This window comes from Choloepus didactylus, chromosome 14 (genome assembly GCF_015220235.1).
Source record: "Choloepus didactylus isolate mChoDid1 chromosome 14, mChoDid1.pri, whole genome shotgun sequence".
NCBI lineage: Eukaryota > Metazoa > Chordata > Mammalia > Pilosa > Megalonychidae > Choloepus > Choloepus didactylus.
In genome coordinates this window covers 7812555-8100912 of record NC_051320.1, presented here as the reverse complement: position 1 = coordinate 8100912, position 288358 = coordinate 7812555, and positions in this window count along the sequence as shown.

The window sequence follows — 288358 nt, the reverse complement described above, 5'->3', positions numbered from 1 at the left end:
GCATAGCTGTGCATTCATCACCCCAATAAATTTTTGAACATTTTCCTACTCCCAAATAAATAAATAAATAAAAAGAATAAGAACACCTAAAACAATCCACCCCCCATCCCACCCTATTTTTCGTTTAGTTTTTGTACCCATTTTTCTACTTATCTGTCCATTCTCCTTTCTCTTCTGATGCAGTTGATTACCAGCTTATGATTTCTCCAGTGTCTTTTTCTCTATGAAATGTCCCATAATAAGATTAAGATCCCTCCTGATTCTGTTGGCCACATCTCAACTAAAAATGACATCTTCAAGAGGTCCTATTTACAATGGGGTCACACACACGGGAATGCAGACTAAGACCATGTGTGTTCTTGGGGAGGCATAATTCAGTCCACCACAGGATGTCTTTAATTTCTATTTGGGATCCCCAGAAAAGATTAAATTCCATGAATTAGGACATGAATATGCGATATGGAATTTGTATTGTGATCCTACTTGGTGAATCCATTTGCAGTGACAAAAACCTGCCTACCCAGGGCTTAAGCACATGGTGTGTGCATGCTTTTCTAATTGTGTGCCTCAGGTACCTCAGGAGCAGTGTGTGCAGAGCTGCACTTTAGCACATTTATCGAATGGCATCTTTGTTCTCTGCAATCATCTGCATATTGGACTCTTTATTTTCCTCATAATTGTCACCCATTGGCCACAGGTGCCTCCTTAACCCAAACTCAGGCCTGAATTCCAGGCAGGAAAGAGATGACAGAGCAATGACTCATTAGACCTTGTTTTTTTAGTTGGGAGGAGATGCCCAGTGATCTGTGCATACATCTCATTGTTGGAACTCTGTCACATGGATGCACCAAACTGCAAGGGAATCTGAAAAGTGAGCATCTTTAAATGGGAACATTTAGGCCCTTAAAAAGGAATAGGATAACTTTGCTTCATTTCAGTTGGCTAAAGCAGCCAGAATGCAATATAACAGAAATGGGTTGGCTTTCACAATGGGGATTTATTGATTTACAAATTTACAGTTCTAAGGCTATGAAAATGTCGCAGTTAAGGCATCAACAGGATGACACCTTCTCTGAAGAAAGGCTGCTGGCATCCAAGGTTCCTCTGTCCCATGGGAAGGCACATGGCTGGCAATTGCTGCTCCTTTACTCCCGAGTTTCATTGCTTTCAGCCCCTTTTATCTCTAAGCTCTCTGGGTGTTTCTCTCTTTTATCTTCATAAAGGACTCTAGTAAAAAGATTAAGACCCACCTTGAATGGACTGGGTCACATCTCAATTGAAATAAGCTAACCAAAATGTCCCACCCACAATAGGTCTATACCCACAGGGATGGATTAAAAGAACATGATGTTTACTGGGGTACATAACAGCTTTAAACTAGCACAGTCTACCATATAGGATGGCGTCATGCAAGCAGCCTTTAAAAAATTATGCAATTGCCTCAAATCTAGATGGAATTTATTTGGATTTAATTATTTGAGAACTTAATGTGTACATATTTGTATATATTTTAGTACGAAGAAATTTTGCAGATGACAATAATGTTAAAGCCACAATGCAGAATATATAAAACTTCCTAACTTTCTGTAGGCTGTATTTTGTTTGGTTTCCCAATCCACCCTTAGCCAAGCCTAGTTTTCTAATCCAGCTGCAGGGCACAAGGCTTTAATTAGCACCTGCACAATTCTGGAACGTATGGCCAAATGCCACCCTCACCTTCATATTACTTGGACCAGGGGCAATAGGAGTGCCCTGGATGGAGCAAGGCATGGGGCTACTTCCAGGGGAATTTTCATGCAGAAAATCACACTGCAGGATCACAGCTGATTTACTTGTCACAGCGACAGTAATCAAGGCTCTGTTCAAGCAAAAGGAAATGTAATTCTACAAGGTATGTGGAGCAGAAGGTCATGATTGAAATGTTCATGCTGCCATGCCCAGAGAATTGATTTTCAACTTAGAAAAAGCAGCCATGTAAATCAGTGGAGAGATATTTTTATTTGCCATTTATGCTTTGACAAAATAGAATTTTCAAAACTAATCTGCTCCAACTTAAACTAGGATTCATTTTTTCACTTCGGTCTTGATCTAGATGCCAGAATCAACCCTGATCCACAAAAGAGATGAAGTCATTAATCTGACAGTAAACTGTCAAAAGACATTTGTGCTTCAGAATACTTTGCAGATGTGGGAAAGACGTTTCAGACCCACAAGTGAGAGGCTGTGCCCTACGTTCTTAGACATTTACCACATTGTCTATGCAACAGAGCTTGAGAATAGGCTGAAGGCTTTCACAAGCAGCCTGGGCTGGTAACAAAAGCAATAGCACAACTATTGTAAACAGAGGAAATAATTGATATCCATGGGCAGCCAATCACGTTGAAAAGAGCGTGCCACGCTTCATTGTTCTTTGTGTTGAATCCAGGGCCAGCCCGTTCCTTGCTGTCGTTGTGTGGGTGTTTAAACACACAGCCCTTCTTGTAGATGTAGTAAACACAGAGTTTCAGTGTTATCACAGAGTGAGGCCAAAAGTCCTGTTCTATCCAGAACAGTGTTTTCATCAGCTGACAACACAGCAGTAATGTACAATTATCCATTTTAAGGACTTCCTGGAGCCATAAACACTTTCAGTGAGTTAAGAACTTTTATTCTTTCACCTAGCACATTTGCATGGGTTGTGATATGGGAACCTGAAAGATAAAGAAAAGAAAATGTTCAGAAATATGGAACTGACAGGCCTGGTTCAGGACTGGCACTGGGGCAACTTTAGGGCAGAGAACTGGGGCTGCTTCAGGCAGCAGTGCTGGGCCCCAGAAAGCAGAGCAATCCATCTGTCATAGGTTTTTAGCATTTGGTCAGTGATTCCTGGATAGAACTGTTTAGTATCAACTCTTTAGTAGCAGTAGATCAACAATTCTTGTTTTAATGGATGTGTCTGAGGATAAAAAATGCTTTTTTTTCCCCTAGAAATGTTAATATTTTGAAAAACATTCTTGATGCTTTAATGAGAAGGTACAGAAATGAAAATTTTTCCTTGAAGTAATTGGTAACTCCTGGAGTAAATTATTTTTAAAGAACCCAAACATTATTTTTAGACTTCCAATGTGTAGGGATTGAAAAATGCCTTTGAAGAAATTGTGTGTTGTTTTTGTTTTGGTTGCATTATTTTATTTTCAATGTCTTTGCTTTTTACTTTTTTTTTTAGCATGTTGTGTTTTTCTTTTTAGTTTTTAATCAAATATTTGCATTTTAATGATCTCCTTGACTTCATAGTGTGCTAGCTATTTTTTCCCCTCCATTTCTTGCACTTAGAACCTACTCCTATTTGTTCATCTGCATCAGTTGATGTTTGAGTAAATTCTGATAATGCTTTTGGTCCTGTTTTTCACACTACACATGGTAGTGATATCTTTTTGCCTGTTTGTTCTAAAACACCATCTGCTTGTCTGTTTCACTGGGTACTGTGTGCATCCATCACTTTGGGATCCCCATGTTGAGATTTTTAATCAACCTTGATATGTTCCATTCATCACTCATGGTGTTTATTAAAGATGTACCTTTTACCTGCTTAGGATACAGTAGATTAGCTATTTTAGGTTGCTCACCTTATGTGTTAGTTTACCAGATATCCTATTAATTTTCTTTAGTGTCTTTAATATCCATTTAAGCCAAGATCATAATTATCTATGGATAAACTTCCTTACCTAGATCAGCTGAAGCAAATGATAAATGAAATGGAAGAAAATAAAAGGAAATGAAAGGTGTGATTCACATACTGGCTGCTTGCATGATGACCACGGTCTTTACCACGTAAGTCAAAATGCTTCTATATGAGCCACCAGGGCCAAGAGGAGCCCAAGGTCCCTCCCCTGATGGATTTTAATAAAATAGCGAAACACTATCTGTGTGCGTGCTATTTTAGCCTTGGAGGTGGGGCTCCCACGGCCACAGTTTTGAAATGAAGTCCCAGAATTCTCAGAGTCCTCATTCCCCTCTAACTGCTCCAGTCTGCACCTTCCACTTTTGTATGTGAGATCCCTCATCTTTGGTGACAAAGTAGATGGGTCAATGTGTTCCAGGAATAAGCCTCATCTTACTGTGAGCAGAACTTGTATGTGACTGCACATATGCAAACATGCCAAACTGTAACACAATGGCCACTGGCCTGTCGGGCAGTGAAAGACAAAGCATGTGATGTAAAAGGAAGTTCAAAGTATCTGAAGGGGAAGAGAGGGAGATCAAAATCTCCCCTGCAATCTAAGTTTCTCCATTTATTGTATTAATGGTTGCTGATATCTGCCCACTCTCTTCACTTCCAAATTTGAGTAAATTACAAAACTCTGCACTAACTGAAGCTGATCTTAAGAACAGGAGCTGAGTCAGATTTGGGAAGATGTGGCAGCCTGGGTTCCTCAGGGTTGGGTGGAGGCTGAAAACTCCAACACAGGGAAGAACCAGACATGTCCCGTGCCAGCTGTTTGTACAGGACACCCTGAATCTGAACAAGGCTGAGAGCAGGGGGAGTGGAGGGGACACTTCCACCAGGCAGGCAGCTGCTGGCTCAGGGTTTGGGGCTTGGAATACAGAGAGTGGACACATAGTAGTAACCTAGTATGTGCCTGGTGCTACGGTAAGATGATTATATTCTGTTGTGGACTGAATCTTGCCCCCCACAAAGACTGTTCAAGTCCTAAGCCCTTGTCCTGTGGGTGTGAGTCCCCTTGCAAAGAGGACCTTTGAGGATCATATTAGTTAAAGTAAGGCCAAGTAAATCAGGGGGAGCCTCAATCCAATATGACTGGAGTCTGTACAAGCAGAGGACATTTGGACATAGCAGGAGGAGTGAGGATGGGACAGAAAGATACAAGTTGCCATGTGAGAGAGGCAGAGATTTATGAGTTATGGATTGCCTGCAAACCACCACCAAAATGCTACAAGGAAAGCACAGTCTACTGGCACCTTCATTTTGGACTGCTAGCCTCCAAAGCTGTGAGAAAATGCATTCCTATTGTTTAAGGCCACCAGCAGTGGTATTTGTTGTAGAAGCCCTGGCAATCTAAGACATATGAACATATGTGTGTATATGTGTGTGAAAGTATGTGTGTGTAATTTCATTTAATTCTCAAACAGGACAATTTAACTGGCAGATGCCATTATTCCATAATTTTTTGGATCAGGAGATGAGGGCTGGAGGATTTAAGTAACTTTCTCAAGGTCACTAACTGGTAAGAGGACAGCAGGGATTTGCACCACAGGGATTTGCACCCAGGCTGCCTGACTCCAAAGCCCTGTTTTCAATCATTAGGTTTACAGTGACTTTTGGTTGCTCCTGAAAGATGGATCCTATGCAGGGAATCTAGTTCCTGGGAGGATCTGGAGGCACAAAGCAGAAACCCAGACATGGAGAAAATGAGATGAATGCAAGCACTGGTGCAGGGAATAAAGCAGAGACTAGAAGATTAGAAACCTGATGGCATTCAGGTCAGTTCAGGGCAACAGCAGGATCCACTCAAGGCTTAGCCACGGAGATTGTCCTTGAGCTCCTTCAGTTTTCTGTCTTGAAAATGTCTGGGTCTAAATGCATAGAAACAGAGATTCACACATACATGCAAGCACACACATATATGAGTATGTATCTGTATATGTATGTTCAGTTAATGAAGTTTAAAGGGCTATAAATCCATACACTAATCAATTAGACAAGTATTTATTAATTACCTGTGGTGTCTATATGCTAGCAGTACCAACTGCTTGCTATAAAATGGTTAGACAAAACATGGTACAATTAATATGGGAGAAAGTGAACCCTCAAATATTTACAAATAAATGTACTGTGAACGCAGTCTTATAAAGGGAAAGTGCATGGTGAAACTGGAAGTCATAGCAGGTCAGAGAGGCTTTCCCTGTGCAGTGACTCAGGAGCCCCAGTCTGAATGGTGTTTAGGAGCAAGTGGTGAGAATTTGGGGTTCGTGTGAGTGAACCAATGGGGAGTGAGGAATCAGAGAGCATGTTTATCTAGGGAAATGTAAGAAGGTTCCTGGGACAGGAATAAGGGGAGTGTGGAGTGGAGGAGCTGAGGCTGCAGAAGGCATGGGCTGGACCCAGCACATGCCTCACTCATACACATATTAAGAATTTAAGTTTTTATTCTAAGAGTAATACAGAGCCTTTGCAAGCAGAGGAATGTCATAATCAGACTGGGTTTGAAATTTTCCTTCTAAATGCAGTAAGTAAAACTCAGAGGGCTAACATAAAAGGGGGGAGCACATAGGAAGCAAGAGGGGTGACTCCTTGGTGGTTGAGTTTTCTAGCTGCTAAAGATTGGCTTAAGTAGTGGGAATTTATAGGCTCATGGTGTTGAGGCTAGGAGAAGATCAAAATCAAGGCATCATCAAGGAGATGCTTTCGTTCACAAGACTGTGGCATTCTGGAGCTGGCTGCCAGCAACCCTTGGTCCTTGGCTCCTCTGTCACATGACAAGGCACGTGGCGGCCTCTTCTGGCTTCTCCTTTCTCTTCCAGTTTCCACTGACTTTCAGTTTCTGGCTGCCCCCTGTGGCTTTCTCTCTCTCAGTGACCTTCCCTTATGAAGCCTTTATGAATAGGTTTAAGACCCATCCTGATTCAGTTGGGCCACACCCTAACTGAAGTAGCCTCATCAATAGCTCACATCCACAGGAACAGATTGTGCCAGAACATGTTTTTCTGGGGTTCACAGCTCCAAGCCACCACACTTGGCATGAAGGCATTGGAGGCTTGCAATGTTGGGGAGGGACCTTCACAGTACACCCTTACATCAAGGGTTTCCTTTAACACAGAGCTCAACCCCTTTCCAGGAAAATGGTGGAGTTCTTGCTCTCTGCTCTTTGGCCACACAAATATCATCAGCTACTTTCTTTCACTTTGCAGGATGGAGGCTCCCTCAGGAAGGCCAGCATCAGGTTCTCTCCTCTGGTAACTTTGAGAATCACCCACACGGCATGGCATGATCAAGGCCAATAGGAATGCCAAGCAGCCAGTCCATCGGGGTGCAAAGGGTGTCTGTCCAGCTGGAAGTACAACCAAAAGGTAATGCCTGCTGTTTGTATTTTCACAGCACACTCAGCAGGGACCTCACTGTTTAGGTATTTTTTCTTTTGTAGGAGCTAACAAATTGCAAATTTGACACCATCTTCTTCTGATCAGTCTTTTGCATAACTTTACTTTTGAATTGATTTCTATTAATATTTATTATCATCTTTTCTTACAAAATACCATTTCATATTTTCTTATAAATTTCTTACAAAGCTATTTTCTACTAATTGGTTACCATCAACTGTAGACTACCCCAAAAGATACAGTTTCTCAAGCCTGATATGTTGAATCTTGCTCTTATACTGATGCATCTTTTATACTCAAGGATATTTGGAATATAGAGAAGGCGTGAATTCAGACTTACCATGTAAAACACAGTACTTTGTTATAAATAGTACATACTCTAGAAGGAGATTGTGATAATTCTGTGTAAGTTATTCCCAACTGATAAGTAAAGTACACAAACATAAAAATAATAGTTTCAAGGTTTAAAATTTTAAAGGTAATTCCAATATAAGAATGAAAAATGGAAAAATGGCTGTTATTAAGTACCATTGAAATTTTTTCTTTGTTCCAGACTTATGTTGAAATGAAAGAACTTACAATATTTATAGCACCTAAATTTCATTTTCAGCACTGCTTTGCATTTAAATGTAATTTATTGTTTCTCATTAATATGCTATCATTTGTGTTGATGTAGTAGACCCACATTCGTAGGTAACACGTTTAGATAATAGCATGTGAGAAAGAAAAATACAGTCTGCCATATGTAGTAATATAAGGGTGAGAAGAAATATTAGTAATGCTCTAGTGTTCAGGGTTCTGGGACTCTGGCATAAGACAGTACCGAGGAAATATCTGTGTACAATGTTTATGAATTCCTTTCTCACTGTATTTTGGACATATCCAATGCTTATATGTGTTGATGGAAGTTGAGGTTCTATGAAGGGATAATGAATCTTTAGAAGAGAGGATATGCAGATAGCAACTCAGATACATGGTGTTTTACTTTCCTTGGCTGCTCAAGCAAATACCATGCAATGGGTTGGCTTAAACAGTGGGGATTTATTGCCTCATGGTTTTGAGGCTAATAGACAGTCCAAATCAAGGCGTCAGCAAGACAATGTTTTCTTCCTGAAGGCTTGTGTTCTGGGGCTGGCTACTGGCCATCCTTGGTCTTTAGTTCCTCTGTCACATGGCAACGGACATGGCAGCCATTTCTGGCCTCACCCTTCTCCTCTGGGTTCTACTGACCTTCAGCATCTTGCTTCCATGGCTTTGTCTCTCTCAGTGTGAATTTCATTCTGCTCATAAAGGACTCCAGTAACAGGATTCAGACCCATCCTGACTGAGGTGGGTCATACCTTAACCGAAGTAACCTCCTTAAAAGATACTACTTACAATGGGTTCTTACCCACAGGAATGGATTAAGTTTAATAACATGTTTTTTTTGGACATGCATATAGCTCCAAACCACCATACAAGGGGAGATTAAAAATACAACTGTAGAAAGATAAAGGGATATGATACAACCTCGGAGACCCCTATTTCTTTGGGATGTTCTAATAAGAAATGATGAAGGCTGATCTGAGGAATGTTTAAAACTACTTTTGAATTAATAATTGTCAACATCTAAAAAACAATAGTTTTTAACATTAACATCTTTTTTAAAAAATAGGAAAATAATAAACCACAAATATTATCAAACAAGGTTATGACTTGAAGGTGCTAAAGTTACGGCCTTGATTTTGTCCCACTGTTGCATCTTTTTACCTTTCTGGCTCCTGCTGAACTTCCTGTTTAGAAACCACCTCATTTCCCTTAGGGGGACATTGTGAGAGACCCTTACTAGGTGTTGTCCCTGTTGTAGCAATCACTGTGCCTCTACTTTAGAGCATCTCTCATCATTGTGTAGAATCTTTAGACCAAAAGCCATATTCTAAACCTTAGTCTACCCAAAGCATGGAACCCAATATCTAGTCCAGCAAGGGCTATATTTATTAATTTGTTGTTTGAGTTAATAAATAGGTAAATAAATAAACAAATAAATGATCTTCCACTGGAGCTATGTAAAATAAATCTAGCCCTTTCTCTGCCAATAACTTTCTATGTATTTGGAAATACATGTCCTCTCTAAATTTTGCATTCTATATAACATTTCTCACAAGTTTTTTTTTTTCTGTAGTTCATTCATGCAACAAATAAATTTTAAGTGTCTCATATGGATCTTTCATCTAATGGGAAGATACAAGATAATTAGTTCATGGCCTCAGTGCTTGTAGAATTAAAATGAAGTGATTTAATATACGGCAGAACGTGATTGTACTCCACAATGAAGAAACAAAGAAAGTGTCATAGGGTTCAGAGGAAATATCAGTCATCTATTGTTGGTGAGAAAATATAAAATATAATGAAATTAGTTTTAGAATATACTGTTTAATCCAATAGTTGATAAATGTAGAGGAATTTAATAAATCTGTCAAATATTCATAGGTAAGAAAATATCATTTGCAATAGGTGTGAATAGGAACATACAGACATCTGGCCAGTGCTGGCCTCAGGCCCATCACCTCACCTGCAGGTATCCCTTCTGGGTCTTCTCTACTTTTGGTATCCCTTCCATTAATATTCTTTTTAGCTCCTTACGTATTTTTGCTGAATACTGCAGTCCATTTCTGTTTCTTGTTCCCAAGTTCCTTTGGATGATTTTTAGCAGGGAGAAGGGAAATGCTGCTGTTTCCCTCCCTCTTCCAACCACAGGCTCCAACTTTTCATCTTAACTTTTGATGCAGGCCCAGTTCTCTTCATACCATCCTCCCAGGGCAGGCTGGAGCTGTGACTCCAGTAGCATGGGGTATCTGTGTAAATGTAGCGAGGGGAAAAGGGAAAAGCTTGGTTTGCTCTTTGTGCACTTCTGTTTTTTCTTCATCTTTTAATTCTTCCTTCCTACTGGTGGTACCAAGGGAGAAGGTGAGAGGACCTGCCTGCTGATGGGATGGACAGTGTGCAGGAGGCCACCTCCTTTCATTGCTCGAGAACCTGCGTGGCCTCCAACGTGGCCTGCATGGCTAGCTCTCCTCCAGGGCTCATGTGTGTTACTCAGAGGCAATATGGAGGTCTTGCTACTGCTCAGTTCCCTGATCTAGAGGCCCTGCTCCAGCTTTGGGCCTTTTGGCCAAGCTTATCTCTTCTTCCTGCTGGTCTATCCCACCTCTCCACTGATGGTGTTTCCTTCCTCAGCAGCCTGATGTCTCAGGGGCTGCACCTGCAAGATGCCGTAAGTCCCTGCTTTCTGTGGCTGCCACCTAACCCTCAGGAAAATGAGTTGTCTGTGCACCATAAATGCTTCAATGACACTCTGCTTTTCAGCTCTGCCATTACTTGCCAGTTCTCTTCACGACTGTTCAAATAGATCAGATAATCACGTCTACTGGTTCAGTAGACATCTCACTACTCTCCCCTTCCTGAAGACATTTTCGATTTTATGGGGTGGGGCAAGGCCCCTCTCATCCTCCAAGAGAATGGAAAGCCCCACCCAATAGGCACACACTGTGCCCCCCTCAAGGAGGACACAGGCCTCTCTCTCCCACACTCCATATTACATTGACTCAGAGCCAGGTGGTGGTGGGACAGGCTCTGGGGCCACTCAGTAAGTCCTGCAGGGGACAAGCTGCCCCAACAACTGGGGATTCTCTGCACTTAGCACCTGGGGTACATCTTGCCTTTCTTCTCTTGCTATAGGCATTATCAGAAATACTGGGATGGTGGGAAAAATACCCTTGACATCCTGCTACCCATGTTTTCAGACCCTCTGTGGTTTCAGGTCTTTCTTTATGACCCTGTTCTGACTCAAAAAAAAAAAAAAATGTAGCTCCCTTTCTATGCCTAAGAACTCAATACACATGTGATGGATAATTTTTGTGTCAACTTAGCTAAGGTAGGCTGTCCCATTGTTTGGTCAAACCCTGGCCTCATTGTTGCTGTGGAGGTATTTTGTAGATGGGATAAGCAAACAAAGGAGATGAATCTCAGCAATGTGGCAGGGCCTCATCCAATCAGAACTGAGGGTGTCATGAATCAGAAGGAATTTTGCCTCCAGTCTACACCCTCTCCTCCTCCATGGCCTTCCCTAAAGACTCAGACTAATACTTAAACATAATCCATCCAGAATTCTCATTCTCTGACCTACCATAGGAAATTTGGACTTGTCAACCCACACAATCACATGAGCCAATACCTTACAAAAAATATAATCTGTTGGTTCTTGTTCTCTGGAGAACCCTGGGTGATAGAATACATTTAATTTTAATTTTAAAATATGTATCAGAAAATAACATTGAACAAATGTGCAGGATTAGTAAGAGCTTGGGATACCTGGAAATGTAAGGTAACATTACTGAAAGTTGTGGGCTCATTCATGATATTTTCTGCATAATATTTCCAAAGGTCAATGCCACAAGAATTTTTATTTGTTCAGGTTAACCTCATCCTCTACTTGTACAAATCATTTTGTGTACTCTCAATACAAAGCTTATATTTATCTTTTTAAAATTTTAACTTGCTTATTTTAAGCCAACTTACCAGACTGCAAAGATAGCTTTCTGCACATGACTGTGTCATCTAGAGTAATTATTTGCTCTTCCAAATATATTACATCCAAAAAATTGATAAAATTTGTTTGTCTGTTCTTGTTCATGTCTTTGATAAAAATGTGAAAAGTACAGAGCTCTCTTTCATGCTAACATTGATCCATTAATCAAAATTTCTGATTACAATTGTTCAATATTTATAAATCCTTCCTAAAATTTTCTTTTTTTTTTGTCTTCCTTTCCTTTTCCTTGTTTTTGTAAAGAAGTTTTATTGAGATATATTCACATACCATACAATCTATCCAATATGTACGGACGATGGCTTTTAGTATAATCAGGAGTTGTGCATTCATCACCACGGTCAATTTTATAACATTTTCATTACTCCAAAAAGCTAAAACCTCAAACCCCTTAGCAATCACCTCTCAATCCCTCCATCCATCCCCAGGCCTACATAATAAATAATATAACTCTGTGTCTATAGATTTATTTATATTTACATTTTATACTAATAGAATCATACAGTATGTAGTACTTTGTGTTTATTTTTTTCACTTAGCAAAATGTCTTTTTAAATCATTATTTATTTTAATTAGAGAACTTTTTGGTTTACATACAAGTCATATAAAGACTATAATGTTCCTATATACTTCCCTACTGTTGAACTTTTTATTCTTGTGGGACTTTTTTATAATTTATGAAAGAATATTAAAACATTATTGTTAACTATAGTTCGTAGTTTACATTAGGTATCTTTTTCCCATATACCACCTTATTCTTATAATAGTGATGTAGATTTGGTCTAGTTCATGCAAGAACATCCTTATATTTGAACTATTAACCACGGTCATCACCCACAACAGGGTTCACTGTGATACATGGTCCCGTGTTTTATCTTCTAACATTTCTAATAACATACATGACCTAAAAGTTCCCCTTTCAACCACATTCACAAATATAATTCAGTGCTGTTAATTATACTCGCCATAATGTGCTACCATAACCACTATCCATTTCCAAATATTTACAGTCAACCTAAATAGAAATTCTGCACAAATTAAGCATCACTTCCCCATTCTCTATCTGTATTCTATCCCTGGTAACCTATGTTCTAGATTCTAATTCTGAGTTTGCTTATTATAATTAGTTTATATCCATGAGATCATATAATATTTGTCTTTTTGTGTGTGGCTTATTTCAATCAACATAATGTCCTCAGGGTTCACCCATGTTGTCACAGGCATCAGGACTTCCTCCCTTCTTACAGCTGAATGATAGTCCATCATATGTATAAACCACATTTTGTTTTTCCATTCATCGGCTGATGGACATTTGAGTTGCTTCCATCTTTTGATAATTATGAATAATGCCACCATGAACATCAACGTGCAAATGTCTGTTTGAGTCCCTGCTTTCAGTTCTTCTGGGTATATACCCAGCAGCTGCATTGCCGGATCATATGGTGAGTCTATGCTTAGCTTCCTGAGGAACCACCAAACTGTCTTTTATAGCAGTTGCACCATTTTACATTCCCACCAGCAGTGAATGAGTGTTCCCAATTCTCCACATTCTCTCCAGCACATATAGTTTTCTGTTTTGTTAATAGTGGCCATTCTAGTAGGTGTGAAATGATAGCTCATTGTGGTTTTCATTCCCTAATAGGCAGTGATGTTGAGCATCTTTTTATGAGCTTTATAGCCATTTGTATTTCCTCTTTGAAAAAATGTCTATTGAAGTCTCCTGCCCATTTTTTAATTTGGTTGTTTATCCTCTTATTGTTGAGATGTAGGATGTATTTATATTTTTGGATAGTAAAACCTTATTTGATATGTGGTTTCCAAATATTTTCTCCCATTGAGGAGGCTGTCTTTTCACATTCTTGACAAGTTCTTTGAAGCACAAAAGTTTTTAGTTTTGAGGAGTCCCAATTATCTATTTATTCTTTCATTTGTTCTGTGTTGGGTGTAAAGTCTAAGAAACCATTGCTTGTTATAAGACCTTGAGGAGATACTTCCCACATTTTCTTCTAGGAGTGTTATGGTTCTGTCTCTTAGATTAAGGTCTTTGATCCATTTTGAATTAATTTTTGTAGAAGGTGTGAGATAGGGATCCTCTTTCATTTTTTGAATATGGATGTCCAGTTCTCCAGAACCATTTTTTGAACAGTCAATTCTGTTCCTCTTGGGTGGACTTGGCAGTCTTTTCAAATATCAGTTGGCCAGTGATGTGAGGGTCTATTTCTGAACACTCAATTTGATTCCAATGGTTAATATATCTATCCTTAAAGAGGAGACAATTATGTCCTATACTCCCCACATCTGGCATTTGTCTTATTTTCTTTTGTTTGGGTTTTGGATTTGGAATTAGTGTTCTGAACAGGTCTGTAAGTAGCAGGTTGTATTTTTATGATACAAAGAGGAATGGCATGTGACTCTGAGCTTCTAAAATGAAGCTGAAACTAAAGGAATATGAAAAGTATGACCCTGAAACAGGGCCTTTATTGTCTTGTCAGTAGTACCTTATTTTGCCATATAGCAAACAAAACAAAAAATTCAGCAGTTTTGGCATGCTGGCATGAATACACAGCTTTGTAGATTGCATTGTACTAAAACTCCTGGGGTTGTGGGGAGTGTGCTGGTTGGAAACTGTCATGAACTCCAGGAGAGGTCATGTTCTTTTTTTTTTTTTTTTTTTTTAATTAAATTCAGTTTTATTGAAATACATTCACACACCATACAATCATCCATGATATATAATCCACTGTCCACAGTATGATAACATAGTTATGCGTTCATCACCACAATCTATCTCTGAACATTTTCCTTACATCAGAAAGAACCAGAACAAGAATAAAAAATAAAAGTGAAAAAAAACACCCAAATCATCCCCCCATCCCACCCCATTTGTCCTTTAGTTTTTATCCCCATTCCTCCACTCATCCACACACTAGATAAAGGGGGTGTGATCCACAAGGTCTTCAGAATCACACTGTCCCCCCTTGTAATCTACATTATTATATAATTGTCTTCAGGAGTCCAGACTGCTGGGTTGGAGTTTGGTAGCTTCAGGTATTTACTTCTAGCTATTCCAATACATTAAAGCCTAAGAGGTGTTATCTATATAGTGCATAAGAATGTCCACCAGAGTGACCTCTCGACTCCATTTGGAATCTCTCAGCCACTGAAACTATTTCATCTCATTTTGCATCCCCCTTTTGGTCAAGAAGATACTCTCAGTCCCACGATGCCGGGTCCACACTCATCCCCGGGAGTCATACTCTGCGTTGCCAGGGAGATCCACAACCCTGGGAGTTGGGTCCCACGTAGGGGGGAGGGCAGCGAGTCCACCTGTCGAGATGGCTCAGTTAGAGAGAGAGAGGGCCACATCTGAGCAACAAAGAAACACTCAGGGGGAGACTCTCAGGCACCATTACATACAACTTTAGACTTTCCTTTGTGGTAATGAGCTTCATAAGGGCAAGTCCCATGCTTGAGGGCTCAGCACATCAAACCGCCAGTCCCAGTGTCTGTGACAACATATGCTAGGGGATCAGCATCTTAAAGTTTAGAGATAGGCCTACAATTCAGGGATAGAGTTAACTGCTGTAAGAGCTTACAATCTAGGGACTATTACAGTTATTGTGTCCAAGTTAGGCTATGTTCTAAGATTCAATTCTGAGTTTACTCATTGTAGTTAGTCCATATTAGTGAGGCATCATCCCTCTCACCATGTTTTCTCCAACACTTTTACTCCTATATATATATTTTCCTACAATTTTATAGAGTTATATTCACATACCATACATTTATCCACAGTGTACAATCAGTTGTTCATGATATCATCATAAAGTTGTACATTTATCACCACAATCAGCATTTGAACATACTGATTACTACAAGAAAATTTTTTTTTTTTTTTTTTTTTTTTTTTTTTTTTTTTTTTAGCAATAAGAAAAAATGATAAAAAGAAAAATAACATGTCATACAATACAATATACTACTAAGGACAGCAAATAACACCACTACCAAGAATCCCATATTACTCCCCTATATCCCCTTCTCATATACATTTAGCATTGGCGTATTGCCTTTGTTACATTTAATGGAGGTATATTACAATGTTACTGTTGACCATAGACTCCAGTTTGCTTTGATTATGTTTTTTCCTGAATACCATCCCTTTTTCAAATTTCTACATGGTTGACATTCATTTGCTTTCCCACATGCAAAAACATTTTTATATTTGTATATTTAGTAACAGTCATTGGCCACTCCAGTTTTTGCCACGTTATACAGTCCCAGTCTTTATCATCTATCTTTACCTCTGGTGTCATACATTCTCCTATCCCACCTCTTTCAGCTTTTCTCACAGACATCTTTGTTCAGTGTACTTACAATACTGTGCTATCATCACACAGTATTATGCTATCTATTTCTGGATCTATGCAATCAATCCTAAACATTCTGTAGTCCTTCAGCATCAAATGGCTGATCTCTGCCCTCTTTCTATCTCCTGGTCGCCTGTGTTGTCAGCTTTTAACTCCCAAAGTTTGTTCATTAATGTCTGTTCATATTAGTGAGACCATACAGAATCTGTCCTTTTGTTTCTGGCTAACTTCACTCAACATAATGTCCTCAAGGTTCATCCACATTATTACATGATCCATGTCTTTGTTCTGTCTTACAGCTGCATAATATTCCATCATGTGTATATACCACAGTTTGTTTATCTACTCGTCCTTTGATGGACATTTGGGCTGTTTCCATCTCTTGGCAATTGTGAATAATGCTGCAATAAACATTGGTTTACAAATGTCTGTTTGTGTCTTAAATTTCAGTTCCTCTGAGTATATACCCAGCAATGGAATAGCTGGGTCATATGGCAAATCTATATTTAGCTTCCTGAGGAACCTCCATACTGTCTTCCAGAGTGGTTGCACCATTCTACATTACCACCAACAATGAATAAGTGTGCCTCTTTCTCCACATCCTCTCCAGCACTTGTCATTTTCTGTTTTTTGGATAATGGCCATTCTGGTAGGTGTGAGATGATATCTCATTGTGGTTTTGATTTGCATTTCCTTAATAGCCAGTGAAGTTGAGCATTTTTTCATATGCTTTTGAGCCATTTGTATTTCCTCTTCAGAAAAATGTCTGTTCATGTCTTTTGCCCATTTTTTAATTGGATTGTTTGTCTTTCTGTTATTGAGATGCAGGATTCCTTTATATATTCGGGATGTTAACCCTTATCTGATATGTGGTTTCCAAATATCATCTCCCATTGTGTAGGTTGCCTTTTGACTTTTCTGACAAAGTCCTTTGATGTACAAAAGTGTTTAATTTTGAGGAGATCCCATTTGTCTATTTGTTCTTTGGTTGCTTGTGCCTTGGGTGTGAGGTCTAAGAAACCACCTCCTTTCACAAGATCTTTAAGATATTGCCCTACATTTTCTTCTAAGAGTTTTATGGTCTTGGTGCTAATGTTTAGGTCTTTGATCCACTTTGAGTTAATTTTGGTATAAGGTGTGAGATGGACATCCTCTTTCATTCTTTTGGAAATGGATATCCAGTTCTCCAAACACCATTTATTGAACAGGCTGCTCTTTCCCAGTTGCTTCAGCTTCACTGCCTTATCAAAGATCAGTTGTCCATAGATGTGAGGGTCTACTTCTGAACACTCAATTCGATTCCATTGATCAGTATATCTGTCCTTATGCCAGTACCATGCTGTTTTGAGCACTGTAGCTTTGTAATATGCTTCAAAGTCAGGTAGTGTGAGACCTCCCACTTCACTCCTCTTTCTCAAGACATTTTTGGCTATTCAGGGCACCTTACCCTTCCAAATAAATTTAGTTATTGGTTTTTCTATTTCTGTAAAGTAAGTTGTTGGGATTTGAATTGGTATTGCATTGAATCTGTAAATCAGTTTAGGTAAAATTGCCATCTTAACTATATTTAGTCTTCCAATCCATGAACATGGTATGTTCTTCCATTTTTTCAGGTCTTGTTCAATTTCTTTTAGCAGTTTCTTATAGTTTTCTATGTAAAGGTCTTTTGTGTCCTTGGTTAAGTTCATTCCTAAATACTTGATTCTTTTGGTTGCTATTGTAAATGGGATTTTTTTCTTGATTTCCTCCTCTTGCTGCACATTACTTGTGTATAGGAACACTACAGATTTTTGCGTGTTGATCTTGTAGCCTGCTACTTTGCTGTATTCATTGACTAGATCTAGTAGCTTTGCTGTAGATTTTTCTGGATTTCCTATGTATAGAATCATGTCATCTGCAAATAGTGAAAGTTTTACTTCTTCCTCTCCAATTTGGATGCCTTTTATTTCTTTTTCTTGCCTAATTGCTCTAGCTAGAACTTCCAGCACAATGTTGAATAGCAATGGTGATAGTGGGCATCCCTGTCTTTTTCCTGATCTTAGAGGAAAAGCTTTCAGTCTCTCCCCATTGACTGTGATGTTAGCTGTGGGTTTTTCATATATTGTCTTTACCATATTGAAAAAGTTCCCTTCTATTCCTATCCTTTGAAGTGTTTTCATCAGGAAAGGATGTTGAATTTTGTCAAATGCCTTTTCTGCATCAATCGAGATGATCATGTGGTTCTTCTGCTTTGATTTATTGATGTGGAGTATTACGTTAATTGATTTTCTTGTGTTGAACCAGCCTTTCATACCTGGAATAAATCCCACCTGGTAGTGGTGTATAATTCTTTTAATGTGCTGCTGGATTCGATTTGCGAGTATTTTGTTTAGGATTTTGCATCTATATTCATTAAAGAAATTGGTCTATAATTTTCTTTTTTTGTAGTATCTTTGCCTGGTTTTGGTATTAGGGTGATGATGGCTTCATGGAAAGAGTTAGGTAGCTTTCCCTCTTCTTCAATTTTTTTGAAGAGATTGAGCAGGATTGGTACTAATTCGTTCTTGAATGCTTGGTAGAATTCACATGTGAAACCATCTGGTCCTGGGCTTTTCCTTTTTGGGAGCTTTTTGATGACTGACTCAATCTCTTTACTTGTGATTGGTTTGTTGAGGTCATCTATTTCTTCTTGAGTTAATGTTGGTTGTTTATGCTTTTCTAGGAAGTTGTCCGTTTCATTTAAGTTGTCTAGTTTATTAGCATATAGTTGCTCATAGTATCTTGTCATTATCTCCTTAATTTCTGCAGGGTCGGTAGTTATATTTCCTTTCCCATTTCTGATTGCATTTATTTGCATCTGCTCTCTCTTTTTTTTGTTAGCCTAGCCAGTGGTCCATCGATTTTATTGATTTTCTCAAAGAACCAACTTCTGGTTTTGTTGATTCTCTATTGTTTTCCTGTTCTCAATTGTATTTCTTTCTGCTCTAATCTTTGTTATTTCTTCCCTTCTGCTTGCTTTGGGGTTAGTTTGCTGTTTCTCTAATTCCTCCAGGTGAGCAGTTAACTCTTCAATTTTTGCTCTCTCTTCTCTTTTAATATAGGCATTTAGGGCAATAAATTTCCCTCTCAGCACCGCCTTTGCTGCATCCCATAAGTTTTGATAAGTTGTGTTTTCATTGTCATTTGCCTCGAGGTATTTACTAATTTCTCTTGTAATTTCTTCCTTTACCCACTGGTTTTCTAAGAGGGTGTTGTTTAGCCTCCATATGTTTGTGAATTTTCTGACCTTCTGCCTTTTATTTATTTCCAACTTCATTCCATTGTGGTCTGAGAAAGTGTTTTGTATAGTATCAATATTTTTAAATTTGTTGAGACTTGCTTTGTGACCCAACATGTGGTCTATCCTAGAGAATGTTCCATGAGCACTTGAGAAAAAAGTGTATCCTGCTGTTGTTGGATGTAGTGTTCTATAAATGTCTGTCAAGTCTAGTTCATTTATCATACAATTCAACATCTCTGTTTCTTTAGTGATCCTCTGTCTAGATGTTCTATCCATTGATGAGAGTGGTGTATTGAAGGCTCCAACTATTATTGTAGAGGTATCTATTTCTCCTTTCAGTGATCGCAGTGTTTGCCTCATGAATTTTGGGGCATTCTGGTTTGGTGCATAAATATTTATGACTGTTATGTTTTCTTGATGAATTGACCCTTTTATTAATATATAGTGTCCTTCTTTGTCTCTTTTAATTGTTTCACTTTTGAAGTCTAACTTGTCTGATATTAATATAGCTACTCCCACTTTTTTCTGGTTGTTGTTTGCATGAAATATCTTTTTCCAACCTTTCACTTTCAGTCTATGTTTGTCCTTGTGTCTAAAGTGAGTTTCTTGTAGACAGCATATAGATGGGTCCTGTTTTTTAATCCATTCTGCCAGTCTGTGTCTTTTTATTGGGGAGTTTAATCCATTTACATTTAGTGTTATTACTGTAAGGGCAGTACTTTCTACTACCATTTTGTTTTTTGGAATTTATATGTCATATCTTATTTTTTCCTCTCCTTTTACCTTTCCTGATAATCTTCATTTCTGCACTCTTCTCCAACTCTCTCTCTCCTGTCTTTTCCTATCAGCCTGTAGCACTCCCTTTAGTATTTCTTGTAGTGCCGGTCTCTTATTCACAAACTCTCTCAGTGTCTGTTTGTCTGAAAATGTTTTAATCTCTCCCTCATTTTTGAAGGAAAGTTTTGCTGGATATAGAATTCTTGGTTGGCAGTTTTTCTCTTTCAGTATCTTAAATATATCATGCCACTGTCTTCTTGCCTCCATGGTTTCTGCAGAGAAATCTGTACATAGTCTTATTGACTTTCCCTTGTACGTGATGGATTGCTTTTCTCTTGCTGCTTTCAGAATCCTCTCTTTGACATTGGACAATCTGACCAGTAAGTGTCTTGGAGTAGGTCTATTGGGATCTATTCTATTTGGGGTACGTTGTACTTCTTGAATCTCTAATTTTCTGCCTTTTATAAGAGTTGGGAAATTTTCAGTGAATATGTCTTCTATTACTCTTTCTGCCCCTTTTCCCCTCTCTTCTCCTTCTGGGATACCCATAACACGTATATTTGTGCATTTCATGTTGTCACTCAGCTCCCTAAGACCCTGCTCATATTTTTCCATTTTTTTCACCATCTGTTCTTTTGTGTGTATGAATTCGAATGACCTGTCTTCCAGTTCACTGATCCTTTCTTCTGCCTGTTCAAATCTACTGTTGTGTCCCTCCATTGTGTTTTTCATCTCCTCCATTGTGGCCTTCATTCCCATGAGTTCTGCCATTTGTTTTTTTAAGTTTATGAATTCTTCTTTATGGTCAGCCAGTGTCTTCTTTATATCCTTCAGCTCTTTTGCTATATCTTCCTTCATTTCATCAAATTTATTTAGCATTAGTTGCCTCCACTCCTGTGTCTCAGCTGAGCTATTAGTTTGTTCCTTTGGCTGGTCCATGTTTTCGTGTTTCCTGGTATGGCTCATTATCTTAAGTTGTCTAGGCATCTGATTCTCTTGATTAGTTTATTTTGGAGCTTGTTTTCTGTCTTTTACTTAGTGGTTTTCTTGTTGGTTGGCTTTGTTTTCTGGCCTCTGTTATTCAGTTCAACTTATTCTAGACCTCTAACTTAGGTTCTATTTAGTTGATCGGAATTTTTCCCCTCTTGTTTTTTCTGTTTCTTGCTCTGCTTCTATGTAACCTTTTTGTGAGAGGGTCTCCTCAGATATGGTCGACCCTAGTCAGATTTTCCCAGTCTAGTGAGGCCCAGGTCTCATTGGGAGGGTATGGAGTTTTCCTGAGAATGAGACCCTCCTATGAGGCCTTTAGAATTGGTGCTTTTCCTCTCCTGTCCAGCAGGTGGCGCTGGCCAGCCTGCAGCTCCCCCACCGGTGTAAGGAGTTATGGAGCCTTTAGTTCTCCTGGTGATTCTGATCCTGTCAGGGGCATGGCTGACTGAAGCTGGAATCTGAATTCCAGCCCCTGGGGTCTGTATTCCCAGAAGGAGGACTGCCAGTTGAGCTGGGCCTCCCTCCACTCTCCCAATCCTCAGAACTCCAGTTGTCTCTCAGGGGCACTATTCCCTTCTCCTCTCTCCTCTTTGGGGCCTCTCCAGGTAGATTCCTTGGTCAGCCTGAGTTGCCAATTAAAGACGGGGGTGGAGGCCTTCAGTAGTGAATACGGAATTCAAAGACACTGTAGGTACTCTGTCTCCCCTCAAGCCCAGCCTAGTCCCTCAACCTGGGCTTTCCGATAGAAAATAACCACATATATTACTTTTAGATTTAAAAAAAAAAAAAAAAAAAAAGTGGAAAAGAAATCAAGAAAAAGAAAAAAGGAAAAAAAAAAAAAAAAGAGTCTCTTTTAAACGTTTTTCCCCAGCCTGGAAGTTTTGTCAGTGTCAGAATAGAGCATTTAAGGATATGCTTTGGGCTATTGTCTGATAATTACTCTCCAACCTCTTCAGTTCCACCCCTGCCGGGGGCTATTGAAATGCAAAAAGATAAGGGATCAGCGAGAAGCCAGAAGGGACAAAATGTAAGGGAAAAAAAAATGGCCTTTTTGGAGTCTGGGAATGGGTGCCCGCTTTTACGTGCCCCCACTTCTTGGAGCCCAGCCCTTGTTTAGCACCCCAGCTCCCAAAGTTAGTTAATTAATTTGTTAATTAATTCTGCAGTTGAGGCTGGTTTGAGCCTCCCTTCTCGCCCTCAGCAGATTGCTGTTTTTTGGTTTTTTTTTTCCCCCCTTTCAGGGAGCCGGCAGCAAGACAGTCTGTGAGGTCTGGGTGGGGAGGGGTGCCAGACCCCTGGTCTGGGAAACTTACAATGTTCGCCGCGATCTCCACTTTTCCTCCAATTCCAAACTTGTGTCCAATGTGTGACTGGTTACTGGAGATCCCGAAAACAGTTTCATATAGTTCTTGGGTAACTGCCAGCTGCTCTACGGGAGAGACGAAATTCTGCTCCTCACCACTCCACCATCTTGCCCCGCCTACCCCGGTCATGTTCTTTTAATCCAGTCTGGTGGATATGCACTTATTGTAGGTGGGACCTTTTGATTAGGATGTTTCCATGTTGATGTGACCCACCCAACTGTGGGTGAGACCTTTCAATTAGATTATTTCCATGGAGGTGTGACTCTGCCCATTCAGGGTGGGTCTTAATTAAATCACCAGAGTCCTTAAGAGAGCTGAGAGCTGATACAGACCCAGATGCTTGGAGATAGTTGGAGATGCAGACAGAAAGACGTTTGGAGATGCTTAAACTAAGAGATGAAGCCCAGAGTTTGCCCCAGAGGAGCTAAGAGAGGATCCCCAGATACTTAGATAGAAATGCCCTGGAGAACAAGCAAGGATGCACAGAGGCTGAGAGACAGAGGCTAAGAGAGACAGAAGCTGAGAGACATTTTGGAGAAAGCCATTTTGAAACCAGAACCCAGGAGCAAAGGACCAGCAGATGCCAGCCATGTGCCTTCCCAGCTGACAGAGGTCTTCTGGATGCCATCAGCCTTTCTTCAGTGAAGGTATCCTCTTGTTGATGCCTTAGTTTGGACACTTTTACAGCCTTAGTGCTGTAAATTTCTAACCTAATAAACCCCCTTTATAAAAGCCAATCCATTTATGGTATTTTGCATAGTGGCATCTTTAGCAAACCAGAGTAGGGAGGGACTGATTTAGGGAAGCCTTTGCTTGTTTGCCAGTGACAGCAGTTTGGGAGGGGGGGAGCAGTGCAGACACTGGCAGGTATTCAGGTTTTCCATGAAGGCTCCACTTTAAGGTATGGGATCCGGAACTTAAATTTCTTTGAGGTTGTTCTTAGAATTATTATATTGAGTTGAGCCCATGAACTGTAGCCCTTTCCATGGCTGCAGTTGCCCAGACTGCCAGAGAAGGTTGGTGCTGCTAACACTGGTTCCACAGTCTCAGCATCTGCGATGCTCTCAAGCAAGGAAATGAAATGTCAGGAAACTGGCTAATACATTGATGTGTAATGTTTCAGTGACTGCGGAGAGCCATTAACCAATTTATTGTTAATCATTTACCAATTTGGTGTAAAGCATTTCCCTCTTAGCTAAAAGGGGCTTGCTCTTACAAGCTGGCATGTACAAATGTGAGATAGAGATCTCATTGCTGCACCTGGCAGACCAGAGTTCTGGAACTGCTGTCTTTTCTCTGTTCTCTCTGCTCTCTGTTCTGGAGACTGGTGAAGACAAGCCTCAGTTCAGAGTGGGTCCAGCAGACCTAAAAACGTAGCAACAGCCTCATGAGTACTCTGAATCATTTTCCGTGCTCTGCTATGAGATGGCCCTGGCTCTAGAGGGCTTATATTTTGGTGTTTAAAGCATATTCTGGTGATAGAACCATTCCAACAACCCTTCTTCCATTTCTCTTTAAATCAGTATTCCATCAGGCAGGTAACTGCCATAGTAAAGGATCTTAAGAGGGCTCCTATGACAAAATTGCTGGTCAGTTGGAAAAAATACCATGTTGCTGCAGTCTATGGTTTCCTGAAAAGGGCTTAGCTATCAGCTCTTACTAGGCAGAGAGAGGGCCTGACAGGCCCAGCCCAGGGCTCACCAGTTGGGTGCATGTGTCCATGTCCCTGCACCTGCCCTGCAGCCAGTGAATAGATTCTCCCCTCCCTAGTCAGCTTCTGCACCTGAGACAGGTGTTTGCAGAAGGTGGAATATGTTGCCTGGCACAGACTCTTTTAAGGCCTTTTTAAAGCTTGACACATTTTCATTACAGCATTTGGCTCAGAGTACAAAGAAATGTATGGCCATTTTGGAAAGGAAGTTGTTCTCAGCCTTGGTCTGAGCTGAACAAGAGCACGACACTCCTTGAGTGGCACACTTCAGAGTCCAGAACACCCAATAAACACCCAGAGTCCACAACACCCCATAATTTCATGATGAATCATCTCCATCACTTCAGCTTACGTAATGTCTTCAGGGCTGTCCAGGAGCATCAGAGCCCCAAATAATGTGAGGTTTGATTCTGAAACCTTGGCATGTGCCCAAAGTAATAACTTTGATTTAGAACCTCATCACTTTTTAATCAGGCAGGGAAATTTTCTTTTCACACTAAGTGTGTAAGAAGCAGCACCAGTGCCTCGGCCTGTGTGGATCTGACCCCGAGGAGCTGCCACCTGGCGCAGGTGGGGTTCCCTTTATGTGTATTCACTTCTGCTCCTTACTCCTGTGTGTCACTTGAGAAAATAGTTGTGTGTTAAATTAACTATCTCACTGTGGTTTTTTTAAAGGGCAGTGTCCTTTGATTAGAGTTGACTAAAGGGAAGTTTTGGCTCCAATCAAAGCTCGTTTTTCCTGGGAAGGATGTCTTACATGGGAGTTATATTGTCATCTCTGTGCTGTCTGGAGCCAGCTGATGACACGATGAGGAGGGCGTGTTGACCAGCTGCATTTGGCAACTTTGGTCACCCAGATGAGACACCTGCTGTGCTCCTGGCTGGAAAACTGAAGAGGAAAAAGCAGCTTTGCCTTCCTTGAGCCCAAGCCCCCTTCACAGATGTTTACCACGAGGTGGGCCTGAGCAGAACCACCACTCCAGATACTTTTGCTCATGAGGATAAGAACAGTTACTCTTGAAAAGGGATGATGTGTTTTTGTGCCAGGTGATTATAATTTAATCTTTTAGTATAATGTTCATTAACCTCTAAAATGAGTGAATTCTTGATTGTTTTAACACAGACTCTAAGACTAAGCTTTCTGTGGACACCACTGAGCTCTGCCCCAGACCACACCCTCTGGGGCCAGAGCTCAATGTCCTGGTAACTGCCATCAGCGTGGACGCTGGGCTAGTCATGTATTCTAAAGGAGTCAGATGGTTATCTGCGGGAGGCACAGTGGCCTTGCTTCTGAGATGGCCTTCATGTGTGTTTTTAAATGAGAACAATAACAACACAAAACTCTTTTGACCTGTAACTTAAAGATCATAAACTTCAGGCAATAATATTTTCTGTGTAAGCTTTTAAAATTAGTTTTTGGTATCATAGCTTTTCTTTATTTTTATTTTGAAATAAATTCAAACTTACAGTAACAGTTGCAAAAATAATACAAACCCTATACACTGAACTCCAGCATACCCCAACCCCCCTCCCTGATACCCCAATCTACCAACTTTAATATTTTGTCACTTCACCATTTATTTCTTTCCCTCCCTTCCTGTCTATCATCCATCATCTATTGCTCTGTCTTCTGAACATATAAGAGCAAGTTGCACACATCCTTCAACAAATAATATAATTCACATTTACATTTCCTATGAACAAGAATATTCATTTCTGTAATCACATTAAGTGTAGTTAAGAAGTTCAAGAAATTTAACATTGATATAAAGCTTACATTCTATATTTCATTTTTTTCTTATGTCCCAATTGTGTCCTTTTGAGCCTTTTTTCCTCTATTGTTAGATCTCATCCAGGATCATCTGTGGCATTTAATTGTTATTTTCTATTTAGACCATCTTTTTTTTTTCAATTATGGAAACATATATACAGCATAAATCTTCCCATTCCAAACCCTCCCAAGCATTCCATTTAGTGGGATTAATCACATTCACAATGTTGCAATGCCATCACCTTCCCACTATCCATTACTAGAAATTTCCCTTCACCCTAAACAGAAACCCTCATTTCTTATTAAATCCCCATTGGCCCTTCCCCTACTTCTCATAACACATAGTCTACTTTTCATCTCTATGATCATATTGTCTAATACTTTCTTTGTGTTTACTGTGGGGCTTAAATTTAACATCTTAAGTCTATAATAATCTTGTTTTCTTTGATACCAACTTAACTTCAATAGGACACATAAACTATGTCCCTTTATGCCTCCATTCCCCCACCTTTATGTAGTTCTTGTCAAAAATTACATATTTTACATTGAGTCCAAAACCACTGATTTATCATTACACTTTATGTATTTTAGATCCTGTAGGAAGTAAATAGTGGAGTTACAAATAAAAAATACAGTAGTATTGGTATTTATATTTACCATGTTATCTTTACTGGAAACCTTTATTTCTTCATGTGGTTTCAGTCAATTGTTTAGTGTCCCTTCTTTTCAGCCTGCACAGTTCCCTTTAGCATTTCTTACAGGACTGATCCACTGGTGATGATGTCCCTCAGCTTTTGATTATCTGGGAATGTTTTTATCTCCCCCTCATTTTTAACCTCCAGGTGTTTGCAAATTTTCTAAGTGTCTGATGGTTATTGACTTCTATGTGTATTTCATTGTGGTCAGAGAATATGCTCTGAATAATTTCAAATTTTTAAAATTTATTGAGGCTTGTTTTATGTCCCAGCCTGTGGTCTATTCTGGAGAAAGTTCCATGATCACTAGAGAAGAATGTGTATCCTGGTGATTTGGGATGTAATGTTCTGTATATGTCTGTTAAATTTCTCTATATCTCTCTCTCCTTTCTTTTTTTCTCTATCGGTAGGGCTTCCTTTAGTATCTGAAGTAGGGCAGGTCTTCTATTAGCAAAATCTCTCAGCATTTGTTTGTCTGTGAAAAATTTAAGCTCTCCCTCAAATTTGAAGGAGAGCTTTGCTGGATAAAGTATTCTTGGTTAGAAATTTTTCTCTCTCAGAATTTTAAATATGTCATGACACTGCCTTCTCACCTCCATGGTGGCTGCTGAGTAGTCGCTACTTAGTCTTATGTTGTTTACCTTGTATGTGGTGAATTGTTTTCTCTTGCTGCTTTCAGAACTTGCTCCTTCTCTTCAGTATTTGAGAGTCTGATCAGAATATGTCTTGGAGTTGGTTTATTCGGATTTATTCTACTTGGAGTTTGCTGGGCATTTATGCTTTGTGTATTTATATTGTGTAGAAGGTTTGGGAAGTTTTCCCCAACAATTTCTTTGAATACTCTTTCTAGACCTTTACCCTTTTCTTCCCCTTCTGGGACACCAATGAATCTTATATTTGGATGTTTTATTTTATCTGTCATATCCCTGAGATCCATTTCAATTTTTTCGATTATTTCCCCATTCTTTCTTTTGTTCTTTCATTTTCCATTCTGTGGTTCTTGAGTTCACTGAGTCATTATTCAGCTTCCTCTAGTCTTGTACTATGAGTATCCAGAATCTTTTTAATTTGGTCAACAGTTTCTTTTATTTCCATAGATCATCTATTTTTTTATTTACTCTTGCAATTTCTTTTTTATGCTCTTCTAGGGTCTTCTTCATGTCCTTTATATCCTGTGCCATGCTCTCATTGTTTGTCTGTAGTTCTTTGATTAATTGCTCCAAGTACTGTGTCTCCTCTGATCTTTTGATTTGAGTGTTTGGGTTTGGGTTATCCATATTGTTTGGTTTTGTCATATGCTTTAAAATTTTCTGTTGTTTTTGGCCTCTTGGCATTTGCTTTACTTGATAGGTTCTTTTGGGAGCTGAAGGATTATTCAGACACCAATCTCTAATTTGTCAGATCTACAGCTTGGTGGCATACATTTTCTCTAACCAGCAGATGGCATCTGCGAGTCGCTTATTCCCCTCAAGTCTGTTCTCCCCAACTTTGTCTTTGTGGTGTGTGAGAGTCTGGTTCTTGTGGGGTCCAACTGGTGCACCAAGTTTGGGTGTGTTGTTGGTGCTGTCCACCCAGAATGTGGCATGTGTGTCTGAGCAGTTAGGGAGGCAGGGCAGCTTTAATAATCAAACTTTCCAGATGTTCCTGAAGATTTAAGGCTGTTGCAAGAATTTAAACCTTCATTTCAGTCTTGCCACAGATTGTCTCTGCCACTGACCCACAAGTCCTTGGTATTGGTGTAGTGTCCCTGGGATTTCTGGGTGGGTTCCTCTTCCCAGCCATGCCCTTCCAGGGCCTCTGCTGAGGGAAGGCTGCGCTACATCACAAGTTTGCACCGTCCTTCAAGGGAAGCCCTGGGCAACCGGCCCGTGCAGGGGCGTTCCCAGCCTGCTGTAAAGATGGCTGAATGGGGCGTGTTTATTTCCCCCTTTTCACACAGCCCCCCCTTCCCTGTTCCGGGACAATTAGCTGTGGATGCGTGAGAGGCTATTGTCCATGTCCCATATTGTGGCGTGTGTGCGGTGTTGCCGGAAACATTTCCTGTCCCACTGGGTCCCTTGGTGCAGCTCTGGTCCGTGGCTGTGGCACTGGGCAGAAGTGTTCCCAGCCCACCGGGAAGATGGCTGTAAGGGGTTTGTTTTTTTCCCCCTTTGGCTAACCTCTGCCCTCCTCACTCTGAGACAATGAGCAGTGGGTGCATAAAAGGCTATCTTCCATGCCAGATATTGAGGAGTGCGCATAGCCCTTTCCTGCTGTGCTTCACTGTGTGTTTCTTGCTGCAGTATCTGCAGCTGCTTTTGGGTTTTTTTAAAAAAAGAACTAGTCCACCTCCAAATGCCAACCCATGGTTTTCCCACACTGCAGCATAGCTGCCAGACTTTCAGCAAGCTTACTCACTGGTTTCAGAATGCATACTCCCAGTTTCACCAAGTGCACAGTCCCTGTGGATTTAGCAGACCTTGTCCAGCTGGTGCATCCCTGGAACTGGTGTTCTGGGTCACTTTCTGGCTTTTATCTAGTATTGTTCATGGAGGTGTTTTTTTGCCCTGTCTCTCCTAGCCACCATCTTAGGTTCTCCCAGCTTGTTTTGTTTTATGCTATAAAATTAACATTATTAAGTGACATATTCTTAGAACAAACATTTATTAGGACTTGTTTTGTAACACAACCTGTGGTCTATCCTGGAGAATGATTCACGAGCACTTGAGAAGAATGTATATCCTGCTGTTTGGGGGTTAAGTGTTCTGTATATGTCTGTTAGGTCTAGTTCATTTATAATAAAATTCAAGTACTCTGTTTTTTCATTTATCCTCTGTCCAGATGTTCTATCTATTGATGAGTGTGCTGCTTGAAGTCTCCAATTATTATTGTAGATACCTCTATGACTCTGTTCAGTTTTGCCCATGTTTACCTCATGAGCTTGGGGAATCTTATCTGTTCTGCCTGTTTTTGTTTCACCTCCATAGTCTGATTTTACACTCCTTTCATTGCCTTTAGTTGCCTTTGCCTGGAGGGAAAATTCTGGGAGGAGATGTCAGCCTGGAAAGGACTTTCCAAAGTCAGTATTTCCCAGTCAAAACAGGAACAGAGACCCACAAATGGGCCTTCAGTGAGCCCTGTGGAGAGGGTCAGAAAAGATGCAGAAGACTTTTTGATAACTCTCCAAAGCAGCGCTTTCTGGGCCTGCCCAGCAGATGGCAACTTTCAGCAACCTGTTCCCTGCTGTCCCAAGGGGCACTGTGTCTTAAAACCTCCACTGCCTGCACCTCCATTGTTGAAACAATGGCTGTGGTGGTCCTTAAATGGGGTGGTTAACACATTGGCTCAGAGACAGGACCCAGTGATACAAATTCGCCAATCAAAAGCTGTGATCAGTGCTCATCCATGACCCCTCATTCTTGGAGAAGAGGCCTTTCACATCCCTCTCTGTCCACAGCAGCCAGTCAGGGGTCAGACCCACATCCAGAGAAGAGTGGGGCATGGGTGCCGGCAGCCACAGCAGATTAAGTTACTCACAATTCTCTACTGCAGTTTCTCAGCCCTGCCTTCCACTCTTCTCTGGATGCTTACAGTGCTCCCCTGGCCTCTGGAGCCCCAGAACAGTTATTTCAGACAATTCCTGTGTGTCCAGGGGAGGAGTGAGTCCTGGGCTTCCCACTCTGACATCTTTTCCAGAAGGTTCCCATGTTCCCTAAAACAGTTTTATTCAAACTACATTTTTACCACTTTGTCCTTACAACATGGCAATCTGTAGAATGATTGCTAACATCCAGATACTCCACATCTATGGTACATTATTCTGGCTTATGTTCTAACTGTAACGATTCTGTGCCTCAGTTTCTTCATTTGTAGAAGTGATTAAATTGGGTAATAAATGCAAAGGTCTTTGAAGACTGCCTGCATGGTGAAAGCACTTAATAAATTTAGCCATTGTTATTGCTAGGAAATAGTGTCAATATTACTGCTCTCGACTGTGCAGAGCATCCTGGAATTAATAGTGTCTTAACGTTAGTCTTCTTTAGCCTTTCTATTTTCCAAGATCTCTAATAGATCATTAGCAACAGTTGTGCAGCCATTTCATGCATATTTTTAGATTTAATGTTGATGAACACCAAATATTAGGAAGTGGTGTTTTACTCCTTGGTGACTTCATTTGAACATAAAAGTAATGAAGAAATAAAAATGGCACATGCTAGATGGCAATACGTACCATTAACAAGCAAAGCAAGGCATGAACCAGAAAATGTGTAGGACATGTTATTTAGAGAGTGTGGTGAGAGAAGCTATCTATAAAGAAATTGTATTTGAACAGAGATCTGAATGAAGTGAAATTTGATGGGCTAGCTGGAGGGTGAGTAGGATTTAATCAAGTGATTGTGGAGGCTAGGGGTACAAGGTGAGGGTGGGGGTATCACAGATTAAAGGAAAAAGTGTGCAGTCCCTGAGGTGGGAAAAAGTTTATCATGTGTAAGGAACTAAATAAAAGACATGTCCGTCATTTAGTAAGAGGAGGGACAGATGGCCTCAGATGAGGCAGAAGCTATGGACGAAAGACAGATCATAAAGGGACAGAATCAGATTTGGGATGCTAATCAAAGGGCAGTCGGTTGCCCCTGATGAACTGAAGAAGAAGATAATGTGGCCACTCCATCTTCTGGGCAGATTAATGGATATGGGGTAAAATCAAATGTTTGGTTTTAGACGTATTTGAGATATGATTGTTCTTGGGAGGAGATGTTACATTGGCAGTAAGAAATAAGTCTCTATCTCAAAATAGAGCCCTTGGTTAGAATGTAAATTTGGGGGTTATTGCATGGAAATGATATTTACAGATTAAAGGTAAAGAGCGGTTGGAGGACTGGCCCCTAAGCTGCTCCATGGCTGGGTTGTTTAAGAAAGGAGAGATAGTGGTCACAAGGCACAGAGAGCTAGGCTCATGATGAGGAAGCCAAGAGATACACAGATAATAGTGGACGAAATCCTTTGTGACACAGAGATCATCTGAGAAGTTTGCAAGAATCCAGATTGAATAGTTGTAGTTGATCAAAGGGGGCTGATGGCAGTATAGAGAAATAGAAACTCTGAAAAGTTCTCCTAATGTCAAAACATTTTTTTGGAAAGATGCTACACTAAAATATAATTTGTGTTGCAAAGCTAAGCTAGCAGGATAAAAGTTATTCTCCAAAGCGTGATGATTCCTCCAAATGGGTGATGCGACCAATAAAAAATCAGAGTATTGAGGGGGTATGCACAGGGGGTATGGAGAGGAAACCCTAAAAATGCAAATACCCTATCATTGCTACAATTTTGTAGCAAGATTTGGAGAGTCAGCCAGTGATGGAGGGATTAAAGTGAGACTCCTTTGATAAGTCACAGATCCCAGACAAGATCTAAAGTGCTCCCCAGAGAGCATGCCCCTGGCACACAGCTGCAACAAACACAAACACATTCTGGAGGATGGCATTCTCAGTTTAGATTTAGGCTTCTAGGTTTGCCAAATAGTAGAGTCAATTGAATCAGTCAAAGTTCACTAAACACCCAAGGAAATTTAAACCATCCCTGAAAATATAAGTATGACAAAAGTTAACCACAAGGGTTTTAAGTACTGGGCTTAGAGTATATAAATAATAAAATACTGATGTATGAACTATTTAAATAAATAAAAGTTTTTATCAAAAATTTGATTAGACAACTGGAGACTAACAAATGTAGAAAGGATTTGAAAAATAACCAAGAACAATTTTCCAGATAAAAAACTAAAATTAAAAAAAAAACAAACAACAAAATGCATGTGGAAGCAGTAGATAATACATGCCTGCAGAAAAAAAATAGTGAAATGAAGACAGAACTGTATGGATTATCCAAGAGGCAGGACAGTTAGACAGGGATGTAGGACATGCAAGAGAGGTTCAGACATGTGGAAGGTAGGATTAGAAGTTCTATGTCCCAGGAATGGAGGTGTTGGAAGAGAAATAGTATTAGATAGATATTAGCTAATAGTTAGCCGAAATGAATAAAAGATATGAATTCAACTTAGGATGAAAAAAATACATAGACAGATCTTAAAAGCAGTCAGAGAGTAAAGACAAATCTACAGCAATCGGAGTAACAACAGTTTTCATAACAACAGCGATGGAAGCCAGAAGAGGCAGGAGTCATGTCTTCAAAGTATTTGCAGGAAAAATGCATACACATCAACTCATCCAAGAATAACAGCTAAATAAAGAATTTCATATAAACAAAAAACTAAGAGTTTCCAATAACATTCCTACCTGAAGGAAATTCTGAAGGTTATATTTCTTGAAGAAAGAAAAGATCTTGAATAGGTGACTGAGGTTCAAGAAGGAATGGTTAATTAGTAACTGGGGAACATGTAGGTAATGGTAAAATATTATCTGTATTAAATAGTAATATATAATAATAGCAATAATAATAGTTAATGTGTGGCATTGGATAAAATCACATAATGAAATACTAGCCAACAATGGAATATAAGTTGGGGAAATGGTTGTTGAAAGTAAAGTGATGTAACTGTCTTGCATATCTGAGTTGAAGGGTAGGTTAATCTATTAATTTTAGGCTTTTTAGAGAATGAATTCCAAAGATATCAAGGGTAAATAGCAAAGGAAGAAAATATGGTTAAAAGTTTCAAATCAGTAAGGCAAAAAAAAAATGGAATTAGAACACCAAAAATAAAGGAACCAATTAAATAAAAGGTAGTAGAGGAGTTAAAAAGAAACAAGGAAAGGAATTAATAGAAAGCAAAAATGAAAATTTTACAGATAGGTTTAAATATCTAACTTTTCAGTAATTGTTCTAAATATACATGCATTAAATCCAGCAGGTAATGTACAAAACAATTCTATAAATTCTCCAAGATTAATCAATTCTGTCTCATACAAACTCTTTCAAAGATAGAACAGAGAATATTTTCTGTTAAAGGACATTGTGAGAAAAAAACATTTTAGAGTAATTTCTATACAACATAATGTGGAACAGAATTCAATGTCATTAATAGATTAAAGTAGAACAAATTATCATTTTAATAGAGCAGAGAAAACATTTCTATACAATTATCATCTATTATTAAAGAGACCTTAGCAATATAAAAATAAATCGCTAAAAAGTTTTATTAAAAAGTTATTAAAAAACTATAGGAAATTACATTTTAAAGTGATATGTTAGAAATATTACTTTTGAAATTAGAAAGGAGACTGCACTTGCTCAATGTTAGAGTGGAAGTTCCTGGCTTGTGCAAAAAGACAAGAAATATCATCAAGCGTTACAAGTCTATAAGGAATACATACATTTTTAAAATTTACGTATGATAAGATTTTCCTCCTACACAGTCCAAAAACATCTATAGCTAGACTATAAAGCATAATGGCAGACTATCAAGATGGCAGGATTTGACATTACAAAGCAAAAGCTATTTTCCTTTCTACCTGCCAGCAACAAACAGAATGCCTAATTTTATTTTTTAATACCTCTTACAATGGCAAGAACATGTAAGTTCATTTAAAATAAACCTCACAAAAGATGAGTAAAAACTGTGTATAAAAATTATAGAAAATCATTGAAAGAAACTGAAGAAAACAAAGACATGTATTGCAAAGATGTGGGACTTCTGGTTTCTGGTCTGACAGGTAAAATGCATGGAAGTTGTCACTTTCACCCACACAATAAGAAAAAAATCTGAAAAGCTGAAAATCAACAACTCTTCTTAGATCTTTCAGAGAACTGAGGTCACAGGTCAAACTGCTACCTGGGGAAACTGGAAAGACAGACGGATACGTGAGTCAGTTTATCAGAAGCAGAAACCACTGCTGTGGCTGCTGAGCACTGAAAGGTAACGGACTTATTTGCTGGAGACTGGGCCATGGCGTAGCTTGAGAAATAAAAACTCCTGCAACCTAGCTGTGGGGTTCCCACATTTTCATGAGCTTTGCTTCCAGAAGCCCCACCAGGTTTTCAAGGTGAAGATTGGAGAGAAAGACCCCTGCTACCAGCAGCAGAAGGAGAAAAATTACCATTTTGAAATCCCCTGGGTAGTGTTCTCCTAAACGAATGTCAGTCCTTAAGAGCTGTGCCTGCACGACCTGGAGAAGGGAAATGCCCAGAGTCTGCCCCTTCTAGCTTTCCTCTCACCAAAGGGGAGGGAGAAAGCTGAGCAGAACTTGTGAAGGTCACGGCCCGTGCCCAGGCTCCCTGGAGGACAGACACCTAATCATGAGATTATGAGGCTCCCCTCCCTGACACCTTACCCCCACATCCCTAGGGCTTCTGTAAAATACAAGGGGGTTTCCGCTGAAAGGACGACAAAGCTCAGAAACTGTTTAAAAAGGAATCTTTAGGAAACCCAGAGACAAGGGGAGACAAAAATAAGGTTCACTAAAGGAAATTGCAGACTCTGACTCCTACAGCTACAGCGAACAGTGAACACAGCCTAACTCTTAGTCAGACAAACAAAACCTCACGCTAAAGGGCCTATTTACCTCAGTTTTTTTTATCTGATATATCATATCTGGTTTTCAGCAAAATAACTAGGCATGCTAACAGGCGAGGAAAAAACAGTCTAAAGAGACAAAGCAAACATCAGAACCAGACTGAGTTACATCCCACATGCTGGAATTATCAGACCAGGATGTTAAATGACCATGATTAACATGTTAAGGGCTCTACTGAAAAAATGTAGACAGCATGCATGAACATACGGGTAATGTGAGCAGACAGGTGTGACTTCCAAGAATGAATCAAAAGGAAATGCCAGAAATTGAAAGTACTGTGATAGAAATGAACAGTGCCTTGGAGAGGCTCATCAGCAGACTGGACATGGCCAAGGAAAGAATCAGTGAGCTTGAAGATGGGTCAATAGAAACTTGCCAAACTGAAGAGCAAAAAGAAAAAAAAAATTAAAAACCCAGAACAGGATACCCAAGAACTGTGATAGAATTTAAATGGCCTAACATGAGCATAATGGGAATACAAGAAGAAGAAAGAAAGAAAGGAACAGAAGAAATATTTGGAGTAACAATGGCTGAGAATTTTCCACAATTCACACTATTTTTTTTAATTCATCCCCCACCTCCTCCACCTACAAAATGAGACAGTAAGCCACAGATCCAACTCAGGAACACCAAGCAGGATATCCCCCAAAAATCTTCACCAAAGCACGTCATGTTCAAACTGCAGAAAACTAAACACAAACAGAAAATCTTAAAATCTTAATGCATAGAGGAATAAGGATAAGAATTACATATGGCTTCTCTTCAGAAACTATGCAAGCAGATGAGCAATAAAATAAAGACAAAAACCTACAAATAATGCGGGGCGGGGGGATAAGAGGTATGGGATAGTTTGGGTATTCTGTTTTCTTTTTTTTATATTTTTTTCTTTATTTTGGAGTAATGAAAATGTTCAAAAGTTGACTGTGATGATGAATGCCCAACTATATGATGACACTGTGAGCCACTGATTGCATACTTTGGATGGATTATATTATATGTGAATATATCTCAATAAAATTGCAACAACAACAACAACAAAAAGAAACCATGCATGCAAGAAGAGAGTAGAGTGGAATATTTGAAGTGTGGAAAGGAAAAACAAACAAATATCAACCTAGAATTCTGTATTCAGCAAAACTTTCCTTCAAATGTGAACGAGAAATAAAGACTTTCCCAGAAAAAGAAAAATTGTGGGGATTTATCTCCAATGACCTGCCTTACAAGCAATGTTAAAAGATCTTCAGAGAGAAGGGAAATTACGTAGGTCAGAAACTTCAGATCTATGTAAAGAAAGTGTGTTCAAGAATGAATAAATGAAGATAAAGTAAAATATTTTATTTTTCATGCTCTTCATTGATTTAACAGGTAATGGTTTATTCAAAATAGTAACAGCAACTGCAAATTTTGTGATTATAGCTCATGGAGAAGTGAACTGAATGACAGCAGTGTTACAGGAGCAGTGGAATTGAGAATAATGTGTTATAAGCCACCTACACTATCCATGGAGCAGTAAAGTGTTATTTGAACATGGGCTTAGATTAATTGTAAATGCATATAGCAAACTCTCAGACAACCACTAAAAATTTAATATACTTGATATGCTAAGAAAGGAGAGAAAATTGAATTATATAAAATGCTTGATTTAAACCACAGAAGGCAGGAAAAGAGTGGAATACAAAATGGAAACAAAGAAAAAGTTCAAAAATTAAAAAAAAAAAAACTACAAATCTGGTAGATATTAATCCAGCTGTATCAATAATCACTTTAATTGAAAGTTGTCCAAATATACCAATTAAAATAAAGAGATGGTCAGGGTGGATAAAAATATGACCCAACTTTATGTATCTACAAGAAATGTACTTTAAGTATAATGACACACATAGAGGGATGGAGAAAGATAAAGCAAGCTAATACTCATGAAAAGAAAGCTGGAGTAACTATGTTCATTTCAGACAAAGCATACTTCAGAGCAAGGAAGATATCAGGGATAAAGAGGGCTATTGCTTAATGATAAAGCAGTCAATTCTCCAAGGGGACATACAGTCCTATATATGCTTGTGTCTGAGACAGCATCAAAATAGGCAAGGTAAAATCTAATAAGCTGAAAAATAGACAAATCCACTAATATAGTTGGAGACTTTCACACACCTCTACCAGGAATTTAGAGATAAAGCAGGCAGGAACTCAATATGGGACATAGTTGAACTTAATGGCACAATCAATCAGCCGGCTGTAATTGACATTTTTAATGAATATTTTATCCAACAATAGCAGAACACACATTCCTCTCAAGTTCACATGGACTATTCAGCAAGTTGGACCACACTCAGTGGCATGAAACATACCTTAAGAATTTAAAACAATTGAAACGATACAAAGTATGTTCTCAGACATATCAGTGTCCAATTTCTCCAGCACCATATGTTGAAAAGTCTGTCTTTCCTTTACTAAACTGCTTTTACACATACCTTTGTCAAAAATCAGTCATGTATCTTTATGTGAGTCTACTTTTTGGTTCTCTATTCCATTGATTTATGAGTCTACCCTTTGTCAATACCAGACAGTCTTGATTACTGTGGCTGTATAATAAGTTTTGAAATCTAGTAGATTGATTCCTCTCACTTAACTTTTCTTGGTCAAGATTATTTTAGTTATTCTAGTTCCTTTGCATTTCCACATAAATATTGCAATACTTCTGTCTATATCTATAAAAATCTCACTGGACTTTGATAGGAACTGCATTAAATTTGTAGTATTAACTTGGGGATAATTAACATCTCTACTATGTTGAAAATTCCAATCCATACACATAGGTCTCTCCATTTATTTGGATCTTCTTTGATTTCTTTTGTGGTTTGTAATTTTCAGCAGTTAAGTGCTATACATGTTTTGTTAGATCTATACGTATGTATTTCATTTATTCAAGTGATTGTAAACATCTTGTAGTATTAATTTGGTGTCCCTGTTTCAATTTCTTCCATATACAAATAGTCAATTTTTTATATTTATTTATCTTGTATCCTGAGACTTTGTTGCACTTACTTAAGAGTGTTTTTGCAGACTCACTTTGGAGTATTTGCAATCATGTCATCTGTAAATAGGGACAGGTTTATTTCTTCCTTTCTGATCTGTATGCTTTCTAGATCCCTTTTTTGCCATATTGCACTGGCTAGGATTTCCAGCACTGTGTTAAGAGTGGAGAGAGCTGACATCCTAGCTTTGAGGGGGACATCTCAGTCTTTTAATCATTAAGTATAATGCTCACTGTAAGTTTTTTTTGTAGATGTTCTTTTTCAAGTTGAGTTAGTTCTCCTCTCTTCCCATTTTTCTGAGATTTTATCATGAATTGGTGTTCGAATATAACCAAATGCTTTTTCTGCATCAATGGATAGGAACACGTGATTTTTCTTCTTTAGCCTATTAACATGGTAGATTACCTGGACTGCTTTCCAAATATTGAACCAGTCTTGAATCCCTGGAATAAACCCTACCTGGTCATGGTGTATAATTATTTTTATATTACTGAATCCTATTTGTTAATATTTTGTTAAGGAGTTTTTGCCTATACTCATGAAGGATATTGATCTGCAGGTTTTTTGTTTCTGTTTTTGGTACTGTATTTATCTGGCTTAGATATCAGGGCTAGCCTCCTAAAAAGACCTGGGAATTATTTCTCCTATTTTCTAGAAGAGATTGTACAGAATTGGTATTAATACTGCTTTAAACATTGGGATAAAATTTCCAGAGAAAACACTCAGATGTGGAGACTTCTTTTCTGGAATTTTAAAAAGTATGAATTCAATTCATTTATTAGATATAGTGGTATTTCAATTATCTAGTTCGTATTGAGTGAGTTGTAGTAGTTTGTGTTTGTCATGGAAATAAGATAAGATTCTCACATAAGAACAGAATCTTTTTATCTCATCCAGCAACACATTTTTGATGTTACATTATTTTATATTTTATATTTACAGAAAAGTATCGGGAAAGAAATCATGACAATCCTTGTACTCACTGTTCAGCTGAAGAAATATACATTGCAAGTATGCCCAAAGATGCTGTGTGTCCAGTACTTACCACTGCCATGGGTTTCCCTGCCAGTTCAAGTAATTGATTTTTCAAAACATGTAGTGCTAACCAGAGTAGCATCTAGAGTAATATGGATTGACTTGTCTGGCAAATACTGACCAAGTGATAAGAACATGATGCTATTTGTTTTGTTTCCATGGCTCTCAGTGTTTACTTGGCTACCTCAGGGTACAAGTGTAGAGGTTGGAAAGAATGTAAACATTTCATGTCATGCTCAAGGAGAACCACAGCCCATAATTACTTGGAATAAGGTGAGGTCTCAACTAGAGTGCACTAATATTAAGAACAGTGACAGGTGTATTGACTCACTGAAACAGAACAAATGATTCTTGTATTGATTTATTGCTGCTGCAATTTTTGCTAGCAAGTAATATGTTTTACACTGAAGCAGTTTATTTCCTCCTTTTTTATTTTTTAAAGTGACTATACCTGATTTCGGTCCAGTTCTTTGATAAAGCCTACACTTTCTCATTTGCCTGGTGATAAATGCTTGATGAGCTAATAAATTCTCCTAATGAAAAATTGCTTTTGTCATACATAAATTAAGAGATTTAGTGGCTAGCAAGAAACAATTTTTAAAGTAATAACTCAGAAGTATACTAAAAGTAGACCAATAGTTGAAACATGAGGAGAATGAAGATTGATATTAAAATAAAATGACATGTAAAATGTATTTCTGTAAGTTCAAAACTTGAATGACTTTAAGGAAATAATCTTTATCTATCTTACTCCCTTTAATTCATTCAGCCATATTCTTTCACATAAATACTTCGTTTTTCAATAAAATTAAATAGTCTCAGATTCCAATGCACTTAAAAATCAACAAACCTATATACACTGAAGTGGTAGTTATTAGGGAAAATTTTGACAAAATGCAAACTAGTGAGATGTTTAAATACTGTTTTCAAAAGGCATTTGGCTTAGTTTTGATGTTACCATATAGTCACAAGGCCTTATTTTCTATGGTAGCTGACTTTCTGTATGCAATTACCAAGCAACTATGCTGTTCTCTATAAAGACTAAGTTTGGTAGGCTCATATTCGAGCCTTTAAGTATATGCCTTCTCACATAGTTGGGATATTTCTTATAAATCCTTTTTTTTTTTTGCTTAATATTATATAATTCAAATATATTTTATATTAAAAATATAGGAAATTTAAGAAATAAACATTGTGTTCAGTATCTAAAACCTTATGCATATTCTATTTAACCTTCTACATATAATCATATCTGCAAAATATGCCAATCCAAACAATATTTTATACAAGGTTACTTCTAATCACAAACAAATTGATTGAGTGCATACTATGTGCCAGATATTTTACTTGCACTGTCACATTTTATCTTCATAACAATCCTCTTAAATTTACAAGTTTGGAAAGAGCAAGTAACATAGTTCAAGGTCATCCTTCCAGAGTATGAGTTAAAATACTTTTGCTACAAGCAATAGAAATTTGTATGTGTAATCTGAATAAGCAGATTTATTGGATGGCTATCTGGTAACTAACTCAGAATCTAAGCAAAATTGTAGAACTGTAAACTTAGCCTGGGAGTTCTGCAGGAAGTAAGGAGAAGGATGGGGAAGGGAGCAAATGAAGGATGGAGACGGTCCGGTAGGAATATGGCGGTGTTGGTCCAACAAAAAGGTGTGGAGGTGGGAGTCCTGAAGGCCAGGGTGTCTGTGAACATGGGCACCTCCGTACACCTTCTACTTCTCTGGCCTCTTCCAGTCTGCCCTTCTACTTCCTCCAACTTCCTCCCCACCTTCCATCGCCAGTTACCAGCTACCCATCACCTTGGACTTGGTTTTTTAGCACGAGGCAAAGACAACTATGAGAATCCAAAGAACTATGAAGTAATTTTTCACCCTAAACCCTGATGATTACCCCTGGTCTGTGGACCATCACTAGAATAGGAGTTGTATTTTTAAAAATCCTTCCCATACTGCTTCCTCTCAGTCTTTTGTGGAGGGTCAGAATAAAGACATTTCTGCCCCTATCCCATCCCAACTGCAATCTCATAAGGCCAATATTTTTATAATTTTTGATTAACAAAATAATAGTTAAAGGTACAAAAATTCATACTAATTATTGATGAATGCATTTTTAACATATTCCATCTAAATGTCATCATATTTAACTTTTTAAAATAAAATTTCAATTGGGAAATGGATATACAAAAACTTTGCAACTGAACAAAATTTTTGAGTACATATTAGAAGAAACAGAAAGGAAATTGGAAATATGAAAACATTTTGATACTTTAAAGTGATGGATTTACGAGCATATTCCATCTTTTTCTACTTTGCCCTTCTATTGTTGTTATGATTCTCTTTTAGAAGTAAGCAAGGGAATTAATAAATTGTATATTTTCATTCATTGGAATGATGATTTAAAAATAATCATCATGTTTAAATGTGTTAAACACTTAATCTTTTGGTTATCAAACTTATTTTAACTAGAGTGAGCATCAAACCATACCTCTTGGAATCCACTTTCTCTCTCTTTTTGCTTCCTTTCCCCACTAGATTCATAGTGCCCTATTCAGTGTATGAAACATGATGAGTCTTCAATAATTATCAATTGCATGAATGAAACCATATTGGACAAAATGCAAAGATTTTGTTTATTAATGAACAATGTTTTCTTCCAGTGACAACTCTTTTTTTTTTTCTCCCTAGGCAGATGCTTGGATAGCTGAGAGTGTAAATTCCAGGTCAGTGTGAAAGGCCCTCTAACCATCTATGATGTGGCACACCTGATCAAGAAAGATATGAATGTGTGTGGCTAGGAATATGTTTGGCCATGTTGTAGCCAACGTGTTTCTCACAGTCATTGGTAAGAATTTATAGCTCCTTCCACAAAACCCTAATAAATGTCTTTGAACAGCTTCTATTGCCAGTGTTAATTGATTCACCTCACTATCTAGATGGCTTTGTATGTTCTTTCTGATCAAAACTGTTTATCTTCTATCAAAGCTATTTTCAATTGTCGTCTTAAGCTCTTAAATGCAAGATATATTGATTGATGAGTATCAAAACCCAAAAAAAGACAGTACTAAAAAGAAACAAATAGTAAGGATTTGCAAATGCATATTATGTTTTCTTGAGAATAGAAAATTACAGAATTTGAGATGTATTTATAGCCCAGTAAATGTGGATTGAAGGATTCAGAGTAATGTTGGGATGTTTGGTTTCCAGTCAACCAAGACGGCACCATAAGATATTCCAGGGTGCCATTCCCCCACTGCATCAATGAACAACTGGCAAAAAATGTCAGCGCCATCATCCTCAGGACTCCAGAAAAGGGTTGTAGTAAGTGGTGAGTGTTGAATAAAAAAACAATGCAGCTTCAAAAATGGTAGGGAAATCTCATGGTGCCCTTGCTGGACCCTCCACCAACATCTTGCTAGAGTGTGTGGAACCAGCCTGCATTCCCATGTTGGGTCCCTGAGCCTGTTCTGGACGGGGTGGAGTAACTCGTATGCACGTACTGGGGTGTGTCCGTGCCAGTCTATCTGGTAGGAGCCTAAAGACTGAAGCAGGAAACTCTTCTCAGGTTTGCCCTTCTAGGATTTACCCTACAGCAGAAAAAGCTTGCAGACACCTAAAGTAGTGCAAGGGACAATTAAGTCAAGGCATCCTGAGTAAAAGGATTATCTACTTTAAGAAATACAATTGAACTCCATGGAGGGGAAAAAAACTATTTGATAGAGAGTAGAGGAAGCATTGTAATTCATGTAAATGGTGAACTTCCTAAGGCCATGAGTGAGCACAAGTCCAGGGCAAGATGTAGAATCAGAAAAGATGGAGAGGACTCTACAGTTCACTTTCACATTGGGCTAATATTTTGGACAGGGATGATAAACTCTGAAGGAGAGCACCAGCCAATGTAGAGCAAACTTGTAAACACTGTGAAAGGTTTTTTTTTTTTTTTCCATTAGTTTGTTTTTGTTTGCTCCTTGCACTTAAGGAAATCTCTGTAATAGCTTCAGCTGGATAAAAACTTAAGGAACAGCCAGCTGAGGGCTCAAATCACAGAATAAATACTTTAAAATATTAAAATGTACAGTGTGCAACAAAAGATTACAAGACAAAGAAAAAGAAACAGTATAAAAATCCAGAAACCATCAATGAAGAACAAATATCGGACATACCAGATGAAGAGTTTAAAGGTGACCCTCAATATGCTCAAGGAAATAAAGGATATCAAGAAAACAATGTATCTTCTCTGACCACAATGGAATGAAGCTAGAAATCAGTAACAGAGGGACAACTGGAAAATTCACAAATATGTGGATATTAGAAAACACACTCCTTAACAACTAATAAAACAGAGAACAAATCACAAGAGAAATTAGGAAATATCTTAAGGCAAATGAAGACAAAAACACAACATACCAAAACTTGTGAGATACAGCAAAGACAATGCTGAGAGGAAATTTATAGTTCTAAATGCTTACATTAAAGAAGAAAGATCTCAAATCAAACACGTAAACTGACAACTGAAGGATCTAGAAAAAGAAGCACAAATGAAACCCAAAATGAGCACAAGGAAGGAAGTAACAAAGATTAGAGTGAGGGTAAATGAAATCAAGAATGATAAAACAATGGAGAGAATAAAATACTCAAAAGTTATTTTTAATGTCACTTAAATTGGCAAACTTTTAACTAAACTGATACAGAAAAAGAGAGAGGATGCAAAGAACTAAAATCAGAAATGAAAAGGGGCACATTACTACCTACTCCACATAGATAAAAAAAAAAAGTTTTATAAGAGGATTCTCTGTGCAACTGTATGCCAACAAATTGGAAAGCTTAGATGAAATGGAAAAATTCCTAGAAACACATAAGCTACACGTGGTGACTCAAGGGGAAACAGGAGATCTCAATAGAGTAATAGCAAGTAAAGAGATTGAATCAGTCATCAAAAACCTCCCAACAAAGAAAAGCTCAGGAGCAGATGGCTTTGCTGGTGAATTTTACCAAGAACTCCAAGAAGAGTTAACAGAAGTCCTGCTCAGCCTCTTCTAAAAAACTGAAGCTAATTCATTCTATGAGGCCAATATCACCAAATACCAAAGTCAGAAAAAGATATTTACAGACCAACATGAATATGAATGATGATACAAAGATCTTCAACAATATACTAGCAAACCAAATCCAAAAGCACATCAGAATAATTATATACCATGATCAAGTGGGATTTATCCCAGGTATTTAATGGTGATTAAACATAAGAAAATCTATTAATGTAATATACATTAATGAAGGAAAAATATCACACGATTATATCATTTAATGCAGAAAAGGCATTTGACAAAATCTTGTACCCATTCTTGATAAAAACACTCAGAACTCTAGGAGAAGAAAGGAACTTCTTTAACATGATAGAGGGCAAATATGAAAAAGCCACAGCTGGTATCATGCGCAATGGTGAAAACCCGAAATCTTTCTCTCTAAGATCTGGAACATGATAAGGGTACCTACTATCACTACTTATTCAAAACTATACTGAAAGTTCTAGCCAGAGCAATTAGGCAAGCAATATTAATAAATTCATCCAAATTGGAAAGGGAGAAGTAAAACTTTTCTTATTTCCAGATGACATGACCCTATATATAGAATATTTTGAAAAATCTACAACAAAATTACTAGGTCTAATGACTGATTTCAACCAAGTGGCAGAGTACAAGATCAATATGCAGAAGTCAATAGTGTTCCCATACACTAGTAAGGAACCATCTGAAGGGGAAATCAAGAAAAAGAAATCTGTTTGTGATAGCAACCACAAGAATCAAACATCTAGAAATATATTTATCCTCATATGTAAAGGACTTGTACATGGAAAACTAAAAAACATTGCTGTAAGAAATCAAAGAAGACCTAAATAAACGGAAAGGCATTCTGTGTTCATGTATTGGAAGATAAATATTAATAAGATGTCAATTCTATCCAAAATAATTTACAGAGTCAATGCAGTTCCAACTAAAATTCCAAGCATTCTTTGCAGAAATGGAAAAGCCAATCATCAAATTTATATGTAAGTGTAAGGGCCCCTGAATTGCCAAAACTCTCTTGAAAAAAATAGCAAAGTTTGAGAATAACACATTCCAATTTCAAAACTTATTACAAAGCTACAGTAATTAAAACAGCACGATACTGGCAAAACTACAGTCATATAGACCAATGGAATAGAATTGAGTTCAGAGATCAATCCTTACATCTATGGCCAACTGTATTTTGACAAAGTTGCCAGGTTCACTCAATGGGGAAAGAATAATCTCTTCAACAAATGGTGCTGGGAAAATTGGATATCTATATATGCAAAGCAATGAAAATAGACCCCTGTCTGACACATAAACAAAAATTAACTCAAAATGCATGAAATGATTAAATATAAGAACCAGGACTATTAAACTCCTAGAAGAAAATGTAGGGAATAATATTCAGGACCTTGTTTTAGGTAATGGTTTCTTAGACTTTATACTAAAAGCATGAGCAACAAAAGAATAAATACATGTGGGACTTAATCAAATTAAAAACTTTTATGCATCAAAGGACTTCATAATGAAAGTAAATATACAACCTACAGAAAGGAAGAAAATATTTGGAAACCACATATCTGATAAGGGTTTAATATCTAGAATACATATAGGAATCCTACAACTCAACAACAAAAAGATAAATAACAAAATTAAAAAATTAGTCCAAGCACTTGAATAAACATTTCTTCAACGAAATTATACAAATTGCCAATAGGCTTCTGCAAAGATGCTCAAAATTATTAGCCATGAAAGAAACGCAAATCAAAACCACAATAAGATACCATTTCAAAGCCGCTATAAAGGATACTACAAAAGAAAAAAAAACACATGAAAATAATGGCGAGGATATGGAGAAATAGGAACACTCATTCATTATTGGTGGGAACATAAAATGATTCTATCGCTGTGGAGAACAGTTTGGTGGCTCCTCAGAAAGTAAAGTATAGAATTACCATATGACTTGGCAATCCCACTTTTAAGTCTATACCAAAAAGGACTGAAAGCAGGGACTTGAGCAGATATTTGCATACCAACGCTCATGGTGGCATTATTCACAATTGCCAAAAGATGGAAGCAACCCAAGTGTCCATTAACCAATGAATTGATAAATAAAATGGGGTATATACATACAATGGGATATATTATTCAGCAGTTAAGAAGGAATGAAGTCCTGAAGCATGTGATAACATGGATGAAACTTGAGGACATTATGTTAAGTGAAATAAGCCAGACACAAAAGGACAAATACTTTGTGATCAATCTCACTGATATGAAATAGAGTAAGCAAATTCGTAAAAGCAGATACTAGTATACAGTTTACCAGTTGCCCGAGTGGCTGTAGGGAACAGGGTGTCGGGGTTTAACTGGTACAGAGGTTCTTTTTGGGGTGATGTAAATGTTTTGGTAATGGATATTGCCGATGGCAGTACAACATTGTCAATGTAGTTAATTCCCCTGAATTTTATATTAGAATGTGGTTAAAGGGGAAATTTTAGGTTGTGTATGTGTTACTAGAACAAAATTTCCAAAAACCACAGGATGGTTCAACACAGCGAACCCTAATGTAAACTGTAGACCATAGTTAATAGTACAATTATAGTAGTATTTTTTCATGAATTATAGCAAATTTACCACACAAATGCAAAGTGTTAAGAATATGGAAAGTTTTGTGTGAGGGGGTATTATATGGTAACTACATTTTCTGCATGACTTTTCTGTAAACATACAAGATCTTTAATAAGAAAGGAGAATAATATGGAATTCAACATTTATTAGTTACTCTGGCATAGTCTACCTTTTCCTAGATTTTCCACATGAAAATTAAAAACTATCAATCCTTCAATCAATCAGTCAATCAAGTTTCCAGGTAAGCTGTGCCACAATGAAAACAAATATCTTGATAAAAACACTTAACATGGATCAACATAATTGGCATTTTAAAAATATTTTGTCATTAATTTTGTTGTATACTGTAGTCCTTGGGTAGTTTAAGTAATATGACGACCGATTAAAAAATTGTCATATTTTAATGAAAGATAAAGTCTTTTTTTTTCTGGTGAATCAGTTAATACTGGAAGTAAAAGCATTCATGTAGGCAGATTTGTGTAGACTGAACAGAAACTTCCCACTGGTTATAGAAATTGAGAATGGCTGTGATGGTGGGTTTCTTCTCCGTGGTGGAGAGAGCAATCAAGAAAAGCCCAGCATGTCAGTATGTGTGAGTTGATATCAGAGTTGCTCTTTTACAAATGCGTTATAGGGGTTATTTTTTGCCTTATTGACAATCAGCCGTTGAAACAAGTTAGCTAAAAGCAGCTGGAGTGGTTTCGGCCTTTTCCAGTTTTTCAGTTGCTATAGAAATGGGCAGATTTCATAGACCCAGCTTTGCAGTTTTACTTTTCTCCTTTTAGTTTTGCCAGCCATTATAGGCATCTAAAATATATTGGGTAATTCTTCTTATTGTAAATACCAGCTCAATTAACATAGATGCATTTTAATCAAACCCCATCCTTAAAGATGTCACTATTTTTCAATCACAGAGTACAATAGTTTCATATTCTACCACCTGCTCTTTCTTCTGAGATGCAAAACTTCTGAGTATTCCATTTACCTGGGTGTTTTACATAAAATACATGTTTTCATTAATGACACATCAATCTTCATTCATTTAGTATGATGTGTATGGTAAAAACATATTCTTTATGGAATATTTTTATCAAATTTATGACTATGTAGTTTAGTAACCAGCAACTATTTATCTAATAAGATCAGAAATTCTTAACAAAAGGATTTCTTAATGTTGCAGAATCTTAGTCTTTCTTTGCTCTTCACTGTGTGTTCATGTTTTTCCTGATTTATGATCTATGATGGTAGTGCTTCCTTTTATAAATTTATGGGTTCTCTTTCTACTCTTCATCTATTTATGAGACCCATGGGAAATATCCTTTAGAAATTTTGGAGAAAAGTTATAGAATTTGAATTAATACTTAAAACTTCAGGCAAGGAGTATGCATGTGTCTTTCTATGTGTGTGTGTGTGTGTGTGTGCATTTAAACAACCCAAGATAGCAGAACAGGGGGAAAATCTGGCAATATAAAATAACAAATTTATAATGTTCTGTGACTTAGGCCCTTTCATTCACCAAATCATAGTAATTAAAGGGAAAATTCCATGCATCATAGGATTTTCCAATCTTGCTCCCCACACTTAGCAGTCATATATATTGTAACTCCATTCATAATATGATAAATAATGTAAAAAGGATCATGATCATACCTTCAATTTTTTAATCCCACATTGGGAAATATAACCATAGGGATTAATGCAAAGTAATAGAAAAACACAAAATAACAATCTGCACAAAAGCTGAGTATTACACATAAAATATGCATTTTGTTGATTGATGTTCATAGAAGGATAATTAAAATTGCAAAAGAAAAAAGTGTTTCCCACAAGTTGTAATTTTTCAGGAAGTTCACTTTTGTCAGCTCTCAGATGCATGTATTCTAATAGATTTAAAGAACCCTTAAGACTGAGAGAGTACTTATTGGAAGTCCATCCTTTTGTTCAAGGTGTCCCCAGTGCATTTTATATTGGCATATATTACTTGCATCTACCCACTTTTTTCTGTTTGTCTAGATGACATTTGGCATCTGAATGCTCTACATTTTCCTTTAAACTAAAGAAAAATCTTATTTTTTGTTAAAGAATGCATTTTATTTTAGCACTTCTCTCTCTCTCTCTCTCTTTCTCTCTCTCTCTCTCTCTCTATATATTCCATGCTGTAAAGTGCTGTGAATTTTAAGACCCATTTCTTGTTTATGAAAATTGTTCAATCAAATCTAATTAAGGGCACAAGATGTCTGTATGGAACAATAGAAATATGAGATAGTGAAAAGAACCCTCATTTAAGGCATAAGACCTACCTGTGTTAATGTCAGGAGGTTTGACAAGTTTACTTACCCATAACTGGAATTAGTTTTCTTATTTCTAAAAATGATGGCACTGGCCACTCTAACAAATCTTCTAGACATGGAATTTCTATGCTTCTGTGATGGAATTCAAATGTAACAAACTGTCATTGATGAAACAGTTTATGTCATATCTGTGTGATAGAATACTTACCACTGAAACATTTAAATAATATGTGGACTAGGTGAAAATGCAAAGATGAAATAGAACTTATTAAAGAAAAATTTTGCAGCACAAATAATATGCACACACAGACTTTAATTGTAGAAAAATAGATCTAAATAATTCTGTACTGCCTGAAATTCTGAGTTGAATATCTGATTGTCTGTTGAACATTTTCTTTTGGTCTTCCCATGGTCCTTTCCATTGCACATGTTAAAAACTAATCTTGAATGTAATCTAAGCAGAATTCATCCTTTTCTGCTCAAGGCCTTATAGCCTCATAGCATTCCTTTCATTTCATCAATATTCATAGAACAAGAAGCCCAAGCCCCTCCTGATTTCTTCTCTCTTGATTTCTTCTCTCCCTCATTCCCCTCTCCCCAACTGCCATGTATACCAGTTTTGCTCCCAAAGTATTGCTAGTTTTCCACTTTCACTTTTTTCAGTTCTCAGATGCATATGTATTGATAGATTTGAGCAGCCCATAAGGCTGAGAGAGTACTTACTGCAAACCCATCCTTATGTTCAGGGTGTCCCCAGTGCATTTTATATTGGCATATATATGCATATATAACTCTTCCATAGTCCATTCATTCATTGTTTTCAATTTAGGCTCTTGCGATTGATTCCTAAGTGGTCTTCTCATGTACAATAGTCTCTTCTTCAACTATAGCCTCTACATGATAAATTATTTTTGAACTGAGCTGAATGAGGATTTAAGATTACATTAGTTGACGTTGAATTAGTAAGGTCTTTTGTGTAATGTAAATAAATAGCCTATATTAAACTAATACTATTATTACTAATAAAAAGAATATTTAACATTTATTGGGAATTTACCACATGTTCCAAGTGCCATAAATCAATTAACTAATTTCTTTTGACATCAAGTTATGTTCAAAATTATGAATGAATAAGTCACTGATTTTTTGATGTTTTAATCCATTGTGAAGACAAAACGCCTATCTCTAAGCCACTGAAGTTGTACAATTTTGGCTGAACTCTGAGGTACTGTAATCTAGTAATTATATTTACTCAAACATATTAATGAAGTGCAATTGATAACTGAGTAGTTTTAAATTGCTTTTTCACTATATTTAATTTACTATGAATAAGACATAAATTAGTTTGCATATCAATTAATAGATACATAACCATCTTTGTCAACCTGACCATACTTCAATAATACAAGGAATGGTGAAAATTTCAGTAAACAATAGCATATACACAATAATACACACACATGTATTTATAATACCTTTAACTATTTAAATATATTTCCCATCCATTTATACATAGAATCTTTGGTCAATACACACTTCTATCTTGAGAAAATCCACAAGATTTCAAAACCGTTAGCATTAAATTTCAAGAATTGTAAGTAGCATTTCCAGAGTTTTGATCGTATGGTATTTGTATATTTTAAAAAGTCTAAAGAAACAAAATAAAAATAAAAGTCATAACTCAAATAACAAAACCTTAAAAAAATTGATAATGCCTTTTATTTTTCAGTCTCTTAAAAAAAAAAAAAAATGGAGCCCTCCATGGCATTGAACCCATTTGCATGTTTAATGCTGCAAATTGATGAGTAAGGCAGGAATTACTGTTGAAAGAAAATGGTACCTAGAAGGCATTAAAGTCGATCTGCACTCTGTGGGGGGTCCCTTCAAAAGTCACTCTTACTCAGTGCCACTACTCTACGGGAAGACTAAATGTGAGAAGATATATTTAACCACCATAGTTGTATCATCTAGCTTGTTTCTTCTTGAGGGAGGCAAGCAGGGAAGATAAATCATACTCAAAATTCCTTTACTGAAGCCTAGGAATTTTGTGATCAGAGCTGCAGCAGGACCTGTTGCTTTATCCCAGCTTATTTCCTCTGGGTTTTGTCCCCATAGCTGGAGCCATAGTGGTGGGTAGGACACTAGCCTAAGCTTTGAGTTCCCGAATAGCTTCAAATTTAATCTTTTGCCTTTATCTTCCATGGAGATGTTAGGATCTCCTGGACACATGGACAGAATTGAAAGTAGATATTTGTCAGATGACTTCAAAAATGTATTTATTTCCCATCCCTTCTAGGCCTTTCTTCCTTTTCTTTTTAACCTGGAGACTTAACAAGGAAAATGATCAAATTCTCAGCCTGCTTTTGTAAAACTTTGCATAGAAAGATAGGGAATATGCTCAGAATTTTCTGGCCATTCTATAATTTATGCCAGTTTTTGATGTGGTTGTTTGACACAAATAAGATAATAACAATACCATTTGATTCTAATGTGTCCTGTTAAACTGAATTTGCTATGTATAATATTGAGCTATTTTGAAGAAATTTATGGAAATATTTTTTCCATCTGTACAAAATGAAATAAAAATAACTTTGAAACCAAATGAACAATAAGAAGGTTAGTTTTGTTTTATTCTAAAAGTATATGAAACTTTGAAACATTCATAATTAAAATTACATTAAAGAGAAAATGTTTCCATGAATATTTGCTGGGGAACACATTACATTTTTAAATGTACTTTTAAGAATCTGTGGACAGCAACTTGTATGTGTTTTATATTTGTGCATTTAAGAATCTAATTTTTTCAAAGAATATTTATGTATTATGCTACATTTCACTGCTACACACTAATCAATGTTTCATTAATACAAAGAAATAGAAATAAAGTAGAAGGCTTTGACGTGGCAACACTTTCTCAATTGACAAATGTGTGAGGATATAGATTATCTATCTGTTTTAGATCACAGTAATCATTTAAACCACCTTATATTTGCATTGTAACATGTCGTTTTCAAAGAATCTCATGTGCCTTTCTTACATCTGATAATCACATTTGATAATCACCTATCAGTCATGGTCATGAGCTAAACGCTGAGGAAGTATTATCTTCACTCAGTGGACTGAGTCACAAGATGCAGTTGTTGTAAAATTCCGTTGACTGTCAATCTTACATGACTATAATACCCAAACTATTTTACAAATAGAATACAAGCAAAATTATCAAACAAACAAAATTCTGGTTAACCTACTCAATGATGTGTTCCTGAGATTCAAATGTCTCTTCCCAAGTTCTGTCTGCAACAGTGAATGGACTTTTGAGTTTGGGTGTCTGTGTGATTGTCAATCCCAGTGCACAACTTTCCTGCCAACACCAAATAAATCTCTGCTAGCGTATTATGCTCACAGGTGCAGGGGGCCACTGACAGTATTTGTCATGCATTGAAGTGTACAACTAATGCCCTTTTCTATACTCAGGTCCCAAAGTGCAAGAGTAAAAGGGAAACAGAGGAAGGGCTAACACCTTAATTAAATCAATGAACTCAGCCAATGTGCCAGCATAGATTGATTTGATTGGTCCTGGTTGATTGGTTTCCAAGCAACAAATGTAAGTAGGCTCATTCTTACTGAAGGATTTTTAATATACAGCAACTAGACTTGTATAGCTGTTTTGAGAATATTTGGGCTTTCTCATAATCATTGTAATTATCTTGATTGATTAATCAGTTGATTCATTTATTCTTTCCCTTTTCTCTCCATGTCCCACTCCCTTTAAGCTACCTTTCTATATAACATCATAAGGCATTCAACTATTACATATTTTAAGTAAAAATTTATTTTATGTAACCTCTGCTTTTTATTTGTTTAATTAAATACTCTTTTCTGCATCTATGCACATGGCTATGGGTGCTTTCCATCAATGATTCTAACTACTGCACAACATCATGTTGTTTACCCACCACATCTGTCCGGCCCACATTTCCATTAATGGACAGTGGAGTTTTCCCGATTCTGTCCCACACAAAGTTGCATGAATATTCTCATGGTTCTATATGAGAATTCCCTGGATATATCTCTGGGAGTGAAATTGCTGAGTCAGGAGGTATGCATGTATTTAATTTTACTAAATAAAAACAAAACAAAGCAAAGAAATCACTAAATAAAATTTCCAAAATGGAGGCATCAGTTCTACGTTCCCATCAGCCTGCCTGAGGATTTCTTTGTCCACTTAACCCTGCCAAAACCTATCATTAACCATTTTATTGTTTTTGCCCAAGTAAGCATAAAATGGTGGTTCATAGATACTTAAATTTTTATTTATGAGGTTACAAGTGATTTTGAAGATCTGTGATACACTTATTAGCTTCTGGGATTTTCTCTTTTGTTACCAACCTGCATATATTTTTCTTATTGCATTTCAAAAGCTGCTTGTATGACGTAGGATATTAATTCCATGACAACTTAGATATTGTCAGTTTTCTCCTAGAATGGAAATCCTTAAGTTTTGTATCATCACACCGATCAACTTTTGCCTTAGTTTTCTTTCAATTATCCACAGCTAATATACGGTCAATCCAATGTGCTGTTTGGACTATAAAAGACAATGCAGATCTTCTGGAGATGCAATGTTGTGTTCTTCATAAAGACTGAAATTTCTGATAGTGTAATCACCAACTCACTGTGGTTCAACGGAATATGTTCTAGTTTACCAAGAGGGACTACCAGCAGAGTCTTTTGATTTTGTTGTCTTTCCTTACAATATTTCCATACCATCATTAATACTTTTTTTGAATTTTTTTTTATATTCTAGTAGTCTTTGCAGGACAATAAACCAATATAGCATATGTATTATCATAATGTTAAGGAATTCTCTTATAATGTCCCGAGATGGTATGCTATTTGCACCTGTCTATTACAGTATATATAGAACTAAAATAAATATAAATATATATGTGGCAGATTTGGCTCTTTCTGATAAGGTATAAAACACACTCCATCCTTTTGCTATTTAAGTTTTTCATCTCTTCTACTTCTCTTTAAAAACTGTATTTTTAAACTCAACTTTCGAAGCTATACTTACTTTTTGTTTTCAATATTTGACAATGACATAAAATTATTGTTTTACTTGTCTATATCATACATTTTAGCATAATTTTAATATTCTAGAAAAGGAACTAAATTATATAGAATACCTGATCATTTCTACTATATGAATTTTAAATTTTTATTCATAATTTTTTTAGTATTTGTTCTTTTAAGGTTCAACTTCTTAAATCACTGTCTGGAGAACATTTAATATATCAGAGATTATTAACTTTATTTTGAGTGAATAACTTCCTTTGTCTATACTATTCAAATTTGTCAAATTCTCACACATTGAAGAGCTACAGAAACAGCATGAAATTATAGTTCACTGAAATCTTACTCAGAGTTCAATTCTTGCTTTAAGAAATCTCTATAGCAAAGTTATAACATTTATTTTGTTTCAATGTTTAACATTAAAGCAAGGTGTCTGAAGAGAGGGATTTCCTACTTTTCCCAATTACAAATTTGCGACAAACTTGGACCCCATTTGAATCAGTTTTGTTAAAAAGGAGATATTTCACATACATATTAAATTTTGGAATGCTCTAATTTCCTAAATAATTATCCTATTGTTAATGGAAGCTTTGCTTCAGGGCAATCCTCTAAGTCTCTGCAATGACAGCATTATTTAGATATGTCATAATATTTTTCTTGTCTTAAAAATTTTGAATTACAATGGAATGCCATGTCATTCCTAACTTCAAGATTTGCTTGATTTTTTAAATCATGAAGTTGATTTTCAAAGCTGTACAGGGTAGTCCAGCCGCTGATGACTTTGATGAAGCTTCCACCCTGATGCCATTCAGAGGTTTGACAGTGCAATTAACTCCACAAGAAGAAACTGGTTTTCACTGTAAGAATTTATTTTATTTTGATTACAAAATTGTTTTGATTTCTGTCCTACTTAGTTTTTATAATCTCAGTGAATCACAGCAGTGGTAGGACCTGAGATCACCAAGATGTGTTTTCTTTCTTTCTGGTATGCGTACTACTCTCTGGTTGAGCCAATGTCATCAGTTCACCTCAGAGAGGAGGAAACCTGTTCCCCATGAAACGTAAACATCCCCCTTTTACCCCTCAGGTTTGTGCTGTGCAGTCCAGCCGCAGAGACCAGACACTGGGCATGTTTTATGTCAGCAGCTCCAGGACAGCGGTCAGACCCAGTGCCTCCATCACTCGGTGGTGAAGAGTGGCCGCATGAGGACACACCTGTCCATAATTGATAGCTCCCAGGGGAAATGTTGTCTCGGACCTGCAGCACTTTGCTTGGTTTTATTTAGAATCAGAACGCCTTTGTACTGTAAAGCCTTTCCAATTGCAAAAACTCCCACCAGTCCAGATGGGAGGCCCCTGGAAGGCTTTGTGTCACACATGAGCCCAGCAAAGAAGAGACGCTCGTTAACTGTTTTCTCCCTTCCTGGTCAAATAAAATATATACTCTGCCTTAGCAGTTGTTGATCACAAGGGCAACTTAGAAACCATAATCAAACATGGCTCGGCTTGCTGCCTGTTCACAAACAGGGCTGTCTGGTGATTATGGTCTGGTGTCTGTTCCCACTTAGTCTGTATCAGTACCCGGCTCCCTCACTCCATTGCTTTTCATCTGGGTCACCCTGGGGAGGTAACCCTTTGTGTTTTCCCCTGTAAAACTGAATGACCTTAGGTGCTACTTCGTGGTACTTGTTATGAGGGTTGGGTAAGGTAAAACAAGTGACGTGCTTCAAATAGTGCCTGGTGCATAGAAAGTGCTTAATTAATGTGAGTCATTGCTATTATTATTCCATGATCTAAAGTTGTTGTAATTTAAGACAGAGGATACACCACAGTTGACCAAAATCTCTGAACAGTTGCCCATTCTCAAGCCTTTTCAATATCCTTGTTCATTTTAATTATTTCTACAAATGTTCATGAACCATCATTGCATGCTGGCTTTTGGGCCTGTACTTGGGGTACAAAGATGCAAAGGGCATTGTTTCATCCTTAACATAGTTCTTTTTAGTAAATGAGACAAGATGTAAGCAATTTAAACACATCTTGCTGCATTTGTGACAGATGTAAATAAAGATACCTAAGAGGCATAGAGGATGGAGGGATTAGCTTGTCAGAACCAACAAGGAGACTTCACAGGCAGAGCAATCCTTAAGGAGGAAATTGACATTTGAGAGGGAATTTTCTTCAGGCAGATTTATAGCAGGAGAAAGAGCTTTGTCTGCAGAGAAAACAGGAAGTGCCAAGACCCACAAACTCAATGTTTGGTTCTATTTCAGAGAGTTTACTGAGTGCTATAGAACCCATTCAGGGATCCACAAAGTTTAGAATCCCTGCCGGATGTTGTTTCAACAGAAAACTGTTGTTTAAATCATTAATTCATTAGGAAATATATTTGCTGAGCTCAGAACTGTTGCTGATATCTGGGATACACTTGTCAATAAAACAGGAGGGAATATCTCATATCTCCCCTATGGAAGTTACATGCTAGTGGTGGAGATTTCATTCTTCTCACTCCAAATTTTGGAGAATGTATTCTCAGATGTGCAGCATGTGTATGAGTCACAGATTCTGCAGTGATGCCTTGCAAATAAAGATGTCTTTTCTCACTGGCAGAAAACCTCACACCCCTAGGGATCTGCCGGCTCCGTGTGACTACCCACATGACCCATTTGTCATGGAGACAGAGTGAGCTGGAGAGTTCTTTGAGTACAACCTGCAGCTGTTACAGGAACATGTGAACAGGAGTATCATGCAGATATGGAAGGCAGGGGTCAGCCCTGGAGGCTTTCTGCTTGAGATGTGCCACCCTTAGCAGTGAAGACTGCATGCCTAATCTCCAAAGTGTCCTCTCATTTAGAAATTCTTTTGCTCACTACTTTACCAAATATATGCAGATATGTTTGAAAGGAATTTTCATTTGAAAGTCAAGATCAGGAGGCAGGGCAGATGGTGGAGTGGTGAGGTGTGGGTTTTAGTTACTCCTCTGGGGCAGTTGGTAGATAGCCAGGAACTGTGTGGACCAGACACCGCAGAGGAATTTGAGTTTGGACATACTTCATACAATACTCACGGACATGTGGAGAAGCTGAGATCAGCAAACCCTTTAAATTTTGGGGGCCAGGGGCCCCATGTCCCTCCCTGCCAGGCACAATCCCAAGGCAGAAGGGGCCATCAGAGTTGGAAACCAGGAGGGAGAACTGCAGTTGCAGCACTGATTAACAAACTCAGACTGCTGAACAAAATCTCCCACCATAGATAAACTGAGACCAGACAGACACCAGAGAATCTGGGAGCAGTCAGCCTGATGGAGAGGAGATAGGGCTAGCAAAAACAGCAAAAAAAAGAACAAAAATAAAAAACAGAGACTTTTGGAGTAGGGAGAAGGTCAAATAGAATCAGGCACATATGTAAATCCAGGGGACCAGGGCCTTCTCTGAAAAGCCTGTCTCTCTGGTTTCTTGATTGTTCCTTAATCACCCTCAACTCCTTGTCTTTTAGCATTTCAATAGCCCATTAGATTTTCAAGGACTGTAAATAGTCCATACTGGACCATCTTTTTCTTAATTCTTTTGTTTCTTTTCTTTTTTTCTTTTTAATAACGATTCTAAGAAGCCCATTTCAGAAGCCTCAAAGACTTGCAATTTTGACCCAGGCAGGAGCAGAGCTAAGATAGCTCTGAGAGACAAAGCAATATGTCTAGTAGAGGAGAAAATTCACTAAACACCGTAAGTTCCCAAGAAAAGGGGGGCGTGGCCCAGCTCCAGTAGCAGCCCTCCTTTGGGGAATCAGACCCCAGGGGCTGGAATTCAGAAACCAGCTTCAGTCAGCCATGCCCCTGACAGGGTCAGGGTCAAAATCATAAATATATACCCAAACTTTTCTCAGCTTTTGCAAGTTACATATGTTGCGCAAATGTAAGTTCAGCTTATGTGGGCTATCTTTTCAAATCCATAAGATCTTACTGCTTCCTATAGAGAAATGCTGTATTCCAAGGCTCCTGTTCCTCCACTTAGCATCATAATCACACAGATCTTCCACTGTCTTCTTGTATTCTCTTCCATAACTCATAGCATTTGCACATCACCCCCCCCACCCCCACCCCGCATCGTGTTTTAGGGTTTTGCTATATTCAAGTTCTGGTGTATTTCTTTCCATACACAGACATCTATTTAGGAAATGTCAATGAGACTGATAAAGTATTTAGATTTTCTAAACCTTTCTCTTCAGAATGAAAGAAATCAATGTGATCCTTTGCTATGTGCTATTTTTGCTGTCAGTGCAACAACAGCTTCTTTAGGTTTACCATTTCTTGTGTTGTTCCCCTCCAGAAAATAAACTGAGCTATGGTGTGGAAGTCTGCATTGATGCATTTGCCCAGCCCGTAGCTGCTCAATACAATTACTCAAAACACACCTGTGGTCCCCTGGCAGTCCATTATGTCTTGAGTTTTCAGAGCTTTCTTAACTAAAAATGAAAGTGAATATTTCATTTGATTAATATCAATACTAAGTGTAGCTTACTATTAATATGGCTTTGTATCATAATCTTCTAAGAAAGTCACTAAAAATAATCCAGTCTTTTACCATGCCATAGTATATCTGCAACTTTGGGGAAGGTCCCTGGGTGATTCTGATATAGAGCCAAGTTCATGATATTGTGAAAGAGAGTAGGATATGGGGGTAAGGGAATGGTGGGCTCGTTGCAAAACTGATTTTCTATTCTGCATAATTTTCAGCTTTGTACTCCTGGATATTTTCTCAAAATGTTGACTGTATGGCTCTCTGAAAGTTTGCATCACGTTAGCTAAAATCCAGTAAATAAACTTCATTTCCAGGAAGTCTAGAAAGAAATTCTAGAAATACTAAATCAGGAGGGAACCAATATTTACTATGCATCTACCATGTACTGAATATTTATGCATGCTATTTCATTTACTTCTTATACTAGCCCTATGAGGTGACTAGTTTTTAAACTAATTTTACAGATTTAAAGAAACAAAAACAAAAAAATCCCAGCAGGAATCAGAGAATGGTAGTGACTTGCCCAGGGTTCACAACTGCAAGCTGAAGTATCTGAGATTCGAACTCAGGTCTTTCACTCTTAAGTACTTGGGTTAACATTTCTGGAAAGATCATTTGCAAACTTCAACTTTGGGGAGGTCTCAGCAATTAATTTTCAAGAATCACAAATTCAATATTTGGATAGGTCTTTGGTGCTAAAACCAGTTCCTCTGATGTAAAGTGCTTGGTGGCTGTGCAATTATAAGCAGGGTTATTTTTCTATGGAACCAGCGTTATTTACATGTGGGTCCATTTCCCTGCTGACATTTAGAATCTCATTATTTTAAGTGGTCCTTAGTGAGGCTGTTTTTTTGGTTTGTTTGTTTTGTTTTTTTTTTTTTTCTTCCCCCATTGTTCTACTCATCTATCCATAAACTAGACAAAGGAGAGTATGGTCCATATGGCTTTCCCAATCACATTGTCACCCCTCATAAGCTACATTTTTATACAATCATCTTCAGGATTCATGGGTTCTGGGATGTAGTTTGATAGTTTCAGGTATTTACTGCTAGCTATTCCAATTCATTAGAACCTAAAAAGGGTTGTCTATATTGTGCGTAAGAGTGCCCACCAGAGTGACCTCTCGGCTCCTTTTGGAATCTCTCTGCCACTGAAACTTCTTTCATTTCCTTTCACATCCCCCTTTTGGTCAGGAAGATGTTCTCCAACCCATGATGCTGGGTCTAAATTCCTACCTGGGAGTCATATAGTGAGGCTGTTTTGAACAGTGGTGAAGGGTGCAGTCGGGGAAGCCAGAATTCCTGGGTTCACATTCAAGCACCTTTTTTTTTTTTTCTATTTTTGTTATCTGAGTGACCTTGAGCAAGTTACTTGATCTGTGTGAAGCTCTATTCTCTCATACATAAAAGGAAGAGATAGTCCTTACCTTGTGGAGGTGTGAGTATGCAGTGTGTTCATACTGGTAAAGCACTTAAGAACAATGACTGGTATATAACAAGGGCTGTGTATAAATACTTCTTAACTAACTTCATGGGATGTCAGAAGGAAAAGCATCCCAACAGAAAAATGAACCTTGCAAATTCATGTTTTTTCACAAAGGCTCTTTACCCAACCTGACACCAGAATCTCAGCTCAAGAAGTCCACCCAGTTTAAGTAGGAAGAGAAGCAACAGGACTCTACATCAAAGAATTTATAAAAACTACAGAGGTTGTGAGGGGAATAAATGAGGCTACCTTGAGAAAGAGCTATGACTACCCTGCCATGTTATATTGTAGACTCGTGGTAGCCACAATATCAGGCCACTTACTCCTTTTATTATATGTACGTATATACATATGTGTATATATATATACACATACACACACATACATATATATATATAAACATATTTAACTTTTTATTGAAGTAACATACATGCAACTCAAATTTCCATTTTAACCACTTACAATTGTACAATTCAGTAGTATTAATTACATTCACAGTATCGTGCTACCATCACCAATATCCATTATCCCAATTGTTTCATCACCTAAAACCGAAACTCTGCACCCGTTAAGCAATAGCTTCTTCTTTCCCTGGCTCCTGGTAACCTGCAATCCACTATTTGTCTCTGTGAAATTTTTTTCTTGTAGGCGTTTCATAAAAGCAAGCTCATACAATAATTGTCTTTTTGTGTCTGGCTTATTTCATGTGACATAATGTCTTCAAGTTTCAGCCATGTTGTAGCATGTATCAGAATTTTATTCCCTTTAATGGCTGAATAATATTCCATTGTATAAATATACCCCATTTGGTGTGTCCATTCATCTGTTGATGGACATGGTTGCTTCCACCTTTTGGCAATTGTGAATAATGCTGCTATAAACATTATTCACTGACACTGGTGTACAAGTGTCAGTTCAAGTCCCTGTGTCATTTCGGAAGCTCCTTTGGTTGAATAAAAGTAGATTTTACCAGGTTTCTCTCCCTAGATAGATCAGGTATCCCTGTGAATCCCTGTTCACTTGGTTGTCTATCACAGTCTTGGCCCACAGCCTTACGTCACTCTTCTACTCGCCCCAGTGTCCACCACCTGCTCCCATACTGGTTGCCTCCTGCCATCCAGGGGACACTTCCCCCAGGTCCCTGCTATTCTCTGCAGCACCACTGTATCTCCATAAAGATTATCTGAAAAATCAGATGTCAACTGCCAAAGAATTTCACTGATGTTTTGACAATGTTAGAAGGAAGATAAAGCAGTGACTTATTGCTAATAGAAGGAGCTGCTTTCCAAGCCCCTACGGCCAGAATCAGAGCCTTCGTGAGGAAGTCTCCAAGGTTCTCCTGAAGATCTACAGGGCAGGGTGTCCTCAAGCACATCTCCCTGACCATTGGAGACTTAGCTCTCCCCTGGGGCCAAGAGAGACACACATTTCCTCCTTCCGGGTCTCTACTATGTCTTTCAATTCCTTAACAAAGAATTGATCCTTCCCCATGATGACTGCCAGCAGGAGTGCTCATTACCTCAGGGAACCCACGCTCCCTCCACACCTTTTGATTGAGTTCTCCTTCTTCGTCATTATGTCCGTTCCATCAGAACACCGTACAGCATAGTAGGGTTTTAATTAAACTTCTGGCTATTTTATTGGAATCACAGCAGGTATGCAATAGCCCCAGCCAGGCCTGTGAAGTGCCCAGTTCTACTTCTTTCCTCCAACTCCAGGGGAAGGTCAGGCCCACAGGACTTTCTGGAAGTCTTTGAGTTCCCCAGTCCTGATTTCTTGTTGCCAAATATCAAAAGGATATTTGATATCCTACATCTCTACTAGAAAAATAAATAAAATTCAGAAATAACTTAATTAAAAAAGTTTCACTAGAAAATAAAAATCAATAAATAGCTAGAGATTTAGCTTTGCATCCAATATTCATTACTAGACCAAATCTGTCTAATCAAAAACATTCAAAAACTTTAATGATTTTTTTCCCCAAGGAAAACCCAAACAGAAAAGTATGCTAGTATACCTCTCTTTATTTTTCAAATTAAAGGCCTATTTTCCCAGAAGTGAGTTCTATATCCATCGCTTAGTATAGAGATTCTTGTATCTATCCAAGATTTCAAAAAATCTCAGTGTTGGACCAAGGACAGGCTGATCATGATATCATTATCCAGATTCTGATGATTAAAATACATATGATAACTTAGCAATATGATTCAATGAAGTCTATTATTGGGATAATGCTGGAGTTTCAAAGCTCTGTTAAAAAGTGTGGCTCTAAGGCACCTCCTGTGTGGCACGTTCCCAGGAAATGACAGTTTCTGTAGTTTTGGAATTCACTGCTGGATCCCTTCATGTCCACATCTTATGGGTTAATATTCACATGAGCATAACTTGACACATCTTGTATCTTGTCCTCTATGAATATGCAATGTAAAAGAGGAATTCTGAGATGCAATTGAAGAAACAGTCACCATAATGAGGATTATGTCCTTACTTATCTAAATTATATATATTAAAGTCATGGAAACTAAGAGTTAGATGGACACTGGAATAGGTTTCTTTTTCTATTTAATCCATTCTCATGGTCAGTAACTGTTCATAAGCTAGAAATCACTAAGTAATTCAACTATCTTTTGGAAACATCTTTTAATTATATAATTTCTCCTTTATTTTAACTAGAAATGTTAGCTTTGACAATTAAAAGATAGGATTTGTTGGAAGTTAGAAGGGTCTCTGTATACCCAGATGGGCCTATTTCCCACAAACTGTCCTACAGTGCCATAAAGTTTGAGGCATCTTTCAATTATGCCTCCTTTTCTCTCTTCATGGCTTTCACTGTTCTGTTTCAGAATTCCACCACAACGACCTGGTGTCCCCACACATCCTCGGCCTCATCACCACCTTATCTGGACATACATCCCACTGGCATGTGCCCAACTGCTCCGACATGTGCTTCCATCAAAAGTACAGAACCCACCATGGGACGTGTAACAGCCTGCTGCACCCACGTGGGGTGCTTCACTGACTGCCTCTGCACCTCTTGAAACCACTGACAGGAACCACCCACACCCCTACTCCAGCCAACGTCCCCTTCAACCCCCCAGGCTGGACTCCACAGCACTGGTGGACACGGAGACCATCACCCCGGATGGCAGGTACACACACATGCTCATGCAGTGGGGCCAGTTTTTGGACCTTGATTTGGACCAGATGGGCGCCGGGCAGCTCTGTGAGCACAAATGCCTCTCCGTGCTTCCTCATCCTCATTCCCTGACAGACCCGCGAGGGAAACACTCACCCTGCATGGTCGTTGCTCGCTTTAGCCCCGTGTGGCAATGGCACGACCTCCTAGGTGATGAAATGGTTCTATGCACGAGAAGAGATGAACCAGCTTACAGCTTACGTGCAAGCCTTCCAGTTTACGGGAGCTCCGAGTGGGACTCCCAAGCTCTCTGAGAGCCCTGAGGACTCCTCAGGAAAGGCTTGCCTTCCTTGGGTTCCAGAAAGCCCCTTCCACCCTGCTCTGCGGGCCCCCAAGTGCAAGGGAGAAAACCATGGGGGCCAGAACCCGTTTCCAGGCAGAGGAACACGTGGCCAATGAATATCCCACCCTCACGGCCTTGCACACCCTGTGCCCAGGAGCACGACAGGGTGGTCACGGAGCTGTCCATCCAGAACCTGCCCTGGGACAGAGACACCCATGAGGACTGACAGTCAAGCAGAGGAGGCAGAGAGCTGCTGCAATTCATTGTGAAAAGGGCTGGGAGAGGAATGGGAATAAATGTGACAGGTGCAGATAGCTGAGAAATGGAAGACACCTGGAAAGCTCCTGATAAAAGATGGCATTTCATCTGGGACTTAGAATTTTCCAATTATAAAAAGTTGCATAATGTGAAAACAGAGGGAAGAGGGAATAAAAGCAGGGAGATTATAGAGTTGAATGGCAGGAGTAGGGAATAGAAAGCGAAGAGGGGGACAGATTTTTGAAGTCTTGTGTGCCATGCAAAGGAATTTGATGTTCATCCTTCTTAAGCAGGAGAGTGACATGAGGAGACATTTTTCCACGTCAGGCTAACAGGCAGCAATTCGGAAGATGTGTGAGGAAGTGGAGAGGCCAGTGGCAAGGAATTATGAAGGAAGTTGTAAGGAATACTTCAAATAGTCCAGGTGTCATGGTTTGCTTGTGCTGCTGTAACAGAATACCAAAAACTGCATAGCTTAACACAACAGAAAGTTATTTTCTCAGGGTTCTGGAGTCTGCAAATCTGTAATCAAGGTGTCGGTGGGGCCATACGGCTTCTAAAGACTGTAGGGAAGATTCTGTTCTTCACTTCTCTCCTGGTTTATGGTGTTTCCAGCAATCCTTGGGCTTCCTTGGCTGGTAGCTGCAGCTCTGTCTCCATCTCCACATGGCCTTCTTTCTTATCTCCATCTTCACGTGGCTGTCTCCTCTCCCCTTTTGTAAGGACAGCAGCCCAACAGTCAGGGCCCACCCCAATCCAGTTTGGCCTCATCTTAACTAATGACATCTTCAAAGACTCTGTTTCCAAATAAGGTCCCATTCATAGAACCAGGGTTAGACTTGAACATGTCATTCTGGGGGACATAGTTCAACTCATAACACCAGGTAAAAGAGGACAGCAGTTTAGACAGGGCTTATCTAAACTGCCCCCACAAGGCTGGGGGCAAATCTTGCGTTGCAATTCATTGGAGTCCCACTTCTCAACTCACAACTAACTTGTAAATTTGCCACAAATTAGACAGAACCAGAAACCCTTCCTCTTAACCTCTTCTTGACACAAGTCCTTCCTAAATCCTCATGCTTTTAATAGGAATGTAGTCATCTGATAGCTTTGCCACAGGCTGTGTCAAGATGGGTTAGACATGGTGTCCTCAAACATAAGACTGTGGCCCTCCCCAGGCAGGCATGAAGTGAATCTGCCCTTCAGCTGGACACTGGCCCCATAAACTGGAGAGTGGGGCCCTAACACTGCTGGCTTCTGCTTCCTCCTTTAACGCATTTGGAATCTTAACACTGAAAGTTTTTGGAACCTAAGCATTAAGTCCTTATACTTGCTCTGAGGAACTCTGCACAGCTGGTGTTTGGCATTGCTGGGGGAAAACACTCTGACAAGTAGCAAATGGGCTGTGGGAATGAACACAGGAGGTCAGCAGGTGGGAGCTGACCTCCCATTCTCGTAGGTTGTCCTGAGTGTCTCACCTTCACCTTTTACTCACAGAGCACTTGAACTATCTACCAGAGACTCATTCAACTGTGAGCGCAAAAGCTCATTCTTAAAATCAATTAGTGTATTTTTACAATTCCTATATTCAAATCTGTAGCATTATAGTTTATCAGGAGCTGATTAATGTTAGTGAAGATAGCTTGGCTTTAGATATGCTAACTTAGTATAACTTTATTTTCTCCCATTACTTTGCATGTGTGTATTTCACCTCTGTGGTTTTAGGGATTTGATTTTATGAACTCCTTTTATCTGTTCTGGAAGCAATTAGAGCATCTATTGATAAAACAACAAAAGAAATACCAAGACATAAAGTAAAAAAAGCCTTCATATTCCATATGATTAGGACACATTTTGATGAAAAGTTGGCTAATGTAAGAAATTATAAAATATAGTTTCTGTACATATTATTTATTTTAACTTCAAACATATAAGTTCCTATGAAGTTCTGTAACTAGAGGTATGGGAAGGACAAAGTCTGTTTTTTTGTTTGTCTTTGTTTTCATTTGTGCCTTTTTTGTGAGTGTTTTGATTTGCTAAAGCTGCCAGAATGCAATATACCAGAAATGGACTGGCTTTTTTTCAATGGGATTTTATTAGGTTACAAATTTACAGTTCTAAGTCCATGGGAATGTCCAAATTAAGGCATCAAGAGGAAGATACCTTCTCTGAGGAAAGGCTGATGGCATCTGGGGTTCCCCTGTCACATGGGAAGGCACATGGCAATGTCTGCCAGTCCTTCTCTCCTGGTTCTGGTTACAATGGCTGTCTTCAATGTCTCCATATTTCATCTCTTAGTTTTTCTGAGCTCTCTGAGTTCCATTTGTTTTTTTATCCTCTCATAAAGGACTCCAACAAGGGGATTGAGATCTACCTTGAATGGGCGGGGTCATATCTCAATAGAAACAACCTAACCAAAAGGTCCCACCCACAATAGGCCTGCACCCACAAGAGTGGATTAAAAGAATATGGCCTTTCCTGGGGTACATAACAGCTCCAAAGTACCACAGGGGGGTATTTTAAAGATTATCTGTTTTGACTTGAACTGTGCCTCATAGTGAATATTTTATGATTATAGGTTTGTTCTGAAAGGAGAATAAAAATTTGCCATGTAAACAATGATAGAAGTGTAGATTCCTTCTATATTTTTGTAAAATTCCCCAGTTGTTTGCTGTTGTATGATGTGCAAATAATTGGCAGCAATTTTTTACTTTCTATTTGACAAGTCTTCCCAAAACATTGAATTTCATTTTCACAGAAATAAGAACACTCCTCTTATACAGAGACTTCATTATATTACACATGTTGTAACTAAATTATGTAATTAAAATCACAAGTTCAACTGTGGCAAGCATATTGTAAGTGCCCCACCCCACCAGGTGGCAGCCCAGGTCAGGGGTTGGGGTTCTACACCCCTGAGGCTGTAACATGGTATCAGCAGGCATTTAGAAAGGGAGCAGAGAGAATTGGTAAAGTAGAATTGATAGTTTAAAAGAAGCTTTTAAAAATAGCTGTCCAGAAAAGAAATGGCAGAGTAGAAAGTTTTACAAATCGTTCCCTCCACTAGAAAAATGAAAAAGCTGGAAAAAGTGAATGGAATTTACTAGGTGGTAATCCTGGAGTGTCAGAGGAAGCGAGAGGCAGCTGAGAATTCACCTTTTGGAAGTGGAAGCATAAATTGGTGACCAGCCCTGAGTGGTCAGCCCCTAGCAGTGGCTGCAGTAGAAGCAGCAGCCATGGAAAGGGGTGTAGCTGCTGCAAAGGGGCCCAGAGTGGATGGCTGGGAGCAGGGGTGGCAGAGGAAACCACACTTTTAAAGTTGGTTTGAGGGTCGAGGTTGATTGTGAGGTCCCTGTGGGTCTAGTGTGGAAACTGGCCAAGGTTTCAGACTCTGCAGAGCAGACCTTCCAGCCTTCACTTCTGCCGTGGGCATATCAAGTTCTGGCAGATCCCGGGGGCTCCAGGTGCACCTCTGCTTCTCTCAGAAGCAGCATCTTCTTGCCTGACACCAGTTTCAGCAGGGACTTTAAGAGCCAGGGCACCTCTTTTTCTTTCTCTTTTTTTAATTAACTCAAAATGGATCAAGGACCTAAATGTAAGATCTACAACTATAAAATTTTTCAAAGATAACCAAGGAGGCAAATATTCATGACTTGGGATTTGGCAAGATATCCTTAGGTATGACACTAAAGCCAAGCAACAAAAGAAACAATAGATAAATTTGACTACATAAAAATGAAAAATTTTTGCATATGTAAGAAATTATTAAGAAAATGAAAAGATAACCTACATGTGGGAGAAGATTGTTTCAAAACATACATTGGATAAGGGTTTAATACCTAGAATATATAGAGAACAACAAAAAAATTTAAAAACCCAATTATAAAATGGGCAAATGACTTGAATAGGCATTTCTCCAAGAAGATATACAAATGACCAATAGACACATAAAAGATGCTCAACATCATTAGCTATTAGGAGAGTACAAATCAAAACCACAATGAGGTGCCATTTCACAGCCACTTGAATGGCCACTATTAAAAAAGTGGAAAATACCAAGTGTTGGAGAGAATGTGGAAAAATAGTGTGCTGGTTTGAATGTATTACGTCCCCCAGAAAAAGCCATATTCTTTGATGCAATCTTGTGGGGCAGACATTTTAATGCTGATTAGATTGGAATTCTTTGAGTGTTTCCATGGAGATGTGCCCCACCCAAGTGTAGATGATAACTCTGATGAGATAATTTCCATGGAGTTGTGGCCCTGCCCATTCAGTGTGGGACTCGATTACTGGAGCAGTATATAAGCTGAGACAGCAGGAGCAAGTTGATACAGCCAAGAGGGACACTTTGAAGAAAGCACAGGAAGTAGATGAGAGACAGTTTGAAGATGGCCATTGAAAGCAGACTCTTGCTCTGGAGAAGCTAAGAGAGGACAAATACCCCAAGTGCAACTGAGAGTGACATTTTTGAGGAACTGCAGCCTGGAGAGGAACATCCTGGGAGAAAGCCATTTTGAAACCAGAACTTTGGAGCAGACGCCAGCCACGTGCCTTCCCAACTAACAGAGGTTTTCCAGACACCACTGGCCATCCACCAGTGAAGGTGCCCGATTACTGATGTGTTACCTTGAACACTTTATGGCCTTAAGACTGTAACTGTGTAACCAAATAAACCCCCTTTTATAAAAGCCAATCCTCTCTGGTGTTTTGCATCTGACAGCATTAGCAAACTAGAACAAATAGGAGCGCTCATTCATAGTTGGTGGGATGTAAAATGGTGAGCCACTCTGGAAAGCATTATGGCAGTTCCTCAAAAGCTAAATATAGAATTGCCATTTGACCTGGTAACCCCACTCCTAGATATATGCCCAAAGAGAGAGAAAACAGGGTCACAAACAGACACTTATACATCAATATTCATAGCAGCTTTATGCAGAACAGCCAAAAGCTGGAAACAAACTAAATGTCCATCAACAAATGAATGGATAAACAAAATGTGGTTCATTCACATAACAGAATATTATTTGGCCATAGGAAAAAAATAAATTATGAGACATGCTGCAACACAGAAGAAACTTGAAAACATCATTCTCGGTGACATAAGCAAGACATAGAAGGACAAAAATTATATGAAATCTCTTATGAGAGATGACTAGAAATAGCAAATTCACAGAGACAGAAGGCAGATTAGAGGTTACAGGGAATGGGGGAAGAGAGAGTGTTTGTGTAAAACAATAGCTGTACAAATTTGTATACTGAACAAATTTTGTGACAATTAAAAACATCTGAAATAACGAGAAGGGCTACTTCTAAGATTATAAAATTAATCCATAGTGTAGTGTGGGGTACCAGCTAGAACAGTAGATGTGGAGTCAGGAGACAAGAATTCTTTCTCTGTACAGACAAATTGAGTCACATGATTTTGGATGACTTATGAATATCTGTTTTCTCATCTCTAAATTGGGGATGTTTCACTAAAAATCCTTGAGGTATTTCTGAAACTAAGAATACAGGATTTTTCATGTAACTACGAAATGATGGGTTAAAATAATAGCTAGAATATGTTATTTTAAAATTTTATGAAATCATTAGTTGTAATCCACAACTTATAATGTCTTCATACTTAGAAATATTTTCTGTTGTTTTCAAATGCCATCAGGTCTGCAAATCTAATCATTTTCCATTCACTTAAGTTAATTTTGAAGGTTTTTCTCAGTTTACCACCCTAAAGTAAAATCAGTTTTTCCTTGTTGTCTATTATTAATGCCTTCACTTTGGATATTTTAGGTAGCTTAAAATAAACCAGAACAGCATATTGAAGTCTCTGCTAAGACTTTAATCTCTGATTTTCCACATGAACGATTAATGGATTGTTGAATGCCCTGACATTTTTGGCACAAACAGGTCTTAGTCCATCACAGGGAACCACATACAAGCAATTTTTAGTTGTCTTTCAGTTCACTTCAGTGAGATTGGCTAACCACCAGGGATTCCACAGGAGCTTGCATCCTAGGAGGGGGTGACTCAGAATCCACACAGCTGGGTTCGGAGGACATGGTAAATGTCTTAGTTTACCAGAGCTACTATGACAAATACCATACAGTGGGTTAGCTTACACAACACATAATTATTGTCTCACAGTTTTGAAGACTAGAAGTCCAAAACCAGCATGTCAGCAAGGCTATGCTTTCCCCCGAGGTAGGTTAATGCCCTGGTGATTGCTGTCTTCCATCTCATGGCAGTGTCCTTGGTTTCCTTTGCTTTTCTCTGACATCTGACTTCTCTGACTGCATCCAAATTTCCTCCCATAATAAAGTCTCTAGTATATAGATTAAGACCACCCTTATTTGGTTTCGCCACACCTAATAGGATCTTTGAAGATTCTATTCACAAATGGGTCCACACCCGGATTCACCTTAATACATTCAAACATTCTCTTTACAAATGGGTTCGCACCCACAGGAACACAGAGTAAAACTTGAATGTGTCTTTTGTGGGGGGTTGTGATTCAATTCCCAGCAAAGGACCACGGGGAGCATCACGGAGACCAGGAAGCGGTTCCCCCAGAAGAAGATGTTGAACTCCATCCTAAAAGGGGAATTAAGGATTGAATCATGTCCCTACAAAGACATGGTCAAGTCCTAATCCCTGTGCCTGTGAGTGTGAACCTACTGGTAAACTGAAACTTTGAAGATTTTGTTAATTATGGTGAGACCAGACTGAATCAAGGTGGCCTTAATCCAATATGATTGAAGTTTTTATAAGCAAAGGAAATTGGACACAAAAAGGAGGAACCAGAGAAAGAGAGAGAGAACACCATTTGACAGCAAAAGAGATGCGTTTACAAGCCAAGGAACCCCACGGATTGCAACACACCAGTGCCAGAACCCTACAGACTCTTGATTTGGGACTTCTGGCCTCCAAACTGTGAGCCCATAAATTCTTGTTATTTAAGTCAACTGGTGTGTGGTATTTGTCACATATATAAAAATATAGGGGCCAAGGCTTGGAACCAGAGCCAGAAGAATAAGCTTGAGAAGCTAAAAGCTCTCAGTCCTGCAGACTTGTAAAGTACACTGCATCATGGATCACCTAGAATTAGCATCAGATTCATCCAGTCCAAAGATATTAAGATGTACAGCTGAGGGGAACTGACACTTCCTTCTTATGTAGGAAATTGTATATGGAACTCTGGCACATAAAGGAGAAAATAGAGAAAATATTAGAGCTGTTTTGGAAGAAATAGGTGAGACAGGTGCCAGACCATCTGATCCTACTCTCCTCCTTTCACCTCTCCAGGAAACAAAGACCCACAGCAATTGCTAGAAGGATTTGTTAAATGTATGGACCCCCTACTGCCCTGATTTCCAAAAGCTGCAGGGAGGTTTTCGTTTTGTTTTGTTTGGGTCAGAAATATTTTATTTTTAAAAGTGCTTGTTTCAGTCAAAGCCCATAAGAAAATTAATTACCTTCTCTTTACAGGATTATTATCACTCTCAAAAATCACTCTGGTATTTCTTTGTATTCTTTCTACAGTGTGAATTAACAGGACATGAAAATTAATTATACATTGAGTGATGAACATAAATGAATAAACAGATAGGGGGACATTTTCAAGGTATTTTTTAATCCTCTCTTGAAAATATAATTTGATTTTTTGTGGGTATGGTTACTCTTGCTTTTGAGTAGCAAACGTGTATTTGTCATTAATTATCAGAGGTGTATGTATCTGCTCATCTCTTTTAAAGAACAGCTCACCACATTCCAAGTAAGTAATTTATATTCAGTATATACACCTATCTTATTGTCACTTCCTTGTTAATATTAATAAAAACAAACTAGTTCTCATGTCTTTCTAACCTTGAGAGCCAGATCAAGTTCTGCAATTATTCCTTTTTGAAAACTTGTATCTCTGTCTCTGTCTTTGGGGGATCCAGGGAAAGTTGGTTCATTTCCTGTGGGCTTGGTCACTTTTTTTTTTTACAGGATTTCTGACTGTCCTCTTAAATTTACCTTGACTTCCATAGTCATACTTGCCTTAGATGACCTTTCATCAACATCATCCCTTCACTTTTATTTAATGTTTAATATGTGCAAAAGCAATTTAATTGCTATAAATCAGTTATTCTTAACCATTTCATGCAAGACTTGTTGTTCGGAGGCTGTATGTACCCCAGAAAGGATCATGTTCTTTTAACCAATTCCTGTGGGTGTAGACCTACTGTGGGTGGGACCTATTGATTAGGTTATTTCAATTGAGATGTGACTCACCTCATTAAAGGTAAGTCTTAATCCTCTTACTAGAGTCATTTATAAGAGGATAAAACACATACAGAAGCTAAGAGATGAAATTAAGAGACACTCACAGAGAAAATCCCCAGAGAAGCTGAGAGAGAACCCACAGAAAGCAGAGCAAGCCCCTGGAACCTGGAGCTGAAAACAACAAAACCCAGGAGTGAAGGACCAGCAGATGCCAGCCATGTGCCTTCCCAGGTGACAGAGGTGTCCTAGATGACAGCAGCCTGTCTTCAGAGTCCAGGTATCATCCTGAAGATGCCTTGTTAGACATTTTCATGGCCTAAGAACTGTTAATTGCAAGTTAATAAATCTCCATTGTAAAAGCCAACCCATTTCTGATATATTGCATTTTGGCAGCTTTAGCAAACCAGAACAAAGACCATTTTGCAAATCTAAAAAAAAAAAAACATTATGAATCTTCCTTTGTAGAAAAATACCACAAAACTATGCACCCTGAATCTTGCATGCATTTTCAGAGGTCTCAGATTCCTTGCAGGCACTGTCAGTTTGCCATGCTGCTACTACAAATACCACACAGTGGGTTAACTTAAACAAAAGCGTTTACTGGCTCATAGTTGTGAGGCTAGAAGTCCCACATCAAGATATTGGCAAGTTTGCTTTCTCCTGGAGTCTACAGAGCTCTGGTGCTAGCTTTTGGCAATCCTTGGGGTTCCTTGACTTGTATCCCTTCCTCCAGTCACATGACAATATCCTGTCCTATCTGCTCTTCCAGTTTTCACTGACTTCTGGCTTCTCCATGTGGCCGTCTCATGTTTTTCTCTTTATGAGGCCTCCAGTAATGTGGATTAAGACCACCTTCATTTAGTTGGACCAAACCTTACCTAAAACTAACACCTGGAAGAAGTCCTGTTTATAATGGGTTCACATCCATGGGAATGCAGATTCAGATTAAGAACATATTGACATTGGGGTGTAGAATTCAGTCTATCACAGGCACCCATGAATACTGTTCGGTTGATTAGCAAATATTTATTTAGCACCTACGCTAACCCACTTTCCTCCCCTGGGATTATCGGGTAATGAAGTGGGCCTCCTTCATCATGTGATGTTCCCTTAGCCAAAGACCAGGCCCCAAATTTGTAGTTATCATCTGTTCCTGGTCCTGGAATTGTCCTTTTCTATCTCTGTTGTTGGCAGTGATTTGGTTCTTTAAATTAGAGAAGGTACTGAGTGTTTAGATACAACATGCTTCAAGAGGATCAGCCTTATGTGTCCATCCATTACCTCAGTTTCTTTCCTTTCAGGTATTCTGAAGATGGGCTCCTCCCACAGCTCTTAAGTTCATACACAGACATTCATGGCAAAACCAAGACAAGAATTCTGAGTATTCTATTTTCTCTGAACAATAATTTTGTAAGTATTGCATACTATACAATTACATCAAGCCCTACTGCTTGACTCTAAATACCATTTTTAGAGCCTGCCCACCCACAGCCATATTCATTCCACTGCATTTATTTCTGCCTTTCTAGAGAACCTGTTAATTTAATGGCAAGTTTCCAAAACTACGTCTGTCTTGGGTGAAGATAAAATGTCTAATTTATCTTTGTATCCCCAGAGATTAATGCAGGGCCCAGCACAATGCATGAAATTGATGAACATTAGGTATTTCTTGGAATGTGGCCAGCCTGGGAAAGGCTTACATTTACTCCTGCAGACACCCTTGATTTCAAATGCTGCTTTCTCAGGTGAACATTGAAATTTACGCTTATCCATATGAATTTATTTTTTCAGAAAATGTTTAGTGGCTGTATTAGTTAGGGTTCTCTAGGGAAACAGAATGAACAAGAGATGTCTACAAATACAAGATTTTATAAGTGTCTCACGCTACTGTGGGTATACATGAGTCCAAATTCCATAGGGCAGGCAGCAAACTGGCAACTCCAATGAAGGCGCTTAGTGAACTCCTCAGGAAACACTTTGATGGCTAGCTGAAGAAGAAGTGAAGGTCCTCTATCTTTCTTGCGTAAAAGTCTTCAACTGATTGGATAAAGTCCCGCTGATTGAATTCTCTCATTGTGGAAGACACTTCCTTTGTTGATTTAATCAGTCACAGGTGCAGCCAATTGACTGATGATTAAATAAACCAGCCTTTTGGCTTATTAACCAGCCACAACTATCCTTGCAGTAATGGTTAGGCCAGCACTTGCTTGATCAAACACCTGGACACCATCACCTGGCCAAGTTGACACATGAATCCAACCATCACAGTCCACCCCTTGTCAACTTGGCAGTTTTACACAAACTGTACTATATTTCTAAGTAAAGGGCAATAACAGACATATATTTCACGTAACAATACTCAGCTATCCTGTGTACAACCAGAAACACACTAAATCTCTCCAGAATAGGGTGGAAGTTGTTGTGTGACATTAAACTCTTAAACTTGATTTCCTTTAACTTAAAAACTGCAAAATGAACAATATAACTTATGTCATATGATAAGGGGATAAGATAGAGAAGAAAACAAAGATATTTGTTTTACAAACATGGTTGTTCTGGTTTTCTAATGCTGCCAGAAGGCAAAACACCAGAAATGGAATGGCTTTTATAAAAGGGGATTTATTTGGTTACACAGTTATAGTCTTAAGGCCATAAAATGTCCATCAACAAAGGGTAACTTCACTGGAGAAAGGTCATTGGCATCCAGAAAACCTCTGTTAGCTGGGAAGGCACGTGGCTGGCGTCTGCTTGCTCCTAGGTTGCATTTCAAAATGGCATTCTCCAAAATGTCTGCATCAGTTCCAATGGCCATCTTCAAGATGTCTGTCTCAGCTCCAGCTCACTGTGAGCTTATATAGTGCACCAGTAAACTAAACAAGGCCCACACTGAATGGGCAGGGCCATGCATCCATGGAAATTATCCAGAGTTATCACCTACTGTTGGGTGGGTCACATCTCCATGGACACCGGACCAATAGGTTCCAACCCATTCCACACTAATACGTCTGCCCCCACAAGAATGCATTAAAGAATATGGCTTTTTCTGGGGGACATAATATATACAAAACAGCAGAATGGTCATAACAAAACTAAGAGGATATATTCATGCCATCATAGTTCTCCTTGTTTCTGCAACTGGTCATGTGGTCATAGTTCCTATTTATTACTACCTTCTTCCACTACCCATTCCATGTTCCCTTGACCCTCAGCAAGCACTTCAGCTGGCCATGGTTCTCTGCCTGGTTGGGTGACCCAAACCTTCATTCCTGAAGTTTCTGGGCCATTGGTATTCCTGCCTGGATTGGGTTGTTGCAGTTTTCTGTTGACTTTAATCACAGGGCATGGTAGTACTAAGAGATGCCCTAGGAGGACCTCCTGTATGCCAGGAAAACTATTTACCTCCATTGTGTAGTTGCAGTGCTACTTCACTGATATTCAGAATCAATCACCCCAGCCACTACAGTAATGTCCTTCCTTGCCTGTTGATTCAGAGGCATAAGAGCCCAAAGTGGCCAGGTGGCAGTCTTAACTTCCAGTTCAATGGAAATTATTGTGTTTCCTGGTGGAAGCACTCTTCCTTTCGGAACTAAGACTTGTAGGCCAACAGAGCTTAAGCTTGAAGGGGCAAGAAGCAAAAATTTTCCTAGTGTTTCACTAGGCGTGATAGTGAGTGGTGCCACTCCTGTTTCCACCCTTTGATTCCTGGACTCATGAATCCTGGCTATGAGAGAAACAGCGCCATAGAATTGATGCTGATTCAGAGCATACACAGCCTCCTGGATAACATTGCCCCAACCCTGCAAGGTATTGCCACCTAGTTGGCACCATAATTGAGTCTTTAGCAAGCCATTCCACCATTCTATCAACCCAGCTGCCACTGGATGAATTCCAAGAGCATGTGCCCATTCCCTCACTTCATTTGCTGTGAAGTGGTTTCCTTGGTCAGAAGCAATGCTGTGTGGAATACCATGGTGGTGGATAAGGCATTTTGTAAGTACAAAGATGGTAATTTTGGCAGAAGCATTGCATCCAGGGAAGGCAAACCCATATTCAGAGTATGTGTCTATTTCAGTGAGAAAAATTGCTGCCTCTTCTGTGATGGAAGTGGACCAATGTAATCAACCTGCCACCAAACTGCAGGCTGCTCATCTCAGGGAATGGTGCCATATTGGGTACTGAGTGTGGGTCTCTGCTGCTGGCAGATTGGGCACTCAGCACTGGGTGTGGTCAGGTCAGCTTTGGTGAGTGGAAGTCCACTTTGCTGAGCCCATGCATAACCTCCATTCCTACCACCATGACCACTTTCTTCATGAGCCCATTGGGCAATGACAGAAGTGGCTGGGGAAAGAGGCTGATTGGTATCCACCAAATGGGGCATCTTATCCACTTGATTATTAAAATCTTCTGCTGAAGTCACCCTCTGGTGAGCATTCACATGGACACAAATATGTTCATGTTTTTGCCCACTCAGAAAGGTCTATCCACATACCTCTTCCCCAGACTTCTTTTTTACCAATTTTCCAATTATGTTCCTTCCAAGTCCCTGAGCATCCAACCTAACCATTATCAACAGCCCATTAATCAGTATATAAACGCACTTCTGGCCAGTTCCCCTTCCAAGTAAAGTGAACAACCAGCTGCATTGCTCAAAGTTACACCCAGTGGGAGGATTTCCCCTCACCACTGTCCTTCAGGGACATCCCAGAAAGGGCCTGCCATGCTATAGCTGTCCACTTTCAGGTGGTGCCTGCATATCTTGCAGAACCACCTGTAAACCAGGCCCAAGTTTTCTCTTCCTCAGTCAACTGATTGTAAGGAACTCCCCAAGATGCCAAAGCTGTGGGCTGGGAAAGAGAAGGTAAGGTGGAAGGACTGGGGGGCATGGGCATTTGGGCCACTTCCTCATGTAACTTACTTGTGCCTTCAGGACCCATTCGAGCTCTATCTAGTATATACCATTTCCATTTTATGATGGAGTGCTGCTGGGCACACCCAACTTTATGGTGTGGCAGGTTGGTCAACACCCAGCTCATGCTAGGTAACTTAAGTCTCATGGTAACTTGGTGGCCCGTGGTTAAGCATTCTGTCTCTACTAAGGCCCAATAGCAGGCCAAAAGCTGTTTCTCAAATGGAGAGTAGTTATCTGCAGAGGATGGTAAGGCTTTACTCCAAAATCCTAAGGGCCTGCATTGTGATTCTCCTATAGAAGCCTGCCAAAGGCTCCAAACAGCATCTCTATTTGCCACTGACACTTCCTGCACCATTGGATCAGCTGGATGATATGGTCCAAGTGGCAGAGCAGCTTGCACAGCAGCCTGGACCTGTCTCAGAGCCTCATCTTGTTCCCATCCCCACTCAAAACTAGAGCTTTTCTGGTCTCTCGGTAAATTGGCTGGAGTATCACACCCAAATGAGGAATATGTTGTTCCCCAAATCCAAAGAGTCCAACTAAGCATTATGTCTCTTTTTTTCTGTCATAAGAAGGGCCAGATGCAGCAGCTTATCTTTCACCTTAGAAGGGATATCTCAACATGCCCCACACCACTGGACACCTAGAAATTTTACTAATATGGAAGATCCCTGTATTTTTGTTGGATTTATCTCCCATCCTCTGACACACAAATACCTTACCAACAAATCTATAATAGTTGCTACTTCTTGTTCACTAGGTCCAATCAACATACCATCAATATAATGGACCAGTATGTCTTGTGGGAGGGAAAAATGATCAAGATCCCTGTGGGAAATATTATGACAGGGCTGGAGAGTTGATATACCCCTGAGGTAGCACAGTGAATGTATACTGCTGGCCTTGCCAGCTGAATGCAAACTGTTTCTGGTGGGCCTCACTAATAGCCATTGAGAAAAAAGCATTTGCCAGAACAATAGCTGCATATCAGGTACCAGAGGATGTGCTGATTTGCTCAAGCAATGATACCACCTCTAGAACAGAGGCTGCAATTGGAGTCACCACCTGGTTAAGCTTATGATAATCTACAGTCGTCCTCCAAGACCCATCTGTTTTCTGCACAGTCCAAATAGGAGGGTTGAATGGGGATGCGGTGGGAATCACCACCCCTGAATCCATCAAGTCCTTAAGAGTGACATTAATCTCTGCAATCCCTCCAGGAATCCAGTATTGCTTCTGGTTTATCATTTTGCTAGGGCAGGGGCAGTTCTAGCAGCTTCCACTTACCCTTTCCCACCATAATAGCCCTCACTCCATGAGTTAGGGAACCAACATGAGGATTCTGTCAGTTGCTGAGTATGACTATTCCAATTATGCATTCTAGGACTGGGAAAATAACTACAGAATGGGTCCAGGGACCCACTGGACCCACTATGAGATGGACCTGAGCTAAAACTCCATTGATCACCTGACCTCCATAAGCCCCAACTCTGACTGATGGACCAAAGTGATATTTTGGGTCTCTTGGAATTAATGTCCCTTCTGAACCAGTGTCTAATATTCCCCCAAATATCTGATCATTTCCTTTTCCCCAATTCATTTATCTTGATAAAAGGCTGCAGGTCCCCCTGGGGAAGGCTGAGAGGAAGATTAACAATATAAATTTTTGACAGTGTAACAGGGTCCTTCCACAAGGGTACCTGGCCTTCCCCTCATTCATTGGGCTCTGGATCTGTAAACTGTCTCAAGTCTGGGAATTGATTAAGGGGCTGTGACTCTTTGTTTTTGTAAGTCCTGCATTGTCAGTAGGGACTTAAAGTATGAATGAATTAAAATCGCCAGTCAAAAGGCAGAGATTGACAGAATGGTTCAAAAATCATGACCCAACTAATTGCTGTCTGCAAGATATTCACCTTAAAGTTGAAGATATAAGTAGGCTGAAGATGACAGGATGGAAAAAATGTGGTGTGCAATCAGTAACTGAAAGATAGCTGGGGTTTTAACATGCCATTCTCAACAATGGACAATTTAGCCAGAAGATCAATAAGGAAGTACAGGACTTGAATGATACGCTAAACAAATTACACATAACAGACATATATAGAATACTATACCCAGTGAAAACAGAATACATACTCTTCTCAAGGACACATGTGTTATTCTCTGGGATAGATCATATGTTGGGTCACAGAACAAATATGAATAAATTCAAAAATATTGAAATTTATATCATGTGTATTGCCCAAACACAATGGAGTGAAGATAGACATTGATAACAGAGAGAGAAAGGGAAAATTCACAAATGTGTGGAAATTAAACAACATTCTCTTAAATGACCAATGAGTTAAAGAGGAAATTAGAAGTAAAATTAAGAAATATCTCGAGGTGAATGAAAATAAAAAGACAAGAAACCATATGAGATGCAGCAAAGTCAGTGGTGAGAGGGAAATTTATAGCTTTAAATGCTTACATTAAAAAAGAAGCAACACTTCAATTCTGAGACTTAACCTAAAAACTGGAAGAACTAGAAAAAAATCAAACTAAACCCATGGTGTTCATAAGGGAGGAAATAAAGATTAGAGCAGAGATACATGAATTAGAAAACAAAAATGAAAGAATCAAGAAAACCATAAGTTGGTCCTTTGAAAAGAGCAATACAGTCAATAAATCTTAACTAGAGTGACAAAAGAAAAAGAGAGAGGATACAAAGATGAAAATCAGAAATGAAAAGGGGGACTTTACCACTCACCCCACTGAAATAAAAAGGATTATAAGTGGACACTATGAATAACATCATGCCAATAATAAAATAGCTAATCAAGGTGAAATGGAAAATTTCTTAGAAACATACAAATAATCTACATTGACTCAGGAAGAAATAGCAGATCTCAACAACCAAATTATCAGTAAAGGGATTGAATCAGTAATCTAAAACCTCCCAACAAAGACAAACCCAGGTCCAGGTGGCTTCACAAGGGAATTCTATCATACATTCCAAGAAGACTCAATTCCAATTCTGCTTAAACTCTTCTGAAAAATTGAAGAGGGAGTACTGTATAACTCATTCTACAAAGACAACATCACCCTCCTACCAAAGATGGATAAAGATAACACAAGGAAAGGAAACTACAGACCCATTTCTCTTATGACTGTAGATACAAAAATCCTCAACAAAATACTAGCAAACAGAATCCAGAAACACATTAAAATAATTATACACCATGATTAAGTGAGATTTATCCTTTATATGCAAGGTTTGTTCAACATAAGAAAATCAGTTAATGTAATAAATCACATTAACTGAATGAATGAAGAAGAAAACCCCACATTTTCATCTAAATTGATACATAAAAGGAATTTGACAAAAGCTAGCAGCCTTCTTGATAAAAGCACTTAGAATATTAGGAATAGAAGGAAGTTTCTTCAACAAGATAAAGGGCATTTACTAAAACCCACAGCTAACAACCTGTTTAATGGAGAAAGACTGAAAGGTTTCCCCAAAGAAATAATACAAGAATGCTCACTCTCACCATGGTTATTTAACATTCTGTTGGAAGTTCTTTCCAGAGCAATTAGGCAATACAAAGAAATAAAAAGTATCCAAATTGGAATGGAAGAAGTAAAACTTTCACTACTTGCAGATCACATGATCCTATATATAGAAAATCCTGAAAAATTCCCAACAAAGCTCCTATAGCTAATAAATGAATTCATCAGAGTGGTGGGGTACAAGATTAACATGCAAAAATCAGTAGTGTCTCTTGCACAAGCAATGAACAATCGGGAGGAGAAATCAAGAAAAAAATTCCATTCATAATAGCTACTGAAAGAATCAAATATCTGGCAATAAATCTAACCAGGGATGTAAAGGACTTGTACACAGAACACTGCTAAGAGAAAAACTGTTAAAATAAATTAAAGACCTAAATAACTGAAAGGATGTTCTGGCTTGGAAGACTAAATATCATTAAGATGTCAATATTACCCAAAGCAATTTATAGATTCAATGGAATCCCTATCAAAACTCCAATAACCTTCTTTGCAGAAATGGAAAAGCCAATAATCAAATGTATATGGAAGGGTTATAATATCTAAAGTCATATTGAAAAAGAAGAATAAATGGGAAGACTCATATTTCCTGACTTTAAATTTACTACAAAGTCATAGTAATCAAAACGGCATGGTACTGGCACAAATACAGAATTGAGAGCTCAGAAATCAACCTCACATTATGGTCAGTGAATTTTTGACAAGGTGGCAAAGATTACTCATTTTTGAAAGCATTGTCTCCTCAGCAAATGGTGCTGCAAAAACTGGATCTTCACTTGCAAAATCAAGAAAGAGGATCCCTACTTCACACAACTCAAAATGCATCAAAGACCTAAATATAAGAGCTAGAACTATGAAACTTCTAGAAGAAAACATAGGGAAGCATCTTCTGGCCCTTGTGTTAGGCAATGGTTTCTTTGACCCAAAAGACAAGCAACAAAGGAAAAACAGGTAAGTGGGACATCATCAAAATAAAAAATTTTGTTCCCTAAAGGACTTCATCCTGAAATAAAGAGACAACCTACCCAGTAGGTGAAAATACTTGGAAACCACATATCCAATAAAAGATTAATATCCAGAATATATAAAGAAATCCTCTTACTTATCTACAAAAGGCAAACAACCCAATTTAAAAAGTGCATAAACACTTGAACAGAGACCCCTCCAAAGAAGATATATGAATGGCCAGAAAGCACACAAAAAGATGCTCAACATCATCAGTCATCAAAGAAATGCAAATCAAAACCCCAATGAGATACCATTTCACACCCATTAGAATGGCTGTTACTAAACAAACAAACAAACAAACAAAAAACAGAAAATAAGTGTTGGAAAGGAACACTCATTCATTGCTGGTGGAAATGTAAAATGGTGCAGCAGTTTGACGACTCCTCAGAAAGCTAAGTATAGAACTACCATATGACCCCACAATCCCACTAAGAATTGAAAGCAGGGACTTAAAAAGATACTTGGACACTGATGTTCATAGCAGCATTATTCACAACTGCCAGAAGATGGAAGTTACCCAAGTGTCCATTAACCTATGAATGGATAAATAAATGTGGTATACACTTACAATGGAATATATTCAGCACTAAAAAGAAACAAAGTCCTGCTGCATTTGACAACACGGATGAATCTTGAAGACATCATGTTGAGTGAAATAAGCCAGACACAAAAGGACAAATATTGTACAAACTCACTGATTTGATGCAGTTAGTATAAGCAAACTCATAGAGCCAGAAATTAGAATGTAGGATACCAGGGGATGAGGTGGGGTAGGGAATGGAAAGTTAAGGCTTAAGATATACCCAGTTCCTATTTGGCATGATAGAAATATTTTGGTAACGGATGGTGGTGATGGGAGCACAACATTGTAAGTGTAATTAACAGCACTGAAATATATATCTGTATATAATTAAAAGGAGAAATGTTAGATTGTATATATAGTAACAGAATAAATTTTTTAAAAAATCCATAGAACTATACTACACAGTGAATCCTAGGTTAAATCACGGATTTAAATTAATAGTGCAATTATAAAAATATGCTTTCATTAATTGTAACAGATGTTCCATCACAATGCAAGGTGTTGGTGGTGGGGAGATCTATGGAAATCCCGTATTATATGCATGACTGTTCTCTAAACCCACAACTTGTCTAACAAGGAAAAAATCAGTGGGTTTTCTGTTACTAATTAGATGAAAAAGTATCATGATTGGGGCCATCTTACTTCAGACTCTGGCTGTAGTCTAAATTTTCAGTCATGTTCTTGCCATTTTCCAATCCAAACTCAGTTTCCTACACTTTAACTATATTCATATTTACTTTTTTCTTTTCATTGAGAAAGGTATGCTCTTTCTGACCTTCATGCCTTGACCACTTTCAGGTTCGGTAATTTGTTACGAGGACTCCCAGAACTCATAAGAGCCGTTATACTCAGGGGCATAGTTTTTACAGCAACATGACACAGATTACAAACAGCAAAGGGAAGGCAAATAGGGAGAGTCCAGGAGACACCAGGTGGAAGCTTCCAGTCATCCTCTCCAGTTGTAGTCATGTGGATGACACTTCTTTCGTCAATGTGGTGTGGCACCCAAGCATTGGGTCCAGAGTTTTATTGTGGGTCATCACATAAGAATGGCTGGCTGCCCATGTGGCTAACCTTTGTCTCCTGTCCTTCCCACACACCTTTGTCCAGATGTCAAGCTGATAGGACACAGACAAAACCCTACCCTAAACCACAGTATTAACATAGACACTTGGGCATGGCCCAAGATGCCCAGATCAACTCAGACACCCTCACAAGGAAGGTGGTCCAAGGGGGTAAAGTTTACATACCAGGAGCCATCAAAGTCAAACCTTTAATATGCAGGGTGTGGACAACTCAGGCTGTCTGAGTCAATCCTTCACCACACAGGCCACCCCCTGGCCCATGACCTGGGCTCTCTTACAGCAAAATGATCTTGTGTCTGTGTATAAACATTAAGGATTGCATTTATATAACAGATACAGCAGTAGAAGAATGAATAGGATAAACATTTGGGAAGGGCCACCTTGGGGGTAATGACAGATTTAAAGAAAAATCCCAATTCATCCTATAAAGCCACTACATTTTCATATTTTTGTGCTAATTTGATTACTTGCTTCCCTTCTTGATATACTGCTATTTGTAACAGATGACAAGCTTGAGTGGAACTCTTTAGCAGAGGAATTCCTAATGGTTTTCTAAACCCCATTCCTCCTTAGGACGGTCATTTCCCATTGGTATGACATCCTGAGGGCTTTACTCAGTCTCTCAGTACATTTGATGGTCAATATCAGTATTGTCACAGGACATTTCCATTTTATTACGCAACTCTTTTGAGAACTGCCTTGCTTATGAAAGTTTCTCCAACATCATCCAAGATGCTGCTTATGAAAGTTTCTCCAACATCATCCAAGATGTTATGCATATTATGTCTTTCAATCACAGAGGCAGTATCTTTTAAGTAAGCTAGTAATTGTCTCAAATAGCATGTATCGAACCTCAGTGTCTGGACATTTTCTGGTCTGAAATCCCAGCAGTCACTGCTGGGTGGGCTCATTGGATTTTCTCATGAGCCCCAGTCTGTGGTCCAAACAGGTCGTCTGTAGAAGCATGTGTTTGCACCAGCACTGCAGCTTCCAATGTGGCATTCATGTTAAACTCTTTTTGTCCACCAGGAATTCTATACAGTTTCAACTTAATAACCCGTGGGCTCATGCAGTTCTATTGTTTACCATTTAGAATAGACAATTAATACTGACTCAACAGTGAATTTATATGCCTTCTGTTTTACAATACTAGGAGGGGCAAGTGCTCCATAGTCAAATACAGTTTCCATCTCAATAAAACACTGAAGTGGAGAGGACACCATGAATTCACATAAAGTATTTTCAAACATTCCAATTTTCATCCAAATTTTCACCTTAATCCCATCAGCTGTTGCCTTCCCTAATTCTTCCAATCTAAGTGTAACTCCTGTTAGGACTTCGCTACCAGGATTTGGAACCATAGTGCCTTGGGATCCCAGGTCAAGAAGTCTCAGAGGAGATTTTCTGCACCTCTTGACCATTTTACTCAAACATGAACATATGACTTTGGGTCCCCAGCCAAGGATCAGGCCAAGGGACCTCAGGCCTTTCATCAGACTTCATCCTGATTAATTTCCAGGAATATCAAGCCAGGTGAATTGCAGTCAGGTTTCTCATGGTCGTTTCTGCCTTCTAGCTTTTTAAATTCCTCTAACTGGGGTTAATAAAGCAGATTTATTTTGGACCCTTCATTGTAGGGGGGGTTATCAGGCTTTAACCTTTTTTATTTTTCTTGACCCCATCAATGTCTGCTTTATTCATCCCATTTCTTAATAACCATTTAGAGATTTCCCCCCTGTTGAGATAAGTCCCTTCCTCCCTTTGTTTGTCCCCATTATCTTGCAAATTGCTGTGAACTTCCTATCTATCCTTTAGTAGCATTTTAGTTTGCTAAAGTTGCTGAAATGCAATATACCTGAAATGGGCTGGCTTTCAACAATGGGAATTTTATTAGTTTACTAGCTAACAGGTCTGAGGCTGTGAAAATGTCATCATTAAGGCATCAACAGGTGATCGGGAAAGGCACATGGTGGTGTCTGCTGATCCTTCTTTCCTGGGTTTCGTTGCTTTCAGCTTCTGGCTGTCCCATCTGTGGCTTTCTTTCTGGGCTTCTATTCCTGTCTTTCTCTTCTTAGCTTCTGTGCTTTCTCTCTATTTCATGATCTTATAGAGAACTCCAGTAAGAGGATTAAGACCCACCTGGGGCACACTGCGACTGAAATAACTTCATCAAAAGTCCCACCCACACTCTCAGGAATGGATTAGTTTTAAGAACATGATCTTTCCTGGGGTACATGACAGCTTCAAATCATCAAGGTAGTAACCCTGAGGCTAATAGCTTTAGACTGGACCAGCTGAAATCTAAGCTTGGCTCAGCATCAGGATCTCCTCCAACAGTCTCCCTTACTTTCACTACGGCTATTACAGATACCAATAACTAAGGTATTTTATATTTGATTTGCTTATTGTTATTTTTAATTTCTTTACGTGTCCAGAGAACCAACTCTTCATGGTTGGCTCTATCATTTCTAAATTTCATTGGTAACTTTTACCTCCAATCACTAAATACAACACAGTTGCAGTTCCATACTTTGGGAGATAAAGTTGCCACCTAGGAATTAAAAACTATCGAGCCCTCATCTGCTCCTCCTTCCTTTCCCTAAACCGTATCTTCTCCAGATTTCACTGAGTCAGATCATTTTAGAAAATCCTACTCCTAATGCCAGCTGCAGTTTGGTAGGTCCCCAAGATCACTCTCAGTTTCAGTGATTTGCTAGAAGGAATCACAGAGCTCATAAAAACTGTTAAACTCATTATCAGGGTTATTATAGTGAAATACAGATTAAAATCAGCAAAGGGAAGAGGCAAATAGGGAGGGTCCAGGAGATACCAGGCAGAAGCTTCCAGTTTTCCTCTCCAGTTGTGGTCATGTGGACAGCACTTAGGACTTCCCCCAGCAGTGATATGTGACACACACAGGGTATTTCCAGCCAGGGGAGATCATCTGGGCCTTGGTGTCCAGAGTTTTTATTGCGAGTGGGTCATTTAGGCATTACTGACTGCCCATGTGGCTGGCCTTAGTTTCCTGCCCCTTCGGTGGTCAAGGAGACACCGCATGGCCCAAGGCCTCCACCATAGTTAGCACAGTCAACTATGGGCCACGTGAAGCAGCCCAAGGCCTCCACCATAAATCACACAGCTGGAATAGACTCTCAGGCATGGCCAAAGGCCTCCAGGTAAGCAAAAACAAGATGCCAGGCAGGACAGACCAAGGATTTAGAGGTTACCTCCCAGGAGTAGGTCATGGGCCAAAGCGTTAATCTGCACGGTGTGGACACCCAGGCTTGCTGAGTTAATCCTTCATTGTACAACTTCAGACAGAGCATTGTAACTGGGTATGTTATCAGCCTCCCCAGTAAACTCTGAGCATTGTCATTAAACTTCTTATTCTTCATGCCTAACCATGCTTGGTTGTTAATAAATATTTGCCAAAAAGGCAGAAGAGTTAATGAGTGGATTTTATAATTTATTTTGTTTGGTCTGGTTTGGCTTTGAGGTACTTTAATTTCTGTAGCCTTAGATTAGGGATTTGGACTTTCTAATAATGTGAAATTTTAATTTATCTTAACAGGGGACAAGAATTTTAAACAGTAAGTACAAAAAATTCTTTAAAAGTGGAAGTAGAGAGTGTAACATAAATACAAACATTGGAATCTATTTGAAACCCATTTGTAATTAAGGAACTAAAGTCTTAACTTTTTGCAAGCAAGCTGATTTTTTCTTACTTCTTAATAACTTGCTGGACATAAACAATCCCCAATAGATAATCACTTTAAGGACAGTGGTAGCACAGTATGTGTTATGAACTTTTTATTTATTAACTCACATCCCTAATAAAATATTTTGGTTGAAAACCCATGACTAATTCATACATGACAGATCTGTAAATGTCATCACAGAATTGCTTTAACAGAAATCCCCATTAAGAAAATTAAAGAATAAAGTGTGACAAATAGGTTCTCAGGATATAAGTGGAAAAATTGCTGTTCAGAATTTAAAAAACATTATCAAGTCCTTGTCTTTCCTTCTATGGGGAATAAATAGAAAAATCACTTCATCACAATGTCTTGAGGGAAAAGTAGGGCTAATTGGAACTAAATCTTGACCAATATATACATGGTTTAATTTTTTTTTTTTTTTTTTAATTCCTGCTTCATGTTTACAAACAGCCAAAGCTGCTCTGGCCTTTGACCACAAGTGAGCCACGTGGAGACATCAGGCAGGGGAGCCCTGGGGACAGGGGGTCTTTCTGGGCACCCCCTGGCTACACACAGGGTGCAGCTCAGGGCCTCTCAGCTGTCTCAGTAGATGGACAAGCCCCAGCTCGTGGGGAAAAAACCCCCGTGGCTTAGCCATTTTGATCAGAAATCACACATCAAGGAATCCTACATTCAAATTCCCGCTGTCAAATCTCACCTTATTTTCTCAGAACCGTAGGTGGCTGGAGCCTTGATTATTGCCAATCCAGAGAACCCATTTATTTCTCAGCCACGTGGAGCTGAGGTCCATTAGTGTCAGTGCCTGTAGCAAGAGAGGCACATATTGCCATGTTAGCTATCATCTCACATAAACCTCTTTAGAAAACAAAGAAAGGAGCAGTGCAGGGTATCTATCCCATTACCCGTGACATTATGCTGGTGAGTTAAAGAGTGGCAGGCTAATGCTCCAAAAGTAAATAGAAGTAAGTTTGGGCAGTAATGGATTTAAATTTAAATTTAAAAGTTTTTGCAAAACTCCTTTTTCTCTACTAAAAGAAAAAAAAAAGAAATAACATAGCCACTTATTTCTTGTTCTCAAGCATGTTTCTTCCTATTCTTGTCTTCTACCATTCCGGTTTCTTCAGTTATTCTGTCCTTGCTCTCTTCTTTTTGAAACTAAATCACTTCACGCCTTTAAATCCTTCAGGGCCCTCTCATCCACCATTGCACCTTTTATTTTTAATTAAGCATACCTTCTTTGTAAAAAGTTTGGCTGTTCCTCTTGTACCATACTTTTTAAACTTTCTTCTTTTCTGATTCATTCAATCCAGTAACTCCTTTCCTTTTTAAAATTTCCTTCTGGGTTGCCTTAGCTTTTTCTTTGCATTATATGCATTGCTTAGATACATTGCACAAACATTTATTAAGTTACTGTGATAAACCAGGATTTGGGGGAATTAAACACTCTCCCTGCATTTGATGGCTTCTAAAGTGTGAGGATCTAGAACGATTGTAAACAATGTTTTTTTGTTTACAAAAAACCCACCTCGGTCCTCAGGAAAGCTGTTGTGTTCTTGGCTCTTTGGCCAGTGTCTGGAACACTGTTTGCAAATTCAGGAGGATCCAGGATTATGGGGCTTCGGGCTTATATGTATGCAAATTTTATTAACATATGTATGCATATTTTATAAACATATATGGCTGCTTGAACACACTGCAGGCTTTTTCTAGGCTCCTGGGAGGGGCTCTGGTGAGCAGTGCTCTGAAGAGTTATCTTCATGTGCTTCATGGAAAATCTGCCTCTGTGGAAGTTTCCAGTTACTTAAAAATAGACTCGCCCAGCACAGATGGTTTTCCCTGTCCCAGGGAAAACCTTAGGCTTGGTGACTGTGTCTGTGCCACACGTCAGGCAGCGTAGCATGACGACTGTGTCCGTTTGTCTGGCCCAGTCTTGTTGCACACTTACAGTCTCTCCGAGAAGTGGGGGATGTCAGCCCCTTTGGGGATCCCAAGCAGGTCAAGGACTTCCAGGCCCTTGGTGAACACAGGACTAGAGCCATCTATCCAGGATATATTTGAGCATGAACAATGGCACTATAAATGCTGAGATGTCAGAGGTAAGGTCCTTTAAGGTAGATGCCACCACAGCCTGTGGGCTGACCACCTAGGCTTGTAAGTAGTTTTATTGTTACACAGCCACACCCATTCACTTACATGTTGTCTATGACCACTTTCCCACTACGACTGCAGAGTGGAGTAGTTGGAACAAAGTTTGAATGGCCAGAAATGTCCAAAATATTTTACTACCCAACTTTAAAGAAGAAGATTGCAGATCCTTGCTCTAGCAGAATGAAAATGCAAGAGAAGAATATTGCTCTTTTATGATGGATTCTAATTTAACTCAAGACTTGGAAATGATACTGTTCATTTTTGGCATTATAGTTTTCTCACTTCAAAATGAGACACACAGATATCAAAACAGCCCTTAAATAGAAGCTACTTCTTTCTTGTTAATCTGTTAGATTTTACGGATGTGATTGTTTTAACCTAACATTAATAATGTTTCTTCATATTTGGCGGGTTTTAATTGCACAAAAGACTGTATTGTGACACACATCTCTTCTCATTTTGTACGATAACAATTTAATGAATGCAGAGCTGTTTTTTAAAATTCTTCTTTGTGTGCCAAAATGAATAAAAAAATTTTAAGGTAGGTATTTTCTGTGTATGCCATGAACACATACCCACTTTCTAAGAAGTTATGATCTGGTGTTAATTTTCCCAAGAATACGTGGTTGGCAAGTTGAGAATGAAAATTTCAGTCGGGAATCTATCTGATTCTACCTGAATCTATCTGATCTCAAAGTCTATGCATTTAACCATCCTGTTGGTTTCCTGTGACTAATATAACAAACTATCAAAAAGTTGGTGCCTTAAACAATGCAAACTTTTTACTTACAGATACGTAGGTCGAAGTCTGACATGGATGTCACTGGGATAACATCAAGCTGTAAGCAGAGCTGTAGTCTTTTCTGGAAGCTCTAGAGGAGAACCTGTTTCCATGCCTTTTCTAGCTTCTAGAGGCTGTCTACCTTCCTTGGCTTGTGGCCCCCTTCCATCTGCAAACCAGCAGTACCCAGTGAGGTCTTCATATCCTTCAGAATCTCTCTTCTGAGACCATATCTCCCTCTGCCACCTTTTTCCACTTTCAGGGATCCATTCAGATACTCTGACATAACTTCCCCACCTCAGTATTTTTAACTTAATCACATCTGCTATGTTCCTATTGCCATGTGAGGGAATATATTACATTCACAGGTTCTAGGGATTGGGGCACAGACATCTTTGGGGAGCCTTTATTCTGCCAACCACAGCCACTGTGCAGAACTCACCACTGGCCATGTGTTTTAGAAATAACACTGTATGTGGGAATGGAGACTCTGATAACCAACCTTCTGATGCTTGCTCTGTTTCTTTCTCACTGTAGGATCCTCTGTCCCCTTTTCTAGGCTCAGATTTCTCATCTCTAAAATGAGAATCATAATAGAACATATCTCATAAGTTTATTGAGAAGATTAAAATGAGTTAAGGCTTGTCAACCACTTGGCAGAGAGACTGGCACTAAGAAGCTACATGCTAGGTCCACCTTCACATTGGAAGGCCATGCTTAGATATCTCTGCTTTAGCCTTCAATTATTAGTATAGAAAACCATGCTTTAAGTGAAGTTGGAAAAAGTGTCTTTCCGTTGGTGGTGGTTCTTTCCTTTTCCTTTCATAGCAACATGGGATTCATATGCTTCATTGGAGGCACAGAGGTGATTGGTTTTAAACTACGAAGATTCATAGTAGGCTAGGTGAAAACCCAACATTTTATTTCATTCAAGAAATATACAATCCGAATGGCTGTAAATGAAGAGGAAATATCACTTGCACAATCCTTATCTGCCTTTTTATTTAATTTTTTTGAGGACACACTGACATTAGTTTTTTATGACTATCAAACAATTTCTCCTAACCTCACAGTAGAAACCACAGTTTCATCACTGGTGAAAATCTGTGCTTTGTGCCATGTAATCAAGTCAGCTGGTTGACTCACTAAACAAGTAGAAATTTTAGGAGACCTTGAATCCAAATCTTAATTTGTTTGCAGGAATTGAGAAAAGAAGTTGATGTGCTTTTATGTTTTAGAATATGAAGAGAGCAATAATAATCTATCATGCAAAGTTAATAGAATACCCAGAAAACATTTTAAAGTACTTTTAAAATTTAAAGCAATTTGTGAATTAATTTTCATACTTACCTCCCCCTTAACATGAGGAAAGTGGAGAATATGAAAAAAGCACTGGAGTACTAATACAACCTGAATACTTTTACAGATTCACAGTAATTAAATTTGAGAACTTAGGAAAATTGCATGCTCTATCTAGATTTCAAATTCCCTAGGCATGTTATTCATCCGTTAAGATAGTGATAACTATAGAGTGTTCTTAAACGGCTCTAAATTATTCTCCTTTGAAAATACTTATGAGCTTGAGGCAGAAACGTAAACTAGTTTGAATCAGTTTAAAATGTTTTTAAAGATTGAATTAAATCAATAATTACTTTCATTCTGCATAATGCCAGATGTTTTTTGCAACATTTGGATACTTTGGCCCATGTCCTCATTTTCTCATTAACTGTGAATGGGACTTAATTACCTTTTTTAGCTAGAGTAGAAATTTTTGACATGCCTTCTATAGTCAGTGAAGTCATTTGCCTTCTTTCTGTTTTTAATCGTCTGAAGTAATATTTGAAAATTCAGCAAAAATATTTAAACATATTGAGATGTATATAATATTTAAACTTTTTACTTTGTTTTATTACTTATTCTTTTGTTGGAAAAACAGTACATAAAAGCAAATTTAATAAAAATATGATGTGTGTTTTATAAAGCTTTTGGATAACAGCCTACTTTCAGAGACCATTCGAATTTCAGAGAATTTCTTGGGAAATAATTGAGTAAACTAAGTCTCTGTGTTTTACTAAAAATACGTAGAACTATTGAACAAAAAAGTAAAAATGTAAAGAATAGCTTTAACCATAAATAAGTTCAAAAGAAAAGGCAATCTTTACATGCCAGAAAGAGTGAGGAAATAAAAAACGGAGAAGAAATTGGGAGCAAATGCTGTGTAGGCTAGAAATTGTTGAGACTGATATTGGTCCTAGGGATTGAAGTCTCAGGTTTTAAAACCCACAGAGGACAAGGAGACATGGGCTCCAGCCTGAAAAACGCTCATTGGAAAAAAGGCTGCCTCACTGTGTAAGGGACGGAGGGAACTAGAAAAACACGTTTCATTAGGAAAGAAGTAGCAGCAAGATGGTTTCTTAAGTAAACATCAGGGACTGATGCTAGAATAAAACAGGAAGCTTTGTGGAATTTTAGTCCAAGCCTATGTTGCACAGGAGAGAAGTTTGAATTTACTCAAATACCAGAGTGCTGGAGACACAAGCAGATAAATTAAAGTGAAAAACTGTTCTGCCATAAGATCTTGGCAAATGATGTGAAATCACCATGAAGGATACTTCCACCATCCAGAGCTTATAAATAATCACAGAGAAAGAAAAACAAAAATACTTCCAAGAAATTGTCTCTTGCTCTTGCTCTCTCTCTCTCACACACATGCCCACACACAAACACATACACACATACAAATTAAAGACCAGTTGAGTAAATAAATAGCCATTAGTAAGCAATGAGAATAAATGAAATCAGAGTAAATAAAAATCAATAAAATAAAGCAAAACAAACAAAAAGGAATTGATACACTACATCTAGGGATATTAGAAAAACATGGAAGAGATTGCAAAATAAATATGTTTAATAATAATACAAGTAAAAAATGCCTACAAATCCTGGTAAAATAATAAGAAAATATAAAAAAAGAGGCTTGAAAAAATTGAATTTTAAGACATGATATATGGAATTGATATTAAAATTTCAATAGATATATTAAACAGCAAATTGGACACAGCTGAAGAAAGAATTAGTCAACTGGAAGAGAAGTCAGAAGAAATCACTCAATATGTGGTACAGAGAAAAAAAGATTAAATTATGAAATGCTAAGAGACATGGAGAAAAGACTGAGGCTGTCAAATAGTTATATATTAAAAGTTGCAAAAGATAGAAAGCATGAATGTTGGAAACAGTTTGAAGTTTAATTGTGGAAGAATTCCAGAATTGAAGAAAGACGTGAGTCCTCAAATTCAGTGAACATAACCAGTACCAGTGTGCTCATCTACTGACCACTTAACTTAGGAAGCAGAACTACTTATATCTTTAAGATCTGTAACAGTCAAAGTAGGCTAAGTTATGGTAATCAACAATCACAGATCTCGATGGCTGAACATAGCAGGTTTATCTCTCACTCAAGTGTCTACTTCAAGTTGGAAAGAATAAATAAAAAGCAGAAATTAATAGACCAGAAAGTTGAAAACAAGAGTTTTAATATATTATGGTATCTATATGCTTACATTTTTATATTTATATTTATTATAAATTTATATAACATAGTATAATGTCACATAAAATTACATATTTGTATTTATATATCATATATTATAACATTAATATATCCAAGAGCTGAAAGTAACAAAAAAAAAAAAAAAAAAAAAGAAAAGAAAGGAATAGACTTCCTAGGAACTTTCTATTTGTATTTTTGTGGAAATAATTTTGAATAAGTCATTAAATGAATAACTGTTTAATTGATCTTAGGATAAAAAAATCCAATATCAAGGTAGAGCTTATAGAAATTTGAAATAATAAAATCTTTTTTTAAAATAGTGTCTGGGTTCTAAGTAGGCAAATTATTTCAAATTTTAAAGAACACATGGCATTATGGAATATATAAAGAGATGAATATTGACTCAATTTATTAGCTGAACTAGCATGATCTAGGTAAAAAAACTTAAGACAGTACCAATAAAATTCTACCCTAATCTCTATTTTGATAAAGAATAAAATCTCTTTTTTAAGTGCTTATCATTCAATTTGTGAAGAGTAAAAAATAATCCAACAGGATTAAGAGGGGATAATTTCAGGGGATAATCCAACAGGATTAAGAGGTGATAATTTAATGTCATGCTCACATTAAACTTAAACCAATATAATTATGTCAGTGTGTACTGATTTGGTAAAGTGGAACATACATTTCTGATTAAAATAATGATAATAGCAGCAGCAGCAACAATATGACTGTTCCTACACTTGGACTAGAAACATCCTTTTGTAGCATACTATTTATTCATTCAATTATTAATTAAGTTATTTAATGAGAATTTATTGAGGGTCTGCCCTATTCCAGCTGTTTGCCTACTGGGAGGCACACAGTCAATATTGTACTGCATAATAAAGCACGAGTTTAGAACATGCAGATAACTAGCAATTGTGCAACCAGTTCCCTCCTCCCACTTCTGCTACCAGCAGTGCTGAATCCTCACAGGACTCTTCCTCATGAAGGTAGATATGGTCTTGGATCCTTCCTGCCGCAGCCCCCAGGGCAGCCAGCAGTCACTCCCTGTAGGCTGGACATGGTGTCAGCAGCAGGGCACCTCTCTGGCCCAGCACTGGAGCATCGCACTGGAAGCCAAGGAGGGTACTGTAACTGCCATTTAGCACTGGTTCTGCATTTCTGTCCAATGCAAAGTGAGTGAATAGGAGACAGGAAATGGAGACTGCTTGCTTTCATAAGTTGAGAACTTCTATCATTTGAAAATGTTGCCTTGGAGGGAGCATTGTCAGAGGAAGTGAGGATCAAGACAGGTATGTGCTAACACAGTTTGTGGCAGGTGGTTGAGGAGATTCTGACCGTGGGTTTTAGTCTATAGTTTTGAAGAAACAAATAGAATTTATAAATCAAGTGTTTAATTTAGGGATTAAAGAGGGCAATAAAAATCAAATGCTTATCACTTAGCTGGCATGTAGAAAAGACTTTTATCTATCTGCCATTTATCATCTATTTACATTTGTCTGTCTGTCTGTCTATCTATCTGTCTATCTGTCTATCTATCTATCTATCTATATCTGTATCTTATCTATCTTGTTACTACTTCTATCGTGACATATGGGGCATGACTTCAGAGACTTAGAAGAATTCTCCAGACAAATGTCAAAAATTCCAGAATCTCAGCAATGGAGAGTTATCCTGTTGTTTGTTCGTTATGCCCGATTTCTATCAATACTGTGGTATACTTTTAGACACTATAATTTATGTTTTAAACATCTGTGTATACCTCCCAACTAGCTTATGCTTTTGAAAGCACAGTCTGTCGTGTTTTTAATATCAGAGTACTTTCTAGAAAGTTGTAGGACTCATTAAGAATTTGTGGACTGAATGAAAGGGTTACTATTTTATGCCATAATCAGAAATTATTAAAACATGGTTTATTACTGTATTTCCTTAAGTGTGGATGCTTATCACTGGGTTTGTATTAAATACTTTTATGTAGTCTCTGGGCATGACATTCAATGGCATTTTCTCATAGAGTGAAAAATGCTATTTTTCAATCCTTTGGGTTATGATATGGGAAATGTTAACGTTGGGATTGCCTGTATTTAGGGTCTAATACTTGCTAATCACCTTTTCAAGCAAAAAAAAAAAAAAAAAAGTACTTCCTAGGCCCAGAGATTATAAAGGGTTACTATATATAGGTAGAATTTAATAAAATATGTAGTTTTTCATTATAAATATTTCACCTGGACTCTGAAACACACAAAAAGCAAGTTTCTCATTTATATTTAAAATTAGGGTTAAAAAGGGAGAGGGTTAATTGTTAATAGCTGCCATGCTGTAAATGACCAAGTGCTATTTTCATGAAACACTTTTCTCATGAAATCTGTCAGTGTTCAATGAGTGTGAATTTCTTATGGATGTGGAGCTGCCCTTTTTCCTGGTGGAAGTCTGTGCCGGTCCCCACGTCTGTGTGCAAGTTTCTGTCTGACTCTTGGGGTCTCTGCCTTCATTGATTGTATGTGTTTATTCTTCTATCTCTTCATTCCTTTTCTTTTTCCTGTTTTTTTTTTCCTCCATCTCTCTCCTCTTTTCTCCGTCTCTCTCCCTTTTTCTCCAACTGATCACAGGATATAATTTATTTTTATTATACATAAAAATAGAGTTCTATATTCTCGTCTACTTTTGAAAATCTCATGACAATTGCTTTTTTAGTTCTCTATAAAATAAGATGTAAAATGGCTTAGATTATTTCCCTCCTGTAAAACAGTAGTAGAAAGAAAATTCCTCCACCTGTAAAAGTAAAAAATGGATATACATTTATTCAAAAAGAAAAAAAGTGATGACTTGTTTTCCCCATTTGTTTAATTCTCTGTGCTATTTGAGTTACAGAGATAATTTTTCTTAAAGATAGAGCTTTATAGCTCTGTACAAATCATAAAATTTGAAGTATATAATAATTTTTAAAACAACAACAAAAAATACAGTGTTTTTAAAATCTTTTGGGAAAAGTTTAGTCCTGAGATAAGCTTTCAGTAAAAATTACTTTGGGGGATTTTTCCTCAGGGTGAAGATACTGACTCTTCTTTCAGATATTTTTAGTGACAGCAAATTAACCATAAAGCTATATCGTACAGCATTGCTTATCATGCTAATGACGCTGGGGGATAGCATTGTTTTAATTTCTCTGATGTTTATGCCATCTACTTCTTTCTAATCAAAGTGAGCATGCCAAGGCAGAAGATATTTTATTTTGTGTGAGACTACACAAGGGCATTTTGCTTTTTCAAGGACATGTTTTAAATATATTTTCTCTTCAAAATCCACTAAGTCATCATATTTGTTTTGAAAATTCAGAAGTGTCTCAGAAAGCTTTTCCACAAGGACACTTTACCACAAAGCATCATTCCTCAGAGAGTGTGGGAAAGGCTGTTATTTGTTTCATCAGAATCATACAGTGCTGCATTCTCTCTCCCTCTCTGAATCCGGCAAGAATATATAGCCCTGAAAAAATTCAGCACGGAACCTTCTGCCCTCTTGTCTCTGTGAATGATCCAGTTGAATGAAAGTTATTATTACTATCCTTCCTTCTAAAGCAGACTTTAAGTCAAACTGTCATTACAAAATTAGATGGGTATTGACATTGTAGTCTTTACAGCATGAAATAGCTCATTTCAAGGTCTGCAAATCTTTTCTTCAACCCCCTATACATCAAAATAGCAACAAAAGTACCACTTTTAACATAGCTAGTTTTATTTACTTGGTTTGTGGTAATAGAAAAGGTTAGAAGCTAAATTTAAACACAGTTAAATGTTTATGTTCTCAATGCCAGGAGACTTTGTCTGAAGCCTCTTTTAAGACTTGGTTTGTGCAGAGCTCTCTAAAGCTGCACATATTTAGGACAGAGTTATGACTAAAGTACCCTCAAAACCTTCACATTTGCTCCTTACGCTACAAAGGGGGTGGCTGTGCATTGTCATTGTCACTTTCCAGAATAGTGCCAGATTTCACCTTAGATCAGATAGTTCCTTATAGTCAGAAACATGTCACCTTTACATTAGATTACTAGTTTCACATGTAGAATAAATGTTGCATGATAGGTTTTTGGAGGAAATGGAATATTAAATGTTTTAGCATAGAAGCTGCTTTGTATTCTTACTAGTGGTTACTATAACCAAGAAAGAAGAGAGATAATGTCTTCAACTGAAAAATTAAAAAAAAAAAAGTGGAATTGTCATTCTTCTGAGTAATGCAGATGAATAAATAACAAAGGTTTTAGAGAATTCATTGATCTCAGACTTCCTTATAATAGAGTTGGAACTGATTTATCATTTCAAACACAGGCCATACATTATTAATGTGATGATTAGATTAAGTTTAGCTTTCACACAGGGTGGGGGTAGTTCAGGGGTTGGCAGAGGGTTAAGAAGTCACTATGCATTCTGGGAAGATGGAGGCATAGAAAGAAGTGGAAGACTTAGTCTCCCCCAGAACAATTCATAAATGAACAAAAAACCTGTAAATAACCTGGAATGGTAGCAGGGAGACAAACATGACAGTACACTCAACTTCTACCGACATGAATTGGGAGGAATGCCCAAGATCACAGCATAAAATCTGTAAGTAAAATTGTGGACCAGCGCTGAGAGCTGAGAACCTAGAGCTGGGAGCCCCTCCTTCACGGAAGCCACACCGTGCACTTTCTCAGCCCAGCTCCAAGTGAGGTTTTAATAATAACTGCTCAATACAGACAGCGAATCCTCAACAAGTAGACAGAGGCTTTTGGTGACAACTGACCTTGGGAGTATTGGGGGAAATATTCTGACTCTCGCTCTCTCTCTGTGGAGAAAACCTCAGCTGCTCTTAGCCCACAGGGTGTCGCAGTAAAGACAGCCTCACACATTCTGTATTCTGAAACGGGCTGAGAGCCCCGCAGCACAGCCAAGTGGCCCAAGCCTTACCTAGAAGGATGGTGCACACTGATGATGTAGCACGGCATCCCCCTCAGCTGAGGGAAGATCATGGCTGGGAGGGGGGATCCGCTCAGAGAACCCAGGCGTGCTATGCCAAGTCTGGTGGTTTATGGGACACCGAGAGAGAGCTGCCCTTCCTCCCTGGCCACCTGTGCACGCGCCCCACATTCAGGGTGGGCGACTCCAACGGCACACCCAGGCTGAGCTCTCCAACTGAACACACAAGAATCATTTCCCCTCACTACGCGAGAACTGTCTGGAGGGATATAGGTGGCTCACAGATGCCATCTGCTGGTTACTTAGAGAAAGTGTACATCACCAAACTGTGTCTCTGAAAAATTAGATCAATATCCCTTTTTTTTTGATACAACTTGAAAGAACCCTATCAAGCAAAACAAATGCCAAGAGGCCAAAAACAACAGAAAATCTTAATGCATACGATAAAACCAGATGATATGGATAATCCAGCTCCAAACACACACAAGATTTTGGAAGAAATGTTATACCTCACAAATTTAATTAAAGAACTACAATCAAAGAACAAAAACATGGCAAAGGATTTAAAGGACATCAAGACGACCATGGCCCAGGATATAAGCACCATAAAAAAGACCCTAGAAGAGCACAAAGAAGACATTGCAAGAGTAAATAAAAAAATAGAGGATCTTATGGAAATAAAAGAAACTGTTGGCCAAATTAAAAAGACTCTAGATATTCACAATACAAGACTAGAGGAAGCTGAACAACATCTCAGTGTCCTAGAAATCCACAGAACAGAAAATGAAAGAACAAAAGAAAGAATGGGGAAAAAAATCAAAAAGGATCTCAGGGATACGATAGATAAAATATAACTTCCAAATTTAAGACTCATTGGTGTCCCAGAAGGGGAAGAGAAGGGTAAAGGTCTAGAAAGAGTATTCAAAGAAATTGTTGGGGAAAACTTCCCAAATCTTCTACACAATATAAACACACAAAGCATAAATGCCCAGTGAACTCCAAATAGAATAAATCCAAATAAACCCACTCTGAGACATATTCTGATCAAACTCTCAAATACTGAAGAGAAGGAGCAAGTTCTGAAAGCAGCAAGAGAAAAGCAATTCACCACATACAAAGGAAACAATATAAGACTAAGTAGTGACTACTCAGTGGCACTATGGAGGTGAGAAGGCAGTTGCATGACATATTTAAAATTCTGAGAGAGAAAAATTTCCAACCAAGAATACTTTATCCAGCAAAACTCTCCTTCAAATTTGAGGGAGAGCTTAAATTTTTCACAGACAAACAAATGCTGAGAGACTTTGCCAGTAAAAGACCTGCCCTACTTCAGATTCTAAAGGAAGCCCTACCAGCAGAGAGACAAAGAAAGGAGAAAGAGGTATAGAGAATTTTAACAGACATATATAGTACCTTACATCCCAAATCACCAGGACACTCATTTTTCTCTAGTGATCACAGATCTTTCTCCAGAAGGGACCATAAGCTGGGACATAAACAAGCCTCAAGAAATTAAAAAAAAAAATTGAATATACTCAAAGAACATTCTCCAAACACAATGGAATACAAATAGAAGTCAATAATTTTTGAACAATAACTCCACTATTTACTTCCTACATGATAAAAAAACACAAACTCTAAGGACAAATCAGTGGTTTTGAACTCAATGTAAAATATGTAATTTTAAACAACTATATAAAGGTGGGGGAATGAAGGAGTATGGGAACATAGTTTATGTGCCCTACTGAAGTGAAGGTGGTATCAAAGAAAAACAAGATTGATAGGGATTTAAGAGGTTAATTTTAAGCCCCACAGTAAACACAAAGAAATTATCAGAGAATATAACCATAGAGATGAAATTAGAGTTTGTGTTAAGAGAAATGGGGGAAGGGGCAATGGGAAGTTAAGAAAGGAGTGTAGTGTTGCTCTTTGAGGTGAAGGGAAATTTCTAGCAATGGATGGTGGGAAAGAGCATAACATCATTCTAAATGTGATTAATCCCACTAATGGAAGGCTAGGGAGGGGGTGGAATGGGAAGATTTAGGCTGTATATATGTTTCCACAACTGAAAAAAGGAAAAAAAAAAAGTCTAACTAGACGACAATTGAATGCTAAGGATGAACTTGGATGGGATTGGAAGGTGGAGGACAGGTGGCTCGAAAGGACACAGTTGAGACATAAGGAAAAGGAAATATAGAATGTAAGCATTGTATCATTGTTGACTCTCTTATACTTCTTAGCTGTACTTAATGGAATTACATAAAACAATGTTCTTGTTCATGGGAAGTACATACGTGAATTATAGTGTATGTTCAAGGATGTGTGCAGCTAACTCTCATATGTTCAGAAGACAGAGAAATATATGATGGATGATAGATAGGGAGGGAGGGAGGGAAAGAAATAGTGATGTGACAGCATGTTAAAGTTGGTGGATTGAGCTATCGGAGGAGGGGGTCAGGGTATGATGGAATTCTGTGTATGGGGCTAGTATTGTTTTTGCAACTATTCATGTAACTTTGAATTTATTTCAAAATAAAATAAAAAAAAGTCACTATGTAATAGGTGGCCAGTCCTCCTGTTTATCTGCCCACTATCCTTACAAGGTGGAGATGGGCGTAGAGGTTCCTAAAATAGCCTCAGAACTTGTTACTAAACTAGCTCAGTTTGACTCTGCAGTTAAAGAACAAAGGAAAGAAGCCACATATGCATAGAAGTGGTGTCAGTGTCTTATATGGGCATAACAGTTATAGTCAGGGGTGGAGACTTGTTTCAAATGTTTCTTGTTTCAAATGTTTCAAATTCACATGGGAGACTTATTTTGAATGTTTCAGTTTTGCAGGGGCTGAATGTTTCAAATTTGAGCCGGTTAGTTAGGCCTGTCCAATAGGCTGTAACCTCTGAAATATCCAGCCAATGGAGAAACAGGGGAGGGACTTGCCTGTTAGGCTTAGGGCATAAATAGTACTGTGTTCTGTTGTTCTGCATGTCAACCTCCCACATTTTGGTTGTGCCCCATTCTTGCAAGATCACAAATAAATTCTTTTCTTCTCCACAATCAGATGAGCACTTATTCTTTTTAGGTATAGTGCTTGTTTCTCACATTAGTAAGTTATTTAATATGGTACTTATTACTGAGTACCATTTAAAATCTTCAGAAATTTCTTGGTGCTGATGTGGTAAGCTATAGTAAATGCAAAACACAGCAATAGGGATAGATACAGTTAATATTTAGCTGAATTAGTTAAGAGATGAGACATAGCTCAGTGTCAAAGGGTGGAAATTGCCGACACCAAGATTATACTTTCTGGGAAATGTCAATGTTTTGCTTCCAAAACACTCAAACTATCATTTCTTTTCTGGACTTTTACCAATTCATGGAAATGCATTGGACCCTATTTAATTTTCTGATTTTCATTGAATATGTCTATTATTTCTCAAATTCTGTGTAATTTAATTCTAACCATTTGTAGTGCAGCACATCTTCATTTCCTTACTTATATCTCTCCTAATTCCAATAAATCAGTTTAAGTGTATCTTCTAAGATACTTCCAAAATTATATTAATTAAGTGCATAAGAAAAACAGTCCACTGATAAAATTTGGGGAGGAAATGTGTTTTTTTTTAATTAGCAATGAATTTATTATGAAATTATAGGGTTTAATAATTAAGATTTAGTTTTTCTGTAATAAAGTAATTTTTATTTTTTTTTTAAATGGGCAATACAGAGTAGGGCACAGAGAAATAAGAGAGACAAAAATGTTTTGGTGAAATATTCTGGATTGTTTGTTTAAATAGAAAAGGAGCTTTTCAAAATAAATTTTTGACCATTGTTCTTCAAATTAAATCTTGTACTCAATTTATAAAGATTACCTGACCAGTCGCAAAGATCATGCAGTCTTTCAAGGAATAAAAAAAAAAAAATTATCATCTAATTTACTTTGTGAGACCAGTGCAATTTTGATATTAAATTAAATAATGACAGTGTGAGGAAAAATAAGCTTACAAGATAATCTATAAATTTAGATAGAAGAATTCTTAGCAAAGCATTCAAAACCCAAGCCCAGTAATATATGTGACCAAATAGGTTCATTCCAGGAATGTAACTTGTCCAACATTTAAAAAGTGTTGCTATAATTTACCCCATGAACAGATTAAAAATGAAAAAATGATCATCTCAGTGTTTGTAAAAAAAACATTCCAGGTAAAATGCAACATCTCCCTTGATTTTAAGAAAAGATTTTAGCTCTTAGAAAAACAGAACACCCTAGTTTAATAAAGATCATTTCAAAAATATCTATTGCACATTGACTACATGTTAAAAGCATGCCATTTAAAAACATGATAAGACAAAGATGGCGACTATCATGACTTATATTCAAAATTGCACTGAAAGTCACAACCAAGATGGTAAAATAAGAAGGGGATAAGGACTGGTTGTGATAAAATAAAACTATAGTTATTTTTTTCAAACTCTATGTAGTAAACTAAAAATAATAAAATAAAATATAGTAAAATAAAACTAAAATAAAATAAAATAAAATAAAAAAGGTTAAATTGCAATATTGGTGAGAAGAAAGGATAAAGAATGTCAAAAAATATTTTGCAAAATGCTTATGAAGAAAATTATAAAACTGTATACAGATAGTTACTAAAGAACCCCACATACATGGAGACAACATGTCTTGATGTAGAAAGATGTGATAATGCAAATATTTCAAGAGTCCCTCAAAATAATATAGAGATTTACTGACAACCCAATTAGAATCTTAGTAGTGATTTTCTGTGGCTGATTTTAAAGTTAAGTTGGTCGAGCAGAGGGTCAGGAAGACCCTGGTGGGGTGACTTGGTCTTGATGTTCCAGTTAGCAATGGTAATTATCAAGTATTAGTAGTTAAGATACTGTGCTATTGTTTAAAGAGCAGACAAACAGACTGATGGCATAGAATAGACATGTGTAATGGAAATGTGCTCCTATATAAAAACATGGTATTGGAAAGAGCTACAAGGCAAATCAGTGAGAAATATGAACATATTCAATAAGTGGTACACTGGCAATTTTATCCATGGACAGAAATGAATGTGGATTCATCTCACATAATATATGCAAATAAATTCCAGATAGACCAAGGGCTTAAATCTGAGAGACAATTTTTAAGACTTTACCAAAAAAGGGGAGAATATTGTTGTAGAATTGAGATGAAAAGGATGTTTTAAGTAAGACACCAAGAAAAAAATATTAACTATAAAGTCAAAGATTGATAAAACTGATGTTAAAATAATAAAATATTTTCATTAAAATTCAACATATTGAGTGATAAAAAATGCCACAGATTTGATAGACACAGATAAAGTATTGGCTCCCAGAATATATGGGAAACTCCTAATATTAAGGAAAAAAGTTACCCAATGGAAAAATGTAAAATATGTAATAGGCATTTCACAGAAGAAAAGTGAATGGCCAATAAATATGTAGATGTTCAACTGCATAATTAATAAGAAAAACATAAAATCAGAATGAAACATCATTTCACATCCATGCAATTAACAGAAAATCTTAAAAATGGACTTTTTTCTAGGTTGGCACTGGAAAATGATGGTCATTGGATTCCAAATATTTCCACATAGACTCTTCCAAAACTATAAGATAAGCAAAGAGCACACATAAAATGACACCTGACCCACACTTCAGTATCAACAGGAGACAAGGAATGGCATGAATTTAAAATTATTGTAAATTTGAAAGTAGTGACAGAGTTCCAACAAAGCTACATTGGAGCTCCAAGGCCAATGCAAGTCTGTCTGTATAGAGAGAGGGACAGGGAAATCTTAAAAGTCTCTATGCACTAAAGAGAGAGAAGGACAACAGACATGAGTACCTGTGAAGATGAAATCCAAAATTAAGCTCTTAATTGCTAAATGTAGTTCTGGAACCTGAAGACTGAAAGTGATCAGACAGTGCATTGTTTCTGGGAGAAACATGGTTCCCTTTCATATTTGACAGTGATGTGAAAGCAGAAGGTAAGAGGGAAATTACGACTGCTGTAGAAATGAAAGAAAAATAGAAATGCCAATTTCTACTTCTCCCGCTTAACCACCACCATCACTGTCACAGATGCTGTGCTTCACTATAGGGACAGAAAATCATGCTACTGAAGTGGAAATCCATTTCATGATGTCTAGGAAGAGGGAAAATATAGGGACCAATTCCAAATAAAGCTATGTAACAAGAAAAAAGAAATATGCATCAAAACATTTCAGAAAAAAATTTTCCTGGAAAAAAAAAATCATGGAGCAGAAGGAGACTATAATGCAATATTCAAACCTAAATTAATTCAGCCCTCAAACATGTAAACAGGCACTTTGTGATATAAAAAGCTCACATAGCTTCAGAAATTAAGAAATGGGGAAGAAGAACCAGAAAGAGAAGGAGAAGGTGGAGGAAAAGGAGGACGAGGAGAAACACAATGAAAGATGGACAAACTAAAAACAAAAAAATTAAGAATACATTGTAAAGCCCCAAGGAATAAGACATTCAGTGGCAATTTAATAAGGGATGTTTAAGAAAGGCAGGAAAACAATTCAGATGTTGAAAATGAGGTAAATAATAAAAAGCCTCAGAGAAAAAGTGGTTGAAGTGGAAGACTGACAAAGCAATTTTAAAATACGAATATTTGGAGTCACAGAGGAAGAAAAACAAAATAATGGAACAGTCTTAAGTTTAAAATTATAATCCTATAAATCTTTACAGAGATAAAGAGAAAGCTTATATCTATCCTTTGAAAACAACTATCATGACTGTACCAGAGAAAATTGACCCTGGATAATCAATTTCAAATCATGTTCTATTAAAAATATTAGACTTTATTAACAAAGAAGTAAAATTCTAAAATTCCACAGGCAAAGTTAGCCAACTGTTAAGTAATTACAAAGGGAACACAATTAGGCTTATTTCACATATCTTGAGAATTACGTATACAAGGCAATATTGGTACAAAATTTTCAAGAAAATCAAGTACAAAAAAACGCAGTGGAAAATTTTATATCCAGACAAACTGTCCTTCAGGAATCATGGCTATAACCCTAACTTAAACCATGGACTATAGTTAATAGTACAATTGTAAAAATGTGCTTTCATCAATTATAAAAAATGCAAGGTATTAAAAGGGTGGTGTATGGGAATCCTGTATTTTATGCGTGATTGTCCTGTAAACCCACAACTTTTCTAGTTAAAAAATAATGACAGCCATAGAAAATAGGGTAAAAAATTAAAAAAACAGAGGGACTACTGTATCCACAAGTCTACCTAAAGAATTCATCCAATTTAGAGATAACAGGAAATTTTATAAAATTCTGAACTAGAACTAAGACTGAGAGAAGTATTGGAACATGGTTGGAAGCAAGTATGTAAATATTGAATATTATATATTCTAAAAAATTAGGAAGTATGGAACTAAAACTAGAAGGAGAAGAAAGACCCAAATGACAAAGCAGAATGAAAGCAATACTGTTGTATAGGTAATGCATGGGATGTTACTTTTGTAATGTGATAAACCAGATTGTAAGTATTAATTGAAAACCCATTTTAGATAGCAGTTTGGCAATATCTTTTAAAATTGAAGGTAAGCATTTGCAGCCCTAGCACTGGCACACTCTAGAAGAGGAATCTGCAAACTACAGGACAGTAGAAAAATCCAGTCACTGCCCAATTTTGTAAATAAGGTTTTATTGGAACATAGCCACATCCATCTATTAATGTGTTGTGTCTGGCTGCCTTCATGGTACAGTGGCAGAATTGAGTACATGCCATGGAAATCAGGTGGCTGGCAAAGCAAAAATATTTACCATCTGGACTTTTACTGTAAAAATTTGTTGACTGTGTTGGTTTGGATATATTATGTACCCCAGGAAAAGACATATTCTTTTTTTTAATGCAATTTTATTGAGATATATTCACATAACATACAATCATTCAAAGTGTGCCATCATTTGTTTACAGTATCATCATTTAGTTGTGCATTCATTGCCACAATCTTTGAACATTTTCATTACTCCAAAAAATAAAATAAAAATTAAAATAGTTTCCAAAACATCCACTTTCCCTTTTCCCCCATTTTCATTTACTTTTTAAATAGTTTCATTGAGATATATTCACCCACTCTTAAGTCATCCGCAATGTACAATTATTCACAGCATCATCATACATTTATGCATTCATTACCAGAATCAATTTTTGAAAATTTTCCTTACTCCAAGATAAAAATAAAAGCAAAAAAGAACACCAAAAACTTTTCACCCCCTTCATCCCACCCTATTCTTCATCTAATTTTTGTCCCCATTTACCCACTCATCTGTCCATACACTGAATAAAGGGAGTGCGAGGCACAAGGGTTTCACAATCACACAGTCACACTGTGCAAGCGACAAAGTTATATGATCATCTTCAAGAATCAAGGTCACTGGGTTGCAGCTTGACAGCTTTGGGTATTTCCCCTAGGCATTCCAACACACTAAAAACTAAAAGGTGATATCTACATAGTGCATAAGAATACACTCTAGAGTGACCCCTCGACTCCATTTGAAATCTCTCAATGACTGGAATCTTAATTTGTTTCATCTCTCTTTCCCCTTTTGGTAAAGAAGATTCTGTCAATCCCAAAATGCTGGATCCAGGCTCATTTCCAGGAGTCATATTCTGCATTGCCAGAGAGATTTACACCCCCTGGTGCGGTCGCAGTTGGCTCGTCTGGGTGGGGGGGTGGCGGCCGGTTGCTAAATCCTAGGCTCTCAGGACTGCTTGGAGGGCACCGGCGGCGGGGGCTCTTTCCCGGAGGCGAGGGCGAGGCGGGGGACTTGGCCAGGTCCCCGGCGGGGGCGTGCAAAGTATGGAGGGCGGCGAGAAAGGAACAGGCGGGACACGTTTCTTTTAGGATGATGAAAACCAAGAGAGTTTATTAGGGGAGAGTACAAGCTTATATTGGGCCGTTTAGAGGGCGGGGTAGCTGTAGGGGTTAAAGGCTTGGATTGGTTCTGAGAGGGCGCGGAGGTTGATTGAAAAGGGGCGAGAGTTGCTCCCGTAACGGTGTCCGGCAACAATGTATGCGCACCGGTGGTGATGGGAGTTGCGCTGGCAACGGGGAGTGTCCGGGCAAGATAAAGGGGGTGGGGAAAAGGCGGTTCCCTCCGGCAAGCCTCTCCTAACATTTGGTATATTTTGGGTGAGGAAATGGGGCCTGCCTCCGGCCTCACTTTCCCAGGCCCGGGGGGCTGTAGAGGGCGCACTCACCCGTACCCACTACCCTCCCCAGGGGTGGATCCGGTCCCCCAGCCCAGGCCCGCCAAGTTAAAGCGCGTAATCAGTGTCCCGCACCCTGGGTGTCATGTCCCATGTAGGAGGAGGGTAGAGAATTCAGCTGACAAGTGGGCTTAGAGGAGGCCCCATCTGAGCAACACAGAAGCTCTCTGGAGGGGACTCCTAGGCAAAATTGTAAGTAAACTTGGCTTCTCCCTTGCAGCAACTAGCAACTAGAAGATTGAGGGCTCAGCCCACTAAATTGGCCATCCTCAATGTTTGTGGTAAAATCTGCAATATCCCAGGGGAGGAAGTCCAACATTTCCATGTTTTTTCCCAGTTCCTCAGGGGGTCCTGCAAATACATTTTTGCTCTATGCCCAAATCACTCTAGGATGTATCAGGATTTTGCTCCAGCCTGTAAACTCAAGTCCCACTTCCCTTTCACAGTTCCATGCACCTATGGTGTGCAAACAAACTGATCATACAGGTTAAATTATCTAGTGTGCTACAGAAAATATAGATCTTGCAACAAATAAATATCTCCTCCCTTGGTCTCATGCAGAAGTTGTAGTTTTCAAGCCCAGTCAGTACCATCATTTAGCCTTGGATCTGATTTGCCTTAGTCCTAACCATATTGACTTAGTTCATAGCTCTAATTGAAGTCTGAACTGTTGTTCAGCTCTCTCAACAGTTGCCTTATGGGGTGAGATTGACATTCATAGCTGCCAAACTCTTGCTTCCAGTCTCAGATCACACACAGATATCCAAAGTTCCAGAGATTGACCAGGTTATACCCAAAGAACTCAGCATCTCAGGACTTAGAGGTAACCATTATTATGTGACTGCTATAAGAGCTTACAATCTAGGGACCATTAAAATAAGCATTCCCCTGATAAGGTGAGCCCTAAGATTCAGTTACCTCAGTTTACACATTGTCATTATTCCATATTAGTGAGGCATTATAATCTTTGTCCTCTCATGTCTGGCATGCTTCACTCAAAATGCTGTACTCAAGATCCATTCACCTAGCTGCATATCTCACAGCTTCATTCCTTCTTGTAGCTGCTCAATATTCTATTGTATGCATATACCACAGTTCACCATTCTGTTCATCAGTTAGTGTACCCCTAGGCCACCTCCATCCATTGCAAATCATGAATACTGCTGCCATAAACACCAGTGTGCAAATGTCCATTTATGTACCTGCTCTCAGATCTTCCAAGGATATACCCCATAGTGGGGTTGCAGGACCCTGTGACACCCATATACCTAGCTTCTTGTGGAACCACCACACTGTCCTCCAGATAGTCTACACCATTCTACTTCCCCACCAACAGTGAATAAATACATTTCTCTCTCCAAGTTCCGTGCAGCACTTCTGTCCCTTTCTTTATTTTTTCCCTGCATTTTATAAGGATATATTCAAATACCCTACAATTATCCAGAGTGTACAATAAATTGTTTACAGTATCATCATATAGTTCTGCATTCATCACCATAATTAGCACTTACATATATTCATTATTCAGAGAAAGAATTGAAACAAAAACATAATAAAAAGATAAAAGGAAAAGAATTGAAACAAAAGCATAATAAAAAGAATAAAAGGAAAAGTAAAAATGAGATAAAATACAGCCACAAACAAAGAAGAGGCAAAAAAGTAAAAAGACGAAAGAAAAAGAAAGAAAAAAAATGGCAACTGGAAAGCCCCAAAAGAAAAGTTTAAAATAAAATAAAAAAGTCAGGCAATAATGCCAAGAATCACATAACCCTCCCTTATGTCCCCCTCCTATAGATATTCAGCCTTGGTGTATAGCCTTTGTTACAATTAAAGAAAGTATATTGCAATGTTACTGTTAACTATAGACTCTAGTCCACATTGATCATATTTTTCCCCAGTACAACCCTATTTTTAACATCTTGCAAGGCTGGCATTCATTTATTCTTCTGCATGTAAACACATATTTGTACCTTTTATCACAATCATTGAGTACCCTAGGTTTCACTGAGTTATACAGTCCCAGTCTCTATCTTTCCTCTTTCCTTCTGGTGTCCCATATGCTCCTAACCTTCCTCTTTTAACCATACTCACAGTCATCTTTGTTCTGTGTACTTACATTGCTGTGCTACTATCTCCCAAAATTGTGCTCCAAACTTCTCACTCCTGTCTTTTCCTTTCTGTCTGTAGTGCTCCCTTTAGTATTTCCTGCAGAGTAGGTATCTTGTTCACAAACTCTCTCATTGTCTGTTTGTCAGAGAATATTTTAAACTCTCCCTCATAATTAAAGGACAGTTTTGCTGGATATAAAATTCTTGGTTGTTGGTTTTTCTCTTTCAGTATCTTAAATATATCATACCACTGCCTTCTTGCCTCCATGGAGAAATCTGCACATAGTCTTATTGATCTTCCTTTGTGTGTGAGGCACCACTTTTATCTTGCTCCTTCCAGAATTCTATATAATTAGGCTAATATGTTCAATTGGCAATAATTTAAGAATATACGGAATGAATGAGTGAACCAGTTTGGGAGAGTGTCAGCTTCTTGAGTACATTGTCTTCTCCATGAACATGTCAAGAAGTTTTTTTGGTTGTGTCTTATTTACTGTTGCATACCTTACCTGAGACATGTACTTTGCATATAGTACTCAATTTTATTTATTTTTCAATGAATGAATACAAGGATTCACTCTTTTAGTCAGGTTTTAAGCTGCTTCCTTTCATTTAAAATAAAATATGTTTTTATTCCAATTAATCAGTAGATAGAACCAACTAGTATATATTAATAATTAAAAGTCATATATCTCTTTCAGACAAAATATCAATATTAAATTGCTTAAACAATTTCTATGGCCAGTCCATGAGGTTTAAGATTTAAAATGTGTTTTTTTCCTTTGAAAATTTATAGAACTTTACCTTGAACCATTTGTAAAACTTGAGTAGAAATTGATAGTTCAAAAGCATGAGGTTTAATAATGTAATATAAATATTGGTGGCAATTAATGATGTACTTGGTTGGAGAACAAATGTTCTCCTTTCCACGTGCTCCCTGTGGCCAAGTCCTGCTTTGCTCATCATGACAGTGTGACCTGCAGTTAAGTTCTCAGGCCACAGACCTGTGACATGCTGCTTTGCTGACTACCAGGTTGTAGTGTGAAACCCTGGAGTGTTTAGCCCTGCACAAGACAGGCTTCACTGGGCTGTGTGCTTTGTGGCAATAGTGACAACATTCAGCAAGTCCAGATCGATGTCTTCATCAAGGAGAATGCACAGAGTACATGAGCTGCAGGGAGATGCCAGAGATGAATTTGCAAGTGTGGCAGGATTGCTGTGAAAGGTAGTGATGATATACTGACTAGGTCTGGATTTACTGTGTGCATGTGAGTGTGTAGGTGTATGAATGGGTGTGTGTATATGTATGGTCAAGTGCACGAATGCATGTGCTTTTTTGCAGGCATGTGAGTGTGTCTGATAGTGCTGGTCTGTTATATGTGTTCATATGTGTGCACATGAGTGTTCATCTGTGTGCACATATTTGAGTGCATGAATATGTGGGAATGTGTGTGCATGTGAATGCATGCATGTGTGTGTGAAGGTGTGTTCAGGAGTGTGTGAATGTATGTAGATGTATAGTGTGTGCTATATGCACCTGTATGTTAATGTTCAAGTGTGTGCATGTGAGTGCATGAACATGTGTGTGCATGCACGTGTGTTTATATGCATATGAATGTGTGAATGTATGAATGTGTATGCTTGTTTTATTTCAGTATCAAAGATTATTTCTTAAACAAAGATACCCCAAAGAAAACCGAAATGCTTTCTTCTCCCTTTGGAAATCAGGCTGATATTGATAAGGGTGGACAACAGGATGGAAAGAAGTAGCCCTTTTCCATTACCCACTAACTTTGTTTAGAGTATAGAGTGGCTTGCTGATGGAACTGGTCTCTGCATTCTTTATACATTAATGTAAACACAGGTTAATGCACCAAAGATCATACTCCATCATTTGGTGGGGAACATGTCTACTTTGGCATCAGCTGACCAGAGAGAAGAGAAAAATCATTGTAACTGTGGTCAACTTAGACTATCCATTCTTCATAATATGCTGAGGCCATATCTACTGAAAACTGATGGAAGCCTTCATAGAGTCAGATAAAGGACTTTCTTTAGTGGCACAATATAATTTGAAGCATAGACCATATCAGCTATCATGAGCTGAATGCTACCTCAGCTGCTTCATAAATATCTATTTTGTTCTCACAACAACACCAAAGAAATGTGGTTATTTTCCTTTTTACTAGATGAGGAAAATATGGCTCAAAAACATTAAATGACTTGCTCAAGTCCAAATATTTGTAAGTGATGGAACTGGGGCCATGGAAGAAAAGTATTGTCTCCTGACAGCTAGAAATGAACTAAGGAATTGGTGGTTCTGGAGCTGAATTGCTGATGCTTTCACACATATGCATTCATCTGTCATGGGGCAGGAGGCCTTGGCTCCTCCAAATCCCACCACCATGCAAGCCTCCTGCTTCCTGACTACCACAGGAACCTGGGACAGCTCTGGTGTTCTCTAAGAGTGAGATAATGGTTCCTGGCACATAAGGATTCCTAGGGCAGGGAGAGAAAACCGTAAGCCCCCAAATGTCCTAGAGAGTTGCAAAGCAAGTGCCAGAAATGGATTAGAACCTCTAATCAAAAACACATTCCCTGGTTTCTTTTCCTCTCTGGGTGCTTCCTGGGACAGTAATGAATGGATGGTACCTTTTCCCTCACTTTAGGTTCTTGGTGATAGTTACAGGAATAATGAAACATTTCCAACTCCTCAAAACATGGAAAGCAGGGAGGCAAGTAGTACCCTTGTTTTGCTGCTTCTGTGGATGTCCAACAATTTGGCTCTGATCCCCCTTGGATGGGAAACAAAAGTGACTGAGCAGAGGAAGAGAGAAGATGTCACTGAGGACCATGGACCACTGTATAAGAGCTGGGCCCCAGGTGAAGCCACAGCTCCATCCAGGAAGCAGAGGCTATGTTGTCACGATGCCATGGATGCCATTTCTAGCGTTGATACCTGTGGCCCTGGGATAGGTAAATCATGCATTACACCGCCCTCATCTACTTCTCATGAGTCCTTCAAAGGGGGGCTTATTATACCCATATTTCCATATGAGGAAAATGATGTTCCTAGAAGCTAACTGCACACAGCTGGGACTTAAACCCGAGAATGGCTGACCCAAGGCCCTGTTTCTTCTGTTCGCGTGGCCTCCAGATGGCTGCCTTACATGTTCACTCAGCAGTGACGGTGAACAGTGCCTTGGCGATGGGACTCACTCGCCTGCCGCCCTCCCCTTCTTCATTCCCCTTGCTCCTCTGTACTATCAAAGTCAGACATCCCAGGACAGAGAGGAGAGCGCCTCTTATTATTTAAGTTGGAATATATTTGTTATGGCTGATCATTGCTGGAAAATGCAATAGGCATTTATCAGGTATTCCAGTTTGCTAGGGCTGCCATTATGCAAAATACCAGAAAGGGATTGGCTTTTCTAAAGGGGATTTGTTCAGTTACAAATTTAAAGTTTTAAGGCCATAAAAGTGTTCAAACTAAGGCATTAACATGAGGATACCTTCACTGAAGGAAGGCCGATGGTATCTGGAATGCCTGTCAGCTGGGAAGGCATGTGGCTGGCGTCTGCTTGTCCTTTGTTCCCGGGTTGTGTTTCAAAAATGACTTTATCTCTCTCAGCTATTGTGCATCTTTGCTTGTTCTCCCAGGGTGTTTCTCTGTAAGTGTCTGGGGGTCCACTCTTAGCTCCTCCAGGGCAAATTCTGGCCTTAATCTCTTAGCTTAGCATCTCCAAGCTTCCTTCTGTCTGCATCTCCAAGTGTCTCCAAGTGTCAGTTTCTCTGTTGGCTCTTGAGCTTTCTTAAGTAGTCCAGTGAACTAATCAAGACCCACCCTGAATGGGCAGGGTCCACACCTCAATGGAAATAGTTTAATCAAAGGTCTCACCCACAGTTGGGTGAGTCACATCTCCATGGAAACACTCAATCAAAAGGTTCCACCCTAATCAAAGACTAATAAGTCTGCCTTCATAAGACTGCATTAAAGAACATGGCTTTTGTGGGGGACATAATAGATTCAAGTCAGCACATCAGGAAAGTGGGAGGAAGATCTTGAATATGCGAGACATTCTTATTACCAAGAACTTAATTTGTGGTCCCAACCAAGAGTGAGAATATTCTTTCTCTGACAGTGTCTCAAAAATTGTCTGGACTCGAGCCAATAGTAAACATTTACTTATAAGTAGGAGAAAAAAAAAAACCTGTTTGCTTTTGTGACACTCATTCTCAAAACCTTGCTTGGCCACTTTGCAAAACATCCCTTCCTGATAAAACAATGTTCGGAGGTCATTTCAGTAGCAAAATTGCATAGGGCTATAAATATGCCTTATGGGGTTCAAATGGTAACATAAGGAGTCAGAAAATGTTTGTAGTGAGAAGCTTTATTTTCCACATGCTTTTGACTTATAATTGGTGATTAAAAAAGAAATTACAATAAATTACTCAAAAGGAGGTACTTTGAATAAAGGTGATTAGTAACTACTTAAAAGTGAGCCACTGTTCCTTTCACGGACTTTTTTACATCACTGCATGTAAATTAGGGGCCAACTAGCTCATTCAAATCATTGAGGAATTACTTTGTAAATAGTGGCTTTATAGTTTCAGGTCAGTCATAGATTTTTAATGGTTTGAGTAAACACACTCCAGAGCCACGTCCTATCCATCGCTGAGACCTGAAACTGTTACTCTCCAGAGAGCAGAGGGCTTTTTTAAAGGACATTTAAAATATTATCTTTGCTATTCACTATGCTTGTCTTTGCCGTATTTTCATTCACATTGAAGAATTATTCACTCTCCTCTTCTAAACTTAGGCTTAGATTAAAATGAATAAAAGAATTGTGTTTAAATGATTCAATAATTTAAAATTGTCATTATCCTAGAGAAAAATTATAGAGTCCTGTTTGGAACATAAGTGGGTCCTTCAAATAGTTTTTCTACCATTTTATCTCAATGAACTTTTATTTTCTCTTCTTTGAGACGAGACAATTTTAAACCGACATGCTGATTTTTTTTCCTTTTTTCCTTAAATAGTTCCATTATGTCATCAATTTATATTTCCTTCATACCATTTATCAATTTCTCCAAGTCTTTCCATGTATCTATAATTAATTAATTTTAGCTATTGCTTAGCATTTAATGGATATATTTGCATATACAGAATTTCATGCAGGCATTCCTTACTAATATTAGTGCTTATAATTTTATAGGCTAGATTCTTATAGAATCCTAAAAGTAAAATTGCTGACTTAAAGGTTAGGTGATTTTAATTTCAAAATGTCATCTAATATTTCTTAAAAGGCAAATTTTTAAGCAATTGTATGAGTGCCCCACTTCTCCAACAAAAATTGATGTGTTAGTGCCTTTGTTTTCGATGATCCAATGAATGAAAATCGATTATCTAAAGTTTATTTTGCATTTCTCTATCTATTAATGTATTAAGTAACATTTCATATGATTGTTGGTTTGGGAGATTTGCTCCTTTGTGCATTGTCTGTTTATGAGCTTTGTCCTTTCGTCAATTTGCATGAGCTCTCTGCAAATTATAGGTTAGAACAGTGGCGAGACTTGTCATCCCAATCCTGTTAATGAATTGATTTGAAACAATTTTATCATTTTTCCCTGTTGCAACATATTTGCTTTTTTTGGCTTACAAATTTCCTTATATTTAAGTAGGTTTCTTATATTTCTATTGTACTTAACTTTTTAATAGGAATAGCTATAATATTTATATTATTATTATCAAGTCCCACAGGGGCTTCTTTTATTATTATTATTATTATTATTATTATCATTAATAGAACATTTGTAAGTTTATAGAAAAATCATATAGCAAATACAGAGTTCCTGTATATAGCTTTCCCACCCCATCCCCAACACTTTTCCATCACTGCAAACAGAAACTCTGTACCAAGTAAACATTGATTCCCCATTTCCCAACCCATTTGATAACCTGTGTTCTAATTTCTGAATCAATGAATTTGTATATTCTAATTATTTCATATAAGTGAGATAATAAAATATTTGCCATTTTGTGTCTAGCCCATTTCACTCACCATGACGTCTTCACGATTCATCTATATTGTCACATGAATAAGGACTTCATTCCTATTTATAGGTGAATAATATTCCATTGCATGTATATACTACATTTTGTTTATCCATCCATCCATTGATGGACATTGGGTTACCTCTAGCTATTGTCAATTGTGAATAATGCTGCTGTGGACGTTGGTACGCAAGTATCTATTCAAGTCCCTGCTTTCAATTCTTTTGTGTATGTACCTGGTAGAGGGATTGCTGGGTTTTATGGGTATTCTATACCCAGCTTCCTGAGGAACTGCCATACTGTCTTCCACTGCAGCTGCACCCATTTTCATTCCCACCAGCAGTGAATGAGTGTTGCTATTTCTCCACATTTTTTCCGACACTTACTATTTTCCACTTTTTTAATAATAGTCATTCTAGTGGGTGTGGAATGATATCTCGTTGTGGTTTTGATTTCATTTTCCTAATGGCTAATGATATTAAATGATATTAAGGATATTAAACATCTTTTCATGTGCTTATTGGCCATTTGCATATATTCTTTGGAGAAATGTCTATTCAAGTCCTTAGCCCATTTTTTAATCGGGTTGTTTGTCTTATCACTTTCGAGTTATAGCACTTCTGAATAGATTGTGGATATTAAATCATTAGCAGATTTGTGGTTTCCAAATATTTTCTGTAGCGGCTCAATTTTAGCAAAGTTTTCCCTTCACCCTTTGCACTGATCTACTCTCATCTCACAGATAATTTTGCTAATATTAAGACTTCCTTTACCTCTTTTACTGTTATTTACTGTTTTACTGTTATTTAGAGCTTTCCTTGACAGTTTAGCCTTTTTATTTATCTCATTGTATGCAGGTGCATTATATGCATGAACAGATGTAATGTATCGTGTAATCTATGGTCTGACTGCTGGAGGATAGAATGTTTACTGCTCATTATTGTTTTCTCCTTCTTTTCCCTTTTCCTGAAGGTGTCTGTTCTGTTTCACTTCTTGTTTAGTTTTTTGCTCATGTAGTGCTCTCAAATGGAGTGTGGAACATATGCTATGAGTTACTTTTGAATCCTCAAATATAATTTTCTCCCTGAAAAGTGAAAGATATTTACTTTGTATTGGATTCCTAGATTGTAGTCTTTTCTCTCATTATTTGTTCTGCAATCATTTTGTTGCAATTGGAAGGTTGGATGCCAATCTATTTATTCCTATTTATACAGGTTTTCCTAATTCTTTACTACTGGGATCCTGTGAGATCTTTTGTCTTTCTTTCCCCAGAGTTTCATAATTAGGTCACAATATGCCTAAACATAACTTTTCCCATCAACCCAGTCTGAAATTCCATGAAAAATTTCAATTCACAGAACTATATTTCTTTAATATGTAAAATTTTCATATTTCCTTAATTATTGACCGTTCTTCAATTATTTTTTTCCTTTTGTAGCATCCTTTATTTGAGTGTTAGGTCTCCAGGATCTACCATCCAAATCTCATTTCTCTTCCTTTTCTTCATATTTCCATCTGCTTTATGTTTGCTAAACATTGTGGTATATATTTTGCACATTACCTTCAAACTCACTAGGAATAGTCACAACAGGGACCATCCTGTTTTAATTTATATATTTAATTTCTAAGCTCCACAATCATCTTTTTAAGCTGTAGGGAGGCTTTTTCCTGCAGCATCTGTAATGTCTTAAATCCTTGTATTGTTACTATTTTAATCAGATGTTGTGCCAGTTTGAATGTATTATGTATCCCCAAACGCCATTATCTTTGATGTAATCTTGTGTGGGCAGCCGTTATCCCTGTTGATTAGATTGTAATTCTTTGAGTGTTTCTTTGGAAATGGGCCCCACCCAGCTGTGGGTGATGACTCTGACTGGATAATCTCCATGGAGGTGTTGCTCCACCCATTTGGGGTGGGCCTTGATCAGTGGAGCCATATAAATGAGCCGACTCAAAGAGAAGGAACTCAGTGCAGCTGTGAGTGACGTTCTGAAGAGGAGCAAGCTTTAGAGAGGAACATCCTGGGAGAAAGCCATTTTGAAACCAGAACTTTGGAGCAGACACCAGCCACGTGCCTTCCCAGCTAACAGAGGTTTTCTGGACGCCATTGGCCATCCTCCAGTGAAGGTACCTGATTGCTGATGTGTTACCTTGGACACTTTATGGCCTTAAGTCTGTAACTGTGTAGCCAAATAAACCCTTTTTATAAAAGCCAATCCATCTCTGGTGTTTTGCATTCCGCAGCATTAGCAAACCAGAACAGATGTCCTGTCTCCTCGGTCCAATGGGACGCATTTTGACTGCACCACTTCACCCTCCTCTCTTTGTGTGTCTGGGGTCCTTGATTGGACAGTGGCTTTTCCCTTCTTGGATTGTGGGGGCTCAGGTGACATTGTTGAGGTTACTTCATGGTAGAAACCTCGCTGAAGATTCAGGACAAGGAATTCTGGCTCCCGGGGTCTATGCTATGAATGAGTGGATGTGCCACCTGGTCAGCTTGTCTTGAAGGAGGCTCTGGAGTCGGGAGCAAGCTGAAGGACCTTTTGCAGGTTGCTGAGCTACCTGTGCCTGGGCTGTGGTTCCTGGGATGTGCATTTCTACCTGCTGGGACAGGGCAGAGATCCCTCCTGCTCACCTTTGTTCAGATGCATTCTGATCAAGGACTAAGCAATTTGGGGAAAACATGGTACAGGAGATTTTCTGTGTAACAGCATTAACAAGCAGATCTGGTTGTAGAAGTTCATAGAGGTTCCTGTTTGATCATTTCACACACATATTGTGGGAGAGAATGCAAATATAAAAAGAGAAAGCTGGTTTGGACTAGAAGCTAAGGGAGGGGCTGGGATTCACTTTAAAAACACTCACTTCTTTGAGGATGAAAACAGTTCTGAGAGAGAACCTCAGGAGTTACCAAAAGGAAAAAGGAAAACAAGTACTGTTTATTATGCCATCTATCCTCCCTTCTGTCTTCTCCCCTGGGGAGAGAGAAGATGTAAAACCCATGGGCTATGAGACTGTTTTCTAAGAGCCTATTTTATTTTAAGACAAATTATTAGGATTCATTCTTAATATTGTACTAAGATCAAACAAATCTTCATACGTTTCTGTTTGCCCATAATTTTTCCTTGTGGAAAATCTTGGGAGGATTCTAACTTCCTTCTACATGCCATCATATCAATACTTTGAAGACGGTTATTCTTTCTCTAGTAAGTCTTTTTGTTTACAGCTCACAGACATCCCTCAAGCCCTCCTTTTTTTTTCATGATGCATGATTTGGAGTTGCTTCACTGTTCTCTCAGAATACTCCATAACATATGAAGACATTTATTAAAGTGGGACATCCAGAAATGAGCTTAGTTATCAAGGCATGTTGTAGATATTGGACTGATTGTCCAATCTGATTTACTCCCTTCCTATCCAAAGTCCACTGGCCCTGGGTTAAAAAAAATATCCACACAATTAACTTCCAAAAATTCAGGAAACTTCCCTTCTCTAAGTCTCCCATTTGTTCCATTTTGGTATTGCCAACTTCTTTCTTTTGTCTTACAGATTTATTTCTCTGCCCAGCCTCTATATTTTGACGTATAGAATTAAGCTGTCTTCTGTCTCTATATACTGACGTTGATTCTATCGATAGGTGAAAAATACATCTAAAGACAAATTGGATGTGTTCTCCGAGGAAGAACTCCTTCAGGGGCCAGTTCTATATATTCCCTTTATAATGTATAAATTTATCTCTGGGCTACTCAGCAGTGCACTGGAAGTCATTCTGGGATGCCTGTAATTTGCACAGAGTCTATTCCCAGTAGTGCCAAAGAGCACAGAAAAATGGGGAGCACAGCAGAGGATATGGGCAGATGCCTTTGGCAGCTGTGAGGTAAGAACAAACTGGGATACTTGTGATTTGGTCCTTTAATATATTACTTTGGAGTGATGAATACTGATTGTCCATGGGAGGTTTCGTTTTTCTGAGTGGGCGAGAAAATGCTATTCAATTGACAAAGTGTCCACTTTATGTCAAAACAATTTACAAGTTCACTCAAAACTTATATTTAAACATAGACTAGATTGGGGGACATGAATACCAAATGAATCAGTTGCTTTATTTAGATTAATTCTTTTTCTCAGCCAGTAGAAAAGAAATAATTCAATTCTAGCAGCACTGAAAATAGGAAGAAAGGCACAAGGAACAAAGGCGTGCCATGGTTGCTGAAGTTATCTTACAAGTAGCAAGAATTACAAATTTTTTTTATTTGATTTAATTTTAAGGACAAAGAAATGGGAAACTCAAAAAGGAAATGCAAAATTTGTAATTATCAAAAGATCACAGCAATCAAAATTAGTCAACGATGGAATGAATGAATATAAGAGAGCCAAGAGTCTTATTTTACTAGCATGTAACATAAAACTAAAATTTTCAAATTTTCATTGAGATTTATTATTTTAGATTTCTGAACATAACATATGAAAATTCACAAAGTACAAATCATTTCCCATTAAATTCTTAGGCACTTTTCCTCCCCTACTTATTTTAGTTATGGGTTTTCAGTTCTAAAGATGACCTGAGAAATCATTTGATAAAAAACACATTTTAATGTAAGGTAGCAAAAGTTGATAAGGTTTAAGAACTTGTCCTCAGCTAATTATTAGGATAGCTAGGGATGGAACTCAGGCTCTCCAATTCCAAGTCCAATTTTGTTTTGTTTTGTTTTCTTACTGCACCATGTAATCTCACAGAATCTTTCCATTCTCTGCTATTTTTCTGCCCTCATGCTGTGATTTCTGTATTTATCAAAGCTTTATTTCTGATTTATTTCTCAATGCATTTGATATTTATTTATATGTCTGTGAGATATGAGGGAAAAAACAACTTCCAATATTAGAACCAGATATACCATAAGCAAAGTTTCATTAAGTTAAGTTAAGAAAATGCAGTCTTAATGCCAGAATTAGTTTTCCATTAAATATGTACCTTTTAGCATTATTATAAAATTTTTTTTTATTATGGCTTCTAAAATTATTAATATTGTTTAAATGCTGACAATGATAGTAAAATTCAACTTCAAATATGCTTTCATGAAATGTAAAAGTAAACACCTGTCAAAACAGGATTTATGCCCTACAGTTCCCTAAGAGAATAAAAGCCATGATGTGCAAACTAAAGGAAACATCACAAAACCATAAATAAAAATAAAACATGCTAATAAGACTGAGATGTGACTAAAGTTGAAATGCATTAAGAAAATTATTAAGAGGAAAAAATTCTCAAGTGTATCCAAGGGGAAATTTTAACTCTATGTAACTCAAAAGAGACATACATGGCAAATTATTGGAAAAAGATTAAATATATAAGCATAGATAAAGGTAAGTCAGGATCATAAATAGAAAAATGAGTGATGATAGCAATATTAAAGGAAGATATATTTCAGGAAGAAAAACATTAACTAGGACAAGAAGGTCTATTTTCATTTACTAGTGTGTATGTGTCATAATTATAAACCCTCATGTTTGAAATAGCTTATCATGAAGTCAAAGCACTTGCAATGGAAGTGTATTCAAATATAACTGAGATCAATTTATGAGAGATGTATCCAACTGTGTACCCTATTAACTAGAATCAGCTTCAAAAATTCATGGAAAATGTTTTAAAAATTGATCATATCCTAGGTCACAAGGGAAACAAATTTCCAAGAGTAAACTTCATATAAGCCATATTATTTTACCACAGTTCAACAAATACAAACATAAAAGATCAAATTTGAAGCATAAATTATTATTTAGAAAATGTTTATATGATTTTTATTAGGGAATAGAAAAAATAAGAACAATAATGTATAAAATACAGGCTTTCCTTATACCTCCCTATTATTATTAACACCTTGTATTAGTGTGATATATTTGTTACAATTGATAAAAGCAGATTTCTATAATTGTGTTATTAACTATTGTACTTAGAGTTCACGGTTTGTGTTGTTCAGTTCCATGGCTTTTTTAAAAAAATATATTTATTTTAGCACCACATATATAACTTAAATTTCCCCTTATAACCACATTCAAATATCTAATTCTGTGCTGTTAATTACGTTCACAATGTTTTCTACCATTTCCAACATCCATTACCAAAGTTTTCTATCATCTCAAATAGAAACTCTGTACCGTTTAAGACTTAACTCCCTATGCCCTATCCCCTCCCCATCCCCTGCTGCCTTTTATTCTAGATTCCAAGTTTGCTTATTTTAATTATTCATATCAGTGAGATCATGCTGATGTCCTCAAGGTGTATCCATGTAGTAAAGTGTCAGAACTTCAGCCCTTTTTAGGGCTGAATAATATTCCATTGTATATACATACCACATTTTGTTTATCCACTCATCAGTTAATGGGCACTTTGGCTGTGTCCATCTTTTGGCAATTGTGAATAATGCCTCTAGGAACATTGGTGGGCAGATATCAGTTCACGTCCCTGCTTTCAATTCTTCTGGGTATATACCCAGAAGTGGGACTGCTGAATCATATGGTAATTCTCTATATAGCTTCTTGAGCAAGAGCAAAACCATCTTCCACAGCAGCTGCACCATTTTACATTCCCATTAGTAATGAATGAGTGTTCCTACTTCTCTGCATCTTCTCAACACTTGAAATTTTGTTTTTTTTTTCAATAGTAACCATTCTTGTGGGTATGAAATGGATGGTATATAATTGTAGTTTTGATTTGCATTTCCCTAATGGCTAATGATGTTGAGCATAGTGTCATGTGCTTTTTTAGCCATTTGTGTATCTTCTTTGGAAAAAGTCTATGCAAGTCTTTTGCCCATCTTTAAATTGGGTTGTTTGTCTTTTTGTTGGTGAGTTGAAGGATTTCTTGATATTCTTGATATTTTAAATGTTAAACACTTATCAGATATGCAGTTTGCAAATATTTTCTACCATTGTGTAGGTTGTCATTTTACTTTCATGATATAGTCCTTTGAGATGCAGAAGTTTTAAGTTTTGATGAGGCCCCATTAATCCATATTTTCTTTTGTTGCTTGTGTGCTTTGAGTGTAAATTATAAGTAACAATTACCTAACTCAAGGTCCTGAAGAACTTTTCCTATGTTTTCTTCTATGAGTTTTATAGACCCAGTTCTTATATTTAGGTCTTTAATCCATTTTGAGTTGAATTTTGTATACAGCATGTGCTAGGGGTCCATCTTCATTATTTTGCAAATGAAGATTCAGTTCTCCCAGAATCATTTGTTGAAGAGATTATTCTTCCCCAATTGAGTGGTCTTTGCCTCCTTGTCAAAAATCAGTTGGTCATAAATGTGAGGGTTGACGTCTGAGTTCTCAATTTGATTCCATTAGTCAGTATATGTTTCCTTGTTCCAGTATTGCGCTGTTTTGATTACTGTGGCTGTGTAATATGCTTTACGATTGGGAAGTGTGAGTCCTCCAAAACTGTTCTTCTTTATCAAAAGGGCTTTGGCTCTTTGGGGCCCCTCCCATTCCATGTAAATTTGATGATTGGATTTTCCATTTCTCAAAGGAGTTTGTTGGAATTTTGATTGTGATTGTATTGAATCTGTAAATTGCTTTGGGTAAAATTGACATCTTAACAATATTTAGCCTTCCAATCCATGAACATGGAATGTCGTTCCATTTACTTTGGTCTTCTTTGATTTCTTTAATCAATGTTCTATACTTTTCTGTATACAAGTTTTTTACATTCTTGGTAACATTTATTCCTGGATATTTGATTCTTTTAGATGCTATTGTAAATGGATTTTGTCTTGATTTCTTCTTCTGACTGTTCATTGCTAGTATATAAAAACCATATGGATTTTTGAGTGTTGATCTTCTACTCCACCACTTGCTGCATTCAATTATTAACTCTAGAAGCTTTGTTGTATATATTTTTAGGATTTTCTGTATATAACATCATGTCATCTGCAAATAGGGAAAGTTTACTTCTTCCTTTCCAATTTTGTGCCTTTTCTGTCTTTCTCTTGCCCAACTGCTCTCTCTGGCTAGAACTTCCAGTGCTATGCTGAGTAACAGTGCTGACAGTGGGCATCCTTATCTTGTCTACTGATCTCTGGCTCACTCCCCACTCCTTGTTTTTTAATAAGAAATATTAACTCAGAGAAGAGTGGAGAAAATAGCATACAGCACTCCTTGCTGCCAAAACAAGACACAGCCAGAATTATCCCCCCTGAGCCACAGACAGTGGAGGTGGTTGTGGTGGTGGGGAGTACAGCATGGGCATGAGAAGGGGCTGGGCAGGCAATGAGGGAGAGGAAATCCAGGAAACCTAAAGGCAGGAAACAGACCTGGGCAACAGGGTGAAAAATACAGAGAACAAGAAAGGGAAGAGTGAAGGAAAATTGAGAAATAAATAAAAAATAAAACTGCTATAAAGATAGAAATCACAACTTGAAGGCAGAAAAATAGCAGAGAAAGGAAAAGAATGACCTTGGTGTCAGAGAAATGGATGAAGACAGTAAAATATCAAAAGCCATCCTAAAGCTGGGACCCATAAAGATAATAATGGTTATTACAATTTGGAGGGGTACAGGGAAGGGGAATTAACAGGCAAGAAAAACAGGAAAAATCGGAGGTGGCATTGAAAAAATAATCATCATGAAAGAGATCTTGGCTGTGGCTGTTTACAGCAAACCAAATGTGTTCAAAGAAATTGTTTTACAACGGGCTGGGGGAGGAGGACGGGCACCGTCAGCTCCGCTGCTCCCCCTGGTGGCCTTCGCGCATCAGCGAGCTTGGGGGCTGCAGAAGAGCACATTAGAGAAGAGCTGGGACGGTGCCCGCCCTCTCTCTCAGCCCCTTTGAAACCCCTCCACCTCCCACCAGCTCTCACACGCCTCTCCTTTCCCTTTGCACCTCAGTGTCCTCCTGCACCTAGGGCTGCTCGCCGCGTGGGAGAGCGCGCTTTCTTCCAGGTGCAGGAGAAAATAGAAGTTTACATGTCTCTAAATGCTTAAATCATTTGACAAAATAGGTATTTTGTCAAAAATGGAATAACATTAATTTCAACATTACGTATGAAAATTTGTAAGTAGCAACAAGAGCTAAATACAGAAGCAAAATTATAGTCTTTATTATTAAACAGCTTCTCTGTTAATTAGAAACAATAAAAATAAATTATAAATGCAGCTTAAGGTGTTTATTAGACTGGGAACCATGAAGTCCTAATAAAGATATAAACAGACTTAATGAATAAATCTAATACCTGCCTTAAAAAATAGAGGGAGGAGAAATAATAAAATACAGAAGCCCAATAAGAAAAAGAAAGAAATCTCAAGATTAGGAATGAAAAAAAGTACATAACAATTATCTTCAGTGGGGTTAAGAGGGTAAGTTTTATCATCTTTGTACTCTATTGTCTAAGTTTGCTATGAAGAGACTTTGTTAGATTTATTATACTGCCACCTAAATTAGTAACTGGTTTTATTATATAATTCATTTCAAATGCTACAATATGCAAAAAAGACAAAATTGTGGTGTGTTATATATTGACAGTACTTTACAGTATATAGTGTAGCTTATGAGAAATTATCTTCTGATTTGTAAAAAGTTGTCAAGTGCAATGCACAAATGAAAGACTGCTGAGGCAGATAGATAACTTCCCAATGAGTCATACCCATGAATAATTTCCTTCCCCTTAATACAGGCAGAACCCGGAGAGTCTGTCGTACTGGGGAGACGTTACCAAATCCTAACTCTTCAAAATCAGAAATCTTGCCATATTCATTTTCTTTTGTCTTATAGTTCCTGATCTAATACCTTAACACAGTGAGTTCTATGTAAATATTTATTGACAAAAAAGATGTATTCAGAAATAGAAAATCTGAATTTCATTACATGATTAAGACTTGGATTTTCTTTTTTCTTTGGTTGTTTGTTTTCTTCACTATTTTTTTTTCTTGCCCAGCTCTGCAAATATTTATGGATTATTGATTATTTATAAGGTGCTAGCTTAACAGTGGAAATACAGGGGAAAATAAGCATCTGAGGATCCCTTAGTATAATATCTAGTTTTAAACTTAGTGTGTCAATTCCATAGCTACAAAAAAGTAGCACAGGAAACATCTTCTGTAGCATGCCTACATCACTAGTTCAGTGTTACAGCTTTTAATTCGATGTACTTCTTTGTCACCATTCCACCTTCCTTCCTGAATAATTCTTTTTCCTCGGGAATTTATTATTTTCATGTTGCTTCTTGATTGTACGATATCCCCCACCTGTTCTAGGGCTGTGCTCCCCTGTAGTGGTTCAGGCTCTGAAATGACCCCTTCTCTCTGTCTTACTTATATTTCCAGAAACCTTTTTATGTGATTATAGAAAATAGACAACAATGTGTTTATTAGCTTGCAAACTTAAAAGAAGATTGGGCTTTTCTTCAATGACCTTTCTTTAGATTATATAAATAATGACTATTCTTTGTTGAAAACGGGGGAAGATAAAACATCAAAGAATGTAGAAGTAGAAGTAAAAAAACATGATATACCACCCATTTCCGATATTTCATGACATTACTGCTCTCATTTTGGAATATTTTCTATGCAGTTTATATTCTATATATTTTCATATTAATGAGTTCATATTATATACACAAAGTTTTGCTTTCATTTGACATCTAATATTATAGTATATGCTGTTTATTGTGCTATTAAAAATCTAAATCTCTTCTTTTGGTTTGCTTAGCAATTCATCAGATTGCAGTCCCTATGTAATTTACATAGAGTAAGTAATTACTCTAATTTACATAGAGTAAGATGTAATTACATAGAGTAAGATGTAATTACACAGAGTAAGATGTAATATAGATAGAGTAAGATGAAGATTTAAATTGTCTTCCTCTCCCCTCTCCTAATAAATAACTTGCTCATTACCCCGACAAAATAAACTGTAGAGTATACCTCCCATGTTGCCCAATGTGATGTTTTAAATTTTATTGCATAGTCATATGCTTTGGAATTGTTATAATGTCCTATTTCTGTTTTTTGTTTTGTTTTGTTTTGTTTTTTTGGTCTATTTTCCCCCAATATTAATTTTTTTTTTTTTTTTTTTTTTAGCTTTATAGTTGCTTTCTTGTCTGGGAAGTTAATACATCATACTTTTTCTTTCTCAAAATATTTTAGCTCCCAATCCACCTGTTATCAGATGAAATTTTGAGGGCACTTTTAAAAACAACTGCTCTTATTTGGGAGCAGGAACAGATGTGGATAGCTAAGTTGAGGTGCCCATGTTTTCAGCATTCCACCCACAGCCACACGGCTTCCTCCCGACTTCTCTACTGAGCAAAATACAACAAGCAATCACTGCATTCACTAAGAGTCAGCTTCCCTCTGCCTGGGGACTTCTGAAGGTTTTGTGAGGTTGGTATCCCACCTGCTTGGCTAAAACTGAGATTCGGCTGCCACGTAAAATCAGAAAGCTATGACTTGTGGATGGTCAGCGGTAAATAATGATGAAAAAGCTCTTTCTCTCCTTGAAGACACAATCTACTCAAGAATGGGCCATTCCATCTCACACGATGCTCTTGTGGGCATTTTTCTCCCCACAGACTGTAGGAGTAGAGGACAGTTCAGAGCAGCCACACTGGAATCCCGAATTCCGAAAGAAACGCCCTGCCTCCCACAGGGACCCCGACAGGAAACGCAGGTACTTAACTGATGTCACGAGTAGGTAGGTGTAGATAACTTCTTAGGCTCCTTACTGTAGCTTTGTTCAAATCCATGGTTTGCAGGGGTTTATAGATACTATGATTAACTCATTTACCTGTAGGATACACTAGGTTGGTGAGGAGCAAAGGCATAACCAAATTCTGTAATATGGATGGATTCCTTCCTAGATATGAAAGCTTCTCAGTAATGTGCAGAAAATTGCACATTATAGATGGTATTTTTACCAAAATCACATCAGAGATGATATTTTTAAAACTCTTATTGAAAACGTGAATCTCAGCATATTGTTCTATGAAAAGATGATACCATTTATTTATTTTATAAATAGTGTATTGCAAGGAAGGTGTGCTTTATGACCAAATGGCATGTCTCTGAGCTCTTAGAACATTGAGAAATGGTAAATCTCTCATTCTTCCAAATCCCTTAGGACTTCTCTTACACCATTTAATAATGGCTTAATATGTAGTTTTGTTTTGTTTTTTTTTTTTTTTCAAAGTTTCTCATCTCCATTTATTTGGAAGCTTCTGGAAACAGACACAGTGGCTTGCTTGTACATTGACATTTCCAGTATCTCATTTTCATTGAGTACATACTTATTTGAGTAAATTGCCAAAATGAGCATTGCAATCCACAGCCTCATGGTAGAGGCTCCTTCTTTCAAAGCACTGCTTTCTGTGGCACCTTTGTCAATCAAATTCAAAACACATTTTTAGGGGACACTTAGTCCATTACCACCAGGGACTGTGAAGTTTGTGGAAGTGAGTAAGATATGGGCCTTATCTTCTGGAATTCACACTCTAGAAAAGGAAGTAGTGTCTGGAAATAGAAAGAGGGGCAGCTTTGGAGTCAGGAACACTGGGTTCAAGTCTTATTTCTGCTATTTCATAGCTACACACATTGCACAAAATTTTGGAGCCTCAGTTCCTTCAACTGTAAAATGGGTGTAATAATACCTACCTTGCAGGATTGCTGCGTTAACTTGGGAAAATATATGTGAAGCACCCAATACTGACATAGCACCTAGCATTTTATAGACATTCCTTAAAAGACAGGCTGATGGCAAACACTGTCACAGTGCTCCCCAAATGCTAAACATTCTTCTAAGCACTGTACAAATATGGATTTGTTTAACGAAAGTGCTTGTATAAGTCCTGATATGAAATGCAGTCAGGGTGCTGTGTAGTGCAGGACAAGGGGTAATTAATTTTAACTGGGTCACTTAGATTTTATACAGAAGGTATCCAGAAGGGCAGGCTAAGACTGTGATAGATTAGCAATAGAGTTGAGGCCTTTCCAGTCTGAAAGGACAACATGAACAAAGACATGGGGTCAGGAAAGTAGGGTGTGTTTGGAGAATGGCAAGAAGGACAGTGTGTCCATATAAGCCAGTGTGTTTCACTTAGCAATGAAGGCCATTCTGGAAGAATGTTCTGGAAAAGAATGTTGAAGCAGAGTGTAGGGCCTTGCATTCAAGCTAAAGAATCTGAAACTCTTCTGTGTACACCCACTTTCTACAAGGGAACTTAAAATGTTGACTAGAAGCATGGACTCCACTTGGAACCATCTTTAAATAATTCAAGTGGTAGGAAATATTCTCTTGGCCTTTTAATTAATTTGGCATTTTATGTGGTTTTTAATTGACTACTATGTGAGGAACTTTACTGGTGCATAATCCAAAATGGGTGTTGGGTCCCCAAAGCAGGAGCCCTTTCTCTTGTTTTACAACATGCTAACGGGGATTTCAGTCACATCTGCTGGATGTGTATGTGATATGAGGACAACAGCCATTCTTGCTTTCTGTCCTGTGGAGGATCATTAGGCAATCTCCGTGGATGTGGGGTAGCGGGTCCCAGTTTCATGATGCCCTGAGGAATCAGGTCCTTATGCACCTGCCCCAGCTTGGCCGGCTTTTGCCCAGTCTTTGGGGATGATTGTCTCCTCACAGAGCTTGTGAGTCAGATCCTTGTGTTCTCATAGAACAACGGGCCACAGGCCTGGGCTTTGGAGCCGCTGGTGCCCGTGTCAGGGCCGCCTGGGCACTGCGGGTCCCCTGGAGCTCGGCGCGCACAACGCTGCTGTCGGGAGCCGTTGTTGGTCCTGCTTCCTTCTATCCTAAAATAAAGCCTGGCATGGAGCCTGAGCGCAACCCATATTTGCTAAATTGCAAAATCACTCTGGTCTTGGCTGACACCACCCACTACCGCTATTGCCACATCCAGCACTCTGAATATTGCTGACATCTCCATACAACGACCCAGAGATCTCTGTGATTAACCCCACCCCCTCACCTCCACCCCACCCCCCCATTAGACACAGAGCATTGATAAGCAATCATCATCTGCTTTGTTCATTGGAGGTCAGAACACGATGCAAACAAAAGCATCAGCCATTTTTATTGACATTTTCCAATATGTCTTAGGAGACAAAGTTATCTAGTGACTAAGATAATGGCTTTGGTAACTTTTATTCTTTTTCAAAGCTTCCCTTTTCTAAATTCTCTCTCAGACATAGGCTTTGTAACATGTCCTTGCTTTAGAAATTGTTGTTTTACAAGCTCATATGGACATACTGTTTCTAAGCCATTTTCTTATTGAAAAATAAAAGACGTATTTCAAATGGAACAAAGCAGAACAGTTTTGGAAGTTACAATGGCTTCTGCACAAGGAACAACTTTTAACAAAATTTACAAAATAATGGGAATTGTCAGGCACAGATAACATGTCATCTAGATAAAATCTGTTATAAGAAAAGATTTTTAACAATACATCACAATCTTAGACAAATAGTACTTTTTATTTCTATTTCCCAAATTAGTTATTTACCTCTGTCTTTGGAGAACTTCAGTTAAGTTCTAAGGAAAATATCTTAAACTCAAAACAAGACTTTTATTTCCTTTAATTATTAACAGGGTTGGGGTGTTTTGCATATGGTTTAAAATTAGATTTTTATCAGATGTAGCTATCCTTATTTTAATTTGGTTCTTGCCATGAATTTATATTTATGGCTAGCAACTTTCCCATCAGGGTATCAAATAATATGTAATATTTAATCTGTCACTGCTCTTTCACTGTGTAAAGTGACATGAATAATTTGTTAGGCAAAGGAATTATTAAGATCTAAATATTAGTTAGGGTTCTCTAGGCAAACAGAATCAATGAGAGGTGTCTCTGTTTATCAAATTGTAAAAGTGACTCATGCAACTGTGGGTTTGCACGAGTCCACATTCTGTAGAGCCATCAACAGACTGTCAACTCCAAGGAAGATGTCCGATGAACTCCTCAGGAAATGAACCGGCAACTTCGACGAACTCCTCAGGAAATGAACTGGGATCTTCGACGAACGTGTTCAATGAACTCCTCAGGAAACGAACCAGCAACTTCGATGAACTCCTCAGAAATGCTTCACTGGGCAGCCAAAGAAGTAGCAAAGGTCCTCTATCTGTCTCGCTTATAAGTCTTCAACTGATTAATTGGATCAAATCCAGCCAGTTGCATTCTCTCATTGTGGAAGGCACGCCCTTTGGTGAGTCATCAGTCACAGCTGCAGTCAATTGACTGATGATCCAATAAACCAGCCTGTTGGTTTATCAACCAGCCTCAAACATCCTCACAGCAATTGTTAGGCCAGTGTTTGCTTGACCAGACAGCTGGGTCACCTGGCCAAGTTGACGCATGAACCTAACCATCACAAGTGACATGAATAATTTGTTAGGCAAAGGAATTAGTAAGATCTAAATAATATGTCCAATTTATATGTAGGCAATATATGTAAGTAATATTCCTTATTTCTGAAGGACTTTTTCCTTATCATTTAAAACAAACTATGGGAAGCTGATGTGACAGTCTAGCTTACCTTCTGATGTACCTAGATGCTCTTTAATTTTCATTTCTAATGCCAGTCATAGCTTACTTTTTGTGATCATGGAGAGTACCAATCACAAAGCCCCTTTCAAGTGCTAAAAATTTGTTGAATATTTTTCTTATCCTCCTGCTACTTTCTGTTTTCAGTATCTTTTTTTTTTTCCTTCTTCTATAAACAGGGAGCAAGCTAACTTACACATAGATGAAGATGCTACAAATGTGATGCTTCTGGTACAAACAGAATTTGCCCAGAATTTCTGCAAATTTGCAGTGGAAATTAAAAAAAAAAAGCAAAAAGCAAAAAACAGCCATCAAGATCTCAGAGAACAAGTTTGTTTACCTCCAAGTATCAAGCCCTTGTGCAGGTTGGAATAACTAAATTTAAAAACTCTCCAAAGATATAGCACAATACCAGAATAATGAAGACATGTGTCTGGATCCAATGTATCTGTAAAGTAAATGATCTCTTAACCTTTTTTTTTCACTCTCTATCATATAAATTAATGCTACTTGTGGGAATACCTTGATCTGAATCAATCAAAAAAGACTTGCAAATGTTAATTAAAAACCCGAGTACCCGTAGATTAAACACAGCAAATGAATTGCTTTGTGATATGACAGCAGTATCATAATTATACATGGGTCAAGTGCAGTGTGAATTTTACTATTGTCTTGTTTTCCATTATTGCTGCAAAATATTATTAAAAGCATTTGTGAATTTAAAATGATTAAATCTTTTGACCTACATAAATGAAATAATCCCTGAAGACAAGCTTTCAAAATTCTAATTTTCCTCCAAACTTCTTATATTTGAAGACTTTAATTAATTCATTAATATGATAAAGTTCATCTTGATTTTGCATTCCATTTTAATATCTTTGATAGTTCAAGAGCTGCATTTGCTCTTACGATAATTTTGCTTGAGATATGCTATTATCTTGAAGGATTTTCTCAGTTATCATTTGCAAATACTCTCAGAAATTGCAAATGTTTGCTTATTGAGCACAAGTATCTTTAATGGTAAAACTTACAAAAATGTAGACAGCCATAAATGAAAGCATTAAAAATAAACCAAAAAATGTGTTTGTCAAGCCTCTTTGTTATAGTCCCTTATCAGCCTAGCCTCTTTGCAGTATAGAATGCTAATGTGAAACCATAGGCTCCTGCCACCAAAAATCTCTGATACTCTTCGTAGTGTTATATTCAAATGGCAGTAGACAACTGTTCATGTGCCGAGCTGTGTGAACCCTTCAGAAGTCTTTTTCTTTCATAGGCCACTCACCCAACTCTAACATTTCACAGTAATCATCTCAGTTAAGGGCTTACAATGTCCCTGTTAAAAATTCATAGGATTCTATTGGTAGTTAGGTGGGGCTGTGGAGAGTGAAGTATACGGAAGACTCAATTCATTCAGCATTTCCCAAGATACTTTCCAAGGATCACAGGGTTTTAGGAATACTTTTTATTTGGCCAAATGTCTTTGACCAACTGTTTCATTAAGGCTCAACTTAATTCCCACATTCGTTGATTCATTCCTTCAACAAATATTTATCTCCACTTATGGGTCAGGCTTGGTTCTTGGTTCTTGTTCAGACGCATATAGCAGGAAAGCATCCCTCTCCCCTGTGGCCTGAAAGGGCTCTTTAGATTACCTATAGCTTTCAGCCTACCCTCTCTTGTCTTGTATTCCCTGCGGTGTCTGTCTGCTTTGCCCCTAGAGTTTCAGCTACTTGAGGGTGGTGATATTATTGTCATATAACACTGATCAGTGTCTGATTATGAGGATGTTGGTTGTGCTTGGCTAAGTGCAGCAGGCCTGGAATTTGAAAATATGTTTTATACATGTATGTTCATACAGCTTCCAGAGCGGTCAACCAATTCACGGACAGTGTCTTCTGGCTGTATTTGCCAATGCCATGTATGGACTGTCTACTCATTTGCCACTGGAAATCAATTTAGACTCCACAGGAGAAAACTCTGATATATTTAATCATGAAAGATATGGCAACACTTCAGTATCCAGCTTTCTGATTCAAATCATTAGGGGCTATTTTGAGAACATATTTATTTCAAAAAAAACCTTTAAAATATAAACATTGATTATGAGGAGGGAAGATGAATTTGGAAGAAGTAGAGACACTAAAGTGAAAAAAAACAAAAACAAAGACAATTGGTTTTTAATTTCTAGTTGCTTGGCTTTAATTTACTCATGTAATTTCTTGGGTCCACCACAACATTCCCTTAGTACCAACTATGTGCTAAAAAGGGGGTAAGATGTTGAGGTCATAATTATGACCTTTTTTCAGCAGGGAGCCTAGGACCCAGGAAGAGCTAAATAAATATTTGCAACCAAAGCAGTAAGTGCTGTCTCGAGGTCTGTACAGAAAGCTAAGGGAACACATGTGGAGCACATCCCCTCTGGTTTCAGGAAGTAGGGAAAGTTTCTTTAGATTAAAGTAAGTAGAAAATGGACAAGAGAATTAGAGAGAGAAAGGATAAGAAAAGTGTTTCAGGCAGTAAGGCCTGAGATGGAGTATTGTTTATTGATGAAGTCAATGTGAATTCATGTATTACATCTTAAACAGGAAATTTTATGCCTACTACATATACCATACAGGGGTTTACTTAGGAAGATAAAATGAGATGAAAATGTCAGATAAGGTATATAAGAATGTGGACATTTCCAGTTTCACTAGGGTGGCTTCTAGTCATAGTAAAGACTTATTTTTAAATTAGTGTTAATCATAAAATTTATCAAATAAGTGAAAAAAATAATTTTAAGTTATTAAATTCAGTTTATAAATATTCTTACTCTGTTTATACATCTAGTACATTTCATCAAGTCAATTACAAGGTTTTTATTACAGATAATTAAAATCCCTTAATCATTGCAAACATTTATCAATTTAACATTGAATTTTAAAGTACCTAAATGTTGATCTAACAAACAAAATATTCCCATCTAATTCCCATTAGATTCTTATAATCTAATAAATTAAGTTTATAAAGATGACAAATTTTAAGGTTTTAAAAATATTATAATATTGCTTACAATCTTGGTGACAATTGCTTGATACCTTTCAGTAATAAGTGTAAAGATAATTAGTCTTTTTACACATTTCAATTCTTGTCTAAGACACTAACTGAGAGCACAAAGTCCTACAGTCACTACAAAAAACCTCCATAATTTACTAAGGACTATAGAATCTACAGACTGATATGGTTTGAATCTGAAACCTCTTTTGGTTGGTTGGACTCAACAACAAGTTTATTTACTGCTTAATTCTATTCTGAAATTTTTTCCCTCTTCTTCTTATCTGGTAAAGCCATGAGTTTTATAAATTTTCCATGATATCTTGCTGGATTCTGTACATCCCTCAAGGGTTTATCACCTAATTCTCATTAACAACAGATCCTGCTGTAGAACCAATATTAAATACAAAAAAAAACCCCTTCTATCTTAGTCAACATTCTCCAGGGAAACAGAACCAATATATAAATGGAGAGAGAGACATTGATCTATCTTAAGAATTCAATTTTATGGGGAATGGCGAGTTAGAAACTTTGATGAAGGTGAAGTTGAATTCCCCAGGAGAAGCTGGATGGCTGAAGTAGAGAGAGCAATTCTTCTTTCTGTGTTCTTAAATCCTTAGTTGTGGCTTTAAGACCTCAGACTGTTGTATGAAGAGACTCCCCTTAATACTGAGGGCAATCTCCTTTGTTGATTATAGATTAAATCAGCCACAGATTCCATCAACTGACTGTAGAAGCAAACCCATCTCTGATACCCTCACAGTAGCAATCAGGCTAGTGTTTACTTGAGCAAACAGCTACACACAATAATCTAGCACAAGTTGACACATGAAATGAGCCATTGCAGCTTATCTCACAGGGCTATATTCCAATGAGATTGGGCTCTATTAAGGGTTATACAGAGAAATAAATAGGATTAAAGAATGGCGAGTGAGTGGCTTCTTTCAGCAGCTGGTCAGTCCTTTCCAAGGAGAGGATGAGATGAGTCTGTAAAGATCATGGGAGAGAGCTGTCTGAATGAAGGAGCAGCTAGTGAAATAGGATTGGGCATGATGCATTTAAGTACCTAAAAATCAGTCAGGTTATAACATAACAAATTATAGCCTAATAAATAAATTAGGCCAGACTTCATAGACACTTTCAGGGAAAGATAAATATTCGGGATGAAAAGCCACTGGAGAGTTACAAGCAAGGGCGTGGCATGATCGCCTGTAACAATCTCTCTATTGTTTGCTGTGTGAAAAGCAAAGCAAAAGTAAATGAAACGAAATGAAAGTAGTGAGACAAAGATGCCATGAAAGTAGTGATACAAAGATGCAATTAACTGGGTGGCAGATGATGGTGGCTCCACTAAGAAAATAAATCGGAAGGTGTTGAGATATGTTCACTTGTGTATTTAAAATATAGAATAATTAAGACTTGCTGATGAATTAGATTTAGACTCTGAAGGTAGAAGAGAAAATCAATTATCATTGATTTTACTACTCTGAAATTTGGGATCTGAGAAATATGGTTGTGGAACTTCTGTTTAGGGCCTGTGAGTTTTGAAATGCTCATTAGATACAATGAAGATGTCCAGGGTAAGTCTGACATACAAGTTAGAGGTTATGGAAAACAGTCAGGGCTAAAGAATATATTTGATAGTCAATGACACGTAGGTGTATTTAAAACCATGAAAGAGTTGATGTAACAGGGAGAGTAGGTAGAGAGATAAGATAAAGAAGCCTGGGAGCAAGTGCTGCAGTATTTTCTCAGCAGGAAAGAAAGGAAGAAGAGCCAGGCAAAAAAAGAAAAGAAAAGAAAGTAGATGAGGAAATACTATATGGAAAGAAAAACTGAAAATTTTGTTTTTATAGAAGCCCAAAGAAAAAATGTTTTAAAGCTGAAGATGTGGAGGGTGTGGTCAGCTGTTTAAATATTAAAAATCAACCAGGCAAGATATAAACCGAAAATTAACAATGGAGTTGACAACACGTAGGTAAGCCAGAGAAGCCTGGCTAGAGAGGTTTGAGAAGAGATGGGAGGTGAGCAAATTTTTTCACGTATACATTTTGTGAGAAGTGGAGTAGAGAGATGAGGCAGTAGCTGGAAAACTGTGTGATGTTAAAGAATTGAATGATTTTTTTATTTAAAAACTGCTGAATGAACAAAATCATAAAAGTAGAGATGTTTATGCAGTAGAAACAGGGACACTGGCAAAAACTAAGTCTTTGAGAAGTAACACCAGATGAGATTCAGTAAAGTCAAGGTGGGTGTTCGGTAATATCTGGGAGAGTTTATTCATTGTAACAGGAAAGAAAGAAGAGAATAAGAAGTGGATGCTGGTAGTTTGATGATGTGGTGGTGGGAAAAATGAGCCAGACTATTTCTATTTTTCTCAGTGATATATTAAGCAAGGCCATCAGATTGAAGTTAAGGGGGCACTAGCTTTTAGAAGGTTTTAGGAGATACAATTCGTTAAACAGTCATTTTAGAGAGAGGAAAGCTATAGTAAGAAATTATGGTCAGACTGTCAGGCACTGCTGTGTATCCATTTGAAACCTTTGGTCATGAATTTGATTTAGACTCTGCCACACTGTTCTTTCAATGTTCTCAGGCAGAGATGATGAGAGTTGCTTTCACCAATCATTGATTTTATATCATGGGAATTTAACAGGAAAAGTAGGTGAGAAAGCCAATAATGTCTGCAAAAGAAAAGTTATAGTAAAGTACCATGGACTATAAGCTGACTAGGAGGATTTGCCAACACAGCAGGGAAATCAACACTGAAGAAAAAAAAAAAGGTGGTGATGCAGTTATTGATGATGATAAGGTTCACTTTATAACATGACAATGGAGGAAGGGGAAGGTTGTTTGAATAAAGGAAAACACATCAGCACATTAGAGGTGAGAAAATAGACTGAATGAGAGTATTATCTAATTTTTTTTTTATTTAAAGTAACAAGGAATAGTAATAAAAAGGGAAAGATATTAAGGAAGATATTAAGCCAGATGTTAAAGTCATCAATTAATGAAGAGTATGAGGGAGTAATGTAGATAATAGTGACAAGTAGAGAAAGCAGAGGTAATATATGATATAAAAATTTGTCATGAAAAATTTAAAAATTAGAACAGAAAGCCACAAACATATTTCATTTCTATGTTCTGGACTCTACATTCTTAAATGTTACAATCCACTATAGAAGTACAAAATTTCATTACTTTTGAATTATTGCTTTTTAGCTATAGAAATATGGATGACCTAGAGAAAATATACACAAATTTTAAAACATTACTTTAAAACCAATGCAAATCCAGACTGATAAATTGTTTAGTTTATTAAATACATGTATTTTGAAAAAGAATTCAAACTCTCTTCTAAATCTTATAGCAGGGATAGGCAAACTTTTCTGTAATGCACCAGAAGGTAAACATTTTAGACTTTGTGGGCCATACAGCTTCTGTTGCAACTACTCAACTTTACTGCAGCAGTGGGAAAGCAACCATACATACAATACACAAATGAATGAGTTCATGGCTGTGATCCAAAAATCCTCATTTAAGGAAAAGGCAATGGGCTAAATTTGACATGTTGCCTGTAGTTTGCCAACACTTGCTTCAGTTTTCAACAACCAACATAATTAGAATGTCAGCTCTAAACTCCTTATTTATAAAAATCAATAATGGAAATGTCTATATAGCTTTAAATATGTACAGATGTATACAACATTTGAAATCAAGTATTATACCTATGAATAAAATTCCCATTGTTTAAGCCAATCCATTTCATGGCATTTGCTTGAGCAACCTGGGAAACTAAAGCAGATTATGGAACAAGGACAGTGGGGTGTTCCCATTGCAAATAGCAAAAAAAAAAAAAAAAAAAAAAAAAGTGTAAATAGCTTCAGAATTGGGTAACAGGTAGAGGCTTAAAGAATTGTAAGGTGCATAATAGAAAAATGCTAGATTGTTTTGAAGAGACTGTAGAAATATAGATGCTAACTACTTCTGATGAGGCCTTAGAAGGAAATGATGAATGTGTTATTGGAAACTGGAGGAAAGCTTATTCTTGTTTGAAAGTAGCAGAGAACTTGGAGAAACTGAGTTCTCATATCAGATTGAAGGTAGAACTTCAAAGTGATTATCTTGGATATTTAGCTGAGGACATTTCCAAGCTAAGTGTGGGATACAGCCTGGTTTCTCCTTGAAGCTTACAGTGAAATGAGAGAAGCAAGGGATAAGCTGAGAAATGAATTCCTGGGCACAAAGAAATCAGAAACTGATGGTTTGAAAAATTCTGAGCCTATCCAGAAAGCACTCCATGTAAGCCAGGTGAGTTTAACTGAACATGAAACCAGTCAGCAATTTCTGTGTAAGTCAGCATTGGAAGTGCAGTTATCCAGGAAGGATCTGTGGACAGTGCTATTGTTTGATGGATTGGACCCCTGTGAACTACATGCAAAACCCACAAGTTTGTTGCACGATTTGTATGAATGCAATCATTGCCAGCCTGGACTTAAAAGGGCAGAGAAGGGACAAATTGAAGGAAGAATGACTTCAAGTGCAAACCATGGAAGCTTGAGGTCTGAACTAAAAATAGCTTGCTTGGCCAAGAAAGCAGACCACCAGTATGTGTGGAAGTGTGAGTCTGCCCTTGTGCATGAAGGGGGTGGGTCTTCTGCCCCATTGATTAAGAAAAGTGTGATCACCTGTTCTGGTTTGCTAATGCTGCCATTATGCAAAATACCAGAAATGGATTGGCTTTTATAAAAGGGGTTTATTTGGTTACACAGTTACAGTCTTAAGGCCGTAAAGTGTCCAAGGTAAGGCATCAACAAATCGTAACTTCACTGGAGAAAGGTCATTGGCATCTGGGAAACCTCTGTTACCTGGGAAGGCATGTGGCTGGCATCTGCTTGCTCCAGGTTGTGTTTCAAAATGGCATTCTCCAAAGTGTTGCTCTTGGAGTGTTTTGTCCTCTCTTAGGTGAAGCTGCTCTCTCAGCTCCTGTGCATTCTTCAAAGTGTCCCTGTTGGCTGTAGCAAGCTCACTCCTTCTGTCTGAGCTTATATAGTGCTCTAGTAAATTAATCAAGGCCCAGGCTGAATGGGCAGGGCCACACCTCCATGGAGATTATCTAATAAGAGTTATCACCTACAGTTGGTTGGGTGACATCTCCATGGACACAACCTAATCCAAATGTTCCAACTTATTCAACACTAATATGTCTGCCACTATAAGAATGCATTAAAGAATATCGCTTTTTCTGGGGGACATAATGTACACAAACCAGCACAGGGGGTCTATTTGGTTACAAAGCTATAGTCTGAAGGCCACGAAAATGTCCAAATTAAGGTATCAACACAAGTATACCTTAACCAAAGGAAGGCCAATGGCATCCAGGAAACCACTGTTAGCTGGGGAGGTACGTGGCTGGAGTCTGCTGATCCCAGGATGTGTTCCAGCTCCTCTCTCAGCTCCTGTGTCTTCTTCAAAATTTTGCTCTTGGGGAATTTTGTCCTCTCATAGCTTCTCCAGAGCAAACTGGGATAGCATAAGTCTGCTTTCAATGGCTGTCTCCAAAACATCTCTCAGTTGCTCTCCAAAATGTCATTCACAGCTGCTCTAAGGTCCTTTTGTTTGTGCCTTGTCATGTGACAAACTAAAGACCAAGGATTGCCAGCAGTCAGTTCCAGAATGCCAGTCTTTGAGAAGAAACAAAATAGTCATACCTATTATACCAAACTTATCATCAATGTTACACACATGTATTATTTTAAAAGGTACAATAAATATTTTGGGGAAATTTGTCATTACAATCACTCTTAGAGGAGTCCATTTTAATAAATTCCCCAAGATAGAATCTTACAACCGTTCATAATTTACAAAATGAAACATGAACAAGAGATGGAGATAATAAACAGTGGTTTAATAAATATTCAAATGTGCTAATGAAAAAGATGCAATAAAATCAAAATTTGGGAAAAAACAAAATTTGGGGGAGGAAATATACATGCAAACATATACACACATAAATGCCATGCAGTTTCCTCAATAGGATTTAAAGTGGAGAGCTGAGAAAATATAACTTAAGAAAGCCTTTGAGTATAAAATAGAAAAAAATTAAAGAATATAAAATAAAATACTACATTGGCAACTTTAAGAAATGTTCAATGTCAAGATTAAATTGGATAGAATTAATTTTAATACACAATAGATGACCCAAAGTATATTAATTAATTTCCTCTCCTCTTGCACTGCATGAATTTACTTTCATACCTTCTGCACTGTGCAGGAGTAGAAAGCTGAAATTTTTATAATCTTTCCTAATTTTTAGTCAGTTTACTGTCTACTTCTACAAAATCTTGGAGAGATGATTGTTCTGTCCTCATATGCATATTCCATGGACTACACTTATATTTTAAAGTATTTAATAAATACCAAACTCATACTTACTGTAACTCTGAGGAGCACATTTTCTACTCTAAAGTAAAACTAGATGGGGGGTTGTAAAAATGATCCAATATAAATCACTTCAATATAAAATACAATATTCCCTAAGAGAAGTAAAACCAAAAAATACAATACATTGATCCAGGTTTCAAATATCAAGTACCTTTCTGCCATACATATCTGCATATTTTTATTCTGAAAACTAAACTGAACCTAAAGACTCAGAGGAAAGAAAAATATCATTCAGTATGGAAATTTACTTGAGATATAAAATATTTAAAGGTAAATTTTGCCTACTAATGGTCATTAAAAATTTACAAGAAATAATTAAATATGTATGAAAAGTTGTAATTTTTTAATTTAAGACAGATACTTTTTAAAAAGACATTCTTCAATTTGGGGGAAAGCAATGTGGGAAATGAATAAATAATAAACATAAATGCATCTGGATAGGGAATAGGAGGGACAGAATCCCAAGATAAAAACCAATAGGACTATTCAAATCTATAATTCCCTGTAACTAAGGTCATGCTTTCCATCTTTCAGCTGCAGTCCCCTTATATTGTTGAGATCATGTTGAGCTTAGTTGAAGTTTCTTGCTTTGTTGATGCAAAAACCATCTTAAGATATCAGACATACAGTGAGAGAAAACCTAGTTCAGAATCACACAAAGTGTCCACAATTTACTTTGCTCTTTGTTCTTGTAGAATCTTAAGATCTCCCTTGGCCTCACTTTCCTCCTTGGCAAGGCAGAAAGAACTACTCTGTAGTACTGCAGAATCTCAAGTATTGGTAGCTGTTGGAAATATTAATCACTACCATAGTGTGTAAATGATCCTAGGGGTTGCTTCAATAAGAAAACTCCATTAATTCCCATTGTAAATATGGAAAGACAGGAGTGGAGGAGCAATAAAGGGTTATCTGTGCATGAATGGTTGAGTAGGAGATAGACAAATGAAATTGAATCAATATATGTTGTGATGTTAGTGAAAATGGCAAGATTAAGGACCTCTGAAAATTTGTCTCCCCAACAAAGCAATGAAAAACTAAGAAAAAATATCAGTACAAAATTGTTCAGAGTTCAGGACATCAAATGTTTTTCAGCAACCTATGGGGTGTTTAGTCAAGAAAAACAGCTGAATCTTGCTTAAAAAAAAATGAGTGAGATTTGTGACATTTTAACTTGCTCCAGTACCATTTCCCACACTCCAGTTGAGTGGTAACCTTGAAAAACAAGAACCTTCATTCCTGGTAGTGGAGTAAGTGAAAAGAGCTAAACTTTTTCAAAGCCTCATTCCCAAAGAATTGCAGTTATTTGACAATCATGTGGTCCCCTGGAAGACCCCAATAGAAAGGCTTGTCTTTCTTTGACCTAATTCAGAGCTGACCTGGTGCTAAAAACCTCCCTATGAGGGTGTTTGTTGAAAACACTTACAGTAATCTCTTTTAATATTGTGGTTGCCACAGATTATGAGAATGAGTGAGAAAAACATTATATTAACTGTGAATATTGAAAAGAAAAGCTCAGGAATGAGATGGCCACAGAAAGTTTAAAAGTCCCAACATGTTCTTGGGCATCTAGAAGGGCACACACATATACAGGGGAATGCACATACACAGGAGAGCTGGAGAAGACATAAGCTCTCACCTCTGGCTCACTTTGAGGTTCTTGCTATAAACTGCTGGAACATTGAAGGGTGTTCCAACATAAACACAGAGTTTCTTAGCAAGGATTGAGAGATTTATTGTTTCCATGAATTTAAAGAACTCTGAATCATTAGCCAACCACCAAGTTAAATGAGTAGAGACTTCAGTGGCCGCACGCAACAAAGAATACATATTTACAGAATTCATTCAGAAAAGTCGTTTAACAAACAAGGAATAGTGACTATGACTAGCAGCAATAACAACACACTCTGAAGAAAGGGGAAATCTAATTTCTAGAATTACCACATTGCATTATACAAAAAGCCCAGTCTTCAACAACAAAAAATCATGAGACAGGCAATGAAAACATAATTTATACACAAGGGAAAAAAGAAATTCATATGAACTTCCCTTGAGTAAACCCAGAAGTTGGATCTATTGGACAAAGTCTTAAAATCTGTTTTATAATATGTTTAAGGAGCTAAAGGAAGCCATGTCTTAAGAACTAAAGGTAAGTATGCAAAGGCTGTCTCACCAAATAGAAAGTACCAAAAGTTATAGAAATTATGAAAAGGAGCCAAATAGATATTTTGAAGTTGAAAAGTAGGCAACTGAAATGAAAAATCCACATGTGAAGCTCAAAGTCAAATTTAAGCTGGCAGAAGTAAGAATGCATGAACTTGAAGATGGATCAATTGAGGAACAGAGAGAAAAAAAGAATGGAGATAAATGAAAAAAGCCTCAGAGACCTGTGGGACTCCATCAAGCATACAGCATTTACATAAGGGGAGTCCTAGAAGATGAGAGACAGAAATGGGTAGAATCAATAGTTGGAGTAATGACTAGAACTGCGCAAATTTGATGGAAAGTATTAATCTACACTTCCAAGATGCACAAGGAACTCCAAGTAGCATAAACACAAAGAGATCCACATCAAGACACATCACATTCAAACTGGCAAAAGACAATGTGGTGTCAAGCTCTATGAACCTCAGAAAAACTAGTTCCCACATTTAATCCATTCCTGTGGGTGTAAGGCTACTTCATTGATGACATTGTGACCCACCTCAGTAAGGCTGGGTCTTATTCTTATTACTGCAGTCCTTTATGAGAGGAGTGAGATTCAGACAGAGGAGAGAGAAAGCCATAGATAGAAAGAGGATCTCCATCATGGAACCTAGAAGAGAAGTGAGAGGATAGGAGACACCACCAGGTGCCTTGAAAAAATGACAGAGGAGCCAGGATTGCCAGCAGTCAGCCCCAGAACACCACATCTTCAGGGAGAAGCATCACCGTGATGACAACTTGATTTGGAACTTTAGCCACAAAACAGTGAGCTAATAAATCCCCATTGTTCAACCCAATCCATTTCACAGTATTTGCTTGAGCAGTCTAGGAAATTAAAACAGACAAAGGCTGGGAGAATCTTGAAAGCACCATGAGAATATTGACTTTTCATGTACAGGGGAGTCTTAATAAAATTAACAGCTGATTTCTCATCAGAAACCATGGAGGCCAGAAGACACTAAGAAGACATATTCAAAGGGCTGGGGAAAATCAACCAAGAATTCTGTATCACGCAAAACTCTCCTCCAGAAGTGGAGAAGAAACTAAGATATTTCAGGTGAACAAAAAATTGAAGGAGTTCATTCTTAGCAGAATTCATCTACCACAAATGCAAAAAAGAGTCTTTCAATATGAAATGTGTACCAGTTTGTATATATTATCTCCCCCAGAAAAAGCCATGTTCTTTGATGCAATCTTGTTGGGGCAGACATATTAGTGGGGATTAAGTTGGAACATTTGGATTAGGTTGTTTCCTTGGAAATGCACCCCACTCAACTATGGGTGATGACTCTGATTGGATAGTTTCTGTGGAGGTGTGGCCCTGCCCATTTAGGGTGGGCCTTGGTTAGTTTACTGGAGTACTATATAAGCTCAGACAGAAGGAGGGAGCTTGCTACAGCCAAGAGGGACACTTTGAAGAATGCACAGAAGCTGAAAGAGTAGCTGCAGATGAGAGACAGTTTGAAGATGGCCATTGAAAGCAGACTCTTCCTCCAGAGAAGCCAAGAGAGGACAAAAGCCCTGACAGCAACCACGAGTGTCATTTTGAAGAGGAGTCGCAGCCTAGAGAGGAACATCCTGGGAGAAAGCCATTTTGAAACCAGAACTTTGGAACAGAGGCCAGCCACGTGCCTTCCCAGCTAACAGAGGTTTTCTGGACACCATTGGCCATCCTCCAGTGAAGGTATACAATTGCTGAAGTGTTACCTTGGACACTTTATGGTCTTAGACTGTAACTGTATAACCAAATAAACCCCCTTTTATAAAAGCCAATCCATCTCTGGCGTTTTGCATTCTGGCAGCATTAGCAAACTAGAACAAAATGAAAGGACACTAGACAATAACTAAAAGCCACAAGAAAAAATAAGAAACACCAGTGTAAGTAGAACCATAAGAAAACATAAAGGCAGTATACATGTATTTTTTGCTTGCAACACCTTTTCTTTACCTGATTTAAAAGATAACTGCAAAAAGCATGAGAATGGAGAGGGGTGAAGAAGGTTCATGAATGGGATTATAAGTATCAGTGCCGCATTGAAGGCAAACATGATTGAAAGTGATTGGCTTAAAACCATGTATCTTACTGATTAGCACTACAAATATAAATAAGTACTTCCGTGATCACTTCTAAGGTTCACACTGGTACCAAGAGTTAACAACAGAGTGGTATATGGGTAAAAAACTACCCATTACATATTATAGACTATATTTAACAGGAATACCTTACGAGTATCACATAAATACTAGAGATAAATAACTAGGGCTGATAAGAGCTTTGCGTTGTTTTGTGTTATGAGAATTGTATAAAATTGACAGTGATGATGATTATACAACTAAGTGAAGATAATGTGAGATACTATTTATCTTGGACAGAATATATGCTATGTGAAGTTAGGAACCCCTTACTTAATAAGTCAAGCCCTCAATTTTGAGGCTTTCTCTTGTGAAACTTACAGTTATAAAAGGGAGGCTAAGCCTAAGAGGAACCTCCAGAGAACTTCTGTTGTTGCTCAGATGTGGCCCTTCTCTCTGTGAGCCCAGCTCTGCAAATAAATTCATTAACCTCCCCCCTACATAGACATGACTCCCAGGGGAGTGAATCTCCCTGCCAATGTGGGACACAACTCCCAATAATGAACCTGGTCCTGGCATTGAGGGGCTGAGAATGCCTTGACCAAAAGGGGGAAGGGAAGGTAACAAAATAAGATTACAATGGCTAAAAAGTTTCAAATAGAGTCAAGAGTCTATCCTGGAGGTTACTCTTATGCAAGCTCCAGCTAGATATCCCAAATGGCCACAGTATGCCAAGCCCTAACCAACAGTAGTCCTGAAATACCTAGCTCCCGATATGAGATTCTATAAAAGTTTCCCCAATAAGTTTATTATTCAGAAATTTAAATCCTCTAGAGTGTTCCTATGCCAGACAAGTCCCAAAACTCAGAGGCAACAGCCTCTTCAAGAACATCAGTCAGATGCAGGCCCTCCCCCATTATGTCAACATCCTTTTTCAATATGAACAAATTAGGGGTGGTCACTGCCAGGTATCCCTGAAGATCAAGAAATAGATCAAACAAGAGGAAGGGGTAGCAACAGAGAAGTTGGGATTTAACAAAGTATTATGGATAATGAATCTTTATTTAAAATTTTTTAGATGCTAGGTTATTAAAATAGCTAGAAGGAAATAGCTGAAATATTGGAACTGTAACCCATAACATTCTTTGAAATTTACTCTATAGCTACTCATTAAACTGTACTTTGAAAGTTATCACCTTTCTGTACATACATTATATTTCACAATATAAAATGTAAAAAAAGATAACTCTGTATAGTAATATTTTTTTCCATGTTGATGGGTCCTCCATGTGTAAAGATGCAATTTGTGGCAATAAAAGCATAAAGAGAGGGAAACAGAGCACTATAGGAGCAAAACTGGTGTCTACTGTTGAAATTAAGTGGTATTAATCCAAACTAGATTGTTATAATTTATTACTTGTAATCCCCAGGGAAACCATTAAGAAAATAAGCTTAGAAGTACACAGTAAAAGAAACAACAAAGGAAATAAATAATACTCTAAAAGATGTTTACTTAAAATAAAAGAAGGCAGTAATGGAGAAATTGATTTAAAAAAAAAGACATAAAACATGCAGAAATCAGACACAAAATCACAAAAGTAAGCATTTTTATCAGTCAATAATAATAAATGGAACAAGCCCTCCAATTAAAAGCATAAATTAACAGAATGGACAAAGAAAAAGGCATGATCCGATTATATAAAATAGACTCATCTTGGATTTGAAGATGTGAATAGATTAAAAATAAAAGATTGAAAAAAATATTCCTGATGAACAGTGAGCAAATGAGAGCCTGAGTGACTGTACTGATATCAGACAAAATACATGTTAAGACAAAATATTTCTAGAAACAAAGGAAAGTATTACATAATGATAAAATGGTCAACCCATCAATAACATATACTAATTATAAACATATGTCACCTAACAATAGAGCCTCAAAATACATGAACCCATAGGTTCCAAAATGGAAGTGATAAATAGACAATTCAACAATAATAATTGGAGACTCAATACCCCACTTTCAATAATGGATAGAACAAGTAGACGGAAGATAAGAATAGAAGTCTTGAGCATGATTATCAACTAGATGGCAAAAACTACAGAACATTCCACCCAACAACAGCAGAATATATATTCTTCCCACATTCACATAAAACTTTCTCCATATTAGAACATATGCTCAGCCATAAAACAAATCTCAGTCAACTTTGGTGGGTTTAAATCAAACAAAATATGTTGTGGGGCCACAGTTGATTGAATTAGAAATCAATAAAGGTTGAAATTTGGTAAATTCACAAATATTGGCCTAATGAAACAATACATTCTTAACCAATGGGTTAAAGTAGAAATCACTAGGGAAATTCAAAAACACCTTGAGGTGAATTAAACAAAGAGACACCAAAAACCTATGAGATGCAGTGAAGCCACACTCAGAGGGAAATTTATGGCAGTAAAGACCTACACTAAAACAAGATCTCAAAACAATAATCCAACCCTGCACCTTAAGAAACTATTAAAAAAAGAGGAGATTAAGCATAAAGCAAATAGGATCAAGGAAGTAATAAAAATTAGGGTGTAAAACAATGAAATTGAGAACAGAAAAACAATAGAGAATATCAACAAATCCAAAAGTTGGTTCTTTTGAAAGGATCAATAAAGTTGACAAACCTGTCACTAAATGGACCAAGAAAAATAGAGAGAAGACTCAAATTGTTAAAATCAGGAACCAAAGAGGGGACACCACTACTGACCTTACATAAATAAAACAAAATATAAGAGATTATTATGAAAATTTTGAGCAATAAATTAGATAATATAGACAAAAAAAGACACAAACTACAAAATATGTTTCAAGAAGAAATAGAAAAATTAAATAGACCTATAATGATAAAGAAGTTGAACTGGTAATCAAAAACTTCTTATAAAAAAATGTCCAGGACCAGATGGCTACATTGGTGAATTATACTGAATGTTTAAAGTAAAATAAATACCAAACTCTTCCAACAATTATGAGAGGAGGTATAGCTTCCTAATTCATTCTATGAGGCCAATATAGCCCTAATACCAAAACCAGAAAAAGACATTACAAGAAAATAAAACTACAACCCAATAACCCTTTTGAATATAGGTGCCAAAATATCCAATAAAAAAGAGCAATGTGAATCAAGCAGCAGCATATAGAAAGGATTATACAACATGACGAAGCAATAGTTATCCAAAGAATAAAAATTTGTTTCAACATACAAATATAAATTGATAAAATATACCATGTTAATGTACTAAAAGACAAAAATGTAATCATCTCAACTGATACAGAAAAAGCATTTGACAAAATCCAACAGTACTGTTTTATGACGGAAACATCACACTTAATACTGAAAGACTGAAAGCTTTCTACCTAAAATCAGGAACAAGACAAGGCTGTCCACTGTCACCATTTCTAATCAATGTACTGGAGTTTCTAGTTAGGGTAATTAGGCAATAAAATGAAACCAAATGCATCCAGATTAGAAAAGAAGAAGTAAAAATATCTCTAATAGCAAATAACATGATATTATACACAAACAGCCCTAAAGAATCATCAAACAACTGTTAGCAAAGTTGTTCAACAAGGTTGCTGATCAATATAGAAAAATCAGTTGTCTTTCTCTACACTAGCAATGAATAATCCTAAAATGATTAGGGAAACAACTCCATTTACAATATCATCAAAAAGAATTAAAGTCTTAGGAATAAATTTAGCTAAAGAGGAGAAAGACTTGTATATGAAAAACTGCAACACATTTGAAATAAATGGAAAGATAACCTCTGTTCGTGAGTTGGAAAACTTAATACTATGTTGACAACAATACTCTCCAAATTGATCAACAAATTGATTGCCATACCAATAAAAATTCCAACTTTCCTTTTTGTGGAAAACTGTCCCTAAAATATATAAGGGACCTCAAATATCCAAAGCAAACTTGAGAAAGAAGAACAAAGTTGGAGGACTCACACTCCCATTTTAAAAACTTACTACAAAGCTAATGTAACCAAACAGTGTGGTACTAGCATTGAATGAGAGCTGAGATGTAAACCAACACACGTATGATCAATTCATTTGTTAGAAGGATGCCAAGATCATTCAATGGACAAAGAATAGTGTTTACAAACATAGGGGCTGGGACACCTGGATAGCCACATTCAAAAAATGAAGTTGGACCTCTACATAACACTTTCTATAAAGATAACTCAGAATAGATCAACGACCTAAGTGTAAGAGTTAAAATGATAAAACTCTTAGAAGAAAACATAGGTGTAAATCTTCATGATCTTAGAATGGGCAATCATGTCTTAGATATGACACCAAGGCACATGCAATCTAAGAAAAAAGAGATAAATTGGACTTCATAAAAATTTAAAACATTTGTTTGTAAAAGGACACTATCAAGAAAGTAAAAAGACAATCCACAGAATAGGAGAAAATATTTTCAAATTATGTATCTGATAAAGGTCTTGTATCCCTAATTTGTAAAGGACTCTTACAACTCAAGAATGAAAAGACAAATAAACCCATTAAAATGGGCAAAAGATATGAATAGACATTTTCCCCAAAATATGCAAATATCCAATAAACCCATGAAGTGATGATCAGCATCAGTTTTCAGAGACATGTAAATCAAAATCACAATGTGGTACCCCTTCACATTCACTCAGATGTCTACAATAATAATGACAATAACAACTTTTGTGAAGATATGAAGAAATTGGAAATCACATAGATTGCTGTTGGAAAACAGTTGGGTCATAGTGTTACCAGATGACCCAGTAATTCCACTCATAGGCCTATACCCAAGAGAATTGAAAACATATGCTTATCTAAAAACTTGTACATAAATGCTCATAGCAACATTATTCATAATAGTTAGAAAGTGGAAAAAAACCCAAATGTCCATCAAATAAATGGATAAACAAAGTGTGATATACTCACGCAATGGAATATTATTAAGCCATGTAAAGCAATGAAATTCTAATACATGTTCCAATATGGGTAGATCTTGAAAAAGTAAACAATCTGATAAAAGTCATGCACAAAAGGGGACACATGATTCTACGTATTTGAAATGTGTATAATGGGTAAATCTATAGAGACAGAAGGTAGATTGGTAACTGCAAGGGAATGAAGCAAGAGGGTATTGGGGAAGGACTGCTATCAGGGATGGTACTTCTTTTTGGAGTGATAAAAATGTTCTGGAATTAGAGAGCATTAATGATTAAACAAACATTTGAGTATACAAAAGAACCATTGAATTATATAGGAAATTTCCAAAAATGTTATGAGTTATAGCACCATAGTTTCAGTTATTTCCTTATTGTGAAATCTAACATATACACAAAAAGGTGATAACTTTCAAATCACAATTTAACAAGTATTATTGTTAAAATGATGACTATTATGCTAGGTAAATTTTATCTAAGTTAAAAAAGGGTCAATATGAGACCCTTACTAGCCACTCTGTAGATATAACAATTACACATACATAATAGTTTTATATATTAAAATGTGGCTATATATTTATTTTATTAAAATAACTGATCTGAAAGTACAAGTGATCAGTTCCAGGGTGGAATTTTTGACTAAAAATAAAGGTTCATAGTCAAATGATTGAGTGGAATGTATGTAGATGATACTTCTCTTTTGAGAAAAAATATTGGTAGTCCTTGATGGACTAGTTTGGTTATATTATGTCCCACCAAAAGCCATATTCTTTGATGCAATCTTGTGGAGACAGATGTATTAGTGTTGATTAGATTGGAATCCTTTGAGTGTTTCCATGGAGATGTGACTCAATCAACCCTGACTGAAACATTTGATTGGATGATTTCCATGGAGGTTTTACCCCACCCATTCAGGATGGGTGTTAATTGGATCACTGGAGCCACATATAAAGAAGTTCACAGACAGAAGGAGCTCATAGCAGCTAAGAGTGACATTTTGGAGAGCAACTGAGAGTGACATTTTGAAGAGGAGTTGCAGTTAAGAGAGGAGAATTTTGGAGAATGCCATTTTGAAATGCAACCTGGAAGCAAGCAGACGCCAGCCATGTGCCTTCCAAGCCAACAGAGGTTTTCCAGATGCCAGTGGTCATCCTCCAGTGAAGGTACCCTACTGATGCATTACCTTGGACACTTTAAGGCCTTAAGACTGTAAACCCCCTTTACAAAAGCCAATCCAAGGTTGGGCAAGATGGCGGCATAGAGAGGAGTGGAAGCTAAGTAGTTCCCCTGGAACAACTACAAAAAACCAGAAACAACTAGTAAATAATCCAGAATAACTGTGGGGGGACAAACACTCATCATACACCAACCTGAATTGGGAGGAATGCCCAAGAACACAGCATAAAATATGTAAGTAAAACCTGCGGCTCCAAGTCATGAGACCCCCTCACCCATAGCCCGAGCTGCAAAGCCTCATGGTGCCAGAGAGAAGCTCTCTCCCAGCAAGCGAATATAGCTCAGCTGAGCTCCAACTGGGGTTTTAAGTAGCGAGTGTGAACTGCTCACTACAGGTACGAATCCCCAAAAAGCAGACAGAGGCTTTGGGTGACAACTGACCTTGGAGAGCCGGAGGGTCACCTTGGACTGGGTCTGAAGGGGACTATCTGTTTCTTTTTCGGCTCAGTGGAGAAAGCCCCAGTCATTTTCAGTTTCCAGGGCTGTGACTCTGGGAAGGGTGAAGACAGCACAAGCAGAGAGAGAGAGAGACCACTGAAATGTTAATGACCTCAACCTGGGGGGTCTGTCTTCTCTAGGAGGAAAGGGGTGGGGCCCTTTCCATTCAGAACCAGACCCCAGAGCCTGGGGGAACACAGCCGTACCTCCTCACACCAGTCAAGAATTATAGGCTAACAGGCATCACCTGCTGGGCAGAAAAGCACAGTGACCTGAGGCATCACAGGGTGGAGCAATTTTCTAAGACACACTTGCAGGGAAACCAGATACTGAATATTTCTTCTCACTGGGACCTGAGCCTGTTCTGGTCTGGGAAAATCTGATTTGGATAACCAAGGAAACCATGCCTAAACAACAGAAAATTACAACCTACACTAAGAAAAACAAAGTTATGGTCCAGTCAAAGGAACAAACATACACTTCAACTGAGATACAGGAATTTAAACAACTAATGCTAAATCAATTCAAAAAGTTTAGAGAAGATATTGCAAAAGCCATAGAGGCTGTAAAGGAAACACTGGGCATATATAAGGCAGAAATTGAAAATTCAAAAAATCAACTAATAGAATCTTTGGAAATGAAAGTCACAACACAAGAGATGAAAGACACAATGGAAACATACAACAGCAGATCTCAAGAGGCAGAAGAAAACACTCAGGAACTGGAGAACAAAACACCTGAAAGCCCACATGCAAAGGAGCAGATGGAGAAAAGAATGAAAAAATATAAGCAACATCTCCAGGAACTCAAGGATGAAACAAAGTACAACAATGTATGTATCATTGGTGTCCCAGAAGGAGAAGAGAAGGGAAAAGGGGCAGAAGCAAAAATAGAGGAAATAATTAATAAAATTTTCCCATCTCTTATGAAAGACATTAAATTACAGATCCAAGAAGCGCAGCATACTCCAAACAGAAGAGATATGAATAGGCCTATGCCAAGACACTTAATAATCAGATTATCAAATGTCAAAGACAATGAGAGAATCCCAAAAGCAGCAAGAGAAAAGCAATCCATTACATACAAAGGAAGCTTAAGACCATGTGCAGATCTCTCAGCAGAAACCATGGAGGCAAGAAGGAAGTGGTGTGATATATTTAAGATACTGAAACAGAAAAACCACCAACCAAGAATCCTATATCCAGCAAAGCTGTCCTTCAAATATGAGGGAGAGCTCAAAATATTTTCTGACAAACAGACAATGAGAGACTTTGTGAACAAGACACCCACCCTACAGGAAATACTAAAGGGAGCACTACAGAGTAATAGAAGACAGCAGTGTGTGGTTTGGAACACAATTTTGGGAGATGGTAGCACAACAATGTAAGTACACTGAACAAAGATAACTGTGAATATGGTTGAGAGAGGAAGGTGGGGAGCATGTGAGACACCACAAGAAAGGAGGAAAGATAATGACTGGGACTGTGTAACTTGGTGAAATCTAGGGTATTCAACAATTGTGATAAAATGTACAAATACATTCTTTCACGAGGGAGAACAAGCAAATATCAACCTTGCAAGGTGTTAAAAATGGAGAGGCATTGGGAGAGGGATGCAATCAGCATAAGCTAGAGACTGTAACTAATAGAATCATTGTATTATGCTTCCTTTAATGTAACAAAGGTGATATACCAAGGTGAATGCAGATAAGAGGGGGGAATGGGGAGGCGTGTTAGACACTTGACATTGTTGGTATTGTCTGATTCTTTATTCTACTTTGATTTAAGGTTATTTTTCCTTTTGCTGCTTCCTAGCTATCATTTTTTTCCTCTTTCTTTTGCCTCTCTACCTTCTTTGACTCTCCCTCCTGCCTTGTGGAAGAAATACAGATGCCCTTATATAAATAGTGGTGAAGATGGTGAACACATAAATGTATGACCATGCAGAGAACCATCGATTATTTACTTGGGATGGAATGTATGGTGAGTGAACAAAACCATATTTAAAAAAAAATGGGTTGATGACAAAACCTTGAGGGCAATATACTGAGTGAAATAAGCCAGACACATAAGGACAATTATTGCAGGGTCTCACTGATAGGAACTAATTATAATATGTAAACTCATAGACATGAAATATAAGGTACCAAGATATAGGATGAGGCTTAAGAATGGGGAGTGTTTGCTTAGTAAGAGTAGAGTGTTCAATTAGGATGAACTTAAATGTTTGGAAATGAACAGGGGTGTTGGAGCAAGATGTGAGAATAACTAACAGCACTGAATGGTGTGTGAATGAGGTGGAAAGGGGAAGCTCAGAGTCATATATGTCACCAGAAGGAAAGTTGGAGGTCAAAAGATGGGAATGTATAAAACTGAATCCTATGGTGGGCAATGTCCATGATCAACTGTACGAATACCAGAAATCGCTTCCATGAACCAGAACAAATGTATGACAATACAATTAGAAGTTAATAATAGAGGGGCATATAGGGAAGAAATATATACTTATTGCAAACTATATACTACAGTTAGTAGTATTTCAACATTTTTTCATGAACAGTAACAAATGTACTATACCAATACTATGAGTCAACAATTGAGGGGGGTTGGTTAGGGATAGGGGAGGATTAGAGTTTCCTTTTCTTTTCTTTTTTTTTTTTTTTCATCTTTCACTTTATTCCTTGTCTGGAGTTTCTAAAAATTGAACAAAAATTAAGTGTGATGGATGCACAGCTGTATGAGGGTACCAGGAGCAAGTGATTGTACACTTTGGATCTTTGGATAATTGTATAGTATCTGAACAATCTCAATAAAAATGAAAAAAAAAAGCCAATCTATTTCTGGTATTCTGCATAACAGCAGCATTAGCAAACCATAACACCTTGTATTATCAAGATGATCTCCTCATGCCCTCAAACTAATTTCCTATTGAATAAAATAGCAGAAACAGGCAATGTTTCACTGCTGATGTTTTATCCATTCTTCCTCCCTCTTCTAAGTAGCTCTTCTCCCTGCAGTGCCCTGTAATGATAAAATCACCAAGAGGTGAGGGGAATTGTTGCCATAGCACAGAGCCAGAGAAAAGAACCAGTGCATAACATTTCCTCTATTTCCTTCTATTCCTCTTGTAGCTCTAAGTCTTTGGGATGGCACAGAGTCACTGTCTTGACCTATTCTATCACTTCAACCATATCAAAATCCATGTAAATTTCCACTTATTAGTCCTTAGCCAGAGAAGTAGTAGGATAAATAATGCTGACAAATTTGGATTACCTATGTTATATGATGTTATTAGGCAATCAATAAGTATATGTTGTGTGCATCCATCAACAATTCTGTCTGATCGATGCTAGCTGTTCATTTGTATAACAAGTAATTTAGAACCATAAAAAGAGAATAGTATCAATTTATTTTGATTTATTGGATGCTAGCTATTCATTTGTATAACAAATACTTTGGTACTATTAAAAGAGAATGGTATCAACTGATTTGATTTATTGGGAAATTTATCTTAGGCCCAAGAGAATATCAAACGTAAAAATTTGTTCTTTTAACTTTTATTGATATATTTAATGGATGTTTACTCATTCATCAAAAATCTATTGGATACCGATTGTAATTTTTGAAATTTGCTAGAGGAGGGTACAAAATTGTGATAAGGAAGAAACCCCTGACCCCAAGTAGATTACAGTATGTGACCGTACATGGTGTGCTAATTTCATTATGGAGGTAAATATAGAGAATTTCTTAGAGACGGAATGACTTTTGAGCTGAGTCTTGAAGGATGTACAGAACTGGCTGGTTGAAAAGAGTGTGGGACATGAGTGGAAGTGGGCAGGCAGAAAGACTTTTTCAGTAGAGAAAACTATACCTTCTTCAAAGCAGACATAAAAATGCATAAAATTTTGAGGAAACTGCGCAATTGACATTTAAGTTAAAATATGCCCCCATACACAAAAATTGGGATCATCCAGACCCAGGTTTGAATCCTAGCTCCATAAAACCAGGAATTCCAACTGGTTTTCATAAATAATCCTAGGCAGACAAGGCAGATCCACTAAAAAGCATTCCATAGATAAGAACTCTCCAATTAGTAAATACCATTAGCATGTTTGTCAGGAGATCTTCATTAACACGTGTATTTGACTGAATCACCATTTTTCTTTCCCAGGGCAGCCTCCAGTAAAGGGCAGGAATAGATCTCAGACATCCCACTAATCCTTCCTTCACTGTTATATCCTCTGATCAGAGTCAATATCTCCTTGCCATATACTTCTCAAGTATATTCTTATAATTTGTCTTACACCATTTTATTTCATATTTTATGCAAAGGACAAGCTTACTCTCAATCCAGTGTTCATCAGTATCTGAGCCATCCAATGGGGAATAGGAATTCTCTCTACAAAGTGTATTAATTACAACTATATTTCTTCATAGTATTTATATTCCTATCAGCACATTCACTCTTTTTTCCCTCTGGCATAATAATTTGAATATTCTGATGGAGGCATTTAGTTCCTTGTGCATCTTCTCTATGGTCAATTCCCTTATTCTGGTCAGTATCTTTTATAGGTACCTCATCAATTAAGAACTTCAAATCTGCTTCCAAAAGTATTTATTTCTTATTTTGAATGTCATCAATCAGTCCATTAAATATGATTTGCATTTATTTCTATTAATAAGCCTATAGATCCTTACTAAACCACAAAGAACAAATAATGTTTGACACATTGTACTTTATTTAAAATTAGAGTACCTGTATCTATTCTTTCAAAACAAAAAAAGACCTTTTCATTCACATCCTCCCAGAGGTGAGGCTGATGATTTGAGTCCACTGTTTGGTGAACTCTGATTCCATCAGGTTTGTGGACATAATCAAATTCCACATATGGAAGTAAAGGTGCTTACAGCCACTGACTTCATATAACATAGCCGTCTATACTCCATGGGGATGACACCGTGTCCAATCCCAAACAGTTGCACTATGGTGAAGAAAATTCAGCTTTTTATACATGGGATCTGGGCTGTTAGAAAACAAAGATTTGAGCCATACATCAGTTATGTTTTGCCATGATTTAGGCATTCTCTGTTGTCCCCATAAATACAACTTTTTACTGTGGACCTCTACCACCAGGGCACTGGGATTTAAAGACATCAGGTAATATCAGATTAGAATATCCCTGTCTTCTCATGGGGTAAAAGTACAAGCCTTTTCCAAATCTTGTTGATGGCTAGAGTGTTCCATTAAAGTAATTATTTGAATAGTTCATTCACTTTATAGCTTTATTGCCTACCCCAGTCTGATTTCTAGCTGGAGCCAGTATTCCAAGAGAGAGAGTTCAGTCTAGTGTCCCAACAGCAAGTCTTTTACATCATCATGATGATTCCCCCAGGAAACTTATTTGACCTGATTTCGCAGTGAAGACCAGATCTCAAAATCCCTCTGTGGCATGGCAAAGAAGGGCCCGTGCTGATCAAGCTATCATATATTTTGTACCGTTGAACATTACCTCATGTGGTTTATACAAACTGAGAAATGGTCTGTGCCCAAAACTCTTACATTTTCTATAAGACTATCTTAGGTATATTTGACCCCCAACTACATCTTCATTTGTGTATGACATGAAACTTCCTGGGAACATTCTTTGCATATCTTTGGAGGACAGATACATTTGGTCATGGACTGACAACCTGAGAGAGGAATTATCAGTTAAAGCAGGCCACACCTTTTCAGCTCCCTTGAGGCTGACAAGGTTCCATTTCCGATGTTCTCAAATGCATTCCATACCCATTGTTTGAGAATCCAGTTCTGAGAAACACAGTAGAGCACCACACTCTGTTTCTCATTGTCCCCAGGCAGCTGCCTTACCAAAATTTCCTCTTGATTTATGGTTACACAGAGTGCTAAAGCCCTGCTGTTTGGCATTTTCCACCCCATATGCTTGGTTGGTGATGCTTCTTTCCCTCATCTGGGAAAAATCAGAATTGTAAATACACCCTGTAAGTGATGAGCTGACGGTGAATCCTCAGGGGTAATATGTCACTTTTTTTCTCCAAGTTATCCAGGTGGAGAGTTTAGGCAAAGCCAAAAAATATCAGCAGTAGTCCAATATTCTTCCATGGAAAAACAAACTGGCTGTTCTCCCAGTATTGGCCATTTGTCAATGCCAGAACCAAGAGAAATAGCTAAGTGTGTTAATAGCTAAGTGTGATATTTTCTTGCTGTGAGATACTCTCTTGGAAATAGCATCTTTGCACTGCTTCCTGGCCCTTCTCTCTGCTATAATCATCCCATATCTGTTTATTGCCCATTAGGCCACACCATTTCTGACATAGTGCTAAACCATAGAGCAGACAATCATAACAGACCTGTTCATGCTTTTCCTTGACCCCAATTTCTTAAATCTAATCCATTTCTGTGGGTGTGAACCCATTGTAATTAAGACCTTTTGATGAAGATACTTCAGTTAGGATGTGAACTACCTCAGTAAAGATGGGTGTTTGGGTGAGAATCTATTATATCCCCCACAAAAGAACATGTTCTTTTAATCCAATCTTGTGGGGGCAGATTTATTACAGGTGGTATCTTTTGATTACATTATTTCCATGGAGATGTGACCCACCCAGTTTTGGGTAGGACCTTTTGTTTAGATTATTTCCATGGAGGTGTGACCCTGCCCTTTCAAGGAGTGTCTTAATTAGTTTACTAGAGTCCTTAAGAGAGCTCAGGGACTGAAACAGATGCCAGATGCTTGGAGAAGCAGACAGAAAGATGTTTGGAGATGTTAAGCTAAGAGTTGAAGCCCAGAGTTTGCTCCACAGAAGCTATGAGAGGAACCACAGATGCTTAGAGAGAAATGCCCTGGAGAACAAGAAAGGATGCACAGGAGCTGAATGAGAGAAGCTAAGAAAGACAGAAGCCCAGAGACATTTTGGAGAAATCCATTTTGAAATAAGAATGTGGGAGCAAAGAACCAGCAGATACCAGCCATGTGCCTTCACAGTTGACAGAGGTGTTTTGGACACCATCATCCTTTCTTCAGTGAATGTATCCTCTTGTTGATGCCTTAGTTTGGACATTTTAAGGCCTTAAAACTGTAGATATGTATTCTAATAAGTCCCCTTATAAAAGCCAATCTATTTCTGGTATTTTGCATAATGTCAGCTTTAGCAAACCAGAACAATGTGTCTTACTCCTATTACTGGAGTTTTTTATGGACAGAATGAATACAGAGAAAGAGAGAAAAAGAGCACCATGGTAGCAAGGAGCTGAAATCAATGAAACCCAGAAGAGAAGGGAGACAGGCAGACTCAGCCATGTGGCTTGCCATGTGACAGAGGTGCCAAGGATCACTGGAAGCTGGTCTTCAGGAGGAGAGCATCACCTTGACAATGCCTTGATTTTGACAATTTCTCAGTCTCAAAACTGAGAAGCTGATAAATCCCCATTGTTCAAGCCAAACCATTTCACGGCCTTTGTTTTAAGCAGCCTAAGAAACTAAAACACCTTGTTCTGGGGAATTTTGCCCACAGCTATTTTCAAACTTTCATTTCTATTTCATATCCCATTGGTGATTCCCTCTGGTGCAAGGGAAACTTTTCATTTCTCTGCTCATTGGTGAGTAAGCAGAGCAGCTCCATGTCTACATACTTCATGAATTCAGCCAGCTAGCTTTAGGAAACAGACTAAGACATGTGCCTTTGCTTTCCAATACCCTTCTGTGATATCAGTGGGGCTTTTGCTTTGTTTTGGGTTTTTTGTTTGTTTGTTATTTGTTGGGTTTTGGTGAGAAATTATATGACCCAATTACATTTTCAAATAGGTTTACATATGAGGGGATATGCATATGGAACACTCATTTCTGCCCCATTGCTCCCTGAGCAGTGTATGCTTCTTATCTAGAAATTATCAGAAGACCTATTTAACATGTTTCATGTAAATAATTGCTAAGATGTCATTAGTGCCACAGGTTAATGTAATATTATTATAAATAATTATATTTAATAACACAATAAACAGCAGAAAAAATATAAATCTCATTAATTTCAAATTTTATAATAATTTCTCTACTGATAGATAAAAACATATTTATACCCTTGTGACTTATAATGCAATTTTTTGATGGTGCTTTTTATTTTTCTCTTTTGCTTTATATAAAATACTACTTTTCATAGGTCTAATGCATTATCTTGTTTCATAATGCAGCTGATCCTAAATATTTGGTTCAAATTTTATTGAAGTATCCTCATTAAGTTATCCTGATACACCTCCCCTAAATATTGAGTCTTATGGAAGTAGTCCAAGGAAAATTAGTATAAGGGAACATATAAGCACCTCCTTTAGCAGAATAAAAACTAGGTCAAAATGAAATACTAAAGGACAGTCCATTTTATTACACTGAGATATAAAATAATGAAGTGGCAATAGAATCACACAAAATAGTAACTTAATTTGGCATCTCTAACAATTCCAAGATGGGCTTATACAATGTTCTCACTGACAAGTTCAGTCTTTGCTCTGTGAGCTTGCCTAGTGCTGGCAGTCATAAATCAGTCTGCAGAGTCAGGCTGCAGGCAAAGCTCATTTATTGGCAAAGCCAAATATTTTATGAGAAACCTGAAGGAAATATTTTTGTTGATTCCAAAGAATTTAATTAAAAGCATTCTTTAATGTCAACATTTAAAAGTAATAATGAGGAACCTAAGGTGGCATCTAGGTGAGACAGGGAAAGAAACACCTCTGTGAAAAATACTAGATAAAAACCAGAAGGTGACCCAGAACAGTGGTTTCGGCGATGCACCTGCTGGACAAGGTCTGCTAGAACCACAGGGGCCATACACTTGGTGAAACTGGGAGTCTGCATTCTGAAACGAGTGAGTAAGCCAGCTTAAAGACCCATGGCCATGCTGTGGTGTGGGGAAGCTGAGGCTGGTGTTTGGAGATGGACTGGTTCTTTAAAAAAAAAAAAAGGGAAAAACCCAGGAGTGGCTGCAGTTGTGTCGGTGGGAACTGCACAGTGAAGCACGGCAGGAGTGGGCTGAGCTGGCCTCTCAGTGTCTGGCATGCTGCAGATTCCCTCAGGGCCAGGAGAGTGGATGGGAGAGCCAGAAGGAGAAAGAAACCCTGCAGCTTGCAGCTGGCTCCCTGATGGGCTAGAGACACTCCTGCCCAGGTCTGTGCCCACAGCCCAGAGCCACGCCAGTTGTCCCGGAGCTGGGAAGGCAGAGCTGTGTGAAAAGGGGGGGGGGCGGTTGAGATGCCTCATTCAGCCATTTGTGCATCAGGCTGGGAGCATCGCTGCATGGCCTGGTGGCCTGGGGCTTCCCTTGAGGGGCATGGCACACTAGTGACATAGCACAACATTCCCTCAGCAGAGGCCCTAGAAGATCACAGCTGAGAATGGGGGCCCACTTGGAAAACCCAGGGATGCTATGTCAATGCCGGTGGTTTGTGGGTCAGCAACAGAGAGGGTCTGGGGCAGAACTGAAACGAAGGCTTAGACTCTTGCAACAACCTTGAATCTCTGGGCACACCTAAGATGTTTGAATATTAGAGCTGCCCTGCCTCGCTAGCCAACCAGACACATGCCCCACATTCAGGGCAGATGGCTCCAGCAACACACCCAAACTGAGTTCACCAACTGAACCCCACAAGAATCATTTCCCCACACACCACAAGGACAAAGTTGAGAACTGACTTGAGGGGTATAGGTGACTCACAGATGCCATCTGCTGGTTAGTTAGAGAAAGTGTGCACCACCAACTTGTATTTCTGAAAAATTAGATTGGTATATTTTTTTTACAACTTGAAAGAACCCTATCAAGCAAAGCAAATGTCAAAAGGCCAAAAACAACAGAGAATCTTAATGCATATGATAAAATCAGATGATATGGAGAATCCAACTCCAAACACACAAATCAAAATATCAGAAGAGACACAGTACTTGGCACAATTAATGAAAGAACTACAATTGAGGAATGAAAACATGGCAAAGGATATAAAGGACATGAAGAAGAGCATGGCACAGGATATAAGGGACATAAAGAAGACCCTAGAAGAGCATAAAGAAGACATTGAAAGAGTAAATAAAAAAATAGAAGATCTTATGGAAATAAAAGAAACTGTTGGCCAAATTAAAAAGACTCTGGATACTCATAATACAAGATTAGAGGAAGTTGAACATGACTCAGTGTCCTAGAAGTCCACAGAAAGAACGAAAGAAAGAATGGAGAAAAAAATCAAAAAAATCAAAATGGCTCTTAGGGATACAATAGATAAAATAAAACATCCAAACTTAAGACTCATTGGTTTCCCAGAAGGGGAAGAGGAGGGTAAAGGTCTAGAAAGAGTATTCAAAGAAATTGTTGGGGAAAATTTCCCAAACCTTCTACACAATATAAATACACAAAGCATAAATGCCCAGTGAACTCCAAATAGAATAAATCCAAATAAACCCACTCCAAGACACATTCTGATCAGACTCTCAAATACTGAAGAGAAGGAGCAAGTTCTGAAAGCAGCAAGAGAAAAGCAATTCACCACATACAAAGAAAACAACATAAGAGTAAGTTGTGACTACTCAGTGGCCACCATGGAGGCGAGAAAGCAGTGGCATGACATATTTAAAATTCTGAGAGAGAAAAATTTCCAACCAAGAATACTTCATCCAGCAAAACTCTCCTTCAAATTTGAGGGAGAGCTTAAATTTTTCACAGACAAACAAATGCTGAGAGAGTTTTCCAATAAAAGACCTGCCCTACTTCAGATACTAAAGAGAGCCCTACCAACAGAGAAAAAAAGAAAGGAGGAAGAGATATAGAGAATTTTAACAGACATATATAGAACCTTACATCCCAAATCACCAGTACACTCGTCTTTCTCTAGTGATCATGGATCTTTCTCCAGAATGTACCATATGCTGGGACATAAAACAAGCCTCAATAAATTAAAAAAAAAAAAATTGAATATATTCAAAGCACATTCTCCGACCACAATGGAGTACAAATAGAAGTCAATAATTTCTGAATTGAAACTCCACTATTTACTTTCTATATGATATAAAATACACAAACTCTAATGACAAATCAGTGGTTTTGAACTCAATGTAAAATATGTAATTTTTGACAAAAACTATATAAAGGTGGGGGAATGGAGGAGTATAGGAACATAGTTTATGTGTCCTATTGAAGTTAAGTTGGTATCAAAGAAAAGCAAGATTTTTATAGATTTAAGAGGCTAATTTTAAGCCCCACAGTAAACACAAAGAAATTATCAGAGAATATGACCATAGAGATGAAATGTAGACTATGGGTTAAGAGAAATGGGAGAAGGGGCAATGGGGAGTTAAGAAATGAGTGTAGGGTTGCTGTTTGAGGTGAAGGGAAATTTCTAGTAATGGATGGTAGGAAAGAGATAGCATTACAACATTCTAAATGTGATTAATGTAATTAATTCCACAATTGTGGAAACATATATACAGCCTAAATCTTCCCATTCCACCCCCTCCCTAGCATTCCATTTGTGGTCCATTGCATTTTTGTTTTTCTGTATCTTTGCTTTTTTTTGTCTAGAAGTTCTATTAATTACTGACTGAGATGCTGAGATTCACAGGTTTAGTTGTGGATTTATCTTTTTCCTCCTCTCAATTCTGTCAATTTTGTTCCACGTATTTTGCCCCTCTTTTGTTTGGTGCATACACATTTGGGATTGCTGTATATTCTTTGTTGATGCATTTTTTTATAATTATATAATTTCCCTCTCTGTCTCTAGTAATTTTCTTTGCTCTGAAATCTACTTTATCTGATATTAATGTAGCCACATTTTAAATTAGTCTTTATACAGTATGTTTTCTTCCATTATTTTATTTTCAACCTATGTATGCAACTGTATATGAAGTGACTTTCTTGTAGATAGCATATAGTTGGATCATTTTCTTTTTAATTCACTCTGCCAATCTCTGTTTTTTAATTGTTGAATTTAGATCATTTATGTTAACAATAATTATTGTGATGTGGAGACTCTAGTCTGCCATTTTATTAGTTGTTTTTGGCTTGTTTCTTTTGTTTCTTTTTCATATGTTGCTCTTTTCTTATTTTCCTTTGTTTTACTTGAACATTTTTAGCATTGCATCTTAAAGTATTTATGTTGTTTTGAATATATTGCTTTATATAATCTTACTAGTTGTTCCAGATATACATATGTGTGTGTATATATATATATATGTATATATATATTTACATAACTGTCACAGCCTACTGGTACTGCTTTATCTCTTTGTGTGAACTATAGATCTTAATTTCATTTAGGTCTCTTTGTACTCCCCATTTGTTAAATATAATTTCTGCAAGTATTTCTTGTACACAAAGTCAGCATCACATTATCTGGTCTTAAAATTTTGCTTCAACCATCAAATACCATTTAAAAAATTATATGAAGTATAGTCTATTAAAGTTACTCCCATTTTGATTCATTCCACTGTCCTTCTTTTCTTTCTAAAGTTCTAAGCCTTTTTCTGTTATCAGGACTTCTGTTTACAGGACTTCTTTTAGCCATTCTTTAAGGTTAATTTTGCTAATGATAAATTCTCTTAGTTTCTTATCTTTGAGAATGCCTTGATTTCCCCTTCATCCATGAAGGATATTTTTGTCAGCTGGAAGTCACAGTTGACAGTCCTTCTCTTTAAGTACTTGAAACATGTACTGCCACTTCCTTTTGTCCTCCACAATTTCAGATGAACAATCTGCTGATATTCCAATTGGTGTTTCTCTATAGGAAACAGCATCTCTCTCAAGCTGCTTTCAATACATTTTTCTTTGCTTTTATTTTTTCTAAGCTTTACTTATAAAGTGTTGACATGATTTTCTTTGGATTAATCTTATTTGGGGTCAGCTCAGCTTCTTTTTTTCTGTATAGGAGTTTCCAGAAATTGAGGATTTAATTGAGAAGCATTGATACATCCACATGAGTGTATATTATGCAGCCATTCAAAAGAATGAATTGAAATTGAATCAGTTGGAATGATTTCCACAGTTTCTCATCCTAGGAATGAAGAAGAAAACAAACTGAGAAGTGTGTCTAGTATGAAGCAATACTTTTTTAAAGTCAACATTGTAAAGAAATTAGATATTTAATAAAATAAAATTATCACTTGAATAATTCAGATTGACTTTTTAAATAGTTGTATGGGTTTTTAGCATAATTACAATTGAAGCACATGATTGTGGTTGTTTCTCAAAGGTGTTTGGGGCAAATGTGCAAGGATAAATTCAGGTATACATACCCCCCCCCCTTAGCATCCTAGATATTGTACTTTTATCTTAAAATCTTAAAATTTTAAGAAAATCCATTTCATCCCATTTAAAATTTTAATAGATTTTTTCCAATATGAGCCATCTGTTCTGACCTATTCAAACTGAAATTATCCAAATACTATCCATCTATCTATCCTTTCAATTATCCACTCACCTATAAACATATATATTTATCTATATATCCATATTTATTCATATTAATCTCAGTTATCTTGAAAATCATTTGCAACAAAGAAGAATTACCTGATGAATTATTGAATATAACATATATTATTCAGGATTGTAAATCTAAAATTTTTTATAAAGGAATTTTTTAATCACAGGCTCCCACAATCCCATTATCTTCTTTCCTGTCTCCACCTTTTCTGAATGTTTTGGGAGAAGCCACGTTTACCTATGATTTATTACAGCATTATTTGGAATTTTTATTTTAGGCAAAAACAGTTATCTTGACAGAATCATTTACAACTTTGGTTTGATGCAAATTTATAGGTGAAAGCAGCCAAGATTCTCTCTTATCATTTTTAAAGATGATAATTTTCATTGTATTACAAGTGTATCAAACAATTCACTGTATTGTATTCAGAAATACACTAGTATTCACAAAATGTAATATGCAAATTTAGAATAATTTTTAGTTCACACTATTATATGTACAGAATAATTAATATTTAGAAAACAGCTAAACACTCATTGTCACAGTTACATTATGATGAATCACTTTTTATGGATGTATCTTCTATTAAATATTGCTTTTTCTTAAGGAAAATCTTCTAAAAGTCTCTTCAAACTTCTACTGGATTGCACCTGAAAGTTCCAATTGGTTCACTTCATTTCCTATATCTTGAAATTGTGCTTCAGTTTGGAAATTTCAAGTATTCCTTTTTGTTTATTTGTTTGAATATTTGCCTTTGCTTTTGTTTGGTTTAAAGTACTACACTACAGGTGATACAGGAAGATGGCAGATTAGGCGAGTCAGGGCAATAAAAATGTCTCTGTGAAAAATACTAGACAAAAGACAGAAAGTGCTCCAGAATACCAGTTCCAGAGACACACCAGCTGGTCAAGGTATGCTAAATCCACAGGGACTGTGTACTTGGTGAAACTGAGAGTCTGCATTCTGAAATGAGTGAGTGAGCCTGCTGGAGAACCAGCAGCTACGGCATGGTGAAGAGAAACTTGGGGTGGCATTCAGAGATGGATTATTCTAAAAACCCAAAAGTAGCTGTGGGTCTGGCAGCAAGAACCACACAACCCATCATGGTGGGAAGTCCTTCCAGCAAAACATGAACATGCCTCAATTGCTGGCATGGATGATAGCCTTTTGCACACCCACAGCTAATTGTCCTGGAGCTAAGAAGGCAGATATCTGTAAACAGGGGGATATTACCACGCCCCATACAGCCATCTTCTCAGTGGGCTGGGAATGCCCCTGCAGGTTGCCATGAGCCAGAGCTATGCCTCACAGCCCAGTGCCATGGGAGTGCTTCCCACAAACTGCATTCATGCCACAGTATCTGGTGTGGGGGATAGCCTTTAACATACCCACAGGTAAATGTCCAGGAGTGAGGAAGGCAGGGGTCTGTGAAAAAGGGGAAATTACCACAGCCTGTATAGCCATCTTTTCAGTGGGATGGGAATGACCCTGAGTGATGCAGTAGCCCAGTGCTTCCCTTGCAGACTGTGCTCACCTGTGACATTGCACTGTCTTCCCCCCATGGAGGCCCTTAGAGGCAGGACATGCACGGAAGTCTCAGAGACCATACACCATATCCGGTACTTGTGGGTCTGCAGAAGAGACACACCACCCTTCCATCCTAGCTGCTCAGACAACCACAACCCCCTGCATTCAGGGCACACAGCACCAACTACACACAGAAATTTGGTGCACCAATTGGACCCCCATAAGATTCAGACCCCCACTCACTACAAAGACAAAGTTGGGGAGAATTGGCTTGAGGGAAATAGGTGGCTTGCAGATGCCACCTTCTGGTCAGTCAGAGGAAGTGCACACCACCAAGCTGTAGCTCTGACAAATTAGAGATGACAGCTCAGATAAGTCTACACATCCTAAAAGAACCCTATCAAGATAAGCAAATGCCAAGAGGCCAAAAACAACAGAAAATTTTAAAGCATATGAAGAAACCAGAAGATAAGGATAACCCAAACCCAAACACCCAAATCAAAAATATCAGGGGAGACACAGTACATGGAGCAACTAATCAAAGAACTAATGACAAACAATGAGATAATGTCACAGGATATAAAGGACATGAAGAAGACCCTAGAAGAGCATAAAGAAGACTTTGCAAGAGTAAATAAAATAATAGAGAATCTTAAAGAAATGAAAGAAGCTGTTGATCAAATTAAAAAGATTGTGGATACTCACAGTACTAGATTGGAGGAAGCTGAGCAGTGAATCAGCAAGCTCACAGAGGACAGAATGAAGAATGAAAGAAAAAAGAAAGAATGGGGAAAAATTGAAAAAATCAAAATCAATTTCAGGGATATGATGGAAAACATAAAACATGCAAATATAACAAGCACTGGTGGCCCAGAAGGGGAAGAGAAGGGTAAAGGTCTAGGAAGAGTATTCAAAGAAAGTTGCAGAAAACTTCCCAAACATTCTAAACAACATAAATATGCAAATCATAGATGCCCAATGAACTCCAAACAGAATAAATGCAAATAAACCCACTCCGAGACATATTCTGATCAGATTGTCAAATATTAAAGAGAAGGAGCAAGTTCTGAAAACAGCAAGAGAGAAACAATTCACCACTTACAAACAAAACAGAATAAGAATAAGTAGTGACTACTCAGCAGCCACCATGGAGGTGAGAAGGCAGTGGAATGACATATTTAAAATTCTAAGAGAGAAAAATTGCCAACCAAGAATTCCTAATCCATCAAAGCTCTCCTTCAAATATGAGGGAGAGCTTAAATTTTTCACAAACAAATGCTGAGAGAATTTGCTAACAAGAGACCTGCCCTACTTGAGGTACTAAAGGAGCCCTAACAACAGAGAAACAAAGAAAGGAGAGAGAGAGATGGAGAAAGGTTCAGTACTAAAGAGATTCAATATGGATATGTTAAAGAACATTAAGAGAGAGAAGGAAAAAATATATCTGACAAACATAAGCCAAAGGATAAGATGGCTGATTCATGAAATGCCTTCACAGTAATAGCCTTCAATGCAACTGGTTTAAATTCTCCAATTTAAAAGATATAGATTGGGAAAAATGGATTAAAAAATATGAACCATCAATATGTTGCATACAAGAGACTCATCTTAGGCATAGGGACACAAAGAAATTGAAAGTGAAAGGATGAAAAAAAATATTTCATGCAAGCTACAGCCAAAAGAAAGCAGGAGTAGCAATATTAATTTCAGATAAAATAGACTTTAAGTGCAAGGATATTATGAGAGACAAAGAAGGCCACTACATACTAATAAAAGGGACAATTCAACAAGAAGAAATGACAATCATAAAGGCTTATGCTGCCCATCAAGGTGACCCGAAATACATGAGACAAACATTGCCAAAACTAAAGGAAGCAATAAATGTTTCCATAATAATTGTGGGAGACTTCAATATATCACTCTCTTCTGTATATAGATCAACTAGACAGAAGACCAGTGAGGAAATTGAAAACCTAAACAATCTGATAAATGAATTTGAATTAACAGACGTATGTAGTTCATTACATTCCAAATCACCAGGATACACATTCTTCTCTAGTACTCACAGAACTTTTGCCAGGATAGATCATATGCTAGGCCATAATACAAGCCTCAATAACTTTTAAAAATTGAAATTATTCAAAGGGCATTCTCTGATCACAATGGAATACAATTAGAAGTCAATAACCATCAGAGACTTAGAAAATTCACAAATACCTGGAGGTTAAACAACACACTCCTAAACAATCAGTAAATTAAAGAAGAAATAGCAAGAGAAATGCTAAATATCTAGAGATAATGAAAATGAGAACACAACATATCAAATCCTATGGGATGCATCAAAAGTGGTACTGAGGAGGAAATTTGTAGCTCTAAATGCATACATTAAAAAGGAAGAAAGAGGTAAAATCAAAAAATTAATGAAGCAACTGAAGAAGCTAGAAAATGAACTGCAAATTATTCCTAAACCAAGTAGAAGAAAAGAAATAACAAGGATTAAAGCAGAAATAAATGACAAAGAGAACAACAACAAAAAACAATAAAATAAATAACACCAAAAGTTGGTTCTATGAGAAGATCAACAAGATTGACAAGCCCCTAGCTAGACTGACAAAATCAAAAAGAGAGAAGACCCATATAAACAAAATAATGAATGAGAAAGCTGACATTACTGCAGATCCTGAAGAAATTTAAAAAATTATAAGAGGATACTATGAACAACTGTATGCCAACAAACTGGATAATGTAGAGGAAATGGACAATTTGCTGGAAACATATGAACAACGTAGACTGACCAGAGAAGAAATAGAAGACCTCAACCAACCAATCATGAGAAAAAGATCCAGTCATCAAAAACTTGCCACAAATAAATGTCCAGGGCCAGATGACTTCATGGGGGAATTCTACCAAACTTTCCAAAAAGAAATGATACAAATCTTACTTAAACTCTTTCAAAACATTAAAGAAACTGGAACACTACCTAACACATTTTATGAAGCTAACATCAATCTAATATCAAAACCAGGCAAAGATGCCGCAAAAAAGGGAAAACTATAGTCCAATCTCCCTAATGCATACAAATGCAAAAATTCTCAAAAAAATACTTGCAATTCAAACCCAAAGACACATTAAAAAATCATACACCATGACCAAGTGGGGTTCATTCCAGGCATGCAAGGATGGTTCAACATAAGAAAAACAATCAATGTATTACAACACATTAACAAATCAAAAAGGAAAAATCAAATGATCATCTCAATAGATGCTGAAAAAGGATTCAACAAAATCCAGCATAACTTCTTGTTAAAAACACTTAAAAAGGAAAGAATTGAAGGAAACTTCCTCAATATGATAAAGAGCATATATGAAACCCACAGCCAGCATAGTACTGAATGGTCAGAGACTGAAATCCTTCATTGTAAGATCAGGAATGAGACAAGGATGCCTGCATCACCACTGTTATTCAACAGTGTGCTGGAAGAGCTAGCCAGGGCAATTCAGCAAGACAAAGAAATAAAAGTCATCCAAATTGGACAGGAAGAAGACCTAACTCTCAGGGGTGTAAATCTCCCTGGCAATGGAGGATATGACTCCCAGGGATGAATCTGGACCTGGCATCGTGGGATTGAGAATTCTTGACCAAAAGGGGGTTGTGAAATGAAACAAAATAAAGCCTCAGTAGCTGAGAGAATTCAAATGGAGTCGAGAGGTCACTCTGGTGGACATTCTTACGCACTATATAGATAACACTTTTTAGGTTTTAATGTATTGGAATAGCTAAAAGTAAATACCTGCAACTATCAAACTCCAACCCAGTGGCCTTGATTCTTGAAGATGATTGTATGACAATGTAGCTTCCAAGGGATGCCCCAGTGTGATTTTGAAAACCTTGTGGCTCGCACTACCTTTATCCAGTGTATGGATGGATGAATAGAAAAATGGGGCAAAAAACTAAAGGAAAAATAGGGCAGGAGTGGGGAGAAGGTTTGGGTGTTCTTTTATCACTATTATTTTTTTATTCTTATTATCACTTTTTCTGGTACAAGGAAAATGTTAAAAAAATAGATCAGGGTGATGAATGGACAACTATATGATGGCAATGTGATCCTTTGAATATTTTGGATGATTGTATGGCATGTGAATAAATCTTAATAAATTAAAGAAAAGTACTATATTAAAGATCTTGCCTGTGTAGTATAACTCTTTTCTCTGCAGTTTACAAAGCAAATATTCACCATATCTAGAATTTCAGAGATTTTTTTTCTAAACTATTTTGTTACTCTCTGAATTCTCCACTGATCAATAAATCTGATACTAGACAGATGCTGTTTTTGAAATATTTAGAAAGTATTTAGGACAATAATAACTTTCATTTTATTCCAGATATGAATAATGTTATCTGTGTGGAGCATTTTTCTACAGTATTCTAACAAATGGGTTTGCTATTCCTGGTGTAAAAGATGTGTTCTGCTTTCTGGGGAACTTTTCTCTTTTTGTCAGGTCAATAAAGCACAGATAATATAATGTAATCTCAGGAGCTACACATAAAGAAAGCAATCCAGCCCAGCTAAAGTGTTTTCTTACAACATTTGATCCCCCTTTATTTTTCACAACCCAAATATACGTAAACAAACACTGGTAGAAATCCCATATTGATGAGTAGGAGGAATAAAAACAAACTAATCAACCAAAATTTTGGTTGGTTCATTAAAAAAGAAATAAGTCAATTTTAACCTAAAATCATCTATTTGGAGAAAAGAAAAAAAGGGCAGTTATAATAGGAGATGAGATGACCACTTTAGAACCCTTTGTCTATATTTTAAGAGTTTCAGACCACTACTGTAAAAATATTAATGAAGAAAAATAACTTTTCTGGACCAAAAACAGTAACAAAAATCCATCTCTTAAAACTTTCAGGAAAATAAACACTTATAATATACTTTTATTCTTTGCACATTACCCAAAATTGAGAGAATCTGGGCTACTCTTATGGGTAAATCCTCCTCCATTTGCCTTAATTGGGTAGCCGCAGATTAAAAGAACCCAGAAGATACCATGCTTTATAGTTTATGTCAATAAGTCAGCAAACAAGTATTTGTTAAGTTTTTACAAATGAAATAGTTAATATGCTACACTGCAGGTAGATAATGATGAAAAATGTTTATTGTCATGAAGATTCTACAGTCTACTGTAGGAAATAGCTGTGGAAAAATAATTCTGAGATAGTATCATTGTTATATTTAATATTCATAAAAGGTACAATGGTCTAGATGCCATCTGTCCATTTTACCTGAATATCTGAACATAATTAAGATAAGAAAATTTATGGTTGTCTAGAATTGATTTTACTTGAGCTTTGTAAACAAATGATAACAAACTATAAATTTTTCAACTTTTATCATAAAAAGTAGACAATTTCTTGGGGAATGCAGTAGGTTGAATTATGTCCACCAGAAAAAATCATGTTCTTAATCCATTCCTGTAGGTGTGGACTCCATTGTAAATAGGACCTTTTGAAGATGTGATCCTTAGTGAAGGTTTGGCCCAACAGAATGAGGTCCTGTTCCTGGAGGCTCTGTGAATAGAGAACAGTGTGGAGAAGAGAAGCTGGAAGTCAACTGAAATCAGAACAGAGCAGAAAAGAAGCCACCATGTGTGCTGCCAGTTACCCAAAAAGCCAAGGTCCAATGATGGGGTAGCCAGTCCCAAAATGCCACAGTCTTCAGGGAGAAATCACTGTTTTGTTCACACCTCCATTCTGGACTTCCAGTCTCAATATGAACCAACAAATTCCCATTGTTTAAACCATCCCATTGTAGGGTACTTGTTTTAGCAGCTGGGAAATTAGGACAGGAAATATCATCTGAAACATTCAAATAGTCTCTCTCTTTTCATGCTCCTTTTTATTAAAATGATCATAATGGCACAGATGAGATACTTTGTGACTAGAAGAACATTATTTCATTTATGTCATTCCTACAGCACATTTTACATTTTGGAGCCAAAAAACAAAGCATGCTTGAATTCAAAGGCCAGTAATGAAATTAAGGCAAAGCAGAAATGGTGAAGACAATCTCAACCAGGAGGAGAGAAAGGAAAATATCACCACCTGATCCAAGTATCACCAGCCAGGTCTACCTACTAACACAGGTGCCAGATCCACCTGCACAGGTATCAGCCCAATGCAACAGCCTCACCTGAGGACAGGACCTGTGTTACTGACACATGCCTTCAGTTCAGAGCAGAAACGACATTAGAGAAAACTCAGCAACTCATATAAGCAATAAACCAACCAAACTTCTAGAATAGGGTGAAACAGGGCATTCAGAACTAAACTCCCACCCAATTTACCATTCCCAGGCTATCTCTATGGTGAATTTTCAGATTCAGCCTGTGAATAAATAATGAGACATATATTAAACAAAGCCGGTTGCAAGAATTGGCTAGACTTTTTCCAGTTTTATGCAACATAAAATATGTCTTTTTTGAATTCTAAATAACACACTCCTCACTGTTCCACATGCTACACTTTTACCACTGATTCACCAAAGTGGTTTATTGAATTGTATTCATTTCTCCTTTTTACAATACCATTATGTCTTACTTCTATTTTCCTTTCTACAACTGACCTTTATTCTTCTTCCTTAATACATCCTCAACGTCTCTCTATGTAAGTACTTCTTCCTCACTGGGAAAAGAAACTAATTGAATAAGAATTGCATAGATGACGTGGACTTAAAATGTATACCACCTATTAAATTTATTGATCAAATATTCCAAGTATTTCTAATCTGACTTCTTTCAAATAGTTAATTAATTCCTACTTGACCTCTTACATCTCTTAAGACTTCATGAAGAACAAACATTACTAGTTATTTAAGGTTTGCTAGATATGTCTTATTTACCAGACACTTATAGGCAAAGTTAATTCAATTCTTACATCATTTATATATGGTGTGTAATTCATGGTCATTTAAAAATAATTAATTGAAGCATTGAAAAGTTTATTAACTTGACCAACAACACAAATATGTAAGAAGTTAAAATTTAAACCCAGATCTGACTAATGCCATGTACATGCCATTTTTTTTTAAATAGTTTTGGTTGTCTCCACAAGGATAAAAGAAATGCTGTCAATGCATCAGATTATACACCCTTAGAGGAAATAATGAGAGAAATGTGAGATGATCTCAGATGAAAACTGCTCAAATTGTAAGCAGAAATAGCAGGAAAATAAGAAAGATCACATATTAGGCACTTGCATGGTTGAAAAAGCCAAATGTTTTAGAAACCTAAGCAGCAGGGGATAAGTCCTTTGTCTTCCTCCCCAGACCTAATATATTCACATAACTGCAATCTATCTATCATTTAATTGAGAGCACTGAATGGGTGGAGCAAGGAAATAAATACATTCAGCAGTCAAAAGAACTAATTCCAGAAAAGAACTTTTATTTTGGCCACTGGCATAAAGAATTGATTGGAGACAAATAGATCAAACACCTACCATTTTACTTAGGTTGGTTCTCTAGCTAGTTCAGCCTGAGGCAAAGGTAAAGTGTTGATACTGTATTTGGTAAGCATTGTTAATGTGATGAAAAAGGAAAAGGAGGCAAACAAAATTATAGTTGGCGGCTGCTTCAAGATGAGCTTCAGAAAGTCACAGCAGACTTTTTCAGACGTAACCACACATCAGAGGGGGCCACAAATGGGATGAAGGAGTGTATCTTAGTTTCCTAGGGCCACCATGAAAATTAATACCAAGTGGGTGGCTCAAAACAACATAAATTTATTTTCTCACAGCCTGAAAGCTAGAATTCTGAACATGCTCTCTCTAAAACCTGTAGGAGAGACTCCTTCCTTTCTTCTCCTAGTTTCTGGTGTTTGCCAGCAATCCTTGGATTTCCTTGGCTTGTAGGTGCAACACTCCATCTTCACAGGGCTTCTCTCCCATATCTGTGTATCTTCCTACAAGGACATCAATCATGTTGCATTAGGGATCAGCCTAATTCAGTTTGGCTTAATTTTACACAACTCACAATATGTACAAGGTTTTATTTCCAATAGGATCACATTTATGAGGCCAGGCATTAGGACTTGAACATGTCTTCTTGAGGGACACAATTCAACCCATAGCACTGCAGAATAGTTGCCTTTCTCTATGCCATCCCTCACTTCTCATTAGGCAAGACTTCCTTGTGGTGGGCTAATTCCAGGTTGTGTCACCCATTCCTTCAGTGCCACACAGGAGGCAAGAACTATATTCAGGGATGCAACGTTTCCTCCAAGTTGGGAAAAGAAGGTGACTCAGTGCATGCAGAATGGCCTTAACGAGGACCCCAGCCAGCTCAGGGAGCTTTCTAGGGTGGTGGGGCAGAGAGATATGGGATGCAGGTGGCACTGTTATGGACGGAGCAATCAGAGATGCTGAAACATCCTCTAAGTCATTTGAGAAACTGTATTCCTGGATAGAAAATGCTGTGATTGTTGAAGTCTTAAACTGATCTTTGTGCTCTCAAACCTGCCTAGTGAATTAATTTCTTGGGACTATTGAGACAAATGACCCCAAACTTATCAGCTTAAAACAATGGGAAGTTTATTATCTCACAGTTTTGGAGGCTGGACATCCAAAATCAAGGTGTTGGCAGGGCCATGTTCTCTCTAGAGGCTTGTGGGAAGAATCACTCCCAGCCTCTTCCAGTTCTGCTGTGTCCAGGAATTCCTTGGCTTGTGGTTGAATGGCTCCAGTCCCTGCCTCCATCTTCACCTGGCCTCATTCTCAGGGCCTGGGTCTTCTTTTCTTCTGTCTTCTTACAAGGACACTCATCCTTGGATTCAGGGTCCACTCAGCTAATCCAGGAAAATCTACTTTTCCAAATAAGGCCACCTTCACAGATTCCAGGGTGTTCTAGTTTGCTAATGCTGCCAGAATGCAAAACACCAGAAATGATTGGCTTTTATAAAGGGGGTTTATTTGGTTACACAGTTACAGTCTTAAGGCCATAAAGTGTCCAAGGTAATGCATCAACAATTGGGTACCTTCACTGGAGGATGGCCAATGAATGGTGTGTGGAAAACCTGTTAGCTGGGAAGGCACGTGGCTGGCATGTGCTCCAAGTTCTGATTTCAAAACGGCTTTCTCCCAGGATGTTCCTCTCTAGGCTTCAGCTCCTCAAAAAATGTCACTCTTAGTTGCTCGTGGGGCATTTGTCCTCTCTTAGCTTCTTTGGAGCAAAAGTCTGCTTTCAAAGGCTGTCTCCAAAATGTCTCTGTAAGCTGAAGCTCCTCTCTCAGTTCCAGTACATTCTTCAAAGTGTCCCTTTTGGCTGTAGCTCCTCTTCAAAATGTCACTGTCAGCTGCACTGAGTTCCTTCTGTTTGTCAGCTCATTTATATGGCTCCAGTGATTTAATTTAGACCCACCCTCAATGGGTGGGGTAACACCTCCATGGAAATTATCCAATAAGAGTCATTCACCCACAGTTGGGTGGGGCACATCTCCACAGAAACACTCAGAGAATTACAATCTAATCAACACTGAAACATCTGCCCACACAAGATTACATCAAAGATAATGACATTTTGGGGGACATAATACATTCAAACCGGCACACAGGGTTTAGGACGTGGACATATATTTGGGGAACCACATTTTCCATACTGAGGATCAGGCTGTGAAATACACACAGCTCTCAATGAGGACATACTCTCCAACATCCAATTCAGATGTAGTTTGGAGGACAAATTTCAATGAAGTTTCTCCAGTGGGCTATGTTGGAGGCCTGGAGAATCGCAGACAACAGAGCTCTTTCAGAGTTCAGAGCCATAAGAGGACAGCAGGCTGACCCTGAAGAGATGCCATACCAAGGGTAGAGAACATTTGTTATTCCTGACCAACAGAATTTAATAGTTGCCCAGGAACAGTTACTTCTCATTTTCCATTCTTTCCTTTTCTTAATGGGAGTTCCTTCTCCACCATTGGAGGTATTTGTTTGGGGGTGGAGGCTGGGAGGGGGTAACTTGCCTTTTAATTTAAAGGTTATCAGAGCCTGGGCAGCCACATCCAGGTCTGATAGAAAGGATGCACATCACACACAAACCTGGATTAAGTGATTGCACTCAGAGCACGGACATTTAAGTTGTCCCCTTTGAGTGAGGGATGACTGACTTACTGTGTCAAGAAGAGATATCAGTCCAGAAGGGTTCACTCTGGCAGAAAACTCCAGTTGTCACAAAAGCTTGTTCTTAATTTTCTGTCATCCACAGAGTTATAGCTTGTTGGTGGGAAGTGGGAAAATAGGAATTGCATTTCCCAGAGCACTTTCCAGTAAGACATGGCCACATGACTGCTCAAAAGGAAGTACTGTGAGGGAAGAAACACACAGTATGGCCCTGTGTGTTCCACAAAGTCTTTCTGGTGTGCTCTGCCATGCTGTTTTTCTCTTCTTGCTATCTGGAAAAAACAAATAAATCTTGAAACTGCATGTTCCAGGAATGTCACTATCAATCAATGTCTTCAAATTTTCTTTGCCAGCAGAGCTGCTCAATAATGCATAAGACTCACCTCAATTAAAATTATTTTCAGCATTTGCCATTAGAAGACAATATATTAGCTGTTGTAGATAAACACACAAATAAGTAGAGAAGATAAAGGCTTTAAGTAGCTTTTAGGTTAATGGAGATTTCGGAAGAAAAAAGCATAATAATAATATTAGCAGAAAATTAACTAAAATATGAGGTATTATATGATGTGCTCCTTAAAAAATTCAAAAAGGCCAATATGCATGGGGAAACTGGAGAAGGCTTGGCAGAAAATTTGAGGTTTGGAATGGAAATTTGACATAGATTAGATATTGTCAAGTGGAAACCAGCTCAAGGGAACTTCAACTGATAATTTTACACACAATGGTGAGAGGATTCACATTCATATTAAAATTCAAATTCATATTCATATTTAAATGTGTGATAAACACCTAGCATTAGCAAGGCATTGGCTACATCCTGTGAGGAATATAAATATAATAATTGTTGTTCTGTTAATGAACTTGAAAGGTAGCAAGGAATAACAAGAATTCAGTGAGCACTAGGAGGGATGCATAAGAAAAGAAGGCGTTGCAAAATTCATAACCATTTCATGCATCAATTCTATTGTTGTTGTCAAATGGAAAAAAAAAAGTAATTCACCCACTCATGGTATTGTTGTTTTCAGTGTTAAGTGAGCTACAGATGGCCAGGTGCTTCTGAGAGCAGCCAGCAGATAGCAAACACGTCTGCACTGGGACTGTGGTTGCTGTTGCCAAATTGAGAGCTGCATTTGGAGTTGGGTCCTGAAGGATATGCAGAGTTTTGATGAGCAGATTTCAGGTGAATTTAGGTGGGAAGAGCATCTTGTACAAATTATAAATCAGGCCACTCACAGATTATTCAGAGAACAGGGAACAGTTTGATTTTGTTGTGACATGAAGAATCTGGGATGGAAGTGGTGCCTCCTGACGATCACACTAAGGGATTTGGAAGTCCTTCGATTGGTTCAAGATGAACTGTTCAAGGAATAGTTTTTTTTAAATAGTCATTTGAGCAGGGAAGTGACAGTTGAAGTTATCCAAGTGATTAGGCAAGATTAGAATTCAGAGACACTAGGAGGCTGATCCAGAGAGGAGGCTATTTCCATCGTCTACCAAGAAGTGATTCAGATGTAGACATAGAGCTGCAGCTGTGGGGAACAACAGGAAGGGAAATGTTTGAGAAGCATCACAAGGATGCAATTTACAGATCTGGGCAGGTGATTCTATAGGAGAACTGCAGGTAAAGTGAGAAAGAGAAGAAAAGCCCTAGGCTTCTGGGTTACCTGGAGGACGGTGGGGATGCAAACTTAAGAGAGAGTTTGGACACGTGTTCTTTGATGTTCTGGAGGAACATCTTGGGAGTTTTTTCCACTTAGCAGTTGAAAATTCCAGATTGGAGTTTGGAATCAGGACTGGGTAATGTGCAAGTGAGGCTCTACTTAGTGCAGGGAGCTTAAGCAAAGAGTAGAGAATAAAATTGTTTGATTCTAAGGCCAGCTGATTATTCTACTCTGGATTTTGAAGGGGGTTCTTGGTGTTGCCTCTGTCTCTTAAGACTTATACTTGTAGAGCTCAAAACAGAAACAAATGTGGGACTTTGAATGTATAAGTAAAATCTATCTTCATTGTCATTATAAAAAAAAGGTTATTGGTAATGGATGATATTGATGATGCTACAAACATTGTGAAAGTAATTAAACCACTAATTAAACCATTGAATTTTATACTTGAAAGTGGTTAACATGGAAAATTTTATGATATATATATGTATATATATGTATGTATATATTAAAAAAAAGCACTACTGTGCAACACAAAGAGTGACCTCTAATGTAAATTATGAAATTTATTTTATAATGTAACCATAATAATATTGGATCATCAACTGTAACAAATGTACAACATTAATGCAAAGACTGTGAAGGGGTGGTAATAGGAATTCTGTACTTTCTGCATGATTGTTCTATAAAACTACAACTGATCTAAAAAAATTTTCTAAAAACTTTAAAAAGAGAGAAAAAAAAACCTTAAAGGACCTACTTTCTTATTTTCAGTAGATTCATTACACTGATTATCTCAGTAGAGATATTGTTTATTTTCTCTTCCTTGTGGGGACCCAGGGCCTGATCCCTCTCCCCTCCATAGTGACTTCACTGTCACCTACTTAACCAGGACAGACATTAAAAGTCATCAGACCTCCCCAGGGGAGGGAAAAATGTATTGTAAACAAAGCACTGAAACTCCCCTCCCTTGATCATTGTTGATTACACATATAGACACCCTTGTGTCACAAGACCCTGAAGGAAACTCTCTTCTCACAGCCCCCTTGTCCTAACCCTTGTAAAACAACCCCTGGCAGCCCCTGCTTTCGCAGAGCACTGACTTCCATCCTTCCTGGCTGGAAACATGTCTCCTGTAAATAACTCTTATTAAACTCATATCTGACTCCATACCTTCAAGTTCTTCAGTCTTAGGGCTAAGCTAGGTTAAAACATTCCTTAACTAGCTTGGTGACAGAATTTATTTGAAAGTTTATGCCTTGTCCAGTTTTATAACAGTTCTCCAATATATATGCAGGTCACTTTTCTCTCCTGTCCACTAGCCCAAAGAATTTCAGTTCTTTTCTTTCCAGGCACTCAACATTCTTCATTAAATATTCTAGCATTTTAGGCATTTCTTACTCTCTAACTTTTCACATGCACACACACTCACACATTTTAGGGTACTTCATAATTTAGGATGATTCATAGTTTTCCCAGAAATCACAATAATCCGTCTAGCACCGAAGGACAAATTCAAAGATATTAAATTATTCCCTTCCTCAGTTAGTAAGAATTTATCCCACTGAGCTACATCTTCATTGTTAGAATATTTTTATAAATGAAAATTAATTTTAAGTCAAATATTTGAATCACTTTTATAGAATTTTCTATAAACTTGATCCCTAGAATGAGCTGATTTAAAGTATTACCTTTACCCTTTTTTAGCTCTATTCTTTTATCTCAGCCTATTAAATACTTTTCAGTGAAAGTCTTCATTTATAAAAGAGGTACACAATTGTACTTCCCTTCCTGGATGTTGAGTATCAGTGGTGACTTAGTATGTGCCAGACTTGAGGTAATAATTACTAGTTATAGTAGCAGTGAGAGTAAAGTAATAGAAGTGGTAGCAGTAGCAGTAGTAATTGTCAGTTAATTTACTTCTAAAATTCAGATGAATATTGAAGAGGAGCCAATCTAGTGGTAGGTGAGAATGTAGGAACAAATGAGATTACTGAAGGAGAAAGTGAAGAATAAGGAGAGAAAAGAATAAGGATTGAATCTGGGGTAGCTCCAAAATTTGAAATGAAGATGGAGGTAGATGATTCACATCAGAAAACAGAAGAAAAGGACAAGAGAACTTTGCCAGATGCTGGTGAGAGGCTGATAATGTGAACACTGAAAAGTATGGAATGGGTTGAGGAATCATCATCTCAAAGCAGTGAAAGTGTAACCTTAATAATAATGGGCTGAAGGAAAAAGAAAAAACCTAAAATGGAAGCAGTAAACATAAATAGCCCTTTTGTGATGTTTTATCTTAAAAGAAAGAGTAGACAGAGACAGGTCAGTATCAGGTGGCTTAGAAATGAGCTTTGTTTTTCAAAGTGTGGGGATACTTGAATGTGATAAGAGATGAAGAGAACAGGACCAGAGAAAAACAGTTTGAAGATAAATCGAAAGTAACTATTAAAATAAGACCCAGGAGGTGTTGAAAGAGAGTGAAATCAAAGACACTAGTGGAGGAGGAACAAGAAGGAACCAGAAGAAGCACATATCTTCTTCTGAAGATGGAAGAAGGTCATGACTGTTTGCAGTAAGTCATCACATTAATTATAAGGAGTTTTAGTTACTCAGATATGCATAGCAGTTTCAAATCACATGGCCTCCATCATTTTCCACTAAGGTTTCCTAATTCTTAGTAGTACGGAATTTTCATATATTTAAATCATTTTGCCCCTTTGATTCCATTACTGCCCCTAATTGCTGCTTTGAAGACATATGTACCCCAGAAATACATGTTCTTAAATCTAATCAATTCCTGTGGGTGTGAACCCATTGCAGGGAGGATCTTTTGATGAGGTCACTTCAGCTAAGGTGTCACCCACCTCATTAAGGATGGGTCTTAATTCTAATACTAGAGTCCCTTATAAATGGAATGAATACAGGGAGGGGGGAGCCATAGAATTAAGATCAGCAAAACCTGGAAGAGAAAGGAGAGACCAGCAGATTCCACCATGTGTTTTGCCACGTGGCAGAGGAACCAAGAATCGCCGGCAGCCAGTCTTCAAGAAGAAAGCATTGCCTGGATGATGCCTTGGTTTGGACATTTTCTGAGACTCTGACCATAAGCAATAAATTCCCCCTGTTTAAGCTGAACCATTTCATGGTATTTGCTTGGAGCAACCTGGGAAACTGAACAGTTCTGTTATCTGCAGTGTTCCTTCCCACTCCCACTGCCGCCCCAAGCAACCTGTTCATGTGATTTAAGAAATTTATGCAACTGGGTTATTCAAAGCATGCAAATCTAGACTTGGTAGATTTGTAAATAGTTAAAGAAGAAGAAAAGATACCCAAAATATTTCAGTGCTGTTCATTGCATTTGCAATGCTGTTAAAAGGGAAAATGTTAGGTTGTATATGTGGACTAAAAATTTAAAAACTTAAAAAGTTAGGTTGTATATATGGACTAAAAAAATAAAAAAAATAAAATCCGTAGAACTGCAGTATACAAAGAGTAAATGCTAAACTAAACTATGAACTACAGTTAATAGTATAATTATAAAAATGTGCTTGAAGCAATTGTAACAGCTATGCCATACCAATGCAGGATTTTACTAATAGGGTGGTATATGGGAACTCTGTATTTCATGCGTGATTGTTCTGTAAACTCACAATTTCCCTAATAATTTTTTTTAAAGAAGATGCTGTAACATTCTTTGAAATTTGCTCTCTAACTGCTTGTTAAATTGCACTTGGAAAGTTATCACTTCTATGTATATATTACATTCCATAATTTTGAAAATGATAAAAAATAAATACTCTTAATAGCATAAAATTAAAGCCTTTCCTCTAGCCTCTTTGCTACATCAGCTTCTGAAATATTTAGAAAATCTCTTCTTTCAAACTTGGACTGGGGCATTGCCTAATGCCCAAAGGAATTAAGTTACTGATGAAATGTCAGAGTCTTCTTTTTCATGTACCAGCAACTTGAAAGCCATAAGTATTTGTCTCAACACCAAAACAGAAGGAAAGTGTGAAAAAGTAGAGATAACTTTGGAGGTGTTATGCTAGTAGTTAGGACAGTTCTTGGGATTGTTTTGAGAATCAAAGTCAACAATACAGAAACTTTAGAAGGTAGCATCAGGTACTAATCTTCTAGACAAATACAGAGTTTGGTAGCTGAGGCTCATTATCTTCATTATTTTACAGATTGATAAGCTGAAGTCAAGAGAAGTCACATGAATCCACTAGAGTATCTAGCTAGTTTGTAGCAGGTATGAAAAGCCAACTACTTCAGAACCTAATTTGAGCAGAATTATCTACCTCCGCAGATGTCTTCAAAAATTATTTGAAATTAAACATAATTTCTATCGCATAAAAACTAAAATCAGTAAAAGATTCTAATGTTGGGTCAGATCCTTAGGTAAATCCATTGATTACAAAATTACCAAATTTATAAAGATATTTTCCAGATCCAAATTGATAATCCATAAATGATAAGTAAAATTTGGCAGGGAAAATCCTGAAAAATCTTGGTTTCAGAACTTGCTCATTGAATGACTTCTTTGAGCTTCAGTGTTCTTATCTGTAAGCAGACATAAGATCTACAGCACAGGTTAGCCAGATGGTTTGAAGATGTAAAAAGTAAATCATATGTTAAAAAATTATGTGTGAAAATAAATTGCAGAGTGTCTGGTACATAAATATCAAATGACTAAGGGACATGTTAGGCATGTATCTTAATTTCTAGGTCACATTGCTTTCTGTTTTATGTGCATTATCTCACATGATCCTTAAGACAATCCTAAAAGAAAAATGCTATTTTCTCTATTATATAGATCAGGAAAGAGGCACAGTGAGATTGTATAACCACAGAAGTTTGCATAGCTCAAAGTAGCAGAACCATATAAATTTTTTTATATGTTGCTCATGGCTGCTTTCTTGCTACACTGACAAAGATCTCAGGATCTACAAAATATTTACTCTCTGGCTCAGAAAAAGTTTGCTGGCTCCTCCACTAAATAATCCTGGAAATACTGATTTGGGAACTCTTGGATTGAGAAATATTTACTCTTTCCTGATTACGTATTTTATTTGCAGTTTTAGGACTTCATTTACATAGATATCAGCTTGTCCTTTTTGACTGATTATAGTGTCTAAATTTCATAAAGAATGCATTCTATGACATGGTAACTTATTTTAGTGTATCACTAAACAAAAAAAATTCACTGTTCTATCAACTGTATAAAAATAAAAGTAATTTGAAAGTAAAAGAATTTCCATCAAGATATGCATTAGAAAAACTTTATAAAAGTAGAATGACTTTCCTTATCTTCTGGCATTTGAAGTTTCTTTTATTTTATAGAGTAAAGGAGTGAATTTGATTCATCTGCAAAAAATCTTTGGAAATTTGTGTGTATATCTAATCATGTTACATTAAAATTCATTTTAATATTATGAATCAATCAATAAATTAATATTCAATATATTGAGGAATGGTTTGGTTTTAAAAATATTTATTACTTGCAAATCTGTATAGTGTCATGAACACAGAGAATTAACAAACTTGCAATAAGTACCATGTTTGTGGGTGATGGTTTCCATGGTGTTCAGTAAAAATAATGACAATTTTGATTCCATTCAGTTGTACATTTCCAAGGATATGTTGACTACAGTGCCTTTTGGAAATGCTAAAAATTACTTCCTAGCTCTAGGCGCAAATGAACAGTTTGTTTCCTTTGTCTTTAGAAATGGAAAGTAATATCTGACACCTCCAATGATTTGCTTAAGAAGAAAATTGAATGTGCTATTGAAAGTCTTAACCATGCATACATAACCATTACCATTACAATTTCTGAAATTTCTAATTAATGACCATGCAATAAAGATTAAAATAATAAGCAGAATAATTAAGAATGAAGCTTACATATGGCTTGTTTGCTTTTAATGAAGTTTCTAACGTTTGCAAGCACCATGAGCTGGAGGGTTACTCTCATTAGGAGATTTTTTTTATTATTGTCCTTTAAAGAGAGTGGATATTTTCAATATGAAGAAGAGCTTTATATTTTAAAAACAAATTACAACCAAGTGTTTGATAAGTACAAAATATGGGATGCTTATAAGATTATAAAAACCCAACAACATTTAGGTCATAATATAGAGGCAAACCTAAACTCTCAACCAATGTTTAAAATTTTTAAAATCCATCATGTAGACTAGATAAGAAGCAAGAGTTTAGATCAAGTCCATTTGTATTTGTTGACAAGGTATCTAATATGAAGGAAATTTCTTATTTGATTTCAATTTCTAAAGATTAAAATAATAATTATTTTATCAAGGGAAGACTAAAAATTTAAAATTACAAAATCAAATTAAATTTGTGGAAAATCCTATATTTTGTCTAATGATATTTGGATACCTAGAAATGTTCAGATCTGCTAAACCACTTTTCTTTTATATATTTTAAAAAATGGTGTTTGTTGCCAACACTTTGGCCAAATGTCTTTTGAAATTAAAAGTAATGATACTCCATTAGATTAATGCAATATTTAAAAAATAAATCCAAAATGTTTGAAATTTACCTATTTGCTTTTTATAATGAAATTAAACTTACTAGCAGATATCTTTCACCAAAGATTTTAGAACTTTTTTTTCTTTCATTTCTGCACTCTAATATTTTTGATAAATGTATCTGAATTCCTGTCATCTTACAGACTTAAGAATTTTAGATGATCAAAAAAGGGCTTGACTTTTGATTGACATATCTCCCTCTGAAAGTGAGTAAAGCTGCATTTGGTACTTTCCCAGAAATATTTTTCTTCCTTTGAAATTGGAAAAAGTCTTAAAGAAAGGGTAGAATAGATGAGATTTATGAGTCATCGATAAAAGCTGTAAATTTATTTGCTTAGAAGGCTGAACTCTTAGACCTCTGTTTAGAGAGATCTTCTCAAGGATACAGACATATTCTGGCTGATGTGTAACACTATTTGAGGAGAAGCCAACATCAAACAGAACATTTTATTCTTAAGATATCTTGTGATTGGCAATGTGGATCTCACAAGCAAATGCTTCACAAGGTAACCTCTTAGTCAATAAAGGAAAAATGATCAGGACTTGCTTAGGGGCTTGACACTCATGGGATCAAGGACTTCGACATATTCTTGAGCATATCAGAACAACACAATTTTTTAAATTTCAATAATCTAAGCAACTGCAAGTGGATCATTTAGAGTTTAATGGGATGGATATTGGATGTAGTGATGGTAGATCTGACTTTTGCTACCTGTTTAGAGTTTCTACAAACCGTCCAGGGACTAAGTAGGTACAGACTATCTGTCAGGGCAGATCAAGACAATGTGAAGCCAATTCTGCCATATTTGTTCAGCACTCACTCCAATCTGTGGAAGAGACAAATTAGAATTCACTAAGAGGGTGAAGACTGAAAAGGAGAACTTCCATGGCAAGAGAGATTGTTGGAACGCTGTTCTGACACTTCCCTCCACCAAATACCAATTAAAGGGGACTGCAATGAATCACTTTCCCCATGGAGTGTGGTGGGCACATAGGGATATCTGAGGCCCATCTGTAAAACTCCTAAGGACAAATGCTGGGTGGAGATGAGAGAGTGAAGAGGAGGGGTCTGTGCTCTCACTGATGGGAGTGCACAGGTGTTTCCCATGGCCAAATATAGATGTGAGAGGGAGCCCAGATGATCATCCCTGGTAGATCACAGAGCATTCAAGTGGATTGGCTGAATGTCAGGTGACACTGACAAGAGCCTCTGCATCGGGCAGGAGGGAAGTCATAAGCTTCCACATGGAGGAGGTTTCCATGGAAATGGGAAATAACAGGCAGAGTTCTCTGATGGGGAAGTATAAGGAATATGTGCTGGTTTGAAGCTGTTATGTACCCCAGAAAATGCCATGTTCTTTTAATCCATATCCGTGAGTGAAGACCTACTGTGGACAGGACGTTTTGGATAGGTTATTTCAATTTGAGATGCAACTCACCCCATTCAAGGTGGATCTTAATTCTGTTACTGAGAGAATAAAAGACAGAAAAAAGCTTAGAGAGCTTAGATAGATAAACACACAGCAAGAGCTCACAGAGAGGAAAAATCCCCAGGAGAAATAAACAGGGAGCACAGAAGCTGAAAGAGCCACTGAAGCCAGAAGCTGAAAGCAACAAAACCCAGGAAAAAAGAACCAGCAGACACTGGCCACGTGCCTTCCATGTGACACAGAAACCCCTGATGCCAGCAGCCTTTCTTCAGAGAAGGTATTGTCCTATTTATATCTTAATTTGGACATTTTCATGGCCTTAGAATTGTAATTTGTAAGCTAATAATCCCCACTGTTAAAAGCCAGTTCATTTCTGGTATATTGCATTTCAGCAGCTTTAGCAAATCAAAGCAGAATCCATTAAAGCCCTTACCCAAAGAGCAGTTTTTAATTCTTTGGGAAATTTGCAAACATATTGAAAATACCTCTGTTAAATTGATAGAAACTTTCTGTTTTTTGCCATCCTCCAATTCTTAATTTTAATCTCAAAGGAAAATCTTTTTTTTCTCTATTAAAATTAATATTTCCTCTTGTATGATCCCCATTTCAGGGACCTTACTAAGATACCTATCTACAATTAATGAATATCTTCATTCTATCCATTTTATTCCTCTCTCATGATGCACCCAGGATTTCCAAATATTCACTGGCCTCTATCTAAATTTATGAAAAGAAAAACAAACAGGCAAACAAAACCAAATAAAACTTCCATTAACTCCTTTCTCCTCTAAGCTTTGGAGGATTTTTTTCCCTTTCATTATTATACTTGTAAAACAAATTTGCTTGTGAAACCCATAGCTTCTATTCTTTACCACAATTTTATTTTTAATGTACTTAAATGTGTCTTCTCCTTTACCTTATCAAAATTTCTCATCCAAAGTGATTTGCATCTTAGTTACAACAACCACCTATACGTCTTTACATTTATTCTTAATGATATCTTTTTACATGATTGTTTTTGTTTTGTGCTTCATTTCTATGGTTGATTTTCTGAGTGGGAAGTATTAAGTAAACTCCCATTGCTACTGTGAATGAAAATAGAAACTTTATTAAAACAGTCGAGTTTGACAAATATATGAAGATATAATTTTAAGAAAAAAGAAGACATACACAATAGAAAATAAATAGCTACAAGATGACATTCAGCTGAAATTCTTATGGTGATTGTACTTAATAAAAACAAAATAATACGGCAAATCAAAAGGACTTTCTTCTCTTCTAATTGCAGTAGGTATAAACAAACATACCCAAAAAACATGTTGTTTATAAATTCACGTGAAGTATTGAATGATAAATAGCAAAGGTTGCTGATACTTTAAAGGTAATTCTAAAACTTATCTGTAGTAATCTATAAAATACTTATGCACAGTAAACTTATATTTACTTTCACACAGAAAGTAAAACCCCACTTTTGGCCTGATCTGTCTTTGTCTCCTAGCTCAGGCCTGTCCTCAATGCAACACATAACAGAAGATCTAATATCTCACATTCCATACTGCTGCCAAACTGTCATCTTCAAACCTTTTACAACACATAGAACCATGCCATGGTTTTCATTTATATTTACAAAAGAAAGATGAGATGTTTCCTCCAGTTGGCTCCTGTCCCTTCCCCAAGTCTATGTGACATAGTTTTTAAGTGTCTTTACTGCAGATGTAAGTGAGGTCCAGTAAAAGCAGCAACCAGAATAGCCACTGGCTCACAGAACTGTCAAATAAAACCACCACCACCAATGCCCTGCAAATGCATAAATGAGAGGAAACTACATGCAAGACTTTAATGTCCAGTGGTCTTAAAATACCTCTGACCCTCTGATTTAGCATCTTCTCAGAATATCCTGTTGTGCCAGTTTGAATGTATTATGTCCCCCAAACGCCATTATCTTCGATGTAATCTGTGTGGGCAGACATTATCAGTTTTAATTAGATTTCTTTGAGTGTTTCTTTGGAGATGTGCCCCACCCAGCTGTGGGTGATGACTCTGATCGGATATTTCCATGGAGGTGTGGCCCCACCCATTCAGGGTGGGCCTTGGTCAGTGGAGCCATATAAATGAGCTGAGCGGCAGAGGGAACTCAGTGCAGCTGTGAGTGATGTTTTGAAGAGCTGCTACATTCAAGAGGGAGCTGCAGATGACAGACAGTTTGAAGACGGCTGTTGAAAGCAGACTTTTGCTCTGGAGATAAGCTCAGACAGAAGGAGCAAGCTTGCCACAGCCACTTTGAAGAAAGCACAGGAGCTGCAGATGAGAGATATTTTGAAGATGCCCATTGAAAGCAGACTCTTGCTCCAGAGAAGCTGCAGCATTAGCAAACTACAAAACCTGTGATGTGTGAAATCCTCATTTTCATTAATTTATAAATGGATTTATTATAAATCTGCCTAGTTTCTCAGTTGGTAAACCCCAGTGCCATCATTATGTATGACACAATCCATGCTCAAATGGTGAACTACACATCCAGGTTAGAATATAAGGGTTTTTTGTTGTGATAGTTGTTGTTTGGTTTAAAATAAAACAGACTAAGGGTTTACTTTCACTAAAGTCACAAAATTTTGCAGCATTAAACATTTTTAAAGCCATCTTAATGGAAATAATAGTGATTTTTTCAAAAAGCACTCTAAATTTTGAAAACTAGAGATAGAAACTAATTTAAATAACTCTTATGACCCACTGAACCTGGAAAATCAATAATGGAGAGGTTTCTTAAATATTATGTGGTCAAAATTCATCTATAAATATCTATAAAATATGTCAATACACACAACCAGAAGTAAAAGCCTAAATTTTTTAGGTACACTTATTTTTTGTAGCACAACTATTTGAAAGCAGCTCAAATAATGGCTAAAATCTTTGAAACTAAATTTAATGTTACAATGATTATAAATCAAAATACTAGTATTAATCAGTAAGTCTAAAATAGGGCAGATATTAAATAACAAAGCTTTGGCTTTTTGATATATTTGTAAATGTACACAGTTGAGATATGAATTTAAGAACCTCATAATTTTAGGAATTTAAGAACCACATAATTTTAGGCGATTGAGTGCTAATAAAATTTCCATCAAGAAATTACTGTTGACCACTAATGATGTAAATGTATTAATTATATTTCTGCATAAATATGGGAAAATAGCAATAGCATCTTTCCAAGAAGAATAGCAGATAACATAAAATTTTTGGAAAAGAAAACTTTGTAATTCTACTCATGCCTATTTCTCTACCTATAAATAGGTGGCCCACCTATAAATTTGCTGTGTAGGGAAGGAGAATTTATAAATAATAAAGTTCTGCACATGTATTTAAAGAACCTGCTCCAGGGTATACTAAAAACTCTTTTTCCAAACATACCTCTTGTACCTGAGTCTATATTAGCAGTAAAGTAGAGAAAATTATAATGACATTTGGATGACTTTACAGGTACATTCATTGCATTAACATAAATGAGGGAAAAGTATGGAAGACTTTGTTTATACACCATAACTGCCTTCAAAGAGTTTTTGTCCACTCTCCCATTACAGCCTCTTCTCTGCCTCAGAGCATGTCACACAGCGCTGGTCATGCTCAGAAAATAGAATCTTTTGGAGCATGTTAGTGTAAAACTTCAATCTCAATACAATTCAGGACTTCTCCCAAACTGCTGCTGAGGCTGGAACCTTGTCTGGTTGACCTGCAGTGGGAAAGGGGCATGCGCTTTCTTGTTTATTTCTTCTCTCTCTGTAGAACTCCTCATTGGTAGGGAATTCAAAGGCAGGGAAGAGCAAGGGTGGAAGAGAGGAAGCAGTTCACACATTGCACTCACGGTCTGACAGCATGGATCCTCCTGCTAGAGCTCTGACCTAATATGACATGGTCAGTATAATCCTATTTGGTTGGCCTCCAAATGCTGGCACTCACGTGAAGTGACTCTTGGACTCTTGAAAGTCCCCAAAGTAGACCCATTCCATTCAAGATGGCAAAGTGACAAGCTTCAGAGGTCTGTTCCCCCACAGAAGCTTTGGACAACCAGCAAGAACCATTAGAGACATCTTTTCTCAAAGCTCCAAAAAACAGTTAAAGGATTGTAGTAACAGAGCAAATGCTGAATCAAAAAAAAGTCTACATAAAAGCTGTAGGATCTTGTGAAGTCCTGGCTGGCCCCTCCCTCACCACTTACAGACTTGGTACTGGTTCTGGAAGGAGCAGAGTATACTTTGTGCATATACTGGGAGCATGTATGTCTGGACCAATCTGTCTGGTGGTGGCCTGAGGGACTTGCAATCCCAGAACTTACCCTACAGAACCCTGTGGGACAGCAATTGAGTGGTTGCCTGGGTCAAGGGATTGCTGGCTGCAGGAAAGTGCCAAAGACCTTGGGGAGACTATTTCCTAGGGAAGTTTACATTTATTGATGTAAATGACAGAATTCCTAGGACCACATGTTCATACCCAAAATAAGATGCATGTGCAGAAATGAACAGAGAGGCCCCTAAGTTTTGGCTTGGAAATATTCACTAAAACTTTCCTATATATAAGTTCTGAAGGAGAGCACTTTCACTGGCCAGTCTGCAAAGACTAAGAAAGGATTTTTTATTTCTTTATTTTATTGCTACTGGCATTCAAAGAAAGCTAAATTATAACACCATCTGCATAAAAACCTAAGGTCACAAAGTCTAAATTCCAGCTATAACACATAAAAAATATCAGAATGTCCATATTTCAACAAAAGATTACTTAGACATACCAAGAAATAGGAGGTGATGGTCTAAAGGGAAAGATTAAAGTTTTAGAAACCAATCACACCTGGGACTTTGCTTACAAAGACCTTTAAAAAATGGTCCTAAATATACTCAAAGAGCTAAAGAAATATATGGATAAAGAACTAAAGGAAGTCAAGAAAATGATAGATGAACAAAAAGAGAAAATAGAAATGTGGAAATTATGGAAAGGAAGCAAAGAAAGCTGAAGATAACAGTAAAGAAATTAAAGATTTCCTAGTAGAGTTTAACAGCAGATTGAAGCTGGCAGAAGAAAGAATCAGTGAACTTGAAGATAACACAATTGAAACCATCTACTACTTGTAGCAGAAAGAGGACAGAATGAAAGAAAGTGAATAGAGCCTGAGCAACCTGTGGGAAACCGTCAAACATGCAAACATATGCATGGTGAGTCTCAGAGAAAAAAGAGAGAAAGGGTCAGAGAGACTATTCAAAGAATTAATGACTGAAACCTTCCCAAATTTAATGAATGTCATGAATACACATATCCAAGATGCTCAAAAACTCCACAGGATAAACCCACACCATGCTATGTAATAATCAAACTGTTGAATGCCAAAGATAAAAAGAGAATCCTGATAGCAGAAGGAGAGAAACAGTGTTATGTACAAGGGATCCTCAGTATGATTAAGTGCCAATTCCTCATCAGAAACTATGTTGGCAAGAAGGCAGTGGGATGAAAAAAAAATGCCAACCAAGAATCTTACATCTGGCAAAACTGTCTTTCAGTAATGAAGGAGAGACTAAGACATTCCTAGTTAACCAAGAGCTAAGGAAATTTATCACCAGTAGACCATCCCTAAAAGAAATTTTAAGGTTTGAAAGGAAAGAACACTAGCCAATTGGCTGAAGCCACCTGGAGAAATAAAGTTCTCCAGTAATATATATCTCCATGTAAATTTGTATGTACATAGGTAAATATAAACACCAATATCATTGTATTTTTGTTTGTAACTCCACTTTTTATTTTCTGCAGGATAGAAAAGGCAAATACATAAAATATAATGACAAATCGATGATTTTGGACTCATTATGTATAAATATACAATTTGGGACAAAAGCTATATAAAGGTAGTGAGATGGAGAGGTATAGGAGTATAATCTATTCATGCTATTGAAGTTAAGTTGGCATTAGAGCAAACGAGATTGTTAAAAATTTAGGAGGTTAAATTAAAGTCCCATGGTAATGACAAAGAATATATCACAGGATATTTAAATTCAGGGACAGAAAGTAAAGTCATGATTACTGTTGTTGAGGGTATGGGCAGTGGGGAGTTAATGCAAATTGAACATAAAGTTTCTGTTTGTGGTGAAGGGAAAGTTATAGTAATGGATGTGGGTGAGGGGACTTCAAAATTGTGTGAGTAATCCCACTGAATGGTAATGCTCAGAAGTGTTTAGGATGGGAAGATATATGATGCATAAATGTTTCCAAAATTTTAAAAAAGAAAGAGCAGCTAAAGAGATAATGACAATTAAATGTGACACATGATACTGGACAGGATCCAAGAATGGAGGACAAAAGGCTCAAAAGGATATTGACATAAGAAAAAATTTGATTATGGAATGCCAACTTTATGTCAATGTTAAATTTCTTAAACTTGGTAATTACACTTAATGTGATTACATAAGTGAATATCCTTGATCATAGGAAAAGTACATTGAAGTAGTATGTGTTCAAGGAATATTATGTATGCAATCTGCTCTCAAATGTTTAGATAGATAGATAGATAAAGGATAGACAGAATGATATGTCAAAGATAGATAGATAAAGGATAGACAGAATGATATGTCAAAGGTTGACAAAGTGATAAAATTGGTGACTTGGGGGTATGTTGGAGTTCTGTGTATAGGGTTTGTATTATTTTTGCAGCTGTCCTGTAAGTTTGAAATTACTTCAAGATAAAAAGTTTAAAAAGATAACCTTAGAATCTTGATAAACATGTATCAACCACCATAACTTTGACAGCTTCCCAATTTTTGAGACTTTTGTGATAAGATTGGTGGTAATGCTAATAAATGCATTTTTTTCCTATTGTCCAATGAAATATATCAACATTTGGAAATTCTACATAACTCAGTGAACAAATATTTTCCAGATGATCAACACATAATGTTACAGAATCATGAGTGGGTAAAAGATAATCTAAAATTACACAACAGACCCATGGATTTTAAGTTAACAAAGTACAAAAATGTTCAGATGTTTTCAGATTCTACATTATAAGTAAGCTGTAAGAAACTACCACTTGTCAAGTTTTAGTATAGTATTAAAGAAGAGCACCCACAGGTAGCTGAAAAAGCTATTAAAATACTTCTCCCTTTTCCAACTACTTCTCTGTATGAGGCTGGCTTTCTTCAAGCACTTCAATCAGAATAACATATCACCACATATTGACAGCAGAAGCAGATATGAGATTCCAGCTATCTGTAAGCCAGACATTAAAGAGATTTACAAAAAGGTAAAACAATGCCATTCCTATCACTAAATTTTTTTAGTTTTGGAAATAATAGTGACTTTTTATGAAATACATGACATTTATATTTTTTAAAAAGTCCACCAAGTGTCCTGGGATGAGCAGAACATCCACCAGTTGCGGCCAGTGGTAATGGTAATAGTGATTCACTGAGTAAATGAAGCAATGGAGACTACAACTCCCAGCATCCTTGTAACTGGGAGTGGCCCTGTCACTAAGTTCTCATGATGCTGACTGCATAGATGAGGGTCATGTGCCCCTGAACCTGTAAAATCAATAGTGAGAAGGTTTCTCAAATATTATGTGGTAGAAATTTATATATAGGCATCTATAAAATATATTGATACATGTGACCAGTAAAAGTCTAATGACTTTTTTCCATAATATGGTCATTTTAATACAATCTAAATAATAGCTAAAAATCTTAGAAGCTAAACTGATTGTTACATTGACTATAACTACAATGCAAGTATTAATTAGTTAAGTCAAAAATAGGGTAGACATTAAATAACAAAGCTTTGGACTTGTTCTCCTTCCACTTGAGCCCTTTCTGTGAGCTAGAACTGAGAGGTGCTGCCAACCAGATTTGACAATACAGAGAGAGATAATGTCACAGGAGATAGTGGAGTAACAACAGATGGAAGGAACCTGGGTCCCTGAAGGACTACAAGGAGCCCAGATCCCTCTCACCAAACAACCGAGGCAAGCCTCTGAGCAGATCCTCTTTGTCCTTCATCTACCACCCTCCTAATTTCTGATTTCAGCAGGCAGGATGCTGTCAATAGTGTAGGCTTGCATGTGACTCCTGACTACAGAAGGTTTATGCCAGTTTCAACCAGGAACTTGTCATTCTATTCTGGTCCCCTAGCAGCATGCGGCATAGCTCACTAAACATTCTGTATGGAGGGAGACCCCTGGGCTTCTTTCCTTCACACTCTCACACCTCCCCCAATATTTCTAGGGTTGTCCACATATGGTTACAGATCTTGGCTTACTGGAGAGGGGAGAACAAGGGAAGGAGAATGAGACGGGCAATTTTCCAGCCTGGAAAATTCTCTTCAGGGCCTTAGGGTGGATGGCTTGAGTTGCTAATCCTCAATGTGTTCTACTATTTTATATGTTCTACTATTCAGCACCTTTCTTTTAAATGGAGGTTGTGGTGTATTAAACATCTCTTCTCCTCAGCGTTGGCACCTCAACTTAAATTCTGAGTCCACAGGAATGGTGATATTTATTTTTCAGTAAATAATATTTTAGCATTTATTCCCTTAAGGAATAGGAATTATTTTGTACTGAATATTTACATTTAGCCTAAATTAAAAGAAAATTATTTGTCCAACAATGTAAGTATCTAGAAATTGAAGGACACAGGGGAACCAGGGGAAACATTGATGTAATTTACAAACTTACAAAGGTAATTTACAGAACTTAACCTATAAGGTATTCTAACAGTCTCCTTGCTAGCAATGTATACTGGCAAAATGGAGCATGTAAAATTTGGTTTAAACACTATCATTCTCTGTATCCCTCTTGCCAGATTTATTATTACGATACAAAATGAGATCAATTTAGAAATGATCTTTTTGTCATAAATTTGTAGAAATAAGTGCTCTCTGGCAGTTAGTTTACACATATTATAAATTGTAAGAAAATATATATCTCCTGCTCTATTCACTTCAGTATAGAAAGAATAACACATACTTCTGTAGCATTTACTATGTGCCAACCATTGCTTATACTTTAAATTTGTGATTCCTCCCAGCAACCCTGTAAGGCAGGGACTATTAGTACCTTTTAAAGCACTATTATTGCTCCTTTTAAGATGAGGAAATTGAAGTATGGAGAGGTTCAGAAACATGCCTAAGATCACAGGACCACAAAGTGGTGGAAGGATGGGTGTGGACTGTCAGACATCAGAGCCCTGCTTCTACAAGGGGAGCTCTAGGTGTCTCTATCTCCACTGTGGAGGTGTGGGAACCCTATAGAGGAGGGGCTTAATTGTGGTAATTCCTCAGGAGGAGAGGCTAGGAGTGGTACAGTGAAGACAGTGGGATCACAAATGATGCTTCCCTTAAATTGCGCATGCTAGTGGTGATTGTGGAGGATAAGCATCTTTGATGCTAGCACTGAAAACAGATTACCTGAGTTTACTTGAGAGAAGCCACATTTTTTTTTTGTATTTGTTCATGATTCTATCACTTTTCTTTCCTTTTTAGTCTGATGTTAAAGTTCTTTTCAAAGCAATTTTTGACAATTAACTTTCAAAATTTGCCCATTGTATCCCACTTCATCAATGAAAAAAACAATTGCATGTTCATCAACTTGAATTTCCTGAGGTAATCTGCAGTGATCCACTCATTCCATATGAACTAATGTCATTTAAGCCCAATGCACCTCTCAGCAGTTAAAGGTATTTAATAATGTAATGTATAATTAATTTTTATTTCATTCATCTCATTTGACTTTTCTATTTATTCAATTTATGCATATTATCTCATAATAAATTAATTTTTGTGGAGACATTAACTACTCCAATCCTCATATAATAAGCTGGGTCTTTTTGTTCTAGACATGTACATATAATTTTCATTGAAAATATTAGTGCATAACATAAATACTCAATTTTATATTCTTAATAATCCACAGAGTTCCTTATGTGGTCTATATTAATTTATATAGCTCATTTTTCATTTATTTAGAAAAATAGTATTCAATTAGTCTTCTTCAAGGTAAAATGTATATTCTTTTGTATATTCTAAAAGTAATCTAAGTTATGTTTCTTTTCTTGTCCATGTTGTTTAACCTTTTATGTTTTTGTTTGGTCTAGAAATAGAAACATATACCTTGGATAGGTCAGGTGGTAAAATGCAGAGTATGTGTCACATTGCAGAGAAGCCTTCTGAATAAGAAAGAAGTAAAGAGCAGAAAAGTGATTTTCATGCTATCAGCATAAACAGCAGTTTGCAGCTGCTCCAGAGAGAGAGAGAGAGGCCAAGTAGAGAGCTGAGATGAGTAGAGACAGGTGACTGCAGATACATTGATTAATAAGGTATTCAGCAGTATCTGCATCCTATCTATAGTTAAGAACTAAATGACACAAAAATAAGCCATGAAATTTACAGAAAGTTTTTATGAGCTCTTCTCCCTTCCTTTAAAAATTTTCTCCCTAATTAGAGCTACTGGAAAGTAGAACTACATGTGTGATGTGTGAGGTGGCTCCAAGTAAACACACTGATTTCTCTATTAAGAGTTCTGTGGAAACACTGAGCATTAGACCTGAAACATGCAAGGCTTTTGGATCCATTAAAAAAACAAGAGGAATAACATCCCTACAAGGGTGGAATGAGATACTCCAGGGCTCTGTCCCCCCACAGAAATGTTCAAGAATGAGGAAAAAATAGGCAGAATTATCTTTATCATAGCTCCAGAAAATAGTTAAAGCAGTAACTAGGCAAGCACTGAATCAAGAAAAAGGCAACTTAAAAACAGGAAAATCTTGTGGCCACCATGTTGGCTCTTCCCCATCATCCCCTCACCAGCTTGGCACAGGTCTGGACTTTGCTCCCACTACAGATCCCTGGTCCCAGTTTCAGACAGAACTTGGATAAACCTTGTGCCTGTGGGCAGACTGTATCACTGAACCATGGCACTCATCACAGGCTTGCCACCCCAGAACTTACTGCACGTGAAAGTGGCTAGTAGGACAGTCAGAGTGTTGTGGGAGAGTAATAAAGTCATGGTGCCAGGGAAAAGGGATGCTGGCTTTGGGGCATGCAATGTGACACCCAGGAATGAGAGGAGGGATCATTTCCTGCAGGAAGGAAGGTGTTTGTGTTCATGTGGAAGGGGGGTCTCCTATGGCCATACACTCAAGCCCAGGCAAGATGCATGCCCAGAAAAGACTGAAGAGGACCATATACTTTCACTTCAGGATGGTTTTTAAAGGAATTGTGAAGCAGGCTAAGTGTTGAAGTACAGTGCTCACACAACCTAATCTGAAAAGATGGGAAAGGAATTTTTGATTTGCTTGAACTTTAGTTCCTGGAATTCCAGAAAATCTCCATCATAACAACTGAATACGAGCTTAAGGAACAGACACCTCAGTGACTAAATTCCAGAGAAAACACATTAAAATATTAAATACCCAGTACACAGCAAAATACTACCACAGATAAAGAAACAGGATATCATGGCACATGTAAAGGAGCAAGAGAAAGCAATATAAATGAATGAGTAAGAATGATTTTCAACATACCAGAAAAAAAATGATTGTTTTTAATTGTCTTAAATATGTTCACAGAAAGCATGGACAAATAACCAAAGGAAATCAGCAAAATGGGAGATGAACAAAATAGTATTTCAGTAAAGAGGTAGAAATAATAAAAGGAAAGCAAATAGAAACACTAGAGATATAGACCACAATAACTGAAATAAAAATTTCCTAGTGGGGTTCAATTGGAGATACTAGAAGAAAGAATCAATGCACTTGAAGGGAAGACAGCTGAAATTATGCAATCTGAGCAGCAGCAAGAAAAAGAATGAAGAAATGTGAAGAGAACGTAAGAGACCTATGGGACACTTCCAAGCATTCCAATATATGTGATACAGGAGTTCCATAGAAGATGAAAGAGGAAGGGGCAGGAAGAATATTTGAAGAAATAATGGCTGAACTTTCCAATTATTTTGTCAAATATGCAAAGACAGACCCACACCAAGATACGTAATAACCAAACTGTTGAACGCTAAAGACAAAGAGAGGATTTTCAAAGCCACAAGACAGAAGCATTGCATCTGGAACAAGACAGCCTCAGTAAGATTAAGTAACGATTACTCAACAGAAACATGGAGGCAGGAAGGCAGTGGGTTGACATATTTAAAGTGCTGAATGAAAAAACTGTCAATCAAGAATCCTATATGTAGCAAAACTGTCTTCCAGAAATGAGGGAGAAGTTAAAACACTTCTAGATTACCAAAAACTGAGAGTTTTGTCACCACTAGACTGGCCATACAAGCAATGCTGATGGGAGTTACTAGTAAAGGCAATGATATGAGTAAATATAAACTCCAGTAAGGATGTATTTTTATTTTGTAACTCCACTTTTTAGTTTTTTCAGGAAATGAAAGGCAAATGCATAAAATGTAATGATAAATGCATGCATTTTGAACACCGAAGATTAAAAGATCAAATTTGTGATTAGAACAACACAAAGATGGGGATGTGGAAGGGTAGAGGAACATAGTTTGTATATACTATTGAAGTTAAGTTATCAAATCAAACAAGATTTATACAGATTTAGGGTATTTCATTTAAGTCCCATGGGAACCACAAGGAAATTATCAGGAAATAAATGCACAGAAGGATATGAGAAGGAATACTAAAGGGTTCTACTGCAAAAGATCATCTAAATACAAAAGTAGATAGTAATGTAAGAATTGAGGGAGAAAAAAAGTTATGACTTGCAAAAAATTAGCAAAATGTCAGAAGCAAGTCCTACCAGTATTGGTAGTTACCATAAATGTACAAAGCTTAAGCTCTCCAGTCAAAAGAGAAAGATTGGATGGGTGGATAATAAAGTATGACCCAATTATATGTTGTTGACAAGAGATTCACCTTACATTCAAAGATACATGTAGGTTGTAAGTGAAAGGATGGAGAAAAATATTACATGTACATTGAAACCAGAAGAGAATGGATATGACTATACTGACATAAGACAAATATTCTTCAACTCAAAACTGTTAAAAAGGACAAATAAAGAAAATAAATACTGATAGAAGTTCAACTGATCAGGAAGAAATATCAATTACAAACATATATGAAATTAACAACAGAGCCAAAAAAATGAAGGAAGTATACATTGACAGATTTGAAAGGAGAAATAGATAATTCCACATTAATAGTAGGACACTTCAAAGCACCACTTTCAATAATGAATAGAACATAGACAGATGACCAATAAGGAAACAGAGGCTTGTAAAATGCTATAAACCAAGTAGACTTAGACATATATAGAACATTTCACCCAACAACACAGGTACATTGTCTATTCTAGTGCACATGGTTCATTCTCCAGAATAGATGATATGTTAGGGAGTTAATCAAGTTCAATACATTTAAAATGTTTGAAATCAATAACAGAGGAAGAACTGGAAAATTCACAAAGATGTGAAAGATAAAAAGCACACTTTACAACAAATAGATCAAAGACAAAATCTCCAGGTGTATTAGGAAATATCTTGAGATGAAAGAAAATTAAAAAAAAAAAAACAGCATAAAGAAACTCATGGGATGCAGTAAAGTCAATGTTCTGAAGGAAATTTATAGCTGTTAATGATTACATATAAAAAGAAAGATAAGTCAGTAACCTAACCTCATACCTGGAGGAACTAGAAAAAGAGGAGCAAACTAAACCCAAAGTGGGCAGAAGACAGAAAATAATAAAGACAGAAAAAATAAGAGACAGAAATGATAAAGGTTAGAGCAGAGACACATGAAATACAGCAATAAACAAGAAGAGAAAAACCAAAGAGATAATCAATGAAACCAATATTTGATTATTTGATAAGATCAATATCATTGACAAACTATTAGCTAGATGGACATAGAAAACAGAGAGGTGACACAAATAACCAAAATCAGAGATTAAGGGGCACATTACTATCAACCTCACAGGAAAAAAAAAGGATTATAAGAGATTACTATCAATAATTATATGCCAAGAAATTAGGTAACCTAAATAAATGAACAAATTTCTAGAAACACCCAGATTACCTAAACTGACTCAACAAGAAACAGATCTTGACAGACAAGTAAATAGTAAAGACTGAATCACTAATTAAAAACCTACCATAAAAGAAATGTCTAGAACCAGAAAACTACAGATCAATATTCATTTTGAATACAGATGCAAAAACCCTCAATAAAATATGAGCAAAATGAATCCAACAGCACATTAAAAGGGTTGTACTCCATAATCAAGTGGAATTTACCCCAGGAATGTAAGGGTGTTTCAATAAAAGAAAATCAATTGATGTATTACACCACATTAATAGAATGAAGAGGGAGGAGAACACCCCTTGCTCATCTCCATTAACATAGAAAATACATTTTACAAAATCCTGCACCCATTCCTCATAAAATCACTCAGAAAAGTAGGAATAGAAAGGAACTTCCACAAGCACATAAAGGACAAATATGAAGAGCTCACAGCTAACATCACACTCAATGAAAGTTTGAAAACTTTCCTCTCAATATCAGTAACAAGATAAAGGTGCCCTCTTTTGCCACTCCTATTCAACATTGTACTGGAAGTTCTAGTTAGAGCAATTAGGTAAAAAAAAAAAAAAAAGAAAGAAAAAAAGAAAGAAATAAAGAGGCATCCAAATTGGAAACAGACTAGTAAAACCCTTCATAATCACAAATAACTTGATCTTATATACAGAAAATCCCAAAGAATCTACAAGAAAACTACTATAGCTGAGAAATATTTTCAGCATGACAGTGAGGTGCAAGGTAAATACACAAATAGCAATGGTGTTTCTATACACCAGTGATGAACAATCCAAAAGGAAATAAATAAAACAATTTTATTTATTTACAATAGCAACTAAAACAATATGTAGGAATAATTAAACCAAGGATATAAGGGACTTGGCTATGGAAAAATACAAATGATCACTGAAAGAAATTAAAGATGACCTGAATAAATGGAAAGATAGCCAGTATTCATGGACTAGAAGACTTATTATCTTCAAGATGTCAATACCACCCAAAGCAATTTACAGATTCAATGCAATAACAATAAAAATGCCAACATAACTCTGATTTATTTGAAGAAATGAATATTTCATCATCAGGTTCATGTGGAAGGGCAAGGATCCCTGAATAAACAAAACAATTTTGAAAAAGAACAAAGTTTATGGACTCACACTTCCCAATTTCAAAACTTATCATAAACCTGTGGTAACCAAAACTATTTACCAATGCAATAGTAGTCAAAATATGTGTGGCACAAAAACAGACATAGATCTATGGAACAGAATTGAGAGTTCAGAAATAAACACTCTCTTTATGGCCAAATGATTTTTGACAAGAGTGCCAGTCACTGAGTGGGAAAAATATACTCTTTTCAACAAACGGTGCTGGGAAAACTGGATATCCACATGGAAAGAATGAAAGTAGACATCTAACTCACACTGTATATAAAAATAACTCACAATGGGTTACATACTTTATATAAGAAACCAAACTATAAAACTCTTAGAAGAAAACACTGGGAAATAACTTCAGTTCCTTATATTAGGCAATGGATTCTTAGACTTCACACCAAAAGCACAAGCAATGAAATAAAAATAAATAAAAGGGACCTTCTTCAAATTAAAAACTTTTGTGCTTCAAAGGACTTTATCAAGAAAGTAAAAAGATAACCAATTACTGGTAGGAAAAATATTTGGAAACCACATACCCAGCAAGAGTTTAATATCCAGAATATATAAAGAAATCCTACAACTCAACAATAAAAAGATGATCCAATTAAAAAATGGCTCTAGGACTTGAATAGACATGTCTCCAAAGAAGATACAGAAATGGCCAATAAGCCCATGGAAAGATGCTCAACATCATTAGCCATTAGGGAAATGAAAATCAAAACAACAATGAGATAGCAACTCTTGTCCATGAGATTAACAATTATTGATAAAATGGAAAATAGTAAGTGCTTACAAGGATGCAGAGAAATAGGCAGAAACTGTGGAAAACAGTTTGACAGTGACTCAAAAGGTTAAACATTGAACCATTGTATGACCCAGCAATCCCACTTCTTGGTATATACCCAAAAGTATTGAAAGCCAGGACTCAGACTGATATTTGTATACTTATGTTCATAATGGTATTATTCATAATTGCCAAAAGATGGAAGCAAAGCAAGTGTCCATCAACAGAGAGAATGGATAAATAAAATGTATATACATGCATTGAATTTAATTCAGCTGCAAAAGGAATGAAGTTCTGATACATGTGACAAAATGGATGAATCTTGAAGACATCTTGTTGAATGAAATCAGCCAGACACAAAAGGACGGATATATGATTTCACTTGTGAAATAACTGGAATATGCACATTCATACAGTCAAAATATATTACAGGTTACTATGTACAGGGGAAGAGAGAGAGGGATTGGAGGATTCATGCTTAGTGGAAACAGAGCCCCTATTGCAGTGATGGAAAGTTTTGACATTGGATGATGGTGATGATAGCACAACACTCTGACTATCTATAAGGCTACTGAATAGAATGTTTTGGAATGGAGGAGCTGGGGAATTTTATGTAGTGTATATATGCTACCACAATTAATAAGAAGAGGAACTAAAGACACAATGATGGTTAAATGTAATGCATGATCCTGGATAGGATCTAATAATGGTGGAGAAAATTCCAAAAAGGACATTAATGGGACAACTTAAAAATTGGAATACAGACTGTATACTTTATACTAGTGTTAAATTTCTTGATCTTAAAGCTGTACTTAAGGTGGTTACATAAGTGAGGTCCTTGTTCTCAGGAAATGTACATGGAAGTGCTAAGTGTCAGAAAAACATGATATATGCAACCTACTCCAAAATGTTTGGAAAATGATATAGAAAGGTATATGATAGGATAGATAGACTAGATAGATAGATAGATAGATAGATAGATAGATAGATAGATAGACATGGTATAGAGAGATAAAGAACACAAACTGTTCCCCATTGCCCTAAGGAGGTAGTGCATCTTTAAACCTCCACTGCCCCTGCCCCTGTCGGGGTTGGGATTGAAACTATGGTCACATCAGTTCCTATCCAGGGAAGGCTGAAACAGTATCTCAGAGTCAGGACCTAGCAATCTGAATTCACTGATCATACAATGTGATCAGTGCTCACCTGTGCTCCTCCTTGTTCTTAGGGAAGAGCTCTTCCACGTTCCTTTCCATCTGTAGCAGCCACCGAGGGCTGAACCCTGAAGCAGCTCAACTTGAGAGTGGGGGATTTGTTTTGGCAGCCACCACAGAGTGACTACTCACAGTTCTTTACTGCAGTTTCTCAGTCTCTTCTTTCCTTTCTTCCCTGGGTGCTGTGCAGTGCTCCCCTGGCCTCTGTAGCCCCAGAGCAGTTGTTTCACACAGTTCCTTCCTGTCCACTAGCTGTTTTGGGGGAGGAGTGGTGGAGCTCCCCACTCCCCCATTTTCCCTCGAAGTTCCCCTGGTAACTTGTGGTTTTGATTTGCATATCTCTAATGGCTAATGATGTTGAGCATTTTTTCATGTGCTTATTGACCATTTGTATATCTTTTTGGAGACATGTATGTTCAAGGCATTTGCCCATTTTTAATTTTTTTTTGTCTTTTTGTTGCTGAGTTGTAGGATTTCTTATAAATTCTGGATGTTAAATTCTCATCAGGTATGTGCTTTCCAAATATTTTTCCCATACAGTAGGTTGTCTTTTTCACTTTCTTGATAATGTCATTTGATAAACAAAAGTTTTTAAATTTTATGAATTCCCATTTTTTTATTTTTTTATTTTTTTATTTTCTTGTGTTTTGGTGTAAAGTCTATGACACCATTGGCTGACAAGGTCCTGAAGATGCTTCCCTACATTTTCTTTTAAGAGTTTTATACTTTTGTTTCTTAAATTAGGTCTTTGATCCATTTTTATTTCATTTTTGTATATCGCATGTGGTAGGTGCCCACCTTCATTCATTTACATGTGGATATTCAATTCTCCCAGCACCATTTGTTGAAAACATTGTTCTTTCCCCATTGACTGGACTTGTCTAAAATCAATTGGCCAGAGACATGAGGGTTTATTTCTGATCTCTGTGAAGTCATTTAAGGCTTTACAGTTAATCTAAAAACTCAATATAATGCCTGATCCTGTAGTATGTTAGTTAAATCTTGATTGTGTCACTAATAGCCCTTCTATATTTGTATAATATTTCTATGCATTTATTTTCCCTACTAGAAAAGGAATTATTGATTAGGGAGGAATATATCTAATTTATGCCTGTCTTCTTCTTTATCATTATCACATATTTTACATAAATATTATCAAAAATAGTAGTTTACTTGGGAAGCTTAGATCTCACTAAGCTGGATCCAGGAAAATAAGTGGGAGTCCCTTTAGTATGAGTCTGTTTTCTCAAGTTCCAAGATCTGGTAATGAAAATTCATTTTTTATGAGCTCTATATGCTTGAGCTCCATTTTAGGGATTCTCCTGAATTTTCAGAAGTGGTTATAATGCTAGAAGGATAGTCTTTATTGGCCCACTGTTCCTTTGCCTGTCTTAATTTTGATCTACATCCTGAATGTGATTCAGAGTAACTGAATTTAGAGATGTCCTGGGTACTGGGCTGTGGAACTAAGTCCCCCAGCCCCCAATGTATGGTACACCCAGAAAACAAACTCAAACACTTAAAAGTAATAGTCAATGTGTTTCTCAGCTTCAGAGGTTTATTTGTGTTTATTCGGGTTTAATTCAGCAGCTATTGTCATTGGTATGTGATTGTACCTAGTTTTCCATAGTTTTCTAACCATACTTCTACATTTACTTTGGACTAGTTTCCAGGCTAATTTTTCAAATATTGAATTGCATCATCCTTAACTATTAAAATAATATTTTAATACACCAGAATAGCTTCACCTGAATCATATATCTTGTTTGTGTTAAAGATTTATTTTCAATGGTTTTCCCAGTTACTTTTTCATGATTTTTAAGCATAAATAATCTTTAGACATGAATAATAGCCCAGTAGAATTAATCCACTTTTATTTAAAAATCAATTGCTATGTTTTTGGCATTCAATCCAATCTTTCTACCTGTTGACAGTGAAATATGCTCATTTGACATTCTTGAGAAAAAAATGTCTAAGACTCTTGAAATTTACGAATTCCTTCTATAGAAAAACATGAAACACACATATTCCTGTCAGGTAATATCTTCTCAGTGTAATAAGGGACATTTAAAGGTCAGAAGAACTTGTACACTTTATCAATTCTTGGATGGAAATGTACAATGTAACCCACTGTCTTGAACCACTCACTTCCAACAGCTCCATCACAGTTAGGGGTTGCCAGGTGACATGATACCAGCCAATTAGATAAAAGCAGAAATCAGTTGGGAGGTTCTGGGCAGGCTTTGTTTTCTTAACATAAGGGACAGAAAACTTTAAACACAGCCATCACTAGTACTAGCACTGTCAAATTGAGATGCTGAGGGAGCAAACACTAACAGAGGAGCAAGAGAGTGTCTGAGAAGTTGGCAGTATCAGTACATCAATGCCGGGAGCCACTGTCTCCAGACTTCATTATAACTAAGGCTAAATGCTACTCAGAGGAGCAAAGAAAATCTAACAAAGAGCAAGGAAACAGCTCTTCCATAAATCTGGCTAGTTGATTGAGGTAGGATTAGTTTCCATTATTTTACTTTCAAATATCTCTTACACTTATATATTATCTTTCATTTTTTCTTCTATTTTTCTAGTTCAAGTTTTCAACATCTCATGCCTAATTCCAGTTAGGACCTTTGATTTGGCAATGGAACAGTTATGAAAAGAGTGCATTTAGCTAAGTGTGGATCCATAACCTGATGTTTTCTGGGTCTTGCCTCTTCTGTCTTTATCTAATAGACTGCAAGGGTAAAACTGGATCCATAGAATCAAGACATAAGTCTCTAGAAAAGCTGTGTCTGATAGAACTTTGTTTAATGATGGAATTGTTCTATGCCGATGCTGTCCAATACAGTGGGCCCTAGCCATATTTGGCTATTAAGCACTTGAAGTGTGGTTTTTGCAAATGATGAAGTAATTTCTTTTCTTTTTTTTTTTTTTTTTACTGTTTTTGTGTAGCAATTTTACTGCATAAGAAATTAATGATTAAATAAACCATTTGTTCAACGACATACATAAAAGAATAGAACAAAATAAATACGATCATCACTGTCAATAATAAACAGGAAAATTAACACAATTCTTAAAAATGCTACAAATGGTCTGTATAGGTTGGAGTGAAATAGCAACACATCCCAGTGTAATTTGGGCAAAGAATAAAAATATATATTCGGGGCCCCCCTGAGGAGCTGGGGGAGGATGCAGAGGCATTGGGCTTCCTCACCTGGATTGTTGCTGATGTTCTCACAAACACTGGGGACTGACAGCTTGACATGCTGAGCCTCTGTCTTGGGGCTGACTCCTATGAAGCTTCTTACTGCAAAGGAAAGGCTAAACCTGCTTTTAATTTTGCCTAAGAGTCTCCCCTTGAGTGCCTCTTTGTTGCTCAGATGTGGCCCTCTCTCTTTACATAAGCCATCTTGGCAGGTGATTTCATTGCCCTCCCCCCCATGTAAGACCTGACTCCCAGGGGTGTAAATCTCCCTGGCAATGCAGGATATGACTCCCGGGGAAGAATCTGGACCCGGCATTGTGGGATTGAGAGCATCTTGACCAAAAGGAGGATGGGAAATGAAATGTAATAAAGCTTCAGTGGGTGAGAGATTTCCAATGGAGTCAAGAGGTCACTCTGGTGGACATTCTTATGCAGTATATAGATAACACTTTTTAGGTTTTATTATATTGGAATCGCTAGAAGTAAATACCTGAAACTACCAAACTCCAACCCAGTAGCCCTGACCCTTGAAGATGATTGTATAACAATGTAGCTTACAAGGGGTGACAGTGTGATTGTGAAAACCCTGTGGATTGCACTCCCTTTATCCAGTGTATGGATGGATGAGTAGATAAATGGGGAAAAAAACTGAATGGAAAATAGGATGGGATGGGGGGATGATTTGGGTGTTCTTTTTTATTTTTATTTTTTATTCTTATTGTGATTCTTTCTGGTGTAAGGAAAGTGTTTAAAAATAGATTGGGGTGATGGATGCACAATTATATGATGGTGCTGTGAACATACACCATGGGTGGTTGTCTGGTATATGAATATATCTCAATAAAACTGAATTAAAAAAAAATAAAAAGATACAAATGGCCCAAATGTGGTTCCTTTTGAGAGAAAATTTACTTCTTGAATTAGCCAGTAATTTCTTAGTTCCATTAAGCAAAAATGGGGAACTGTTTTACAATTAAAAACATTAAAAAACAACTTGCATAGAAGTGTAGCCCTCTTAATTTTGGATGTAACGAAAACAAAGATGTCAGGCCGCCTGCTTTTGCCTCAAGCATGGCTTGATAGTGACAGTATATGTAGAAAACTACATAATTTTCCATGAACTGAAACCATGTAAGTTGGAGAATCCAAAAAAAAATATTGCAGGGGTCAGTTCCTTCCTAAGGGGAAAAAAGTACAGGGACATACTAAACACTAAAATTTCCATTTGTCATTTAACTATTTTTGTGCTGGCCAACATAAAAATACAACTAAATATTTCCTACAAATGAAGTTCATAGAATACCGTTTAAAAAAGAGAAAAAAATCTTAATTTACTCTTTCCTGTCATTAAATAAAAATTCAAGTATACAGGCACATTTGACATTTATATTAATTGACAGAGTCAGTTTGTCATTTCCTGGTCACAAGACAGGTTCAGAAGTGCTGGTCTATATTGCAACATTGCTGACATCTTAACTGCAGATTTTTTTTTAAATTAAATTCAGTTTTATTGCAATATATTCACACATACCATACAGTCACCCAGGGTGTACAATCAACTGTTCACAGAACCATCTTATAGTTGTACATTCATCACCCCAATCTATTTTTGAACATTTTCCTTATACTAGAATGAATCACAATAAGAATAAAAATAAAAGTAAAAAACAACACCCAAATCACCCCCACATCCCACCCTATTTTTCATTTAGTTTTTGTCCCCATTTTTCTACTCATCCATCCATATATGGATAAAGTGAGTGTGATCCACAAGGTCTTCACAATCACACTGTCACCCCTTGTAAGTTACATTGTTATACAATCATCTTCAAGAGTCAAGGCTACTGTGTTGGAGTTTGACAGTTTCAGGTATTTCCTTCTAGCTATTCCAATACATTAAATCCTAAAATATGTTATCTATATAGTGCATAAGAATGTCCACCAGAGTAACTTCTCGAATCCAGTTGAAATCTCTCAGCCACTGAAGCTTTATTCCATTTCATTTCACATCCCCCTTTTGGTCAAGCAGATGTTCTCAATCCCATGCTCTTGGGTCCAGTCTCATCCCCAGGAATCATATCCTGCATTGCCAGGGAGATTTACACACCTGGGAATCAGGTCCCATGTAGGGGGAGGGCAGTGAGATCACCTGCCATGGTGGCTTAGTTAGAGAGAGAGAGGCCACATCTAAGCAACAAAGAGGCACTCAGGGGGAGACTCTTAGGCACAATTATAAGCAGGTTTGGCCTCTACTTTGCAGCAACAAGCTTCATAAGGGCAACAAGCTTCATAAAGGGTCAGCATACCAAGCTGTCAGTCCTCAATGTTTGTAAGAACATCAGCAACAATCCAGGTTAGGAAGTCCAACACTTCTGCATTTTCCCCCAGTGCCTCAGGGAGGACCTGCATATGTATTTTTATTCTCTGCACAAATTACTTTGTTATGTGTTGCTATTTCACTCCAACTTATACAACCTACCATATCTCACTTGTTATTAAAAGTTCCATGCAACTGTGGTGTTTGAATAAATTGATTGTGGAAGGTATATTTTTTAGAAAATATACATCCTACAACAAATAAACATCTCTTCCTTTGGTCTCACATAGAGGTTGAAGTTTTAACACACAGTCATTTTCATCCTTTACCTTTTGGTCCAATTTTCCTTAGTGTTAACCAGATCTGCTTCATTCATATCTCTAATTGAAGTCCAGGCTCTTTTTCAGTTGTTTTTTTTTTAACAGTTGCTGTATGCATTCATACTGACATTCATATCTGCCAAGCTCTAGCTCTGAGTTTCAGGTGTCACACATATACCCAGTGTTCCAGAGACCAATCAGGTTATATACAAAGGGACCAGTATCTCAGAGTTTGGAGATAGCCACTACTACTCAGGAATAGATTTGACTGCTGTAAGAGCTTACAATCTAGGGACCATTACAATAATCATTTCCCTGTTAGGCTGTGCTTTAAGATTCAATTCTGAGTTTACACATTGTAGTTAGTCCATATTGATAATGCATTATAGTGTTTGCCTTTGTTTCTGGCATACTTCACTCAAAATGCTGTCTACAGGATCCATTCACCTCACTGCATGTCTCTCAGCTTCATTCCTTCTGTAGTTGCTCAATATTCCATTGTATGCATACACCACAGTTCACCATTCTGTTCCTCTGTCAGTGTACCCTTAGGTCACCTCCACCCATTGCAAATGATGAATACTGCCTCCATAAACACCAGTGTGCAAGTGTCCATTCATGTCTCTGCTCTCAGATCTTCCAAGTACATACCCCCTAACGAGTTTGTAGGATCTTAAGGCCCCCACATACTTAGCTTCTTGTGGAACCCCACACTTGCCTCCAGGAAGGCTACAGCATTCTGCCTCCTCATCAGCAGTAAATAGGTACATCCCCCTGTCTATGTTTTCTCCAGCACTCTTACCCCTATGTATATTTTTCCTACAATTTTATAGAGATATATTCACATACCATACAGTTATCCACAGTGTACAGTCAGTTGTTCACGGTATCATTATATAGTTGTACATTTATCACCACAGTCAGCACTTGAACATATTGATTACTAAGAAAAATGTTTTTTTTTTTTTTGGTGAATAATAAAGATAATAAAAAGAAAAATAAAATGTCCTACAATACAATATAACACTAAAGACAGAAAACAACACCACTACCAAGAATCCCATATCCCTACCTTATTTCCAGCTTCTCATGCACATTTAACTTTGGTATATTGCCTTTGTTACATTTAATGGATGCATATTACAATGTTACTGTAGACCATAGACTCCAGTTTGCTTTGATTATGTTTTTTTGTCAAATACCATCCCTTTTTCAACACTCTGCATGGTTGACATTCATTTGTTCTCCCACATGTAAAAACATTTTTATATTTGTACAATTAGCAAGAGTCATTGGCCACTCCAGTTTTTGCCAAGTTTTACAGTCCCAGTCTTCATCATCTATCTTTACCTCTGGTGACATACATTCCCCTCTCCCACCTCTTTCAGCTTTACTCACAGACATCTTTGTTCAGTGTACTTACAATATTGTGCTACTATCACAAAGTATTATGCTATCTATTTCTGGATCTATACAATCAATCCTGCTGAACATTCTGTAGTCTTTCAGTATCAAATGCCCAATCTCTTTCCTCTTTCTATCTCCTGGTAGCCTCTGTTACCAGCTTTAAACTCTCAAAGTTTGCTTATTAATGTTATTTCATATTAGTGAGACCATACAGTATTTGTCCTTTTGTTTCTGGCTAACTTCACTCAACATAATGTCCTCAAGTTTCATCCATATTATTATATGTTCCATGTCTTTGTTCTTACAGCTGCATGATATTCCATCATGTGTATATACCACAGTTTGTTTATCCACTTGTCCATTGATGAACATTTGGGCTGCTTCCACCTCTTGGCAATCATGAATAATGCTACAATAAACATTGGTTTACAAACGTCCATTTGTGCCTTAATTTTCAGTTTCTTTGAGTATTTACCTAGCAATGGAATAGCTGGGTCATATGAGAAATGTATACTTAGCTCCTTGAGGAACCGCCACACTGTCTTCCAGAGCAGTTGCGCCATTCAACATTCCCACCAACAATGAACAATGTGCCTCTTTATCCACATCCTCTCCAGCACTTGTAATTTTATGTTTTATGGATAATGGCCATTCTGGTAGGTATGAGATATCTCATTGTGGTTTTGATTTGCATTTCTCTAATAGTCAGTGAAGTTGAGCATTTCTTCATATGTTTTTGAACCATTTATATTTCCTCTTCAAAAGTGTTTGTCCATGTCTTTGCCCATTTTTTAATTGGGTAGTCTGTCTTTCTGTTTTTTAGTTATAGGATTGCTTTATATATTGGGGATATTAAACCCTTATCTGATATGTGTTTTCCAAATATTGTCTCCCATAGTGTAGGCTGCCTTTTTATTTTTCTAACAAAGTTCTTTGATTTACAAAAGTGTTTGATTTTGAGGAGTTCCCATTTGTCTATTTGTTCTTTGGTTGCTCCGGCTTTGGATGTAAGGTCTAGGAAACCACCTCCTATCACAAGATATTTAAGATATTGCCCTACATTTTCTTCTAAGAGTCTTATGGTCTTAGTGCTAATGTTTAGGTCTTTAATCCATTTTGAGTTAATTTTTGTATAAGATGTGAGACAGAGGTCCTCTTTCATTCTTTTGAAAATGGATATCCAGTTCTCCAAACACCATTTATTGAAGAGACTGCTCTGACCAGTTGCTTTGGCTTGAATGCCTGATCAAAGATCAATTGTCCATAGATGCAAGAGTCTTTCTGAACATGCAATTCAATTCCATTGGTCAGCATTTCTTTCCTTGTGCCAGTATCTTGCTGTTTTGAGAACTTTAGCTTTGTAGTATGCTTCAAGTCAGGTGGTGTGAGACTTTCCTCTTCATTCCTCTTTCTCAAGATATTTTGGCTATTCAAGGCACCTTGACTTTCCAAATAAATTTGTTTATTGGTTTTTCTATTTCTGCAAAATAAGTTGTTGGGATTTTAATTGGTATTGCATTGAATCTATAAATCAGTTTAGGTAGAGTTGACATCTTAACTATATTTAGTCTTTCAATCCAGGGACACAGTATGTTCTTCCATTTTTTTTTTAGGTTCTGTTTGATTTCTTTTAGCAGTTTCTTGTAGTTTTCTTTGTATAGGTCTTTTGTGGCCTTTGTTAAGTTTATTCCTAAATACTTGATTCCTTTGGTTGGTATTGTAAATGGATTTTTTTTTTTATTTCTTCCTTTTGTTGCACATTACTTGTGTGTAAGAACACCACAGATTTTTGCATGTTGATCTTGTAGCCTGCCACTTTGCTGTATTCATTGATTAACTATAATAGGTTTGCTGTAGATTTTTCTGGATTTTCTACATACAGAATCATGCCATCTGCAAACAGTGAGAGTTTTACTCCTTCCTCTCTGATTGGATGTCTTTTATTTCTTTTTCTTGCCTAATTGCTCTAGCTAGAACTTCCAGCCCAATGTTGAATAACAACGGTGACAGTGGGCACCCCTGTCTTGTTCCTGATCTTAGAGGGAGAGCTTTCAGCCTCTCTCCATTGAGTATGATGTTAGCTATGGGTTTTTCGTATATTGTCTTTATCATATTGAGGAAATTCCATTCTATTCCTATTCTTTGATGTGTTTCCATCAAGAAAAGATGTTGAATTTTGTCAAATGCTTTTTCTGCATCAATTGAGATGATCATGTGGTTCTTTTGCTTTGATTTATTGATGTGGTAAATTACATTAATTGATTTTCTTTTATTGAACCAGCCTTGCCTACCTGGAATAAACCCCACTTGGTTGTGGGGTGTAATTCTTTTAATGTGCTGCTGGATTCAATTTGCAAGTATTTTGTTGAGAATTTTTGCATCTATATTCATTAAAGAGATTGGTCTATAACTTCCTGTTTTTTCAGTATCTTTGTCTGATCTTGGTATTAGAGTGATGATGGCTTCATAGAATGGGTTGTGTAGCTTTCCCCCCTCTTCAATTTTTTTTTGGAGAGTTTAAGCAGGATTGGTATTAATTCATTCTTGGATCCTTGGTAGAATTCACAAGTGAAGCCATCTGGTCCTGGGCTTTTCTTTTTGGGGAGCTTTTTCGTAACTGACTCAATATCTTTGCTTTTGATTGGTTTGTTGAGGTTGTCTATTTCTTCTCAAATCAGTGTTGGTTGTTTATGTTTTTCTTAGAAGTTGCCCATTTTGTGGTAAGTTGTCTAGCTTATTAGTGTATAGTTGCTCATAGTATCTTTTCCTCCTCTTCTTTATTTCTGCAGGGTCAGTAGTTATGTTTCCTCTCCCATTTCTCATTGCATTTATTTGCATCTGCTCTCTCTTTCTCTCTCTCTCTTTTTTTTTTTTTTTGTTACCTTAGCAAGGAGACCATCAACTTTGTTTACTTTCTTGAAGAACCAGTATGCTGGTTTGAATGTATTATGTCCCCCAGAAAAAGCTGTATTCTTTAATGCCATCTTGTGGGGCAGACATATTAGTGGGAAATAAGTTGGAATGTTTGGATTAGGTTGTTTGCATGGAAATGCACCCCACCCAACTGTAGGTGATAACTCTGATGAGATAATTTCCATAGAGGCATGGCCCCACTCATTCAGGGTGGGCCTTGATCAGTAGAGCCATATAAATGAGCTGACAAAAAGAAGGAACCCAGTGCAGCTGAGAGTGACATTTTGAAGAGGAGCTACAGCCAAGAGGGACACTTTGAAGAAAGCACAGGAGCTGCAGATGAGAGACAGTTTGAAGACAGCTGTTGAAAGCAGACTCTTGCTCTGGAGAAGCTAAGAGAGGACAAATACCCCAAGAGCAGCTAAGAGTGACATTTTTAAGGAACTGCAGCCTAGAGCGGAATGTCCTGGGAGAAAGCCATTTTAAAACCAGAACTTTGGAGCAGATGCCAGCCACGTGCCTTCCCAGCTAACAGAGGTTTTCCAGACATCATTGGCCATCCTCCATTGAAGGTACCTGATTGCTGATGTGTTACTTTGGACACTTTATGTCCTTAAGACTGTAACTGTGTAACCAAATAAACCCCTTTATAAAAGCCAATCCATCTCTGGTGTTTTGTATTCCAGCAGCATTAGCAAACTAGAACAACCAGCTTCTGGTTTTGTTGATTCTCTCTATTGTTTTCCTGTTCTCAGTTTCATTTACTTCTGCTCTAATCTTTGTTATTTCTTTCCTTCTCTTTGCTTTGCAGTTAGGTTGCTGTTCTTTCTCTAATTCCTGAAGGTGGACAGTTAATTTCTCAATTTTTGCTCTCTCCTCTCTTTTAATACAGGCATCTAGGGCAATACATTTCCCCCTCAGCACTGCCTTTGCTGCATCCCATGAGTTTTGATATGTTGTGTTTTCATTGTCATTTGCCTCAAGGTAATTACTAATTTCTCTTTTAATCTCTTCCTTTACCCACTGGTTTTCTAAGAGTGTGTTGTTTAATCTCCGCGTATTTGTGAATTTTACAGTCTTCTGCCTGTTATTTATTTCCAACTTCATTCTGTTGTGATCCAAAAAAGTGTTTTTTACAATATCAATATTTGCAGATTTGTTGAGATTTGCTTTGTGGCCCAGCATGTGGTCTATCCTAGAGAATGTTCCATGAGCACTTGAGAAAAACATGTATCCTGCTGTTGCAGGGTGTAGTGTTCTATAAATGTCAGTCAAGTCTAGTTCATTTATTATACAATTCAACATCTCCATTTCCTTATTGATCCTCTGTCTAGATGTTCTATCCATTGATGACAGCGGTGTGTTGAATTCTCCAACTATTATTGTGGAATTATCTACTTCTCCTTTCAGTGTTCTCAGTGTTTCCCTCATGAATTCTGGGGCACTCTGGCTTGGTGCAAAATATTTATGATAGTTATGTTTTGTTGATGAATTGACCCTTTTATTAATATATAGCATCCTTCTTTATTTCTTTTAATTGTTTTACTTTTGAAGTCTACTTTGTCTGATATTAATATAGCTACTACTGCTTTTTTCTGGTTGCTGTTTGCATGAAATATCTTTTTCCAGCCTTTCGCTTTCATCCAATTTTTGTCCTTTTGTCTAAAATGAGTTTCTTTTAGACAACATATAGATGGGTCCTGTGTTTTAATCCATTCTGCCAGTCTGTGCCTTTTCATTGGGGAGCTTACTCCATTAACATTTAGTTTTATTACTGTAAGGGCAGTACCTTCTTCTACTATTTTGTCTTTTGGATTTTATATGTCATGTCTTAGTTTTTCCTCTCTCCCTTTTTACTCTTCCTGATAATCTTCATTTCTACACTCTTCTTCAAACCTCTTTCTCCTGTCTTTTCCTTTCAGTTTGTACCACTCCTTTTAGTATTTCTTGTAGTGCCAGTCTCTTATTCACAAACCCTCTCAGTTTCTGTTTGTCTGAAAATATTTTAATCTCTCCCTTATTTTTGAAGGACATTTTTCCTGGATATAGAATTCTTGGTTGGCAAAGTTTCTCTTTTATTATCTTAAATATATCATGTCACTGTCTTCTCACCTCCATAGTTTCTGTAGAGAAATCTGTACATGGTCTCATCAAGCTTCCCTTGCAATGCCTTGCTTTACTCTTGCTGCTTTCAGAATTCTCTCTTTGTCTTTGACATTGGACAATCTGATCAGTGTCTTGGAGTAAGTCTATTGGTGTCTATTCTGTTTGGGATACTCTGTACTTCTTGAATCTGTAATTTTCTGTCCTTCATAAGAGATGAGAAATTTTCAGTGATTATTTCTTCTATTATTCTTTCTGCCTCTTTTCCCCTCTCTTCTCTCTCTGGGACACCCATAACATGTATATATGTGTGATTCATGTTGTCACTCAGTTCTCTAAGACCCTGTTTGAATTCTTCCATTCTTTTCACCATGTGTTCTTTTGTGTGTAAGAATTCAAATGTTCAGTCTTCCAATTCATTGATCCTTTCTTCTGCCTGTTCAAATCTTCTGTTGTATCCCTCCATTGTCTTTTTCATCTCCTCCATTATGCCCTTCATTCCTATAATTTCTGCCATTTGCTTTTTCAAGTTTGTGAATTCTTCTTTATGGTCATCCAGTGTCTTCCTTATCTCTTTCATTTCTTTTGCTATATCTTCCTTCAGTCCATTGACTTGAGTTTTGTATTGATTTAGAAGATTTGTTTGAACAGCTTTCATTATTTCTTCCTTCAGTTCATTTGATTGATATAGAATTAATTGTCTCAGCTCCTATATCTTGGTTGAAGTACTAGTTTGTTCATTTGGTTGGTCCATCTTTTTGTGTTTCCTAGTATGGCTCATTATCTCAAGCTGTCTAGGCATCTGACTTTCTTGAATAGTTTATCCTGGAGCTCATTTTCTCTTTTGCTTGGAGTTTTCTTATTGTTTGGCTTTGTTCTCTAACCTCTGGTGCTTAGCTCAGCTTATTCTAGGCCTCTAACTTAGGTTGTATTTAATCGATCAGAATTTTTCACCTCTTGTTTTTCTGTTTCTTGCCCTGCCTCTATGTAGCCTTTTTAAGTGAGGCTCTCCTCAGATATGGTCAACACCAGTCATGTTTTCCTAGTCCAGGGAGGCCCAGGTCTCAGGAGGAGCGTATGGAGATTCCTTGAGAATGAGACCCTCCTGTGAGGCCTCTAGACTGGGTGTTTTTCCTATGTTGTCCAGCAGGTGGTGCTTCCCAGCCCACATCTCCCCCTCCAGTGTGAGGAGTTTTGGAGCCTTTAGTTCTCCTGGTGACCCAGACCCTGTTGGGGCCATGGCTGACTGAAGCTGCTTTCTGAATTCCAGCCCCTGGGGTCTGTGTTCCCTAGAGTAGAGCTGCTACTCAGCTGGGCCACATCCTCCTTTTCTTAGGAAGTTATGGTCTTTGGTGATTTTTTTCTGCCACTGGACTTATTGCTTTGTCTCTCAGAGCTATCTTAATCCTGCTCTTGCCTGGGCCCAAATTGCAAGTTTTTGAGGCTTTCTGTAATGGGCCTCTTAGAATAGTTATTTAAAAAAGAAAAAGAAAAACAAAAAAAGATAAAGAAGGGCCCAATATGGACTATTTACAGTCCTTGCAGTTCTGATGGGCTATTGAAATGCTAAAAGACAAGGAGTTAAGGGCAATTAAGGAACAGTCAAGAAAGCAGAGAAACTGGCTTTTCAGAGAAGGGATTTGGATTTTCATATGTGCCTGATTCTGTTTGAGCCCAGCCCTTCTCCATATTATGTTCACTCCAGCTCCAAAAGTCTCTGTTTTTATTTTTGTTTTTGTTTTATTTTGTTTTGGCTGCTTTTGCTAGCGCTATCTCCTCTCTGCCAGGCTGACTGCTCCCAGATTCTCTGTTGTCTGGTCTCATTTTATCTATGGTTGGAGTTTTTGTTCAGCAGTGTGAATTCGTTAATCAGTGCTGCAACTGTAGTTCTCTCTCCTGGTTCCCAGCACCAATGGCCCCTCCTCCCTCAGGACTGTGCTTGGCAGTGAGGGGCACAAGCCCCCTGGTTGTGAAAACTTACAGATTTTGTTGATCTCAGCTGTTCCATGTGTTCGTGAGTGTTGTATGAAGTATGTGAAAACTCAAATTGCTCTGTGGTGTCTGGTCCACGCAGTTCCTGGCTTTCTATCAGCTACCCCAGAGGAGTAACTCAAACCCATACCTCATCACTTCACCATCTTGCCCCTGCTGAGGGAGTTAATTTTTAATATTATTAATTCAATTTAAAATTCACATAGCTACATGTGGCTAGTGGTTACAGTATTAGAGAGCAGAGGCTAGAGCAGACCAATTTCACTGTGACTGTATGTTTCAGATCAAAGATTATACCTAATCAGCTCTGCCCTCTTGCTCTCTAATTAAATTTGCACATGTTCACCAGACTTAAGTTCCTAAAACAGTATTTAGGTGATTCCACCTGCTTACTCAAAAGTCTGCATGAGACTCTAATAACCTAGAGAATTAGATTCTAACTTCTTGTTGCCATTGACACTTCTTCATAACTCATCCCCTCTCAGTCCCCTGAAGTTCCTTGATATGAATGCTCTATCCTAGCTGAAGTGGCCATTTCATGGTGCTCCTAACACACTGAATGGTTTTTCTCCTTTTCTTAGGTCTTCCCACCTTCCTTCTGTGTATATCAGTTACCAATTGCTGTGTAACAAGTTACTCCACCTTTAGTGACATGAAGCAGCAACAACTGATTATTTATTAGGACTCTGAGGGTTTCTAAGAGTCTCTTCTGTGGTCTTGACTGGAATCACTTGTGCAGTTGTGTTCAGATAAGAACTGGAATGAGCAGACAGCCCTAGATGATGTCAATCACATTTCTGGCAGTTGGTGCTCACTGCTACCTGGGGTGTCTCAATTCTCCTCCAAGTGGCCTTCACTCAACTAAGTGGAAAAATAGATTTCGTTTCTTGACTGGATGAAAGACAAAAAGACATAGCAAAGGCTCATGAAACACACAGGCACTATCCATTGAGGACCTCTTTTTATACTGAATCACCCCCCTACCAAAAATATTACACATGCTCCTTGCAACTTTTTTCATGAATTCTATTCTCTAAAATATGCCAGCTTAGAAGGAATTTTTCATCCCCTGAGCATCCATAATAAATATTATTGACTCAATCCAGCTACATTATCAACTGAAATGATTCACAATAATGTAGCTCTTATCTCTACATTACATTTGGTTATATGTTAGCTTATCTATGTCTTATCATCCTCTACTCCTTAAGATACTGAACTTGCTATAAAAATTTTATATTCACATCAATGCCTTCCTCAAAAGAATTGCTAATTATTGAGTTTTTAATTTAAATTTATAACTAAGATTTACTATGCCAGCCACCATTATAGGATGATTTTATGCTTCCAAGAGCAATGCAAATATAAGTCTTCTTAGTCAGTTATAAAAAAAGGAAATGACAAAGTTGGAAACAGTGGAAAAATGAATGGATAGGAAAAGCACCTTATTTTTTCACTACCCAAAGAGCTGGTCCTCATTAGGTAGAGTGTTCAACCAGCTCTGAGTGACCCTGAGTGTCAGGGAATAGTTAGGTTGACATGATGGTCTGGGTCATATTCATTTGTGATGGAGGCTTCTAGGTAACAGGTACTATGCTGGGTCCTGGGAAGAGAACAATGAATGAGTAGATGCATTCTCCGTCCTTATGGTTCAAGCTCCACTGTATGCACACCAGTAATTCCAGGTAGCTCTGCTTGCCTTAGAACAGAGATAGCTTCATTTTTTTTTTAAATTATCCCTATCCATTTGCAAAAGGTGGAACTCATATATTTATATTCCTTGTCTCACTCTTACCTTATATACTTAGAAAGGATTTAAATATGTGATTAGATAAACCTTTCTCAGAATAGAGCATTTCACCAACTTTATCAGGTCCTTCCAATTATAACAGCCAAATATTTGTAGGTCTGAAGCCCATCTCTGATGTTGACAAACTGCATGACCATGAATAGACTTGTAAACTTTTTATTTCTCAGTTTCTTTATCTGTAAAATAAAAATGATCGTACATGTCCTATTAAATTGCTGTGAGGATTAAGCAACAAATGCCACCCCAGTTCTTGATATGGATTTGTTCAGTGTCTGCTGCTTCTTTTCTTTTACTTCACTGTTTTGAACAGATTTGCTCTCACCCAGAATTTATCTAAGACCTTTTGCCAGTTTGAATGTATTATGTCCCCCAGAAAAAGCCATATTCTTTGATGCAATCTTATGGGCTAGACATATTAGTGGGGATTAAGTTGGAACATTTGGATTAGGTTGTTTACATGGAAATGTGCCCCACCCAACTGCAGGTGATAACTCTGATGAGATCATTTCCATGGAGGTGTGGCCCCACCCATTCAGGGTGGGCCTTGATCAGTGGAGCCGTATACATGGGGTGACAAACAGAAGGAACTCAGCTGTGAGTGACATTTTGAAGAGGTGCTACAGTCAAGAGGGACACTTTGAAGAATGCACAGAAGCTGAGAGAGGAGCTGCAGATGAAAGACAGTTTGAAGATAGCCATTGAAAGCAGATGCTTGCTCTGGAGAAGCTAAGAGAGGACAAACAACCCAAGAGCAACTAAGAGTGACATTTTTGAGGAACTGCAGCCTAGAGAAGAATGTCCTGGGAGAAAGCCAGTTTGAAACCAGAACTTTGGAGCACAAGCCAGCCACGTGCCTTCCCAGCTAACAGAGGTTTTCCAGACACCATTGGCCATCCTCCAGTGAAGGAACCCGATTGTTGATGACTTACCTTGGACACTTTATGGCCTTAAGACTGTAACTTTGTAACCAAATAAACCCCCCTTTATAAAAGCCAATCCATCTCTGGTGTTTTGCACTCTAGTTTAGCAAGCTAGAACAGACCTCTTTTTCATTACAGTATAGCATTCTTGTATTCAAGTCATCCTTCTGATTCACTTTTATAACCTGATGATAGCCATTGCTGTTGCAGTATGGATAGCCACTGAAGAGTGTAACGTGAATCTGCCTCTCTTTAGTTATTTTGCACCCCTACATATAGGCTCTTGTACCTAATTCTCTGTTGTAGATTGAGTTATGTACCCCAGCAAAAGCATATTCTTAATCTTAATCTGTGGTTGTGAACACATCTATAGATAGTATCTTTTGAAGATGCTATTTTTATAGATGGTGTGGCCAATTGAATCAAGCTGGATCTTAATACAGATTACTGGAGGCCTTATAAAGAGAATGTGAAGTCACAGAAGCCAGAAAGAAGAGGACTTTGCCATAGGACAGGAGGCAGAGGCACAAGCTACAAAACCCTAAGGATTGCCAGCAGCCAGCACCAGAATGTACAGACTCTGGTAGAAAGAAAGCCTTGCTGATATCTTGATTATGTCTTCTTCTAGCCTCAAAACCAGGACCCAGTACACTCCCATTGTTTAAGCCAAGCCATTGTGTGGTATTTGTCATAGCAGCCTGGAAAACTACTACGTTCTCTATATCTTCAAAAATTGCAGGTCATAATTTGTAAGACCGCTCAAAGTTCTAGACTAATTTTTAGCAGTGTTTTGGCTTTATTGCAACAGAGTTGGATTTGTTTTTGTAGCAGGTTAGGTTTACGATTTTGAGGAAGAATCCATCAGAATATATTTTTCCCCAATATATTGGGAGAAAAAAACTCCAATTTATGACTAAAGGTCCCATAAAATCCTAGATTTGGAAGTATATTTTACAGATTATTAGGTTGCATGTAAAATTTACATTATTCCTGTATTTGATTTTATAGCTAAGGAGAGAATTATTTTGCTGATAAAGACTCTCCTATGAATAGCTCCCCTCAGAAAGCTTCTAACAGATCAGCTCTTACAGGGAACAAAATCTTCACAATTGGTGGTGAGTTGAGTGGAAAGACAATTACAAAGGCAAGAGGAGTGAAGATTAAATTTTTAGGAGAACTGTTCAATCATATTAATATGGCTCAGTTATAAAATGTATAATCAGACTGATATTTTTACAGCTCTGTTGAGATATAATTCACATAATAAACTATTTATTGATTAAAAGTCTACAATTGTGGTAGATTGAATTGTGGGCATGATCTTGGTCTTGGTTTGCATTCTGGTGGGTGTGGGGCCACTGCAAACAGGCTTTCTTGAAGATGTTACTTCGGTCAGGGTGTGGTCCCAACTGAATCAGGTGGAGCTTTCTGGGTTACTGGAGTCCTTTATAAATAGAATGAAATTCAGACAGAGAGAGGAAGCCATGGGGAGCAGCCTCATGGCTGCTGAAAGTCAACAGAACTTGGAAGAGAAAGAAGACCCTGCCATATGCATTACCATGAAACAAAAAGTCAAAGAACCCTAATTGCTGGCCAACCAGAAGATACTAACTCCAGAAGGAAGCAGGCCTTCTAGCCTCTTAAACCATGAACCAATAAATTCCTTTTGTTAAACTATCCCATCATGTTTTAGCAACTGGGAACCTAAAACACACTTGAGTGGTTTCACTATTTTTACTATACTCATAAAGTTGTGCAGCCATCACCACACTCTAATATCAGAATGTTTTCACCACCCCACAGTGAAACCTTGTATCCATTAGAGTTCACCTACACACCCTCTACCCTCTTAACCCTAGCCAACCACTAATCTATTAGCCAATCACTGTCTCTATTGATGGGCTCATTCTGGGCATTTTATTTAAGTTGAATCATACAATATATGGTCTTTTGTGACTGGCTTCTTTGTCTTACCATACTGAATAACCATACTGGTAACTTGCTGGTTTCAAGGCTTATCCATGTTGTAACATATATTAGAACGTCATCATACTTAATTTAAAAAGACTTCATTATACTTATCTAAGACATTTTGTTTACCATTAATCAATTGATTGAAATTTGAGTTGTTTCCACTTTTTGGCTGTTATGAATTATTCTGCTATGAACAGTTTGTACAAATATTCTATGTGGACATGTATTTTCATTTCTCTTGGATAGAGACCTAGGAGTGGAATTGCTGGGTCATATGTTAACTCTATGTTTAAATTTTTAAGGAATTACCAAATTCTTTTCCAAAATGGCTACACCATTTTACATTGCCACCAGAAATGCATGAAAATTCCAAATGGTCAACATACTCACCAAAATATTTTATTGTGTGTCTTTTTAATTATAGCCTACCTAGTGGGCATGAAGTGCTATCATATTGTGGTTTTAATTTCCATTCCCTGAAGTGTAATGATGTTGAGTACTTTTTCATGTGCTTATTGACCATTTTTTGTATCTTCTTTGGAGAATGCAGCTTGAAATTTCCCTTTCACTGCACACCATAAATCTTGGTATGTTTTCTGTTCATTTTTTCACCTTAAAATATTTTCTAATTTATCTTTTATTTCTTCTAGACTTATTAGTTATTTTTCAGTTTGTTGATTAATTTCATTATATTTTTGAATATTCCAAATTTCATTCTATTTATTTCTAATTCCATTCCATTGTGATTATAGAGCATACTTTGTATGATTTCAATCCTTTTAAATTTACTGAGGCTTGGTTATATCCTAATATATGGTCTATCTTAGAGAACTATCTTTGGGCACTTGACAAGAATTTGTGTTCTGCTAGTGATGGATGAAGTGTTCTATGTATGTTTGTTAGATCTAGTTGGTTTACAAATTTGTTCAAGTCCTTTATTTCCTATTTATCTTCTTTATTTCATATTGATCTTCTTTATTTCCTATTGATTTCCATTATTGAAAGTTCATGATTGAAGTCTCCATTTTTCTTGTATTATGTAATACTCCCTCAATTCTGTCAGCTTGTGTTTCATAAATTTGAGGGCTCTGCTTTTGGGTAATAGATCTTTATAATTGTCATATTTTCCTGATGCATTGACCCTTTTATCATTTATGAAATATTTCTATTAGTCTAGCAATTTTTATTTATTTAAATATCTGTTTTTTCTGATAGTAGAACTAGTTGAATTCTTTTTCAATTGCTATTTGCAGGGAACATACTTTACCATCCTCTACTTTCAACTGTATTTTTAAATCTCAAGTATATTTTCTGTAGACAAGATATAGCTGGATTTATTTTTAACCAGACTGACAACCTAGCTTTTTGACTGGGCTTTTTAAAACTAACTTTAGATTGACTATGTTACTGAGCAAGGACTCATTTTTTAAAATATAGTGCTACCAAATGCACATGGTATGTTTCAGCTGCCAAATCTTATAGCAACCACTGTAATTCACTGTTTTGGGTTTTACTATTATATTTTAGGTAATCTTGATTCTATTTCCTGTTTGGGTGTTAAACATTCAAGTATATGAACTTTTAACATTATAAAGTAGATGCTAAGCTTGTTTTAATATCTAGCCAGGACTTTGTGACATTTATTTCAACTTCTTTATGCAAAATAATTTGAGAATGTTCTGTGAGATTGAAAATGGGTGCCACAGGACTGACAATTAAATGCTGGAATTTATGAAATATCATCCACAAACACATATGATACCTACACACAAACTTGTCTTTCCCCACAGCTTCTCACTCTGATTTCTGAATTCTTGGTTATCAGCTATTGATTCATCTTGCTTGCTACTATTTTGAATGATTTTTGATGACAGCCTCAAGCATAGACTGTTTTCTCCTTCAATCTCAGCACACATTCAAGAATACAAAATCCAATAATCACTCCACGTCTCTGCTTTGGAGAGGGGCAGCCTCCTGGGCGTTGTGAGACCCAGGCCACTCATCTCTCTCCTCACCTTCCCACTCTCCAAGACATTTGCAATTTTATCCCCATTATGCTTTTTGCAAGCCCAATTTTATGTTGGCAAGTCTCCTAATGATTTACTAACACTATCAAAGGGAGACAAGCTAAGTTAAGATCATAACACCAATCTTTGAATTATTAAAACTGTCAGATCTGGAAGGAATGTGTAGTTCTGAATAGACAAGTTAGCATTTGATTTCAAGATATTGAAAGTGTTGTGGATGGTGTCCCAAAATCAGAGTTGGTTTTGAAACTACCACAGTTGCTGCTGCCTATAAAACATCTTATTTGGCACATTGCCTTGGGCTCAAAGTCAGCAAGACTCCCCATTTAAAGGTCAGCTCAGGTATTTGAAAGCAGAGCCATTCCATCTCTGACTGCTACTGGCAATCCTGATGCCAGCTGGGTGTGTGATATCCTGTGATTTCCTAGCTGTTAACATAATGGCACATAGCTTCAAACTGTGCTTCAGTAAATTGCTTCTTCTGAAGTTCCTTTATCTTTCCTGGATCTCATAGTGCACATATTTCAACTTTAAAGAAAAAATCCACTTTTATTTCCTGAAGCTACTTATGTAATGAAGTCACATCCCCGTGGTGATACAAAAAGGCACTAGCTCATATTTCTTGCCGATCTCTTCACTTTGCTCAGGTAGCAATATTGAGCATTGACTAGAATAACACAAGAAACTTTTATATACATTCAGAAAAGTTCATTAATGTATTAAATACTTTAAGGAGATGGACTGCTAACATAGATCTTTTTGTATTATATCTAATATTGACAACATTTTTAATGGATCTAATCTATGAATTAACATCAATTTAATCAAGCAAATTCATTGTGCAGAACACCAAAAAATACAATATTCATGGCACCTGCCATTCAGAATTTAAAAGTTATTACGTAAATTCATCCATGTCTGTAAAAACTTCTCAAAGTGGCAGACCACTTAATCAATGTTGTTGGAAGCCTTCAGCAAAAAATAATTAGTAACTTTTCTATGCCTTATTATATTGGACACACATCTATTAGGAGAAATGACTCTAGTTAACCTATGCAAATAGAAATTGCTTTTGAGAAGCACAGGTAAAATAATATCAGAGAGGAAATTTAAACAAGTCATAAATGGCAGGGTATTATGAAGGACTTTACCTGGAAAAAAAGTAGAAGTAGTTGATCAATAAAAATAAGAGGTATGTGCTCAAAGTGATGATTGAGAAACATTTTAGAGACCCAAATTGCATTGGCTCCTTGACATTTTTCAACACATCATCAGGTACAATATGTAAACTCACAAATGTACAAATAAGAATTTGTTTTCTTTACCAACCACATTTTCATATAAAACTTCTCAATTCTAATAAACTTGAAAGATATGGAAATATTTCTAGTAACTAATGTAAAAAAAAGTTGCTGTTCATTACAATGAAGACAAAATAATAAAACGTCTGAGGTACCTGATTATGTTAACTGAGTGAACATTCATCAATGTTTTTATAACAGTAGGAGAGTATAGTGAGCATTATTTAGGATTTGTCTTTAAATGTTCTGCTTTGCATCTTTTAAACATTGAAAAAAATTACTTTTGATGGGTATAGCAGAGAGCTCAGACCCTCTGGGATCAAGTATATGTGTGTCTGTATGTGTGTGTGTTTATATTTAAATCCATATATTCCAAAGAACATCCAGATAAGTTGTTTTTCACCATCTGTTTTCTACCTTCATTTGAATCTCAAGCACCTTGAGAGATTGGAAGTACATTCTTTACTTCCTATGCCATGTGATATCTGAGACATCTTGATGTTGGGGTAATCCAAGAAGCCGCATTGATTTTTTTCAAGCCATAGCATTAATTTTAAAGTAATAACTCTATGCTACAAGGCTGTGCCGGTGATGACAAGGCAGTCAAGAATTACAAATCTCTATTTAGTTGGGTTGTATGAGTTTTGTCCCCATTATTTATTTCTGTAACTCTTTATTGCCAAGACATAGGGATAGCAGATGCTAAAGGGTATTTTCTTTAGAAAGTTCTGAGTGTCACAGCTCTTTCTCATTTTTCTAGTTGCTACCTTCATGCAAAGTAGTGATTCCTCCTGTACATGAGTCCTATGTGTTCAGCATTCACTGCTGTCAAGTGAAATGTCAGGGCATGAAGTTGTAAACCATTTAGATGAGAGCAAAGTAAACTATGGCTCGTTGCTCAATTACATTCACACATTTTAGCTGCAGTTTTTTTTTTTTTTTCTTTTTAATTTTCAGGACTGTGTAAATATTTCATGTGTATCTAATTTCTTCATGAAAAGAATCTCATGCATTAATTATTGGATGTATGTGTGTTTTCTTTTTAATATTTCTAACTTGGATGCCTTGTTGTAGGATAACATGAACTGTAAAATACCACTCAACCACTGGAATCTGTTAAAATTTGTTAACATGTTGTCTAACATTTTTGAAAGTGTTTCAGATAAAGTTATTCCATAATGAGCATTAGATCAATTTATTAACTGGACAGTTCAGAAGTTGACTTTTTATTCACTTGAGATGTTAATTTCTGAAAATATGAAAAAGGAGTGATAGCAGATTTGTTAATTTCATCTTATAATTCTCACTGTTTTTATGGTAAACATTAAAATGTCTTTATGTATACATAGGTACAGGAACATATCTTCCTGGTAAATGGTTTTATAATCCTTAAAAAACATTCATATTTGGACCCTTTAAAAATTAACAATTAATACATAAAAATTAATAAATATATAATTTATACTATTTCATCCCTTTATTCTTAACATTGCTGTGCCACTAGGTTTTTCTTTTGTCTCTCTTTTGTGTCTTTAAATCAGTCTGATACCCTCTATACTTTATTTGACAAGCAAAAGACATTTATATATATAAAATGTGATTTCAAATATATTTTAATTTCTTGCTACTATATAATTTTGCTTTTGTCATGGAGTAAACTTTTACTTTGTTTCCTTTTATATTTTTCTCTGCCTTCTTTTGCACTGATCACATTTTCCTGAGTGGAAATCATACATGTTTACATTTAGTAACACACTTGAATATTTTACACGCATGTTCAATTTAGACCATATAGTTAATCTAAATCACTTTTAACTTCTCCAAACTTACAAGGACTTCAGAATTCTTCAACTCTGAATAAAACTTGCATTGTTATATTATATTCTTTAACTCTTTAATCTCCCCTTTTTACAAATAGTCCAAAATTAAAAATTATCATCATTATTGTCTTGTAGCATTTCTTTCTCTACCACACCATGTCGCATGCTGCATAATTTCCATATGTCTATATTCCTGTTTATTTCTCCTTAGCATTGTCCAAATCCTCTATTTATACTAACTGATATTTATAACTATATTTTTTATTTCTAGAAGTTATATTTGTTTATTTCTAAGACTTTCTCTATTAATTTCCAGTATCCTATTTTTCTATATTTCTATACCATCTATTATCTCTTTAACCTGTCATGTATGAATATTTGAGTCTCTCAGAATTTTCTATTTATCTCAAATTCTTGGGAGTGCTAATAATCCTATTTGTTGTGATCCTTGATAATGTGTATGATGAGTTGTTTCCTAACAGAGTTTGTGGTTTTTCTGTTGGTATAGGACATTGGTTTTCATTAATGCCTTAGCTTGAGATTTCCACACTCAGCAGTAGTATCGATTGGACCTCACCCCTTTGCATGGTATGATGTTACAGACTTTCTTCCTTGCAACATTCTAGATGGAGACAAGCTCCCTTTCAGCATCCCTGGACTGGTGACCACATTTTTGCCCAGACCTCTTTCATAGGAGACATCCTAAGGAAGCAAGTTGGTTCAGACTTATCATCTTGTGCTGAGCACAGCAGTATCTCCTGACATTGCCTGTATATTTAAAAGCCCCAGCCCCTGACTACTGGTTTGCCTTTTATTTTTTTTTGATTTAGGGTCCTTCAGTTTTGAAACCTGGAGATTTACCTTTGTTTCTCCCAGGTTCAATTATATTTTCCATTTTTTGTGTCATATTTTATCCACCATTTATAAGAATCTGTAGCCAAAGTGGCTTCTGGTTAAACTCAGTTCTCCATGTTGCTAGATCTTTTTGGCATAGGTTTAAAACATAAAACACAATCTTTCAGACTCTTCACTTCCACTGACTGCTGGGGTTTCCAGTGTTTACTACTTCACTTGATTAGTTATCAAGATCAAATTGGGATGTTCTGCTGATTTAGCAGCACTATATTTACATGGGTTTCAGGCCTCTTCCTTCAGCTTAGCTTTGAATCTTCTCTCTTTGGAGTGACTGCCTTATCTTTACAAATTATACTTTCTTTTGTGGACAAGGAGGATCCTCCTTATTTGCTCAGGACTTAGCTTCCCCCTCAATCATGTCTTTCTCTGCCTTATCACCAAATTGTGTTGTTTCTTTTGCCTCCTTTCCAGACAGCTGATTGCCCGATTCTTTTCACATTAAATGAACTTAACACTGGGCTTTTTTCTTTTTCCAGAAGATTCTAAGTCTCAAAAAATCTACGTATTCAACTTAGTCCTTATGCTCCCCAAATACTGTTATCACTTAATCTGGCTGAGTTATATTAGCCTATTTAGCCTTTATCCAACCCATATATTTTTCACATGACATTTTCTTTTAAAATATGCAGAGCTGGATTTTCTAATACCTATTCCAACAATTCAACTGCACTATTAATGTTCAGTAACATAAAGGGCAGACATTGTCATTCTATCCCCTCTGGGTCATGTACATGTTTTATTAAAACAACCAGGACTGGCTCCAAGTTCTGGATTCTTTGAAGAGCACCATAAGTCTTTTCTTGGCCAACTAAATGCACTGTTGATAGATGGTTCATTTAAAATATTCTTAACTAATTTTTCCACAGGAAACAAATGAAACAGCATGATTTACATGAACTTCTTTAAGAGAAGATAGTTTTGTTCTGTAAAAAATGACAGGATGACTTACTTACAGACTATCATATATTAATGTACATTTTATGTATTTTAAGCAGTTTGAAATTACTTTTTATTAAGAAAAAATACTAATTCATTTATCTTTAAATTTTTAATCAGAGATCCCTTACTTGTGTAATCTTCATTTATTACTAACATTTTAGGATATGTTCATGTTCATGGAATTTATAAAGACCATATTGATCATAATATGGATAGGTAAGTAGAAAATGAATGATGAATAAATAAATAGTATATTTCTCCTCCAAAAAGAAAAATGTGTTTAAAAAGTGTTTTAGATTGCGTCTTTCATATCCCCACAAGTTCCAAATGGACACCAATGTTTAGGTGCAAGGTATAACACACTTGATGCTATTTTAGCTTTTGTGCTTGATATATATAGTACCTACATTTTTATGGGCCTTTGAGTTTAATCCTTTGATTAATAATTTAGTTTGAAGAGGTTCTCCTTATTTCTTTTACACAACATATTAGTAGAACAGAAAATGTTCCTCATAATTTTGTGCAACTTCATAGTTTATTTCTCCATAATTTATGTTTGAAATGTAAATTTAAATTTTGATTCACTTCTTAAGCTTGAAACAAAAGTCAGGAAATTATCTTATACAACAGCTAAAACACATTGTATAAAGTTAATTTAAGTCACAATTTTAGCTCCCTTAGCTCCCTTATATATAATACATCATCCCTCACTTTTTATCTCCAAGAAGAACAAATAGATTTCATATTGTTTTCCACAGAGTCTCTCACTTCAATAGAATTTGAGATTACACACCTAAATAGGGGTTTTAATAACTATATCTTTCCAAAAACGGAAGATGGGATTTCTGCATGAACTATCTATGAATTTTATTTAACTTATTAATGAATTATGATTTGTTTGCAAAGAAATTATCTAATAGGATTCATAATGCATTATATTTTGCATTTATCATGGGATTCCATATCCCACTGAAACAAGTGAGTATTTTTTCTACACTCTTTTACCATAATCCAGCCTGACTAAAAACCTTAGCTTTTCTCCTTCAGAAAGAATAAGGAAAAGAAAAGAGGATACCTGTCCTATTATCACCTCTTTGTCCCATATCAGAAGAGTGTGATATATAAGAAACATTAAGTTTTATTTCAAAGAGATTTCTTGGAATGATGTGATATATCAAAATGTTGTTGGCAAATACACTTGAACTTTCTATGTTAACGGTTATTTAGAATAAACTAAATCACCAAGGAAGATATACTGTCATGCTTATGTTGCATATCTGCAAGGACACAATACAGAAGAAGACAGACAGACACACACAGAAAAAACTGAAAACAGCAATAGCATTTGGACTGCAGAAATGGAGGGAAATGGTCTACATATCCTTAGGAAATATTTGAATTTTATACCATGTGCAATCTTAATTTAAAAAATAAAGGCAGTATTAAAATATTGACAAGTAATACTATACAGTACACTATATAAAGCAAAAGGGAATCCACAAGATTAATTTTTAACCATGTCTATAAAGGTGACAGTTTTCAAAGTTGTCGTAACAGTCAATTAACATATAATTTATTAAATCCCCGTATAATCAATTGAGTTCCATTTGAAATGACCATTTCATCTGTTATTTTGATATTTGATCCTGTTTATTGAGCCAAACATATTGTCCAGGTGAAATCCAAATTAATGTATGGTCAATTTATAGGGAAAGACTGATAAGCACGTCTTGCCCAAACTTCCATGATATGACAAAATGACAAATGAATATGATTAGAAACCTAAACTATTGCAAAGGTTTGTTTTTTTTAAATTTTCATTTGCAGTGTATTTACTATGACTATTTACCTGAGATACAGAATATAAGTCCACAATTTTTAGACTTCGTTTCATGCTGTTGGGTTTCAAAAGGCCATCTAATGTCAAGCTTTCAGAACTTGTTAGATTTTGTTTTTCAAAACCTAATATAACAAAATTATTTTGGATTTTAGAAAGGTCATGAAACATCAAACTCTTAGGGCATGTTAGATTTTGTACTTCAAAATCTTTTTAGTAAAGATTATTTTTGCTTTGGGGAAGGAATCAACCACACATATAAAAATAAAGAGATATATTATCAAACTCCAAAACTATCAAACTCTAAAACCATCTTTCCTCACTCACAATACTAAAATATAAACACTAAAATTTTGAACAAAACTCACTTTTCATTTTACATAATAACTCTAAATATTAGGAAATGTTGCCTGTTCTTTAAAGTTTATGCCCTGACAACTCATCTGGTTAGGACAATACACTAGAGATCTGAAAACAATCAAATATATTGGTATAAAATCTATCAATGCTGCAACCAACCCTCACAAATATGAGCACAAAATTTTTATATATTTCAAATGCACTTATCTAATATCAAGTGTAAATCACTTAATTTACTTAATACTCAAATATGAGTATAAATAAAACTTATCTTAATGGGTTGCATTTTAATTTCTATAACTGAATAAAAAATTAGAAATGTGGTGGCTCCATTTGTAAAAGTCAAAAAGGCTTTCAATTTATCTGATTGCAAATTCATATTACTCCTGGATTTCAAACATGGCCATGCTTCAACTTCGACATCTCTCAAATCATAATAATGACAGGTAAGGAAAAGGCAAGTATTGAGCAATTCTGCTTTCAAATTTCTTTCCTTCATGGCATTTACATTTTCTAGTCAAATTCAAGACTGGCAAGCTCCCCAAAATAATAATAATCTCTCACTGACTTTTCCCTAATGTCCTAGTAGCTGGAGACTAATGAAGATTCAAACATGTGTGCTCCCATCAGTAGCTGACCGTTGCCTACCTCCAGACCTGAGAAAAAAGACTGGAGTGCAGGCAGTAGCATCATAAAATTGTGTCAAATTTATCACATCTCTTTCTAGATGTTTCTCTCTAGTGCAAAACCCATTCACTTAAAATTCCTGCAGATTTTGAAATCTCTCGAAATTCTGAAATGAGAGATTTTTCCACAATACTCAAATTTTAAAAAATCAGTTGATATTTTTTATTTTATTTCTTGTTTACAACAAGAAATATTTCTTATGATAAAATAATTCCTATGTATCTTTATAACATTTAATTTTGCATGATTTCCAGCAGTGTTAGAAAATGAAAAGGTAAAAGATCTTCAGTTTGCCTTCCACAATGTGCTTTTGTTACTGTTAGGAAACATGGTCCTACATAGTCAGGCCCTCTTGATCCCATATTAAACAGAGAAACAAGTCTCTTTGCTTTGGTGAGAAGGTGAGTTTATTGAAGATGCATCAACAAGGAACTGGAGGAAAAAAACTTTCCAAGTCCAGTTCAGAGTGAGAAGAGTGGTTTGGGTTTATAACCCCAAACAGACAAAGAAATGGCCAGAATCCAGAAGAAAGCAGAAGGGACAAAAAATAGAAGAGATAAAGCTGCTTGTTTGGTAAGAATCTCCTGTTATCTTGAAGTCCTCCCCTCATTCAGACTTGTTTTTCAAGAAGGTACTTTCAGATCATATGATGATATCCCTCATATCCTCCTACAGGAAATGCTGGGAAAGTTCCCGGGAACAGAGAATAAGTTTTGTTCTTGTTGTTGAGATTAGAGCAACAGCAAATTATTTTAACAAGGGCTTTTTATGCTTAGAATAACTCAAGGCTGCTTTTTTTTTTTTTTTTTTTTGACTATCAAAGACTATATGAAGCATTTTCCAGCTAAAGAATTACATTGACTATTTTTTCTACTTATCCAGCTATCACTTTTAAATCAGTGGTTTCCATGGCAAAACTGTGATTACAGGTAAAAGTGCTGAAGGCCAAAGTGCTCCAGAGCCTCTTCCTGAGAAATTCCCAGTTAAGGGCTCAAAAGCAGAAAGCATTTGGTTCCTCTGGGGAATCAGCTGGTATGCCTTTGTCTCTGCAGACCGGACAACAGTTTCCTTTTACCAATTCAAGACTGCAACGTGGAGCTGGAGAACAAATCTCCACTGTACAGATGACCCCAGCACTCAGAAAGGCAACAATCAGACATCATCTCCGTTTCCTTAGAGCAAAACTACTTTTTAAAAAGATGTTTCTTATAATACATGATCTGATAGACTTTCTCACTATGGTAAAAATTACTCATGGTATAAACTAAAATTTACATGTGAATTATATCAATTCTTTCTTTCTACACAATTGTAAGATGAATAGCAAGGCTAGAAGTGCTGACCTGTAAAATGTTAGTTACTAACATACAGTACCTTTGAGTAATTTTATGCATTTCCATAGGGGAGGAAATGTGCTTTGCTCAAAAAGCAAACTAAATAATAAGTGTTAACAGTGAACCCTGTTAAACCATGGACTATAGGTAATAGTGCAATTATAATAATATTCCTACATCAGTGTAATGAATGTCCCATACCAATGCAAGGTGTTAATAATAGGGTGGTATATAGGAATCCTGAATTTTTTGCATGATTGTTCTGTAAAACCAGAATTTCTTTAATAAAATAATGATGATGATGATGGTGAACTGAGCAAATTCCAAAGCTACCTTTTCTCTTTTGATCTTAACTTCTGCTTCTGCAGAAAGGGAACAAGCCTGGTTTGTGGGAGATGAAGCCTGTTTTGAGGGAGCCATGGCATATGTACCCTAAATAGATAAAATAAAAATAACAAACTCAGCTGTTGGAATATCTATGTAGCCGGAAAGGAGGAAAAGGGATTGCAACATATCAACCCTCCAAGTTCTATTTGGGGAAGTTTGTTAAAATTAGTTTGCACTCCTAGGGACACACAAATGAGGTGCTTTGAGTGGCAGAGTTCCAGGGAAGCTTCAAGTTGCCATAAATTATTCACAAAATAGTCTCCACCACTCACCATAAAAATAGTAATCATAATAATAAATGTTGAGGATTTTTCTTTGGATGGGTACTATAAGAATACTTTTTGTATTTATACAGAACTGTGTACTTTAGCAAGTACTTTCAGTAACTGTTTCTAGCTTTTGGAGAATAATGAGACAAATTCAAGCCTCAGTTCTGCTTCAGTTTACTTTTGTAATCCTTAGCAGGTCACCTTTCTTTACCTAAGTTCCCTTAAATTGTTAGCGAAATTGTACAAAGCTTGCATGGTGTTTGGCTCCTGCTTATTAGGTAGTAGCTATAATTATATCAATAATCAGAAGCCTCCAAATCGTGCACCAATATTCTGACCCTCAAAAATATGCCCAGAAACTATTCCCAAAAAGAACCTTTTATCTCTTTTTGAATGCTTCTTGTATTCTTCAACTGGCCGGCTAGCAGAAGGAATCAAGAGGGGATGCACGCATCTCACCGACGCAGTTAGTGCAGCCTTCTCTCACCCAGCGTTCATTTTCCTTCCTTTGGACCTTTATCATCCGTACATCCCGCCTGCCTCAGGCGTGCCTCCAGCTTGTTTATCTAAAAGAAGAGGCGAAGGAAAGGAAAGTGGAAACTGAAATAGGAAGCAACAAATCGAGGAATAACAAGATTTAATGAAATGCTCTGCTCTGTAAGCATGCACCTAGAAGGCAAAAGAAACTTCAAAACCAACATAATTTTCCTTAACGTTTTCACGCAAATCTTAAATCTGAATCATCCAATGTCTATGCTAACCAACAGTTCCATACATGTGGTAAAAATAGTGAGTATGGACCTGATATCAGACAGTTAATTTATAAAGGAAATAGGATTAAAATAAAATTGAAATTACATATTTGGAAAATATGTTTCATAAGCATATATACTGTTCATTTACTTATTGGTGACACAGCTCATCATAAACAGCATTCATTTAATAAATGTGTATTAAGTTTCAAAGATGAAAGCAAGCCATCTAGGCCTACAACGCGGTAGAAGGACCCAAATCAGCAGCCGTAAGCCTATCAGATAAGGTAGGCAGCATAGCTACAAGCTGTGGAGAGCTGAGCTGCAAGATGTCAAAGGCAGCCCGTTAATCAACACTCAGGACAAAACGAAGTCAACAGTGAAGCCTTTACCACTTACTGCCATAGTGTAACCAAGGAAAGGCGCCGACTTGCTCTCTCATTTCTCAGTGGAACCACTCAGATCGATCAGGGCACGTGGGGCTGTCTCACTGGCGAGACCAAGCAGCGTGTGGGTCGAGGGGTGGAAAAGTACTGAGTCAGACAGCGGAAACGTAAAACAGGAAAGCAATGAGGCATGGACATGTTTAATAGAAAAAGATTTCTGGAATGACAAAAATAATATAATTTTACCAAAGAAGAAGCTGAGTCCCAGATCAAGCATCATTAGAGCTAGATTCTGTATCTTCAACTGAGCTATGAATCATTATTTATCCATCCTTCAATGAACGTTCCTTCCAGAATCCTCTGAACTGTTATTTGGTTGGAAATTACATCATAATTCAAAAGGCTTGAGCAAGGCTGTGTAAATGTGAGAAATACTATTGTGCTCCAGAAAATTTCCGAGGGAAACAATTGACCAAACTGGATGACCAGGTGACCATGAAAGCAATGGTTTATTTATTAAATAGTTATTGCTTATCTGTTATCTGAGAGATTACGGAAGGACTTCAAGAGGTTCTAATGAGAAATAATTCATGGCTTCTATTCCTAAGAAGTCTATGTTCTGGTGGAGGAGAGTAAAGTTGTATATAATAATAAATAGTTATACAAGTGCAGATGTTGTGTGCCAGAGGAGTACATATACAATGATATGGGAGCTCAAGAAAAAAAAAATCACTTCTAGAAAAATGGAGAGGGGGAGGGAAAGAGATTTTGGAGAAAATTACTAAGTAGCATATAAGCTGATGGGAGGATGCATCTGGCCACAGGTGACTGTGTGCCTGAGTCATACCTGTGTGTGTTTGGGATGGAGAAGACATTTCAGCTAGAGATGAAAATGTGAATGAAGTTAAAAGGAGGGGTAATTCAGTTTGGAAAGGACATAAGAACATTAAAGTGGTTATTTGGAAATTAGACCAAAAGGATGGTTTAGCAATATATGGTAAAGAGCCTTGAATAACAATGAATTTGGAATTTGTTGAAGAAGCAATAGGCTCCAATATGAAACAATTTTGATTCTGTGAAATAGTTTATCATATTTGGATTTAAGTAGGATGGTAAGATGGGCTCTTTGGAGGAAATATAACATTAGCGTGCCTATACTTGGGCACTCATTATTCATTATCTGGTGGTACTAATATGTACTGATATATGCCAACTAATGCAACAATGAGCTAAACAGATCTGATCCCCTGCTTTATGCAAACAGTGAGAATGAGGAGGATGATGGGATAAATTCAAAAAATAGTGATAAGAAAGGAATGATAGGGTTTTATACAACTAGTTGTGAACCAATTTATTCATTACCTAACTTGGGTCACAGTTATTAGAGAATGAAAACCACAAATCTGTAGAGATATTAGTGATAATGCCATTAATATAGAATGTAAAAAGACTAGGACAAAAAAATAAACTTTTATTTTTAAAAGTACTGGAAAAATGGAAGAACATTTGTAAAGTTGGATAAATTCCAAACAAAGAGTGAAGGCAGTTCTAAAATATGCAAAAAATACTCAGGTGGTAACATCTGTTCTCTAGAAGAAAAGTATAGAAAAGCAAAATAAATAACCAAAAAAAAACATAGTACGTCTATCATTAACTTCAGGCAGTTAGAGTGGTAAAGTCTTCTAAAATTTTACTGAAAAGATAAAGAAACTCAATAAGAAAACAGAGAAGTTTGACAAGGTTCACGTACCTGTAAATGGAAATGATATAGTACACGAAGTTGTGTTATGGGCTTAACTGAAGTCTTGAGACTGAACGTCAAGGGAGCTGGTGGGCAGTATGTCGGACCGTGGCTGTCTTTCCCATATCCATCCATGTGTTCTCCCTTATGCTCACCCAGTGACTTCTAATACCATTTATCTGTTCAGCATACTTTCCTTCATCTCCTTGAATCAATTTAGGAGATTTATTTTGATCATCTTTGATTAGTTGTTCCAATATCTGTGTCTCCTCCAAAATTTTAAGTTGTTCCATTGACCTGGCCATATTTTACTTTTGTTAGTGTGGCTTATAGTTTTTGTTTGTTTGTTTGTTTGTCTGTTTGCTGGTATCTAGGCATCTGATTACCTAGATGACTTTACTCTGAAGGTCAGTTTCTTTCCCTTGGTATAGTTTTCTTGTTTAATGTATTGGTGTTAAAGCTCTTCTTTGGTACTTGGCTCAACTTATTGTAGACTTTTAGAATTGCCTGTGATTGATCACATTTTTTACATTTTCATCATCTGATTCTTGCCCTGCATATGTGGTACAATTTTTAAGATTCCACCATTTGCACAATTATTTCAACTCCAAGAGAAAGTTTTCTTTTCCTCTGTTCCTTCTTGGGGAATCTTGCTGCTCTGTTTGTTTTGTTTTGCCTCTGTAGATTTTCTACATCACTTTTGTCCCTAGCTGCTTTTGCCTAGAGGGCAAATTCTGAGAGATGGGTAACCTTGGATAGGACTTTTCCAATTCATTATTTCTCATCCAAAACTGGGTCAGGGACCCATGAGGCAGGCACAGACCAGCTCCAAAGAGCCCTGGGGAAAGATCAGGAGAGACTTCAAAAGCCTTTTTGACAACTTCCCAGAGGTGAACTTTCCTGGCCTACCCAGCAAATGGCAACCATCAGCAAATGTTCCCTGCAGCCCTAAGAAGGTACTGTGTCTTAAAACCTCCACCATCTCTGCCTCTGTTGGGGGCAGGTTTGAAAAAAATGGCTGCCCCACCACCTTTGTCAGAGGCAGGCTGGGACAGCAGTTCAGAACACGGAACCAGCGAAATGAAATCACTAATCGAAAGCTATGATCAGTGCTTGGCCATGCCCCATTCCCTTCCTGGGGAAGAGGGCATCCACATCCCTCTCCATCTGCAGCAGCTAGCCATGGACTGGAGCTCAAGGTGGCTCCCCTTGAGAGTGTGGGATAAGTACCAGCAGCTGCTGCAGAGTAAGTACTCACTGTTCTTTGACATAGTTTCTCAGCGCCTTCCTCTCAGTCTTCCATCTATTCTATACAGTGTTCATCTGGCCTGCACAGCCCAAAAACAGTTGTTTCAGAATTTCCTCCTTGTTTCCTAGCTGTTTTAGGAGAAGAAGTGAGTTCTGGAGCCCCCCTACTCCACCATCTTTCCCAGAAGTTCCCACCAGAAGGATATTTTTGATGGACATAAAATTCTACATTGACAGTTCTTTCTGAGTTTGAAAGATATTGTATAAATTCCTTCTTGTATCCGTGGTTTCTGACCAGATATTGCTGTGATGCTAATTGTTTTCCCTTTACATTTAATGTAGTTTCCCTTTCACTGCTTTCAAGAATTTTTTTCATTATATTTTGATTTCAGGAGTTTGACTATGATGTATAGTAATCTGGTTTTATTTGAGTTTATAATTTCTGGGCTTTGCTTAGCTTCTCAAGTCTGTAGGCTTATTATCTTTGAGTATAGGTCTATATCATACTCCCAGGGGAATGAACACAAGTAAAAGAAGAAATCTAATAAAATGAAAAAGAATTACTTTACAGCCATGTGCTCTTCTGTCCTTTTTTATTAATATTTGATCTTTTGTTTCAGCCCCACATGTCTCTAAAACTCCTGTCATTTTTTTTCACCTATTTTCTCTCTGTTGTTCAGACTGTGCAATTTCTCTTCTCCTGTCTGCCATTTCAATTATTCCTTCCTCTATCCCTTCCATTCTTCTTTAAGTCCATCCACTGAACTTTCTGTTATTTCATTTCCTGTTCTAAAATTTCTATTTGCTTCCTTTTTACATCTTCTATTATAGTCTGAATTTTCCTATATCTTGTATTTTTCATTTGTTTTCGGCAAGTTCATGATTGTTTAAGCATTTTTGTTGCATTCTTTAAAATATTTGTCAGAATATTCTAGCATCTGTCTCTTTAGTTATTGACATCTGTTAATACTGTTTTTCTACTCAGTCTGATATCTTTATGCCCAAAGTTCCCTCTTGGACTCCGTTGCCACCCAAGGGAGAGCTCTTTGTTACTACGGTGTGGAGTTTGGAGTTTGGGCTCCCTTTAGACATCCACTGATGCCTCCCTGGCTGTTAGATAGGGATGCTTCGTTCCTGCTCCCCACCTTGTCTTCACTGACACCAACCTATACACTACAAGTTTCCTTATGTTCCTGGCTCCTATCAGATACTCTCCAGACATGCTCTTTTACAGTTAAGTTAAATGGTGATTATGGAAATTTGAACTTATAAATCTTGTCTTAAAAATTTCTAACTCCTACAACTTGCTTAAATATCCAAACACAGAAGTAAGTGACATAAGAACTTTTTTATTGAAAAGACAAATCACCCAGATACCACCCTTTAAAAGGTAGTATCCCATTTTATGGAAATATGCTAGAAGTTCTTTTGAGGTTAAAATTTACTAATCACAATTTATTTAAAAATCACAAGTCTAGCTCTCTTAAGTCTTTTCTGGTTAGAAAAGAAATAAAGCAAAATGGAGTTACTGTAGCTAAGAGATTTCAAATGGAGTTGGGAGGCCATTCAGGAAATTACCCTTATGCACATCTCAGCCAGATATTAAACTTCCAAGGTCTGAAAAACCAAAAGCAGCAATGTTTCTAAGGACATGGACATAACAAACCAACCACAAGATGAGGAAATCAGTAAACTGTCTAACTTGAAAGGCAGCTGGAACTTCCCAAACATCCACCAAACATAATTCTTTAAAAACAACCTATGTGATCTTCTTTTTCTTTAAAATCCCTTGCTAGGAAACCCCAAGATGGAACACAATTTGGGCTGCTATCTGAATCTGTGCTCCGTGAATTGAAATTCTAAGACCCCAAATAAACACTTCTGTTGCCTTGCCTCAGTCTTTAATTTCTCAGTCAACACTGGCATATTTGAGTGAACTTAGGTCTGTCCCATTAAGTGCTGTTTGTTCTTGGGCACACTTAATTTTGTCACCAAATTGTCCCACACTGGAAGTAGCCTGTGGTAGGTTGTATTGTATTGTTCACAATATTTAATGTCCCTCTCCAGAGGACCTACTCCTGTGAGGTGTCTCTCTGTGGCTCTCTCTGTAAGAGTAGTATAACTCTCACCTAAAGACATCATGTACGGCTCTGCAAGTTTCCTTGGCCGAAGGCAGATGAGCAGAACTAAAGCATAACATACCTAATAGAAGCTTTAAATGCCATTTCCAGCATAGTGCTTTTCCTACATCAACAAAAAAAGTATGTCCAGCTAAGGATGCTACTTTAGCCCAAGTCCATAAATCTAAAAAAAAATACTGTGAGTAGAGACACAGCTGAATCCAAAAGGGGATGAAATGTGAGTGGGAAATAAATTCTTGTGGTTGTAAGCCACTGAGATTTTGGGTTGTTCAAGGAGCATAAATTCATGGCTCAATCTAGATCATGTTGCTAGATGAAACACATGTGAAAGAAAAAATTTGATCAATACAAAAAATTACCTAGTTGTCAGTAATGACCTTGATAAAATCATGTTTTAAGTGTCTGTCCTTGGTAGGTACATGAAAAAGATTACTTAAAAATTGGAAGAGTTTTCTTGTTGAATAATTCACATTGTTGAAAGCCTCTTGTATGCAAAATTCAAAGGGACAAATGTAAATGGTAGCAACACTGAAAATACCACTGAAGCCTGAATTATAAAGTGAGGAGAACACATAAAACACAATGTTGGAAATCTCAGTACTCTTCTTCAGTGTGCTCAGGATTTAGTCTCCAGATGTTTTTCACTAGAAGTCCAGTGGATAATCTGCCTAGTACCATCTTCTATTGTTTGACACACCCTTTATGTGACATAGGAGAGGCCAAATTCAGTAGAGGAAACAAAAACCAGGACACTAGAGGAATTTGAAGCTCTGATAATTATACTACTGCAAACATTAACCACAGCCCAAATCCCAGCAGGATTAACATAAATAATCATGTAAATTACCTATTTGCCTTTCTTTTTCTTAACTGTTATAAAAGATAACTGTTGGGGTTCCAGAGGATGGAGGATTAGGAGAGACAGGGCAAAAAAGTTTCAATGAAAAATACTAGATAAAAGATAGAAAGTGATCCAGAGCACCAGTTCCAGTGAGACACCAGCTAGACAAGGTCTGCTAGATCTGCAGAGACAATGCACTTGGTGAAACTGGAAGTTTGCATTCTGAAATGAGTGAGTGAGCCCAATGGAGAAATGACAGCCACACTGCAGTCTGGGGAAACTGGGGGCTGGCATTTGGAGTTGGACTAGTTTTAAAAACCCAAAAGTGGCTGCAGATTCAGCAGCAAGAGCCACACAGTGACACACAGCAGGAACTATTTCCCCACAACCTGTGGGCATGCCTCAAAGTCTGGCATGAATGATAGCCTCTTGCACACCGGCAGCTAATTGTCTTGGAGATAGGAAGGTGGAGGTCAGCAAAAAAGGAAAACAACCACGCCTCATACAGCCATCTTCCCAGAGGACTCGGAATACTCCTGCCTGCTGCCCAGCACCACAGCCAAGAGCTCTGCCGCACAACCCAGCATGATGGGAAGTGTTTCCAGCAACACGAGCAATGCCCCAATAGCTGGCATGGACAATAGCCTTTCACATGCCTACAGCTAATTGTCCCGGAGCTAGGAAGGTGGAGATGTGTGAAAAGGGGGAAATTAACAGGCTCCATACAGCCACCCTTTCAGTGGGCTGTGCATGACCCTACATGGCCCTGTGGCCCAGAACTTCCCTTGGGGGGCTATGCTCACTTGTGACATAGCACAGTCTTCCCTCAGCAGAGGCCCGGGGAGGGCACAGCTTCAAAGGGGGACCCACTGCGAAGTCCCAGGGACCATACACCAATACCAAGGACTTGTGTATCAGTGGCAGAGACAAACTGTGGTAAGTCTTAACTGAAGGTTTGGACTATTGTAACAGCTTTAAATCTCCAGGAACACCTGGGAGATTTGATTATTAAAGCTGACCTCCCTTCCTAACTGTTCAGACACACTCCCTGCATTCAGGGCAGTCAGCACCAACTACACATGGAAATTGGTGCACCAGTTGGACCCCACAAAAGATTCAGATCCCCCCACACAACAAAGACAAGTTAGGGAGAACTGGCTTGAGGGGAATAGGTGGCTCAAGGACACCACCTGCTGGTTAGAGAAAGTGTACCCCAACAAGCTGTGGATCTGACAAATTAGAAATAATTGCTCTAATAAGCCTAAAAGAATCCTGTCAAGTTAAGCAAATGCCAAGAGGCCAAAAACAACAGAAAATTTTAAAGCATATGAAGAAACCAGATGATATGGATAACCCAAACCCAAACACCCAAATCAAAAGATCAGAGGAGACACAGTAATTGGAGTAATTAATCAAAGAGCTAAAGAAAAACAATGAGAGCATGGCACAGGATATGAAGGACATGAAAAAGGCCCTAGAAGTGCATAAAGGAGAAATTGCAGGAGTAAATAAAAAAATAGCAATCTTATGGAAATAAAAGAAACTGTTGACCAAATTAAAAAGATTCTGGATACTCACAGTACTAGATTAGAGAAAGTTGAACAATGAATCAGCAACCTTGGAGATGACAGAATGGAAAGTGAAAGAACAAAAGAAAGAATGGGGAAAAAATGAAAAAAAAATGAAATGGACCTCAGGGATATGACGGACAATATAAAATGTCCAAATATAAGAGTCATTGGTGTTCCAGAAGGGGAAAAGAAGGGTAAAGGTCTAGGAAGAGTATTCAAAGAAATTGTTGGGGAAAACTTCCCAAACCTCCTAAACAACATATACACAAATCATAAATGCCCAGCAAACTCCAAACAGAATGACTCCAAATAAACCCACTCCAAGACATATTCTGATCAAATACTGAAGAGAAAGAGCAAGTTCTGAAAGCAGCAAAGGAAAAGCAATTCACCACATACAAAAGGAAACAGAATAAAACTAAGTAGTGACTACTCAGCAGCCAGCATGGAGGTGAGAAGGCAGTGGCATGACATATTTAAAATTCTGAAAGAGAAAAATTGCCAACCAAGGTTTCTTCATCCAGCAAAGCTCTTCTTCAAATTTGAGGGAGAGCTTAAATTTTTCACAGACAAACAAATGCTGAGAGAATTTGCTAACAAGAGACCTGCCCTGCTTGAGATACTAAAGGGAGCCCTACAGACAGAGAAACAAAGAAAAGAAAGAGAGACATGGAGAAAGGTTCAGTACCAAAAAGATTCGGTATGGGTACATTAAAGGATATTAATAGAGAGAGGGGAAAAATATATATGACAAACATAAACCAAAGGATAAGATGGCTGATTCAAGAAATGCCTTCACAGTTATAACGTTGAATGTAAATGGATTAAACTCCCCAATTAAAAGATATAGATTTGGAGAATGGATTAAAAAAAAATGAACCATCAATATGTTGCATACAAGAGACTCATCTTAGACACAGGGACACAAAGAAATTGAAACTGAAAGGATGGAAAAAATATTTCATGTAAGCTACAGCCAAAAGAAAGCAGGAGTAGCAATATTAATCTCAGATAAAATAGACTTTAAATGCAAGGATGTTATGAGAGACAAAGAAAAACACTACATACTAATAAAAGGGACAATTCAACAAGAAGAAAATAACAATCATAAATGTTTACACACCCAATCAATGTGTCCCAAAATACATGAAACAAGCATTGGCAAAACTAAAGGAAGAAATTGATGTTTCACAATAACTGTGGGAGACTTCAACACATCACTCTTTCCTGTAGATAGATCAACCAGACAGAAGACCAACAAGGAAACTGAAAACCTAAACAATCTGATAAATGAATTTGAATTAACAGACATATATAGAACATTACATCCCAAATCACCAGTATACACATTCTTCTCTAGTGCTCATTAAACTTTCTCCAGAAGAGATGATATGCTGGGACATAAAACAAGCCTCAATAAATTAAAAAAATTGAAATTATACAAAGCTCATTCTCTGATCAAAATGGAATACAATTAGAAGTCAAAAACCACCAGAGACTTAGAAAATTCAAAAATTTCTGGAGGTTAAAAAACACACTCCTAAACAATCAGTGGGTTAAAGAATAAATAGCAAGAGAAATTACTAAATATATAGAGATGAATGAAAATGAGAACACAACATATCAAAACCTATTGGATGCAGCAAAAGTGGTACTGAGGGGAAAATTTATAGCACTACATGCATACATTAAAAAGGAAGAAAGAGTTAAAATCAAAGAACTAATGGATCAACTGAAGAAGCTACAAAATGAACAACAAACTAATCCTAACCAAGTAGAAGAAAAGAAATAAAAAGGATTAAAGCAGAAATAAATGACAGAACAACAAAAAAACAATAGAGAGAATAAATAACACCAAAAGTTGGTTCTATGAGAAGATCAACAAGACTGACAAGCCACTAGCTAGAATGACAAATTCAAAAAGAGAGAAGACCCAAATAAACAAAATAATGAATGTGAGAGGTGGCATTACTGCACATCCAAAAGAAGTTTAAAAAGTATAACAGGATACTATGAACAACTGCATGCCAACAAACTAGATAATATAGAGGAAATGGACAATTTCCTGGAAACATGAACAACCTAGACTGACCAGAGAAGAAAGAGAAGACCTCAACTAACCAATCACAAGCAAAGAGATCCAATCAGTCTTCAAAAATCTTCCCACAAATAAATGTCCAGGGCCAGATGGCTTCATAGGGGAATTGTACCAAACTTTCCAAAAATAACTGACACCAATCTTACTTAAATTCTTTTAAAACATTGAAGAAAATGGAACACTACCTAACACATTTTATAAAGCTAACAACACTCTAATACCAAAAACATGCAAAGATGCTACAAAAAAGGAAAACTACAGGCCTATCTCCCTAATGAATATAGATGCAAAAATTCTCAACAAAATACTTGCAAATCGAATCCAAAGACACATTAAAAAAATCATACACCATGACCAAGTGGGGTTCATTCCAGGCATGCAAGGATGGTTCAACATAAGAAAATCAATCAATGTATTACAGCACATTAACAAATCAAAAGAGAAAAATCAAATGATCATCTCAATAGATGCTGAAAAAGCATTTGTCAAAATTCAACATCCCTTTTTGATAAAAACTTCAAAAGGTAGGAATTGAAGGAAACTTCCTCAACATGATAAAGAGCATATATGTAAAACCCACAGCCAGCACAGTACCCAATGGAAGAGACTGAAAGCCTTCCCTCTAAGATCAGGAACAAGACAAGGATGCCCGCTGTCACCACTGTTATTCAACATTGTGCTGGAAGTGCTAGCCAGGGAAATCCGGCAAGACAAAGAAATAAAAGGCATCCAAATTGGAAAAGAAGAAGTAAAACTGTTATTATTTGCAGATGATATGATCTCATATCTGGAAAACCCTGAGAAATCAACAACACAGCTACTAGAGCTAATAAACAAATTTAGCAAAGTAGCAGGATACAAGATTAAGGCACAAAAGTTAGTAATGTTTCTATACACTAGAAATGATTAAGTGAAGAGACATCAAGAAAAAGATACCATTTTCAATAGCAACTAAAAAAATAAAGTATCTAGGAATAAACTCAACCAAACATGTAAAAGACCTAAACAAAGAAAACTACATAACTCTACCTAAAGAAATAGAAGGGGACCTTAAAAAATGGAAAAATATTCCATGTTCATGTGTAGGAAGATAAATGTCATTAAGATGTCAGTTCTACCCAAACTCATCTACAGATTCAATGCAATCCCTATCAAAATTCCAACAACCTACTTTGCAGACTTGGAAAATCTAGCTATCCAGCTATCCAACTTATTTGGAAAAGGAAGATGCCTCAAAATGCTAAAAGCACTCTAAAAAAGAAAAATGAAGTGGGAGGACTTCCACTCCCTGATTCTGAAGCTTATTATAAAGCCACAGTAGTCAAAACAGCATGGTACTGGCACAAAGATAGACATATTGATCAATGGAATTGAATTGAGAATTCAGAAATATACACCCAGATCTATGGTTGATTGCTCTTTAATAAGGCCTCCAAAGCCACCGAACTGGGACATAACAGTCTTTTCAACAAATGTGGCTGGCAGAGTTGGATATCCATATCCAAAAGAATGAAAGATGACCCCTACCTCACACCCTATGTAAAAATTAACTCAAAATGGATTAAAAACCTCAACAAAAGAGACAGGACAATAAAACTCCAAGAAGATAATATAGGGAAACATCTTCAAGACCTTGTATTAGGCAGCCACTTCCTAGACCTTACACCCAAAGCACAAGCAACAAAAGAAAAAATAGATAAATGGGAACTCCACAGACTTAAAAGTTTCTGTACCTCAAAGGAATTTGTCAAAAAAGTTAAGAGGCAGCCAACTCATTGGGAAAATTTTTGGAAACCATGTATCTGATAAAAGACTGATATCTTGCATATATAAAGAAATCCTACAACTCAATGACAATAGTACAGACAGCCCAATTATAAAATGGGCAAAAGATATGAAGAGACAGTTCTCTGAAGAGAAAATACAAATGGCTAAAAAATACATGGAAAAATGTTCAGCTTCACTAGCTATTAGAGAGATGAAAATTAAGACCACAATGAGATACCATCTCACACCAATTAGAATGGCTGCCATTAAACAAACAGGTATCAACAAATGCTGGACAGGATGTGGAGAAATTGGAACTCTTATTCATTGTTGGTGGGACTGTATAATGGTTCAGCTGCTCTGGAAGACAGTCTGGCAGTTCCTTCAAAAACTAGACATAGAGTTACCCTTCAATCCAGCAATGGCACTTCCTGGTATATACCCAGAAGATCTGAAAGTAGTGACACAAACAGACATCTTCACACCAATATTCATAGCAGCAATATTCACAGTTGCCAAGAGATGGAAACAACCCAAATGTCCTTCAACAGATGAGTAGATAAATGAAATGTGGTGTATACACACGATGGAATATTAAGTGGCAGTAAGAAGGAACAAGGTGGTGAAACATATGACAACATGGATGAACCTTGAAGACATAATGCTGAGCAAAATAAGCCAGGCACAAAAAGAGAAATATTATATGCTACCACTAATGTGAACATTGAAAAATATAAAATAAATGGCCTATAATGTAGAATGCAGAGGACCTAGCAATAGACAGCAATTATTGAAGGGGGAACAATAATCTAATAAGCACAGATAAGTTATCTTGGGTAAATTTAACATTCTGTAATGCCCAGGAATGACTATGGATTGTTAATTTCTCATAGGTGTGGTAGCAACAAGTTCATAGAAATGTTGTTATCTTAGGTTATCTGTCTGTCTTATTCCTTTGATGGGTTATAGTCTGTATATTTTCTTGGGGTGGAATAGGGGCATGTTGGAAGTACTGTAGTTATTTTAGGTTAGGTGTCTTTTTCTTATTCCCTTGTTTGAGTTTGTTTGAAATTTTTTTTTTTAATTGTATGTTTTTGGTTAATTTTTTGGTATAGTTAATAGTTAATTTAAAAAATGAAAAAAAATATGCAGCACCCTCCTGAGGAGCAGGGGAGTTTGGGGGGGTGGGATGCAGAGGTGTTGGGCTTCCCCACCTAGATGGTTGCTGATGTTCTCACAAACTTGGAGGACTGGCAGTTTAATGTGCTGAACCCTCTGTCGTGGGACTTGCCCTTGGGAAGCCTGTTGCCACAAAGGAGAGTCTAGGCCTGCTTATAATTGTGCCTAAGAGTCTCCCCCTGAATGCCTGTTTGTTGCTCAGATGTGGCCCTCTCTCTCTAGCTAAGCCAACTCAGTGGATGAACTCACTACACTCTCCCCTACATGGGATCTGACACCCAGGGATGTAAATCTCCCTGGCAATGTGGAATAGGGCTCCCAGGGAGGAATCTAGACCCAGCATCATGGGATAGAGAACATCTTCTTTACCAAAAGAGGGATGTGAAATGAAATGACATAAAGCTTCAGTGGCTGAGAGATTCCAAAAGGAACCGAGAGGTCACTCTTGTGGGCACTCTTATGCACAATACAGATAACTCTTTTTAGGTTTTAATGAATTGGAATAGCTAGTAGCAAATACCTGAAACTATCAAAGTACAACCCAGTAGCCTTGAATCTTGAAGACTATTGTATAACAATGGAGCTTACAAGGGGTGACAATGTCATTGTTAAAGCCATGTGGATCACACTTTATCCAATGTATGGATGGATGAGTAGAAAAATGAGGGCAAAAAAAAAAAAAAAAAACATAAACTAAAGGAAAAATAGGGCAGGGGGTGGGCAATAATTTGGGTATCCTGTTTTTACTTTTTTTATTCTTGCTTTCACTTTTTTCTGGTACAAGAAAAATGTTAAAAAAAGTAGATTGGGGTGATGAATGAACAACTATATGATGGCAAGGTGATCAATGGATTATATACTTTGGATGATTGTATGGTATGTGAATAAATCTTGATCAAAAAAAAAATAACTCTTTGTGGAAAGCCATAATAGTAACAATGCATTCAGTGATTATAGCCTCGGGATAAGGAAAATGAATAACAACATTGTCAGAATGATGGGAGGGAGGAATTAGTAATACTGTGTGCCTGCGCAACACATAAAGTGTTATTTGAAACTGGACTTGGGTTAATTTAAAAACAGTTATTGTAAGCTCTTGGTCAATCACTAAAAAAATGGTAAAAAGAAACCTAATTTTCTGAGAGGAGCTAAAATGGAATCAGAGGAAATTTTCTATTAGATACAGAGAGGAAGAAAAAGAATCAAGGAACAACTGCAATGAACAGAATATAGTTACAGACATGGTAGATGTTAATCCAGTTATATCAATAATTACTTTAAATATGAATGGTATAATTATACCAATTAAAAGAAAGTGATTGCCTGAGTGGACTTAAAAAAAAAGCAAAAAATATGTAAGAGCCAACTCTACATTTAATACACAGGAAATCACTTTAAATATAAAGACAGATAGGGTAAAAGTAAAAGAATGAGGAAAGATATAAACACTAACATTAATGAGAAGAGAGCTGGAATAGCTACATTAGTTTCAGACAAGGCCGACATCAGAGCAAGGAAGATTATCAGGGGTAGAGAGGTGCATCAAAAATGATAAAGAGATAAAACCCTAAGTATGGGTTCTGGATCGTCTATTGTCTGCTTGCCGTCATCAACACCCTTTTTATCAGGTCTCAGAGGCAAGCTGGAAAAATCGTACCCTGGATCCCCTTCCCTCTGAGTTTGGGTGGAATGTACCCATGAGACGCACTCATGTGAGATGTGGAAGGAAACCCATTATAATGCTCCCTTGCAGCGGTGTCAGCAGATGCAAAGACAGAGGCTGAGCTTGGGCTCCTGCAGAGATTTCTGAGTTTGGCTGTGGCTTCCTGGTGAGCTCCTGTGGATCTACCACCTCCAGCAGCTGCTTTTGTGACCTCTGCTCCCCTCCCTCTTCAACAGTTGTGATAGCCCCTGATATCTTGTATTAAACCATCCTACTTGGAATATCTAACCACTTCCTTTATTTTTACTGAAATCTCACTGATATAATACACCCTTTTAAGAAATAAAATAAACTTACATTTTAAACTTAAGTTTGAAGTTTCGTCTTTCTTCTCCAAGGCAGAAAAAAAAAAGTAAAATTGCCTGAAAACTACTTCATATTAAGAAACAATAAAATATGAAAATGAAAATTCACTCTAAAATCTCATAAAATTGATGTGATATTTGAAAAGATTTAAAATAAGTAAGTATTTGCAAATGGTTCCTAGACATCCATGAATCACAGGAGCGTATCAGCACTCAAAATTAGATACTTATTTGAGTTACTTAAGTATGAGATCTGATAATTTTTAACACAATTTCAGAATGAAATGATAGAAAAATAAATTACACATTAAGATTTTATAACTCTGTGAATATTTAGATCCGTATAATAGAATAGAAAGACACCAATTTTCACTAAAGTTCTTCCCTTGAAACTGCATTAAAATATATAGGACATTTTTTTCTACAGGCAAGATGATATAATTGGAAGATGTGTTCCTAGCTAGAACACTTTAAATAAATTCTAGCTCTTGCCAATAATATGTCATAAAAATAGAGATGGAACAACCATAAACCTCAACTATAAAACAGCAAATATCTATATGGTAGCTCCTAGAGAAGGAAAAAAATATGCTATACATATTACACAAAAGGGTTCCAGAATAAATATATACCATATGAACATTCCAGGACAGTTTTGTCATAAATTTGACCTGTTGGATATGCTTATTGTTATGAATATTAAATATTAAATTAAATGCAAAAATGTCTTATTGGAATTGAATAGAATTTGAAATAATGGCTTCAGGGTTAATTTGAGTAGCCTAGGCTTCTTATTACAAATCATAAGCAATAATGGTGTAAGTCAGAATGTGTATCTTATTGTTCTCTATATTCACTCAAAATTATACCAAGCACTTGAGAGCCTGGCCTAAGGTTTCAATTATTCTTTATAAAACAATCACTGTGACATCACACAATTTGAGAACCTCACTGAGATTGTAATTATAATCAAATATGCAAAATCTTATATCTCATCTTATTGTTCATTATGCACTTTTTCCTCCCCTCCACCCCACACACCCTCTCCAAAATCAGGTAGACCAGGTGCAATCTCCAACTGAAATAATGAAATTATCTGAGTGTAGTCGTGGATGTAATTAGCTTGAAAATGTTCCAAATTAAGTGAAAAGGGTAAAATCAACCTAGTGGACTCCACTCCTTAAAACACGGTCATAACAAACCATGGAAATCTGCAGACCAGTTTTATTAGTTTGGGCCTATCATGGTTATGAGACCAAGATAAACAAATATTATTCCTGGACACTCCAAAGTCACTTTAAAAATGTAAACAATTATGATGGCTACTTTCATGTGTCAAGTAGGCTAGTTATGGTGTCCAGTTGTTGGCTCAAGCAAGCACTGACCTTGTTGTTACTGCGAGGGTGTTTCATAGATGCATTTGGGTCTATTGTAGATTGACTGCATCTGCAAGTGTGTCAGCAGCTAGATGTGGCTGCCCTCAAGGTTCAGATTTACATTCAGATTCATCAGATCAGAAAGGGATTTCAGTGTAGGACCTGCTGGCCAAGAGGAAGAGCGCTGATACAGAACACAACAGGCAATCCACCTCTTTGCACAGGACTCCACGCTGCCATACCCAAAAGCTGCAGCCACATGTTAAGTGGTTTGCAATCACAAGGGCTTCCACTCTATCATCGTTTCTGAAGCTCACAACCACCCTTAAACCCAGAAACAGTATGTGCTGCCACTTTCCTGCAGATGAGGACTTATGTTCCGAATGGTTAGTGCATTGCCCAGGGTCAGACAACCAGTTAGGGGCATGACTTCCCAATGCAGACCTTGGGTTCTTCCTGCACTTCCCCACACTCTTCACCCCTAATGGCCTTGATGGTGTGAAGAGCATCTCACAGAGACATTCACGTGTGAGGACTAGAAAGCCTGACACTATGTCTTGAAAGAAATCAGACTTCCATTTTTGAATAAAACCACCTACAGCATCTGTGCTCGTTTGGATGTATTATGTCCCCCAAAACACCCTTATCTTTGATGCAGTCTTGTGTGGGCAGGAAGCCTATTGGTGTTGATTGGGTTGGAGACTTTTGATTGGATGTTTCCATGGAGATGTGATCACTCAACTGTGGACAAGATCTTTCACTGGATAATTTCCATGGAGGTGTGGCCCCTCCCATTCAGCATGGACCTTGATTAGTTCACTAGGGCACTATATAAGCTCAGAGAGAAGGAGTGAGCTTGCTACAGCCAAGAGGGACACTGAAGAATGCACAGAAGCTGAGAGAGGAGCTGCAGATAACAGACAGTTTGAAGATGGTGGTTGAAAGCAGACTTTTGCTCTGGAGAAGCTAAGAGGGGACAAACACCCCAAGAGCAACTGAGAGTGACATTTTGAAGAGGAGCTGCAGTCTAGAGAGGAACGTCCTGGGAGAAAGCCATTTTGAAATGAGAACTTGGAGCAGATGCCAGCCATGTGCCTTCTCAGCTAACAGAGGTTTCCCAGACACCATTGGCCATCCTCCAGTGAAGGTACCCAACTGTTGATGCATTACCCTGGACACTTTATGGCCTTAAGACTTTCACTGTGTAACCAAATAAACCTCCCCTTATAAAAGCCAATCCATTTCTGGTGTTTTGCATTCTGGAAGCATTAGCAAACTGGAACAGTATCATTTCTAAATCAAGCCAAATCTCCCTGGATTCCTTCCCAAATTTGGGGAAAAATTAAATAAACCAGAAGCCAGAATAACTGAGAAGGAAAGCAAAAGCACAGAGGCATGTGGAATTTATTTTAATACTAACATTTTCAGAACAGGAAAGCCAGACTAAATAGTAAACCCCAAGAAGGTTCTTTGACTCCATTCTAAGAAAGACTGATCAGAATAGTATGGGTTGTGCCTGTTGTGAATGATTTACAGCCATGCATATTAAAGAAGCACCCAATCTCATGATTATTCAGAAGACAATAGTAAAATTCACATTGCACTTGACCCATGTATAATTATGATACTGCTGTCATATCATGAAGCAATTCGTTTGCTGTGTTTAATCTATGGGTACTCGGGTTTTTCATTAACATTTACAAGTCTTTTTTGATTGATTCAGATCAAGGTATTCCCACAAGTAGCATTAATTTATATGAGAGAGAGTGAAAAAAAAGGTTAAGAGATCATTTACTTTCCAGATACATTGGATCAGGTTAACACATTGTTTACAACAGTCCCAGGCAGCCTTTGAAAATAATAATGAGAATTTTATAATTAATAATGCTCTGTCAACTCCTCACCATCTTTAAAGTCATGATACATAGAAATTTAAACATAAGGAGAATATATATCCCAAAATAGTATAGAATGTATAGTACAAATTTAAAAATAATTTTTAATTCTACTTTGCTTAAGAATATCATGTTAAATATTAACTATATCTGAAAACAAATCGCTTTATGGATAAAAGAAAAATTCAAACTGGTCTGCTTGTCCCCAAAAACTATTATAGAATTTATATTTCCCTTTTTTTTCTATTTTGTGTAAGTTCTCAGTTCTCTCTTACAGTTTGAATTTTCAGGTTTCCTTCACAATACTCAATCTGTGCCTTGTTATCATTGTAAAATATCCTGCCTATTACAGATTCTTACCTGAATTTCACATTCACTTAATATTAGCATTGACTGAGCTGACTAGATTTGATATTCATGACTTTATGTAAAACATTTCATTGTTGGCCCTTACAGAAAGATAATGCAGATGTTATCTGGGTAATCACATGTAATTATACGAGATCTGGATTTTAACAATCATCACCACAACTTCTGGTGTTATAAAAAATAAGTTATTTGCAATCACAGTAAAAAACAACAAGTATGCAGACTAATCCTTCTAACTTTCTAAGTGTTGGCTTGGCATCATGAATTTACAGTGCACAGAGTTGGACCTGATTTTTATTTGTATTGGGTTTATTATCTCCATATCAAGATTTATATAAGAATGACTGGATTTCATCTATAGCTGGTAATCAGAGTTTTACCCAGGTGCCTCAAAACAAAAACAAAAGCAAAAAATAAAAATAAAAACATACCAAATAAACATATTTTTAATGGAGCTTAGGTATGTTCCTAATTGTGCAACTGAGTCATTCACCTATATTTGTCTTCTTTTTCCTGTTACTTCTGATCTCAATATGTAATGAACTTGGATACGTTGTATTCAAGGTAGGTAATCTATCTTCACAGGTTCTGCTGCACATGTTAGCTAGCTGAGGCAAGTTCAGATTCATATCACTGCTGTCTGAAACCAGAAGGTCAAAATATATAAATATTTATTTTTTTAGATCACCATGAGTAAATTATAGAGAAGTCATTTAAATCTTCAAATGATCATGTTAGAAATCTGAACAACTGGGTTTATATTTTATTTCTGTGTGCTATTTCTTGCTTATGCACTGTATATGGAAATATCTGTGTTTGTTGGGTTGAGTAACTATACCTGGTGACTCCGGAAGCCAGCTTCCCCACTTTGCAAGCCCTGCCAACCCCAGCGGATGGAAGTATCAATGTAATGGTGCCCTTCCCATTAAACTACCTCAACTTCTGTTACATCATGTAAAAAAGGGATAATATAGTTTAGCCGATGTTCTGGAATTGATCATTTATGATTATGCAGTTACAGAGAGAAAAGGAAGTTGTGGAACATTGAGAGAATTTTATAAGGAACAAATACGATGATATTTTAAACATATAATTTTAGACATTACAAATAGCTGTAAATTTCCTAATTTTTATATGGTACACAACAACTTAAAAAGTGACAACACAGGAAAAGTAAACTGTAGATCAGTCAACTTAGAATATAAGTGGAAATATTCTATGGTATTTAAATAATAAGCCCAGCATAAATGAATAAGATTTACCACAATAAAAAAAAGATGTAACAAAAAATTAAAATATGTCGTATCATGACAACTGCTAAGACATTATTAATTCACATTGAAAAGCATTTAATAGTGTTAAAAAATGTCCTGCTTAAACATTAAAAAATTAGATATAAAAAATATTTAATATTATGAAAATATTTTATAGCATATAGTAAGTAATATAATTTACTAGTAGAATAGTACCTTTAAATAGGGAAGAATAAGATGTCTGTATTCAGAATTATTTATATAAATTATGACCAGTGGTCTATGTAGGAAAAATAAGTGAGAAGTTTAAGTATTAGAAGGGAGAAACATGGCTGGTATTTGAGAATGTGATTATATATTCACAAAACCAAGAGAAGCAATAGAAAAACTTAAAGAATCTTTACCCTAACACAAACCCTAAGTCTGAATTAGTTTTATGGTGGGAATGTTCAATAAGAGTCTTGAGTGAAATGGCCAGGTACAGGTTAAATTAGAAAAAAACAATAATTTTCCAATATACAGCAAAAAATAATTGAGATATATTTAGTGGGGAAAGGATTACAATCATATAGGAGAAATTTATTCAATCACTGCCTTTGTGCTGGGCAGAACATGGCATTTCTTAGAGGTAATGAGGATGTATTTGAAATTTGTTCTAAGACAATTGGAAGCCATTCTTCACATCCTTACCCAGAAAACTCCAATAAATATATTGATGTATATTCAAATTATAATAACAAAAAGGCAAACAACAAAAAAAATTGAGAGCATATTGCTAGACAAATATTAATTAAAATGATAATTCCTAACATGGCACAAGTGCAGTGAAAAAGGCATTTCATGTCCTAGCAGCAGTGTCAAATGAAACAAACTTCTTATAAAGAATGTCTATACAATTGTAATTTTAGACATGTCATACCCTATGAATTATTGACTATAGGAATCTATTCTGAGGAAATAATCAGAGATGGAGATAAGTTAAAGATATTCATTACCACATTTTATACAGCAGAAAAAAATAGTTTTTATTTTTAGTAGTAATAAATTCACTAAGAAAAGAGGCCTCTTGGGAATAAAAGAGACCTCTAGATAAGAGTTCCACTACTGCCACATGCTGTCTATGGGATCTTAACATCTCTGAGGCTCAATTTCCTCAACTGTAAAGCATGGCTAATAAAGAAGCTCATGATATAATATTAAATAAAAAAAGGAAAATACAGAATATTATATAACATATGACCCAAATTTTAACTCTATGTGAAATTTCTCTTTGTATAAATATACACAAACATATGTATAGACATATCATTTGCCAAGCATTGTGCTGCTTACTAAAAATATGATTAAAAAAGAAAACAGGTACAATTCTTGCTGTCATAATATTTATATCAAAGTGAGAAAAGAGACATACAATTAATTAAGGAAAATTAATTAAATAATTAGAAGGCAGTATGAGTATGGGATTAAGGTAGATGCTTCTTAATTATTTTCTTAATTTTCTGAATTGTATAAATTATGTATTAGTGTAATTACCAGAAAATAAATGTGTTGTCTTCAATGTATCCATTGATGTATATATATTGATGTCTATAACAGATTAATAAGGGATTTTCAATACAACATATAGTAGAGCCATTAAAACTTTAAATACTTCAATTCTTAAATGCACATTTACCTTTTTATAAGTAGACTCACTGGCTTTGTGACAAAGTAGATGCCAGGCTTCACTATAACTGATTTACAAAATTGAGAACATCTGCCTTATAAGTATGGCTGCAAACCGTTGAAAAATTAGGGGTGAAGACAATACTTGGCAAAACACCAACAGCACTTTAAACAATCAAGTGTTCCACGGGCCTGGGCATTTTTCCTCTTCAGTCTGCAATCCCAGGGCTATGTTCTAAGCTTCAGGGACAAGCCACAGTCCTGACACCAGTCCGTGAGAAGCCCTGCTGTTTTCTTTCCAACCCCACCTCCTCCTCCAAGTCCCCATCTAACACTCTGCTCTCTGAGGCTCTACCTCCTCTCCTGGGTCTGGATGCTCTTCCTGTTCCCAAGGCCAGGAAGCAATTGATTTGTTTTGTGATGAAGAGAAAGGTGTTTCCAAGGAAAGAAAGTAAAATTATAGGATCTATTAATATAGGGAAGGGAAGGGAAGGGAAGGGAAAGAGATACGCGGAAATACTTTAAATCAGTTTACGTAATCTTGAACTAGAGCAGTGGAGGGGAGAAAAGCTCAAAGCTTCTAATTCTGTTTGATGCATCTACCAAATTCAACCATAATGTTTTGAAGAGAACTTGCAAATGAGGTCAGACAGTGGGAAGAAATGAACATTAATGGTTTTGAAGCAGGTTAGACATAGGAAAAATATGTTGCAAGCTCTGAGGCACCTTTGGACTCGGTGCAGGGTGGAGGGGGGCAGCTGATGAGAACAGTCAGACTCCTGAAACCCACAGGAGAACAAAGTAGGACACATTGTTCAACCACACAACATGGACCAATCACAATAACCCATTCACAATCCCTGGTTTGAATGTTTATTCAGCCTATCGCAGTAGCTTACTTACAAACTTTGAGTTGCCTGTTTATTAACCAATCACAAGAATGTATAGACAACCAAAAAAAAAAAAAAAAGTTAGTTCTCTGACAAAGAGATAAATACATTCAAAGAACTTCAGAAAGAATATCAATATACTCATGCACCGTTTTTTATTATAATGGAAATAATTAGACATCATTCTTTTCAGGAACTTACAGTTTGGCAGTATCTGCAGTAAAAGTGATAAAAGTAAAAATACCTTCATACATTAAGCCATTTGTTTATTTCAAGCACACCTTTTCTTTTTGCATAAATTTGTGAACAAGATGAGAATAAAAATGTGAAATAAACCAAAGAACTACAATTTATACTGAAGTAAAAAAAAAAGCTATGGTTTTTTATCTAGAGCATGTTAAAATTGGTCAAGTTCACTTTTGTATCATTTATCTATTTATCTATACATATATGAATGCATACATTCATACTCATTCAATTTATAGACGTCATTAACATAATCTAATGTTATTAAAGGAGAAAAATGGTGAGACCAAAATTCCAGTTCTGTAAAAAGTAATTGAACTAGATAGTTTACCATGATTTGCTTCATTATTTGTTTCTTCAGCAAACATTAAGTGACTAATCCACAGCCTTAGTTAAACATCAATAATTCAATGGTAATCAGAACAGATACAGTTTTGCCATTGTGGCTTATATTCTAGATGGGGAGACATGCAAAAACCTAGCAAAAACCCATGAGCAAAATCACATTGTAGTAAGTTACACATAAAAAACAAGGGAAAATATTTAGGTGGTTGACATGACAACTCTATGTCTATATTATATACCAATTAGGAAGTTTATTAAAGTTAGTTAAATGATCATGATGGGGCAGGTCATCCAGGGCAGTAAGAAGCCCGTTGGTCCAGGCACAGAGCAGACAGCACAAGACAATATCAAAAGCTGCAGTGAAAACAAGCTAGCATAGGAAACAGCTTCACCACATAGCAGAACACACCTGCTGTAGGAAACAAGCTGCCCCATTTATCAGAAATGGCTAAGGTAAACAAAGAGAGAAGAAAGGAGGGGTAAGCAAGAAAAGGGGATTGGAGAATTTCCACACATAACTTCAGCTTAGAGCATAATGAAGGGCAACATATAAAAATCCCAACACAGCTCAATTGGGCACGTCTCTCCCTTGAGCACACCTGTGGTCATTTCCCCACTGTGCACTGTCCCTTTAATAAACTTCACCACTTGCTGCTACTGGCCTTTCTCTTCCAGGAATTCCTTCTCACGGCATGATCCTAAGCCTGGAGCAGAACTTGGCTCCAGTGTTGGCAGAGCTCTGGTAACAGATTTTGGTGAGCCAGCCAGGAGGATTTGCAAGGAGTTTCCAGGAGAGCTTCTTTCGTGTAAGACACCAGCACTTGAGATCTGCACTCCATAAGTCATGCCAATCAACTCTGAGTCCTGTCATTCATCTTGGCCATCCCTTTTAATTTTCCTCTTGCTTGCCTTAATTGTACTTATTCATACTACTCTTGTTGCCTCTTCATCTCTTGCCCATTGGTTTTCAGGGCAGGACCAGGTACTAGAGTGCCTGGTCCTCCTGCTTGTCTCAAAAGCCTTCTCTGAATTTTCTGTCCTTCTCACCTGCCCATTCCAGTGGACTCTTTCTTTGTCACTTCTTCCTTGTTTTACTTCGGTTTTCTCCTTTTCTCTCAAGCGTTCCCCTGTTAGGTGTGACAGAGAAGCCAAAGCCAGGGGACATTCTCCAGGACATTCCCTCTCACCTTCTTCTTTGCAGGGGCCCTGGAGGCTGCTCCCATAGACAACCTTTTGTCCACTTATGGCCATCATACATCTTTTCCCCAAGTCTACAAGGGGTTTAGGTTGTTTGGTACCTCCGTACCTCCAAACTTTTGTTTATGGTGGTTCCTTGTGAAAAACCTTCAGGAAATCATCCCTAGAGTGAAGGACCAAATGATTGAGAGAGGAGAGGACAAGTCTAGGCCCACCCAGTGAGTGGCCTGCCTCACCGGTCCCCTAGACTACCCTTGGAAAATGAAGGGGAACAGGTAACTGCATCACAGGGCAGGTGACTATTTCCTATGGACACCCAGGAAATAATCGTTCTTGTTCACAGTGAAACCCTCGACTGAAGAGCCACAGGATGTTGGGCTTCAGTGAGTGAGTTTTTCCCTGTTCAATCTCGTTCCAGACCAATGGGAAACACCTCCAGTATCCTGGTGGACAGCCTCCTGGGATGTCTCTTGAAAAACTGGGATGACCTACTGACCCTTGATATGAAAAAGAAACAGCTTATCTTCCATTGTAATGATGTTTGGCCCCAATATAAATTGGAATATGGGGAGTAGTAGCCTCAAAATATCACTCTCAGCTTCAATGCCATTCTCCAATTAGATCTCTGTTACAAAAGGGAAGGAAGGTGATTTGAAATAACCTATGTTCAACTTTTTAGGGTTCTTTATGAAGCCAAGGCAATGAAAGAAACTTGCAAGCTTTATTACATAAAGGACAGTTTATGGGTTATGTTATAGACTTATTTTATAGATGAGCCTGCTTCAGTCTTGAAAAGGGAAATTGCAAAAATAGACTCTGGGCTTCTAACACTTACGAATGACCTTTTGAAACTGCCTTTTCTGTTCTTTAAAAACTGGGATGGAACCAAAGAGGGGGAAGGGGCAGGAATAAACTGAAGTGAGACAAGGCTTACAGCTTTAGCTTTGAATGGTAAGCAGTTCCCTCAGGGCCACCCCATGCAGAAGCCACTCAGAACCTGTCAAGAGTGTGGGCAAGTGGGACATGAGAAACTAGGCTGTCCCCAAGGTTGGGGGAAGCTCTCTGAGCCCTATCTAAGATGTGGGAAGGCTGGACCCTGGACCTGTGAATGCATTGAACCCCAAAGGGGGAGTGGATCCTTGTAGCAAGTCATGCTGACCACCCCCAGCCTGTTCTGAAGGGGCCTGAGGCTGATGCTCCCTAGAACTTCTCAAAGAACATCAACCTCAACGAGCCCCAGGTGACCACTGACATGGCAGTTAAGACCATTGATTTTTATTAATATGGGAGCCTCATATTCCTTGACCTCTAACTCTGACCCTCCTTCTTCATGCTCAGTCTTAACCTCTCACTCTGGCCCTCTTCCTCTCTTTGTCCTCTGACAGAATCTAGGTTATACTTTCAGTGACACCCCCGTGGGACCAAAATACAATTAAAAGCCTTCCTAGGTATGCTTTTGGATCTGTTGTGTACCCCATAAAAAGCCATGTTTTTTAATGCAGCCTTGTGGGGAGACAGACTTGTTGTGGGTGGGACCTTTTGGTTGAGTTGTTTCTATGGAGATACGACCCCACCCATTCAAGGTGGGTCTTGATTAGTTTACTGGAGTCCTTAAAAGAGCTCAAGGGCCAACACAAACCAAGATGCTTGGAGATGCAAACAGAAAGACATTTGGAGATGCTAAGTTAAGAGATGAAGCCCAGGATTTGACTCAAAATCCTTTTGTCTTGAAGGTAAGAGATGTCTAAAGTATAGTATAATCTATTAAATTTATTATTTTGTAAATGTGATATAAGAAGCATTTTTGGAGACTTTTCTGAGAAATGAATAAGAAACCTAATTACTTTTTCTGACAGAGTTATAAGGTATTAATCATGATATTTATTCAAAGGTTAATTAAAAGTCTTCAAATACCCCCACTTAGAAATTTGTCAATATCCTTCTGTCTTAAATAATTGCAATGTAGACTATTTTGTGCTATTTCATTAAAAGATAACTAACATTATGAAAAAGTATATTATTCTCCAAGGTAGAAGGAACCTACTTCTAATAGTACTTATCCATAAAACAGTGAATTATAATTTTATATTTTGAAAATATGAGACTGTTGGAAATAGTAAATATAATAGAATTATCATGAGAGACTGTTAATATATATCTGTCATGATGCCAGCATTTTCTTAGCATTATACTGTAAATCAATGTACACACACAGTGTCCTTTTTATGGTGATTGTATGTGTTGCAGACATCATTGGACTTGATTCTGGGAAGCATGACCTCTGCCCTCATCTCTTTCTCTTTCAAATATATGACCTTGATTAAATAACTTAAAATATTTGAATTCCAGCTTTCTCATTTGTAAAATTGGACAAAAACTCTAATCTGAAAGGAGTGATGAAAAGATTAAATGTGAAATTTATATGATAATTTTTAGTAAGTTACTGATTCTATTTCTGCCAATATAGAAGTCTAGTGAACCTGTGAATCTTCCTGTCAAATGATAACTGGAATTCCTATATAAAATGTTTAGAACATCCTTTGAAATAGTTGAGCTGAAATAACATAAAGGAAAATGTGAAGAGGAAATTAAAAGGATCCTGAAATCTGGATGTATGAAGATGAGCTGCACTTGGGGTGCCCTAGGATGTTTCAACCATACTGACAGCTGAGGGACTCTGGTGCTTGGCTACATCCTCAGTGAAAGGATGGACACTGACACACCTCCCCACTGGCTTAAAGAAACAACAAAGATCACCATCTGCCTCCTCTCAGTGCTGGTGGAAAAATCACACCCAGGAAATTTGTTCCATGTGCTATCAGTCAGTGTGTTTGAATTTCCATCAACTCATGGTCTTAAAATGGAGGCTTATATACCAACATAAAAGGGTAATGGCAGCAAGATAATACATGTGGGTTTCTGGTAAAATCAATCTCAAAACATTTCTGTAGAGTCAGCATTTTAGACCAGATCACACAGGAGTCTCTTAAAAAAATACTGCTAAATGAGCTCACAATGAAAAATTCCATAACACATGAGGAAACAACCAGCAGACCAAGCCAAAGGAGGAATAGATCTCAAAGTTTATCAGATATCATCTATTATTACGTTTAAAGATATTAGAGACACTTATTGATACAAATAAAATGTGGATAAAAATATTGGTTGGAATATATAAAAGAACCAATTATGTTTCTAGAAATAAAAATATGTAGTCATTGAATGAAAAATAGAAAAAAAATGGTCAAATAGATTACTCATAGCTGAAGAAAGAATTAGTGAACTGGGACAATAGATTGAAGAAATAACATACAATGAAGCCACGAGGGAAAAGAGATAGAGAAAATACAAAAGAATTTAAGAAACATTGATGGAATGGGAATCTCCAAAGAGCAGTCTACTCAGAGTTCCAGAAAGGGATATTAGAGACAATAAGAAGGAGCAAAGTTTGAAGAGCTATTAGCTGAGAAATTTCCAGAATTGATGGAAGACATAAATCCTAATTTCAGGAATCACAGCTTTGCAAGCAGGATAAATTAAGTTGAATTTATATCAGTAAGCCTTTATGGTGAAACCTAGAACAAAAACAAAAGAATAATGAGAAAATCTTAAAAGTACTTCTGAGAAGAATGATATTTTAGCTAAATAGAAAAAAACAATTAAATTCACAGCAGTCTTATCACTAGCCACAATAACAGATGAAAGGCAATTCAATCTTATTCTCAAGGAGTTAAAAAGAATTAAGTCTGATTCTAGGATTTGGGGTTAAGTTAAACTGTAATTTCATAATTGTAAAGCAAATATATTTGAAATAATTAAAATTAAGGGTGTTTGCTATTGCCAGAATCTCTTTGATGAAACCCCTAAACAATATATTTTAAAAAGAATGAAATCCAACTCAAAATAAAGGTTTGATAGGCAGAAAAGAAATGGTGAATAAATAAATTTAAAACACATGTTATCAAATTAAAGAAGTGTGGTGGGAATACAAAATGAGAAACTGCTCTGGAAAACAGTTCTTTTTAGTTTCCTTAACACCTACTGTATAACCCAGCAATCTCACTTCTAGTTATTTAACTTAGGGAAATGAAAACTTTTGTTCACACAAAATTTGTTTGCTAATGTTTATAGCAGCATCATTCATAAGTGCTAAGATCTGGAAATAATGCAAATGTCCTTTGATGGGTGAATGAGTAAATAAACCGTGATGCCTCCATACATTGTAATGCTACTCAACAATGGAAAATAACAAACCATTGCAAGGCACACCAAGGTTGGACCTCAAATGGATTCTGCCAAGTCACAGAATCCAACCTCAAGGAGTACATACCACAAGAGTCCAATTCAGCAACATTCTGGAAGGGGCTAAATAGCACAGATCAGTGGTTCCCTGTGTTAGGAGTTAGGGAGAGGATGTGATGATAACGGGGCAGTGAGAGGGAATTGTTTTAGTGTTGGAATTGTTCTGTGTCCTGTTTGTGGTGTCATGTGTTAAAAACTCAGGGTTTCACAGGCAAAAAATGAAATATATTGAATGTAAACTTTTAATATTATATATTTATAAATATATAATATGTATGTGTATAATCTTAAAACCAACAAGCCCTCTTTTCTTTAACAAAGTTGAAGAATAAATTATTCAGCTGCGTTAATTAATTAGGAAAAATTGCCTCATTATCAAATTAAGTGGATTAAATTAATTTTAGGACTTAACATTTACAATGCACAAATATGTAGATAGAAATTCAATTAGCAAAAAACAAATAGCTTTAATTGAGAGAGAAATATAATTACTAGGAAATATTAAATTCTCTGTATCAAGTGATTTAATATCATTCTATTTTTTAGATAAATATATTTTTCTGATTATGAGTACTAAATTGTCAATGTAGACAATTGAGACCATGAAAGTCATCTATAATTTCACTCTCCAGAGTAAAAACATTAAATAAGCATTGGTTGCATGAAACAAGAACAACAATGACAATAATAATAATAATGATCAATTTGGAGAAGAAAAAGGTGATGCTAACATAATGGACATTAGTTACTTAAATGATGTGAAGGTCACCGTATTATTCAAGTATTCTAATAACTTATATGGTTCAGGAGGTGGAAGGAGATATTGATTACATTTATAATTGTAAAAATAAGTATTGTATTATTTAGGGTAGGCTAACTGCTATAAAATGCAAAGCTCAAAACGTCATGAACGGATTTTACTGACACAATAGCCAAATGGATTGGGATATACTTGCAGAGCAGCCCAGTCTCTTTAGCATGACAGCCCTGATGTTAGCTAGAAACCTTATCTTCCACTTAGAAAATTATATTCCCCACCTCCCTCATGGCTACATTTGTGCCCATGAAACAATGTTCAGTCAATGACCTGTAAGGTAATACATTTTGTGAAAGTTTTAAGAAGTCTCTTTGAAAGACAGATTTTTTGTGCCTCTCCATTCTTTACTCCATCTGGAATGAAGATAAACTGGCAAGAGCCAAATCTATCCCCTGAACCATGATGTGGAAATAATAAATGAGGGGAATGTGGACTGACGCCATGGAGTCACCACATCGGCCATCACTGCCTCCAGGCTCCTTTATGTGGGAGAGAAATGCATTTCTGTCTTGTGTTAGACACAGTTATTGGAGGATTCCTTAATATGCAGCTGAACCTAATCTTAGCTAACACACTAGGTATACTAGGGACTCTGATTTTTTAAAGACCCTGTATTAGTTTCCTCCAGAGAAACAGAATTAAAATGAGATTACACCTGTGTGTGTGTGTGTGTGTGTGTGTGTGTGTGTGTGTGTGTGCTTATATATGCATATGAATGTGGGTATGTGTGCACTAGAAATTCCATTAAGTGATTTTTGCAGCCTTGAGTCCAAAGAGTCCACAGGGCAGCCTAGCAGGCTGGATACTCAGAGAAGAGTAAAAGGTGTAGTCCTCAGGTAGTATTTTTTCTTCTTCCTGTAACCCTCCTTTCTTTGCTCTTAAGGCCTCCAACTGGCTGGCTGAGGCATAAACAGATGATGGAGGGAAAATTCCTAGTTGTAGATGTTAATCCCATCTATGAAACACCTCCACAGTAACATCTAGGACATGTTTGGCCAAACAACCAGATGCAACAGCCTACCCAAGTTGAAACATAAATTGAACCATCACAGCCTCCTTTCTCTCTCTGATAATGTATTCAACAGTGAGATGTCAGAAGCAAACTTTTAAAACCACAAATAGCAACATGGAGGCCCACATTTATTGCTGAAATTTAATGTTGCATTTTAAATAATTGGCAGTGCAGTCAAACCAAAAAGAGCAATGAAATTATGATTTGAAAACAAGGAACAGAACTGTCTTTATTTTCAGATGACATGATTTTCCACATAGAAAACACACATTAATGCTTAGACAAATGATTAGATTTCATAATATAATTTGGCCAGGATGCTAGATATGAAATCAACTTAGAAAAATAAATTGTCATTCAACATCAGCAAAGAAGTCAGAGAATATAATTTAATAAAAGATAACTACAAAACTACCCTGAGGTAGTGACTTAGGATGAAATCTAAACAAAAGTACAAGAACTTTGCAAAGAAAATGATAAGTCTCTTTTTCAACTGTGGTAAGAAGTGCTTCAATATAACAAAGATGTACTTTTAAAACTAATCTATAAAGTCAATGCAATCCCATTTAATAGTTCAATAATTTTTTTCATAGACTTGATAAGATATTTCAAAAATAACTGTGGAAGCTCAAAGGCCTAAGATTAGCAGCAATTCAGGAGAAGTAAATATAGGGGGAATTTCAACAGGTATAAAAATTATAATGAAATTATAGTAATTAAAAATGTCACTAGAGTAATGATAGGCAAATAAACCAATGTTATAGAATGGATAGGTTAGAAATTTTCTAAACTGTTGTATAAGAGGGTGGCATTATGACATCCACAAGGAAAGAACAGACCATTTAATAAATTTTACTGGGGCTGCTGATTATCCGTATAGAAACCTAAAATATTACATTCTTATCTAGTACACACAAAAATCTAGCTTGATTTTAAAAAAACTGTGAAAATCAAATGTTTTTAAAAATCATTAAAAATACCCATGGATTTAAGAAAATCAGAAAGGAAATGATTAATTCTTCTACATTTAAATAGACACTTTGTAGCTAAAAAAGATGTATAAACAACAGAACTAAACATGTCAAAAGCTGGGAAAGGATATCTGCAGTATGCAGAAAACTCTTGCCCTACAAATCATGAAACACTGAGTAAATCATATATGATGTTCTCCATAGAATGGTAAGTATAAGGTAAATAAACAAAAAGATACCTGCTCCATTTTACTGGAAATTAGAGAAATGCAATGTACTACCACAATGCGGTGAAATATCCAAGCCATTCATTTGGAAAAAATTGAAATGTCTGGCAATAACAAGTGTTATTTTGTTTGGAACAAAAGAATGATATACTCTGCCAGTAGCAATCAATCCAACACTTGTGGAGAAAAAAAAAATTGCCTTCATCTAAAAAGTTGAAGGTATGCTTATGTCACAACAAAGACATTTCTCTCTTAGGTGTTATCCTAAAATAATAAGGAAAAGATTACGAGTACAAGAAGAAATGGTCAAATTACTCATATACAGGCATAAGAAAAAATCAAATATGGTATATTCATACAATGGCATATTATACAATAATTAAAATTATTCAACTACAGCTTTGTGTATAAATTCAAAACATAATGTTTAGTAAACAAATCAAGTTTCAGAACAGGGTAATATCTAGTTAATGCATATGAAGTAAAATATGAAACATGGGAATGATAAACACGAATTTCAAAGTAGTCATTATCTTGTGGGAAGGATATGTAGGAAACCTCAGTAATATTTCTGTTTTACAACATTTTATCAACCTTAAAAGAAACCTTGGACCGCTGGAAGTTACTCCCATCCCACTGTGCCACCTCACCTCCAGCCTCTGGCAAACAATAAATCTGCTTTCTGCCTTTGTAGATAAGCCTACTTTGGACATTTCACATAAAGGATATTATGCATTAGGTGGTCTTTGGGGACTGGTTTATTTCACTTAGGAACTTAGCATAATGTTTCTTAGATATATGTTATGTTACAGATTCCTTTTTTTTAATTACTTATTGTGAAATAATTATAGATTCACAAGAAATTGTGAAGATAATCCAGAGAGGGCCTGTACTCATCACCCAATTTCCCAATGGTGTATAGTTCTATTTCATTTTACCTCATGTGCGTGTTCATGAAACACCACTGCAAAAAAAATTGTATGTATATACAGAAACCTTCCCTCATGACCAATAATTCCCTCAGGCTACATTTCTATAGTCACAACTGCCCACACCCACCCATGTTCTCTGCCGTCACTAACCACTGGCAACCACTGAATCTGTTCCCCATCTCTATGCGTGTCATGTTATAGAAATGGGACCTGCATTTTGAGTTGAAGTTTTTCACTCAGCATGAGGCCCTTGAGGTCCATGCAAGTTGCTGTGTGTTTCAATAGTTCATTCCTTTTAATGCTGAGTGGTGTTCTGTGATATGAGTTTACCAAATTTCACTTGTTGAGGGGCATCTTGGTTGTTTTCCAGTTTTTTAATATTGTATATTAAGCTGCCTTGAGCACAAATCTTTTCATTTCTCTGGGATAAATACACAGCCATGAGATTGCTAAATATTATGCTAAGTTTATATTTATTTTTTTATTTATAAAAACTATTTCCCAGAGTGGCTGTACAAATTACATTGCCACCAGAAATGTATGATTTCCAAATTCTCTGAGTTCTTACTGGAATTTGATATTTTCCTTTTTTTACCCCCCTTAAACTCTTTAATTATGTGTGTGGTGACTTTTCATTGTGGTCTTAATTTTCATTTCCCTAATGGCTACTGATGTTAACAACTATTCATGGGCTCACTTGGCATTTCATTTATTACCCTGCTGAAATGAACCTTGATGTCTTTTTTCCATTCTATAATTGTATTGTTTGTTTTTATACTGTTGAGTATTGTTTTGGCTTGTTTTTAACAGATTTAATAGAAAATACTATTTAATACATATGCTAAATATTGATGGTAGATGCAATATTTCTCTTTATGTGACTTTTTTTTAGAGCAGTTGTAAGTTTACAGTAAGACCATGCAGAAAATACAGAGTCACCATATATCCCCCCAGCCCTTATGTAAAGAGATTTCCCTGTTATTAACATTTGCATTAGTGTGGTAACTTGTTACAACTGATGAAACAATATTATTTTAATTATACTATTAAAAATAGTCCATAGCTTAAATTAGGGTTCACTTTTTGAGTTGTACTCTTCTATGTTCTAAAATTTTTGTTCTTTTAATGCAACCTGAATTTTCTGATTTCATGCACTTCCAAATATACAATTCAATGATGTTAATTACACTCACAATGTTGTACTACCATCCCCATCACCCATTATCAAAACTTTTCCATCACCTAAAACAGAAAATCTGTACCAATTAATATTAACTCCCATTCCTTATTTCCACCCTGGTAGCTTGTATTCTAATTTCTGACTCTATGACTTTGCTTGTTTTAATTATTTCATAAATGGGGTCATAGAGTATCTATCTTTTGTGTCTAGCTTATTGTTCTTGACATGATGTCCTCAAAGTTTAACCAAATTGTAGCATGCATAAGAACTTCATTCCTTTTTATGGCAGAATAATATGCCATTGTGTGCACATACTACATTTTGTTTATTCATTCATGGGTTGATGGACACTTGGGTTGCTTCCATATTTTGCTTTTGTGAAAATGCCACTATGAACATTGGTATACCAATATCTGTTCAAGTCCCTGCGTTCAATTCTTTTGGGTATATACCTGAAAGTAGGATTGCCAAACCATATGCTAATTCTATACTTAACTTTCTGAGGAACAGCCAAACCATTTTCCTCAGCAGCTGCACCATTTTACATTCCCACCAACAAAGCATCAGTTTCCGATATCACCACATTCTCTCCAGTGCTTATTTTCCAGTTGTTTTAACAGTAGAACAAAGAAAATATTTGGAAAGTATACACAGAAGGAATTAAGAGACTCAGAATGGTCAGATCTGTGGTTTGCAGATGTTTTTTCCCAGACTGTAGGCTGTCTGTTCATCCTCCCAACAGAGTAAAAAGCTTCCAGAATAAAAGTTTACATATTGTGCTTCTGGTGGCGTGACTAAGAACGCCTTCGCTGAAGATCAATTGACCATCAATGTTAGGATTCATTTCTGAACACTCAATTCCTATCCTTTTATCTACCTGTTTATCCTTATGCCAGTACTGCACTGTCTTGATTGCTGTGGGTTTTGAAAATAGGAAACGTAAAACCTCTAACTTTGATATTCTATTTCAAGATTGTTTTGATTATTCTGGCCCACTTGCCTTTTATTATTAATTTTAGGATCAGCTTGTTAGTTTATTCAAACAGTCACTTGGGATTTTGATCAAAGATTGCACTGAATTTGAGGAGTATTGCCATCTTAACAATATTAACTCTTGGATCAAAGAACAAGGGATGTTTCCCCAAAGCTCTGTATCTTCAACAATAATTTATGGTTTTCAGGTTACAAGTATAGCACTTATTTGGTTAAATTTATTCCTATATTTTATTAATCTTTTGCTGTATTGGGTTGAGGATGGTCACTTCTATTCATAGTCTATTGAGTGGTTTTCTTTTTCTCATAAATGGTTGTTGGAGTTTGTCCAATTATTTTTCTAAGTCTAATTATATGATAATGTGGCTTCTTTCCTTTATTAATACACTATATTATGTTGATTTATTTTCAGATATTAAACCAGTCTTGAATTCCTGAGATAAATCTTACTTGGTCACGGTGTGTAATCCATTCTATGTGTTATTGGATTCAGCTTGTTAGTATTTGTTTGAAGATTTTGTGTCAGTATTCATAATGGACATTGGTCTGTCATTTTCATTTCTTGTGGTATCTTTGTCTTGTTCTGGTTTCAGGGCAGTATTGGCCCCATAGAATGAACTGGCATGTGTTTCCTATTCTTCATTTATTTGTAAGAGTTTGTGAAGGATTAGTATTAATTTTCCTTTAAAGTTTTGTTAAAATTCACTAGTGAAGCCATCTAGTCCTGGGATTTTCTTCTTGAAAAATTCTAAAATTTCTAATTCAATCACTTTGCTTTGAAAATCTGTGAAGAAAAATGCAAAGATTAACATGCAATTATTTTTAATCATTATCTGAAAAATTACCTTTACTGGAATCATTTGTTTTATGTGTGTGTGAACATATAGATTTGTATTATTGTCTGGTGTCATATTGTTTTAGACAGAAGAACTTCAGTATATTTGTAAAGCAGATCATTTAGCAACAAATTTTCTCAGATTTTATGTATCTGAGAAGGTCTTTATTTCTCCTTTATTTTTGAATGATAGCTTTCTTGTTTATAGGATTCTTGCTTGGCAGCTTAAATTTTTCTTTCAGCACTATCAAAATGTTATCCATTGCCTTCTGGAATCCATTGTTCCTGATGAAATGTCAGCTCTTAATCTTATTTTGGTTCCCTTGTATGTGATCAGTCATTTTTCTCTTGCTGCTCTGAAGAATTTCCACTTATCCTTGGTGTTCAACTTTTGACAAGTGTGTGCCTTGGTGAGAGTGTCTGCATTTTTCCTTCTTAGGGTTGCTGATCTTAGATGCCTAGATTTGTGGTTTTCATCAAATTTGTGAAGTTTCTGCTATTATTTCTTTGAATTACTTTTGTCCCTTTCTCTCCTCTTCTTTTAGTACTCCCAATACACATATATCGGTTTGCTTACTGTAGCCCCATGGTTCTCTGATTCTCAGTTAATTTTTCTTCAGCATTTTTCCTCCTTTTTTTGGATCACATGGTCTCTATTGGTATTTTTTCAAGTTTGCTTATTCTTTCTTCCATCAGCTCAAATCAACGTCTGAGCCTTTCTAGTAAATTTTTCATTTCAGTTATTGTACTTGTCAACTCCAAAATTTCCACTTTTTTATGTTTTCTGTCTCTTCATCAATATTCTTTATTTGATGATATGTTGTCATTATACCTTCCTTTAATTCTTTAGACATGGTTTCCATTAGTTCTTTGAACAAATTTTAGTAGTTACTTTGTTGCTTTGCCTGGTACATCCAAGATCTGTGTCCCTCAAGGGCAGTTTCTAGTGCCTGTTTTTTTTGTTGTTGTTGTTTTTGTTTTTTTCCTGTGCACAGCTCCCACTTTCCTCTTTTGTTGCATATCTTCTAATTTTTTTTGGTTGAAACTTGGTAGTTTAGATGGTATTTTATAGTAACCCTGGATACTGCTTCTTTTCTATGGGGGACACTTTTTTTTGTTGTTTGTCATTTTTTTAGTGAATTGACTTACCTAATTCTGTGAAGTCTACTTCCTCTAAAGCATATATCCTCTAGTATGTCTTCTAAGCTTTTGTTTCCTCTCTTATTTTTTTCACTTGATATGAATTCCTAGAGGTCACACCTGAGTTGACATAAATCAATTATTGGTCAAAGGTTGTACTTACATCCCTTAGCCAGTTAGATTCACTCTCTTTATTGTTGGATGTGCGTATGTGTGTGTGTTTGTGTGACTTGGAGACTACCATCACAGTTCACGGAGTTCACAGTTTTCCTCCACATTCAGCCAGGGCAGGGATAAGAAGCTTACAATTTCCCCTCCAGTTGCTCTTGAGAGATTTCAGCCTTGGGCATGCCCACAGTTTTCCAGACCACTAGGTCTGGGTGTGATTCTATTTTTCCTTCAGGCCCCCTAGGAGTTTCTCCTGGCTCACAGTAGCTAATTCATTAATTAGTGTTTGTCAGAGGTTGTTCTTCAGCCTCTTGAGCCGGTAAGGATTCCACCTTTTGGTAAAAGATTTGTGCTGGCTTGGAAAATGCTTTCAAGTCAGCCCCACATACTTCTATGATAGCTCCTGAGTGGGTGCAGCCCAGCACATGAACATGGCTTCCAGACCCCCAGCGATGAGTGTGATCCCAGGGGGGATCTTTTTCATTCTTTCCCTAGTTCTCTCCATTAAGCTTTTGGCTTGTTTGCTTATTGCTACTAGTATCATAGAGCTACCATTCTCCTCTTAATTGCAAACCACCAAGACCTTAGTTAATTTCAACACTATTCATGATCAAGTTTTCCATGTTCTGTTAAAAATAAAGTCAGTTCTCTCAGGCAGATCTGTGACTCCCTGTCCTCATCTCCTGTCTCTCTCCCTGGGCAGAACCACTGCAGCACAGCTTCTCTAAGAGTGACATTCCTGCTAATTCAATCACTTTGCTTTGAAAATCTGTGAGAGGGAGGAAATGATAGCCCCTGGTTTTCTTTACTTGTCCATTTCAGTATGGAATCCTCACCATACCCACTAACTGGGACTGTGATGATTGATGCCCTTTATCAGTCTGACATGCCTGGATTAGAGTTTCCACTACATGAGCATCAGTTGGCTGAGGGAAGTGAGTCCCATCCCCTTGGCTGCATCTGCCCAGAATAAAGCTTCTGCAATAGGAAGATGGGGAATATGAAGTATACATGCCCTACTTCCCCGGGGTGAAACTGGAATCCAGGCTGGCATCTGCAGGGAGAGGGATCCCTATTTCTTGGTCACACTGCCCAGAGCTTCTATATAGCATGCATCTGGGAGGTAGATGAGATCAGGTCTTGGCTCAAGTTCTACAGACTCTTGCTCTTGTTACAGAGAGTTAGCTGATTTTCTTAAATCTACAAACTCTCCATTTCTTGAATCCCCATTTGCTATATGTCATTAGGTCAATTTTTAGAGGTTTTAAATGATTGCTTCTTATAGTTTTTACTGTTAGGTGATGTTTCATTGGGGAGAGGGTGCACCAAGCTCCTCACCCAGCCATTCAGGAAGTCCTTCTGTTATGCTTGTCAGCTAGTTTCTGTAAGATGCTTGGGATAGTGCCAACCCCCAAGGTCACTTTCAAGGCCATGGTCTTGGGAAGTAGAATAGAGAAATGGTATCAGCTCTCCATATCTCTTTTTTCTTGCAAATCTCTCCCAAATTTTGTCATATTTCTGCAAGTGTTTTGTTGGTCAAAATCACATCACATGCTGTCCATAGTTGCAAAATCATAGACAAACACTTTCTTTGTTTTTAACATTTCTAGTGAGAGATGCTTGTAAGAAGAGAGCTGGGAATATCTGACTAGTTGTTCACTAAACAGTATCTGAAACAAGCAATTTAAGAGTGCTAGGCATTGTTATCACACCAATACACACAACTTTGATGTAAATAGACCCCAAAAGCAAACTGGAAATGGTAATTGCTTCAAAGTAAAATGACGATCACACAGAAAACTCAATAGTATTCTAATAGAGGTGATTACAAATAATTTTGGTATAAAATAAGTAAGTATCCTCTGATTTAGACTGCTAATTCAGCAATAGTTGTAAACATACCATATATTAACATGAAAAATTTGGTACAATATAGATAAAGCTAAATCTTTGTAAGTAATAATATCCTTACAAAATATCATGCTCCTGGTCCTTGGTGCATAACACTTTCCCATCCTATCTCCTCTCACATGGGAAATTACATCCGTAGGAAGATCTGACAGTTCTGTGACCCAGATGCCAAGAATGAATTTGCATTTATTATTATTATTTATTTACTTATTTATTTATTTATTTATTGTAGCACCATCTAGCGCCTATTGTTTCAGTGATTTTTCCTGGAAAACAAATTAATAGCTGGATATTGTCTAGTGATTATTTAGGTTCTTATAGTAGCTTTTGGCAGCAGATTGATGATGTGTTTGCTTTCATTCCTGCCTATCATTTTTATTTGGCATCATCCTAATTAAAAATTGTTCCTTTTCTCCCTTTCACCTTTAATATACTTTCTCTTTTTGAAGTCAACACAGGAGTCGAACAGATAGCTTTATTGACAACATTCTTGACCATCTGAAATCATGGTATTTTATGTTCTATATTTGCATAGCATACATAAAAGCTTAGCAGTTCTTTTTAGTACTGGAGGAGCAGATTAAGTCATCTAACAGCATATAGAAAGGTTACTTGCAAGTTAATAAATCTGTTGGAAGGTAGGGAGGTGAGAATAATTAACCCTGTTCATGAGAGAAATGGGTCTTTTCTTCAACTTTCCTATTCTAACCAAAAAAAGAACTCAACATAGATGTGCTCTGAGAATAAGGAGATGGTTTCCTTTGTGGCTATATATCTCTGCACAATTGTATCAAATCTCTAAGCAGATTTAGTTACTGGGGCCTTACATGTATCTATTTATAAATCATCTACATCCAAGTGGTTATATAAGAAAGATATGTACATCTAGACCAAGAATTCCTGTGAGTATAATGCATAGGTAGTGTTGAAACCACAGACCATACACAGAGGCCAGGAGCTAACCAAGTGCCTGAGTTCAAATCCGCTAGGCAGGGTGCAGGGCAATAGTTTTCCCATGATCCTTTAAGAAGGTGCCTTAAATATCTTTGAGTTTCCTCAGAATTAGGATACTAATTCATAAAATAGTTTAATAATCAATATAACCTTCATGTTGTAGATAAAAAGTTATTTATAGAATATCAGCAGCCTTACCTGCATAAATATTTGGATATATTCAGATATATCAGTGGATATATCCAGAAACAAGTAAATAATTTATATATATGATTGTAAATTTGACTCTGAAAAGTGTTATAATTGAACCTGTTCAGCTCTTAGATAGAAGCAAATTAAACAAACCACATGGGGGAATTTCACTTGCCACAAATAAATTTTAAAGTTAAAGGTTATATAAAATATACATTTTAAGAATTGAAAGATAATGATGGATTTGTCATTATATAATACAACATAATTATTTATTCATACTGCTGAGTACTCTCTAATAAAAGGCAGACAAGCTATTTACTGCATTTTGTGATTAACAGTAGGCTATTTAGGAAGATTTGTAGATTTGTAAAAAAGTCAGACTCCTGTGAGATTTTTGAAGAATTTTAGCTGTTTCTGGAGAAAATAATGTTGATTTTAAAAATGTTGCACCTTTAAGGTATCTTAACCAAGAAAGTTATATTGATTAAGTCAATCAATCCACAAATAAATTTACTTCAAAATTTATTCAAGCTGCTTACCATTTTCTGGACACAAGATAGTCTATATTGTTGGTGCAGCATGTTTTATTTTTCTCATAAAACTTTTTGGTTTAGTTGCTGAAACAATTTATTATATTCTCTCACAATTCTTTGGACTGAATGTTCTGGCCATGCAGTCTTCTAATGGTCTTGCTTGGCATCAGTTGTGTGATAGCAGGTGGAGCTGGGGTCCTCTTGGACTTGACATCTCATGTTTGGAGACTTGGTAGCCTCTCTTTCTACTTGGAGGCTCATTCTCCCTGTGGTCTCTCTCTCCATCAAGGTGAAAGGACCTCTTACATGATGCCTGACTTCCAAGAGTGTATAATTGAAAGCAATCGGGCCTTCTTCAGGTGTAGGCTGGGACATGGGACATTTAACTCTTTCCATTAGTTAAAGCAAGTCCCAGGGCCAGCCTTGATTTGAGTGGGAGAGCAACTCAAGGGCATCACTCTCAGGAGAGGTCATTCATTGGGTGCCTACTTTGGAAACAAGCTACCCCATGTGCTTCAACTATAAGCTGGACAGAGTAGAATTTCAACTATGAATCCAGAATGGTATGAATATCTTCTGGCTCAAACAGGAAGTAACTTTGAGAGGAAGCAAGAAGAGGGAAGAGGCTCCAAGGTGATGAAGGATTTTGAAACACTTGGTACTTTCCAGGGTCTTGCAGCTTGGAGATTAGAGCATGAAGAAGGTGGAACGAATGGGTCAGTGCATAACCTTTATCCAAACTTTGTGCAATCAGAAGGATTACTTGAAAATGGTTATTTTTATGAGAATTCTTGAATAAGGTATTACAATTCTGGCAACTTCCAAGCATATAAGAAGGGCTATCTTTCCAAAGACATAAAAGAATTCAGACAGTGTTGGAAATGAACAAGGGTAATAGATAATAAAACCAGTTGGGGGAAAAATAATATAGTGGGCTTGGAGAGGTTGCAATAAAAAGGGTTCCTATGGCACCAGGCATATGAGAACAAGCAGCCCCTCCTCTTTCCTGCTCCCTTGGAGCCTCCAGAAAAGCAATATCTGTGTCCCCACAACACAATTTGCAAAGTTAGAGGGGAAAGCGAGAGCCCAGGATCTCCCATGAAGACAATCCTCATTTCTGAGCATGCTGAAGCTGGGAACTTTCTTGACATGAGTGGCTTGAACAGAGATTTTTTTTTTTTTGGTCTGAACCACAATTCAATACCAAACAGTTTTCCTTAGTGATTCTCTTTCTTAAACATGTTCAGCTTCTCATCATGTTCTCCTCCATTTAAAAATATATACTCTGCAGATGCTTGAAATAATGTACTCCCAGCAAATTGCAGTTCTATAAAAGTAAAGATTATTTCACTCAGTCAAAACTCAATGGAAAATTTGTTGCTTCCTACTAAAATACCAATTATTTTATAAACTCCTTGAGGGCAGCAATCATTTATTTGTGACTTGTGTTTCTCCTACTACTTGGGCTTATTATCTACTTTCTCTGATGTAGTAGATTTAATAAGTAGCTTGAATTGTTAACAATATACTCTTGTCTTATTCTTTGATTCAGAAATGTCATTACATTCTTATGTCTCTACATGTTCATGTTGCATTTTTTGTAAATATTTTCTCTTAAGCTTGTTTCCAGTGTGCAGATCATTTTGCAGGCTTTTCACATACAGCTGAATGGGTTTAATTCAGGCTGAAGAAGCATGCTTCACTTATAAGTAATTAATTTAAGCTTCACTTATCTCAAGGAATTTTTGAAGATATAAACTTACAAGTAAATCCTGTGAGAATCAAATTCAGCAGCCAAGAGAAAATATGTTCTTTGCAGTTTATTGTGTGTGTTCTTTTGTGTGTGTGTGTGGGGGGTGTGTGTGCAGGTTTTTAATTAAGTAGTAAAATAACTGCTTAGCACTATTTAATTCACCTAAATTTGAATAATTTGAAGAAGGTAGAAACTGAAAACCAGGTTTGCTAAAGAGGTAGAAAGAGAGTTAATACGTAAGTGAAAAAAATGGCATACAAAAACAAAGGGAAGAAAGCATGAATCCAAATCTTTTATGATCCCTTCTTTCAAACACATTAGGTTGAAGAGAAAAGGTTTCATGGCAGAGAAAAGGAAGAAAGACAAGAGGAGTTAATCAAAACTGGTCCAAACATGTTATTTAAAAAGCATTTCTCTAACAAGTTCTTAATATTTCCCTAGAAAACACTCAGATTAAATGGAGGAAGTGCTCAGAAATTGAAACACAGAGTCATATATACTTCCAGGAACCTCATATGACTCCTTACAGTATCTGCTAGAAAGGAGAAATGGGTTTTCACTAGAATAGAGGATTGGTGGTGTCACAGCCTGAGGCGTCTTTGTTAGTCAAAAAACCAAAGAAGATGCTGAGCATTTTCTGAAACATGAACTTTATTTGGGGCTTACTCACAGGGAGGCAGAAATCAACAGAAATCAAATGGCTTTTTTCTCACCAGGTGGGTACTGCTTTCCCAGGGAAACTGGCCATGAGATTGAAAGAGGACAGCAAGCCAGTTATGAGGGTTTAAGACAAAGACGTTCCTAAGCGTGGGGGAACATCCTGTGACATGGCGGTGTTGCATCAAGCAAAGAATTATAGGATGGGGCTTTGGTAAATAACCACAAGACAGATAACACTTGGGGCCAGGAAGCAGGTAGACTGGATTAACATTCTTGATCTTCTGTGAGGAAAGAGTTTCTCACCTCCTGCTTACTTCTCATTTAAAGTTCCAATTTACCCTTTTTCTCTTTAGTGGCTTACAAAGATGATAGGTTAAACATTAGCTGCGTAGGTCATGCAGACTGCTGTGTGCCACGGTCCACAGGTCTGTCTTGTTCAGGCCACAGGTTGCCACAATCCACCCCCACAAAACAGTTTGCATTGATCATAGGACAGACTTTACATACCCAATTCATAACAGCAATACATTAAACAACATGTACAGAGAGATAATAATCCTATTAGCAAGTGGCACTTTGGCCAAAGTAATGAGATCCAACATTTAGACAAGAGGATCATTAGATAAATGATGACTACTTTGTATGTGATTTTGTGTATGATCAGGAGTGTGGGTTACAGCAGAAGCCCACCATAGAAATGTATTTCGTACAGTGCTATGGGCAAAAAGAAAGATGTTTATGAGGTACGATAAGGGGTAAATCTTGGTGATCTAACAATACACAAGCTATATTCCTGTCCATAGACAACAGTGTTCCAGGCAAAGGAGCATTGTTTGTGTGTATTGGGGGGTGGGGGTGGGGGGTTGAGATTCCACACCTTTTCCCCTGGGGTTATATAAGGCTTTCAGGGGTTAGCTCTAAAGTTAACCTGGGCATGATGAGAGTCCACAAAGTAATACATATAGTTCCCTAGGGTATGGGGTCCCAGGATTAACAATATACACCACTTTAGGCATGTTTTGAATAAATTGCAGCTGAATATTTACATTTTGGGCAACCCCAGTCCTCCATGGGCTTAGGACGCCCCAGCTAACAAGGCTGCATAGGCCAGGACCAGGGCCAACTGACCTTATTCTCCCCAACTTCTAGTGTTTGTGGCACAGGCAAGAGCAGGTTATTTTCACTGCTTCACTGTGACTTGAGAGCGGCTGTCACACTTATTTGAATGTGTAAGGCCTGCATGGGCCCCACAGTTAACATTTTCACAGAAGCAGGAGCAGCCACTCTGGGTCCGGAGTTAATGCTAATCAGAGCAGGATACAGTTGTCAAGTCCAATGCTGTAAGGACTTTTTAATCATCTTTTAAGTGTTCCTTTAGAAGACCATTCATTCTTTCAATCAACCCTGCTGCTGTGAGGTTATAGGACAAATGAAATGAACAAAGGACATCATGTTCTGTATCCCCAGCCTGGGTTAATTGCCCAGTGAAGAGGGTCCCCCTATCACTGTCTACATGTGTGGGGACCCTGAAAAAGGCACTTAACTTTTCTAAACTATGTATGGTAGCTCATTGGTTGGCTTTTCCTAATGGGTAAGCTAATAAAAGTCCCATAGCTCTGTCTATGGCCAAAAAAGCATACCTTGTACCTTCAGATAGAGGAAGCAGCCTGATGTAGTCTACTTCCCACCAGGTAACAGGAATTTGGTCCCAGCCAGTGTGCCCAAGTTGGTAAGGAAGCATTCTGTGCTGTTGCAGTGAATGGGAAGGACAGGTGTCTACTACATCTTTTAGTTCCTGCTGAGTAGTGGGCAGTTGGAACTGCTGTGCCAATTTCCACAGGGTTAGGTACCCTTGGTGCCCAGTTTTCTTATGTAGCCATTGAGCTACATCATGTTTTGGCACCAAGCTGCAGATTTTTGTCAGGGCATCTGCTTTGATGTTGCTGGGCAAGGAGTTAGCATTATGGGCTGACACATGGAAAACAGTTACCTTACACTTTTGGCTGTCTGTCCAGTTGTCTTCCCACATTTCCTTCCCTCATAAAGGGTGTTCTTGCTTCCATGTAGCCATCCATACCATAAGGCCTTGGAAAACAGCCCAATTATCTGTACAAACAGTGAAAGCACCCCCCTGGCTGATGGACAATCACCATCCATATCATCCATAACTCAGCCCATTGGCTGCTTTGCAGAGTTCCTTTTTCCTACCAGATGGTGTCAGTGCTTGGCTGGACAGCCACTGCTGTCCAATTAGCCAACTGCCTGTGTGCTGACCCATCTGTATACCAAGCAGAGTCAGGTATACTTCCCTGTCCATCAACAGTGGGCATCAGAGGAGGAGATACCTCAGGAAGGCTAGTAAGTAGCAGGATAAACTGTTCTTCTATGTAGGAGACTGGTTCCAGGATTTCATGCATTTCTGCACTTAACATGCTGTTGTTGAAAACACTGCATTGTAGAAGGTAAGCTTTCCACTTTGTTAATGTGCTCAACTGAGTGCTCCCAGAATGTGGCTTGCTTATTGTGCTGGTCTGAATGTATTATGTCCCCCAGAAAAAGCCATATTCTTTGATGCAATCTTGTGGGGCAGACATATAAGTGGGGATTAAGTTGGAACATTTGGATCAGGTTGTTTGCATAGAAATGTGCCCCACTCAACTGTGGGTGGTGACTCTGATTGGATAATTTCCATGGAGTTGTTACCCCACCCATACAGGATGTGTCTAAATTAAATCATTGGAGCCATATAAATGAGCTGACAAACAGAAGGAACTCAGTGCAGCTGTGAGTGACATTTTGAAGAGCAACTGACAGTGACATTTTGAAGAGGAGCTACAGCAAAGAGGGGCATTTTGAAGAATGCATAGGAGTTGAGAGAGCAACTCCAGAGCAGACACCAGCCACATGCCTTCCCAGCTAACAGAGGTTTTCGGGATGCCATTGGCCTCCAGTGAAGGTACCCAATTGTCAATTCATTACCTTGGACACTTTATGGCCTTAAGACTGTAACTGTGTAACCAAACAAACCACCTTTTATAAAAGCCAATCCATTTCTGGTGCTTTGCATTCCAGCAGCATTAGCAGACTAGAACACTTATGGTGTCTTGGATCCACCCCTGTATAGGTATGGCTGTTCATAAAATCGCTGGACATTTTTGAGTTAGCCCTTCTATTGTAATAGGGCATTATAAGCAGCACACAATTGCTTCTCTAAAGGACTATACCTAAGCTCTGCTCCTTTCCATAATTGTGTCTGAAATCTGATAGGTACACATTTAACCTGTTGTCTTTGCCACAAACCCCACCCAAAGCCAATATCAGTACTGGCCACAGCCAATTCACAAGACACATCTTTGTCCACCCCTTTTAAAGCTTTTGCCTGTGCCATGGCACGCTTTTATCTCTCAAAAGCAGCCTGTTGGGCAATGTCTCTCTCCCACATTTTTCAAACTAACAGACACAAAGTTTTAAGAATTTATGCTAGGTGAGGTATAAAAGACCATCAATAACTCAATAACCCTAAATAAGCCATTAATTGTTTGGGGGTACATGGAGTAGGGTAATTCTGCATTTTACCAATAACAGCAGAAGGAATACTTCTTGTCTTACCCAAGCAGACAACATCCCAAAATTTGATAGAACACCCAGGTCCTTGCATTTTTTTCTCAGCTTATCATCCAACCTCTATTCTCAAGGTGGGTCACCACTGTTTTAGTAGCCTCTTTTAGGTCTGGAAGAGAATTGCTAGTTAGAATTATATCATCAATATAATGGAACATAGTGACAGCATCAGGAAGCACCCATTTTGTTAAATCTCTAGACACTAGGCTGTGGCAAATAGTGGGGCTGTGAATATACCCTTGTGGCAACACTGTGGAAGTCCACTGTTGTCCTCCCCATGTGAAGGCAAACACAGGTTGAATGGAAGAATCTAGAGGAATGCTAAAGAAGGCATTAGCAAGCTCTAACACAAAGTGAAACAGGCCTAATTTTGTGCTAATATCCTGGAGTAATGTGCTGAAGTTTGGCACCACTGAAAACAAAGGAGGGGTTACCTTACTTAACTCTCTATAATCAACAGTCATTCTCCAAGAGCCATCAGACTTCTTTACTGGCCAAACTGGGTGTTGAAGGGGCTATGGGTGGGAACAACAATACCCCCCCCTTCCTAACTACTTTATGGTATCTTTAATTTCCTGGTGCTCTTCAGGTAACTTGTGATGGTGAATGGCAACTGTATGCCTAGGAAGATGCAACTTTACCAGTGACCATTTAGCGTGTCCTCTCAGGACTGCTTTTACAACTCAGCACCAGAGGTGGAATTCCCCTATAGCAGTTTGCAGGGTGTATTCTGTAGAATATCAATCCCCAGTATATATACTGGAATAGGGGGTATATATATACTGTGTAAGTTTGGAGAGGTAGCTAGCCAATTTGCATTAAAGCCCATTTTTGAGTTGCTTTAACCCCTTAGCTTCCATGACTGGCAATGGTTAGTGTGGGGCCTCCACTTTGTGGTTTCCTCCCATACATTAGTGCGCATTCTGCTCCTTTGTCTACTAGGGCTAAAACTCTTATGTTCATTAGTGGGAAACCAGAAACTAGTTAATTCAATGTGTGGCCTCCAATCCCCAGTGCCCCCATAAATTGCTCTTATTTGGGGATCTTGGCCACACCCCTAATCCAGGGGAAATGGGGCCTCCCAAACTTCCTCTGCTGCTGCAGCAGAGGGTTCTGTCTATATGCCACACACCTGATAGCCTAATGCAGCTTTTTTTTTTTTTTTTTTCTTTTTTTGCCTGAGGGTTTAATTTCCTGCTTAATAAACCTCTGTTCTTTGGGCAATTTACTCCACAGTTTAACTAGCATAGCATTTGGTTGTCCATTAATTTCCTCTATTTCTGCTCCAGCTGCTATGAGATCTGCCCATATTTGCTTATATGACACCCTATTTGGCCCATCATGTGCTCTGGGGACTCACCCCATTGCTCTAACCCTGGCCTTGGTTTTCCACAGATGGAACTCAGAGATCTCTTGGGCAGCTTCCATGAGAGGCTTTTCTATTAGGGGGTTAAGGAGGGGCATTAATGTTCCATACCCTTGATTAGGGGCTGTGTGCAGAATTGTTCCACACAAACCTTGAGTGAAAGTGACATCATCTGTTTCCACAGTTTCATTAGTGCACATTGAACGTTTCATGCCTAATCCCCAAAGTATATCCTGAGGCTCCTCTATGCTATTCCACTGTAGCAGGGTGTGGAGTAAGTCCCCTTGTGTGGCCACACAATTTTACACTGTTTGACTAGCCACTGAAAAAGTGAATAAGTCTCTATGCTAGTTCCAAGCAAGTACCATTGCTGGTGTAGGGAGGGGTGATTGGAAATGGTAGCTAACTTAACTTATTTCCCACCCAGTGAGCAGAATGATGTGTGCACCATCATCCCATAGGCATAGCAAAGAATTTCCTAATAGCTCTCTAGGCTTTTTCCAATATTGATTCCCAACATCCCTTAATTCCACAGGGGAGAATTCCCATGATGTGACAAGCACCTTTGGCTCATCAGGTGCCCATTCTGTCTCACCCTCCCCTCCTTCAGTAGAGCCTACCAGCCATTCTGATTTGAGGATGGATGAGATTATGCTCCTCTTCCACCTCCCACTCTGACTGTGACTCCTCCTCTGAAGAGAAATCCACAGGGTCCCAAACCTTAGGATCCCAGTCAAGTGAGCTTAGAACATGTCTGACTTGCATTTTGTGCAGCTTGCACCCTTTCACTTTAGCATAACAGCATACAAGCATGGCCAAATTTTCATCTACTCACATCTTTCATTCAAAGTATACTTCAGCTTGACTTGCACCAGCCACATATCCTTTCCAAGTTTTAGTTCACTCCCCAGGTAGCACACAGCCACATTTGCTGCTAAAGCTTCCTCAGTTGCAGTGTGTACAGCCTCTAACAATGGCCAGCCCACCACAGCCACAATCTCACTGAATTCCCAAAGCTTTTTTTTCTGCATTCCCAAAGCTCCTGTGGCCTGCTGCAGGTTATCTATTAGTCCCACCAGAGAGGTGCAGACACCTCCATATTCCCTCAGCAGGCCCCATTCATCCAGGAGGGTAACTACTTCTCCCCACATCAAAGTCCTAGACCACCCCAGTATCCTCACCCTGGGGCTTCTCCCTTCCCCAGATTCATGCCTGCAGAATGAGGGCCCCTTTGGTTTCCTGGCTGGCCTGCCAACTGTCACAGCCTGAGGGGGGTTTGTCAGTCAAAAGACTAAAGAAGATGCTGAGCATTTTCTGAAAAATGAAATTTATTTGGGGCTTACTCACAAGGGAGGCAGAAATCAGCAGAAATCAAATGGCTTTTTTCTTGCCAGGTGGGTACCACTTTTGCAGGGAAGTTGGCCACATGATTGAAAGAGGACATCAAGCCAGTTATAAGGGCTTAAGACAAAGACATTCCTAAGGGTTGGGAGCATCCTGTGACATGGGGATGGTGCAGGAAAGAAAGAATTATAGAATGGAGGCTTTGTAAATAACCATAAGAGTGATAACATTTGGGGGCCAGGAATCAGGTAGACTAGATTAACATTCTTGCTGTTTAATGAGACCAAGAGTTTTTCACCTCCTGCTTACTTCCCTTTACTGGCTTTCAAAGATGATAGGTTAAACATTAGCTGCCTAAGTCATGCAGACTGCTGTGTGCCAAGGTCTGCAAGCCTGGGGCTGCCACAGGCAGGGATAGTACTTACCCTGTGTACCTCACATAAAAGCAAAAAATTGTTTTTTATATATTTTTTTTGCAGTATCTATTCATTATTTTATTTCCTTAGGCAGTCATTTCAAATTGAGCTTGTTAGTTAATCAGTCTGAACCTTTTTAAGGCTTTTGTTTAATTTTGATGCATAAAAGGTTTTAATCTTGATGAAGCCTCATTTACCTAATTTTTCTTTTGTTGCTCCTGCTTTTGGTGCATAGTCTAAGGAATCATTTTCTAACACAAGATTTTTGGGTAATTCTTTATGTATTATGGAACAAGTATGTTGTTAGCTAAATGTATTATGATTACCTTCTCTGTCTCCATGAGTTGCCTTTTCATTCTCTTAATGGCATCTTTGATGATGTGAATTTATTATTTCTAAATAAGTCCAATTCATCAATATTTTCTTTGTGGTTAGAGCTTTTTATTCCTCCTTTAAGAAAATGTGCCCACCCCAAGGTCATAAAAATGTTATTCTCTGTATAGTTATAAATTTTTTACTACTTAACATTGATATTTAGATTTATGATTCATCTGGAATGGATTTTTATATAAGGTATGAGGTAAATCAAGATTCACTGTTTTTAAATCCAGTGGATTCATAACCATTTATTTATAAAAACATCTTTTCACCATTATATTTCAGTGATTTTTTTACAAAAGCAAGTGATAATATATAATTGATTCTGTTTCTAGATTCCATCCTTTTTCAATAATAGACTGCCTAATTGACTATCACTTTATAATTAATATATATCATGTAAGTCTATTAGCTTTTTAAGAAGCTGCTGAATTGTGTTCCAGATTTTCACTACCATTTTAAATTCCCAACAGCAATGTCTTGGCATCCTTGCCAGCATTTGTCATTGTCACTATTTTTATTTCATTGTTATAGGTGTATGGTAGTAATATCACAATTTGGGTTTAATTTTGTTTTTCTCTGATAGCTAATGATGCTGAACATCTTCTCCTGTGCAAATTTGAAATTTATCAATTAAATGTTTCTTCATGTCTTTTGTCCATTTTATAATTATTTAGATATATTTTCACTGTTGAGTTTTGATATACCTCTTCATATGTTCTAGGTACTAGGCCTTTGTCAGATATGTTGTTTGCAAGTATTCTCTCCCAGTTTGTAACTTGTCTTTCATCTTCTTCACAGAGCTATTTTTTTTTAAAAAAATTTTTAATGAAATCCAATAAGTCATTTACTTCCTGCTATGGCTTATACTTTTGTGCCAAATATAAGAACACTTTGTCTAGCTCAAGATTCTCAAGATTTCTCCAGAGTTTTTTCTAAAATGTTATAGTTTATGTTTTAAACTTAATGCTGTGATCAATATTGAGTGACTTTTTGTATGAAGTGGGAGAGAGACTTAGCCTTAGGTTGAAGTTCTTTCTTTCTTCTACCTTTTTTTCTTTTTTTTTTTTTTTGTTTGTGTATGTCCAATAGCTCCGTCAACATTTGTTGAAAGGCTATCTTCCCTCCATTGAATTCCTTTTGTACCTTTGTAAAAAAAAAAATTTGAACATGTATTTGTCAATCTATAGCTAAGGTTTTTATTTTTTCCAGTTATCTATATATCTATCCACCCACCAAAACTACAATATCTTGATTACTGTGGTTGTACATAAATCTTGAAATCAGGTAGACTGGTATTCTGATTTTGTTGTTGTTTTACTCCAAATTCTTTTAGTTGTTTAAGGTTTCATGTCTTTTCATATAAATTTTAGAATAAGCTTAAATATGCTTATAAAAATACTTACTGAGATTTAATTTGGGGAAAATTGGCATCTTTACTATGTTGATTGTTCCAATACATAATGGTGGTATGTCTTCTGCCCATTTTGTAATTGAGCTGTTTTTTTGTCATTGAGTTGTAGCATTTCTTCGTATACTTAATATTAAACCCTTATTGGATATGTGGTTTCCAAATATTTTCTCCCATTCTGTAGGTTGTCATTTTACTCTGATGATAAAATTCTCTGATGCACAAAAGTTTTTAATTTTGAGGAGGTTCCATTTACCTATTTTTTCTTTTGCTGCTTGTGCTTTGTGTATAAGGTCTAAGAAATCATTGCCTAAAACAGTTCCTGAAGATGCTTCCCTGTGTTTAATAGTTCTAGTCTCATTTTTAGGTCTTTGATCTATTTTGAGTTGATTTTTGTATATGGTGTGGGGTAGGGGTCCTCCATTCTTGTGCAGTGCAGAGCCATTTTTCCCAGCACCAGTTTTTTTTGAAGAGAATATTTCTCAATTGGGTGGTCTTTGCCCCATTGCCAAAAATAAGTTAACAATAAACATGAGGGTTGGTTTCAGAGCTCTCAATTTGATAATTTTATCTACTGTCTTGTGCCTGTACCATGCTGTTTAAATTGCTGTGGATTTGTAATAAGTATTAAGATCAGGAAATGTGAGTTTTGACAAATTTGTTCCTCTCTTTTAAGATGGTTTTGGCTATTAGGAACTCCTTACTCTTCCATATAAATTTGATGATTGGCTTTTACATTTCTGCAAATAAGGTTGTTGGAATTTTTATTGGGATTTTATTGAATCTGTAAATTGCTTTGGGAAGAATTGATACCTTAAAAAATATTTATTCTTTCAATCATGAACATGGAGTTTTCTTCTATTTATTTAGGTTTTTTTTTTAATTTATTTTAGGAATGTTTTTTAGTTTTCTGGGTACAAGTAATTTACACACTTTGTTAGATTTATTCTTAGATATTTCTTTTTGTTGCTGTGGTAAATGGAATTTTTTTCTTGATTTCTTCTCTTTATTTTTACTAGTGTATAGAAACACTACTGATTTTCCAGTGTTGATCTTTTACTCCACCACTTTGCTTAATTCATTTATTAGCTCTACAAGCTTTTCTTTTTTTGGGAGGGGTGTTATTCATGATTTTCTGCATAGACATTCATGTCATCTGAAAATAAGGAAAATTTTACTTCTTCCCTTCCAATTTGGATTCCTTTTATTTCTTTTTATTGCCTAATTGTTCTGGTTAGATCTTCCAGTGCAATATTGAGTAACAGTGGTGACTTGTCTTATTCTTGTTCTTAAAGGGAAAGTTTTCAATCCTTCAGCATTAAGTATGATGTTACTTGTGGGTTTTTCATGTCGAGGAAGCTTTCTTCCATTCCTAGTTTTCTAAGTGTCCTTATCAATTAGGGGTGCTAGATTTTGTCAAATGCATTTTCTGTA